Raw genomic sequence first — 288,358 nt, 5'->3', positions numbered from 1 at the left:
TCTAGTAAGGAGGAGGAACTGAGGGAAATCCTTATTAGTCGGGAAATTGTGTTGGGGAAATTGATGGGATTGAAGGCCGATAAATCCCCAGGGCCTGATGGACTGCATCCCAGAGTACTTAAGGAGGTGGCCTTGGAAATAGTGGATGCATTGACAGTCATTTTCCAACATTCCATTGACTCTGGATCAGTTCCTATCGAGTGGAGGGTAGCCAATGTAACCCCACTTTTTAAAAAAGGAGGGAGAGAGATTACAGGGAATTATAGACCGGTCAGCCTGACATCGGTAGTGGGTAAAATGATGGAATCAATTATTAAGGATGTCATAGCAGTGCATTTGGAAAGAGGTGATATGATAGGTCCAAGTCAGCATGGATTTGTGAAAGGGAAATCATGCTTGACAAATCTTCTGGAATTTTTTGAGGATGTTTCCAGTAGAGTGGACAAGGGAGAACCAGTTGATGTGGTATATTTGGACTTTCAGAAGGCTTTCGACAAGGTCCCACACAAGAGATTAATGTGCAAAGTTAAAGCACATGGGATTGGGAGTAATGTGCTGACATGGATTGAGAATTGGTTGTCAGACAGGAAGCAAAGAGTAGGAATAAATGGGGACTTTTCAGAATGGCAGGCAGTGACTAGTGGGGTACTGCAAGGTTCTGTGCTGGGGCCCCAGCTGTTTACACTGTACATTAATGATTTAGACGAGGGGATTAAATGTAGTATCTCCAAATTTGCGGATGACACTAAGTTGGGTGACAGTGTGAGCTGCGAGGAGGATGCTACGAGGCTGCAGAGCGACTTGAATAGGTTAGGTGAGTGGGCAAATGCATGGCAGATGAAGTATAATGTGGATAAATGTGAGGTTATCCACTTTGGTGGTAAAAACAGAGAGACAAACTATTATCTGAATGGTGACAGATTAGGAAAAGGGGAGGTGCAAAGAGACCTGGGTGTCATGGTACATCAGTCATTGAAGGTTGGCATGCAGGTACAGCAGGCGGTTAAGAAAGCAAATGGCATGTTGGCCTTCATAGCGAGGGGATTTGAGTACAGGGGCAGGGAGATGTTGCTACAGTTGTACAGGGCCTTGGTGAGGCCACACCTGGAGTATTGTATACAGTTTTGGTCTCCTAACCTGAGGAAGGACATTCTTGCTATTGAGGGAGTGCAGCGAAGGTTCACCAGACTGATTCCCGGGATGGCGGGACTGACCTATCAAGAAAGACTGGATCAACTGGGCTTGTATTCACTGGAGTTCAGAAGAATGAGAGGGGACCTCATAGAAACGTTTAAAATTCTGACGGGGTTGGACAGGTTAGATGCAGGAAGAATGTTCCCAATGTTGGGGAAGTCCAGAACCAGGGGACACAGTCCAAGGATAATGGATAAGCCATTTAGGACCGAGATGAGGAGGAATTTCTTCACCCAGAGAGTCGTGAACCTGTGGAATTCTCTAACACAGAAAGTTGTTGAGGCCAATTCACTAAATATATTCAAAAAGGAGTTAGATGAAGTCTTTACTACTAGAAGGATCAAGGGGTATGGTGAGAAAGCAGGAATGGGGTACTGAAGTTGCATGTTCAGCCATGAACTCATTGAATGGCGGTGCAGGCTAGAAGGGCCGAATGGCCTACTCCTGCACCTATTTTCTATGTTTCTATATATTCAAGAGGGTGCTAGATATGGCCCTTATGGCTAAAGGCATCAAGGGGTATGGAGAGAAAGCAGGAAAGGGTATTGAGATGAATGATCAGCCATGATCTTATTGAATAGTGGTGCAGGCTCGAAGGGCCGAATGGCCTACTCCTGCACCTATTTTCTATGTTTCTATGTTTCAAAAACTATCTCCTACCAGCTGCACCACCAGCCTCATACGTTGCTCAATGCATAAACCCCCATCACTCACCTACCAATAATCTCGACCAAACACGAGGCACACCTCACATTCTCAGCTGCCACTCACGCTCAGACATTTATCACTGCTGCAAGCCTCACACACACTTATGACAGCTGGAACACACTGTCAGCTAGTCAACAATGACAGCCACATCACCCAAACACATTACACCACGCTCAGTGACACACTTCCCTTTCTCTTGCAGGAAATGGTGACGCATAATCGGCTCCAGCTGAAGCTAACCAGTGGGGGACAGGCTCGCCTGCATCACCTGACCCCCATGGAGGAGATGGTGCTGGCCATTCTGAGCCTGTAGCCAGCGGCGGGACTGAAAGAATACAAGATATCGCTGTCCTCATATGTTATCCTCCTTCTCACGCCCCACTTCCCCCTCATCCCACAATCTCTTCTGATTTACAACCTGCATTTGGTGTAAGCATGCCCCTCCCCCCCTTCCCTCACCACAACCCTACCTTGTGCCTTTCTCATTTCAGATACCCAAGAAAACCAGCCTACCCAGCCAATGGGTCAACACGAGGGAGAGGAGAATGAAGAAGAAGGAGAAACACTGACACTTGATTTCACACTCCCAGTCACCAGCTCAGATACTGATACTCCGTGTGCTTCAGGGGATAAATTTATTCGCAGGATCTGTGTGTGGTGGGACACTGGGCATGAGTGAATCCAGGGCAGGGGGAAAGGGTAGCTCAGGTGCCAGCTCCCTGGAGGGCGAGGTCACATATGAGTTCTGCTGCACAGGATTTAGATGAAGATGTCGATGGGAATGCCTACAGAAGAAGGCTGATGGGTATGCACAACAAAATCCTTGGCCAATGTCAAGGAGCATGGAGGAGTCCGGCACCAACCTTCCACAGGGCTTTTGGGCAGAGCGTGGAGTCCATTCTACCCAGCATGTAACAGGTGAGCCGATCCATTAGCGCACTTGTGGACTGAAACATCATGCAGTGTCTGATGGGCGATGTCTCAGCTCCCATTGCTGCACAGGTGGAAGCCCCCAATGTCTGAGTGCTGCAGTGGAAGCTCAGACTGAAGTCAGGCAAGCTCAGCTTGCTGCCTCGTTCTCAGACAGATGGCATCAGGGCTTGGCTCACTCATGTTGGAAGAGGCTTTCAGGGTTCTCACAGCAGTCCAGCAGTTTGTACTCCATCAGATTGCAAGGATTGTTGAGGCATTACCCCGGGGGATGTGGCAATGGATCCATGGAGGCCAAACCTGCTGACCTCGCTCAGGATGACAGCCTTCGTACTCCCACACTGCCACTCCGCCACTTGGTCTGCTGTTGCCTGTCAGCCAGCCAGCCCAGACTGCTGCTGAGGTGGTGCAGTCCCGCGGACGGGCCTTCTAGGTCCAGAGCTGCTTGAGGTCATCCTACAAGGCAATCTTCAGTCACCCCCACTGAAAGTCAGCAGCCTTCCACCAGCCATGCTGCAGCCACTGGGTTAGTAGGAGCAGGTCCTTCGTGCAACTGAGTACAAGATCAGCTGTGGAGAGGAAGTGCAATCGAGCGGCAACAAGCAAAATAGCAGGTCGTGTGTCAAATCAGCGTTTCACGCCACAATCTGCTTCATTAGCATTCTTCTAGCGAATGCAGACAATGGCTGCGCTACCGACCAGCCCAAAATGGCCACCACCACCGTCCACACTGGCGAGGCAGCCGCCATATTTTTTGCCACAATCGGCCTTAACAGCCGATTGTGGCAAATTCAGCTATGGTGCTGAATTTCATGGCCTATGTTTTCTAGAATTTGCTGACAAAAGATTGTAAGAAGAGATATTCTTAAAAGAACTGATTCCAGGTTCTATTGTGAAAGTAATGTGCTGTTCGGCATCTTGCTTTGTCTTTTAGCTTCAGTGTATTGTGTACTCTGTAAATAAAACTCATCAGGTAGTTTAGCCTATAGGCAGTGGTCCAGTATCCAACTGTGTCCCAACTTCTGAGGTGATGGGAGTGGGTAGCCTACATATTCTCTTGTACACAACTGGTTTGGGGTTAATTCTTCAACCTGGGATGGAGCAATGCTTGACCCTGTCTGCACCCTCCTTCAGCACTAAGTCCCAGGTCACAACCTCTGCCCTTCCAACTCTGGCCTCCTTGTCCCTCCTCTCACCATTGATGAAAGAGCCTTCACCCATCATGCCCTTGCACGCTGTACTTTTGTACCTAGACCCTTTTGGCTTGCGGCACCTCTGCTCGGTTTCCTCAACTCTCTGACTAGGCTTTCAGCCACCTTCCCTCATCCTCACTCTTGTAATCCCCCTTCAGAAGCACCTTGGGATATTTTGCTGCATTAAAGGTGCTGTATAAGGGCACGTTGATATGCAAAATAATGAACCTGAAATTCCAGGGTGGATGGTCTCCTGGTCTCCAGTCGTAACTTCAATGGGAGACCAGCAGGACCCTAAGAGAAATGGCCACTCATGTCTTCTCTGAGAGATCCACCAGGCTCCTGCCAGATGTAGAGAGAGCAGCGAAGTACACCGCGGGAACAGGACAAGGTATAACTTGCTATAATAGAAACCTACAGCACACATCATTCACCGCCACTGTAAATGTTTTGTACCTAGTTATGCGGGATACATTCAATGACTGTTAGGAATGTGTTTTTGTTTCTTCTTCTTCTTAGACGATCCCTCGAATCAAGGATGACTCGCTTCCACGCCAAAAAGGGATGAGTTCGATGAGTTCACAGGTGTTTCAATGAAGGACCTAATATTCCAAATCCCGAACTACATGTTGAAGAGTGGAAGATGCCTGTGCGTAGATTTTTATTAACGATTGGTGGCCGTTGCACACCCGGGCTTGACAGAGCTTGGTCTTGGTCCAGTGGCAAGGATTAACCAAGATGACTGGAGACAAGCTCTGCTGCACGGGCCTTGTACACACACATATCACAGTATATAGACAAAGGCTGCAGAACTTGAATTATATAGAACCTTTCACAACTTCAGGACATCCCAAAGCGCTTTACAGCCAATGAAGTACTTTTGAAGTGTAGTCACTGTTGTAATATAGCAAATGAGGCAGCCAATATGCACACAGCAAGATCCCACAAACAGCAATGTGATAATGACCAGTTAGTTTGTTTTGGAGATGTTGGCCAGGACACTGGGGAGAAAGCCCCTGTTCTTCAAAATGGTACCATGAGATCTTTTATGACCACCTGAGAGGGCAGCTGTGGCCTCAGTTCATCGCAGCACTGCACTGGCGTGTCAGCCTAGATTTTGTGCTCAAGTCCCTATACACATTCTCACAACTAACAGCAAGATTATGCTTTTATCCCAATTATACTGTTTCTAGCTGCATTCTATAACCCTTCACCCATTCTCGGTACCAGCCTCCATTAAGATGTCCATGATCCTGAGTGTTTGGGTTTGCAAGGTATAAAAAGAGAATGAAGTCTCCAGTTGGGGTGATAAAGTGAATCTGTATGTAAACAATGTGTGACCAGGCCCAGAAGCGGGCTTCACACAGCCGTTGTGTTCACACATTTTCAGCCTTTCTGCAGTCTTTTAATTTTATGTTTTTTGAACAACAAGAACTTGTATTTATATAGCACCTTTAACGTAGTGAAATGTCCCAAGGTGCTTCACAGGAGTATTATGCGATAAAAATTTGATGCTGAGCCGCATAAGTAGAAATTAGCGCAGGTGACCAAAAGCTTGGTAAAGAGGTAGGTTTTAAAGAGCATCTTGAAGGAGTAAAGAGAGGTAAAGAGGCGGAGAGGTTTAGGGAGGGAGTTCCAGAGCTTGGGGCCTAGGCAACAGAAGGCACGGCCACCAATGGTTGAGCAATTCTAATCAGGGATGCTCAGGAGGGCAGAATGAGAGGAGCTCAGACATCTCGGGGGGTTGAGGGACTGGAGATTACAGAAATAGGGAGGGGCGAGGCCATGGAGGGATTTGAAAATAAGGATGAGAATTTTGAAATCGAGGCATTACTTAAGCCAATGTAAGTCAGCGAGCACAGGGGTGATGGGTGAGTGGGACTTGGTGCGAGTTAGGACATGGGCAGCCGAGTTTTGGATCATCTCTAGTTTACGTAGGGTAGAATATGAGAGGCCAGCCAGGAGTGCTTTGGAATAGTCAAGTCTAGAGGTAACAAAAGCAGCGGATGAGATAAGGTAAGGGTAGAGATGGGTGATGTTACAGAGGATGATAAGGAAATAGGCGGTCTTAGTTAAGCTGTGGATGTGTGGTCGAAAGCTCATTTCAGGGTCAAATATGACACCAAGGGTGTGCACAGTGTGGTTCAGTCTCAGACAGGAGTTACTGCAGAAATAATGGAATATAATATATCAATGATTATTTCAAGTTAAATGTTTTCCTTTACTATTTCTCAATCATAATCTCTAAAATGACCTAAACATGAAGTAGTACACGTTTAAAAAAAAATTACATATACATAAAAAAAAGTCTGCTCCAAATTGCAGGAAAATGCAGCAGGAAAAAATATCAACATTTTAAGGGAGTAAATTTCCTCGGAGAGTCTCGCACTCACCGCCAAAATGTCAGTGAGAGTTCGTCACGTGTAAGCAGGTCGAAGCTGGGCAGAATCATAGAATCTTATAGCACAGAAGGAGGCCATTCGGCCCATTGTGCCTATGTCAGCTCTCTAAGAGAGTTATCCCATTCGGCCCACTGCCCTGTTTTTTCTCTGTAATTTTTCCTCTTCAAGTATATATCTGAATAAATTGAAAAACTCCGAGGAAATTTGGCCTCTAAATTTTTTCTGGGGGGGAGAGCAGGGGTTGGCCCCAAAACCCGCTGCAGAATCAATGTTGTGAGGAGTTTGATTGGTAATGTGGTTAAGTCGGCCTTGTCTGGTCCTTGAACTGGTGCAAAAACAGCAAACTGTTTTCCAGCTCTGCACCAGTTGTATTCCACGTGGAGATGGAATATTTATTTATGATGGGAGCTGCAGGTCTGCCATCAGATATTGAGTAGATTACAGATGCCTCAGGCATTTCATTAACACATCTTCCTCTTCTCTTTATCATGACAGCATAAATTAAACATGCCGCGGCTGATATGGGTGAGGGAGAGTTCACTGTGAAATGAGCAGCAAGCCCATTCACGCTGTGGCACAAACTGAATGAAATTCAGCCTAACAAGAGGAAACTGTTGGAGCTCTCACATTTAAAAACTAGCGTCAATTGTGCACTGAGATAGTGGTGGTGGTGTGACAGAGGCGGGGCAGGAAAGTTACCGGCCGGGAATAGTTTGCGCTTTGGTAAGGAAGTTTCGGTATCTGGGCCCTGCGTCAGGGGGTGCAGCGCGAAGGGAGGCATTGCACATTTTTCGTGGCGCAAAAATGGGAAACTCGTAAACTAATGTGCCGGGCCTTGTGCGCTCCGAGAGAGGCCTGGAGGGGGAGGGTGTGGGGACACACACCATAAAAAAGCCACAAAAACATTCCCAAAACATTGCCCATGCCACCACAACACAAATCACCAAAACAATTAAAAGAACAAACACTTGCACTTACCTTCGGAGTACTTTACCTTCCTCTGCACTGCCGGCTATGCTGGACCACTCTAATTTCCCAGGCGGTCATTACGGGCGCACTTCTGGGCGGACGGATCGGGCAAAAGTCCAAACTCCTGCCGGCGTCACAACCAGAGGTGTTGCTCACCCGGCGCAGCTCTTCCTGGCGGTGCTGCCGCAAAAACAGACTGGAGGACCTCACCGCCGCCTTTCACGCCACTCCGGAGCGAAACCCGGAGCGCAAAGGACTGGAAAATTCAGCCCAATACCTTGACCAACTGGAAATGCCAAGCTGAGTAACATTGGGCTTGATTTTCCCCAATGCTATTTTTTGGCGTTTTGCCAGAATTACGCTCGTTTTTTTGGCCCGACTACTGCAAAAAAATAAGTAGCAAGTTTCCCCATTCTATTTTTTGAAATTGGCACCGCGCAGCCGGTCCTGTAGCTTCGGGGGGTGGAGCCTGTACTTTTAAAGTTACATTTCCTGTTACATGTACCCTTTGGCAATGAAACAAAATGGAGTTCCGGTCCTCCCAGAAGCTCCTGCAGCGAACAGTCTGCTTCTGCATAAACATGCTAACCTTGACTGAAACTGCTGATAGCTGATTAATTGAGAAAAGCAGGAGCCATCTGTTTGTGCGAGGGAACCTTGAATATACCCACCCAGCCGGAGGCTTAACCACCAGGTAACAGAAAGAATGTCCTGTTGGAATAAGTACTACCCATTGTACTCCCCTGTACTACTAATAACCTGTTGCTATGCTAAACCTGAGAAGGACTAGATAAAGGTTGTACAGATATGTAAAGACTCAAACAGATGTGATACTAATTAAATGATTGGAGAACTCTTTATCTGTATTTGCTGACCGCAAGGGCAGAACTGATACACGTGATGGAACCATAACTTGTTTATTCTACTGTATAAAGATATTGTAAATTTGTACCACTGTGGGAGTCTTCGCTTAGCCTTTGACTGAGCAAGACTCTTCCTTGCTGCAAGTAATACTAATTAAAGGAACATCTACCAGAGCTGATTGTGTCAGAGTCTTATATTGAGTCGAGATTTCGACAATCCTAATGTCTGTGCCGAAAAAACTATGCCACCCCCTTGTGCGCATGCGTGAAAAAAAAATGGACATTTTTGACGTGATTGCTATGGACGCACATGCCCAGTGCAGCTCCCGGTCTGCGTTAGGCCAGTTTTAAAGAGCCAGTTGTGTGTGAGAACTTTAATTTTCATTGGAAAAATCAATACAAGATGTAACGTGGCTCAAAGACCAACAATTTCTTACAGAATGAAGTGGAGGCACTAGTTACTGTGATTGAGGGCAGATGGCACAAGCTGGACACCAGCAGAGGTCACATAAAAGTTTCACCAAAAGAAATGAAGAAAAACTGGAACCAACTTGCAGAAGATTACTGTACAATGGTGACCAACCCGAGGTCTGGAGGCCAGTGCAAAAAGAAGTGGCAAGACCTTGGTCAAGTAGTTAGTGTAAGTAATATTTTCATTTATTCAATGGAATTGCAATTGTAAATGTGACCAGCTGTATATGTCCCACCCAGCAGAAAGACACCCTCTCTAAAAAGTTATATTTTCATCTTTGCAGAGGAAGGTGGCAAATAACAAAACAGAAAGAACTCGTACAGGAGGAGGTCCGGCAAATCTGCAGCCACTGACACCCTTGGAAGACAGGGTCACTGCTTTGATGGGTCCTGCCTGGAGAAAAGCAACCACCACTGCGCAAGCTGAGCCCACACTCGAGGGAGAGGGTAAGTCCTGCAAATTCCACAGTCTGGCTTTGCTAAATGTTAAATACTGCGTGGGCTAGCTATGTTTCGGTTCATGGGGATGTCTTTGTCAGCTACACTTCGGTTGATGCAATGTGCTCTCATTCATCATGGTCCATCAAATCAGCCTGCTGCCTGCAATGTGTGAGCCCACTCATGCTACCCACCCTGCCCCCTCTTCTGCTGCTAACCATTTGTCTGTTCTGAAATATTTTGTAGAACTTGAGGCCAACCCTGATGATGCAGAAGATTCAGACGCGGACGAGTCCGAAGAGAACATCTTCCAATCCCACCTTCAAGACCAAGTGCATGGGGCTGAGGGGGAGGGGAAGCCCCCACTGCTGTACTCACTCTGGAGGAGGTGCAGGTGCCGCCCACTGAGATGCCAGCCCCTTTCCTGAGTGGTGCAAGTGTTGCTGGGACATTTCATGGTTTCTCACAGTCCGAGGCTGGGGATTCCACTGGGGTGAAGCAAGGTGGGGGGAAGAGAAATAGATCGTTGGGGGGGAGGACTAGATCGCTGCGGGGTGGTGGGGGGAGAGAAATAGATTGCTGGGGTAGTTTACATACCGCCGACATACCATCGGCATAAAACCACCTTTTTTCAGACGGTGTGCAACTCTGGTGGTATGTTGGCAGTATGCTACCAATGTCGGACTTTTGTCTGTAGAATGCTCCATGTGGGCCGATGGTATGCACATCACCCAGCGTTATGTTGCTGATGAATTTCCCGCCGGGCGGTATGTGGGCGATATGTTGGTATTTTTCGATCAATTTGCTGATTTTGGGGCGTTATGTCGGCAGTCCGCGGGCGGTATGTCCACCAATTTCGGGCCCTTAATCTATTGGCAGCTTTCTCAAAGTTATTTTAAGGTCACGTGCACTTTGGTAGCATTGCTGGAGATATTTTATGATTTGCATCATTCATATTTTAATCAGATTTGTAGATATAGATAAATGGCTGAAGTTTAGCACTAATAGAGGGACTATAGCCGAGATATCATCGTTGATGGCAATATTAGTGGAGGAATGCTTACTGCATTAGTACTTCATTTTAAATAGATCAACTTCTCCACGTAAATCCTAGCCAGAGGTCTATCAAATGAATGCATTGAATATTCATCAGCTCATGTCACCAACCATAATTTCTCAGCTTTTTATTTCAAGTGGAGGAAATATGATTGGTCATTTTGTAAAGGCTGCCATAAATTGAGTGGGGCATTAAACTAAGCGAGCAAATGAGGAGGGATATTCTCTATCACTACCCTCTTCTTTTGTGGTATCAATAATTTACAATTTACTCCTGATTGAGAATCTCCACAATGAAAGGTATTAGTCTTTGTACACACTATAACCCTTCTATCACAAAACACCTGTTTTTGTGTCTCATTAAGCAGTAATGCTACCTCATCCCAATCAGACCTCACAAGCACAATGCACAACAGAGCCAACCCAAATTACATCTGTTTTATTGTGCATACACAGAGTTCATCTTCAACATAATCTTGTCACTGTGCTTTCTTTTCACTGATCCTGGTGCCTCTTCGTGGCACATCCTGAGGGTCGACACAGCAAGAGAACATAAGAAATAGGAGCAGGAATAGGTCAATTGGCCCCTCAAGCCTGCTCCACCATTCAGTAAGATCATGGCTAATCTGATCTTGGCCTCAACTCCATTTCCCTGCCCGCTCCCCATAACCCTCAACTCCCTTGAGGTGGTTGGCCACACCCTTGAGAAATCACTCGTCTCACAATTGTGTAGTCTGGGGAAGGACCCACTGTGTAACTGCCAGGACAGCCTGGCCCTACCTCTTACGTGATTTCTGAGTGGACCTTGGAGGAGAAAAATCCTGGTAGACTGCTGCATCATGTTGGTTGACTCCAGCTGTGCTGGACCCAGGTTCAGCAGTGGCCAACTGATCAGCTGCAGGACAGGTCTAACAGCTCCGACCAGATCCGGAAAGCCCCCAACAGAGCCTCTCCTGTAACCCAGCCTCAAGTATCTGAAGGTTGGAAGGCAGGGCTGTCTCCAATCTATCCCTAGGCGTTCTGAGAAGATTGTGCCTTGTCCTGGGATACTTCTGTGTTGGAGGAAAAAGGTTGGTTGAAAACGGCAGTGAAGCTACCACATGCTCCAATGATGTTTGCAGTGAAGAAAATGCCTCCTCGACATTGCTACATATGAAGGCAGTGGATTCCACCGTGACTCCTGCCGCCGTGGGTTAATGGACCTCAGCCCTTGCATAGAGGTGCAATGCTCATTAAAAATGCTTTGCTGCAGAACAGGATCTGAATATACTGGCTCCTCAGTCAAGGGTAGCCTTCTCCACAACCTCTGCTGGGGAATGGCTGAGTCCTTTTCCATTCCTCACTCTTCTGGCTCCCTACTGCCCTATAATTCTCCTTGTGCTAATTCCATATCCCTATTGATCCAGGGAGAAGATGAGGAGAAATGTTTTTATGCAGTGAGATGTTATGATCTGGAATGCACTGCCTGAAAGGGCGGTGGAAGCAGATTTAATAGTAACTTTCAAAAGGGAATTGGATAAATACTTGAAAAGGAGAAATTAGCTGGGCTTTAGGTAAAGAGCAGGGGAGTGGGACCAATTGGATATCGCTTTCAAAGAGCCGACAGGTTGCGCCTGTATGATCTGTGCTGTGTGATTCTAGTATCTTGATCCCCAATATGAAAATGAGAAGGTGGCAGTTCTCTTATCTTGCATGCTCTAGTCAACTCCTTGAACTTTCTTGCAGCACTGGTCTGCGGTCATGGGGACTAAGAGAGTTGGCATTCAGTGCCAAGGCCACCTCCCTCCATGTGGATCTGGGTCTTCCCTTCACTGGCCTTCTCCAATGGGACCCCAGCAACCCTTTCCCACTGCATCTTTGCTTGCTCTGTGAGGACTCCCCAGGGCTGCAACAGAAAACCTCCCATTTTGTACGGCAATTGTGTCTCTAGCCAACCCCCCCACCACCCGCCGCCACCCCGCAGTTATGAAAATGAGCTGACCCCGTGCATTTCAGTGGGTTCAACAGCTCACACCACCAGTGGGAGGAAGTCCATCCCTGAAGGTGTTCCTAACTCCCATGAGGCCGTGAGGAAACCCCGGGCCCACATAGCTTTACACTCTAGTTTGTTACTGACTGAACCGAATTAGAAACTCTACAGGAGTATTTAATCATCCATATACGTCCTTATAACCTTCAATCCTCCTCCTAAACTAATATTTATCCAGCTATTTCTAAAATGAGGTCATTAACACACCATTAACTGATCTCGCTGCAGGCTAGTCCATTACTCGCCAGAGAAGAACAATATTTTTGTTAAATCTCGAGGCGCCTTATACCTGTATCTCCACGTTTGGTATTCACAGCCTAACTGAATGACCTTTTACACAATACCTACCTGTAAAATGGAAAGTAAAAATAACACCGGTAAATGACAATAGTATCTATAGGTAAATAAACCCTTATACTTCTCATGTTCTCCAGCACTATTTAGCCTCTGCATGCTTGAAGGAAGACGAAGATTTGATGCTACGATTCTCTCACCCTATTTCCCTTCAAGCATGGCTCCCTGCTTGGATCATGGTACTGCGGAATTTACATTCGTATGTAAATTTTCATGATGCTGCCATTATCCTAACAGCATTCTGTACTCGCTGACCCACACTGACTCCCGGTCCAGCAACACCTCGCTTTTAAAATTCTCATCCTCATGTTCAAATCCCTTCGTGCCGTCACCCCTTCTTATCTCTGTCACCTCCTCCAGCCCTTTTAGCCTCTGAGAACTCTGCATTCCTCCAACTCTGATCTCTTGTGCATCTCCCATTCTGTTCGCCACAGCAGTGGCGGCCGTGCCTTCAGCCGTCTGGGCCCTAAGCTTTGGAATTCTCTCCCTGAACCCCTCCACCTCTTCACCTTTAAGACTTCCTAAAAACCTCTCTCTTTCGATCAAGCTTTTAGTCACACATCTGAATTATCTCCTTCTTTGTCTCGGCGTCAATTTTCATCTGATTGTGCTCTTCTGAAGTGGCTTGGGACATGTTGCTCTGTTAAAGGTAATATACAAATGCTGGGTGCTCGACATTTATCGTGCTGTTTCACACATCTACATACAATAACTCATCGTACTCAACAGCCGCAGTCCATAGGCGACAGGCTCTGCATGCTGCAGGTTGTACCTGGTATAAAGATTTATTTTTCTTCTCCTTTGGGATGACACACAAGTTTCCATTTTCCACTGGAGTCAATGTCCACCCTGCTTGCCCTCAGTGAGTGGGAACTTAAGAGTGGTTCACGCAAGTTTCCCTAGTGTGAATTCGAACAGAATAAGTAATAACTGGAAGGGTATTGCTGCCTTCAGTGAAGAAGAAAATAAGCTACGTTTTAAAAGCTAAAATTTAGTTGGGATCAGTATCTCCCCAGTGTAACGGCAGTTTCTCAATAACACACCCAGGAATGACCCACTAACGAATGGAATCAGCACAAGCTCATGTCATTTTTGGGGGTGCATTTTTGAAGACATCGATCGAATCGTTTCTGAAATTTAAGCATGTCAGCACTGGCCATGAAGTCGGTGTCAAAACAACTGAATTTTAAAGTGAAAACTAAAGGGGTAAGTTTAACCAAAAGAGGAAGGATGCCCCCATAGGTGAGTAAGCATCCTCAACAATACAATCATAAGGAATTTAGAGAGGGTACATTTAACCAACCCACCCAGTGGGAACGGGGTGAGTTTGGGTCAGATATCTGTTATACAACATGCCCAATTTTGCTTTCCATTGACTTTAATAGACCGTTAAAATCAGGCGGTGTGTAAAATTGGAATCCGACTCAAACCCATCGCGTTCCCATGGGGTGGGTTAGGTTAAATTTACCTCCTCTATGTTCCTTCTGATTGTATTCTTGAGGATTCCTACCCACCTATGGGGACAGTATCTCTCTTTTTCCCATGTTCCCTCCTCTTTCTGGTGGTCTTGGGTCACACAAATTAACCAAGGGCTTAGAATAGAAAATCACTCACACCAAGACAACAAACGTTCATTTGTGTTGCTGGTCAGCATTTTTGACAATACAATTCAATGTTCCATCATGCACTGGGGGGAATTGCAGTGTCAATACCAACATGACAACGTCAGACTAGTTTTGTTTTTGGGCACAAGGTTGCTACATAAATATTTTAGAAACCCCAATGACTGTCAAAGAGCTGCTGCAACTCGGACAACAGCACAAGACCGTTATTGTCTAACAGTGGTTCACATGGATATATTTGACTTGAGAAAACTGATTGAGGGATGACTCAATGGATATGACTACAGCCAACAAGCTTAACTATGAATTAAGTATTGTCAGCTATGTTTAAAATGAAAACGTTCTATTTTATTGTTCTGTCTGACTGGTACTTGCTGGTGAAAGGGAAATTCAGCACAATACGTTTGGCAGTAGTTAGATACGCGCAGATCTTCCAGCTTGTTGCTTGTTGTGTGTCAGGGCTTTTGCTGTTCTGTAACAACAGCAGTATTATCAACCAAGTGTGACAGAGAAAGTGTTACAGGTAGTAACTGTGACACTTACAGGAAATGCATGCTGTAAGAAAGACATTTAATATATTGCGAGTTAGTCTTTTGTGGCCTTGTACAGGGGGATCAAGATCAGGTACAGTCGGTAGGTGAAGTGAGGTTAGAGGGCGGGGGGACTAATTGAATCAGGGCACACAGACATAATTCAGTCCCCATTTTAAAATAATATTTTCTGCCCTTATTTTTATTTTTCCACCATAAAATGCGATGCTCACATTTATAATGGAAACTGCCTATGTAAACACTCTGAAGGTGTCACAGCGCCTCTACTGGGTGGAAGATGTAATTACAGCGTGACAAGTTTACAGAGACAGTTTCCATGGAGAAAATTGACAGGAAGGGCACGCAGATGTTAGATTATTAACATATTTTCAATAAATATGTGTATAGAAATTGGCACTGGCCAACAATTGGTGCAATACCAGATAATTGCAAACATTTCTTGGCACCCTCAGTAATGGGGGTGGGAGAGAGCAAAGTCAATGACTGTGCTTCTGTATTTGCACAACTGGTATACTAGGCCGTGCTGATGTTATTCCTCTTTTTTGTACTGTCCCCTTAATGTGACAACTCACCCCATGCCCCATACCCACCTCCCCCACCACGTTTTCTCTCATTTTCTCCTTTCCCGCCATAGAGATGGAGAATTTGCAGTTCACTGGGCACCGACAACCCCATGGCCATTTTCTCCAGGTGATTCCAAAAAGATGCCTATCCAATAATAGGGTGGATCAGGCCTACAATTCTGCTACCAGGCCTGGGGAGATGGTTCTAGCAGTGCGAACACTGAGATTTGGCGCACAGACAGTGGGCTCCTGCAATCTGAATTGAGCAAGCACCTACATAGAAGTCCCTTTTCAGAAAACAGGATCAGATCACAACATTTTATTCAGTGGAACAAACATCCTGGGTATACATTACAAACATACTTCCCCCGCCCCCCACAGAATCCAATTTCATATCACTCAACACATTCCAAAAATCTGCTCGAATGGGTTATGCCTCTTTTTTTCTCTCAGTCTCACAAATGGAATGTAAAAAGATAAAACCATCATTCTTCAATTTATTTAACAACAAAGACGACTGTTAAAACTGAAACTGTAATTCTGTTCGCCTTTTTAATTATTCATTTTAAGGGATATGGGCGTCGCTGACAAGGCCAGTATTTATTGCCCATCTCTAATTGCCCTTGGGAAGGTGGTGGTGAGCCGTCTTCTTGAACTGCTGCAGTCCGTGTGGTGAAGGTGCTCCCATCGTGTTGTTAAGGGAAGGAATTCCAGGATTTTGACCCAGCGACGATGAAGGAACGGTGATATATTTCCAAGTCAGGATGGTGTGGGACTTGGAGGGGAACGTGGAGGTGGTGGTGTTCCCATGCGCCTGCTGCCCTTGTCCTTCTAGGCGGTAGTGGTCATGTGTTTGGGAGGTACTGCCAAAGAAGCCTTGGCGAGTTGCTGCAGTGCATCTTGTAGGGATGGGTTACTCCCCATTTTATACTCCCCCAAAAAGGAGGGTAACTTGTACACAATTTCCGCAGAGGTCCTCCTGATCGTCTGCCATAACTCTGGGGGAAGATCAGCTTAAACTATAGCAGAAACAGCATAAATACCATTTATACTGTTTCTCTAGGCTTTTGGCTGAAATTACAGTGGGAGATCAAGTTAGTCAAGGCAGAAATTTGACCTGATACTCTTTTTTTAAAGCCTCATTAATAAGCTTTGAAAGATGACACAGTTTTCCATGTGGCAAATTAAAACAACCAAGTAGAAATGAGCTCAGCTCTTGAGCTGGAGCCGTTAAACTCTTTGGCAGACTCTCTGTTCAACATGGGAAGTTGCTGCGATTGATACATTACTGGTTTATGACCGGTGTTGGTGTGAGAAGACTGGCAGGTGTGCGGATTGCACCAGGGAATAAGCACCAACTACTGTCAGAACTTCTAAATAGCCATGGTGCCTGCATTGCCTGTTTAGCCAAGACTCCTGCTATGGGTTATGAATGGAAGTCATTCGAACATTACAGGACCGAATATCTTTAGGTGGTGTTGGATGGTCCTCAGTATTTCAAGCTAAACCTGGTAATATGAGAAACAATTTCATCTGGCACCCCAGATCAAGGTCCAAACCAACATTCTAAATAACTTGCGTGTTCCTGGGAGTTAATGAACCAAACTTAACTTCACAGCAACGTCATAATATAAATGAACCCCAAAATTCCTTCCTGGTCAAGTGGGCAAAAGTCTTGAAATGTGACAATCAGTTTTCTGTATGTGCGCTGTGGGTAGTATAAAGGGCACAAGTTTTTTGGTACTGTGCTGGTCACTTCACTCAACAGGAACCTCATGGGCACAGTGGAGAAGATCAGTGCCCTTCCCCCATAGTTAGCAGTTTATCATTTTAGTTTTGACATCCTTTGTGACTGTGACAAAGGTAAACTAATCCTCCTCGAACTTCTGGACCTGTCTGCAGCCTTTGACACGGTTGACCACTCCAACCTCCACCAATGCCTCTCCACCATCGTCCAGCTGGATGGGACTGCACTCGCCTGGTTCCATTCTTATCTATCTAATCGTAGCCAGAAAATCTCATGCAATGGCTTCTCTTCCCACTCCAGCATCGTTACCTCTGGTGTCCTCCAAGGATCTATCCTTGGCCCCCTCCTATTTCTCATCTACATGTTGCCCCTCGGCGACATCATCTGAAAACACAGCTTCAGATTCCATATGTACGCTGATGACACCCAGCTCTACCTCACCATCACTTCTCGCGACCCCTCTATGGTCTCTAAATTGTTAGACTGATGTCCGACATCCAGTAATGGATGAGCATAAATTTTCTCCAATTAAATATTGGGAAGACTGAAGCCATTGTCTTTGGTACCCGTCACAAACTGTGTTCCCTAGCCACTGACTTCATCCTTTTCCCGAGCATCTGTCTGAGGCTGAACTAGATTGTTCGCAAACTTGGTGTCATATTTGACCCTGAAGTTAGCTTCCGGCCGCATATCCGGTGCATAATTAAAACTGCCTATTTCCACTTCCGTAACATCGCCCATCTCCGACCCTGCCTCAGCTCATCTGCTGCTGAAACCCTCAGCCATGCCTTTGTTACCTCTAGACTTGACTATTCCAATGCACTCCTGGCTGGCCTCCCACATTCTATCCTATATAAACTTGAGGTCATCCAAAACTCGGCAGCCCGTGTCCTAACTCGCACCAAGTCCCGCTTACCCATTACCTCTGTGCTCGCTGACCTACATTGGCTCCCGATTAAGCAAAGGCTCGATTTGAAAATTCTCATCCTTGTTTAGAAATCCCTCCATGGCCTCGCCCCTCCCGATCCCTGTAATCCCCGTCAGCCTCACAACCCCCCACCCCCCAACTCCCCATCCCCTCCGTCCCGAGATGTCTGTGCTCCTCAAATTCTGCCCTCCTGAGCATCCCTGATTATAATCGCTCAACCATTAGTGGCTGTGCCTTCTGTTGCCTAGGCCTCAAACTTTGGAACTCTCTCCCTAAACCTCTCTACCTCCCTTTCCTCCTTCAAGACACTCCTTAAAACCTACCTCTTTGACCAAGCTTTTGGTCATTTGCAGTAATTCCTTCTTATGTGCTTCGGTGTCAAATTTATTTGTTTTGTCTTAAAACATTCCTGTGAAGTGTCTTGGGATGTTTTGCTGTGTTAAAGACGCTATATAAATACAAATTGTTGTTGTTGAAATGCCCTTCAGATGGCACTTCTCTCTCTAGGTGGGCTTTAGTATCTTTTTCTGCAACATGCCTGCATTATGTGTACTAATTACCAGAGTGCCATTATTCTCTCTTTGAAACATAATTTTCAGGGAAATGATCAATCACTATGGTTTCCGTGACAAGTTGCTCGTAGCAAATTCCCTTCCCTAGACCCTGTTCAGCAGCATTAATGTTATTAAATCCTGGTACCTAACAGACTGCATAAATTCAAACTGTGTTGTTAAATCTCTTTGTGCAAAAACCAACCATCTGACCATATATCTTTGAAGGTCAGTTTCAGTAGTTCATTGATTTTCTCCGGCTCTCTGCGCCCATTATATACAACTGGGAGAAACATTATGCTTGAAATAAATACTGACAGTATCATGTTGCAATTTTACAAGCGAATCAATACCTCAGAGAACCAGTTAAAGAGACATTGCAGTACTGTGTAGTAGGTAGTGTGCAATCATCTAGCAGAGTTATTTGGAAGTAAGGTAGACTCCAAACTCACGTTTGTTGGGCACGCGCCACGGATGCACCTGTATTCTCAATCAACATCACGAAAACAGATTAACTGGTTATTTTATCATTGCTGTTTGTGGGACCTTGCTGTGCATAAATTGGTTGGATGTCGCCAAGGAAAAAACCTTGGGGGACTTCAGAGGTAATGGTGCAAGGGCTTAAGATGCTCTGTTACAATTGGAACCAGGCACGGCCAGTCCCATCCAGCAGCGACATGAGGGAAAAAATGATGCCGCGACTTGTTAGGATCTGGATGCACTACCTGAAAGGGTAGTGGAAGTAGATTCAATAAAAACTTTCAAAAGGGAATTGGATAAATACTTGAAGTGAAAGCATTTGCAGGGCTATGGGGAAAGAGTAGGGCAGTGGGACTAATTGGATAGTTCTACCAAAGAGCTGGCACAGGCACTATGGCTGTATCATTCTATAATTCTATGACTTTGGCAGAGATCCCATCATATAGAAGGCATGTGCCTATATAGATAATACTTGGTCCATGTGATCTCCTGGACTGGTTTCAATCATCTGAGGGGGATCATAAGAACAGAAGAAATAGGAGCAGGAGTAGGCTATTTGGCCCTTCGAGCCTGCTCCGCCATTTAATAAGATCATTGCTGAACTGATCTTGGCCTCAACTACACTTCCCTGCCCGCTCCCCATAACCCTTCACTCCTTTATCATTCAAAAATCTGTCTATCTCCGCCTTAAATATATTCAATGACCCAACCTCCACAGCTCCCTGGACAGAGAATTCCACAGATTCACAACTCTCCGAGAGAAGAAATTCCTCCCCATTTCCGTTTTAAATGGGTGACTCTTTATTCTGAAATTATTCCCTCTAGTTCTAGATTTCCCCATGAGGGTCGTTGTGGAATTTTCCAGAATATATTTTCCCAATTGGCTGTTTTTTCTCTCTGTTTTTCCCCCTCTCAGGAGATTAAATGAAGACAGGGGTGGGGTGGGGAGGGGAGAAGGTGGAGTGTTTAGTCCTGATGCTCAGGTCATCATGAGGTGTGGGGCAGGCTTGAGCTGGTCTTTTCCTGCCCGTCAATTTTGTATGTTTGTAATACTCGAGGAGAGAGCATTTACACTGTCAGCAAGGGAGAGCATTTACACTGTCCAGGAAGAGATTTTGGGTGGTCAATTGTTTAGTGAGAATAGGGTAAAAGGAGCAGGAGGTTTGTCTCATAGTCAAGCTGAGCTTAGAGAGAACATGAGTGGAGAGAGAGAATCTAGAGAAAGAAACGGGTCTAATATGCACTCATTGTTGTTGCCCTGTAACATTTTCCACTGCCCTTCAATCTCTTGGGCAAATCTTCATTTCCCATATCTAGCATGGCTATCACTCAGGTAATAATTGCTATCCTGGCTACAATAAGATTTGTCAAACTTTCATAGTGAATGATAATTTAAGCGTCAGCTTGACTCATGGTACCACATTCACTTTTAAGCCTCAAGTTTGTGGGTCCAAGACCTATTTTAAGACTTGAGCATATAAAATCCACACCGACATTCCAGTAAATTCTATTCCTTAAAGCACAAGTTATGCACAATTTGTCACACACTGTTCTAATGGCATTTTACTCACATTTCATTTTCCAACAGCCATTAAACCAGCATCTGGATTTGTTGCTTTGAGCAGTGGGGGGTGGTGGGGCAGCATTCTCATTGTCAACTCCTTCCCTAAATACAGCACATGCTAAAACTACTTGTGAAGGATTTCTCAATTTAGCTTCTTTACTGACTTGACAGAGCATTCCGTTCATTTCCAATTTCTGCAAGTATAGCTTCATTACATTTTTGATGTTCTTACTGAGCCTTTTGTGTTAAGGTAATCAGTTGCATCCAATCCCCGATGTTTTCAGCTCTGCCTAGATTTTCACAACCTTCAACTTCAACCAAGTCGTGGTCAAGTTCATTTTAAGAACTATATTTTTGCTTTGTGTACTTAATTTCTTTTCTTTTTCTCAATATAAGATTGACCATCAAAAATCACTTGGAGCTCACTGAAAGAGGGCGGAATTGCTGGATTGTGCAGTGACATGTGTTCAACAAGCCATGAAAACGACACTGCCTGTGGGCCAAAAATAATAGCCATTCCTAATGGGAGGAGAGCACAATATCAATGTCCTGAACAGCTAATAGTGACCCTGTTTCCAAACAAGTTAAATTGCATTATTTAATGAGGTCATTTAAAAGATAATGATGGTTTCCAATGTCCCAGTCCTTTAATATGTTTTTTTTCTTTATGAAATTCGTAACACTTTTCAAGTTCCAGAATTAATTTCCAACTTGGCTGTGGCTCAAAAATCACAACAACCAACCAGGGGGAATGACACTGTAAGGATGAGTGGATAGATCCGGAAGTGTGTGGAAAACTATTGTTCACACCCATCCTCATTTTTTAGTGTTATTTTGGGTCATTCGTTTGGGTTTCTTCAAGCCTCCCTGGGTACCTTGAGTGGAAAGGAAGAAAGCTGGCATTACTTTCTCCCTCCTCACCGAATGCCATCTCATTTCTCGTGGATGACTCCACAAGAATATTAACCAATTAACAATTGATTTTTTTAATGAACAAGGAGCATCTTAGGAGTCCCTCGAAACGAGGATGACTTGCTTCCATGCCAAAAAGGGATGAGTTGACACGTGTTTCAATGAAGGACCTAATATTCCAGGTCCTGAACTCCAATTGAAGGGTGGAAGATGCCTGCTCGTGGCCGTTGCACACCAGCCATCATACAGGCTTGACAGAGCTAGGTCTTGGTCCAGTGGCAAGGATTAACCAAGACGACTAAAGACCAGCTCTGCTGACCTTAGGAGTAAAATGTATGTAAATACATTATGAGGTGATCTGCATAGAGGGGTCTTAAACGGAGTGGAGTTAAACAGAGTGGTTTATTTGGGAATTTGGAAAGCGTGGGAATTTGGAGAAGAGGGGAAGATTAAGTTAAAAATTAAAAATAGGTGAGTGATATTTCACATAAGCAGCGGACCTGCATGGGAGCAGTAGCGGGAGCTGAAGCAGTGGAGGCTGAAAAGACAAGGCTGTCAGAGTTTAAAAGTAACGTTGGCAAAAGAGAAGTAGCTGATTGGTGAGTGTTTTTTTTCTCGGTTAAATTAGTACTTGGGGCTACAACCTCCACTTTTGTGCTTATCGCCCCAAAATGGGCATTATTTCTGGCGTGGGTGGTAAAAAAAGGTTTTCAGATCGCCGACTTCTCGCCCATTCTCAAAACACCGAGTTTACATTTTTGAAAATGGGCGTTACCGTGAGCGATATGAAATGGGTGATAGCGTCACATTTTTTTGACCTTCTGCAGTAAAGTGTGTCTGTCCTTAGCATCAGCATGGCAACGCTCGATTCCCGCGATTCAGGAGGTCAAGGATCACCATGACGTGCAGAAGAGGAGACAGAGAGAGGGTGCTCAGAAGGACGGAAAGCGTGTCTGGGTGTGGTGTGACTGCTTTGGGAGGAAGGAGGGAGACTTTCGAGTTTCACAGCAAGTAGGCAAACAAAAAGTAGATGTTACCAGCCACATATTTGACCAAATTTGGCCTATAAGAGGAGCACATTGGAGGCCGCAAAAGAGCAAAGAGGTTCTCGGAGAGGCAAATGCCTCCCACCTGCAGGAGGTCGAGTCACGCTGGGGTGATTTGACACAGGGATGGCGTGGGAAGCCCACCTCAAAGGCCTACCAGAGAATATGGACCGAGATAGCAGAGGTGGTCTCATTGGCGACCAACGAGGTGCGTGAGGGCAACTAATGCCGCAAACGATGCAACGACCTTGTGGGATCTACAAGAGTAAGTATTACATTGATTTACATGTACTTATGTATTTAGATAATTTGATTTGTCACAGTCATGAGTGACTATCAGCAGATGTGAGGTCTTGCACTTTTACCGGGAATGTTTTACTCAAAGTCTGCGGTCATGGTGTACGTCTTTAGGTAAAGAATGATAATAATCATATTAATCATGATTACATCTGTTGGTTATGTGTTGTATCAGTCTCTGTGACAGTACCTAGCAATGATATCATGCAATATTTTACAGAAGAAGCTATCGACGATGAGGTCCGTGCAGAGGCGAATGGGTGGGGGGGCCAGTCCCCAGCGACATCACTGACATGGAGCAGCAAGTGCTAGCACCTGTGGGGAAGCACCCCCGGACAGCCACGGATAATCTGCAGACCCTGAAGTGATGCCAAGTGAGTAAAGCTTACACCATTGCATGATGTAAAGTCAATAGATGCCACATCAACTCATATCCGAACAATCATATATGATAGATGATTTCTAAAAATGTCATAAAAATGCTGAACTTATGAAAATCATTGCAATGAACAATGTGTTGCTGGTCATGAAATGTGATGTCTACGATGATTTTGAGAGCGGTGGTGCTTTTGTCATACATATGCTTTGTGTAGCGCTGGACTTACCTTGTCATACTAGCATCCCCTTCTCCTCTCATTTGTGTCTTGCAGCTCAGCCAGCAGCGCGGCCCCAGGCAAGGCCACAGAGGCCAGAAGATGGGGGCGTGGGGCAGGAGTCGGCGGACGATCCTACTACATCTGGTGCTGAGGAGCTCCGATTGTCGCCCGTCAATCCGCTGGGTCTGTTCTCGACGGGTGAGAGCACGGACTTCGAAGAACCTGCAGCGCCACGCTCCAGAACCCATTCCACCCCAAGACCATCTAGTGGTCCTCCGGTCATTCCCGTCTCCACTCTGGAGGTGCCAGCCCCAAGCACCTCGGCATAGGGCACCCCATTTGTCCCCAGGACGGCTTCGACCCCGCGGAGGCCTCGTGGACGCGGCAGGTCTGAGCGCGACATGACAGCGGAGAGATGGTACAGTTGTCCAAGAGGACTTTAGACATTGGTGATGGGTGACTGGGTGGCGTCATCAAAACCCTGGTCACCATTTTGGAGCATGGGCAGGAACAACGGCAGAGCCCAGGTACAGAGGAGTGGGAAGATCTGGGGCGGATGAGTGGCGAGTGTTAGTGGCGGAGGTGCGACAGATGAGGGTATGGGGCCCAGAAGAGCCGAGGGCCCAGGGGCAGCACGGGCCAGCCCACACTATGGTATGTGCGCGCGCTAGGTCCGTGCAACAGAGCAGGTCTCCAATAGTCTTGGTTAATCCTTGCCACTGGACCAAGACCTAGCTCTGTCAAGCCCGTGTGGTGGCTGGCGTGCAACGGTCACCACATGTTAAAAAAATTCACGCACAGGCATCTTCCACCCTCTCAATTGAAGTTCAGGACTGGAACATCGGGTCCTTCATCAAAACACCTGTGAACTCGTGGAAGCAAGTCATCCTCGCTTGAGGGACTGCCTATGATGATGATGATGAGACATTGGTGACCAGCTCATCGAAGCATTGGGGGCATATCCCGACAGCTGGCCACCATGACCGAGTACATTCCGCAGATGGCGGAGGCCCTGAATGTGATAGCCAGGAACACTGCTGCCACAGGCCTCCCAGTGATCCCCGAGCGCGGTACTGCACCCATAGGTTCCGCATCACCATTGCGAACGATAGATGCGAGCAAGGACCAAGATCCTGCTTCTGCATCAGAGAATGTTTCCCCCTCGGCACCCCATGCTCTTGTACCCGTGCAACCAACGCATCTGCCTTCATCCCCCCCCAATGAGGCACCGCCTGAGGAGCTCCTTGGCCAGGCGCCATGGAGTGAGGAGGGGAAGAGGTAGAGGTGGAGAGGAGAGAGGTAAAGGAAAGTGAGGTCAATGTGTGCAGGTGATGGCTGTGTTATATCTCCATCTGGGTGTATGAAATTTGTTGCAATGTATGGGGGCTGGGGACTACGCCCCTGCTTTGCCTTTGTATTCTGTGTTGCTGGACATGTTGAACATGTGATTTATGTCAAAGGTGGAAAAAGTGGGGTGTGGGCGGGGGTTGGGTGTTATTGGCTGTGATACTTATGATTTCAGACCAATGTTGGTATTAAACTTTTGTCATTGAACATAACCTTGTTGCGCATTGTCTCAGATAGCTGGACCGTTAAACACTGGTGATTCCTTACCATGAAAGGGTGAAATACAACTTAACATCAATCAACGTAAACTTTAACTGGCAGCTAAACTTTAACTGGCACCAAGGTGATGGGTACCATTGATGTCTGAGCTGCACACACACAGCAGTGTGCCAGCATTGTCACTCACATCAGCGCTCTTTCAGTCAAATCTTTCTGATATCAGCTCCTCACGTAAGAGTGGGAATTAACAAATGTCAGTCATACCGCTGGCGTTCGTTCCAGTTAGTTCCACTTTGTGTGGGCGGTTTTTTGAGCAAGTGATATTGTGGGCGATATGTGTGCGAGGTGGTGAAATTGAAGATGGGCGATCTCCATGGCCGCTAGTTTGGGTACATATGCTCTTTACGACAAAATACAGGGAGCGGGCGATAATATTGTTAAGCCCATTGGGAAAATAACACTCGGCGATAAGTTTCCTAAAAAAGCCCGCCAGTTTCCATTTTGTACCTGAATGGGCGATATACGTCATTTCAGCGGTAAAATGGGCGTTAAGTGGGCATTAAGCATGCAAAAATAGTTGAGGTTCTAGCCCATGGTCTTTAAATAAAGGTTGCTTGCTGAGTAGTTGCTGTGTGTTTTGCTAAGGTTAGAGTTTACTTTTGCTTGATAGTTCCGAGTCTAACTCGAGGCATGGCAGGGCAGCTCTGTCCCATGGATTGCACATCCTGTGGCATGTGGGAAGTCCTGGACACTTCGCACAGCTGGGATGACCACATGTGCAGGAGGTGTGTCCAGCTGCACCAACTTGAGCTCCGTGTTTTGGAGCTTGAGCGGCGGCTGAAGTCACTGCGATGCATCCGCGAGACTGAGAGCTACATGGATAGCACGTTTCTAGAGGTGGTCATCCCACAGCTTAAGAGAGTGCAGGCAGAGAGGGAGTGGGTGACCGCCAGACAGAAGAGGAGGACTAGGCAGGTAGTGCAGGAGTCCCCTGAGTCCATCTCGCTCTCCAACCGGTATTCTCTTCTGAGTACCGGTGGGATCGATGGTGTCTTTGGGGAGTGCAAACAGAGCCAAGAACACAGTACCACAGGTGGCTCAGCTGCACAGGGGGAGAGGAAGAAGAATGGAAGAGCTATCGAGGTAGGGGATTCAATAGTCGGGGAGCAGACAGGCGTTTCTGCAGCCGCAGACTTGACTCCAAGATGGTATGTTGCCTCCCTGGTGCCAGGGTCAAGGATGTCACTGAGCGGCTCCAAGGCATTCTGGGGAGAGAGAGTGAACAGCCAGAGGTCATGGTCCACATCGAGACCAATGACATCGGTAGAAAGAGGGATGAGGTCCTGCAGGCAAAGTTTAGGAGCTAGGAGGGAGATTAAAAAGCAGGACCTCTGTCATGTATCCTATATGGCTGCTATCACAAGGTATGCCACCAGAGGGCACAGCAGTGGGAGACTTGTAGGTTACCTGTACTGGTGTGCCTGGCCTAGTATAAAAGGCAGGTCACCAGGTGTGATCCTCATTCTGGAGTTAACAAATAAAGCACTAAGGTCACTACAGTTCAAGTACATTGCCTCGTGGAGTCATTACTAGAGCATCTAAGTACACAACAACCTCAAAGATAGTAATCTCCGGATTACTCCCGGTGCCACGAGCTAGTGAGTACAGAAATAGGAGGATAGAGCAGATGAATGCATGGCTGGAGAGATGGTGCAGGAGGGAGGGCTTTAGATTTCTGTGGCATTGGGACCATTTCTTTGGGAGGTGGGAACTGTACAAGCCAGACGGGTTGCACCTCAACAGACCTGGGACTAATATCCTCGCGGGGGGCGGGTGGGGTGGGGGGTGTGGGGGGGGGATTGCTAGTGCTGTTGGGGAGGGTTGAAACTAGCTTGGCAGGGGGATGGGAACCTGAGAATAGATTCAGTAGGGAGGGGAGTAAAGCTGGAATTAGAAAGCAAAAATGTAGAAAGTGAGTTTGAAGGATAGAGGAAACAAGCAGGAAAAAAGGGTAAAAAAAACAAATTTTAAAGTTCTTTGTCTAAATACACGTAGCATTCGTAACAAAATAGATGAGTTGATGGCACAAATAGATACCAATGGGTATGATCTGATAGCCATTGCAGAGACGTGGTTGTAAAGTGACAGGACTGGGAACTAAATATTCAGGGGTATTTGACAATTCGGAGTACAGACAGAAAAGGAAAAGGAAGTGGGGTAGCTCTGCTAATAAAGGATGGGATCAGTGCATTAGTGAGAAACAATATTGGCTCAGAGGATCAAGATGTTGAATCAGTTTGGGTGGAGATAAGGAATAATAGAGGGAAAAAGTCGCTGGTGGGCGTAGTCTATAGGCCCCCTAACAGTAGCTACACTGTTGGACGGAGTATAAATCAAGAAATAATGGAGGCTTGTAATAAAGGAATGGCAATAATCATGGGTATTTTTAACCTTCATATTGATTGGTCAAAGCAAATTGGCCAGGGTAGCCTTCAGGAGGAGTTTATAGAGTGTATCCAGGATAGCGTCCTTGAACAGTACATTGCGGAACCAACCAAGGAGCAGGATTCTTAGATCTGATACTGTGTAATGAGGCAGGATTAATAAATTATCTTGTATTAAAAGATCCTCTAGGAATGAATGACCATAATATGGCTGAATTTCAAATTCAGTTGGAGGGTGAGAAAGTTGGTTATCAAACAAGGGTCCTATGTTTAAATAAAGGAGACTAAAGGAATGAGGGCAGAGTTGGGTAAAGTGGACTGGGAAAATAGACTAAAGAATGGGATGGTTGATGAGCAGTGGCAGATGTTTCAGGAGATATTTCATAACTCGCAACAAAAATATATCCCAATGAGAAGGAAAGAGTGTATGAGAAGGATAACCATCCATGGCTAACTAAGGAAATAAGGGATAGTATCAAATTGAAAACAAGGGCATACAATGTGGCCAAGAGGAAGCCAGCAGAGAACGACTAAAAAAATGATTGAGAGGGAAGATAGATTATAAAACTAAACTAGCATGAAATATAAAACCAGATAGTAAGAGTTTCTACATGTACATAAAAAGACTAAAGTAAATGTTGATCCGCTGGAGGATTAGACTGGGGAATTAATAATGGAGAACAGGGAAATGACAGAGACATCGAACAAATATTTTGTATCGGTCTTTACGGTAGAAGACACTAAAAACATCTCGATAGTGGATAATCAAGGGGCTATATGTAGGGAGGAACTTAATACAATCACTATCACTAATGAAGTAGTACTAGGTAAAATAATGGGACTAAAGGCGGACGACCCTTGGACTTGATACCTTACATCCTAGAGTCTTAAGAGAAGTGGCTGCAGAGATAGTGGATGCATTGGCTGTAATCTACCAAATTTCCCTGGATTCTGGGGCGGTCCCAGCAGATTGGAAAACCGCAAATGTAATGCCACTATTTAAAAAAGGAGGCAGACAAAAAGCAGGAAATTTTCGACCAGTTAGCCTAACATCTGTCATGCTGGAGTCCACTATTAAGGAAACAGTAGTGGGAGATTTGGAAAAGCATGATTCAATCAGCATAGATTTATGAAAGGGAAATCATGTTTGATAAATTTGCTGGAGTTCATTGAGGATGTAACGAGCAGGGTGGCTAAGGGAGAACCAGTGGATGTGGTGTATTTGGATTTCCAGAAGGCATTCGATAAGGTGCCACATAAAAGGTTACTGCACAAGATAAAAGCTCACGGGGTTGGGGGTAATATATTAGCATGGATAGTGGATTGGCTAACTAACAGAAAACAGAGAGTCAGGATCAATGGGTCATTTTCCGGTTGGCAAACAGTGACTAGTGGGGTGCCGCAGGGATCGGTGCTGGGTCCTCAACTATTTACAATCTATATTAATGACTTGGATGAAGGCACCGAGTGTAATGTAGCCAAGTTTGCTGATGATATAAAGATGGGTGGGAAAGCAAATTGTGAGGAGGCCACAAAAAATTTGCAAAGGGATATAGATAGGCTAAGTGAGTGAGCAAAAATTTGCCAGATGGTGTATAATGTGGGAAAATATGAGGTTATCCACTTTGGCAGAAATAATAGCAAAGCAAATTATAATTTAATGGAGAAAAATTACAAAGTGCTGCAGTACAGAGAGACCTGGGGGTCCTTGTGCATGAAACACAAAAATTTAGTATGCAGGTACAGTAAGTAATCAGGAAGGCCAATGGAATCTTGACCTTTATTGCAAGGGGGATGGAGTATAAAAGCAGAGACGTCCTACTATAACTGTACAGGGTATTGGTGAGGCCACACCTGGGGTACTGCGTACAGTTTTGGTCTCCGTATTTAAGGAAGGATATACATGCATTGGAGGCTGTTCAGAGAAGGTTCACTAGGTTGATTCTGGAGATGAGGGGGTTGACTTATGAGGATAGGTTAAGTAGGTTGGGCCTATACACATTGGAGTTCAGAAGAATGAGAGGTGATCTTATTGACACATAAGATAATGAAGGGGCTCGACAAGGTGGATGCAGAGAGGATATTTACACTCATAGGGGAAACTAAGACTAGGGCACATAGTCTTAGAATAAGGGGCAGCCCATTTAAAACTGAGATGAGGAGAAATTTCTTCTCTCAGACGGTTGTAAATCTGTGGAATTCTCTGGCCCAGAGAGCTGTGGAGGCTGGGTCATTGAATATATTTAAGGCGGAGATAGACAGATTTTTGAGCGATAAGGGAATAAAGGGTTATGTGGAGCGGGCAGGGAAGCGGAGCTGAGTCCATGATCAGATCAGCCATGATCTTATTGAATGGTGGAGCAGGCTCGAGGGGCCAAATGGCCTACTCCTGCTCCTATTTCTTATGTTCTTATGAGATAAACGAAAGCAGTATGGATCCAACACTAACAATCTCTTGACCTCTCCACTGACTCTGATTTGTCATGCTGCTTGTCCGACATCCATTTCCTCCAACTGAATATTGGGAAGACCAAAGCCATTGTCTTTGGTCCACACCACAAATTGCATTTCCTAGCTACCGACTCCATCCCTCTCCCTGGCCACTGTCTAAGGCTGAACTAGACCATCTTCCACCCTCCATAAACTTCAGCTCATCCAAACCACAGCTGCCCGTGACCTAACTGCCACCAAGTCCAACTCACCCATCACCCCTGTGCTCACTGACCTACATTGGCTCCAGGTCCAGCAATGCCTCGAGTTTAAAACTCTCCCCTTCTCCTACCCATGAAGTTTTATTTGAAGTCGTGTTCTAGACTTACCGGGAGTAATTTTGACTTTGTGTAATTGTATAAAACGGGCCATTTTCATTTCCATTGTCGTTAATGTAGGACATGGATTTAAACTAGTGAAAGCCAAATTTGGGATGGATATGAGTACGTTCACTCAGAGTGATCAGCACGGGGGATGGATTTCTGGGTAGGATAATTGAGGGAAAAGACCTGGAATCATTTAAAAAGAGTTGGATCCTATGATGGGAAGACTGTAGTTATTTTAAGCTGGATTGCCGAGCTCGAATGGAGCTGGTGACATAATGAAGAACATTTAAATTTTGTGCAGATAAATCAAATAGCTGCTTCCCATTTTAAGTGTCAGATCCGTACAGCTTTGGTTTATCATGATATTCAAATTCTCCCCACCTTTTCCATACCATTTACTGCCTTCAATTTCTCAGTGAGCGTCCCTCTCATCTGCATCCTTTCAAGGCTGAATAGCCCAAATTTCACCAGTTTTTCCTCATTTTATAATCCTCTTTCACCAGGGACCAGCCTCGTCTCTCTCCTCTCCAAAACCATTCAGGGTTAATGTTTCAATGACAGTACTGGACGGAGTACTCAAGGTGGGGTTGGTCAGAACCTTATTTTGACCTGTACTCTACTGTTTTGGCTTTCGAGATTCTATTTAATTTTACAAAAACAAAATTCTGTGGAGGCTGAAAATCAGAAATAAAAACACAAAATGTTGGAAATACTCTGCCGAAAATTGCGGCCTCTCTGGGTACGTACGAAGTGCGCATGAACCCGGCGAGGTCTCGCAATAGCCGGTTCTCGGGGCACGATGCTCATGCACCAAAAACCGGCTTTTCTGATCTGTCAAAATTTCTTCAGACAGATCCTCCGCATCCCCACAGGAAGGACGTCCGCGTGGCAGAGATTGGGCTATTTGCCCAACTCATGCCCAGTGAATGTCCTTCAAACTTTTACACCTGGTAAAAGCAGGCATATCGCTTACTTTTGCCAGCGTAACACTTTTAAAACATAGAAAAATTAAATTGAATCATTCATTTTTATGTTAGAAACCCTGTCCATTAAGGTAAGTTTATTTTTAACACTATTAAAACACATTGGCCCTGAAATTCCATTTTGGCCTTCCATCGGGCATTTTAGAGAAAAAATAAGCACCTGCCTTAAGCTGCTGCCCATTTTCGACTTTCTGATGCTGAGGCCTCTCCTGACTGTCAGTCGCAGCACGTGCACGTCGATGTATGCGCAGACCTACAGCTGGAGTCACATGGCTCTGGGCAGCCAATCAGGTAAAGTATCATAGTACTCGGAGTTCCGCAGGGTCCTACACTCCTATTATTACGATTGTGATAGAGCCCGAAACATCCAAAACACAGCCCCAAACACCCAAAACACGAATAAAAAATAGAAAATAATTACACAACCTTCATTTAAATTAAAGTTATTAATGTCTTTAAAAAAAATAATTTCCCGATCTTTTAAAACGTATTTTTAAATAAACTTACAGTTGTGGGGAGGGTTTTTAATGATAAAATATGTTTTAATAACTTTATTTTTAAATGTTTTTATGTTTTTTAAAACACTTGCACCTGTAAAAGTAGGCTATGCACCTACTTTTTCAGGCGCAAGATTTTTGAGGACATTTGTAAGCATAAATATCGGAAATTTCCACTTACAAATGTCCTCGCTCCCAAGATGCGGCCACTGTCAAGCCAGAAACTTGACAGATCGGAAATGCCGGTTTCCAGCGCATGCGCATTGCGTGCCAAAAACAGACATTTCCGATGCCTTCCCAGGTCCGTAGGAATTCCGTACAGTTGGCCCATTAAAAAAAAATTCCCCAAAATATTTTAATTTCAATTTAATTTCAATTAATTTTAAATATCTGGGGTGTTTTTTTTATTTATTATGCTGTGTTTCGGTGTTTTTTCTCATTGATAGGAATGGGAGCTCGTACACACAAAGTTCCCATTATTATCAATGAGAATACTGCATAGTGATTGGTGGTCCAGGTCCATGTGACTCCAGCGTGTACGTACGTACCTGAAAGACATCATCCCAATCGCTGCGCAGCAAATCTAGGCCTCCGACATTCCTCCGGAGCCAATAGATAGTTTAGTAGATTTTTTTGAGGTCGGATGCGTTCGGACGAAGGAAGCCTCCGACGCAATTTTCCCCCCACTATGTTTCTCTATCCACAGATGCTGCCTGACCTGCTGAGTACTTCCAGCATTTTCTGTTATTTCTATTTAATTTTATTGATTTCTATGTCCACACAGATTGCATATAACACAAGATTGGGGATTCCTGTCCACTCTGAGGGAAACAATGGTGGCAGGTAGGTGACCAGCAAGATCCCATGGGCAACAAGTCATCGGAATTGCCACACCAAGGGAGAAATAAAGCGTACACGTTTGTGTACAGTACAGTACAGTACAGATTCCTTTGCCAAGGCCACACCTCAATCTAGTACTAGAGTTCCCACATTACAACAGTGACTACACTCCAAAAAAGTACTTCATTGGCTGTAAAACGCTTTGAGACGTCCTGTGGTCATGACAGGCGCTATATAAATGCAAGTCAGTCTTTCTTTCTTACGGGTTAATGCTTCTAATCGAGACAGCTTACAACCAGGGATGGATTAAGTGGGTGGGGGCAGATGGGGCAGTCGCCTGGGGTCCAAGCCTAGAGTGGGGCCCATACAGGGTGGGAATAAGGGTAAACAGTATTGACATAAGTGACGTAGCAAGAGCAGAGCGAAGCTGAAGGGCTTAGGCGCATGTTATTCTCCACTTGATGTAAACAGACTCTAGACTCCTTTTTTCTAGAGATACATTCTACACAAAAATAGGGGCCGAAAAAAAGGAAAGAGCACCAGCTACACGAGGAGCAAAAGAGATGAGAAATAGCTAAACTGCTTAAACCAGATGATTTTTTCAAACTAAAAACTCAAGATCATGAAGATGAAGGCCAAGACGACACTGTGCAGTCAACTTCAACAATGAAACCAGTAGTGGCATCAGACCCAGAGTTGGCTCAGTTGGAGCTCCAAGTCCAAAAATTTGAAGAAGATGAAAACCAACTGGCACATACTGAGCTGAAAGAGGCGCAACTTACGAGTGACACTGGGCTGTGGGGAGACAATATCTCAGAAGACATGCAAAGGCATTGGATTGCAAAAGGTAGTGAGGACTGCCGAAACTGTGATAAAGACTTCCAAAACTCCAGCGTGATTCATGCCAATGAAGGATGTTGCCAATACTGCTCGAAGTACTTCTTCACATGTGTGCACCCGCTGACAGGGGAACGAATGGAGAGAACGTGTCTCTGTTATTCACCTTCAAACGGTAGAGTATACTGCTTTACTTGCAAGGTCACAGCATGAACAAGTAGCCACTTTACTCATGGGTTTAATGACTTGAAGCATGGAGATGAGAGGATTTCATCTCACGGAAAATCCATGGGAGTAATGTGCACTAGACAAGCAGGCACTGGTTGTATGGATGGTCATATTTCTTCTAGTTTGAAAATGAATGGTAGTACTTGCGCAAGGTGCTAGTGCAGGCTGTCTGTGTGATAACGTTTCTCTGTGAACGAGATCTTTCATTGCAAGGCAGAGATGAAATTGTTGGAGGTTCTTGCAAACTATGATGCATTTCTTGCTGAACACATCAAGCGGTTCACCAACAAAGGCAAGGGGCATACTTCATACTTGTCTTCCACCACTTGTGAAGAACTGATTAGTCTGATGGGTGGCAAAGTACTTGAGACGATTATCCAGGAATTGAAATCAGCAAAGTTCTATTCAATATCTACTGATTCAATGCCAGATGTCACACACTCAGATCAGCTGACATTTGTCATCCGCTATGTTCCACCGACTGGTCCTGAGGAAAGGTTCCTAATGTTCTTGCCGATAATCGGTCATATTGGACAATAAATAGCAGAAATAACACTGGCCTTTCTGGACGAGAACGGGATCGACATACAAACTTGTCATGGACAATCTTATGATAATGCTTCAAATATGAGTGGGAAATACATTGGTGTCCAAACTATCATTAAAGAGCAATGCTCATATGTGACATTTATACCATGCGCAGCGCACTCACTCAACCTTGTGGGGAAAAACAGTGCCGAATGCAGCCCAGTGATAGTCAGATTTTTTTACATTGTACAAAAGTTGTATACTTTTCTTTCTGCATCGATATACCGCTGGCGACTGCTTTATGAAAAACTGTGTGGCCCTAAGGCTGTCTGTCATCAAACAGCTTTCTGCTACTCAATGGTCAGCAAGGTATAAAGCAGTGTCAGCCCTGTTCAAAGGTTATACTCCCATATGTGAAGTGTTGGAATCCCTGGCAACTGACGTGGAACAGAAAGTTGACAAACTGGGCAAACTGGATTCAGTTATTCTCATTGTTATTTGGAACACAGTCTTGAAGCGCTTTCACCTGACCAATCTCTCATTTAAAGAGACCGGCTTGAATCTGAATGGCATGGTGTCCTTACTCATGTATCTTGTCGATTTTGTCAAGATCCAGCGATCAGAGTTTGAGGACTTCGAAGACCTAGAGATTAAACTGTGTGGCCACACGACTAATTCAGCTCAGAGGCACATCCAGGTACGCAACCGTCGTTATGACATGGAGATGCTGAAAACACTGTGCGGTCACCCAAGGAGAAATTCAAAATTGAAGTGTTCTTTGTCATCATTGATCAACTAATCAGTATTTTGAAACACCGTCTTGAAGCACAGAAGGAAATCAACTGTAAGTTTGGATTCCTGTCCAAGCTAGCCACTCTCTCAACTCCTGAGATCAAGCAAGCCACAGCAAATCTTGCTCGTTCCTATCCCAAAAATCTGGAACCTCTGATTGAAAATGAATTCATCCAGTTTCCTTGCTTGGTGGCATCCTCAACAGAGCTTCAAACCTCAATTTGTGTCATACAAACTAAGTCAGCAGAGCTGAGAATGTACCAATTCCTCCATGCACATGCCCTCACCCAAACCTTTTCTAACATTGAAATAGCTCTTCGGATATATCTGTCGATGGTGGTATCAAATTGCAGTGGTGAGCTAACTAAATTAAAACGCATCAAGGATGAGGTCAGGAACTGAATGGGATAAGACCGACTTAATAATCTTTCAATCATGAGCATCAAGAGCAAAGTACTGAAAGGACTTGACTTCTTGAAAATCATTGACGAGTTTAGGCAACAAATATCTAGGAAAGAGCAATGTAATGTTATACTTGTAGTTACCTCTGTGGAGAAAATGCAATGCAAATGACAAATGATGGTCTTCCAAAAAAACTGCGCTGTCTTGTTCTAAATTGTTATCATTGTCAATTTAGTTTCAAAATGTAAGGATTTAAAAAAATTAAAGCATTGTTGTTCACTCTTTATACAGGCTTTCATCAAGGTATCGATTTGATTGTTTGGAAACATGATAAAATATTAAATGAGTGTTATCACAGTATCAATGAGAAAATAACCTGAGATGCAGACCTGACCTGACCATGACCTGATGCATACTCAGTATAGTGCCCTGTGACTTAGCTCACTAATGTCATTTACTGCAGGATGTGAACGGGAGTAGAGAGCCCATAGCCGGGGTACTGCCCGGGGCCCGAGGCATCCTTAATCAGTCCCTGCTTACAACCTGTGATTTTCATTTCAAAGCAAGAGAGCGAATGCTGAATGCTAGATTTGTGTTAAGTGTTATATGGCTGGCAGATTTTTGGAACCCTATCAGAGAACTGAAGTAAATGACAGAAAGAGTCTCAAAGACTCACCCCCTGAGAATTTCAAATTTCAAGCGCTCACTGTTATTTTAATTTTTATCTCTTCTTTCAGAAAAAAGACAGGTTTTTGAATTCGATATTGATCGCAACACTCTGCCTGTTTCAACAGAAATCTGGACATTTTATAGAAGTTTATACACCCATCAAAATTTGATGCAACACCATTAAATGTTTTTTGACAAGAGGAGAATTTGTCATCTTGCCAAATATATGTAGATTTTAAAAATTATGAACAGTTTTGATCGGGAAAGGCTTGGAGGAGGAGTCAGTAAGGATACAGTGGCTAAGAGAGTGAGGAGAGAGGTCGGGAGGAATTTTTTTATCAAGAGGATTGTTGGAGCATGGAATGTTTTGGGAATAGTTGAGGCATTGACCCTTGCATTTCTTAAGGAGAAAGTGGCTGAATATTTGAAGTGTAGGAAGATACAGAGATATGGGATATTTAATACCGATATTACCATGGAAAAACCCAAGTTTTCAACAGTTTCACTGATTACACTGATTGCCGGTTGTGGGGGGATGGGATGGGAGGGGAAGGGGGCTGGTGAACGGGGGCACAGCACAGCCAGTGTCGGAGCAGCGAATGACTGACCGCAACTTCAGGATTTACGTGGTCGGATGCACATGCTCCATATCCTGAAGTTGCGATCCTGTTTCAAAGGGACAGTAACAGCAAAAGCTGTTCAGTCGCTGTTATTACCCACCGCAGATTCCGGGCCCATAGTTTTGACCTCACTGTTGGACATCATTCATATGATGTACACAATCCTTAGGGGATATACATTCACCTAATGCATTACACAATGACAATTTTGTGTAGATCAATGACACTTGGGGTGCCTGGGCCACAGCACTTGTCATTACCACAGTGCAAAGCAATTTGAAGGAAAGAACTTGCATTTAAATAGTTTATATAGTTCCAAAGCACTTCAGAGACAATGAAGTACTTTTGAAGTGCAGTCACTGTTGGAATGTAGGAAACGTAGCAGCCAATATGCACATAGCAAGGTTCCACATGCAACAATGAGATAATGACCCAATAATTTGTTTCAGTGGTGTAGCTTGAGAAATAAATATTGGCCAAGACACCGAGAAAACTTCCCTGCTCGTCTTCAAATTGTGCCATGAGATCTTTCATGTCCATCTGAAAGGACAGATGGGCCTTGGTTGAACATCTCATTCAAAAAACAGCACCTCTGATAATGCAGCACTCCTTCAATACTGTCCTGAAGTATCAGCCTAGATTATGTGCCCAAGACTCTGTAGTAGGGCTTGAATCTACAACCTTCTGACTCAGAGGCGAGGGTGCTACCACTGAGTCACGGCTGAAATGCTTTTCTTAGGTCATCATATTTACCAAGCAAATAGTTACAGTAACTTAAATGGAATTTACTTCATGGACACCTTCATTTACTTAACCTTCAATACAATAATATTTTTACTCACACAATAGGCTATAGATTACTGCCAAAGATGTTACTGTACGAATGCTTCATGTGTCACCTCATCTTCACTCCCTTAAGTCCAAGGGACACAGATATAAGATCATAAGAATAAGGAGAAGGAATAGGCCATTTGGCCCCTCGAACCTGCTCCGCCGTTCAATATGATCATGGCTGATCCACTTTCCTGCACTATCCCTATCCCTTCATTCCCCTAATATCCAAAAATCTATCATTCTCTGTCTTGAATATACTCAGTGACTGAGCCTCTGGGGTAGAGAATTCCAAAGATTCACCACCCTCTGAGTGAAGATATTTCTCCTCATCTCAGTCCTAAATGGCCGCCCCCTTAGTCTGAGATTGGTTCTAGACTCCCCAGCCAGAGGAAATATCCTCCCTGCATCTACTCTGTCAAGACCTGTAAGAATTTTGTATGTTTCAGTGAGATCATCTTTCATTCTTCTTAGAAAATATCGGCCTAGTCTGCTCAATCTCTCCTCATAGAACAATCCTCCTATCCCAGGATTAGTCTGGTGAACCTTCGTAGCACTCCCTCAATGGCAAGTATATCCTTCCTTGGGTAAGGAGACCAAAACTGTACACAATACTCCAGGTGTGGTCTCACCAGGTCCCTATATAATTGCAGTAAGACATCTTTACTCTTATACACAAATCTTCTTATAATAAAGGTCAACATAACATGTGCTTTCCTAATTGCTTGCTGTACCTGCATGTTAACTACTGAAAGTTAGCATGCAGATACAAGCAAGCAATTAAGAAAGGATACCCAGATCTATATGAACACCAACATTTCCCAATCTCTCACCATTTAAAAAATACTCTGCTTTTCTATTTTTCCGACCAAAGTGGATAACGTCACATTATATTCCATTTGCCATGTTCTTGCCCACTCACTTGTCCTGTCTATATCCCCTTAAAGCCTCTTTGCACCCTCTTCAAAATTTACATTCCCCACCTAGCTTTCGATCATCAGCAAACTTGTATATATTACATTTGGTCCCCACTTCCAAATCATTGATAGATTGTGAATAGCTGAGGCCCAAGCATTGATCTTTGCAGCACCCCACTAGTTACAGTCTGCCAACCCGAAAATGACTGGTTTATTCCTACTCTCTGTTTTCTGTCCGTTAACCAATCCTCAATCCATGGTGGTATATTGGGCCAAAAATTGGGTCCGTACAATGTATGCACACACCTGGCGAGGCCTGGCAAATGCTGGTTCTCAGTGCGCAATGTGCATGAAATTTTGACAGATCCAACGCATCCCCGCAGGAAGGACATCTGTGGGGCAGAGATTGAGCTATTTGCCCAACTCTTGTCCAGCGAATGTCCTTCAAACTCTTACGCCTGGTAAAAGCAGGAGTATAACCCACTTTTACCAGCCTAAGAGTTTTAAAACAAAGCAAAATTACATTTAATCACTCATTTTTATATTTAAAAGCCTGTCCATTAAAGTATATTTATATTTAACCCTATTAAAACATTTTTTTTTTAATTCAAAAAAATGTTTTTTCTAAAACATTTAATTACATTCAATTTCAATTAATTTTAAATATGTGAGGTACTTTTTTTATTTATTGTGTTGTGTTTATTGTTTTAGGGGGGTATTCTCATTGATAGTAATGGGAGCTCATAAAAACGAGCTCCCATTATTATCAATGTGAATACTAGTTAGTGATTGGTGGCCCAGGCCCTCGTGATTCAAGGATATGCATCCGTATCTGGAGGACATGTTCTCGTATGCTGCACAGCGAATGGAGGTCTCCATCGTTTCTCCGGGACCACCAGGTATTTTCGTAGATTTTTTTCGGGTCGGAGGTGTTCATCCAAAGGAAGCCTCCGACCGCAATTTTCCCTCCATTACCCCCAATCCTATGAACCCTAATTTTGTTTTGTAACCTCTTGTGTGGCACCTTATCGAATGCCTTCTGAAAATCCAAATACACATCTACTGGTTCCCCCTTATCTATTCTGCTAGCTACAACCTCAAAAATCTCTAACAAATTTGTCAAACATGATTTCCCTTTCATAAATCTGTGTTGACTCTGCCCAATCCTATTATTATTTTCTAAGTGCCCTGTTACCACGTCCTTAATAATAGATTCTAGCATTTTCCCGACTACTGATGTCAGGCTAACTGGTCTGTCGTTCCCCGTTTTCTCTTTACCTCCTTTCTTAAATAGTGGAGTTACATTTGCTACCTTCCAATTCACGGGAACTATTCTAGAATCTATGGAATTTTGGTAGATGACAACCAATGCATCCACTATCTCTATAGCCACCTCTTTCAAAACCCTAGGATGTAGGCCATCAGGTACAGGGGATTTATCAGCTTTCAGTCCCATTAATTTCTCCAGTACTATTTTTTACTAATACTAATTTCTTTCAGTTCCTCATTCTCGCTGGACTCTTGGTTCTCCACTATTTCTGGAAAGTTTTTTGTGTCTTCTTCCATGAAGGCAGACATAAAGTATTTGTTTAATTTCTCTGCTATTTCCTTATTCCCCATTATAATTTCTCCTGTCTCAGCCTGTAAGGGACCCACATTTACTTTTGCTAATCTTTTCTTTTTTACATAGCTATAGAAGCTTTGATAGTCTGTTTTTATGTCTCTTGCTAGTTTACTCTCATATTCTATTTTCCCTTTATGAATTTCTTGGTCCTCCTTTGCTGAATTCTAAAATCCTCAGGCTTACTGCTCTTTTTGGCAACATTATAAGCCTCCTCTTTTGATCTAATACTATCTTTAACTTCTCTTGTTAGCCACAGCTGGACCACTTTTCTTGTGGGGTTTTAGTGCCTTAAAAGATTGTAGTAAGTTGTAAACGATGTATTCATTCTTTAAATACAAGCCATTGCTCATCTACCATCATACTTTTCAATGTAGTTTCCAAATCTACCTTAGCCAACTCGCCCCTCATACCTACGTAGTTTGCTTTGTTTAGATTTAAGATCCTACTTTCGGATTTAACTAAATCACTTTCAAACTTAATATAAAATTGTATCATATTATGGTCACTCTTCCCTAAGGGCCTCTTTACTACACGGTTATTAATTAATCCTTTTCATTGCACAATACTTGATGTAAAATAACCTGTTCCCTTGTTAGTTCCTCGACATACTGAGCTAGAAAACTATCTTGTATACATTCCATGAATTCGGCCTCCACACTATTACTGCAAATTTGATTTGCCCAATCTGTATGCAGAATAAAGTCCCCCATGATTACTGTATTACCCTTGTTACATGCACCTCTAATTTCCTGATTTATGCTCTGCCTTACATTGCAACTACTGTTTGGGGCCCAATAAACAACTCCCACCAATGTTTTCTTCCCCTTGCTGTTTCTTTGCTCCACCCAAACTGATTCCACTTCTTGATTTTCCTAGCTAAGATCCTTTCTCTCCATTGTCTTCATCCCATCCTTTATTATCAGGGCTACCCCTCGTCCTTTTCCATTTTGCCTAGCTCTTCTAAAAGTTAAGAATCCTGGAATATTTAGTTCCAAACCTTGGTCACTTTGCAACCATGTCTCCGTAATGGCTATTAGACCAAACCTATTGGCCTAGAAATTCCAGCCTCCCGGGTCCGTATGGGAAGGCATCGCAAAAGCATACAATGCGCATCCTCTGAAAACCGGCTTTTCCAATCTGTCAAGCTAGAGCTTGACAGATCCTCCACATCTCCACATCCAGGAAATTGCATGGGCAAGATTGCGCTAGTTACCCATGTTTTGCCCATCGGATGTCCTGAAAACACTTGCGCCTGATAAAAGCAGGCACACAGCCTACTTTTACAGGCATAGGAGTTTTAAAATACACAAAAACATAATAAAATAAAATTTAAAAAACACATGTTATTGTTTAAAAACCCTCCTCACTATGGTAAGTTTATTTAAACCATAATTAAAAAAACTTTTTTAAAAATCGGAATTTTATTTTTATAATACATAAATAACTAATTTAAATTAATAAAAATATGTGCTGTGTTTTTTCTATTTTTTTATTAGTGTTTTGGGTGTTTGGGGGGGGGTTTCTCATTCATAATAATGGGAAGTCCAACTTAGGGAGTTCCCATTATTATGAATGAGAACATACTTTATCCGGATTGGCTGCCCAGAAGCATGTGACTACAGCTCCAACTCCCGATGTGCACGTACAGTGAGTGAAGGCCTCAGGACCGGGATCTCTCGTGGGCGCAGCAGGTTCAGGTAAGTGCACATCTTTTAAAACTTTTTTACCCGATCGCCCGCGGGAAGCAGCCGACCGGGATTTCTAGGCCAATAATTTCTATCTGCGCTATTAATTCATCTATTTTGTTGCGAATGCTTCGCTCAATCAGATATAGTGCCTTTAGTTTTGACTTTTTTCTATTTTTCACCTTAGTCACCGATGCCCAATTACCTTTGTTACTCTCTCTGTCCCTTCCTCACCCACTCTGCTTATTTTTATCCCAAACTCTGCCCTGCTCTAGAGCCTTGACATTTCTCTTGCTGCTTTAAAATGTATTCTTTCCTGAATCCTCCCATCCCCACTTCATTATTTTAAAGCCCTGTCTACTGCCCTAGTTATTTTATTCGCCAGGTCACTGGTTCCAGCCCGGCCCAGCCCATCCCATCGGAACAGCTCCCCTTTCCCCAGTACTAGTGCCAGTGTCATGTAAATCAAAACCCCTGCCTTCCACACCACTCTTTCAGCCACGCCTTTAAGCTTCTAATCTGCTTAGCCATATGCCAATTGGCGCATGGCTCAGGTAGAAATTCAGAGATTATTACCTTTGAGGTTCTTCTTTTTAATTTGGACCCCAATTCCTCAAAGTCTCTCAGCAGAATCTCATTCCAGTTCTACCGATGTCGTTGGTTCCTACATGGACCAGGACAACTGGATCCTCCCCTTCCCACTCCAAGTTCTTCCCCAGCCGCAAGGAGATGTCTTTAACCCTGGCAGGCAACACAACCTTCGGAACTCCTGATCACGGCTGCTGAGAAGAGTAACTATCCCTCTAACTATACGGTCTCCTACCACAACTACATTCCCTTTCACTCCCCCACTTGAATAGCCTCCTGCACCACAGTCAGCCTGCTCATCCATCCTGCAGGCTTTTCCCTCATCCACACAGGCAGCAAGAACCTCATACCTGTTGGACAAGGGCAAATGCCGAGGCGCTTGCAACACTGCACCTGGGGACCCTTTACCTGCCTGAGCTGCAGTCACACCCTCTTGTCCCAGACCACTAACCAGACCTGTACCACTAACCAGACCTGTACCACTATCTAAACTAAGGGGTGTGACTGCCTCCTGGATCAAAGTGTCTAGGTAACTCTCCCCAACCTTGATGCCCTGCGATGTCTGCACCTCAGACTCCAGCTCAACAACTCGGAACTGAAGTTCCTCAAGATGCAGGCACTTACTGCAAACATGATTGTCCTGGTCTCCACAATGTCTCCTGATTGACAATGGTCTCCACAAACTCTCACATGCTGCAGTTGCGTCACACCACCTGCACTGCCATCCCTATATGACCTTGTTCTATTTAATTATTCTGTTAACCGCCGATCGCCGCCTTTGCGTCGCGGAGTGTGCGGATTGAGGTTGGTTTATGAGCAGCTGGTTGTGTGGCCCGGGCCCGGCGACATGTCTCGGCAAAGGCCAGTTCTAATTTATGGAGCTACTTGGGTCGTGACGTGCAGGTCACAGCAAATCTGCCCAGCGTATTTTTTTTTGTTGATGTCGAACCAGTTGCAGGTAAAAATGATTGTAGAACAGGTAGCTGCGTGAGAACACCAGTAACAGGTTAGGCCATAAAAGGAGCAGCGAGCAGAGGCCCTGGGAGCAGTGTGGAGGCGTACTACTTCAGGGAGCAGCACAGGCTGCGACGGCAGCGAAGAGTGACGTCATCAAGGTCCAGGTCGGTGATTGGAGCGTGGGCCGATACAGCAGGAGCAGCGAGGTCGGGGCAAAGGAGAGGCAAGAGACTGTGGAGGGACGTGATCGGGGCCCTGAGAGGTGTGAGTTTGGGACCAGGGGCCCAGGGGCAGCACGGGCCAGCCCACACTGCGATATGTGTGTGCACTAAGTCTGTGCAGCAGAGCAGGTCTCCAATCATCTTGGGTAATCCTTGCCACTGGACCAAGACCTAGCTCTGTCAAGTCCGTGTGGTGGCTGGTGTGCAACAGCCACCACACATTAAAAAAATCCACACACAGGCATCTTCCACCCTTCAGGATGTAGTTCAGGACCTGGAATTTTAGGTCCTTCATTGGAACATCTGTGAACTCGTCCTTTTTTGGCGTGGAAGCAAGTCATCCTCGTTTCAAGGGACTGCCTATGATGATGATGTTCTAGTTACTTAAATTTGTATTTAAGTAACGTAGTTTACAGTTTGTTTCTTGACTACTTGATTTAGGTTAAGTTATTGGTAATGAAATGCAATATCTATCTGTAACATAAAGCACTACAAGTAGTGTAGGCAAAAAGTAGCAACTCCTTCCCCCTCTTCTCCGAATTCCCACTCTTTTCAAATTCCCAAATAAAACTCTGTTTAATTGCAATCCGTTTAATCCTGCTGCCTGCAGATCGCCTATGATTTGAACGTCTATGGCGGACAACTGGTTTAACCATCCATCACCAGATATAACTGGACCACATAAACTACTATTGGATCATGCTCTTCAGTGCTAAACAGCTCACTACTCTAAGGTCATCCTGGAATGCAAAGATAGCCTCCGGCTTCGCTTCACCGCAAACTGTCTTCTTAAACCACACTCCCATGCTTCCTCCATCCTTAATCGCCAACAAGTGCGAGGAGCTCATTGACTTTTTTGTTTCAAAGACCATCCGTTCAGCTGCCATCACCATTTCCGTCCCTTCCCCGAGCCCACTGGCCTAAACTTCCCCTAATGTTCCACACTGCCCTAGCTCTGAACTCACATTTTAAAAGACTTGCATTTATATAGCGCCTTTCACGACCTCAGGACGTCTCAAAGCACTTTACAGCCAATGAAGTACTTTTGAAGTGTAGTCACTCTTGTAATCTAAATTCTATCCCAGCTCCTGCCATGCTTTCTCCGAGTTCACCTTGTCCATGAGACCCACATCCTGCTCCCTTGATCCTATTTCGATTAAACTGTTGACCACCCAAATTCCCATCCTGGGCTGATATTGTAATGGTTCCATCTCCTCAGGTACTGTCCCCTGCCCCGCAAATCTCCCAACATCACCGCTCGCTCTTTGACCCCAAGAGCTTCCGACCACATATCTGCTCCAAGACTGCCGACTTCCAGCTTCGTAACATCGCCCGACACAGACTCAGCTCATCTGCTGCTGAAACCCTCATCCATGCCTTTGTTACCTCCAGACCTGACTATTCAAACGCACTCCTGGCCGGCCTCCCATCTTCCACCCTCCACACACTTGAGCACATCCAAAACTCACACCAAGTCCCGTTCACCCATCATCGCTGTGCTTGCTGATCTACACTGCATCCCGGTCAGACAATGCCTCAATTTTAAAATTCTCATCTTTGTTTTCATTTAATAATTCACATTTCTATCCATGATTTAAAAGAGTGCTTTTCTTCTCTTCTGTCTTCACATTATAGCACACTTCACTTCCCAGCAGAAGTGGGCTCTGGATCCTCCCAGTTGCCTACCAAATGCCATCCAGTTCTAAGGATGTAAAGAAAGAAGACTTTCAGTGCCTTTCATGACCTCAGGACATCCCAAAGTGCTTCACTCAATGGAGTACTTTTTCTGATGTATAGTCACTGTTGTGATGTAGGAAACATGGCAGCCAATTTACGCACAGCAAGCTCCCACAAATAGCTATGTGATAATGACCAGATATTGTGTTTTTAGTGATTTTGGTTGAGAGATAAATATTGACAAAGACACTGGGGAGATCTCTCTTCCTCTGCTTCAAAATAGTGCCAAGGGATCTTTTACATCCACCTGAGAGGGCAGATGATGCCTAGGTTTAATGTCTCATCCGAAAGATGGCACTGCAGCAATGCACTGGAATGTCAGTCTGGATTATGTGCTCAAGTCTCTGGAGTGGGACTTGAACCCACCACCTTGTGACTCAGAGGTGAGTGTCCGACCACTGAGTCATGTATTAGGAGAGGTTTAGGGTGATTCATCTGTCCTATCATTTGTATATCTCCTGATATAGGGATGCAATAACTTTACACAATACCTCGATAATAGCTCACTTGAGATCTCAAGCTCATTCTATTTGGGTGCAACCCGTGTGCTGCAATCTGTTATGAAGTACAGTATTCATCATCATCATCATAGGCAGTCCCTCAAAGTCGAGGAAGACTTGCTTCCACTCTAAAAGTGAGTTCTCAGGTGACTGTACAGTCCAATACAGGAATTACAGTCTCTGTCACAGGTGGGACAGACAGTGGTTGAAGGAAAGGGTGGGTGGGGGAGTCTGGGTTGCCTCACGCTCCTTCCGCTGCCTGCGCTTGATTTCTGCATGCTCTCGGCGACAATACTCGAGGTGCTCAGCACCCTCCCGGATGCTCTTCCTCCACTTAGGGCGGTCTTTGGCCAGGGATTCCCAGGTGTCAGTGGGGATGTTACACTTTATCAGGGAGGCTTTGAGGGCTTCCTTGTAATGTTTCCTCTGCCCTCCTTTGGCTTGTTTGCCATGTCAGAGTTCCAAGTGCTCTACTCGTAGCTGCTCGCTATGCTAATATACAGGGGCTCTTCTATGTTTCACAAACCTATACAAATGCTTTCGTGTACAGAGGAAAGCAGCAATGCCCAGCAAGTCATACTCAACAGTCGACCTTGTGTTTAGTCTCCTCATTGAGGAAATGAAAGAAACTCTGTGTCATGTTATAGTTGCTGGTGTTACACCACAAAAGAGCTCTGTCCGCTTATTCACAAATATGTTAACCCCGTGTGAAAAGCATTCCCCATATGATGAAATGAGCCTTGATGGAGGCATTATTTGCTAGTCACAATAAAAGTATATTGTTTGTAGCAGCAATAGCAAAGTACTGGAAACTCCAGAGCACATCATTCGATGTTGAACAAGTAAATATCGATTTAAATCACTGCCCATTTAATCTTACTTCATAGTGCTTATGCATGAAATTTCAATCCCGAAATATCACAGCTATTGATAAGTGACAGAGCAGCTTTCAGGAACTAGAACCAGTATAAAGAATGATAGAACTTATTAATTTCAAATAAGTTACACAAAATCAGTAACATGTTACTTTCCTCAGCTACAGTGTTAAAGATATCTGGAATGCATTGCCTGAAGGGGCGGTGTTCAATCGTAACTTTCAAAAGTTAAATAGTTGAAAAGTAAACATTTGTAGTGCTATGGCAAAAGAGCAGAGAAGAGGGATTACTTGGTTAGCTTTTTCAAAGAGCCAGCACAGGCATGATGGGCCAAATGGACTCCTTCTGTGGTGTCAGATACTATGAATTTCCACAGGGAATGTATCATCATCATACGCAGTCCCTCGAAATCGAGGAAGACTTGCTTGCACTCTAAACGTGAGTTCTTAGGTGACTGTACAGTCCAATACAGGAATTACAGTCTCTGTCACAGGTGGGACAGACAGTCGTTGGGGGAAAGGGTGGGTGGGACTGGTTTGCCACGCTCCTTCCACTGCCTGCACTTGTTTTCTGTATGCTCTTGGCGACGAGACTCGAGGTGTTCAGTGCCCTCCCGGATGCTCTTCTTCCACTTAGGGCAGTCTTGGGCCAGGGGCTCCAGGTGTCGGTGGGGATGTTGCATTTTATCAAGGAGGCTTTGAGGGTGTCCTTGCAACGTTTCCTCTGCCCACCTTGGACCCGCTTGCGTGTAGGAGTTCCAAGTAGAGAGCTTGCTTTGGGAATCTTGTGTCAGGCATGCAAACAATGTGGCCCGCCCAACAGAATTGTCGAGTGTGGTCAGTGCTTCGATGCTGGGGATGTTGGCCTGATCGAGGACGCTAATGTTGGTGGGTCTGTCCTCCCAGGGGATTTGTAAGATCTTACGGAGAGATCATTGGTGGTATTCCTCCAGTGATTTGAGGTGTCTACTGTATATGGTCCACGTCTCTGAGCCATACAGGAGGGCGGGTATCATCACAGCCTGTAGCTATGGATTAGCAAACATCTTATAACTCTCTGACTCACCCTATCCTGGAACCAGTGCGCCACAGGGAATATATAGATTGAAACCGTAGCACAAGTTTCTGTAAAAAAACTACAAATGCTGGATATCAGGAGTAAAAACAGAGAACATTCAGCTAGTCAGTCAGCATTTGTGACGAAAACAGAGAAATTAACATTTCAGGTGTTCATGAGAATGTTGAAGAATAAATACATATAAACAGTCTTTTAATAGGATCAGAACAAAGGGAATAGATAAAATCTTAAGAATTTGCTGTTGGCACCAAGGTAGGAGCAGGGTGGTGGTGGGGGGGCAGGGGGGCAGGGGGGGGTTGGAGGAATGCAAACAATCAAGGGAAGAATGGTTAGAGGAAGAGACTTCCAGACAAATTGAAAAGTTTGGCTGAGAAATGACAAACGAAGCTTACTGTTGACAAGCACAAAGTAATGAGAGGAATGACCTCAAAGCCTCCCTGATAAAATGCAACATCCCCACTGACACCAGGGAGTCCCTGGCCCAAGACCACCCTAAGTGGACGAAGTGCATCCGGGAGGGTGCTGAGCACCTCGAGTCTCATCGCCGAGAGCATGCAGAAATCAAGCGCAGGCAGCGGAAAGAGTGTGCGGCAAACCAGTCCCACCCACCCCTTCCCTCAATGACTGTCTGTCCCACCTGTGACAGGGACTGTGGTTCTCGTATTGGACTGTACAGCCACCTAAGAACTCATTTTTAGAGTGGAAGCAAGTCTTCCTCAATTCCGAGGTATTGCCTATGATGATGAATGAGATGAGGAAATAAGAAACACAAACGATAGACTAAAAAGGATGCACCATAGGAAAAACCGCTTTGCTGTATTGGTAGGCAGTCACACAATGTCTCCCCCCACCCCCCACCACCCAGCCCTGCACTGCGTACAGCAATGGTAAATAAGGCTGTTATGTATGTAACCCTCGGCAACTTGTATCATACCACCACCAGAGGACCTACCTGTTGGAGTCCCAAGGGATCCCAGCATCCCTTGGGAGCACAGTATATAAATAGGCCTCCCATGCTGTACCAACACTCTGGAGTTGAATTAAAGGAGCTAAGGTCACACTTACTCATTGCATACAGTACTCAGTTGAATTACTTTAATATGAGCATAACAATTGGTGACGAGATAACGAACAACCACGCGAAAATGCAAAGAACTGTTGGTATCATGGAGAAATTCTCAGAAGGGGATGTTTGGGAGGCCTTCGTCGAGTGACTCGACCAATACTTCGTGGCCAACGAGCTGGAAGGGGACGAGAACGCTGCTAAACGAAGGGCAATCATCCTCACCGTCTGTGGGACAACAACCTATGGCCTCATGAAGAATCTTCTAGCTCCGGTGAAACCAACAACGAAATCCTATGAAGAACTGTGTACGCTGGTCCGGGAGCACCTAAAAAGGAAAGTGTTTTGATGGCAAGGTATCGGTTCTACACGTGTCAACGGTCTGAAGGCCAGGAAGTGGCAAGCTATGTCGTGTAGAAATGTATTTTTATCTAAGCCGTACCACACTATATTTTTATGCCCTTTTAATATAAAACAAAATGGAGTCCTGGTCCTTCCAGAAATTTCTGCAACAAGCAGTCGGTTTGCATAAACAGCTAAACCTGGCTTGAAATGGCTGATAGCCACCAGACAGCTGGGAGGCAAGTCCTGCTGAGACAAGTACCACCCATGGTGCTCTCCTATTGTCTATACGACACCAGTTCCACTTCACCCCACCCTTTTCGAAGTACTACCAGCCATTATTTCTTGTAGAGACCTCATCCATTTGATGCAAAAAGATAACTGACCAGGAAACTGGACAATCCTGACACAATGCAATGCTGGTAATAGCTCATTACCACACTCCCATCAAGTGATGGCCGGCTGGCCAACTAATAACCCTGACAAAAGGAAATATCTGGAAACCATGTCAGGACAAGAATGTAGTAATTAACTCTTTATCTGTATTCACTGACTGCGAGACAGAGCCAATACACAGGGAGAGGCCATAACTTGGGTTTTACTGTATAAATATCTCGTGAAATTGTACCATTTCGGGGGGTCGCCACGTAGCCTTTGACTGGGTGAGACCTTTCCCCTTGCTGCAAGTAAATTAAAGAAACTTCTGCCGGAGCTGAAGGTGTCTGAGTCGTTTATCGGGAGTCGAGATTTCGACAGTTACTTCTTGGAGGTTCCACCGAGATGCATACTCTCTGCCCTGTGAGTAAAACAGATACAGGCATAGTGCCTCTCCAGTGAAAGGCTTCAGTGGCCAAAACAAGGTGAACCTTTTGCTCACAAGAGGTTTCTTCATTGTTGAATCGCATATGTAATCTGTTGTCCACAGGGGAGGTACTGCAATCTACGAGACTCGACATTTAAAAGCTAAAGTTATTTTTCGTGATCATTTCTTTCTCAGCTTACAGGCAGAAGAGATGTGGTTCTGGAAATATCTTGAAACAGCCCGTGGAAGGTTTCAGTAGGAAAAGGTAAAAAGAGCACTATCGAAGGTTCTTATGTGATAAGAGTTAATTAGGAAAAAGGTTCTTATGTGATAAGATTAGGGGGAAAAAAGCGCTGATCGATCGAAGATTCTTATGTGATAAGAGTTAAGGTAATGGGACCATAAGTTTTATAAGTTTTATTAGGATAAGTTAAGGACTCGGTCTGTATTGGCATACAATGCAGGTTGAGAATTGATTATTTGTTTAGATAGAGTTTAAGGCTGTGATTTGTATACTCGCGTGAATATTGTTTGTCCTAGTTGTCCTTGTTATACTGTTGTGTGCAATACCTTTGTGCGACATTGCAATTAGAGAAACGGGAAGAGTCACTAGGGAAAATTGTGATTTGGAAAAACAAGGATTGATTAAGAAAAGAAATAGTAACTGATTGATCAACTACGGTTGGTTCGTGCCAACATCTCTCACACACCCAGACTGAGCCCGAATTAAGAGCCTTTTCAGGCCACGTAACGGCCAGGAGAAGTGGGCATAGAGAACTCGGTTGGCCGAAAGGATTGTGAGATCAGAAACTGTGGAAAATCTTAATCATCCAGAATGGGTGCCGGAGCAAGTAAACCACCACCAAAAGGCACACCAGCCCATTTCATGCTCCAGAATTGTGGTCAGTCTTCAATTGACCACCTAAGAGAATGGGTAAAGTGGACTAAGGGTGAAAACAGGCCATTTCCACCCGATGGTTCATTTAGTTTAGAGCGAATAACATGTCTAGAAGAATGCCTCATAGACAGAGACCCAGGTAGAAGAGGTAAAACGAAAGTGAATTGGTCGGCGTTTGGAGATTGGAAAAGGGAAGCTGAGGAATGATACGAGAAGAGCCTAAGGGTTAGCAAGCAGTGTACTAGAGGGAGAAAGCAGTTGGATGAACGAATAGAGTAGGTAAATCGCCCTGGACAGGTAAATCGTCCTAGACATCCATCTGTTATGGCTGCTAAAGAGACAAAGGCACACTCACTAAGTACCCCTAAGGGTTGGGAAAAAGATGAGGATGAGGACTGGGACGAGGATTGGACTCCCTACAGCCATCGACCACCGCCGTATGTTCCACCCCCCCGGCGGGCGCTCCAGGCCAATTAGGAGGAGACGATCCTCGGGCCGGAGCACAGGGAAACGGGGTAATACCCGCTCCCAACAATGTAGGTGCGGCTGCAAGAGAAGTTGATCTGTCACAAGGAAATCAATACCGTGACGACCCTGCAGGCGGCACGCGAAGTCTTACCCGTGGACAAGGGCCCAGTGCCCTGGAGCCATCATCATCCACATTCCCAGTAAGACTTTTCCCCAGTCCACTCCCTGACGGGGCTCCGATTCCTATTTATCGACCATGGTCACCAAGTGAGTTAAGAATAATTGTGGAAGGATTGGCAGACCCAAAAACCAGTATCGAAAAGGCCATAGACCAGTTAAAAGTGATCATCTTGTGCCACGAACTCAGTATATTAGATGGTCAAATTTTACTGAAAGCATGGTTAAAGGACACTAAATTTGCCGAACTTGAGATAAAATTCACAAATTTTAAAACCCATCGAGAAACTCCCAATGCAGATCCCAGCACGAAGCCAGGAGAGGGGTTCTGGGAAAGATGTTGGGAAGCCTTACACCAGGTGTTCCCAAGGAAAAACGAATTGGTCCAAAATTATGGAAACTACACAAAGAAAGGAGGAGGATGTTGAGGATTATGTAGAAAGAGTGCGAGAGATCATGAAACAATGTTCAGGCATGAAAATAGAGGAAGTAGAATCTCCCATGATCAGCGCCGTGGTAAACGGGCTACGACCCGAACTCAGAGATCCCTTTAAACTAGTTTGTCTCGGATGGCGACAGGAATTGCTATCCAAGGTTGTATCTATGTTAAAGGACATACAAGAGCGAAATAGAGAATCTAAAAGCAAGGTCGCCGTGTTTGTGGAACAAGCAGCTCCAACAACACCCACCCCAGTGACACCATCCGACTGCCCCCCCCAGGGTAGAGGAAAAGGGCGAGGCAGAGGAGGAAATTTCAGGGGAAGAGGGAGAGGAGGTGCAGGACGGGAACAATATGATACCTGTTACAATTGTGGTCAGACTGGACACTGGGCTAGAAATTGCCCGTCAAACCAGCCAAAACCAAATTATGATTGGACTCAACAGGCAGGTAATAGACCACCTCCTCCCACTCCAGGACCTAACCCGTATGAGACCCAAGTCCAGGTACATGCTAGATCTCAGACTAATTTCTCTGTTCAAAATCCATTTGGACCACAGAATCAAAAGCAATTCGGCCAACGACCAAATTGCCCATATAATGATCAATGACGCCCAATCCCAGACCCAAGTGCTACGAACAAACAGCTACCCGTCGTTTTGTTAAATGTCATAGGAGAACCTTGAAGTAAAAATATGAATACAAGGAAAGGATATCCCATTCTGGTGGATACTGGTGCCATCTATTCGGTCCTTTCAAGGGAGGATACGAAGGGAATTCCCACTTCCACTAACCAAACCTCAGTGATTGGACTATCTGAACACACACAGCAAATGTTTTTCTCAGACCATATCAATGTACAATTAGGAGATTACAAAGATAGTCATTCCTTCCTACTGTCTAATGAAGTTCCAGTAAATCTGTGTGGACGTGACCTATTATGTAAAATGAGTGCCACGATCCTCCGTTCTCCAACCAGTATGGAAGTTTGAGTCCCCATAGATAAATGTGGTGCATATCCACAACACCCATATTGTATGCCTGGAAAAATTTGGACACCACACTAAGCAAAACCCTATCCTATTTGGTTGGTTCATATTGGTGTGTGACAAGGTTAATCACAGCCTACCTCAAATCTCAAACCTTGGGAAATTGGCACGAAACATTACACTGCACTGCATATTGTGACAACACGGGATCAGACTCTACAGCACAAATCTTTTATCAACCATTCCTGCACCAGAAACATCAATTGATGATTGAACAAATTTTTATCGGACCTGAAGGGACAGCAGCAGGGGATGAATTATCCTCCCACAGTCAGAGCTTGTTTAGGGTTAAAGGGAGCGTTCCACACTGCACCCTTGCGGTTGCAGGCACACATAAACCCCAGGATTTAGGACAAATGGTTAAAAGAATGCAAGAATCCCCAGTACAAGAGGAATGGCACACACTTAATGGAATTTTGGGCCAACATGAAAGGGAGGGAGGCTATTCTGTCAAGTTGAATGGGAAAATATATTTCGATGCTGTCTTAGAAGAAAGGATGCTTTCAGTCACTAGTTTCCCATTACAACAAAGCACAGCAGAATTTCTTGCTAAGGTTCCAGAGCAACTATGGTCTACACACACTAATGAGGTACAACCCTATAAGGTAGCGATCAATCCAACACCCCCACTCCCTAAGAAGTCCCAATACCTCTTGTCTCCAGCCGCAGAACAAGGTATCGAGCCAGTCATTAAGTCTCTGCTGGCCCAGGGAATAATCGTTCCAGCTAGAAGTCCATGTAACACACCGATCTTTCCGGTGCAGAAGCCCAATAGTGACAAATGGAGATTTGTCCAAGACCTACGAGCCGTGAATCATTCTGTATTCCCAACTTATCCGGTGGTACCCAACCCGGCAATTATACTTGCCAGTATTCCGGCAACCTCAACGTATTACACAGTGATTGATCTGTGTTCAGCATTTTTCTCAATACCCATTCACCCAGAGTCTCAATTCCTGTTTGCCTTCACGTATAAAGGACGCCAATGTACGTGGACAAGATTCCCGCAGAGATTTACCGAAAGCCCTACTATATTCTCACAATGCCTAAAGAGGGATCTGGAAGATGTAATTTTACCAGCAGGTTCTACACTTGTGCAGTATGTTGATGACTTATTGCTCGCCTCACCCTCCTAATTGGCCTGCGAAATGGACTCTCTTGTGTTATCAAAAGCCCTGGCCTCGAAAGGACACAAAGTGTCAAAGGCAACATTACAATTTGTCTCAGAAAAGATTCGGTATCTAGGACACGAATTGGTCAGAGATACGAGACAATTGACACAAGACCTAGTAAAAGCAATCTGCTCTGCCCCACTACCAGTAACCAAGAGAGAAATGAAACACCTCCTCGGCATGTCCTAGGAGTACTGAAGGAATGATCAGCCATGATCTTATTGAATGGCGGTGCAGGCTCGAAGGGCCGAATGGCCTACACCTGCACCTATTTTCTATGTTTCTATTTTTCTATGTCAGGATACTGCCGGCAATGGGTTATGAGTTATTCTGAGATCGTTAGACCACTGTTAGACATGTCCATGCCCTCACTGCCAGAAAAGTTGATTTGGAATGAGGTGTCCCGGAATGCTTTCCAGAATCTTAAACAGTCCCTCACTTCAGCACCAGCCTTGGGATTACCAGATTACACTAAGCCATTCAACTTATTTGTTCATCACAAGTCGGGTTTTGCACAATCGGTTTTGACTCAGTTACATGGGGACAGGCAGCGACCGATAGCATATTTCAGCACCCAACGAGACCCAGTGGCATGCGAACTACCAGGATGTCTCCCTTCGTTGGCAGCAGCTTATTACGCTACACAACAGGCTCAGACAATAACTCTAAATCATCAGGCCATTCTATACATCCCACACTCTGTCGAGATTTTACTTACTAACCTCCGCAAGAACCACTAAATATGAAGTTGAACTGTTATCAAATCCGAACCTTATTTTCAAAAGATGTACTACCTTAAATCCAGCCACTCTACTCCCCACGGAAGAAGATGGCAAACCCCATTCATGTGAAATGGTAACCGAATTAGTAACTAAACCACGTATCAATTTAACAGATGTACCAATGTGTAACCCTGATCTAGTGTACTATGTTGACAGATCAGCCTTATGAAATGATAGGGGCCAACCTAGAGCAGCTTATGCAATTATAACCCAGTTTAATGTTGTCGAAACAGCCTCTCTTCCAGACTCCTTTTCAGCCCAACAAGCCGAATTGTTTGCATTAAGTCGAGCCTGTATTCTGGCTGAAGGACAAACAGTTAATATCTACACCGACTCCAGGTATGCTTTTGGGGTATCACATGACTATGGACAAATTTGGAAGATTCGCGGGTACCTGACTTCTTCAGGAACCATTATCAAAAATGCAGAACAAGTAGAAAATCTCCTGCGAGCCATTCAATGCCTCTTGAAACTTGCCATTATCAAATGCCAAGCACATACAGGCCAGTCGAATGAGGTAGCACTTGGAAATGCCAGAGCTGATAATGCAACTAAGTCAGCAGCTCTGTCAAAGGGGGGGATGCAGGTGTCATTGTTCCCACTAAGGAAAAATAATTGCTCAGACCCGCCACCCACTATTAATGACGTGCTGGCCTTTCAGACACAGGCCAGTACGGAGGAGGTGGTGACCTGGACGAAGGATCAATGTTATAAAAATCCAGAAGGAATATGGGTTCACCACGACGGCCGCGTGGTGGCGCCCAGATCCTTACTTCCATGGATTGCCCGATGTGTTCATACATTCACACATGCGGGCAAAGGGGGGTGGCAGATTATATTTTGGCAACTTGGTATGCACCAGGTATTTTGGCAATTGCAAAACAAATCTGTGAAAATTGTGTTAACTGTCAGACAATGAATCTGGGTAAGACGGAAAAAGTAGAATCTGCCTCCCACCCAAATCCAGTGGGGCCTTTTGTACATTTACAAATGGATTTTATTGAATTACCTATGTGTATGGGATTCAAGTATGTATTAGTTATTGTAGATGCATTCTCTCGATGGATTGAAGCCTTTCCATGTAAAAAGTCCAATGCCACTACTGTTGCTAAATGTTTGTTAAAGGAAATCGTACCGCGCTTCGGAATCCCTGCTAAGATTTCTAGCGATAACGGGTCACATTTCACAGGAACTGTGATAAGAGAAATGTGTAAAGCTTTGCAGATTAATCAATGTTTTCATTGCAGTTATCATCCACAATCAGCTGGGCTTGTTGAAAGATATAATGGAATGCTTAAAAATAAGCTGGCAAAATTATGCAATGGCACTGGACTGAAACGGACAGAACTGCTGCCCTTAGCTTTGATGGTAATGCGATCTGCAACCAACAGAACAACAGGCCTGTCACCGCATGAGATAGTTATGGGACGTCCCCAACGACTACCTTTTACAGCACCATTTACTGCAAAACAAATGGACATCCACAAAATGGAGGAAAATATGTTGAACTATCGTATTGCACTAACCAAATGTATTTCCAGCTTTCATTCACAGGTAAAGGAAGCTCAAGTCAAGCCAGCGGAAGGGAAGTGTCATAACCTGGAGTCCGGGGAATTCGTTTACATCAAAATCTTTAAAAGAAAAAGCAGTCTACAGCCAAGATTTGAAGGACCATACCAGGTCTTGCTGGCGACTAAGACTGCAATCAAGGTAAAGGAAAGACCAACATGGATCCATGCGTCCCATTGCAAAAGGGCACCCGACCAGGAGGAAGGGAAGAAGGAACCAGAGGAACAGAAAAAGGAAGACCGAATAAGGAACTGTATGGACTATGGGGACTGATGGTGCTGGGCTTGACAGGGTTTTACTTTGCATTATTGATTATACCAGGGGTACAGACACGCCACCGAAGGGAACTGCAAGTAAAAGTATTTACGGCACTGAGTCACAAGTATGCTCAAAAAAGAAACTTGTCGAGTTGTTGGCTATATTCCCATGTACCTGTCCACTCCAAAGTGGGTATTCCCCTAAGATCCGTCCCCTTTAACGAATCAGAAATAGTAGAATGGTTAAGAGTGCAAAATAGGACAAACCTAACCAAGGTGTCAGAAACGAAGGAGCAAACAGAATGGAGGTCAGCGGGGTATAAACTTACAACCTTCCAGGGATGGCACCAGCCAAATTATAATAATAACCGTCAGCCTGAGCATTACTCCCAGAATAGGAAATCCTGAGGGTATAATATGCTTCATGAGTTATGAGATTAAAGGACCAGAAATGGGACGCAGCAAGTATTCCCAAATGACTAAATGGCAAGCCACAACTAATCCCACTGATGGGAGAAAGATAGCAACCGTTGGCTGGACAATGGTCCATAACAAAGCCCCAGGTGAAGGGTGGGAAGGTGAGACCACTCGAGTATGGATGGCGCGAAAGGACCAGGAGCTGATGTCCTATAATTGCACCTACTTTATTTGTGGCCATAAAGCCTACCCATGGTTACCAGCCAACTGGACAGGGTCATGTTGCTTAGGATATGTGGTACCCTTTATCAGATCAATAAAGCCTCTAAGGGATGCCTATGGAAGTCATAGATTTAAACTGGATTTGACATGGCTAAATGCAATATTCAAGGTAATGGTGCCACCCTATGGAATAGCATCAACCGAATGGCAGTTATGGGAACTGGTTAACTTAGTCGAATCAATAGCCAATGCAACTTCCCAAGCCTTCGAAGGGGTGAATGATGAAATGGTAGCTATTCGAACAGTGGCTCTCCAAAATCGTATGGCCTTAGATTATCTCCTAGCCAAGGAAGGAGGGACATGCGCATTAATAGGTGGAGAATGCTGTACGTATATCCCAGATAAATCAGAAGAAATCGGCAGTCTAGCTGAATACATTAGGAAAAAGGTAATAGAGTATAAACAGACAGTTGGCCAGGACGGTATTACCTTGTGGGGTTGGGTATCGGGATGGTTAGGATCCCTAAGGAGATCTGTGGTACAGGGTTTGACCATAGTCCTGCTGATAGTCTTCGCCCTATATCTATTACTTGTCTTGGTTAAGTGTTGCTATGCCAGGGTGGGAAAAACCATGTTACCTAACGAGACCACGGCTAGAGTTATGGTAGCAACAACTACTGAAATGGAAATAGAGAGACTGTACAAGATCAGAATGGATTAAGTTGTCCTTGTGAAGGACAAAATGGGGAAATGTGGAAATGTATTTTTATCTAAGCTGTACCACACTGTATTTTTGTGCCCTTTTAATATAAAACAAAATGGAGTCCTGGTCCTTCCAGAAATTTCTGCAACCAGCAGTCGGTTTGCATAAACAGCTAAACCTGGCTTGAAATGGCTGATAGCCACCAGACAGCTAGGAGGCAAGTCCTGCTGAGACAAGTACCCCCCATGGTGCTCTCCTATTGTCTATATGACACCAGTTCCACTCCACCCCACCCTTTTTGAAGTACTCAAACCACCAGCCATTATCTCTTGTAGAGACCTCAACCATTTGATGCAAAAAGATAACTGACCGGGAAACTGGACAATCCTGACACAATACGATGCAGGTAATAGCTCATTACCACACTCCCATCGAGTGATGGCCGGCTGGCCAACTAATAATCCTGACAAAAGGAAATATCTGGAAAACATGTCAGGACAAGGATGTAGTAATTAACTCTATCTGTATTCACTGACTGCGAGACAGAGCCAATACACAGGGAGAGGCCATAACTTGGGTTTTACTGTATAAATATCTCGTGAAATTATATCATTTCGGGGGGTTACCACGTAGCCTTTGACTGGGTGAGACCTTTCCCCTTGCTGCAAGTAAATTAAAGAAACTTCTGCCGGAGCTGAAGGTGTCGAGATTTCGACAGTCGCTGAACTAGGGCGCCTTGCAGGACATTGCGAATTCGATGGATTCCTGGAGCAAATGCGAAGAGATTTTTTTGTGCTTGGCATTGGCCATGAGGTTAACCTTTGCAAACTATTGACTGCTGAAACACCGAATCTGAGCAAAGCCATAATGTTAGCCCAGGCATTTATGTCCACCAGCGATAACACCAAACAAATTTCGCAGCATAAAGAGGTTTTGGCTAGTACTGTACACAAAGTGTACAGGAATGCATATGGCAGAACGTACACGCCAGCAGCTGCATAACCTCAGATTACCCAGAGTCCGCCATCAATCGTTAATGCGAGGCAGTTCACACCTTGTTGGCGCTGTGGAGGTGATCATTGAGCCATCAATGCCACTTCAAACACTATGCGTGCAAGGGCTGTGGAACAATGGGACACCTCCAGCGAATATGCAGATGACCTGCAACCCCTGCAAACCACCACGTTGCAGAGGAAGATCGATCCATGGTGTCTCAGGCTGAACTAGAGACTCGAACCGAGGAGGCAGAAGTATACGGGGTACACACCTTCACCACGAAATGTTCACCGATCATGTTAAAAGTTGAACTGAATGGAATTCCAGTATCCATGGAACTGGACACGGATGCGAGTCAGTCTATCATGAGCAAAAAGGCCTTTGACAGGCTGTGGTACAACAAGGCACACGGGCCCAAGCTTAGCCCCATTCACATCAAGCTAAGAACTTACACTAAAGAGTTGATCCCCGTTATTGGCAACGCAGAAGTAAAAGTCTCCTATGATGGAGCAGTGCACAAACTCCCACTATGGACTGTGCCAGGTGATGGCCCCACACTGTTCGTCAGAAGCTGGCTGGGAAAAATCCGCTGGAACTGAGACGACATCTGAGCGCTTTCGTCCGTCCGTCTCATGTGCCCAAGTTCTGAGCAGGTTCCCGTTGTTGTTTGAGCCAGGCATTGGAAGTTTATCGGGGGTGAAGGTGCAGATCCACTTGGTTCCCGGTACACAGCCCATCCACCACAAGGCATGGGCGGTGCCATATATGATGTGAGAGAAAATGGAAATTGAGCTGGACAGGCTGCAGTGAGAAGGCATCATCGAGCCGGTGGAGTTCAACGAGTGGGCCAGTCCGATTGTCCGGTTCTCAAAGGCGATGGCATGGTCAGAATTTGTGGGGACTATAAAGTAACGATTAACCGTTTTTCACTACAGGACCAGTATCCGCTACTTAAGGTAGATGACCTATTTGCGAACCTGGCTGGAGGAAAGATGTTCACCAAGTTGAACCTGACGGCGGCCTACATGACGCAGGAGTTGAAGGAATCTTCGAAAGGCATCATCTGCATCAACACGCACAAACATCGAAAACATAGAAAATAGATGCAGGAGTAGGCCATTCGGCTCTTCGAGGCTGCACCACCATTCAATATGATCATGGCTGATCATTCACCTCAGTATCCCTTTCCTGCTTTCTCTCCATACCCCTTGATCCCATTAGCCGTAAGGGCCATATCTAACTCCCCCTTGAATATAGCTAACGAACTGGCATGAACAACTCTCTGCAGTCGAGAATTCCACAGGTTAACAACTCTCCTCATCTTGATCCTAAATGGCTTACCCCTTATCATTAGAGTGTGACCCCTGGTTCTGGACTTCCCCAACATCAGGAACATTCTTCCTGCATCTAACCTGTCCAGTCTAGTCGGAATTTTATATGTTTCTGTGAGATCCCCTCTCATCCTTCTAAACTCCAGCGAATACAGGCCCAGTCGATCCAGTCTCTCCTCATATGTCAGTCCTGCCATCCCGGGAATCAGTCTGGTGAACCTTCGCTGCACTCCCTCAAGAGCAAGAACGTCCTTCCTCAGATTAGGAGACCAAAACTGAACACAATATTCCAGGTGAGGCCTTACCAAGGCCCTGTACAACTGCAGCAAGACTTCCCTGCTCCTATACTCAAATCCCCTAGCTTTGCCTTCTTCACCGCCAGCTGCACCTGCATGCCAACCTTCAATGACTGATGAACCATGACACCCAGGTCTCGTTGCACTTCACCTTTTCTAATCTGCTGCCATTCAGATAATATTCTGCCTTCATGTTTTTGCCACCAAAGTGGATAACCTCACATTTATCCACATTATACTGCATTTGCCATGCATTTGCCCACTCACCAAACTTGTCCAAGTCACCCTGCAGCCTCTTAGCATCCTCCTCACAGCTCACAACGCCACCCAGTTTAGTGTCATCTGCAAACTTGGAGATATTACACTCAATTCCTTCATCTAAATCATTGACGTATATTGTAAATAGCTGGGGTCCCAGCACTAAGCCCTGCGGCACCCCACTAGTCACTGCCTGTCATTCCGAAAAGGACCCGTTTATCCCGACTCTCTGCTTCCTGTCTGCCAACCAGTTCTCTATCCACGTCAATACATTAACCCCAATACCATGTGCTTTAATTTTGCACACCAATCTCTTGTGTGGGACCTTGTCAAAAGCCTTTTGAAAGTCCAAATACATCACATCCACTGGTTCTCCCTTGTCCACTCTACTAGTTACATCCTCAAAAAATTCTCGAAGGTTTGTCAAGCATGATTTCTCTTTCATAAATCCATGCTGACTTGGACCGATCCTGTCACTGCTTTACAAATGCGCTACTATTTCATCTTTAATAATTGATTCCCTACTACTGATGTCAGGCGAACCGGTCTATAATTCCCCGTTTTCCCACTCCCTCCTTTTTTAAAAAGTGGTGTTACATTAGCTACCCTCCAGTCCATAGGAATTGATCCAGAGTCGATAGACTGTTGGAAAATGATCACCAATGCATCCACTATTTCTAGGGTCACTTCCTTAAGTACTCTGGGATGCAGACTATCAGGCCCTGGGGATTTATCGGCCTTCAATCCCATCAATTTCCCGAACACAATTTCCTGACTAATAAGGATTTCCTTCAGTTTCTCCTTCTCACAAGACCCTCGGTCCCCTAGTATTTCCGGAAGGTTATTTGTGTCTTCCTTCGTGAAGACAGAAACAAAGTAGTTGTTCAATTGGTCTGCCATTTCTTTGTTCTCCATTATAAATTCACCTGATTCTGACTGCAAGGGACCTACGTTTGTCTCCACTAATCTTTTTCTCTTCACATATTTATAGAAGCTTTTGCAGTCAGTTTTTATGTTCCCAGCAAGTTTCCTCTCATACTGTATTTTCCCCCTCCTAATTAAACCCTTTGTCCTCCTCTGCTGAATTCTAAATTTCTCCCGGTCCTCAGGTTTGCTGCTTTTTTCTGTCCAATTTATATGCCTCTTCCTTGGATTTAACACTTTCCCTAATTTCCTTTGTTAGCCACGGTTGAGCCACCAACCGGTTTGAAAAAGAAGCTCTGGCCTGCGTTTACGGGGTGAAAAAAATGCACCAGTATCGGTTTGGTCTCAAGTTTGAGCTAGAAACTGACCATAAGCCGCTCATATCGCTATTCTCAGAGAGCAAAGGGATTAACACCAATGCCACTGCCCGCATCCAAAGATGGGCACTCATGCTGTCTGCATACAACTATGTAATCCGCCACAGACCAGGCACAGAGAACTGCGCTGATGCTCTCAGTCAGCTACCATTGCCCACCACCGGGGTGAAAATGGCACAGCCTGCAGACTTACTCTTGGTGATGGATGCATTCGAAAATGAAAAGTCACCCATTGCAGCCCGCCAGATCAGGACCTGGACCAGCCAGGATCCTTTACTGTCCCTGGTAAAAAACTGTGTTCTCCATGGGAGCTGGTCCAGTGTCCCAGCGGAGATGCATGAAGAGATCAAGCCGTTCCAGCGGCGCAAAGACGAAATGTCCATACAGGCGGACTGTCATTTTCTGGGTAATTGCGTGGTTTTGCCTAAGAAAGGCAGAGAAACGTTCATACACGACCGACACAGTACCCACCCAGGCATAGTAATGATGAAAGCTATAGCCAGATCCCATGTGTGGTGACCCGGCATCGACTCAGACTTAAGAGGCTTATGTGCGGCAATGCAATATTTTCTCTCAACTGAGCAATGCACCCGGAGAGGCACCGCTAAGTTTGTGGTCATGGCCCTCCAAACCGTGGTCTAGGAACTACATTGACTTTGCGGGCTCATTCCTCGGCAAAATGTTCTTGGTTGTTGTGGATGCTTATTCAAAATGGATTGAATGTGTAATAATGTCTGTAAGCACGTCCACTGCCACCATCAAAAGCCTACAAGCCATGTTTACCACACACGGCCTGCCTGATGTGGCCGTGTTTCACCAGTGCTGAATTCAAGGAATTCATGACCCGCAACGGGATCAAGCATGTCACATCTGCCCCGTTCAAGCCCGCATCCAACGGCCAGGCATAACGGGCAGTCCAAAACATCAAGCAAAGCTTGAAATGTGTGTCGGAAGGCTCCCTGCAGACCCACCTGTCCCGAGTCCTGCTCAGCTACCGCACCAGACCCCACTCGCTCACCGGGGTTCCCCCAGCCGAGCTGCTCATGAAAAGGGTGCTCAAAACAAGCCTCTCTCTTGACCACCCTGATCTCCATAATCACGTCGAGGGCAGGCGGCATCAACAAAACATGTACCATGATCGCGCAAACTTGTCACGTGATATTGAAGTATTTGTACTCAACTATAGACATGGTCCCAAATGGCTTGCTGGCACGGTCGTAGCCAAAAAAGGGAGTAGGGTGGTTCAGGTCAAACTGGCCAAGGACTAACGTGCAGAAAGCATTTGGACCAAACCTAATTGCGATTCACAAACAGCCACGAGCAACCCGAGAGGACACCACCAACTTCGACCCTCCAACACACACACACAAGTGGCAACCGACATCACGGTTCACCACGAAGCTGAACTCACCATCCTCAGTAGCCCGGCAAGGCCAGCTGCCCAGCAGCCCAGCGAAGAAGGAACCAACTCACCCACACCTGCATTTGTACCGAGACAATCGACAAGGGAGCGAAAAGCCCCAGATCGTCTCACCCTGTAAATAAGTGTACTGTTAACTTTGGGAGGGAGTGATGTTATGTATGTAACCCTTGGCAATCTGTATCATACCTCCACCAGAGGGCCTACCTGTTGGAGTCCCAAGGGATCCCAGCATCCCATGGGAGCACTGTATATAAGCAGGCCTCCCATGCTGTAATGGCACTCTGGAGTTTAATTAAAGGAGCTAAGGTCACACTTACTCATTGCATGCAGTACTCAGTTGTATCACTTTAATATGAGCATAACAAAGGCAAAGTAGGATCTTGGGTGGTATAGGGGATGGAATCAATGACTGTGACATTGAGTGTTATCGAGAAAGAGAAAGATTTTCCCATAGAAGCAACGGTACCTGTAGCATAATGTTAGAACTAAATATGTAATTGTAGTATTAAATGCGTGTGTAAAATGTATAAAGATGGCTGCTTGAGGTTTAACAAAGCCCCAATGGATTTCAGCCAGCAGAAAGAGACTGCATTCTTAGTTACTGATAACTGCTGTTTCTCACACAGGGATACACATGAGCTCTGCAGATGTTCCTAATCAACGGGCTGACAGGCCTCAGACAAGACGTCCTGGTTCATGTTGGAACAATACGACTCTGTAACAGGACTAAGATAAGGAGACTGCCCAAAGACAGCACCCAAGGACAGTAAGATAAGGGAAGCCCAGACCATGTCACAAGACCATGAATAACACTTAGTAACAAATGAGACAACCATGCAGTCACATAATGGTTAGAGACGACTTCCATTGGTCTATTTGAATCTATATGTAATCTATACTCAATATGATTGGATAGTGTCCGGCCAAAATGGGCTGATGCAACTGAAGTAAACTGTTGTAAAACATATAAAAATCCATGAAACCCTATGTTCGGCGGAGAGAGGTACCTGGACCCACCAGTTGCTTCATCTCCCCACCGGCGTAATAAACCGTTTTGATGTGTGGATCGACCCTGAGTGACGAGTGATTCTTGGAAGGTTACATTCGCACTATCAATGGCATAGTCGGCAGGATATTGCGGAAGCCGTTGGGACACCCCTGGAGAATCCGGGTGAGTATAAGTCCGAGCATGAAAATAGCGGGGTGCTGGAGGTGAACGCACAGGTTGATCGACCGGATGGATGGTCCAGTATCTCACACACCTAGCCTGAGCCTGAATTAAGAGGACTTAGTCCCACGGGACGGCCAGGATCATGTAGGCGTAGAGAACCCCCTGAGACCATAGGATCGTGAGACCAAGCAACACCTCCCGGACCCAGTAAGGAAGGGGGCAATAGTTCCCGGGGGGGGAAGGGACCAGGTGGTGTTCAGAGGCCGACGCAATATCCAACCTGTAAGGAGGGTCGGACCAACAGGCAAAACGGTGGTAGGCAGTCATTAAGGAGGCGTAGAGCACTGCGGGAATTGCTTAAGCGTGTTTTAAGAATTGCGCGAGTTTGTGTAATAGCAGATTCGTAACCTGACAGTAGCTAGAAAATGGCCTACTACAAGTCACGCTGGTGAAGGCGAACCTCTGAGAGTTAGGTGTTATACTACAAGTCACGCTGGTGAAGGTGGACCTCTGAGAGTTAGATCTTTAACGAGCTGCCCAAACTAAATTTATGAGTTAGAAACAGCCGACTACAAGTCACGTTGGTGCAGGCGGACCGCTGAGAGTGAGGTGGTCTATTACAAGTCACGCTGGTGAAGGCGGACCTCTGAGAGTTAGATCTCTAACTATCCCCAATACTAAGTACTAAACATGGCCAATATAACAACAGAACTCGAGTGGGGACCTGACGGGTCCCTTACCTGCCTTTTGACGGAGAAACAGAAAAGGATGATAAGTCGAATGATTACATCAGGTTCGAAACCCCATGACTTGCCGGAGGATCAGCGAGAGTGGCGGAAACAGGAAAGGAAAGATCAAGATGAAAAAGCCTTGGTCCTGATCCTCCAGGCCCATGTAATATTGACAGAAAAGGTAAACCAATATATAAGAAATAAAAGGGAGAAGGGGAAGGTCATGTCCGGACAGACCATCCTGCCCACCCTGGCCAAAGGCGCGGGCGCACCACTAGTGAGGAGGACATTGACTGGGGATTCCCAGACGAAGGTACGAATGAGTATGATAGGGGCGAAAGAGATGCCCTACCCGCTCCATATGCCCCGACATACACGGCTAAAGCAGCCCCGATAAAACTAGAATACATACCAGGGATCCCAGCATGGCGCCCCGGGCAAGGAGGACCGGGACGAGCAGCTTGACCCCCGCAAGTAAAAATGACATACATCTCCCTATCTCCCGGAGATACAATGCAGCTGCTAGATAAATTACCTGTCCTGGTACCCCGAAGTAGTAATGCGGCTTTCTGGCAAAAAATTAAGGAAATGTGCATTTGCCACCAACTCCACAGTCGGGATGTAGCAGGATTAGTTAGAACTAAAATGCCCAAAAGTTACTGGGCACGGCTACCCGCAGCTTATAGAGATGGGCCTTGGTGTGAGGACCTGTCCATTGACCAGCAACAGCAGGAAGCAGACATAGCAGTATTTAAAATAGAGGTTACAAGAGCTTTAGGACAGGTCCCCGTGAATTGGAATTCGATAGTAGGAGTAACCCAAAAGGAAGGCGAAGGAGCACAGGAATATGGAACTAGGAAATGTGAAGTCTTCTTAGCACATAGTGGAGTACCAAATGTAGATAGGCAGAATCCGGCTTTCATACAGCTGTATAAAGATGGGTTAAGCCCCGCACACTAAACCATACTGAAAACAGGGTTAGTGATATTTAATAATTATGACGATCTGGAAAACTGGGCCACTGTGGTAGATAATCAGCAGAGATCCAAAGCTGCAGCCGACACTACAGAAATCCATGCAGCAGCTGCCACAACGGCACCTGAAGTTTGTTTTAAGTGCAAAGAACCGGGACACCGCCGAGCGGAGTGCCATGTAGAAGATACAACCCCACTGCAGGAGTCTCCCAAAAAGTGTAAGAACTGTGGTAGATTGGGACATGAACTGAAGGATTGTTGGTCAAGGGGAGGTGGACGTGAGGGTTAGGGACCTTCCTCGGTACGAAGAAAGAAACAGGGATCTAATGAGAAAACAGTAGATGCCAGTAAACTGGGGAACCAGCAGCTTTTGGACATCATCCAGCAGCTAACCCGGCAACAGAAACAACCCCTATGAATCGCATCGGCCCCCGGTCAAGGACTTGATCCTCGTATGTGAGTCAACGCATCGTTAGGGGGCCGGCGGTGCAACATGTTAATAGATACGGGTGCATCAGTGTCCCTGACCAACCTTGACTTGCCCACAACCCAACGATCAATTATTGTACAGGGAGTAGGAGGAAACCAAACCGTTGCATGTCAGAGTGAATACCAATTACTAGAAGTAGGCAGCATTATGCTACCGGTACAATTCTGGTTATGTCCTAACACGGAGGGTACCATATTAGGAATAGATTTGTTAAATGAGCTCGGCACAATAGTAGACGCCCGAAATAAATAAGTAGTTTGGATGACGAGAAAGAGACATAAAGACAAAATCACCGGAAAATGGGTCCCGGTGAAGAATGTAGCCACCGTGGGTAATGTGGCCAAGTTAACTAGGGACTGGACTAAAGATGGGGTGTTGGGACTAATATGTCAAGCCCTGCCTGATATATGGGCAAAAGACAAGCAGGACTGTGGACTTATTAATATATTACCAGAAATGATCATAGGGCCCATTCACCCTCCCCACAAGCAGTACCCGATTAAACCTGAAGCCATACGAGCCACAGAGTCAATCATAAGAGACTTGGTAGAACAAGGTATATTAAGACAAACAGTATCAGTCACAAACTCTCCAATGCGGCCGGTGAAAAAACCCGATGATAGCTACCGATTAACAATAGATTATACTGCCCTGAATAAAGTAACACCCAAAAAATACCCAATCGTAGCCAGTCCTGCCACGATCTTTAACGGCCTAAGTCCGGAACACAAGGTCTTCACCGTCCTGGACATTGCTAACGGATTCTGGTCGATCCCATTGGATCCTGAGTCCCAGGAAAAGTTCGCTTTCACTTCCCAGGGCAAGCAATATACATGGACCCGGCTCCCCCAAGGGTTCCACAACAGCCCAAACATTTTCCATCGAGTTATGAGTAGGACCCTGGAAGAATGCAACCTAACACCGTACACCAGTACGATATTACAATACGTGAATGACATTCTCATAGCCTGTCAAATGACCGAGAGCATCTAGGCGCCCTAACAACGGTATTGAGAACGTTAGGGAAGGCAGGATTTAAGATAAATCCGAGGAAATCACAAATAGGACAGGCTAGAGTACAATACTTGGGGCACGACATTAGTCAGGGAACCAAGATTCTCCCGACAGATCGGAAAACAGCGATTGCCGACATGCCTTGACCCACCACAGTGCGGGGCGTACGGCGGGTAATGGGACTGTTCAACTACTGTAGGAATTTTATTTCCCAGTTTGCAACGATCGCAGAGCCCATTCAGTGTTTAGTCACGGGCGGAAAACCCGGAACAGAGCAAGTCGAATGGGGGGGTGGATCTGGAGAAAGCCTATGAACGGTTGAAAGCTGGGCTGCTGTCAGCCCCTGCACTAAAATTACCAGACATGTCCAAACCATTCCACATGTATTACAACCTGGAGGGGGGCTTTTACAGCGCAGTAGTGACCCAAGAAAAGGGGGGGTGCAATGAGACCTGTAGCGTATTACTCCACACAGGAATCCCCGATAGTAAAAGGGCTCCATCGATGTGTAGCGGCCCTGGATTGTGCAGTCTGGGCTGTGAGAGTATGTGAGCCTGTGACAATGACCGACCGGACAGTTGGTTATACACACTAAGCACACTATAATGGAATTGTTGAACACCGGAAGGTTAAAAACGGTGTCAGATGCCCGACGGGTGACGTGGGAAACGGTATTGATACACAAAGATCAGTCAGTACAGGTAATGAGACATAGGGTTAAACCCAGCAGAAGGAATGGTGACCGAAGGCAAGCCCCACCAGTGTCAGATAGAGATAGATCAGGGAGAGGAGGGGGAAATAGCCGATGACCCCCTGACCAACCCCGACCTGACTCTTTACGTCGACGGATCCCGTCGGTACATCAACGGTCAATTTCGGACTGGATGGGCCGTGTAGACCATGACGGGACCACACTCCTACGAGGAGGGTTGGAAGGGACAGTATCGGCTCAGGTAGCCGAACTGGTGGCGTTAACAGAGGCCTTGAGACTAGCAGAGGGAAAACGCATAAACATCTTTACGGATAGTCGATACGCGTTTGGGGTGGTTCACGACTATATGACAGCTTGGAATAGATGGGGATATATAACATCGGGAGGGGGACATATTAAACACAAGAATGTAGTCCGAGAACGAATAAAAGCCGTCAAATACCCTCTCGCAGCAGCCGTAATAAAGGTTAAGACCCTCCAGAAGATCGAAAGCAAAGAGCAACAGGGAAACATGTTAGCAGACCTAGCAGCCCGAAGCACTGCGGAAGAGGCTGAACCTCAGACTATCCCAGTAGCCACGATAGGGACGGACGGAGGAATTAAATATACAAAAAATACAGGAGGAAAGTAGCCCGGAAGAACAGTCCGCGTGGGAACAAAAGGGGGGCGGTAAAGGGGGGAGACGGTGTGTGGAAAAAGGGAAGACAGGTAGTGGCCCTATCATCTATCCAAACTGAGCTACTAAAATTACATCACGAACTGGACCACGCCGCGAGGGATGGGTCATTAAATCGACTAATAAAGGACTAGTGGTGGGCGGGAATAGGATGAGATGTAGCGAAACATTGCCAGCGATGCCTGATATGCGCACAACATTGTCATGTATTCAACCAGCATTGTAACCCATGTATAAACTGACCTAAGTTGTACACCGTGAGAACACTGACCACTAGGTGGGAGACACTCGTAACCTGGACCTTCAGGTATAAAAGGGGAAGCTCCACCCACCTTCATCACTTGAGTGCTAAGGAATAAAGGACAGGTCACAGACTGACCTTCTTTCAAGCATGGGCCTCGTGTGCATTTATACTGTGTAGTAAGGACGTATCAATGGCGACAAGAAACTGGGATTTAAACCACGCGAGCATGGCCACTAGTAGAACAGACGAGAGGTACTGTGTTAAGGAATGGTTGGGACAGAGATTCAACATTGTTAAAGCAGCACACAGTTCTCCAGGTAGACAAGGGCAGTCAGGCATGCCCCAACATGTAGTCGAACCCAGAGGGGGAGTTCGACAGAGACAATGGCAAGCTGAACAGCGATTCATGCCATTGCAATGGACAATGCGGCCAGTAATGGGGCCATCAACACCTGTTAATGGTGCACTCAAGGACAATAACAGGGGCAGTCAGGGACGATCGACTGGCAAGGGACCTTTTGTTTCAAACCGCAACTCATGCTGGAGGCGTGGAGGCATACATTCAGCCGGAGTTTGCAGAGATGAGCAAAATACCTGCAGAAATTGCAGAAATGGACACTGGGGGAAATCGCTGGAAGCTGAAGTTCATCGAGTTCATGTGGAGCACGTATACAGTTCATACACCAGGACGCCACCGATAATGATGAAAGTGCTCCTCAATGGCATCCCAGTATCAATGGAGTTAGACACGGGTGCCAGCCAGTCCCTGATGGGTATCAAACAGTTCGAAAAGTTGTGGGCATCCAAGGCCAGGAGGCCAAAATTATCGCCGATTGACGCACAGCTACGGACATACACAAAGCAGATCATTCCGGTGCTAGGCAGCGCCACTGTAGTCGTGACCCACAAAGATTCGGAGAACAGGTTGCCACTCTGGATTGTCCCAGGGGACGGTCCTGCACTACTGGGGAGGAGTTGGCTTACTGTCATGAACTGGAAATGGGGCGATGTCAATGCAATTTCCTCTGTGGAGCGAGTATCATGCTCACAGGTCCTGGACAAATTTGACTCATTATTTCAACCCGGCATTGGCACTTTCATGGGGGCCAAGGTAGTGATTCACATAAACCTGGACGCCAGACCAGTACACCACAAGGCCAGAGCGGTGCCGTATGTGATGCGGGAAAAGATAGAAGGCGAATTGGACCGCCTGTTGAGGAAAGGCATCATCTCGCCAGCCGAATTCAGTGACTGGGCGAGCCCGATTGTGCTGGTGCTCAAGGCGGATGGGTCGGTCAGGATATGTGATGATTACAAGGCCACCATAAATCGGGTGTCACTCCAAGACCAGTACCCGCTACCGAGAGCGGAAGACCTCTTTGCGACGCTATCCGGTGGCAAACTTTTTTCAAAATTGGACCTGACCTCAGCTTACATGACCCAGGAGCTGGCGAGTGAGTCGAAGAAGCTGACCACCATCACGACACACAAGGGGTTGTTTGAGTACAACAGATGTCCGTTCGGGATTCGCTCGGCCGCCGCGATCTTCCAACGAAATATGGAAAGCCTCCTCAAGTCGATTCCAGGGCCAATGGTTTTTCAGGACGACATCCTCATTACAGGTTATGATACTGAAGAACACCTCCACAACCTGGAGGAGGTGCTAAGCAGACTGGACTGGGTAGGTCTGCGACTGAAAAAGGCGAAGTGCGTCTTCCTAGCTCCAGAGGTAGAATTCCTGGGGATGAGGGTAGCAGCAGACGGGATCAGCCCTACTGCATCCAAGACGGAAGCGATCCAGAGAGCACCCAGACCCCGTAACACGACGGAGCTGCGTTCGTTCCTGGGGCTCCTGAACTATTTTGGTAACTTTCTTCCCAAATTGAGCACGCTGCTAGAGCCGCTACACGTGCTTCTACGCAAAGGTCGCGAATGAGTCTGGGGGGACAGCCAGGAAAGGGCTTTTAATAGAGCACGCAATTTGTTATGTTCCAACAATCTGTTAACGCGATATGACCCATGTAAGAAACTTGTGTTAACGTGCGATGCGTCGTCCTATGGTGTCGGGTGTGTGTTGCAGCATGTCAATGCCAAGGGTCAGTTACAGCCGATAGCTTATGCCTCCAGGAGTCTGTCCCAGGCAGAAAGGGGCTACAGGATGGTAGAAAAGGAGGCGCTCGCATGTGTATATGCAGTAAAGAAAATGCACCAGTACCTGTTTGTCAGGAAATTTGAGCTGGAGACAGATCACAAACCCCTAACGTCCCTTTTGGCCGACAACAAGGCCATAAATGCAAACGCATCGGCCCGCATACAGAGGTGGGCACTCACGTTAGCTGCCTATGACTACACAATTCGGCACAGACCGGGCACCGAAAACTGCGCCGATGCACTCAGCAGGCTCCCACTAGCCACCACTGAGGGGGCTACCGAGCATGGTGCTGAGATGGTCATGGCTGTTGAAGCTTTCGGAAGCGAAGGCTCACCTGTGACAGCCCGTCAGATTAAAGTCTGGACAAATAGAGACCCGCTATTGTCTCGAGTCAAGAAATGTGTCCTGAATGGGGACTGGGCAGCCACGTACAGGGCATGCCCTGAGAAATTTAAACCATTTCACAGGCGCAAGGATGAACTCTCGATTCAGGCCGATTGCCTACTGTGGGGAAACCGCATAGTCATGTCCCAGATGGGCAGAGAGGTGTTCATCAGAGAACTCCACAATGGGCACCCGGGCATTGTCACGATGAAGGCAATTGCCAGGTCACACGTTTGGTGGCCAGGGATAGACGCAGATCTGGAACTTTGTGTTCGCAGGTGCAACACGTGTGCCCAGCTAGGCCATGCGCCCAGGGAAGCCCCCCTTAGCCCCTGGCCATGGCCCGCCAAGCCTTGGTCACGCATCCATGTGGACTACGCAGGTCCTTTCATGGGGAAAATGTTTTTGGTTGTAGTAGACGCCTACTCCAAATGGATCGAGTGTGACATTTTAAATTCAAGCACATCCTCTGCCACGGTAGAAAGTCTACGGGCAATGTTCGCCGCCCACGGTCTACCGGACATCTTGGTCAGCGACAATGGCCCGTGCTTCACAAGCACTGAATTCCAGGACTTCATAGCAGGCAATGGAATTAACCATGTTAGAACGGCACCGTTCAAGCCGGCCTCAAACGGCCAGGCAGAACGAGCAGTGCAGATAATCAAACAGGGGATGCTCAGATTCCAAGGGGGTTCCCTACAAACCCGCTTATCACGCCTCCTGTTGGCCTATAGATCCCGACCGCACTCGCTCACAGGGGTTCCACCCACAGAGCTACTAATGAAAAGGACGCTCAAAACCCGATTATCCCTTATACACCCCACCATGAAAGAAATTGTCGAGAGCAGGCGCCAGTCACAATATCACTACCATGACAGGAATGCGAGGGCGCGATGTATTGATGTAAATGATCCTGTTTTTGTCCTCAACTACGCTACAGGGCCCAAATGGCTCTCAGGCACTGTGATTGCCAAAGAGGGAAATAGGATTCTGGTAGTTAAACTTACCAATGGACAAATCTGCTGCAAATATGTGGATCAAACAAAAAGAAGGTTCAGCAACCCCATAGAAGAAGCAGAGGAAAAACACGATATAGAGTTCACTCCACCACAGGTGACCGAACACCGGAACCAAAGGGAGGAGAGCCCAGTCACTGTGGGCAGTCCGGACAGGCCTGAGGCACTGCAAACAGCAGACACTCAGGCCAGCACCCAACAACCGGAGCCCCAACTCAGGCGCTCTACAAGGGAGCGTAAACCACCAGAGAGATTCAACTTGTGATCCGAATAAGACTTTGGGGGGGGAGGTGATGTCATGTATTCAACCAGCATTGTAACCCATGTATAAACTGACCTAAGTTGTACACCGTGAGTACACTGACCACTAGATGGGAGACACTCCTAACCTGGACCTTCAGGTATAAAAGGGGAAGCTCCACCCACCTTCATCACTTGAGTGCTAAGGAATAAAGGACAGGTCACAGACTGACCTTCTCTCAAGCATGGGCCTCGTGTGCATTTATACTGTGTAGTAAGGACGTATCAAACATAACCCTGGAAAACCTATAAAGGTTAAATTGGGACATCAGCCACGCCCTAAGGGACCATGGGAAAATTTACAGATCGATTTCACCGGACCGTTACCCAACAGTAAGGGGAAGAAATATTGTTTGGTGATCATAGATCAGTTCACGAGATGGGTGGAGGCATTTCCCACTCGGGACTGTGGGGCCACCACTGTGGCCCGTATCCTCGCCTTCGACATCATCCCACGCTGGGGGATACTCCTTCAGATTGATTACGACCAAGGCACGCATTCCACAGGACAGGTCATGAAGCGGGCCTGCAGATTATTAGGGATTTGGCAACAGTTCCACATCCCCCATTACCCCCAAAGTTCGGGAATGGTAGAACGCATGAATCGTACCCTTAAGACGGCAATTGCAAAGGTAATAGCTGAGACAGGAAAGGGATGGGTGGACGTTTTACCCTGTGTATTAATGAGGCTTAGGGCCACCCCGAATCGAAAACAGGTCTGACCCCTTTTGAGTTAATGACCGGTAGAGCCATGAAACTCCCTGAGAATGTAATAGTGGGAGGGGAAGATATGGGGCCCTTATGAGATCGTATTAAACAATATGTTAAACAATTAGTTTCACAGTTAAAAGAATTGCGACAGGAGGTGAGGGACCAGCAGACCATACGAGACCTAGAGAGCCAAGACCAGGGCACGACCGAACCTCACCTGCCACAGGTAGGGGATAAAGTCCTGGTACAAGTCATCCCTGAACGCACGGGATTTGCCCCAAGGTGGATAGGACCTTATGATATAATTTTAACCAGTGACACATGTGCATGTATTGATATGAAAGGGAAGGGCTGGAGGAAGCACTGGTCCCAGTTAAAGTGATATAACTAAGACCATGTCGGACCCCGAGATAGTACCCTTCAGGGAGACCACTTGGTATGCTGCTAAATACCAGGAATGGCAAAACACCTTAAAGGACGGAATGTTTGCAGGCATAATGGTGGCCCTAATATTGGTAGGAGTATGGATAATATTTAAATGGGTTACCGAACAAGCCCGAGCTCGACCCGTATTAGTCCAGAACCGTCGACTATAGAGACCAGGACAGATAGCGATAGAGATGGTACGGCTATAAAAACGTGGATAACCTAATCTTTACCTCTAATCTTACAGAACTTCGGCGCAAGCAAATCAGTAGCTAATACCTGGTGACGACCAGGCAGTCTGTTTAAAGTTTTCAGATAAAACACCCACCGAGATGGAATTACAGTGGCCACTTCAGCTCTGCAGCATGATGCTAGGGATCTCCATACTCATACAAACATCAGATAACTCGGATGGACTACGAGAGATACAGCAAACACAGGACATTTACCCGAACTATGGGATCTTGTTTAATTTAACTGATGGGATATGCATCCCAGCAGCCAAAGACTGGAGCAAAGACTGAACTTATTTGAATGCCTGGCTGCAGGTAGACTCGAGCAAGAATACAGTATGCGTACACTGCTCCACTGATACCAGGGTCAACTGCATCAGAAGGGAAGAGGCCCGGGGACCTGATAAGTGTACTTTCCGGATCATTTGCGCGCCCCCTATTAAGCCCCAACCGGCGGGCACGTACCGAAAAAGGGTGGGGGCATGTGGGTTTTATGAAGAGGTGGGAGCAGCCGCGGTATCTTTGTGCGTATGTTTTTCACCACCTTCAACATCGTGCCCCATAGCGAACTCCACCTCACCCGAACTCTTACCATGTTCTTTAACCACAACGGGACAGCAGAACGGGATTATACTACTTAACGAAGGTGAACTATTATATGATAATGTTAAGCTTGAAATTGTGCCTGTTCTGATCAATATTTCAGACATACAAATGCCGGAGTATTGTACAGAACAGGCAAGGAAGATGTATAGTGTATTAATTAAGGTTGTAATGCAGCAGGCTGCCGATGTCATGGGCGCCAGTAGGTTCCGAAAACAAGAGCAGGTGCATAGGCATAAGAGAGGAATAGTTAATGATGCTGCTACCGGCTTTAAATACCGGGACTTCCATCGTAAACTTACTGAATGAAAAGGTGGAACAACTTAAAGATGTAATGAGGGAACTGTTAGAGCAGGCAGAGCAGAATCAGAAAGACCAAGCCGACTTAGGAAGGGAAGGCATGGAAATACAATTAGATGGAATATCAATAATCGAGACACATGTTAAAACAATTAATCATCTAATTGATAGAGAAAGGGAGGATGCCGGAAAGCTCCGATAAGGGCAACTCTGTCATGCTTACGGTTTGTGGATGGTAGGACAGATACAACACAACCTCGATCAGATCCAAAGGGGGGAGATACCGGACTGGATAGACAGCTCACATCTGGCTCAGCTAGCCAAGCTGAAGGGGACACTGGCTAACTGCACTCTGAAGGGACTAACCAGAGTATACCCAACGATCCCAAACTGCCAAATGGGCACAGCTGCAGGAGTGGCGATTGCCTTGATGATCCCTACAGTCAGACAAGACTCAGGTCCATTTCCCCTTTATCAACTGGAGAATATCGGGGTCGTACGGGACAATGCCTCCCTCCGTTACTACTTAACCGCAGACTCCATTATCCGTAGAGATAACACGCTATTCGGCGTCTCCCTAACAGGATGCAAACAAAGGAGCGAGATCACGGTGTGCCCCCACCCGGTGGGACAGGGAGAATTAGATGCGTGTGGTTTTAATCGAACTGATGGATGCGTTTTGGAAATAGTACCTGCCCCTACACATTTTGCTCGGGCCGGGTATGGAGTCAAAGAGAGATACTGTGTCTCCACCACGGAACACTCATATCAGTATAACAGCTTGCAATGCCAGATCCCGCAACCAAACTTCTGCTTTATACCCCTACGACCCGTTACTATAGGGCAAGCCCGCATTATCCAAGTTAGACGGCGAGGTACCGAAATGATTGACGCCACCAATCAGCTCCATGACCACCTGCAGGACTATGACGAGCAAGAACAGGCCCCTATTCCCCATTTAGCGGAAGCACTAAGGGAACTGAGACTCAGAGTCGGACAGTTTGTTAAACTCTACCACCAACTACGGACAAAGATTGGGATACTGAAGAAAGACACCGACACAGAGCTGCAGGATGAGAGTTGGTGGAGGAGGGTTTGGAACTGGGGGATGAATGTCAACATCCACCCCTGGATTCGAATTATATCACACATACTGGTGTACAGCTAGTCCTAGCATTAGCATGGGGAGTCATGGCTTGCCGGTCCTGCAGATATTATGCACAACAATGGAGGTTTAACACCAGAGCTCAGATAAGCAAGGAAATTCGCGTGACAGACGAAAGGGGCGATTTGAACTATATTAATTTGATCTAAACCAACTGGGACTCCTGAAATCGAGTGACTGGCCAGCATGTGGAAACAGGGAGTACCGGATGATACAAAAACATTAAATAATCAATAATATAAATTAGTGTCGGTTTCAGGGGGCTAAGATTAGCCCCTTTTACCAAAAGGGGGGATTGTTATAGAGAAAGATTTTCCCATAGAAGCAACGGCACCTGTAGCATAAACTTAGAACTAAATATGTAATTGTAGTATTAAATGCGTGTGTAAAATATATAAAGATGGCTGCTTGTAGTTTAGAAAAGCCCTAAGGGATTTCAGCCAGCAGAAAGAGGCTGCATTCTTAGTTACTGATAACCGCTGTTTTCTCACGCAGGGATACACATGAGCTCTGCAGATGTTCCTAATCAACGGGCTAACAGGCCTCAGACAAGACGTCCTGGTTCATGTTAGAACAATACGACTCTGTAACAGGACTAAGATAAGGAGACTGCCCAAAGACAGCACCCAAGGACAGTAAGATAAGGGCTGCCCAGACCATGTCACAAGACCATGAATAACCCTTAGTAACACATGAGACAATCATGCAGTCACCTAATGGTTAGAGACAACTTCTATTGGTCTATTTGAATCTATATGTAATCTATAATCAATATGATTGGATAGTGTCCGGCCGAAATAGGCTGATGTAACTGTAGTAAACTGTTGTAAAACATATAAAAATCCATGAAACCCTTTGTTCGGCGGAGAGAGGTACCTGGACCCACCAGTTGCTTCATCTCCCCGCCGGTGTAATAAACCGTTTTGATGTGTGGATCGACCCTGAGTGACGAGTAATTCTTGGAAGGTTACATTCGCGCAATCACTGAGCCTATACAAGTTCATCCCCATATTACAGGAAGCACATCGTGGCCCTTGGAAATGTTTAGCAAAGAGCTAACTATCTGATATCTGGTGTCGGGAACCTCAGCTATACAGAGACAATAGAAACTGAATTTGTTAACACAAAAGAGAAAACTGAGAACGCATCTTTTGAGGTTCTTAAAGAGTATTGAAAAAATAAAACTATTTACCATGATCTGAAGAGAGACAATAAAGAAAAGGAACAACTTGCATTTCCATAGCATCTTTCATGTCCGCAGACGGTCCCAAAGCGCTTCATAACCACAGCTCCAACACGATGGGCCGAATGGCCTCCTTCTGTGCCGTAATTTTCTATGATTCTATAATAATGAACTGTAGTCACTGTTGTAATGTAGGAGGAAGGTGAATGGACAGATCAAACATAATGCCTTCAGACAGAGGGTTGTTATTGTAATGTATTTGCTTCATGCGTTCTTTGCTGAAGAATTCATAGCAATAAAAGGTTTAACAATTGCGCTACACATTACCAGTTCATCCACCAGGCTCACAACCGCGTTCCTTATCGTGGATCCCCCGAACCCAACTGGCTGGGGTTTTATTGAGTCTTGTGAACATCACATGACTGGCTAAGCCACTCCCAACTCAACAGTTCTACACTATTTTAAGCAGAACATAAAATCAAATACCCACTTTTGGCAAGGGCACTAGAACCCACAAATTTCAAAATAAAACTTTAACTGCAAGTTAAATCAAATTAAAATTTGGTTGCCGGGGGTGATAATGCACTCCAGTCCCTTCGGTGTCCACCTCTCGAGGAAGGCCACGAGCGTACTGGTGGACACTGCGTGCTCCATCTCCAGGGACACCCTGGCATGAATGTAACCACGGAAGAGAGGCAGGCAGTCGGGTGAATGACTCCCTCGACCTCCCACTGCCTGGACTGGTAAATGGCCACCTTGGACAGGCCCAGGGGCAGTCCTACGAGGTTGCCCTCCGACCTACCCGCTCCCCTCCGCACCGGGTGCCCAAAGATCAGGAGCATAGGACTGAAGTACATCCAAAAATCGAGGAGCAGCCCCTTCAAATAATGGAATACATACACATCGAACATGGACTCTTCCAGACCGCTGAAATAGCAGATGGCCTGGGAGTCCGTGAACTGACTTGGAAACTTATTGCACGAGACACCCTCCAGGCCAAGTCCCCAATAAATAAAGGGAGGACTCCCGCATAGAGAACACTCCATTGGGGACCCCGCCTCATCCGGATGGCAAGATGGTGCGTCATGACGTGTCTGGACGGCAGACGAGGATGGCAAAATGGAAGGTGTGCAAGAACAGCCCGTAGAGGAATCGCCTCCGCGCAGAACTGAAAGGCACGGATGGGATTTCCCGGAGGCAGCTCAAGTTGTGAGGAATTCAGGCCAGGCGGGGGTCAGTTCAGACGGGATTGCCCCACGTGCTTGAGCCTCCTCGACGTACCTAGTGATGTCAGGGCCCAGTGCCATTTTTAGCGACTCAATAGCATTGGTCGCAAGCCAGACGTCAGCCCAGGATAGGCGCCGTTCCAGCTCGTCTGGCACTATTCAACACATTCCTCTGCCATCCAGTTGGTCCCTGACCCTGGTCACCTTGCCAAACACAGTCCTCTCATCCACCTGCCACCTAAAACTGCGGTCGTGGAGGTATGGATTCCTGAACAGCAACTCCCAAATGACAGTCGCCACTCCAGATGGGGGAGAACTGTGCTTGGAGGCGACCTTGTTCCACACCCTGATGAGTTCCTGGTAAAAGACAGGCAGCTCCCGCATGGAGGCCTGGATGCCATGTTTATAAACAGGTGCTGCGTGTCGTAATTAAGGCTGTACTGCTGGTGGAAGAAATACGTCTCCAGTGCATACCATCTGGGAGGATGTTCGACGTACAGGTATCTCTGCAGGGTCTGATGTCGGAAGGTCGTAGTTTGGGTGTTCACGCACACCAGCGCCTGACCGCCCTCCCTCAGCAGGAGACTCAGAACTGCAGCAGAGACCCAATGTTTCCTGTTGTCCCAGAAGAAGTTGCCGAGCTTTTTCTATACCTTGGTGACAAACGCAGAGTGAGGGGTCAAAGTGACCAACTGGTACCACAGCATAGAGGCCAGCACCTGGTTCAATAGATCTACAAACCTGTGAGCATACTCGCATGTGCGTACATTACAGTAAGTATTTGGAATGGACTTACCCAAGGAAGTATGCGAGGGCAATCAGTACTTTTATGGGGTCTTATGTTCTTATGGACAGGAATTACAGGAAGGACGTGATTGCACTGGAGAGGGTACAGAGGAGGTTTACGAGGATGTTGCCAGGAGTGGAGAATCTTAGCTATGAGGACAGATTGGATAGGCTGGGTTTGTTTTTCTTGGAACAGAGGAGGCTGAGGGGAGACCTCAATGAGGTGTATCAAATTATGAGGGGCCTGGATAGGGTGGATAGAAAAGACCTATTTCCCTTAGCAGTGGGGTCAATAACCAGGAGGCATAGATTTAAAGTAATTAGTAGAAAGATTAGAGGGAATTTGAGGGGAAATTACTTCACCAGGGGGTAGTGGGGGTCTGGAACTCACTGCCTGAAAGGGTGGTAGAGGCAGAAACCCTCACCACATTTAAAAAATACTTGGATGTGCATTTGAAGTGCCGTAACCTACAGGGCTACAGACCGAGAGCTGTAAAGTGAGATGAGGCTGGATAGCTACTGGTCGGCCGGCGCGAACACAATGGGCCGAAATGGCCTCCTTCCGTGCTGTAAATGTCGATGATTCTATGATTTGTGAGAAAACCCAATTGTTTTCAGAACTGTGGAGCCAGCCCCCAACCCAAGGACCAATTTTGGCCGTTGGCCCACATGCCTTCACAACACAGGCAACTCCCCGACATTCACACCTGGATCCAGGTGCGCGCTGGGGGAGGGCGGGAACACGGCTAGAGCGGGCTTCGGCCAATGAGCGGGAGGGAGAAGCTGAGCCCGGGCCCATTCCCCGTAGGACGTCAGTGCGGCCTTCGCGTGCGGCTGCGCACGCGCGCCCCCCTGAGTCAACAGTTGGCAGTTGGAGCGGTTGCGTGCGCGCCCCCAGTAAGCGTCCGGCAGTTGGAGCGGCTGCGTGCGCGCCCCCCGAGTCAGCGCCCAGCAGCTGGGGTGGCTGTGTGCGCGCCCCCGCTGAGTCAGCGGCTGGCAGTTGGAGCGGCTGCGCTGGCGGGGGAGAGCAGGGAGCGCGCTCCCAGCTCTCGAGCCCTGGACAGCTGGGTCCAGCCTTCCAAAGCGAGCGGCGAAGGCTGGCGCTTCCGCCCACCTGCCTTCCTCCTCAGGTAAATGGCGTCCGACACCAGTGACGCCGAAGAGTTCTACGATGCGGCGGAGGATGTCAACCTGGTATTATCGCCGGCCGCGTAAGTACCGAGCGTTCCCGAGGCTGTGGCTGTGGCTGTGCGGCCGGGCCGCGCCGTGCCGTCACCGCGCACAGACGGCCGGCGGGTCTTCCCCCGTCTCCTTCTCCCGTCTCTCTCTCTATTTACCCCCGCCCCCGTCTCTTTCTTCCCCCCCCCCCCCGTCTCTTTCTTCCCCCCCCCCCCCGTCTCTTTCTTCCCCCCCCCCGTCTCTTTCTTTCCCCCCCCCCTGTCTCTTTCTTCCCCCCCCCCCCGTCTCTTTCTTCCCCCCCCCCCCCCGGTCTCTTTCTTCCCCCCCCCCCCCCCGGTCTCTTTCTTCCCCCCCCCCCCCCCGGTCTCTTTCTTCCCCCCCCCCCCCCCCGGTCTCTTTCTTCCCCCCCCCCCCCCCCGGTCTCTTTCTTCCCCCCCCCCCTCCGGTCTCTTTCTTCCCCCCCCCCCCCCGTCTCTTTCTTCCCCCCCCCCCCGGTCTCTTTCTTCCCCCCCCCCCCCCCGGTCTCTTTCTCCCCCCCCCCCCCCCCGGTCTCTTTCTTCCCCCCCCCCCCCTCCGGTCTCTTTCTCCCCCCCCCCCCCGGTCTCTTTCTCCCCCCCCCCCCCCCCCCCCGGTCTCTTTCTTCCCCCCCCCCCCCCCGGTCTCTTTCTTCCCCCCCCCCCCCCCCCGGTCTCTTTCTTCCCCCCCCCCCCCCGGTCTCTTTCTTCCCCCCCCCCCCCCCGGTCTCTTTCTTCCCCCCCCCCCCCCCCCCGGTCTCTTTCTTCCCCCCCCCCCCCCCCCCGGTCTCTTTCTTCCCCCCCCCCCCCCCCCCCCGGTCTCTTTCTTCCCCCCCCCCCCCGGTCTCTTTCTTCCCCCCCCCCCCCCCCCGGTCTCTTTCTTCCCCCCCCCCCCCCCGGTTTCTTTCTTCCCCCCCCCCCCCCCCCCCCGGTCTCTTTCTTCCCCCCCCCCCCGGTCTCTTTCTTCCCCCCCCCCCCGGTCTCTTTCTTCCCCCCCCCCCCCGGTCTCTTTCTTCCCCCCCCCCCCCGGTCTCTTTCTTCCCCCCCCCCCCCGGTCTCTTTCTTCCCCCCCCCCCCCCGGTCTCTTTCTTCCCCCCCCCCCCCCCGGTCTCTTTCTTCCCCCCCCCGTCTCTTTCTTCCCCCCCCCCGTCTCTTTCTTCCCCCCCCCGTCTCTTTCTTCCCCCCCCCGTCTCTTTCTTCCCCCCCCCGTCTCTTTCTTCCCCCCCCCGTCTCTTTCTTCCCCCCCCCGTCTCTTTCTTCCCCCCCCCGTCTCTTTCTTCCCCCCCCCGTCTCTTTCTTCCCCCCCCCGTCTCTTTCTTCCCCCCCCCGTCTCTTTCTTCCCCCCCCCGTCTCTTTCTTCCCCCCCCCGTCTCTTTCTTCCCCCCCCCGTCTCTTTCTTCCCCCCCCCGTCTCTTTCTTCCCCCCCCCGTCTCTTTCTTCCCCCCCCCGTCTCTTTCTTCCCCCCCCCGTCTCTTTCTTCCCCCCCCCGTCTCTTTCTTCCCCCCCCCGTCTCTTTCTTCCCCCCCCCGTCTCTTTCTTCCCCCCCCCGTCTCTTTCTTCCCCCCCCCGTCTCTTTCTTCCCCCCCCCGTCTCTTTCTTCCCCCCCCCGTCTCTTTCTTCCCCCCCCCGTCTCTTTCTTCCCCCCCCCGTCTCTTTCTTCCCCCCCCCGTCTCTTTCTTCCCCCCCCCGTCTCTTTCTTCCCCCCCCCCGTCTCTTTCTTCCCCCCCCCGTCTCTTTCTTCCCCCCCCCGTCTCTTTCTTCCCCCCCCCGTCTCTTTCTTCCCCCCCCCGTCTCTTTCTTCCCCCCCCCGTCTCTTTCTTCCCCCCCCCGTCTCTTTCTTCCCCCCCCCGTCTCTTTCTTCCCCCCCCCGTCTCTTTCTTCCCCCCCCCGTCTCTTTCTTCCCCCCCCCGTCTCTTTCTTCCCCCCCCCGTCTCTTTCTTCCCCCACCCCCCCCCCTTCTTTCCCCCACCCCCCCCCCCCTTCTTTCCCCCACCCCCCCCCCCCTTCTTTCCCCCACCCCCCCCCCCTTCTTTCCCCCACCCCCCCCGCCTCGCTCTTTCCCCCACCCCCCCCGTCTCGCTCTTTTCCCCACCCCCCCCGTCTCGCTCTTTTCCCCCCACCCGTCCGCCTCGCTCTTTTCCCCCCACCCCCCCGCCTCGCTCTTTTCCCCCACCCCCCCCGCCTCGCTCTTTTCCCCCACCCCCCCCGCCTCGCTCTTTTCCCCCACCCCCCCCGCCTCGCTCTTTTCCCCCACCCCCCCGCCTCGCTCTTTTCCCCCACCCCCCCCGCCTCGCTCTTTTCCCCCACCCCCCCCGCCTCGCTCTTTTCCCCCACCCCCCCCGCCTCGCTCTTTTCCCCCACCCCCCCCGCCTCGCTCTTTTCCCCCACCCCCCCCGCCTCGCTCTTTTCCCCCACCCCCCCCGCCTCGCTCTTTTCCCCCACCCCCCCCCGCCTCGCTCTTTTCCCCCACCCCCCCCCGCCTCGCTCTTTTCCCCCACCCCCCCCGCCCGCCTCGCTCTTTTCCCCCACCCCCCCCGCCCGCCTCGCTCTTTTCCCCCACCCCCCCCGCCCGCCTCGCTCTTTTCCCCCACCCCCCCCGCCCGCCTCGCTCTTTTCCCCCACCCCCCCCGCCCGCCTCGCTCTTTTCCCCCACCCCCCCCGCCCGCCTCGCTCTTTTCCCCCACCCCCCCCGCCCGCCTCGCTCTTTTCCCCCACCCCCCCCGCCCGCCTCGCTCTTTTCCCCCACCCCCCCCGCCCGCCTCGCTCTTTTCCCCCACCCCCCCCCCGCCCGCCTGCCTCGCTCTTTTCCCCCACCCCCCCCGCCCGCCTCGCTCTTTTCCCCCACCCCCCCCGCCCGCCTCGCTCTTTTCCCCCACCCCCCCCGCCCGCCTCGCTCTTTTCCCCCACCCCCCCCCGCCCGCCTCGCTCTTTTCCCCCACCCCCCCCGCCTCGCTCTTTTCCCCCACCCCCCCCGCCTCGCTCTTTTCCCCCACCCCCCCCGCCTCGCTCTTTTCCCCCATCCCCCCCGGCCTCGCTCTTTTCCCCCGCCGCCCCCGCCCTGTTAATAGGGATTCTTTTCCCTCAATCTGGTTCAGCGAATTCACTGAGTTGATCACAGTAGCCGCTTATAACAAAGCAGACTTTATTAATTGTTTCACCGGCCGGGACTTATCAGAACGAAGGAATGCTCTCCCTTTTGAGTGCACTCACTCCCCACGGACAAGTCCAGTTACAATGTTGGGGCGCAACGGTTATACATTTTCAGTACATGATACAATTTGAGTGACATTCAGTTCACCCTATCCTCTTATGATCCCTCCTTCCCTTTGTCCACTCCTTAGCCGACATCTGGCCTTCCTGGCCCAATTAGGTATGGGCACGTATTTATGTGGAGCAGCAATTGTTCAACTGTTTTTACACAAAGAGCCTTTCTCACCCGTTTTTACACAAAGAGCCTTTCTCACCCTTGTTATTGTTTCAAATTTACTGGTGTGAGTAGCAAGACCTTGAGCCAGTCTGTTATTTGTGCCAATGTTGTAACATTTGCAGTCTGACATTCTTAAGGCTGTTCTTCCATGAATCCTTTGTTCAATTCACTGTCTCTATACATTTTCCCACATTCTCAACTTCACTGTCTCTGTACATTTTCCCACATTCTCTTTTCCCCCCTTTTATCATTCCATGATAACCTTTAGGATTATTTAGAAGTATCGCATTCAGCCATTCGCACTCTTTCCTCATCCCCCCTTGTCGAGTAGGTCTTTAGTTTGCTGGACCATAACCCGGGAGCCCATGACCACAAGAGGGTTTGCTAACCTTGCCATCATGACTTTACAACAAAGGTTAAAGCAGCCAACAATCAAGCAACAGGTAATTATTACTACGATGAGAATTATTGCCCCATGCATTAGATAGGATCCCCAGGATGCACCTAATAGCCAATCAAACCAGCTAGATCCTCCTGCTGGCGTGGATAACTTCTTTACCTCCCTTAAGTGATCAGCGAGATTGGTTATGTTTTCTGAAATATCGGGAATGTAAGGATCTGAATGTTGCACTATCAGGGCACACATTCCCCCTTTCTCAGCTAACAGATAATCGAGGGCCATTCGGTTTTGTAATGCTACAGTCCGTATTGCTACCATTTCGGCCGTGATGTCCTCCAGAGCTTCAGCAGTATAGTTAGCTATCTGTTCCAATACCCTCTCTAGGTTCTGTACTTCATCCATAGTGCGTCCTATCCCGAATGGGAACATCATGACCCCAAAGAACCTTTCGGCGGGGGTGAGGGCTCGCCTGTGTCGGCTGGAGGCATGTGCTTCCGCCAGGGTAAGTGTTTGCCGCACAAATGGCACCACATATCCCAAATAGGACCCTGTCCATCGCCTAGGCAACCAGGGATATGCCCTATGCCCGCACACAAGATACGTGCCGTTATACGCTGCCGCCTTATATATTGTGTTGGGGTCCCAAGACTGGGCCCACAGACCTCCACCTGTTTTATTCAGAAGGTGAGAGAGGATAGTGACTCGTGCACCTGTTGTGATGTTGAGGCTGTGTGGGCAATCGCTGTACCCTATGATATGTCCCTTGCTACTGGTGTCATTTCGGGTTAAACATATGTTCCAGGTTGGTCTCCCGATCCCCGAGGTATTGGTCAGGACTTAGAATGGGGGTTCCTTTTTACGGTCATAGGGTGGTTGGTACCATCCCTGGAACGTTTGACTAATGGGGTACCCAGCACTCTCCCACTTGGTGACGTCCCCGTGGTTATCCACACGGTAACGGTATGATGCTCCTCCTGCCCTCCGTGATCCCTTTCTTGACCCGCCTTTCATCTTTCGTATTTGCATTGGCCCCCCTCCTCTCATGCTAGTCTGGCTCAGAAGCCACTTGACAGTCTCAGTTAGGGTCAGTGGAACAGGGCGCAAAGGAACTCCCCCTTTGGACTGTATAGGGATATGTGGGCACACCCAGCATCTAGAAAAGTTCCCATTTCGCGCATAAACATAAGACATATACAAAAAGGTGTTTACATGGAGCTCTCGCTTCAGTCTCCCCTCCCATGTGCCGCACCTGTCGTACACCAACGCTACTATACAGACTGTGGCACACAGACACAGTTTCATCTTATTACTCGGAACAAAATGTTTCTTGTAGCGTCTCTATGGACAAGGATAAATAGTCCGAATATTTTGCTGATTCAAAGAGTTCGGTTTTCTCGCCTCTCTTCCCAGGTCACCGTCGGAGTAGCTGGTTGTCTATCACTACGAGTAGGAGTTCAAACTGTTCTCCTCGGGACCCACTCGGTTAGTCAGAACGCTCCTAGGAAGGACCTTATTCAGCTATGGAGAAAAGGAAGTCTGGAACAGAAACAGGAGTTAGAATAACCAGTAAAATAGGTTCGTTAGAGGGTGGTGAGCTTGCAGTGGTGCAGGTGAACCCAGGCACTTCTCCCCTCAACCTTAGCTGCAGTAGGGGTAGTAAGTAACACCTGAAAAGGCCCCTCCCATCGTGGCTCTAATCCCTTCCGAATCCATTTCTTAATCAGGACATACTTCCCTGGTGCCACGAGGGACGATTCGGGTAAAACTGGGAGGTCGAGGTGAGCATCTCGAACCTGGTTGTGGGCTATTCGCAGAGCCTGAGTCAGAGAAAGAACATAGGTGGTCATTTCCTCAGTCATGTGGTGGAATTGAACAGTGGAGGGGACATTCTGATTCCAGGGGGTCCTAAGGGGCCTACCATAAATGACCTCAGCGGGGGTCAGTCTAGCCTAACCGGTGGGAGTAGTTCGGATCTGGAATAGGGCTATGGGAAGGAGTTTGAGCCAATTGAGTCCGGTTGATGCTACCAGTTTTGCAAGCTTGGTTTTAAGAGTTTGATTAGCACGTTCAACTAGTCCCGCAGCTTGGGGTCGGTAGGCACAATGCAGCTGCTGGTTAATGCGCATGTGGGAACAGAATTCTTTGTTAACTTGGCCAATAAAGTGAGGGCCATTATCGGAACTCAGTCGAGCTGGGATACCATATCTAGGAACAATTTCCCTCATTAACACCTTAACAACAGTTTGAGCCTTATTGTCCAGGGTAGGGTAGGCTTCGATCCATTTGCTAAACACATCTACTATTACTAACACATATTTGTAACACTGAACTCTTTGCAACTCAATGTAGTCCAACTGCAAGGTCTCAAAGGGACCTTCTGGTAGGGACATCTTACCCCAATCGCAGCGGACTCCCTTCCCTGGATTATGCTGTTGGCAAACAAGGCAGCGACTACTGATGTTCTGGGCCAGCGCCTGGAGTCGAGGGTGCCACCAAGTGGCCAATAGCGTGTCACTTGTTGTCCTTGCTCCACAATGAGTAGCAAAGTACATACATTCAATAACCCATAGGGCCAACTCGTCAGACATGCAAGGCTGTTCCGCGGGAGTGGTCCAGAGTTTAGAAACATTGTCATAAGTACATCCATAATCTTTCCACAACAGTTTATCTTTTTCAGGAGCATCCTCCTGTGCTTTAATGACATCTTGGATGGTTGGCATTGGTTTTTCCGAGGCTAACTTATCCTTTGCAGGATTTTTAGTCTGACTCATCTTTTATCCATGCATGTCGAGGTCACTCCGTGAAATCGGAGGTCAGGGTTAAGTTGGGTTTGTGGATTCCCCACCGTGGGGTACATTGGTTCTTTTGCCACAGGTGATGGTGCTATGGCTGTGTACTGTACTATCTATCTGTCTGGTTCCGTTTTTTAAATCTCTTTCAGCTTATTTATCTTAGCCTTTTAACTCTTCAATTTGTTTTTGTTTGAGTATCTATTTCTTATATCAGGCAAGTATTATTACATAAGCTAGTTCTGTTTTTAATTCTGACTATTCCACCATTTCCTTTATCTGTCAGGTGAGTCTTTATTCTATTAAGAAATCCAAATTAATAATGTTCAGTATAAAACGGCTGTCAATGGAAAGGTTAACTCCTTGACCGGTTTGTAAGAAGACCTGATGTCATTACGTGACTTCATGTAATCATCTGGAAAAAAAAGTCTTTGTGCCTTCAAAACTTGCTTAGAAATTAGGAATCCGTTAAACAGCAGAAATCATTGGTAAAGCCATCATAATAAAAGTCTTCTCATCAGGAAAGGCAGCATTTTAGATTAAACTCCAATTTTTTTAAACTTCTAATTCAAGTACTTGCCAAAGATTTAAAAAAAAAAAATTGATTTAAAACGAGACCACACATTTTTAATAGCTATTTGTTTACTGAAATTCAATTTTGTCATCAGCCTCGGTCAATGCAAAGCCAACCATTTGACTACGTAGTCAGTCAATGCCTTTCTCAGAGGTCCCATTGGAACTCTTAGTACATTTTACGTGCACGCACTCTTTCTTTAAGACTTCTACGGTTTTAACATGTCCTCCTTCTGTTAGTGAGAGTCCTGATTTAGTAGTGTTTTCCTCCCAACTCGACAGAAGTGATGCATCTTTTCAAACTGCAGTGGAACTTTCTCATAATTTAAAATCTCAGAACATTTTTTTTTCTTTCAGCACCTATTTAGTACGTTACGTCTTTTTTTTTTAAGATCTCCTTTCTTCAAATTAGGTTTTGTATTTTACACAGAGGGCTCGGGTCTCGGTAAATTTGTTAATTTAAAATTTAAATTCAAGGTTGCATTTTTTTTCCGTCTTCCATAACTAGAGGGGAGTCTAGCACGTAGGCTGAGAAGAGGGCTGCTTTTCGTTATCTCAATTGTTCCAGCCTCAAGGTCGTGTTACACTGTCTCTTCTAAACTGCCAAAGCCCGCTGTTTCTAACATCTCAAAAAGTCCCTTTTACACCTTCGCAGATTTAATATTATTTTTTTTTTGAATCCACCTCAGTATATTGCTGTGCCTTCTCTGAATATCTCAAAATCCCAATTCAAACTTTGTAATTTCAATCTTTATTTAAAACTTTTTTTTTGAGCTTAGAAGCTTTTTAAAAGGCATTCTTTATCTCATTCCGAGACTAAATTTATGTCTTTCAACCCAATGTAATCAATCATTGCATGTTTTCTTTCGACAAGTAAGTGAGCGTGTCAAATAAATTCTTTTTTTTTCACCCACCGGGACCATGTATTTTTTATCTTTTACTCAACAAACCTATCCTTTGTGCATTTCCTAGCTCCGTAACTTATCATCCGAATATATCCACACCTGTGTTTCTAACTTAAAATGTAATTTAATAAGGTTCACACTCTTAAACTTCCCACATACAGGGCAACACTACGAAGGGTTTAAAAAAAAAACTTTCACTCTGTTTGAAAAAGTGGGTGGAGCTAAAACAAACCACAACTCCCGGGTTTCCCAAACAGGCTTTCATATCCACAGTCAAAATCACACAAGCACTTCTCATTTAAAACAGATGTTCACAAAAGTCTCTCTTCTTTCCTATTAATTTTTTTTTGGCCGGCTCTATTTTTGGATCCATGATCTTTCAGGGAATTCCACACACAACTTTTGTAGTGGACTACCGGTATTCGTAGTTTTATCTAAATGATTACCCATCCTCGCGTCGCCCCGCGTAGGATGTCCTAATTAATCCCGATTTCTCGCATTGTCCCGCGTTGGATCAGGGTCCTAATTAGTCCCGATTGTCCCCGTGTCGCCCCGCGGTGGTTTAAGTTATCTTACCCGGAGCCTTGGCAGACCAAGTGATATACAAGATCGACGCCGTACCTGGAATAAGTACAATTTTAAATTTGTACAGTCCCGTGTTGCCCCGCGGCTTAATTTACCTAACTCCCTAACCTCCGCGTCGCCGCGCGATTGTCTATCCCTCCGCGTTGCCACGCGGTTTTCCTGTTTGCGTCGCCGCGTGATAAGCCTTACTTAATTTGTTCTAGGTTCCAGATTTACCTATTCTAAGCCTTACCTATCCTTCCGCGTCGCCGCGCGTTTTCCCTATCCTTCCCGATTCTAAGTTTAGAAGGTATTCGCCAGATTGTCCTGGATCTCGTTCAGACGCTACCTGAGAACCAGCGAGTGGCCAAACTTTCCTCAGACTTTTGAAACCGAAGGAAACTGGAGTGGTATTTAAAGTATACTCACTCCAGTGGCCACTTTCCTCCCGTCTCGTCCAAGGCTAGTCTGGCTCTTAATTCGCAAGCTTTCGGCAGTCGTCTGTTGAGATCCCACTTCTGACACCAAATGTTAATACGGATTCTTTTCCCTCAATCTAGTTCAGCGAATTCACTGAGTCGAACACCGTAGCCGCTTATAACAAAGCACACTTTATTAATTGTTTCACCGGCCGGGACTTATCAGAACGAAGGAATGCTCTCCCTTTTGAGTGCACTCACTCCCCACGGACAAGTCCCGTTACAATGTAGGGGCGCAATGGTTATACATTTTTAGTGCATGATACAATTTGAGTGATATTCAGTTCACCCTATCCTCTTATGATCCCTCCTTCCCTTTGTCCACTCATGTGCCAACATCTGGCCTTCCTGGCCCAATTAAGTATGGGCACGTAGTTATGTGCAGCAGCAATTGTTCAACTGTTTTTACACAAAGAGCCTTTCTCACCCTTGTTATTGTTTCAAATTTACTGGTGTGACTAGCAAGACCTTGAGCCAGTCTGTTATTTGTGCCAATGTTGTAACATTTGCAGCCTGACATTCTTGAGGCTATTCTTCCATGAATCCTTTGTTCAATTCACTGTCTCTATACATTTTTCCACATTCTCAACTTCACTGTCTCTGTACATTTTCCCACATTCTCAGCGCCACCCATCTCTCTCTTCCCCCCCCCCCCCCGTCTCTCTCTCTCTCTCTCCCCCCTCCCCCCCGCCTCCAGTCTCTCTCTCTCTGTCTCCCCCCCCGAGTCTCTCTCTCTCTCTCTCTCTCTCTTCCCCCCCCCCCCCCAGAACACACACTCTCTCTCTCTCTCTCTCTCTCTCTCTCTCTCTCTCTCTCTCTCTCTCTCTCTCTCTCTCTTCCCCCCCCCCCCCCACCCCCTGTCTCTCCTTTCTCCCCCCCCCCCCCCCCGTCTCTCCTCCTCCCCCCTTACCCCCCCCCGTTCTCTCCTCCTCCCCCCTACCCCCCTGGTCTCTCCTCCTCACCCCCCCACCACCCCCCGGTCTCTCATCCCCTCCTCCCCCCCCCCCCCCCCCCGTTCTCTGTCTCTCTCTCTCCCACCCCCCGTCTCTCTCTCTCCCACCCCCCCCCAGTGTCTCTCTCTCTCTATCTCTCCTGCCCCCCCCCGTCTCTCCTCTTCTCTCTCTCTCTCTCTTTCTCTCTTTCTCTCTTTCTCTCTTTCTCTCTTTCTTTCTCTCTTTCTCTCTTTCTCTCTCTCTCTCTCTCTCTCTCTCTCTCTCTCTCTCTCTCTCTCTCTCTCTCTCTTTCCCCCCCCCCCTGTCTGTCTGTCTCTCTCTCTCTCTCTCTCTCTCTCTCTCTCTCTCTCTCTCTCTCTCTTCCCCCCTTCCGCCCCCCCCCCCCCATCAGTTTTAAATGGGCAGCTCCATATTCTCAGATGATACCCTCTAGTTCTAGTCTCCCCCATCAGTGGAAACATCCTCTCGGCATCCACCTTGTCAAGCCCCCTCATCATCATCATACGTTTCGATAAGATCACCTCTCATTCTACTTAATTCCAATAAGTAGAGGCCCAACCTACTCAACTTTTCCTCATAAGTCAACCCCCTCATCTCCGTAGTGAACCTTCTCTGAACTGCCTCCAAAGCAAGTATATCCTTTTGAAAATATGGAAACCAAAACTGCATGCAATATTCCAGGTCTGACCTCACCAATACCCTGCACAGCTGTAGCAAGACTTCACTGCTTTTATACTCCATCCCCTTTGTATTGGCCTTCCTGATCACTTGCTGTACCTGCATACTAACCTTTTGTGTTTCATGCACAAGTACCCCCAGGTCCCGCTGTACTGCAGCACTTTGCAATCTTTCTCCATTTAAATATTAATTTGTTCTTTGATTTTTTTTTCAGCCAAAGTGCATGACCTCACACTTTCCAACATTATACTCCATCTGCCAAATTTTTGCCCACTCACTTAGCCTGTCTGTCCTTTGCAGATTTGTTGTGTCCTCTTCACACATTGCTTTTCCTCCCATCTTTGTATAGTCAGCAAACTTGGCTACGTTACACACAGTCCCTTCCTGCAAGTCGTTAATATCTCATTGCTGTTTGTGGAACCTTGCTCTATGCAAATTGGCTGCCCTATTTCCTTGGTTTGAACGTCCTGAGGTCATGAAAGGCACTGTTTTAAGGCAAATTTGTTATTTCTATGATCAATTGATGTTCAGGTTGGGTCTCTACAATTTCTTTTTAAACTGCAACAATAATTGCTTGCATTTTCATCGAACCTTCTAACAGAAAACAGCAAAAAGCACTTCACAGAAGTGGGTAGGGGAGGGGAGAGAGAAAGTTTGCTGAGATAAAGATGGAGTGATTAGAGGGGTGCCCAAAAGCTTCGTCAAAGCTTGCCTTTGTTACCTTTTAGACTTGACGACTACAACTCACTCCTGACCAGCCTCCCACCTTCTACACTCCGTAAACTTGAGGTCATCCAAAACTAGCAGCGCGTGTACTAATTCGCACCAAGCCACGATCACCCATTACCCCTGTGCTTTCTGACCTACATTGGCTCCCGGTTAAACAATGCCTCGATTTCAAAATTCTCATCCTTTACAAATCACTCCATAGCTTTGCTCGTCCCCATTGCTGTAATCTTTTTCAACCTTACAACCCCACAAGATGTCTGCGCTCCTCAAATTCTGGCCTCTTGAACATCCCTCATTATAACTGCTCAATCATTGGTGGCAGTGCCTTCAGCTGTTTGGGCCCTAAGCTCTGGAACTCCCTCCCTAAATGTCTCTGCCTCTCTACGGCCCCAAGTTTCCACATGATTTGCTCCTGATTTTTAGGAGCAACTGGTGGAGTACGGAGTATCTTAGAAATTGGAATTCTCCACATTTAAGTTTTCTGCAGTTCTAGTCAGGTAGAACAGTTTCACTTTTGAACAGAATTTTCTTTTCAAAAGGGGGCGTGTCCAGCCACTGATTTGAAAGTTTCCACAGTGAAAACGTACTCCAAACTAACTTAGAATGGAGCAAGTGAAGATTTTTGTAAGCTTGAAAAAACCTTGTCTACACATTAAAAAATCAGGCGCAGGTTACAAATTAGGCATCCAGAACGAGGTATGGGGGGGGAAGGGAAGTCATTACATTCTACAATAAATCCTTAGTTATACTTATACAAATATTATACAAATAAATCCAACCTGAATAAAAATTTATAACCAAAGAAAAGATTAAATAAACCATGTTCCTACCTGTGTGAAAGTGCTTCAGGCAGGCCTTTCAGGCAGCGGTTTGCCGTCAGGACCGACTGACGGCGGGGAGAAGGCTGCAGGAAGCCTCATTACTTGAGGCAGCCGTTCCCGACGGCAGGTGGGGGGGAGGCAGGGAGAAGGCTGAAGGAAGCCCCATTACTTGAGGCAGCCATTTGCCGTCGGGCCCGACGGACGGCAGGGGGAGAAAGCTGCAAGAAGCCTCAGTGCTGATCATGCAAGGGCAATGTGGTTTTATTAAAAAATGTTAAAAATTGAACAGCTACAAAGAATTTGAATAGTCTCAAACAAGTGCATGTGTCCCGTTTATCACAGTCTATCTTTAATTACAGAATGCACTCCCTCACCCTCACACACAGAAGTATCAAGAAAATTAAAATACAAGCCTTTGCAAGGGTTCAATAAACAAATTTTCACTTTTTCTGCAGCACTTTTTAAAATGGCCGAGTGCCAGTGTTTCCTTCAGACTGCGCATGCGCGCACGCGCAGGGTTGCCGGCACGAAAAAAAACTCATTTAAATTGTACCCGCCCCCTCCTACTTACAAAATAGGTGCGAGTGGTAGGCTCCGCCCCCTGGGCGTCGCGCCAAGCAGCCATCGAGCTGCAAAGCGCTCGAGAATAGCACGTTTTTTTTTTAGAGGCGGCGTTTTCGGCACGAGAAAACGGGCGCCCAGCTCGGAGGGTCGCCTGTTTTGCCGCGTGTGGAAACTTGGGGCCTACCTCTCTGCCTCTCTGCCTCTCTTTCCTCCTTTTAAGTGCTCCTTAAAACCTACCTCTTTAAACAAGCTTCAATGCTGGGGATGTTGGCCTGGTCAAGAGCACTAATAGTGTGCCTGTCTTCCCTGGGGATTTGCAGGATCTTGTGGAGCCTTCGTTGATATTTCTCCAGCGATTTGAGGTGTCTACTGTATATGGTCCACGTCTCTGAGCCATACAGAAGGGCGGATATCACTACAGCCCTGTAGACCAAAAGCTTAGTGCCAGATTTAAGGGCCTGATCTTTGAACACTCTCTTCTGAAGGCTGCGCTGGCCCACTGGAAGCGGTATTGAACCTTGTCGTCTATGCCCTTGCTGATAATAGGCTTCCCCAGCATTGAAGCACTGACCACAACCGACCAGCTCCGTTGGGCAGGCCACATCGTCCGCATGCCTGACATGAGACTCGCAAAGCAAGCGCTCTACTCGGAACTCCTACACGGCAGGTAGAGGAAACATTTCAAGGACACCCTCAAAGCCTCCCTGATAAAGTGCAACATCCCCACTAGCACCTGGGCATCCCTGGCCAAAGATCGCCCTAAATGGAGGTAGAGCATCCAGGAGGGCGCTGAGCACCGCGAGTCTCGTCGCCGAGAGCATGCGGAAAACAAGCGCAGGCAGTGGAAGAAGCATGCGGCAAACCAGACTCCCCACCCACCCTTTACTTCAACCACTGTCTGTCCCACCTGTGACAGACTAATTCCTGAATTGGACTGTTCAGTCAGCTGAGCACTCACCTTTAGAATAGAAACAAGTCTTCCTCGATTTCAAGGGACTGCCTATGATGATGCCATTGTTCAACTGCTTTCACTGGTAACCGTGTTTGTGCTTGTTACTTCAAGTATCTGTGGATCATGTTTATTGAATAAAATTCAAATAGGTGCCTTGTGTTCAATTCTGAGGAGACCTAGAGTTTTATGTGCTCAAATTGATGCAAAAATATATGTTGGGAGTTTTGAACTCTAAAAGGCCTCAAGCCATTAGAGAACTGATTTTAACAAATGTTAGTTCTGATGTACTCTTTGGTAATTATCATAACCTGTATGGTAAAAACCTATTCAACACACTATTTGAAGCTAAGCTCAATGAACTGAATGCCCCCTTTTGTAGATGAATGTCTTAAACCTGAACAAGCAGGATTCTGGTCAGGAAAATCCTGCACAAGTCAGCTTCTAAATTTCACCCAATTTATTGAGGATAGCTGAGATTGGGCTAATAGGTGCATCCATTGTGAATTTATGCATATGACATGGTCAGTCATCGGATTCTTGTGCAGAAGGTATTCCACATAACAAGATGCTAGATTGACTGAGCTAATATACAAAATGCTTGCCAACAGACGTTTCTTTGTTGACCTTAGCAGCAAGCAAAGCAGATGCCACAGACTGAAGAATGGGTTACCTCAAGATTGTGTTCTTGCACCCTTGCTGTTTAAAATCTATACCAATGGCCAGCCTATCCATCCACACACGAGAAGTTTCCTCTTTGCCAATGATCTGTGCATAGCATCTCAGAACCAATCTTTTGATAAAGTGGAGAAGTCCCTTGGCGATGCACTATCTAAGCTAATCAATCTTCTGCGGGCCAACCCTGAAAAAACACCAGTGCTTTTCATATCAAGCATAGAGATGCAAACAGAGAACTTGGATGTCTGGTGGTATGGGAGAAGACTGGCACACAACTCTAAGCCAATAAATGCATAGCATTAGATTTGCCCTCAGCTACAAAAATCATGTCATCAAAGCTGAGGAATAGATGGGAGCCAGAAACAACATCTTAACAATGGAGTATCTCCCAGAGTGCCCTCTACTACCAGAGCCAAGCACATCTAAAGATCTGAGGGACTTCAATGCTCGAGCTCGAGCCAGAGCCTGTGTGGAACTGTGGTGAGGGAAGGTGCAGTGACCTGACACAGTGACGACTGAATGCAAAACACACATCCAACCCTTTGTATCAAAAGACTACCTGTAACTTAGCTGCCAAAAAAAGAAAAACTGCAAATACTGGAAATCTAAAATAAAAACACAATATAGGAAATTAAAACCAATTTCATCAGCATCTGAAAAGCTAATGTTCTACCTAAATCTCATGGGTAACTACCTAGAATGGTCATCTGTGTTTTCTCAGATGCTGATGTATCTATAGTGTATTTTCAGTATATTCTGTTTTTTCGTCACCAAATGCTGTTAGACATGAAATTGGGATTTTCTTCCTCAAAAGTGCTAAAGTAAAGCATCAATGTAAGCTTAAGACATTGAGTATCCTTTTTAACCTATAGGTAAACCATGAAGATAAATAAGAAATTGGCTGATGGAGCAGAAACCAGGAAATGTCTGGTTGGGAACATGTGCCCAGTGATGGGTCTTCACTGTCCTTCCCTTTATAATCTCCATAAGTGACCTGGATTCAGAAATGCACTGTTAATTGATCAGGTTCACTGTTTATACTAAACTTGGGGAAGTTGAGGGGGTGAGGGTGGGCAGTAGCTAAGTCTCGTCAAGCAGCAAGGCAGTGACAGAAGGACAGAGATCAAATTTGAAAGAGAACAAATCTAGGGCAGATGAAATTCAGAACAAATAAGTGTTAAGTATTGCACATTAGAAGGAAAATTGGAAACATATTAGTGATACGGAACTAATTGGGTGAAAGGCTAAAATATCTGGAAACAGTAGATTCAAAACTGATAGGTCCAGCTATTGCAGTGCAAGTGATCAACAAAGCTTTATTGTCGAATCAGTAGAATACAGGTCTGAGGCCACTGCAAAGCTGCATAGTGCTCAGTCTGGTCTGGCTGCGTATTGATCAAAGCACAAGGGAAACCTCCACACCCAGAATTGGCATAGAGGAGAGCCACAAGGCTAATTTCTAGAATCAGGACTGAGTTAAGAATGAAGATCAGAAAAACTCAGATTCTTCAGCCTTGGTGAGTGAGAAATGATGGCGACCTTGAGGCATAAAGATAATATGTGGAACAGAAGAGGTTAATCTAAAGCAATTTCAAATGAAACTGCAATTACAAGAAAAGTGGACTTCAGTACAAGCTCGTAAACCACAAGTTCAGTACAAAGTGGTAAACCGCAACTTAAAGCCCACTGTGAGGTGTCAATACCAAGAATGATCTTCTGGGAAGGGTAGTGGTGGCAATCATTTAAAAAGCAGTTGAATGTTGTGTTGGGAATGACTGTAGCTTTTTAAGGAAGCATGAGCTAAATGGACTGAATGGCGCCTCTCAATGTTACCTTTCTGAATTCGATCATTTTCTTTGTGACCAAGGCTAGCAAAGGATCATTTGGTCTGCTATAAGTCATTAAAGATCCTGTCAATTTTACAATGTGACTTGTGTACCTTTTGCTAATTGCAACTGAATCAGTACATAACTTGAATCGATGCATTGATGTGCATCCATACTCAGCTAATGCTGCAATTATTTTCTAACTTCTCATTTGATAGCTTTCAATAATTCAGCTGCCTTGCAATTTGTGAAATTAATATGCTATTTGCAAACCATTCTTGTCAATTTCACAGATGGCAGCTCCAATTTTTTTAGCAGGCATGATTCCTGCTGCAACAGTTGTGAAAACGCAAATTTCTTTACCAAAAGTATTCTGTCTGTTTTGTAGGTTCAAAGCGATATGATATTATTAGATAATATTACCATTAGCTGAAGTATAAAAAATGTTTTATTTCAAAAGTAGTAAAATGCCTCATGATCATTACACTACCAGAATAACGTGTTTCTCTTTTCCCCCTTAGGTCACCAACCAAGATCATTATCTCCACTAAGGTATGTACTGTAGATCTGCGAAGTTATCAAGATACAATAGTCCTTCTGGTAGGGTGGGAAGATTACATTTCTAGTACCCTCCCATATGCCAACCTTGGTGCGGAATAGCAAACCTCTGGTTATATGGTATAGTTGATATGCAGTTTTACATTGCTGTCTAATTGAGTTTGTGTTCTAAATACAATGTCTGTTACTGTAATGCTACGTAGAACCTGACCTGGGATTAATGGTACTATTCCACTGAACATAAGAACATAAGAATTAGGAACAGGAGTCGGCCATCTAGCCCTTCGAGCCTGCTCCACCATTCAAAAAGATCATGGCTGATCTGACCGTGAACTCAGCTCCACTTACCTGCCCGCTCCCCATAACCCTTAAATCCCTTATTGGTGACAAATCTATCTATCTGTGATCTGAATACATTCAATGAGCTAGCCTCAACTGCTTCCTTGGGCAGAGAATTCCACAGATTCACAATCCTCTGGGAGAAGAAATTCCTTCTCAACTCGGTTTTAATATGGCTCCCCCGTATTTTGAGGCTGTGCCCCCGAGTTCTAGTCTCCCCGACCAGTGGAAACTCTGCCTCTATCTTGTCTATCCCTTTCATTATTTTAAATGTTTCTATAAGATCACCCCTCATCCTTCTGAACTCCAACGAGTAAAGACCCAGTCTACTCAATCGATCATCATAAGGTAACCCCCTCATCTCCAGAATCAGCCTAGTGAATCGTCTCTGTACCCCCTCCAAAGCTAGTATATCCTTCCTTAAGTAAGGTGACCAAAACTGCACCCAGTACTACAGGTGCGGCCTCACCAATACCCTATACAGTTGCAGCAGGACCTCCCTGCTTTTGTACTCCATCCCTCTCGCAACGAAGGCCAACATTCCATTCGCCTTCCTGATTACCTGCTGCACCTGCAAACTAACTTTTTGGGATTCATGCACAAGGAACTCAAAATAGTTTTTTTTTTTTCATGCACAAGGACCCCCAGGTCCCTCTGCACTGCAGCATGTTGTAATTTCTCCCCATTCAAATAATATTCCCTTTTACTGTTTTTTTTTTTTTCCTGAGGTGGATGACCTCACATTTTCCGACATTGTATTCCATCTGCCAAACCTTAGCCCATTCGCTTAACCTATCTAAATCTATTTGCAGCCTCTCTGGGTCCTTTACACAACCCGCTTTCCCACTAATCTTTGTGTCATCTGCAAATTTTGTTACACTACACTCTGTCCCTGGGGGCTCTGTGCCTCGGTGCAGGGAGTGTTCAGAGTGGGGTGGACGGGTTGACTGCGCAGATGGCGGTTGGTGGAAGTGGTGTGGTTGGCATTGCGGGAGCGTGGCTCTGGGGTGGCCGGGGCTGGGGGCACGACATCCGGGGGTGTTCGGCATTTGAGAAGGATTCTGACGGGGCGGGTTGGGTGCAGGGGGGGAGTGTTCCCGGTGTTGGGTGGGTCCGGAGCCAGGGGGTGGCATGCTCTTGGAATGGGAGGTGGGCTGTTTGGGGCTGGGATTGGGAGAGACTTCTTCACTTGGGGAGTTGTTGGTCTGTGGGTTCCCTGCCGCGGAGAGTGTTGATGCCAGTTCATTGGATGTGTTCGGGAGGGAGTTGGCTGTGGTCCTTGCGGCTGGGGGGTCAGGGGGGTGTGGAGAGGACGTGGGGGGGGAGGTGCTGGGGTGGGTGACCAGCCATGATCTTGTTGAATGGCGGTGCAGGCGCGAAGGGCCGAATGACCTACTCCTGCACCTATTTTCTATGTTTCTATGTCCCCTCTTCCAGGTCATCTATGTATATTGTAAATAGTTGTGGTCCCCGCACCGATCCCTGTGGCACACCACTAAACCACCGATTTCCAACCCGAAAAGGACCCATTTATCCCGACTGCTTTCTGTTAGCCAGCCAATTCTCTATCCATGCTAATACATTTCCTCTGACTCCGCGTACCTTTATCTTCTGCAGTAACCTTTTGCATGGCACCTTATCAAATGCCTTTTGGAAATCTAAATATACCACATCCATCTCTACACCTATCCACCATGCTCATTATATCCTCAAAGGATTCCAGTAAATTAGTTCCCCTTCATGAATCCATGTTGCGTCTGCTTGATTGCACTATTCCTATCTAGATGTCCTGCTATTTCTTCCTTATTGATAGCGTCAAGCATTTTCCCCACTATAGATGTTAAACTAACCGGCAGGAGTCGGCCATATGGCCCCTCGAGTCTGCTCCGCCATTTAATAAGACCATGGCTGATCTGATCATGGACACAGCTCCACTTCCCTGCCCGCTCCCCATAACCCCTTATCCCCTTATCGCTCAAAAATCTGTCCATCTCCACTTTAAATATATGCAATGACCCAGCCTCTTCAGCTCTGGGGCAGAGAATTCCACAGATTTACACCCTCTAAGAAATTCCTACTCATCTCAGTTTTAAATGGGCAGCCCCTTATTCTGAGACTGTGCCCCCTAGTTTTAGTTTCCCCTAGGTGGAAGTATCCTCTCTACATCCACCTTGTTGAGACCCTCATTATCTTGTATGTTTCGATAAGATCACCTCATTATTAACTCCAATGAGTATAGGCCCAATCTACTCAACCTATCTTCATAAGTCAACCTTCTCATCTCCGGAATCAAGCGAGTGAACCTTCTCTGAACAGCCTCCAATGCAAGCATATCCTGAAGTGGTGTCAGATTGGCTTATTTAGTAGGACTCTTTCCGTGGGATAGGAAATTGTGTGTACATGTTCCAGATCAGGAACTGAACGCATAATCAAGGCTAGCAGTTCAGTGCAGTACTGAGGTAGTTCTGCATTGTTGGAAGTGCTATCCTTGGGGTGGTATACTAAACTGTTGTTCTGTCTTCTGTTCAGTTAAAGATCCCATTACGCTATTCAAACAGGAGGCAATTTACTAAGTATCCTGACCAACATTCCCCCGTCATACAACACTACCAAATAAGTTATTTATTTTTGTGGTATATTGTTGCTGCAGAATAGCTGCCATATTTGCCAGCATAACTTCTGCATTCAAAAATAACTCATTGTCTGAAGCACTTTGAGACACCTTTAATTTTGTCAGTGGTCAGTTTGAAATTACTGTTTTGTTTTTGATGCATGCACACTCTTGCTGTGCAAAGACCCTGACGATAAACATAGTATGTTAGCTGTTTTGTCAAGGTGTGCAAATTTAGCTGTGCTGCGTGAGATCTAAATCTTCTCACTCTGATGCAAAGGCCAGTGTTGAAGGTGACGGGCCTAGATTACAAGATGAAAGAAAAAGTATGTGGAAATTAATTATTTTAGTGTTGATTACATTTTTTACCAATTAAAAATCCTAGAGTATTAAGGGATTGATTTCATGAAAATATTTATACTGAATTGTTCCTTTTTAATAAAAAAAACTCAAATATAAAAAAATACCTAGATCAGGGAGGTTAAAGCTGACCGATTGCACTTTGTACATTGGGAGAAAACTTGGTACTTGTTCATTAATCTACCCTGCATGGTGTAACAATCCAACTGCTAAGTGTTAGAATCATGGAATGATGCAGAACAGAAGGCCGCTAATTCAGCCCATCATGCCTGCAAGGCTCTTTGAAAGAGCTATCCAAATAGGCCCACTCCCCAGTCCTTTCCTCGCAGCCCCGCACATTTTAAGTATTTATCCAATTCTCAAGTTATTGAATCTTTTTCCAGCACCCTTTCTGGCGGTGCGTCCCAGAACATCATAACTCGCTGTATCAAAATCGGCTCTAATGTTTAAACATTTCAGAAATGCATGGATAGATGCAGCTGCTAGTGCTACACATTTTCAGTATGTTATTTGACTTTTGAGCTGGATGGATTGTGAAAACTGGGGTATTTAGGTATTTTGTGTACTTTGTTCCAATACAAAGAATAGTCAATACTGAGGAGGACTGCAACAAATTACTGAGGACATTAATAACACAAAAACATAGAAATTTACAGCACAGAGGGAAGCCATTTCGGCCCATCGTGTCTGCGCCGGCCAACAAAGCCGCACGGCCCTTTGTCAGCAGCCCTAAAGGTTACATACAAACCCATGAACAATAACGGAAAGGCAAAGAGCACCAGTCCGCCCCACACCACAACACCCCTTATACTAAAAAACATCGACACTTCACCCCAACCGGAGCCATGTGATCTCCTGGGAGAGGCAAAAACCAGATAAAAGCCCAGACCAATTTAGGGAGAAAAAATCTGGGAAAATTCCTCTCCGACCTGTCCAGGCGATCGAAACTAGTCCAGTTCACCCTGGCCGTATTCTATACCTTGCAGTACTTACCATTATATCTGCACCGACCAACAAAAAGTCATCCAGTGTAATCCCAATTACCAGCTCTAGGTCCGTAACCCTGCAGGTTACGGCACTTCAAGTGCCCATCCAACCATCTCTTAAAAGTAGTGAGGGTTTCTGCATCCACCATCTTCCAGGCAGTAAGTTCCAGATCCCCACAACCCTCTGTAAAAATAAAAGCCTTCTCTTTTTCCTCCCCCCCCCCCCCCCTTAAATCCCCTCTAAACCTTCCACCAACCACCTTAAAACTATGCCTCCTCGTAATAGACCCTTACTACCCACTATGTCCAGGCCCCTCAATATTTTGTACACCTCGATGAGGTCTCCTCTCAACTTCCTCTGTTCCAATGAGAACAAACCCAGCCTATCCAATCTGTCCTCATAAGATTCTCCATTCCAGGCAGCATCCTAGTAAATCTCCTCGACACCCTTTCTAGTGTAACCACGTCCTTCCAAAATACGGCGACTAAAACTGCACGCAGTTTTCCAGCTGTGCCTAACCAAAATATTATACAATTTAAGCATAACCTCCCTGCTTTTGCCTTTATTGGCCAAGGCATAGAATACAAGCATTCCGTATGATTTCTTAACCACCTTATCCACCTGGCCTACTACTTTCGGGATCTGTGGACAAGCACTCCAAGGTCCCTTTGTTCATCGACACTATTAAGTGGCCTACCGTTTAATGTGTGTACCCTTTCCTTATTAGCCCTCCCAAAGTACTGCATCTCACACTTCTCTGAATTAAATTTCATTTACCACTGCTCTGCCCACCTGACCAGTAGATTGATATCCTCCTACAGCCCATGATTTTCCTCTTCATTATCAACTACACAGCCAATTTTAGTGTCGTCTGAAAACTTCTTAATCATACTTCCTATATTTAAATCTAAATCGTTGAGCTATACCACAAAAAGCAAGTACTGAGCCCTGCAGAACCCCACATAAACATCCTTCCAGTCACAAACATCTATCAGTCATCATCCTTTGCTTCCTACCTCCAAGCCAATTTTGGATCCAACTTGCCATTTTGCCCTGGATCCCATGAGCTTTAACCTTCATGACCAATCTACCATGTGGGACCTTATCAAAAGCCTTGCTAAAGTCCATATGTACTGCATCGTACGCACTACCCTCATCGATCCTCTTGGTTACCTCCTCAAAAAATTCAATTGGGTTCGTCAAACACGATCTTCCCTTAACACATCCGTGCTGACTGTCCCTAATTAATCCTTGCCTATCCAAATGCAGATTTATTCTGTCTTTCAAGATTTTTTCCAATAATTTTCCCACCATTGACAGGCTGACAGGCCTGTAATTACTCAGCCTATCCCTTTTTCCCTTGAGCAAGGGTTCTACATTAGCAGCCTTCCAATCCTCTGGCACCATGCCCATATCCAAAGAGTACTGGAAAATGATGGTCAAGACCTCCGCTATTTCCTCTTACTTTGCTCAATAACCTGGGATGCATTTCATCCAGGCCTGAGGACTTATCTACTTTCAAAGCTGCTAAACCCCTTAATACTTCCCCTCTCTCTGTTTATTTCATCCAGAATATCACATTTGTCCTCTAAAGCAGTATCTGCATTACCTCTTTCCTTTGCAGGATGGACATATAATTGGCAAATGAAGTTCAACACAGATAAATGTGAGCTATTACGTTTTGGTAGGAAGAATAGGGAGGTCACTCATTACTTGGAGGGTAAGAGTAGTTGGGATAGAGGAACAAAGGGATCTCGGAATACAAATACACAACTCACTAAAAGTTGCGGCACAGGTTAGCAAGGCCATAAAAAAGCAAACCAAGCACTTGGGTTTATTTCTCGAGATATAGAATTGAAAAGTAGTGAAGTTATGCTAAACCAGTATTGAACCTAGGTTAGACGACATTTGGAGTCCTGTGTACAGTTCTGGTTGCCATATTAAAGAAAGGATATAGAGGCACTGGAGAGGGTGCAGAGAAGGTTTACAAGGATGATGCCAGAAATGTGAGGTTGTACATATCGGGAAAGGATGAACAGGCTGTGTCTCTTTTCTATTGAAAAAAGAAGGCTGACAGGTCTTTAAAGTTATAAAAAGTTGGAGTGGATACAGAGAATGTTACCACTTGTGGGGAAGGAAGGTGTTACTACAGTTGTACAGGGCCTTGGTGAGGCCACACCTGGAGTATTGTGTACAGTTTTGGTCTCCTAACTTGAGGGACATTCTTGCTATTGAGGGAGTGCAGCGAAGGTTCACCAGACTGATTCCCGGGATAGCGGGACCGACATATCAAGAAAGACTGGATCAACTGGGCTTGTATTCACTGGAGTTCAGAAGAATGAGAGGGGATCTCATAGAAACGTTTAAAATTCTGACGGGTTTAGACAAGTTAGATGCAGGAAGAATGTTCCCAATGTTGGGGAAGTCCAGAACCAGGGGTCACAGTCTAAGGATAAGGGGTAAGCCATTTAGGACCGAGATGAGGAGAAACTTCTTCACCCAGAGAGTGGTGAACCTGTGGAATTCTCGACCACAAAGTTGTTGAGGCCAGTTCACTAAATATATTCAAAAGGGAGTTAGATGTAGTCCTTACTACTCGGGGGATCAAGGGGTATGGTGAGAAAGCAGGAATGGGGTACTGAAGTTGCATGTTCAGCCATGAACTTGTTGAATGGCGGTGCAGGCTCAAAGAGCCGAATGGCATACTCCTGCACCTATTTTCTATGTCTCTGTTTCTAGACGCCATGAATATAAGATAGCCACTAAGAAATCCAATAGGGAATTCAGAAGAAACTTCTTTACCCCAAGAGTGGTGAGGATGTGGAACTCGCTACCACAGGGAGGAGTTGAAGTGAATAGTATTGCGTTTTTTACACAATGTGTTGCTATGAATTCTTAAGAACTCGTTGGTTTATTAACAAAGGTTTAACATCATAGTCAGTCCCTCGAAATCGAGGAAGACTTGCTTCCACTCTAAAAGTGAGTTCTTAAGTGACTGAACAGTCCAATACAGGCATTACAGTCTCTGTCACATCTGGGACAGACAGTCGTTAAAGGAAAGGGTGGGTGGGGAGTCTGGTTTGCTGCACGCTGCTTCCGCTGCCTGCGCTTGCTTTCTGCATGCTCTCGGTGAAGATACTCGCTGCTCAACGCCCTCCCGGATGCTCTTCCTCCACTTAAGGCGGTCTTTGACCAGGGACTCCCAGGTGTCAGTGGGGAAATTGCATTTTATCAAGGAGGCTTTGAGGGTGTCCTTGAAACGTTTCCTCCGTCCACCTGGGGCTTGCTAGCCGTGTAGGAGTTCCGAGTGGAGCGCTTGCTTTGGGAGTGTTCGCATGCCTGACAAGAATGTGGCCCACCCAATGGAGCTGGTCAAGTGTGGTCAGTGCTTCGATGCTGGGGATGTTGGCCTGATCGAGGACACCAACGTTGGTGCGACTGTCCTCCCTGGGGATTTGCAGGACCTTGCGGAGACATCGTTGGTGGTATTTCTCCAGCGATTTGAGGTGTCGACTGCATCCACGTCTCTTAAGCCATACAGAAGGGCGGGTATCACTACAGCCCTGTAGACCATAAGCTTAGTGCCAGATTTGAGGGCCTGATCTTCGAGAACACACTTCCTCAGGTGGCTGGAGGCTGCGCTGGTGCAATGAAGGCGGTATTGAATCTCATCGTCTATGTCTGACCTTGCTGATAGGCTCCCGAGGTATGGAAAGTGGTCCACGTTGTCCATGGCCACGCCGTGGATCTTGATGACTAGGGGGCAGTGCTGTGTGGCTGGATCAGGTCGGTGGAGGACCTTTGTCTTACAGATGTTTAGTGTAAGGCCCATGCTTTCGTACGCCTCTGTGAAGATGTTGACTATGACTTGGAGTTCAGCCTCTGAATGTGCGCAGACAGAGGATGCGGACGGTCTTGGATCTGTCCTGGAGGCAACAAAGGTTGAACATGTTCCCACTGGTTCTATAGTTTTGTTCCACGCCAGTGGGGAACATGAGAGTGCGGTGGAGCATTGCAGCGAGGAAGATAGAGAAGAGGGTTGGCACAATGACACAGCCCTGCTTGACCCCGGTCCTGATGTGGATTGGGTGGATCTGTTGGTGAGGATCACGGCTTGCATGTCGCCGTGGAGCAGGCGGAGAATGGTGACAAACTTTTGGCGGCAGCCGAAAGGGAAGAGGATGCTCCATCGTCCCTCACTGTTAACAGATGATGAGAATGAAAGGTTTACCAATCACACTACATGTTACCAGTTCATCCACTGGGCTCCCAATTGCATACCTCATCGTGGATGACATAGACTCATTTGACTGGGGTTTTATTGGGTCTTGAAAACATCATGTGACTGGCTAAGCCACTCGCAATGCAATAGCTCTACAACTAGGAAAGCTGGGAGGAGGCTTGCGTGGAGCATAAACGCTGGCATGGACTGGTTGGGTAGAATGGCTTGTTTCTGTGCCATATATTCTATGTGGAAAAAAAAATGAACATTTTTTTTTGCTAGTGTTGATCTTAAATTGCTAAGATGCCAAGTAGTTTCATAAGAGCATAAGAATTCGGAACAGGAGTAGGCTATCTAGCCCCTCGAGCCTGCTCCGCCATTCAAAAAGATCATGACTGATCTGGCCGTGGACTCGGCTCCACTTACCCACCCACTCCCCGTAACCCTTAATTCCCTTATTGGTTAAAAATCTATATCTGTGATTTGAATACATTCAATGAGCTAGCCTCAACTGCTTCCTTGGGCAGAGAATTCCACAGATTCACAACCCTCTGGGAGAAGAAATTCCTTCTCAACTCTGTTTTAAATTGTCTTCCCGTATTTTGAGGCTGTGCCCCCAAGTTCTAGTCTCCCCGACCAGTGGAAACAACCTCTCTGCCTCTATCTTGTCTATCCCTTTCATTTTAAATGTTTCTATAAAATCACGCCTCATCCTTCTGAACTCCAACGAGTAAAGACCCAGTCTACTCAATCTATCATCATAAGGTAATCCCCATTTGCACCAGTGCTGAATTGTGGTGCACGTCCAGATTTAGGACCTTACCTGACTTGGAAGCAAAGTGGAGTGTAAATTCTGACGTTGTGAAGCAAAGCTGTTTCACACCATGTTCTGTTGTAAATGCCATGATCTGAAGCAACCTTGAAAAACTGTTTTTGATGCTATAGGCAGTAGTAGTTGAGATTTCTTTTGAAATGTATTGGTGTAGAGCAACTTGGATTTGCTTGAATCTGGGTTTAAATCAACAATGTTACCATTCATCTATTTTAGAATTTGTCTTTGGGCCATGAAAAGTCACCTTATGACTGAATAATATTATCTGAAAATGTTGCAAGATTTTAGTATTTGGCGTAACAAATTTGCCCGATATTGCTTCTTGCCTTTACCACTCAAGTGAGCTTTGTGTCTCGACTGGTCTGTAAATACGGATTCTTTTCCCTCAATCTGGTTCAGCGAATTCACTGAGTCGAACACCGTAACCGCTTATAACAAAGCAGACTTTATTAATTGTTTCACCGGCCGGGACTTATCAGAACGAAGGAACGCTCTCCCTTTAGAGTGCACTCACTTCCCACGGACAAGTCCCGGTACAATGTAGGGGCGCAACAGTTATACACTTTCGATACATGATCCAATTGATTGACATTCAGTTCACCCTATCCTCTTATGATCCCTCCTTCCCTTTGTCTACTCATGAGCCGACATCTGGCCTTCCTTGCCCAATTAGGTATGGGCAAGTGGTTATGTGTAACAGCAACTGTTTTTACACAGAGCCTTTCTCACCCTTGTTATTGTTTCAAGTTTACTGGTGTGATTAGCAAGACCTTGAGCAAGTCTGTTATTTGTGCCAATGTTGTAACATTTTCAGTCTGACATTCTTAATGTTATTCTTCCATGAATCCTTTGTTCACTTCACTGTCTCTATACATTTTCCCACATTCTCATTCCCCCCTTTTATCATTCCATGATAACCTTTAGGATTATTCCAGGAGTATCGCATTCAGCCGTTCGCACTCTTTCCTGATCCCCTTGTCGAGTAGGTCTTTAGTTTGCTGGATCATAACCCGGGAGCCCATGGCCACAAGAGGGTTTGCTAACCTTGCCATCATGACTTTACAACAAAGGTTAAAGCAACCAACAATCAAGCAACGTGTAATTATCACTACGATGAGAATAATTGCCCCATGCATTAGATAGGATCCCCAAGATCCACCTAATAGCCAATCAAACCAGCTAGATCCTCCTGCTGGCGTGGATAACTTCTTTACCTCCCTTCTTATGTGATCAGCGAGATTGGTTATTGTTTTCTGAACTATTGGGAATGTAAGTGCAACATTCAGATCCTATCAGAGCACACGTTCCCCCTTTCTCAGCTAACAGATAATCGAGGGCCATTCGGTTTTGTAATGCTACAGTCCGTATTGCTACCACTTCAGCCGTGATGTCCTCCAGAGCTTCAGCAGTATAGTTAGCTATCTGTTCCAATACCCTCTCTAGGTTCTGTACTTCATCCATGGTGCGTCCTATCCCGAATGGGAACATCATGACCCCAAAGAACCTTTCGGCAGGGGTGAGGGCTCGCCTGTGTCGGCTGGTGGCATGTGCTTCCGCCAGGGTACGTGTTTGCCGCACAAATGGCACCACATATCCCAAATAGGACCCTGTCCATCGCCTAGGCAACCAGGGATATGCCCTATGCCCGCACACAAGATACGTGCCGTTATACGCTGCCGCCTTATATATTGTGTTGGGGTCCCAAGACTGGGCCCACAGACCTCCACCTGTTTTATTCAGAAGGTGAGAGAGGATAGTGACTCGTGCACCTGTTGTGATGTTGAGGTTGTGTAGGCAATCGCTGTACCCTATGATATGTCCCTTGCTACTGGTGTCATTTCAGGTTAAACATATGTTCCAGGTTGGCTTCCCGATCCCCGAGGTATTGGTCAGGACTAAGAATGGGGGTTCCTTTTTACGGTCATAGGGTGGTTGGTACCATCCCTGGAACGTTTGACTAATGGGGTACCCAGCACTCTCCCACTTGGTGACGTCCCCGTGGTTATCCACACGGTAACGGTATGATGCTCCTCCTGCCCTCCGTGATCCCTTTCTTGACCCGCCTTTCATCTTTCGTATTTGCATTGGCCCCCCTCCTCTCATGCTAGTCTGGCTCAGAAGCCACTTGACAGTCTCAGTTAGGGTCAGTGGAACAGGGCGCAAAGGAACTCCCCCTTTGGAATGTATAGGGATATGTGAGCACACCCAGCATCTAGAAAAGTTCCCATTTCGCGCATAAACATAAGACATACAAAAAGGTGTTTACATGGAGCTCTCGCTTCAGTCTCTCTTCCCACGTGCCGCACCTGACGTACACCAACGCTACTATACAGACTGTGGCACACAGGCACAGTTTCATCTTATCGCTCTAGGTTAACAATTACTCAAGAACAAAATGTTTCTTGTAGCGTCTCTATGGACAAGGATAAATAGTCCGAATATTTTGCTGATTCAAAGAGTTCGGTTTTCTCGCCTCTCTTAGGTCACCGTCGGTGTAGCTCTCGGTTAGTCGGGACGCTCCTAGGAAGGACCTTATTCAGCTATGGAGAAGAGGAAGTCTGGAACAGAAACAGGAGTTAGAATAACCAGTAAAATAGGTTCGATAGAGGGTGGTGAGCTTGCAGTGGTGCAGGTGAACCCAGGCACTTCTCCCTTCAACCTTAGCTGCAGTGGGGGTAGTAAGTAACACCTGAAAAGGCCCCTCCCATCGTGGCTCTAATCCCTTCCGAATCCATTTCTTAATCAGGACATACTTCCCTGGTGCCACGAGGGACGATTCGGGTAAAACTGGGAGGTCGAGGTGAGCATCTCGAACCTGGTTGTGGGCTATTCGCAGAGCCTGAGTCAGAGAAAGAACATAGGTGGTCATTTCCTCAGTCATGTGGTGGAATTGGACAGTGGAGGGGACATTCTGATTCCAGGGGGTCCTAAGGGGCCTACCATAAATGACCTCAGCGAGGGTCAGTCTAGCCTAACCGGTGGGAGTAGTTCGGATCTGGAATAGGGCTATGGGAAGGAGTTTGAGCCAATTGAGTCCGGTTGATGCTACCAGTTTTGCAAGCTTGGTTTTAAGAGTTTAATTAGCACGTTCAACTAGTCCCGCAGCTTGGGGTCGGTAGGCACAATGCAGCTGCTGGTTGATGCGCATGTGGGAACAGAATTCTTTGTTAACTTGGCCAATAAAGTGAGGGCCATTATCGGAACTCAGTCGAGCTGGGATACCATATCTAGGAACAATTTCCCTCATTAACACCTTAACAACAGTTTGAGCCTTATTGTCCAGGGTAGGGTAGGCTTCGATCCATTTGCTAAACACATCTACTATTACTAACACATATTTGTAACACTGAACACTTTGCAACTCAATGTAGTCCAACTGCAAGGTCTCAAAGGGACCTTCTGGCAAGGGCATCTTACCCCAATCACAGGGGACTCCCTTCCCTGGATTATGCTGTTGGCAAACAAGGCAGCGACTACTGATGTTCTGGGCCAGCGCCTGGAATCTAGGGTGCCACCAAGTGGCCAAAAGCATGTCACTTGTTGTCCTTGCTCCACAATGAGTAGCAAAGTGCATACATTCAATAACCCATAGGGCCAAATCGTCAGACATGCAAGTCTGTTCCGCGGGAGTGGTCCAGAGTTTAGAAACATTGTAATAAGTGCATCCATAATCTTTCCACAACAGTTTATCTTTTTCAGGAGCGTCCTCCTGTGCTTTAATGACATCTTGGATGGTTGGCATTGGTTTTTCCGAGGCTAACTTATCCTTTGCAGGATTTTTAGTCTGACTCATCTTTTATCCATGCATGTCGAGGTCACTCCGTGAAATCGGAGGTCAGGGTTAGGTTGGGTTTGTGGATTCCCCACCGTGGGGTACATTGGCTCTTTTGCCACAGGTGATGGTGCTATGGCTGTACACTGTACTATCTGTATCTGTCTGGTCCCGTTTTAAAAAAAATCTCTTTCAGCTTATTTATCTTAGCCTTTTAACTCTTCAATTTGTTTTTGTTTGAGTATCTATTTCTTTATTGTATCAGGCAAGTATTATTACATAAGCTAGTTCTATTTTATTCTGACTATCCCACCATTTCCTTTATCTGTTAGGTGAGTCTTTATTCTATTAAGAAATCCAAATTAATAATGTTCAGTATAAAACGGCTGTAAATGGAAAGGGTTAACTCCTTTACAGGTTTGTAAGAAGACCTGATGTCATTACGTGACTTCACGTAATCATCTGAAAAAAAAGTCTTTGTGCCTTCAAAACTTGCTTAGAAATTAGGAATCCGTTAAACAGCAGAAATCATTGGTAAAGCCGTCATAATAAAAGTCTTCTCATCAGGAAAGGCAGCATTTTAGATTAAACTCCAATTTTTTTTTTACTTCTAATTCAAGTACTTGCCAAAGATTTAAAAAAAAAAATTGATTTAAAACGAGACCACACATTTTTAATAGCTATTTGTTTACTGAAATTCAATTTCGTCATCAGCCTTGGTCAATGCAAAGCCAACCATTTGACTACGTAGTCTATCAATACCCTTTTCAGAGGTCCGAGTGGAGCTCTTAGTATGTTTTTCGTGCGCACACTCTTTCTTTAAGACGTCTACGGTTTTAACATGTCCTCCTTCTGTTAGTGAGAGTCCTGATTTAGTGGCGTTCTCCTGCCAACTCGACAGAAGTGATGCATCTTTTCAAACTGCAGTGGAACTTTCTCATAATTTAAAATCTCAGAACACTTTTTTTCCTTTCAGCACCTATTTAGTACGTTACGTCTTTTTTTTTTAAGATCTCCTTTCTTCAAATTAGGTTTTGTATTTTACACAGAGGGCTCGGGTCTCGGTAAATTTGTTAATTTAAAATCTCAGACAATCGAAGACACTTTTTCTTTCAAATTCGTTCAATTTGTTTTCTTTCAAGGTTGTGTTTTTTTTTCCCGTCTTTTCCATAACTAGAGGGGAGTCTAGCACGTAGGCTGAGAGGGCTGCTTTTCGTTATCTCAATTGTTCCAGCCTCAAGGTCGTGTTACACTGTCTCTTCGAAACTGCTAAAGCTTGCTGTTTTTAACATCTCAAAAAGTCCCTTTTACACCTTCGCAGATAGCTCGCCATTTGCCCAGGAGTTTGACCTGATCCCTGAAGGTATTTCTAGATTGTTTTCAAACTTTTTAGTTTTATATCTCCTATTTTCTTTAAGAGATCAGATTTAATATAATTTTTTTTTGAATCCACCTCAGTATTTTGCTGTGCCTTCTCTGAATATCTCAAAATCCCAATTCAAACTTTGTAATTTCAATCTTTATTTAAAACTTTTTTTTTGAGCTTAGAAGCTTTTTAAAAGGCATTCTTTATCTCATTCCGAGACTAAATTTATGTCTTTCAACCCAATGTAATCAATCATTGCATGTTTTCTTTCGACAAGTAAGTGAGCGTGTCAAATAAATTCTTTTTTTTCAACCACCGGGACCATGTATTTTTTATCTTTTACTCAACAAACCTATCCTTTGTGCATTTCCTAGCTCCGTAACTTATCATCCGAATATATCCACACCTGCGTTCCTAACTTAAATTGTAATTCAATAAGGTTCACACTCTTAAACTTCCCACATACAGGACAACACTACGAAGTGTTAAAAAAACTTTCACTATGTTTGAAAAAGTGGGTGGAGCTAAAACAAACCACAACTCCCCGGTTTCCCAAACATGCTTTCATATCCACAGTCAAAATCACACAAGTACTTCTCATTCAAAACAGACGTTCACAAAAGTCTCTCTCCTTTCCTATTAATTGTTTTGGCCGGCTCTATTTTTGGATCCATGATCTTTCAGGGAATTCGTAGTTTTATCTAAATTACCCATCCTCGCGTCGCCCCGCATAGGATCAGGGTCCTAATTAGTCCTGATTGTCCCTGCGTCGCCCCACGGTGGAATAAGTTATCTTATCCAGAGCCTAGGCGGACCAAGTGATATACAAGATCGACGCCGTACCTGGAATAAGTACAATTTTAAATTTACACAGTCCCGCGCCCCGCGGCTTAATTTTACGTAATTCCCTGAACTCCGTGTCGCCGCGCGATTGTCTATCCCTCTGCGTGGTTTTCCTGTTCGCGTCGCCGCGCGATAAGCCTTACTTAATTTGTTCTAGGTTCCAGATTTACCTATCCTAAGCCTTACTTAATTTGTTCTAGGTTCCAGATTTCCCTAACCTAAGCCTTACTTAATTTGTTCTCGGTTCCAGATTTCCCTATCCTTCCACATCGCTGCACGATTTCCCTATCCTTCCCTATCCTCAGTTTAGAAGGTATTCGCCAGATTGTCCTGGATCTCGTTCAGACGTTACCTGAGAACCAGCGAGTGACCAAACTTTCCTCAGACTTTTGAAACCGAAGGAAACTGAAGTGGTATTTAAAGTTTACTCACTCCAGTGGCCACTTTCCTCCCGTCTCGTCCAAGGCTAGTCTGGCTCTTAATTCACAAGTTTTCGGCAGTCGTCTGTTGAGATCCCACTTCTGACAGCAAATGTAAATACGGATTCTTTTCCCTCAATCTAGTTCAGCGAATTCACTGAGTCGAACACCGTAGCCGCTTATAACAAAGCAGACTTTATTAATTGTTTCACTGGCTGGTACTTATCAGAACGAAGGAACGCTCTCCCTTTAGAGTGCACTCACTTCCCACGGACAAGTCCCGTTGCAATGTAGGGGCGCAACGGTTATACACTTTCGATACATGATACAATTGATTGACATTCAGTTCACCCTATCCTCTTATGATCCCTCCTTCCCTTTGTCCACTCATGAGCCGACATCTGGCCTTCCTTGCCCAATTAGGTATGGGCAAGTGGTTATGTGTGACAGCAACTGTTCAACTTTTTTTACACAAAGAGCCTTTCTCACCCTTGTTATTATTTCAAGTTTACTGGTGTGACTAGCAAGACCTTGAGCAAGTCTGTTATTTGTGCCAATGTTGTAACATTTGCAGTCTGACATTCTTAATGTTATTCTTCCATGAATCCTTTGTTCACTTCACTGTCTCTATACATTTTCCCACATTCTCAGGTCCATTGTAACCATACTCATCAGGTGATAATGTAATTCACCCCAATGATGACCAAGAAAAGGAGGTTAAAAACATAAGGGAGTAAAATCTCTGCTTTAAGCACAATCGGCGATTCAGGCACAAATTGCAGACTAATTTGCTTCCTTTTTGAAAAGTGGTTCGCCCCCTGATTTACATAGCTCCAAATTCAAATTTTGCCATGAATCAGCCTAATCTGGAAGCATTTTAAAACAATTATTAAAAAAAAATTGCTTTAAAGCTGTTGTATCCTTGGATGCTCTAATAATGACTCCACGAGGCAATGTGTTGTATTGAACTGCAGTGGCCTTAGTCCTTTATTTGTTAACTCCAGAGTGAGGATCATACCTGGTGGCTTGCCTTTTATACTAGGCCAGGCACATCTGTACAGGTAACCTACAAGTCTCCCACTGCTGTGCCTTCTGGTGGCACACCTTGTGAAAGTACCAACAGTAGCCATGTAGGATACATGACATTACTCTCCCCTAAGTCTTTAGTGCAAATTGCCTCTGCGTTAACTGTGCTCTGGGCTTAGCTCTATCTGGTTGACCCTTGGCAGGTCGTTTCAATCTTGGGTGAGTGGTTGGTGCAGTCGAGGGTTGGTGGTTTCTATTTGTGTGTGCCCCTGACCACTCCATTCTCCGCGCCCCCCCCCCCCCACATATAGATTATGCTGGAGGTTCATTGTATTCATATACATTCAAGTTCAGAAAAACAAGTTTGCATTACATTTGTGGTTCCGTTGTCAGACAAGTACGTTAGACTGGTGAGATACATTATCGATGCGGTGACCGGTGCGTAAGGATGAAGTAGTTCCAGAACTGCTGGATGGTGTCACTGCAGTCTGGTCGCGGTGCCCAGTGCTGGCAGTGGGAACCCAGTTGGCTCAAGCTGCCTGCTCTTGGGACAGTTGCTGTGGTTACTAGCATTGGGCAGGTTCACAAATGCCTGTAACCTCCCTGTCCTTTCTTTGCGCCCTGGGTCGCTGCTGCTCCCTGAGAAGCTGTCGTCTAGCAGTGCACCGGGAACTGCTGACTCGCGAGCTTGGACATTGTTTGGTTTGGGATCCTGGCTGGTCCCGGTCCCCTTTGGGGGAACTGTAGCGGGTGACCCTTGGTTTCTGGGTATGGCCTTGGTGGCGATGGGGTCTGGGGGCTGCACCTTAGCAGTTTGCTCTTTCAGGCTCGTGGCGGTTGGTGCCATCGGGTGCCTGAGAAGTGGGAGCCGATCAGGGGCAGGGTATCGATACCGGTGCCGTTGCCCACCTGAGGTCGCTTGCTCTGCAGCTCGTGTGTATTGGCTGCTTGTGGCCACACGCCATGGTGCATAACTCTAGTCCCAGGGACGTAGACTACAGCATTGGATAGCTCGCTTGACCTGTGTGCTCCCAATAGGTGTCTGTCCGCTGCATTGGCTGCGTGTGGTTGAAATCCTATATCTCACAACTTTTCATTACTTGATGTGGATACTCTATAGCTCTGATTGCGATCGCGCGACTTCCTTGCTTATTGCATGTACACAGCTCTGATCGTCAGTTGCACGTTTTACCTCTAACTTGCAGTTATTGTTACATTGCTCGAGTGTGTGGAACTGTCCCTTTTTATTTGTAGTGGGTTGCAGGCCTCCTTTAAGAGAGCCTTGCTTTCTTTACCCCAATCCTCTTCTCCGTTTGGTGCCATGTGTTGCTTCATCAGCGCTGCATCTCGTGGTCTGGCTGCGGCCATCTTTTTCTTCAGCGCCTCACCTTGTGGTTTGGATGCCATCTTTTCTCCATCCACAATGTCGACTGCGGTGATCCTCTTCTCCCCGTGTTCTGCCACCGGAGCTGGGAAGTTGCCTTTGGATCCGATTTTCTTCCTCCGGAGTCCTGCCACTGGAGCCTGGAAGGTGAGTTCGGGTCGTCTCAGCTGGATCAGCTCCATGCAGTCGTGCTGAGCAGTCTGTGCCTCGGGTGCTGTGCTGGCCTACTTTCTGGTGCAGGGTCCACCCTCAAGTGAGGCCTTGCTGTGCCTCTGAATGCGGAGGACGTTGATCGTTGGAGGGGTGAAGTCTTCCCACTTCCAATGGATCTTTTCCATCCACCTTCTGCCGAGCAGCGTTGGTCCATCACCTGCAACAATCCCGAGGTAATTTGTGCACCGCACCATCATAAAGTACTTTTACATTCACACTAACAACGACTAGGATAAGTTCATCGGTGTAGGTGTGCAGCTTTACCTGAACTGGGACCAACTTGGGTCATTCAGCTTGATTGTCCCATAGCCTCGCAAAGGCTTCTTGAATCATTACTGACTGACTCGTCCCCGTGTCCACTTCCATGAAGACTGGAACGCCATCTATCTCGACTTCCATCCTCAACGGGAAACACTCAGTGCTGCAGATAAACATGCTATATTCCTCATCGTGGGGCTGAGTTGCCTCTCTGACTATCGTTTCATAATCTGCGCTGGATTCATGGCTATCTGCAGACTCTTCATCGACACAGTGAGCCATATTTCTCTTACACATTTGCTGGAGGTGGCCCTTTGTGCTGCAGCCCTTGCATAAATAGTTTTTAAAGTGGCACTGGTAAGCCCTGTGATTCCCTCCACAACACCAGCATGGAGCTACTTGACGAGCCCCCCTTGGCGGTCTCTGAGTTAAGGGACGGAGGGGGAGGGAGGAGTCCAGCTTCTAAAAGGCGCCACTCTGCACAATACCAACCGGGTTTGAGTCCTGAGGGTGAGTCACCTGCCTAGAATCGCAGGTTGAGGTCGTGAATGCCTGGCTCACAGAAATGGCCTTCTGCAGTGTGACTGGTATCCACCGACAGTAGCTTATGAATAAGGCACTCGTGGCTGATTCCAATGACACAAATGTCCTGCAGTGCTTCGTTGAGGTGGTTGCCGAAATCACATGGTGTCGCCAGCCTCCTGAGGCCTGCGGCGTACTTCGCGATTTCCTGGCCTTCGGGCCGTCGGTGGGTGTAGAACCGGTGTCTGGCTGTCCTTGGGCTTGAGTTGCTCATGGATCAGGGTTACGAGCTCCTCGTATGTCTTGGTCGTTGTCTTCGCTGGTGCCAGCAAGTCCCTGACGAGGCCTTAGACGGGCTCACAACTGGTTAGCAGGATAGCTCTGCGCTTATCAGCCAGTTTGGCTGGGTTGTCTTCTGCCAAGTTGTTTGCTGAGATGAAATGGTCAAGCCTCTCCACAAAGGCGTCCCAATCATCACCATCGGTGAACTGCTGCAACGTACCAAGGGTAGCCATTTCCGCGTGAAAGTTCTTAATCTCGTCACCAATTATTGTGTCCTTGGATGCTCTAATAATGACTCCACGAGGCAATGTGTTGTACTTGAACTATAGTGACCTTAGTCCTTTAACTCCAGAGTGAGGATCACACCTGGTGGCCTGCCTTTTACACTCGGCCAGGCACACCTGTATAGGTAACCTACAAGTCTCCCACTGCTGTGCCCTCTGGTGGCACATCTTGTGATAGTACCAACAGTAGGATACATGACAAAAGCAAAAACTCAGTTTTGTGGGTGAGGCCTGCTTCTAGCATGATATGTTTAAAATGAGCGCAAAAGATCACAACTTGAGTTATGCTGAAAGCAATTTGCACAAAAATCCGTGATCTTTTGTGCTGGTTATGCCAATATCGGGCAAATTGCACGGAAAAAACTGATGCAATTGAGCGGGAACTCCAGGCCAGACTTTTTAGTGAGGCAGCCAGCCTGCAGGTGTTGTGTTGTAAAGGTACCATGAAAAAAAAACAGGTTGTTGGTTGCAACTGTAGAGACATTAGCTAGACTAAGAATCAAATTTTGAGTCTCAACCTATTGGTTATCTCTTAGATGTGATTTTGTTGGCGCTGGTTTAATTTCATCGATCATAAGACTGCGACTAATTTTAGATGGTTGTGCTACAATTTCCTTTTAACTCCCTGTAGTCCAAGAACATTTCCTCACTGTGATCAGTCTCATAAACCTGTAACAGTGGTTCGATCACATGATTGCCCTCTAGTATGCACAGTTGGCTCCAACTTAAAACCTTGTTGCAAATAAAAGGTGAACTTCATAATTGCAACATTTTCAGAACTCTAGCTGACCGAATGTCTCCATGTGCTTAAGGCCTGATAGTTGGATAAATCTTAAACCCAGTGGATCCTTAATGCGAATCTGTTAAATCTTTGAATTGTTAAACATCTCAAGTCTGAATGCACTTTATTTAAGCTTAATGCATTCGTGCTTAAACATCAGTGCTACATCATTTTGAAATGAATGACAGGTTTTCAAGAATACCGAAAGTGCATTGATGTATTATTTAACTTGCTGTTGAAATAGTGGGCAAGTTGCCCACTGTCACTGCTTAATGCAAACATTTATGAACACAGATGTCAACTGGCAGTCAACAGTGTAAACTGTTGGCAAGGGAGGGGATGACCTCTACACAGTCACTTTCGTGATCAGTCAGTGGTATATTTCTTGTCAACATGTTGAGGTTGCTGTGAAGGTGAGCTCTACGGACTTGGGAATCCCCAGGATCAATCTCTCATTTTGTTTTGTCCTCGTGCATCAGTTGACCTGGGCACCCTTGATGTAGGGATCCTTGATGGAAGGAGTGTTTGTGCAAATGTCTGCTGAGCACAGGATCAAGTGTGAATGTCATGATACCCCCACCTCCTCACGATTTAAATGGCCTGTCAATAATAATCAACTCTGCTCTTTCATGGAGAATGGCCAGTTGGGCAGGAACCTCCCTTTGAGAGGAGGGGAAACCAGCTGAAGATTTAGTCGATCCTGAGCTATGTTTAGCATTAGTATTAAATGGATATTGTAATGTGCATATGTTTTATTTATTGATGCTGGAAATTTAAACTCTTAATTATATAATGACCTGGATTTGGATATACTTGGCATAATTTCAACGTTTGAAAATGTCGTAAACATTGACTTCAAGAGGGCATAAGATAGAGTGGTGAAATGGGCAGACATGTGGCAGATAAAATTTAATGCAGTAAAATGTGAAGTGATCCATTTTGGAAGGAAGAATGAGAGGCAATATAAAGTAAATAGTACAATTTTAAAGGGAGTGTGGAAACAGAGACTTAGGGGTGTATATGCAGACATGTTTGAAGGTGGCAGGGCAAGTTGAGAAGGCTAGGGAGTGGAAATAATTGGATCCCTCTTTCAAAGAGCCAGCAAAGGCATGGCAGGGCGAATTGGCACCTTCTGTTGCTCTGTGATTCTATTAGATCTGCACTTCGTCATGGCCGTAGTTTTCATTTATTGCTCAAATGTTTCAACTTAAGTTTATTTTTCCCATACTAGATATTTTCTACATTTTGTTTTTGCCAGATTTAAGTTTAACATGGAATAACATCATGGCGATAATTCTTTGCCAGGTTGACAAATTAAAATTCACACAAAAATCAGTTTCGGCATTTCAGTGGGCAAAGTAACTTAAAGGAGTGGCTTTAAAGTGTGAAGTAAGTTATTGGGCGAGAAGTTATTTGGCTGTCAAAATAACGGTGATGCTAATGATGCTCACGTTATAGAATCATAGAATGATATAGCACAGAAGGAGGCCATTCAGCCCATCATGCCTGTGCCAATATCCAATTAATCCCACTCTGGCTCTTTCCCCATAGCTCTGTAAATATTTTCCCTTCAAGTATTTATCCAAATCTCTTGAATGTTACTCTTGAATCTGCTTCCATCACAGTTCCAGGTCACAACTCGCTGTGTAAAAAAAAATGTGTCCTCCTATCGCCTCTTTCTTTGCCAATTGCCTTGAATCTATGTACCCTGGTTGCAAACCCTTCTGCCACTGGCAACTGTTTCTCTTCATTTATTCTGTCAAAATCATTCATGATTTCCAACACCTCTTAACCTTCTCTGCTCTGTGTAGAACAACCTCAGCTTCTCCAGTTTCTCCACATAACTGAAATCACTCATCCCTGGTACCATTCTGATGAATCTCTTCAGCATCCTCTCCAAAGCCTTGACATTCTTCCCAAAGTAGGGTGTCCAAAATTGAACACAATACTGCAGCTGAGGTCTAACCAGTTTTTTATAAAGGTTGAGCATAACTTCCTTGCTCTTCTACTCTATGCCTCTACTAATAAAGCTAAGGATTTCGTATGCATTTTTAACACCCTTCTCAACTTGTCCTTCAGGTTTCATCATCATCATCATAGGCAGTCCCTCGGAATCGAGGAAGACTTGCTTCCACTCTTAGCATGAGTTCTTAGGTGGCTGTACAGTCCAATACGAGAACCACAGTCTCTGTCACAGGTGGGACAGATAATCGTTGAGGGAAGGGGTGGGTGGGACTGGTTTGCCTACGCTCTTTCCTGCACTTGATTTCTGCATGCTCTTGGCGACGAGACTCGAGGTGCTCAGCGCCCTCCCGGATGCACTTCCTCCACTTAAAGCGGTCTTTGGCCAGGGACTACCAGGTGTCAGTGGGGATGTTGCATTTTATCAGGAAGGCTTTGATGATGTCCTTGTAATGTTTCCACTGCCTACCTTTGGCTCATTTGCTGTGAAGGAGTTCCAAGTAGAGCGCTTGCTTTGGGAGTCTCGTGTCTGGCATGCGAACTATGTGGCCTGCCCAGCGGAGCTGATCACGTGTGGTCAGTGCTTCAACGCTGGGGATGTTAGCCTGGATGAGGACACGAACGTTGGTGCGTCTGTCCCCCCCAGGGGATTTGTAGGATCTTACGGAGACATTGTTGGTGTTATTTCTCTAGCGACTTGAGGTGTCTACTATACATGGTCCATGCTTCTGAGCCATACAGGAGGGCGGGTATTACTACAGGCCTGTAGACCATGAGCTTGGTGACAGTTTTGAGGGCCTGGTCTTCAAACACTGAGTCACCATCCTCCGCCTGATCCATGACGACATGCAGGCCGTGATCCTTACCAACGGATCCATCACAGACCCAATCCACATCCGGACCGGGGTCAAACAGGGCTGCGTCATCGCCCCAACCCTCTTAATCTTCCTCGCTGCCATGCTCCACCTCATAGTCAACAAGCTCCCCGCTGGAGTGGAATTAAACTACAGAACCAGTGGGAACCTGTTCAACCTTCACCATCTCCAGGCCAGGTCCAAGACCACCCCAACCTCTGTTGTCGAGCTACAGTACGCGGACGATGCCTGCGTCTGCGAGCACACACAGGCTGAACTCCAGGACATAGTCGACGTGTTAACTGAGGCATACGAAAGCACGGGCCTTACACTGAACATCAGTAAGACAAAGGTCCTCCACCAGCCTGTCCTCGCCGCACAGTTCATCATTGTTTACTATATTTTAGAGTCTCGAATCATCTGCAAAATTGGAAATTATGCCATGTATACCCAAGTCCAGGTCATTAATGTATATGAAAATGAGCAATACCGACCCTGGGGAACACCACTGTATATTTCCCTCCGATCTGAAAAACAATACTTTATCATTACACTTAGCTTTCTGTCCCTTAGCCAGTTTTGCATCCATGCTACCACTGTCCATTTAATCCAATGGGCTTTAATTTTGCTAACAAGTCTATTATGTGGTACATTGTCAAATGTCTTTTGAAAGTCCATATACACATCAACCGCACTACCCTCAACACAACCCTCTCCAGTACTTCATTGAGGAACGCGATCAAGTCCATGTTGACTTTCATTTATGAACCACTATTTTTCTAAATGCCAATTCGTTTTGTCCCAGATTATTGTCTCAAAATTTCTTCTTACTGACAGGCTGACGAGCCTGTAGTTGCCGGATTTATCCTCTCTCCTTGTTCAAACAAGGGGAGAACATTTACAATCCTCTGGCACAACCCCCATATCCAAGGGCAATTGGAAGATTGTATCCAGAGTCTCCACCCTTGCTTCCTTCAGTAACCTAGGATGCATCCCATCCGGACCGGGTGACTTTTCTAATTTGAGGACTGCCAACCTTTTAACGACCTCCTTTTGTTCTATTTTTATCCTATTCAATATCGCTACTGCCTCCTCCTTTACTGCTAAATTGGCAGCATCCTCTTCTCCAGAGAAGACAGATGCAAAGTACTCATTTAGTACCTCAGCCGTGCCCTCTGACCCCACAAGATCTCCTTTTTTGATCCCTAATCGGCCCTGCCCTTTATTATGTTTATAAAATACAGGTTGATGACCTTTCATCAGAACATACTTGTGTATTCTCATACTCTCTTTGCCCTTATTCTCTTTTCGATGTCTTCTGTAATTTCTATGTTCAGCTTTGTTCTCCACTGTATTATGAACCTTACAACTGACATAAGCCTCCTTTTTCTGTCTCATTTTAACCAATACATGTTTAGTCATCCAGGGAGCTCTAGCTTTGGATACTCTTCCTTTGCCTCTCATATGAATGTCTACGCTACCTGAACCACCTTCTCTTTGAAAGCTTCCATTGTTCAATTACTATTTTGCCTACCAATTTTTTTTATTCCAATCCACCTGGGTGAGATCCCTTTTCAATTCACTGAAGTTAGCCCTCCTCCAGTTAAGTATTTTTGCGCTTGATGAAAATCTTGTTCCTTTGCCATAACTATTCTATACCTAATATTATGATTACTGTTTCCCAAATGCCCCCCGCACCGAAACGTGCTCCACTTGCCCCACTTAATTCTCCACAAACTAGATCCAGCACTGCTTCCTTCCTCGTATGGCTGGAAGAACAAAAAGGGCCACTGTACAGCAAAATTCTAAAAGGACAAAGGGTGTTAATAAAACAAGCCTGAAGGCTTTGTGTCTTAATGCAAGGAGTATCCGCAATAAGGTGGATGAATTAATTGTGCAAATAGATGTTAACAAATATGATGTGATTGGGATTACGGAGACGTGGCTCCAGGATGATCAGGGCTGGGAACTCAACATTCAGGGGTATTCAACATTCAGGAAGGATAGAATAAAAGGAAAAGGAGGTGGGGTAGCATTGCTGGTTAAAGAGGAGATTAATGCAATAGTTAGGAAAGACATTAGCTTGGATGATGTGGAATCTATATGGGTAGAGCTGCAGAACACCAAAGGGCAAAAAACGTTAGTAGGAGTTGTGGACAGACCTCCAAACAGTAATAGGGATGTTGGGGAGGGCATCAAACAGGAAATTAGGGGTGCATGCAATAAAGGTGTAGCAGTTATAATGGGTGACTTTAATATGCACATAGATTGGGCTAGCCAAACTGGAAGCAATACGGTGGAGGAGGATTTCCTGGAGTGCATAAGGGATGGTTTTCTAGACCAATATGTTGAGGAACCAACTAGGGGGGAGGCCATCTTAGACTGGGTGTTGTGTAATGAGAGAGGATTAATTAGCAATCTCATTGTGCGAGGCCCCTTGGGGAAGAGTGACCATAATATGGTGGAATTCTGCATTAGGATGGAGAATGAAACAGTAATTTCAGAGACCATGGTCCAGAACTTAAAGAAGGGTAACTTTGAAGGTATGAGGCGTGAATTGGCTAGGATAGATTGGCGAATGATACTTAGGGGGTTGACTGTGGATGGGCAATGGCAGACATTTAGAGACCGCATGGATGAATTACAACAATTGTACATTCCTGTCTGGCGTAAAAATAAAAAAGGGAAGGTGGCTCAAGCGTGGCTATCTAGGGAAATCAGGGATAGTATTAAAGCCAAGGAAGTGGCATACAAATTGGCCAGAAATAGCAGCGAACCTGGGGACTGGGAGAAATTTAGAACTCAGCAGAGGAGGACAAAGGGTTTGATTAGGGCAGGGAAAATGGAGTACGAGAAGAAGCTTGCAGGGAACATTAAGGCGGATTGCAAAAGTTTCTATAGGTATGTAAAGAGAAAAAGGTTGGTGAAGACAAACGTAGGTCCCCTGCAGTCAGAATCAGGGGAAGTCATAACGGGGAACAAAGAAATGGCAGACCAATTGAACAAGTACTTTGGTTCGGTATTCACTAAGGAGGATACAAACAACCTTCCGGATATAAAAGGGGTCAGAGGGTCTAGTAAGGAGGGGGAACTGAGGGAAATCTTTATTAGTCGGGAAATTGTGTTGGGGAAATTGATGGGATTGAAGGCCGATAAATCCCCAGGGCCTGATGGACTGCATCCTAGAGTACTTAAGGAGGTGGCCTTGGAAATAGCGGATGCATTGACAGTCATTTTCCAACATTCCATTGACTCTGGATCAGTTCCTATGGAGTGGAGGGTAGCCAATGTAACCCCACTTTTTAAAAAAGGAGGGAGAGAAAACAGGGAATTATAGACCGGTCAGCCTGACCTCAGTCGTGGGTAAAATGATGGAATCAATTATTAAGGATGTCATAGCAGTGCATCTGGAAAATGGTGACATGATAGGTCCAAGTCAGCATGGATTTGTGAAAGGGAAATCATGCTTGACAAATCTTCTGGAATTTTTTGAGGATGTTTCCAGTAAAGTGGACAAAGGAGAACCAGTTGATGTGGTATATTTGGACTTTCAGAAGGCTTTCGACAAGGTCCCACACAAGAGATTAATGTGCAAAGTTAAAGCACATGGGATTGGGGATAGTGTGCTGACGTGGATTGAGAACTGGTTGTCAGACAGGAAGCAAAGAGTAGGAGTAAACGGGTACTTTTCAGAATGGCAGGCAGTGACTAGTGGAGTGCCGCAAGGTTCTGTGCTGGGGCCCCAGCTGTTTACATTGTACATTAATGATTTAGACGAGGGGATTAAATGCAGTATCTCCAAATTTGCGGATGATACTAAGTTGGGTGGCAGTGAGAGCTGCGAGAAGGATGCTATTAGGCTGCAGAGTGACTTGGATAGGTTAGGTGAGTGGGCAAATGCATGGCAGATGAAGTATAATGTGGATAAATGTGAGGTTATCCACTTTGGTGGTAAAAACAGAGAGACAGACTATTATCTGAATGGTGACAGATTAGGAAAAGGGAAGGTGCAACGAGACCTGGGTGTCATGGTACATCAGTCATTGAAGGTTAGCATGCAGGTACAGCAGGCGGTTAAGAAAGCAAATGGCATGTTGGCCTTCATAGCGAGGGGATTTGAATACAGGGGCAGGGAGGTGTTGCTACAGTTGTACAGGGCCTTGGTGAGGCCACACCTGGAGTATTGTGTACAGTTTTGGTCTCCTAACTTGAGGAAGGACATTCTTGCTATTGAGGGAGTGCAGCGAAGGTTCACCAGACTGATTCCCGGGATGGCGGGACTGACCTATCAAGAAAGATTGGATCAACTGGGCTTGTATTCACTGGAGTTCAGAAGAATGAGAGGGGACCTCATAGAAACGTTTAAAATTCTGACGGGTTTAGACAGGTTAGATGCAGAAAGAATGTTCCCAATGTTGGGGAAGTCCAGAACCAGGGGTCACAGTCTGAGGATAAGGGGTAAGCCATTTAGGACCGAGATGAGGAGAAACTTCTTCACCCAGAGAGTGGTGAACCTGTGGAATTCTCTACCACAGAAAGTAGTTGAGGCCAATTCACTAAATATATTCAAAAGGGAGTTAGATGAAGTCCTTACTACTCGGGGGATCAAGGGTTATGGCGAGAAAGCAGGAAGAGGGTACTGAAGTTTCATGTTCAGCCATGAACTCATTGAATGGCGGTGCAGGCTAGAAGGGCTGAATGGCCTGCTCCTGCACCTATTTTCTATGTCTATGTCTAAACACACTGATCAAGAAAGTTCCCTTGTACACATTCAAGGAATTCCTCCCCCTTTGTCCTTTACACTGTTACCATCCCAGCCTATATTAGGATAATTGAATCCGCCCATTATCACTGCTGGTTAGTTCTTGCATCTTTCTGTAATTTGCCTGCAAATTTGTTCCTCTATTTCCTTCCCACCTTTAGGTGGCCTATAGTATACACCCAGTCGTGTAATAGCTCCTCTCTTGCTTATTTCTAACCAAATAGACTCTGTCTTTTCCCCTCAACCGCATGACATAGAAACATAGAAAATAGGTGCAGGAGTAGGCCATTCGGCCCTTTGAGCCTGCACCGCCATTCAATGAGTTCATGGCTGAACATGTACCCGCAGTACCCCATTCCTGCTTTCTCGCCATGCCCCCCGATCCCCCCAGTAGCAAGGACCCCCCCCCCCCGAACACATCCAGTGAATTGGCCTCAACAACTTTCTGCGGCAGAGAATTCCACAGGTTCACCACTCTCTGAGTGAAGAAGCTTCTCCTCATCTCGGTCCCAAATGGCCCACCCCCCATCTCCAGACGGTGACCCCTGGTTCTAGATCTCCCCAACATTAATAAGAACAGAAGAACAGAAGAACATAAGAATTAGGAACAGGAGTAGCCCCTCGAGCCTGCTCCGCCACCCAACAAGATCACGGCTGATCTGGCCGTGGACTCAGCTCCACTTACCTGCCCGCTCCCCATAACCCTTAATTCCCTTATTGGTTAAATATCTATCTATCTGTGATTTGAATATATTCAATGAGCTAGCCTCAACTGCTTCCTTGGGCAGAGAAAATTCCACAGATTCACAACCCTCTAGGAGAAGAAATTCCTTCTCAACTCGGTTTTAAATTGGCTCCCTGTCTATCCCCTTCATTATTTTAAATGTTTCTATACGATCACCCCTCATCCTTCTGAACTCCAACGAGTAAAGACCCAGTCTACTCAATCTATCATCATCAATCTAACCCCCTCATCTCCGGAATCAGCCTAGTAAATCGTTTCTGTACCCCTTCCAAAGCTAGTATATCCTTCCTTAAATAAGGTGACCAAAACTGCACGCCGTACTCCAGGTGCGGCCTCACCAATACCCTGTACAGTTGCAGCAGGACCTCCCTGCTTTTGTACTCCATCCCTCTCGCAATGAAGGCCAACATTCCATTCGCCTTCCTGATTACCTGCTGCACCTGCAAACTAACTTTTTGGGATTCATGCACAAGGACCCCCAGGTCCCTCTGCACTGCAGCATGTTATAATTTCTCCCCATTCAAATAATATTCCCTTTTACTGTTTTTTTTTCTGAGGTGGATGACCTCACATTTTCCAACATTGTATTCCATCTGCCAAACCTTAGCCCATTCGTTTAACCTATCTAAATCTATTTGCAGCCTCTCTGGGTCCTCTACACAACCTGCTTTCCCACTAATCTTTGTCATCTGCAAATTTTGTTACACTACACTCTGTCCCCTCTTCCAGGTCATCTATGTAGATTGTAAACAGTTGTGGTCCCAGCACCGATCCCTGTGGCACACCACTAACCACCGATTTCCAACCCGAAAAGGACCCATTTATCCCGACTCTCTACTTTCTGTTAGCCAATTCTCGATCCATGCTAATACATTTCCTCTGATTCCGCGAACCTTTATCTTCTGCAGTAACCTTTTGTGTGGCACCTTATCGAATGCCTTTTGGAAATCTAAATACACCACATCCATCGGTACACCTCTTTCCACCATGCTCATTATATCCTCAAATAATTCCAGTAAATTACTTAAACATGATTTCCCCTTCGTGAATCCATGCTGCGTCTGCTTGATTGCACTATTCCTATCTAGATGTCCCGCTATTTCTTCCTTAATGATAGCTTCAAGCATTTTCTCCACTACAGATGTTAAACTAACTGGCCTATAGTTACCTGACTTTTGTCTGCCCCCTTTTTTAAACAGATGCGTTACATTAGCTGCTTTCCAATCCGATGGTACCTCCCCAGAGTCCAGAGAATTTTGGTAGATTATAACGAATGCATCTGCTATAACTTCTGCCATCTCTTTTAATACCCTGGGATGCATTTCATCAGGACCAGGGGACTTGTCTACCTTGAGTGACCTTCTCCAGTGCTATAATTTATTGGATCAATACTGTCACCACCACCTCCTTTTTTTTTTCCCCTTCCCTATCTTTTCTGAATACCTTATAGCCAGGAATATCAAGTTCCCAGTCCTTCCCTTCTTTGACCCAGGTCTCTGTTAATGCCACTATATCATATTCCCATGCAGCGACTGGAGCCTGCAGCTCACCAACCTTGTTTACCATGCTCCGTTCATTTAAGTACATGCACCCCAACGCATCTTAAACTTTGCATTTGTCCCCCCTGTCTGATCTCTATTTCTGAACTATTCTTTACTGTAGTGCTATTTACCTCTCCCAGTCCTCTGTCTACCTTGTTTCTTCTCTATAATGTTTTCATCCTGGTGTCCATCCCCCACAGTGCTAGTTAACCTTCCCGCGAGGACAGTGGTCCCAGCTCTGAGGTGCAACCCATCCATCTTGAACAGGTCACGTCGGCGGTTGCCGAATCGCCTGTCTATCCCCCTGACTATAAAGTCCCCTATGACCACTGCAATTCTATATTTTGCTGTGCTCCCCTGTGCAGTCATTTACCCTATAGTACCATAGATGTGCACTCGGCTGCACATCCCCAAGGTGTCGGCACCCTCACTGGTATTCAGCAGGGTTGAGAGTGCCACGCTCCTGAATGTTTCCTGCACAGCCTGCCTCTTCCTACCCTGCTTAATAGCCATCCACTTACTATTCTCCTATACCCTCCTGAAACGAGCGCTACCGGAAATTCTCAACCCCCTGTGTGCCCTGCAGTGACTTCAGCCCTCAAACCCTGAGCTCCAGTTTGAGTAACTGGAGGCACTTCCTATACATGTGATTATCCAGAACACATAAAAGGTCCTGGAGTTCCCATGTGGCACAGGAATTGTCGGCACCAGGTCTCGGTTGTCCCATAATTTTACTTAACTCTAATTAATTAATCTGATTACTTTATATATTTACTTAGCTTAAATTACTTCGCACCTCCTTCCCCCTCATCAGATTCCCACTCCTCTCCAAGTTCCTATTGCACTCTGTTTACAAGCCACTCCGTTTAGTAGATATTTCCAGCTCTGCACACAGCTCTGTTTTATGTGCAAATGGTACAGCAACTTCCAGCAAGGGGCAGATGCGTAGTTCAGTGCAAATATCCAAAAGTTGCTGTCTGTTGCGCCGCTCCGCTGTTACCTTCATACTTCACCATTGAATGGCATGAACTTGCTGAATTTACATGGTCGATATGAACTAAATACTCTACAAAGTTAAGTCTCGTCATTTCAAGTGTAACAGTTTAACAGTGCAAGTGTTAATTACTGCCAATCAACCCCTCTCACTGAAAATGAACTATAAGTGTGGAGTCCAATTCCTTCAGGTATTGGTGATTTTAAAAGAAAAGGCAAAATTAAAAAAAATAAATGCTTATTTTCCCTCTTTCTTTCTTTACCTCGCTTGACACTGAATTCACCCACTTTAATTTACACTTCCTTCTCGGTCCTTGCTCTTTGATTCTCAATCCTACAATCTTGATTGGTTACAGCGATACACAGTTGGTTGCATTATTTCCCTCGCTGCGCCGTTATCAGCTCGTACTTTCAGCAACTTGCCACGCAGAAATTTTTTTTTTTTAAATGTGGAAGAGCAGACATTGTTGATGCTGTGCTACAATAAAATCTGGCCCATTGTTCCTGATCAGTCCTGCTTTGTAAATTTATTTTGCCTTCTATTTTCTGAAACCTATTTAATTGGAAATGCTTCTCTTCTTGCACCATTACCTCTGGAGTCCCCAAGGATCTATCCTTGGTCCCCTCCTATTTTTCATCTTCACGCTGCCTATCGGCGGCATCATCCGAAAACACGTTGGGCTCCACTGTATGCTGAAGACACCGAGCTCGACATCACTCCCACCTCTCTCGCCCTCTCTCGCCCTCTCCACTGTCTGTAAATTGTCAGACTGCTTATCTGACATCCAGTACTGGTTGAGTAGAAGTTTCTTCCAACTAAGTATTGTGAAGACCGAAGCGATTGTCTTTGGTCCCTGCCACAATCTCCATTCCTGAGCAACCATTCCAGCCCCCCTCTTGCAACTGTCTGAGGCTAAACTAGATTGTTAGCAACCTTGGTTAGGGGACCAAGGATAGATCCTTGGGGACTCCAGAGGTAACGGTGCAAGAAGAGAAGCATTTCCAATTAAATGGGTTTCGGAAAATAGAAGGCAGAATAAATTTACAAAGCAGAACTGATCAGGAACAATGGGCCAGATTTTATTGTATTTGACCTTGGTGTTGTATTTACATAGAAACATAGGAAATAGGTGCAGGAGTAGGCCATTCGGCCCTTCTAGCCCGCACCGCCATTCAATGAGTTCATGGCTGAACGTTTGACCCGAAGAGCTTTTGACCACAAAGCTACACCATCACTAAGACTACCTCCTTCCACTTCTAACATCACCTGACTCCATCCTGCCTCAGATCTGCTGCTGAAACCCTCATCCATGCCACTGTTACCTCTAGACTTGATTCTTCCAACACACTCCTGGCCATCTTCCACCCTCCATAAACTTCCAAAACTTTGCTGCCTCTATCCTAATTCGCACAGTCCTGTTCACCCATCACCCCTGTGTTTACTTACCAACATTAGCGCCCGGTTAAACAACACCACTATTTTAAAATTCTCATCCTTGTTTGCAGATCCCTCAAAGGCCTCGCCTCTCCCTATCTCTGTAACCTCCTCCAGCCCTACAACCCTCAGATATCTGTGCTTCTCCAATTCTGACCTCCTGCACATCCCCGAATTTAATGGCACCACGGTTGGTGGCCGAGCCTTCAGCTGCTGAGGCCTTAAGCTCTGGAACTTCCCTCTGCGCCCCCACCCCCACCCCCCCAAAAAAAAAAACTCGCCATCTTTCTACCTCTTTCCTTCTTTAAGAAGCTCTTTAAAACTACCTCTGACCAAGCTTTTGGTTATCCCTAATATCTACTTATGTGGCTCAGTGTCAAATTTTGTTCATGTTTCTGTGAAGCGCCTTGGGACGTTTTCCTCATTAAAGCCACTATATAAATGCAAGTGTTTTTGGTGAGTAGTTGAACTACAGTGCTTAGTACTTGGCAAGAGTATAAAGGGATATGGATCAAAGGCAGCTAAATAGAGTTGAGGTACAGATCAACCATGATCTAATTGAATGATGGAACAGGGGCTAACTGGCCTCATGTTCCTATGTACCAGGTATTCTATTCCACAAGTGATGATGCTCACTTTGCAGAGTACATAATTCACCTGAAAGCTATGTATAAATGTTTTTTATACCTCCCCTGTGGTTGTACAGTAATTAATCTCTGGATTCTGGTGAATATTTATAAATTCCTCAAGTTTTGTTCCCGTACTTTTATGATAACTAAGTCTTTTTGATAGTACTGGTAATCCATTATGTAACACGAAGTACTCTTCAAAATGTTTTTCCTCCTGCCGCACAATTTGATAAGAAATTAAAATCATTCATTACAATTTGACATTTCGGTGATTTCGACCTCCATCTTAATTCATCATGCTCTCTTTCCTCTGTTCATTAACCTCCTATCCTCCCTTAATCTCTCCCTCCATGTAAACTCCCCAACCCATATTCACGCTACTCCCATCGTGTCAATCACAGATATGACCATTTCTGACCACTTCCTTGTATTGCTCATCACTCTCCACCCACTCACCCCAAACCTTACATCCTTTGTGTTCGTTCCGGGAAAAAAAATTCTCTTCCAACTCTCTTTCAACTGCACATATGAACTCCCAACTGTCCAGCATTTGGCTCTCCATTCACCATGACATTTCTGCAACCAGCCACACACACCACCACCATTGATGCCCTAGTCCCTATTAAAACAATTACTCTTTCTTCCTGGCCGTTCCCCCCTGGTACGGCCTTCATCTTCACTCCCTTAAGTCCACGAGACGCAGACTTGAACAGGTATGTTGGACAACTGGTTTAGCCATTCACCGCCAGATCTGGCTAGACCTTATAAAGCATTATCGGGTCCTGCTTTCATCTGCCATAATTGCTCACTATTCTAGAATCATTCTGGAATGATTCCAGAATAGAGCTCATGGACTTCTTTGTCTTTAAGATTGAGACCATCCGTTCAGCTGCCTCTGGCACCGGGCTAAGAATCCCCGCTGCCCTGGCCCAGACCTCACATGTTTCCACTTTCTCTCCGATCTCCACTCCTGACCTCTCCGAGCTCATCTTGTCCATGAGACCCACTTCCGACTCCCTCGACCCTATTCCCACCAAACTGCTGACCCCCCAACTTCCTTTTCTGGCTCCCATGTGAGCTGACATTGTTACCAGTTCTCCTTCCCCAGGTACTGTCCCTGCTATCTCAAATCTGCTGTTATCACCCCTCCAAAAAAAAAACCTTGACCTATCCTTGCAAACTACTGCGCCATCGCCAACCTCCCTTTCCTCGCCAAAGTTCTTGAACTTGTTGTCGCCTCTAAAATCCGTGCCCATCTTTCCCGCCCATGTTTCAATCCCTCCAATCAGGTTTCTGCCTCTGCCACAGTAGCGAAATGACTCTCATCAAAGTCACAAATGACATCCTCTGTGACTGTGACAAAGACAAACTATCCTTCCTTGTCCTCCTTGACTTGTCTGCAGCCTTTCACAAGGTTGACCACTCCATTATCCAGCTGGGTGGGACTGCACTCGGCTGGTTCCATTCTTATCTATCTAATCGTAGCCAGAGAATTACCTGCAACAGTTTATCTTTCCTCTCCCTCATCGTTAACTCTGGTGTCTTCCAAGGATCTATTGGGGGCTGTATTTCCCTCCTATTTCTCATCTACATGTCCCTTGTCGACATAATCTGAAAACATAACATACGTTTCCACATGTACGCTGATGACACCCAGCTCCACCTCACTACCACTTCTCTTGACCCCTCAATGTTCTCTAAATTGTCAGACTACTTGTCCAACATCCAGTTCTGGAGGAGCAGAAATGTTCTCCAATTAAATATTAGGAAGAACGAAGCCATTGTCTTCAGTCCCCGCCACAAACTCCAGTCCCTCTCCCCAACATCTGTCTGAGGGTGAACCAGACTGTTTGCAACCATTGGTCATATTTGACCTTGAAATGAGCTTTCAACTACCTATCCGCAGCACAACTAAGACTGCCTATTTCCACCTCCGTAACGTTGCCCTTCTCTGCCCTTGCCTCAGCTCATCCGCTGCTGAAACTCTCATCCATGCCTTTGTTACCTCTAGCCTTGACTATTCCAATGCACTCCTGGTTGGCATCCCACATTCTACCCCATGTAAACTTGAGGTGATCCAAAACTCGGCTGCCCTGCGCCGTCCCACTCGCCCATCACCTCTGTGTTTGCTGACCTACATTGGCTCCCAGTTAAGCGACACCTCGATTTCAAAATTCTCATCCTTGTTTTCAAATTCCTCCATGGCCCTCGTCCCTCCCTATCTCTGTAATCTCCTTCAGCCCCACAACCCCCCCGAGATAGCTGATCTTCTAATTCTGCCCTCTTGAGCAAGTCTGCCAACCTGATTATAATCGCTCAACCATTGGTGGCTGTGCCTTCTGTTGCTTAGGCCCTATCTCCGGCATTCCCTCTCTGCCTCTCTACGTCTCTTTCCTCCCTTAAGAAGCTCCTTAAAACCTACCGCTATGACCAAGCTTTTGGTTACCTGCCCTAATTTATTCTTGTGTAGTTCAATGTCAAATTATTTTTTTGACTCATAACACTCCTGTGAAGCGCCTTGGGAGATTTTACTACGTTAAAGGCGGGCTGCGTCATTGCCCCAACCCTCTTCTCAATCTTTCTCACCGCCATGCTCCACCTCAGTCAACAAGCTTCCCACTGGAGTGGAACTAAACTACAGAACCAGTGGGAACCTGTTCAACCTTCGCCGTCTCCAGGCCTGATCCAAGACCTCTCCAACCTCTGTCGTCGAGCTACAGCACGCGGACGACGCCTGCGCACATAGAGGCTGAACTCCAGTACATAGTCGACGTATTTACTGAGGCGTATGCTAAACATCAGTAAGACAAAAGTCCTCCATCAGCCTGTCCTCACCGCACAGCACTGGCCCCCAGTCATCAAGATCCACGGTGCGACCCCGCCCTCCTGTATGGCTGAGACATGGACCATGTGCAGTAGACACCAAGTTGCTGGAGAAATATCACCAAAGATGTCTCCACAAGATGCTACAAATCCCCTGGGAGGACAGGCGCACCAACATCAGCATCCTCACTCAGACTAACATCCCCAGCATTGAAGCACTGACCACACTCGGATCAGCTCCGCTGGGCAGGCCACATAGTCCGCATGCCAGACATGAGGCTCCCAAAGCAAGTGCTCTACTCGGAGCTCCTTCACGGCAAACAGGCCAAAGGTGGGCAGTGGAAACGTTACAAGGACACCCTCAAAGCCTCCCTGATAAAGTGCAACATCCCCACTGACACCTGGGAGTCCCTGGCCCAAGACCGTCCTAAGTGGAGGAAGTGCATCAGGGAGGGCGCTGAGCACCTCGAGTCTCAACGTCGAGAGCATGCAGAAATCAAGCCCAGGCAGTGGAAAGAGCGTGTGGCAAACCTGACCCAGCCATCCCTTCCCTCAACGACTATCTGTCCCACCTGCGACAGAGTGTGGCTCTCGTATTGGACTATTCAGCCACCAAAGCACTCATTTCAGGTGTGGAAGCAAGTCTTCCTTGATTCCGAGGGACTGCCTATGATATAAATAGAAGTTGTTGAAAGTTACATTCCTAAGATTATTGCATCTTGGACTTTAATTTTGTAATGTATACTATTAAAGATGATATTACGGTGATGACTTGTGTTGGGATGTTTCTGGGTTGTCCAGATATAATTTTTTAAATCATTTTTGGGATGTGGGCGTCGCTGGCAAGGCCTGCATTTATTGCCCATCTCTAATTGCCCTTAAGGTCGGGGTGAGCAATCCATCGTAGCAGATATATGACTGGTTTGCTAGTGGTCATTTCCGAGGGCAGTTAAGAGTCAACCACATTGTGTGGGTCTGGAAGCCGGCAGGTTTTCTTCTCTATAGGACATTAATGAACCAGTTGGGTTTTTACAACAATCCTGGTCACCATTACTGATACTAACTCTTTATTCACAAAGTTATTTAATTCATTGAATTTAAATTCCCCAACTACCATGATGGGATTTGAACTCATGTCTCCAGATCATTAGTCCAGTCCTCTGGATTACTAGTCCAGTAACATAACCACTTTACTAACCTGCCCCGCAAAATTGAGTGCAATAACAGGCTTGCTCATTCAAGAATGATTTTTATTTCAATTTAAATTAATACACGCTGAAACCTCCCTTATCCAGAACTCCCTTATCCAGAACCACCTCTCGTCCGGAACCATTCCCGGGTGGCGCATGCGCAGAACTCTGACATGAACAAATTGAAGTCCTTCCTTGCTGCCGACTCCTGCAATCGCTGGCCTAACTTCGCGATCCACCACACAGTCAGCCCCGATATCCCCTTGCTCAGTACCTGTACTGTCCAATTTAACGTGACTGCCCCTCGTCTGGAAAAATCCCTTATCCGGAACAGGCTAGGTCCCGAGGGTTCCAGATAAGGGAGGTTCAACCTATATGAACTTAATGAAACATTAAACTCCTCAAAATTCTATTTTGCAACTGAGGACTTGAAATTTCAAAACACAATGTCATTATTTTGAAGGATGAATAGGAAAAATTGGTATCTAATGTTCATTTTGTAGATAGATCTGTAGATGGAAACAATGCTTGGTAAAATTCATAATTATTTTATGTTTTTTATTCCTTAACAGGATAAAATAGATAATGGAGCACAGGAACTTGATCAAGAATTTCCGTTTGAACCTAGTCATGAAAATAAAGCTGAGGTTTGTTATTTCATCTGAAACCATTATAAAATTTTTCTTGATCTTTCAAACACAGCCCAAATGGTCTTTAAGCTTTTATGAAGAGATGTGTGGGGTACTGGTCTATATATATTTTTTCTTTAAGTTTTCCAATTTCAAAATCATAACACTACTGCACCATTTTGTATCTTGCTGATTGAGTCCAGAATCAGGAGACCACTTACCTACATTACAACATAACAAGAATAGGAGCGGTCCATTTGGCCCCTTGAGCCTGCTCCGCCATTTAATAAGATCATGCCTGGCCTGATCTGATCATGGACTCGGCTCCATTTCCCTGCCTGCTCCCCATAACCCTTTACTCCTTTATCGTTCAAAAATCTATCTCCAGATTTGTAGTCACAACAGTGACTACATTCCAAAAGTACTTCATTGGCTGTAAAGCGCTTTGAGACGTCCGGTGGTCGTGAAAGGGCCTATATAAATTCAGGTCTTTATTTTTATAAAAGCAGGATTTAATGGGGACTTTGGGTGGATTCAAAATGTTTTAAGGATTAAAAATGGCCTTTATATTCTGCTTGCACCATATTTCATTTACTGAGGCATGTGTCTTCAGAAAAACTTCAAAACAAAAATAGCTAAGCCATCCAATCATTGCTGCAAACTGTCATAAAATGCATTCACTTATCAGTAGCAAGGAAGTATATAGACTTGGGATTACCAGCAAAAGAAATTAATGGGGAAATAAATATTTTCACAATTTTTTTCAAAAAAAGGCTATTGAGGACGAGAGGATAAAATCATTAAAAATAGAATTGGATAAGTAGTTAAAAAGCAAGAATATAAAAATATGCAGGGAAATAAAATTTGTGTGGATACCTCCAGTTGAAGAGCTGGCACAGTTGAGCAGAATTGTTGTGGTTCTGATTTCCGAGTTTCAGTCCTGGTTTGTGCCCAGTTAGCTTTTTGGCCTGAGTGGCACTGCAGGTGCCACAGTTGGCCATCAACATCATAGGCAGTCCTTCGGAATCGAGGAAGTCTTGCTTCCACTCAAAGTGAGTTCTCAGGTGACTGTGCAGTCCAATACGAGAACCGCAATCTCTGTCACAGGTGGGACAGATAATCGTTGAGGGAAGGTGTGGGTGGGACTGGTTTGCCACGCACTCTTTCCGCTGCCTGCGCTTGATTTCTGCATGCACTTGGCGACTAGACACGAGGTGCTCAGCGCCCTCCTGGATGCACTTCCTTCACTTAGGGCGGTCTTTGGCCAGGGATTCCCAGGTGTCAGTGGGGATGTTCTTTCAGGGAGGCTTTGAGGGTGTCCTTGTAACGTTTCTGCTGCCCACCTTTGGCTCGTTTGCCATGAAGGAGTTCCGAGTAGAGCGCTTGCTTTGGGAGTCTCGTGTCCGGCATGCAGACAATATGGCCTACCCAGTGGAGCTGATCAAGTGTGGTCAGTGCTTCAATGCTGGGGATGTTGGTATGTCTGTCCTCCCAGGGGATTTGTAAGATCTGGCGGGGACATCATTGGTGGTATTTCTCCAGCAACTTGGGTATCTACTGTACATGGTCCACGTTTCTACCCATACAGGAGGGCGGGTATTACTACAGCCCTGTAGACCATGAGCTTGGTGGCAGTTTTGAGGGCCTGGTCTTCAAACACACTTTTCCTCAGGATATAGAAGGAAAAGATCAATCAGAGTTCCTGCTATTGATACCCAATGATCCCTGCTGGAAAGTACAGACACATAATTATTGAGTTAAGATCGAATTTGGCTCGGATAGGATGCCCCGCATGTCAAATAGATTCTAGGCACTGGAACGTGGATTTTTGATTTGGAATTTTCTTATTTGTGTATGTTTATCAATTTGATGACGGAGATGTCTTGTATGCAATTCTAATTCACGGCCACTTGAAATGGGTGTCTCGGGTAGCTACCTAGTATACAGAGGCCATGGCAAGGATACAGTAATGTTTAAGTATATTGCTTAGCTTTTTTTCCTTGCTGGAACTTGGACTCTAAGCTTTTTCACCAATTCTGTTTTTTGGCCCCAGCACCATTACTAGCACTAACCGATTTCCCAGTGGGAATTGCCTTATTTGAAGTATTTGGAAAAGGAGGAGGACAAGTAAAAGGAATGCCAGACAGGTCAGGTGCACGAGAGGTCATTTGTGCACACCTGCGCCTGTACACAGAGGGGAACATATATCTCATTGGCCAATGATTAGCGTGCCAATGTTTCTATTCCTACAAGAAGCTGAGACCACAGACCCAATTTGACCAAAATATAAGTGCGTGCTTGACTTAATGGTAATTTTGGAGGCACCCTTGGAAGCACCCCAATCACACTGTCATGCTTTCAGTGGCACTGCACGAAAACAGGCTTGCCAGGATGATCAAAGCCAGCACGCCATGATTGGCCACACCTTTGAAGATGCCACCCACCATATCAGCTGGCCTTGCCACACCAATCTAGCAACAATCTTGAGGAATTGTCTTCACAGGATCCAGTGTTTATCAGAGAGCCAGATATAGAGCTGTGCCATCCACAGAAACATCTACAGCTCCTGTGCTCAATAGCGTTGACACTTTCTCTCCATCGCACCGTCCCCATAGGTTAGCCATGAGTGGAGATGAGAAATAATAAGGGAAATAAGTCACTGCTGGGAGTGGTCTTCAGGCTCCCAAACAATTACCACTCTGTAGCACAAATCAAGAAATAATGGAGGCTTGTAAAAAAGGTACAGTAATAATCATGGGTGATTTTAATCTTCGTATTGATTAGACAAATCAAATTGGCAAAGGTAGCCTTGAGGGAAGAGTTCATAGTGTATGCGGGATAATTTCTTGAAGCAATACTTGTGGAACCAATCAGGGAGCAGACTATTTTAGATCTGGAAATGTGCAATGAGTCTGGATTAATTAATCTTGTAGTGAAGGATCCTCTGGGGAAGAGTGATCATAGCATGATAGAATTGCAAATTCAGTTTGAGGTGAGAAAGCTAGGTCGCAAACTAGTGTCCTGAACTTAAAGGTAATTAGCCTTGGAGTTAGGAAGCAAAGGGTAATGATTGATGGATGTTTTTGTGACTGGAAGGATGTTTCCAGCGGGGCTCCTCAGGGCTCAGTACAGAGTTGAGGGTTATGGAGAGCGGGCGGGGATGTGGAGTTGAGGCCAGGATCAGATCAGCCATGATCTTATTGAATGGCGGAGCAGGCTCGAAGGGCCAAATGGCTTACTCCTGCTCCTATTATGTTCAATCTGCTGAGCTTGGCTGCATTGCCAACCTATGGGATGGTGCCACAGAGAATGATCTTCCTTGCAATCTTGCTCTCTCTTCCTCCCCCCCCAAAATCAGCCCTGGGTGAAGACTGATGATGGCTGAGGTTCCTTTTGAGATTTTCCAAAAGATTTCAGAAAAACCTGCTTTTAATTATGGGTCTAAACTGTTTCGTATCAGATAATCTAGGCTTTGCCGTCTTGGCTCAGACTTATGTGGGCTAGATCGTGGTTGGCTGCAGTAGCCAGCAACGTACCCCAGCATGAATCACTGCCTACAGGCGAGGAGAGGAAAGTATGGAAAGAAAGCACTTGGATACATAGCATTTTTCAGGACTTCCCAAAGCACTTAGCAACCAATGAAGTACTTCTGAAGTGTCGTCACTGTTGTAAAGTAGGGAAAAGTGGCAGTCAATTTGGGCTTCACAGCAAGTTCCTTCAAACAGCAATGAGACAAAGGACCGGATTAACTTCTTTAATGATGGTTGACAGTACCTCTGACAGTGCTGCATTCACTCAGCACTGCACTGTACTGCAGAATGAGCCTAGAGTGGTGCTGACTAGAGTGTGTGTGCTAAGACTAAGTCAAGGCTGTATACGAGTTATAAATTGAACAGAAAATGTCTGTCTTGTATTACATTTAAAGTTGGGACAGGTATCAGTTTAATTGCTATTTTATGAAATTAGTATTTGGGCATTGGTATTTTTGTATGTACTTTGAGGTATCTTTCATCCCAAAATATATTTTTTTAGCTAAATGTTTGCAATCTTCAACCCTTAGACCTATTGCTATTTGTCTTGTGACAAAACTGACTAATATGCTAACTTAACTGCAGTTTTTGCTCCCTTCTAGTTGTATGCAAAATTGTAAAAGATCTGTTTTTCTTTTAATGTCTTTGCTGTGTCGATAGACTTCTACCAGTAGCGAGTATTTGTGATGCAATATTGAAATGTAGGCATTTAACTTATAGGTTTGTAAATTATTGCCCCTTTAAAAAATATTCAAATCTCTTGAACTTTGATAGCTCACTTTACGAGCCCACCTCCACACACAGCTGTCAACCATTTTCTCCTCACTGCCCCCACCCCATAACCAACATAAATCACATGGCCTCAAGGGCTCAGCTGCCTTTACTTTCAATGAAGCCTAATTAACTTGGAGGAATGCATTTTGGGATCTCCTGTGTTCCCCCTCTTCCAGGTGGCCTTTTCACCCACATTCTCCTGTCCTTAAAGGTAACTATTTACAGGACTCTCCAATTGGTTATGTTTTATAACTGGTAAAAGAATGAATAAAACTTAAATCTTCCACTGAATTTGTTTAAATGCTACAGCCTTGATCTGCATTTTATAAAATTGGGCAAGTTTAACAAAATGTCAAGATCGAAGAGATGTGAACCCAATCTTGTTAGTTAAATGGTACCATTTTTGGCACTGTACCTACATTATTTATTAAAATCATTCATCTACAAAACACAAATGGTCAACCTTTTTAAAAACTAATGTTCAAGAAACCAATTTGTTTGTGAACTTACAATTGATTATATCTTAGTTTTTATTCTTCTCAGATTCATGACACAGCAGAGGAAGAGTACCAACAGAAGAGCCTCATGAAAGCTGAATCTTCAGATACTGGTGAAGAGAAGAGTGTAAAAACAGATCAGGTTACAGTTACTGCATTAGCTGAAGCTGATCTACTCTGCAACATTGCTGGGCTTTTAACCATTGATCAGCCATTGTGTGCAAAGCCAAAAGATTTCACAGAGCAAAGCAGCTCAGATATAAAGACTGAAGAGGCTGATCCCCTGTCAGATACTCTGACAACTCTGCCATCTTTAGAAACTTTCTCAGTAGTGCCACTGAATGATGGGAATGGAACATCAACAGAAGTTGTTAGTAGATTGTATTTGGAGAAATCCAATGAAGACTCTTTTATACCTTCACATCAGCCATCAGACAAAGCTGAGGAGGTCAAAGAGTTCAAGAAAGCAGACATTTTGGAACATATGTCTGGAGATTGTTTCCCCCTCCAAGACATATTCTCAGCTGAAGAGTTGCAACCTCTAAAACCGCCAAGGCAGGTTAACGCCGAACCCGACATAGTAGCTAGCACCAAGAAACCTATACCAATACGACCTCCACCACCAGGATCAAGTGTCCCTCCTCCGCGGCCGCCACCACCTGCACGTCCTGCTCCCCCCCCTCGAAAGAAGAAAAGTGAAACTGTCTTAGACGTGCACAGTTCGTTAGGTCTGGAAGGTAAGTGAGCTGCTGTGCCATTTTTTGAAAATGCAAAATGAACTATAAATACCAAAAAGATCTCTTCAGTAAAAGATTATAGTAGCCAAAGGTGCTAAAATAATTATGCAGAAAATAAATTAACCATGCATTAAATAAGTCCAAATCTTCAATGAAATGCTTAAGTATTTTATAAGTAGTTTATTTTATTTAGTAGCTTTTATAGTGAAGGCAACGAGTTTGTTTGTTTTACAGCCAATCTTGATTGATCCTTTATTCTGTCTAGAGAGGGTTTTGAAATGTTTTGCAGAGAATATCTAAATAACTACAACTTTCATGTATATATTGGAGGAAAGGGCTTTATTTAAAGTTCAAATACTTTTTCTGTAACTGCAGTTTCTGATAATGCAGGTAGTGCTGACGTTGCCACATTTCCATATGTGGTGAGAATTGACCTTATGTGCCATCAGAGTCTTCCATTTTCTATTGTCACTGCATTTTTAATACCTCTACATTCGTGTTACAATAAATGTCTCGTGAAGTGTACATCTTTTAATAAGTTAGTATTAACACAGAATTTCATGGAATATACAGCACAGAAACACTACATTATATCTAGTGGAGTTTAACTAAATTAATGCACACGTAACCAACCAGTTTGTGCTGTAGCTACACCAGATTTAACTGCATGCTTCATGAATTTTATCGATCTATCAAGTTCTAAAGGTTATCCATTTAGCAGAGATACATCGTCATCATTGCAGTGTCGATTCCACCAGTTTTGACTTAATTTCCTTCTCCCCAATTTGGGACTTATTGATTGCCAGTGCAGAATGAATGTATAATATCCGAAATAATTGTTCCTTTCATAGCTCAATCAGTATAATGAAATCAATCTCTATTTCAATCACTATCCTAAACATGCTATGCAAGAATGACATTGTTTTCAATGCTGTATATTAATGTTTTAAAAGCTTGGCTGAATATTGTGAACTCTCCTTCCCAAACTAATTTTGCAGCTGGTTTGCATTTCATAGAATCATAGAAAATTATGAAGCAGGAGGAGGCCATTCAGCCCATCGTGTCTGTACCGGTTGAAAAAGAGTTACCTCGCCAAATCCCACCTTCCAGCACTAAGTCCATAGCCCTGTAGGTTACCGCTCTAAGTGCACATCCCAGTACCTTTGAAATGTGATTAGGATTTCTGCCTCTACCACCCTTTCAGGCAGAGTGTTCCAGACCCCCACCACCCTCTGGGTGAAGAAATGTTTCCTCATCTCCCCTCGAATCCTTCCACCAACTACTTCAAATTTAAGCCCTCTGGTTATTGACCCCTCTGCTAAGGGAAATAGGTCCTTCCTATCCAGTCTATCTAGGCCCATCATAATTTTATACATCTCCATTAAATCTCTCCTCAGCCTCCTGTTCCAAGGAGAACAACCCCAGCCTATCCAATCTTTCCTCACAGCTAAAGTTTTCCAGTTCTGGTAACTTCCTCGTAAATCCCCTCTGCACTCTTTCTAGTACAGTCACACCCTTCCTGTAATGTGGTGACCAGATCTGCATGCAGTACACTGGCTGTGGCCTAACTAGTGTGTACACTTCGAGCATAACTTCCCTGCTCTTGTATTTTATGTCTCGGCTAAGAAAGAAAAGCATTCAGTATGCATTTTTAACTACCTTATTGACCTGCCCTGCTACCTTTAAGGATCTGTGGACATGTATTCTGAGGTCCTTCTGTTCCTCCACACCTCTCTGTATCCTCCCATTTATTAGCTGGAATTGTATATTCAAATTCTATGATGACCAGTGAAACTTCGGTGTCATATTCTGCATTGCTCTTGAGTTCAAAGTAGTCCTGAATGTATGCCTTGCAATGAGTAAGTATTTCGATTTGTCTCTTGTTTTTGTGCCAGAGCTTGTAACTGGCTAGTGTACATCATTTGTTCACAGCTTGCAGTAGTTCCATCAGTATACGTTTGTGATAAATCTTGCGCTTCTTAGGGTGAGGATCCCATCATGAAGAGTTAGAATAGTCTTTTTTTGCACTTGTAGAGCAATTTTATGACCAATTACCACTTGAGTAAGATTAGCTTTTAAGTTCACCAGTAGTGTGGTTTAACCCTCCAAACTATCTTCCCAAACACATCTGTTTCCCACAGTAGCCATCCATATTCTGAGTTTCTCAGAGTACTGGGTATGGGCAGTTTTATGCTGTTGGCTTGCATTCATGAGGACCTTTTTGAGACTGACCAAATCCAAACTCCTCATCTAAGAACTAGACCAGCAAACAAGTTAAATTAGTCAGTGACCTAATGGGTGTCAGGGACACACATCAACCAAACCAGATGTCTCTCAAACTTGGTCTATGCAGGGACCAAAATTAACATAGAAACATAGAAAATAAGTGCAGGAGTAGGCCATTCAGTCCTTTGAGCCTGCACTACCATTTAATAAGATCATGACTGATCATTCATCTCAGTACCCCTTTCCTGCCTTCTCTCCATATCCTTTGATCCCTTTAGCCTTAAGGGTCATATCTAACACCCTCTTGAATATATCCAATGAACTGGCATCGACAAGTCTCTGCAGTAGAGAATTCTACAGGTTAACAACTCTGAGTGGAGAAGTTTATCCTCATCTCAGTCCTAAATGGCTTACCCCTTATTCTTAGACTGTGTCCCCTGGTTCTGGACTTCCACAACATCAGGAACATTCTTCCTGCACCTAACCTGTCCAGTCCCGTCAGAATTTTATATGTTTCTATGAGATCCTCTCTCATCCTTCTAAACTCCAGTGAATACAGGCCCAGACGATCCAGTCTCTCATATATCAGTCCTGCCATCACGAGAATCAGTCTGGTAAGCCTTCGCTGTACTCCCTCAATAGCAAGAACGTCCTTTGTCAGATTAGGAGTCCAAAACTGAACACAATATTCTAGGTGAGGCCTCACCAAGGCCCTATACAACTGCAGTAAGACCTCCCTGCTCCTATCCTCAAATCCCTTAGCTATGAAGGCTAATATACCATTTGACTTCTTCACCGCCTGCTGTACCTGCATGCCAACTTTCAATGACTGATGTACCATGATACCCAGAGGTCTCGTTTCACCTCCCCTTTTCCTAATCTGCCGGCATTCAGCTAATCTGTATTCGTGTTTTTGCCACCAAAGTGGATAACCTCACATTTATCCACATTATACTGCTTCTGCCATGCATTTGACCACTCACCTAACCTGTGCAAGTCACCCTGCAGCCTCTTAGCATCCTCCTCACAGCTCACACCGTCACCCAGCTTAGTGTCATCTGCAAATTTGGAGATAGTACACTCAATTCCTTCATCTAAATCATTGATGTATATTGTAAATAGCTGGGGTCCCAGCACTGAGCCCTGAAGCATCCCACTAGTCACTGCCTGCCATTCTGAAAAGGACCCATTTATCGCGACTCTCTGCTTCCTGTCTGCCAACCAGTTCTCGATCCATGTCAGTACATTACTCCCAATACCATGTGCTTTAATTTTACACACCAATCTCTTGTGTGGGACCTTATCAAAAGCCTTTTGAAAGTCCAAATACACCACATCCATTGGTTCTCCCATGTCCCACTCTACTAGTTACATCCTCAAAAAATTCTAGAAGATTTGTCAAGCATGATTTCCCCTTCATAAATCCATGCTGACTTGGACCAATCATGTCACTACTTTCCAAATGTGCTGCTATTTCATCTTTAATAATTGATTCCAACTTTTTCCCCACTACTGACGTCAGGCTAACCGGTCTATAATTACCTGTTTTTTCTCCCTTTTTAAAAAAAGTGGTGTTACATTAGCTACCCTCTAGTCCATGGGAACTGATCCAGAGTCGACAGACTGTTAGAAAATGATCACCAATGCATCCACTATTTCTAGGGCCATTTCCTTAAGTACTCTGGGATGCAGAATATCAGGCCCTGGGAATTTATCGGCCTTCAATCCCATCAATTTCCCTAACACAATTTCTCGCCTAATAAGGATTTCCTTCAGTTTCTCCTTCGCACTAGACCCTCGGTCCCCTAGTATTTCCGGAAGGTTATTTGTGTCTTCCTTCGTGAAGACAGAACCAATGTATTTGTTAAACTGGTCCGCCATTTCTTTGTTCCCCATTATAAATTCACCTGAATCACCAAACGAGGGACTTATGTTTGTTTTCACTAATCTTTTTCTTTTCACATATCTATAGAAGCTTTTGCAGTCAGTTTTTATGTTCCCATCAAGCTTCCCCTCCTACTCTATTTTCCCCCTCCTTCTCTGCTGAAGTCCTCAGGTTTGCTGCTTTTTCTGGCCAATTTATATGCCTCTTCCTTGGATTTAACACTATCCTTAATTTCCCTGGTTAGCCACGGTGGAGCCACCGCCCCTGTTTTGTTTTTACTCCAGACAGGGATGCACAATTGTTGAAGTTGTGATCTTTAAGTGTTTGCCATTGCCTGTCCACCGTCAACCCTTAAAGTATCATTCGCCAGTCTATTCTAGCCAATTCATGTCTCATACCATCAAAGTTACCTTTCCTGAAGTTCAAGACCCTAGTCTCTGAATTAACTGTGTCACTCTCCATCTTAATAAAGAATTCTACCATATTATGGTCACTCTTCCCCAAGGGGCTTCGCACTACAAGATTGCTAATTAGTCCTTTCTCATTACACATCACCCAGTTTAGGATGGCCAGCCCTCTAGTTGGTTCCTCAACATATTGGCCTAGAAAACCATCCCTAATGCACTCCAGGAAATCCTCCTCCACCGTTTTGCTACCAGTTTGGTTAGCCCAATCTATATGTAGATTAAAGTCGCCCATGATAACTACTGTACCTTTATTGCACGCATCCCTAATTTCTTGTTTGATGCTGTCTCCAACCTCAGCACTACTGTTTAGTGGTCTGTAAACAACTCCCACTAGTGTTTTCTGCCCTTTGGTATTCCGCAGCTCCACCCATACATATTCTACATCATCCAAGCTAGTGTCCTTCCTTACTATTGCGTTAATTTCCTCTCTAACCAACAACGCTACCTCACCTCCTTTTCCTTCTGTCTATCCTTCCTGAATGTTGAATACCCCTGGATGTTGAGTTCCCAGCCTTGGTCACCCTGGAGCCATGTCTCTGTAATCTCAATTATATCATATTCGTTAATTGCTGCCTGTGCAGTTAATTCGTCCACTTTATTACGAATACTCCTCACATTGAGGCACAGAGCCTTCAGGCTTGTTTTTTAACACACTTTGCCTTTAGAATTTTGCTGTAATGTGGCCCTTTTTGATTTTTGCCCTTGGGTTTCTCTGCCGTCCACTCTGATTCTTTCTATCTTTTGCTTCATCTCCCATTTTACTTCCCTAGGTTCCCATCCCCCCCTGCCATATTAGTTTAACCCCTCCCCAACAGCACTAGCAAACACTGTCCCTAGGACATTGGTTCTGGTCCTGCCCAGGTATAGACCGTCCAGTTTGTACTGGTCCCACCTCTCCCAGAACCGGTTCCAATGTCTCAGGAATTAACTTCTACTTGGTTATTATTGGGAAGTAGAATTTCCACTTGGAGTACTCAAGTGAATGATATTTAACTGCTTTAAAAACAAGTCAGCAATCCAGGAAGTGCCATAGTCTGAGGTAATTCGGAAGCCTACGGTCAACAAGGGCAGACATCAATGACAACTAAGTCCAATACTGCTTTCAGTGTGCCAGTGCAGCCTTTAGTTGCCTGAGGAAGACAGTGTTTGAAGACCAGAACCTCAAACCCAGCACCAAAGCCTCTCTGGAAAAAGTGCAACATAGTCACTGACACCTGGGAAGCCCTGGCCCAAGACCGTTCAAAGTAGAGGCAATGCACCCGGGAAGGTGCCGAACACCTCGAGTCTCTTCACCGGGATCAAGTGCAAACAGCGGAAAGAATGCACGACAACTCGCGCCCCCACCCCCCCCTACCCGTCCCTTGAACCATTGTCTGCCCCAACTGTGACGGAGACTAGTCACCTGAGAACTCATTAGTGTGGAAGCAAGTTATCCTCGACTCTGAGGGACTGCCTAAGAAGAAGGGTTAACTGCTTTGAACTGCTTTAAAAACAATAGACAGCGATCCCGGAAGTGACGTGGTCTGAGGGGAGAGAGTTCCACGGGCAGACAGGAGATGCAAATGTGCTTTTAGGCTAGTCATGCAGCCGTTTTTGGCAGAGGAGTGGCGAGAGATCGTGGCGTAGGTGCGGTAAATGAGGGTACGGAGTCCAGAAGAGCCGAGGGCCCAGGGACAGCACGGGCCAGCCCACACAGCGATGTGTGTGCACTAGGTCCGTGCAGCAGAGCAGGTCTCCATTTGTCCTGGTTAACCCTTGCCACTGGATAAAGACCTACCTTATGCAAAGAGATTTAGATAGGTTAAGCGAATGGGCTAAGGTTTGGCAGATGGAATACAATGTCGGAAAATGTGAGGTCATCCACCTTGGGGGGGGGGGGGGGGGGGGGAGAAACAGTAAAAGGGAATATTATTTGAATGGGGAGAAATTACAACATGCTGAGATGCAGAGGGACCTGGGGGTCCTTGTGCATGAATCCCAAAAAGTTAGTTTGCAGGTGCAGCAGGTAATCAGGAAGGCGAATGGAATGTTGGCCTTCATTGTGAGAGGGATGGAGTACAAAAGCAGGGAGGTCCTGCTGCAACTGTATAGGGTATTGGTGAGGCCGCACCTGGAGTACTGTGTGCAGTTTTGGTCACCTTACTTAAGGAAGGATATACTAGCTTTGGAGGGGTACAGAGACGATTCACTAGGCTGATTCCGGAGATGAGGGGGTTACCTTATGATGATCGATTGAGTAGACTGGGTCTTTACTCGTTGGAGTTCAGAAGGATGAGGGGTGATCTTATAGAAACATTTAAAATAATGAAAGGGATAGACAAGATAGAGACAGAGAGCTTGTTTCCACTGGTCAGGGATGTGGTGTATGTAGCACACAAATCACTAACTCCACACGGTCTGGTGTAAATCTAACTGCTGTGACCTTCGTCCTTTATTGTTCAACTCCAGAGTGCCTCTCAGGTGTGCCTGTTGCAGGTACTTCCAGGTTTCGCACCACAGCGCCCTCTGTGGTGTAGCATTGTGCTTACATTACATTTAAGGTACCAGGACAATGCACACATCAATACATAACATCACACTTGTCCAACCGAAGGCAGGTAGGCATAGACAGTGCGTTAGTATGGTACATGTTATCTGGTACATTAACTAGTTATTTACTGGTAATGGATCCCTGATTTCCTTGTTAGCCCTTATCATTAATTGTACTTCATATCCATTATTTTACACACATACAGTGGCCATTCAGCATTAAAAAATGAACTCTTATTATAAATTCGCCATCTCACATTAACATAGCACATTTTAGACTCGCTCTGCCTTACAGAAGTCCTTTGTGGGGACCACCACATGGTAAGACCCTTTTAAGACTCCCTGGTGCATTTCCTTTTTAAGGCGCCATCTTTGATGCAGGAGGATTCCACGAGGCTTCTCCTTGGGCGCTGCCTTCTTTGATGCTCTGGACCGAGGCTGCCGCCATCTTGCTCTCAGCCGCTCCGGATGCCCTCCGCCGCTGCAGCCTCCGGTCCCCTCCGCTGCCACCTGACTTGCCACCTCTCCTGCGGCCGTCGTCGTCGCTTCTCCAGCAGCCACCGTAGCCGCCTCCCCTGCGGCCTCCCCTGCTGCGGCCGTGGCCGCCGACCTCCAACTGCTGCCGCCGCCCGACTCTCCCTCTGCGTGGGCCCCTCCGATCCGCCGGCCATCCTGGATCCCATGCACCCCACCGGCTAACTCCACCCCCACTAGTCCCCTCTCTCTGCAGGGCTGCTTGCCTGTGGGGGCTGAGGCTGCAGGATCTCTGAGTGAGGTCCAGGGCTGGGGCTTGCCTGTGGGTGGATTGAGGCTGCAGCTCCAGCTCGGTCGCTGCTGCTCTCTGGGGACCCGGGGCACGGCAGCAGCCCGGGGAGCAGCAGCCTGTGGATTGGTGAAGTCTTCCCAGCTCCCACGGACCGTCCCCATCCACCTCCGGCCGAGGAGTGTCGGCCCATCGCCTGCAATGACCCACAAAGGTAAACCGTGCGACTCGTCCCTGTGGGATACCTGCACCATCGCTCTGCCAAGAACAGGTATCAGTTCCCTGGTGCAGGTACGCAGCTTCGCCGTGACCGGGACCAGCTTGGGTCGTGCAGCTGGGTTAATCCACAGTTTATCAAAAGTTCTCCGACTCATCAACGACGGACCCGAGCCCGTGTCCACTTCCATACTCACTGGGACTCCGTTGATTTTTACTTCCCTTATCACTGGGGACGAATCGTCGGTAGATGTGTACAGTCCAAACACCTCATCATCTTCTGCTTGCTCCTCGCTGGATGGTGGATCATCCCCCATCTCATCAGCTACATGGTGAGTGCGATTTCTTTTACACATACACTGAAGGTGGCCTTTCGTGTGGCAGGTATTGCACGTGTACTCCCCAAACCTGCACTGGTGAGCCCCATGGCTTCCTCCACAACGCCAGCATGGTGCTGCTTGATTGGCCCCCCTCAGCGGACTCTTGAGTTCCAGGACCCCCGAGGTCCATGCTCTCTGCCCCGGGCAGAGCCACGTTCTGCAGTTTTGTCCGTGGTGGGCGCTATCCTGTGGACAGTGCCTGCCGGGTTCGAGACTGTGGATTATTTGCTTGGTGCTGCAAGTCGAGGTCATATGTGCCCGGCTGATGGTGATGGCCTTTGTCAGAGTAACTGTGGGTTCCGTAGCTAACAGCTTGTGAAGGAGACCCTCGTGGCCAATCCCCATAACGAAAACGTCCCGTAACGCCTCGTCAAGGTGTGCGCCAAAATCACACGACGCCGCGAGTCTCCTGAGGTCCGCAGCATATTTGGTAACATCCTGGCACTCAGGTCTGCAGTGATGGGAAAATTTGTATCTGGCCGTGAGGATGCTCTCCTTTGGTTTCAACTGGTCACGAATGAGTTCAGTCAGCTCCTCATATGACTTGTCCCTGGCGCTCCCGGGTGCCAGCAAATCCCTGACAAGACAGTAAACCTCATCTCCACAACTGGAGAGCAATATCGCCTTACGCTTATCTCATTGCGTCCGTGTCCTCCGTCAGGTCGTTTGCTGTGAAGTAGTACTCGAGCCTTTCCGTGAATGCCTCCCAATCATTGCCCACGGTAAAATCCTTTAGCGAGCCCAGAGTAGCCATGGTTGCATGGAGTTCGTCCACTTCCTTGTCGCCAATGTGGTGTATGTAGCACACAAATCACTGGCTCCATACTGTCTGGTGTAAATCTAACTGCTGTGACCTTTGTCCTTTATTGTTCAGCTCCAGAGTGCCTCTCAGGTGTGGTGGTCAGCCTTTTATAGTGCCTGTTGCAGATACTTCCAGGTTTCCCACCACAGCGCCCTCTGTGGTGTAGCATTGTGCTTACTTTACATTTAAGGTACCAGGACGATACACACATCATTACATAACAGGGGAGACTAGAACTAGGGGGCACAGCCTCAAAATATGGGGGAGCCAATTTAAAACCGAGTTGAGAAGGAATTTCTTCTCCCAAGGGTTGTGAATCTGTGGAATTCTCTGCCCAAGGAAGCAGTTGAGGCTAGCTCATTGAATGTATTCAAATCATAGATAGATTTTTAACCAATAAGGGAATTAAGGGTTATGGAGAGCGGGCGGGTAAGTGGAGCTGAGTCCACGGCCAGATCAGCCATGATCTTGTTGAATGGTGGAGCAAGCTCGAGGGGCTAGATGGCCTACTCCTGTTCCTAATTCTTATGTTGTTCTTATGTTCTTATTATGTTATGTTTGTCAAGCCCGTGTGGTGGCTGGTGTGCAACGGTCACCACACTTTTTTTTAAAAATCCACGCACAGGCATCTTCTACCCCTCAGTTGGAGTTCATGACTGGAACATCGGGTCCTTCATTGAAACATCTGTGAACTCTTGTGGAAGCAAGTCATCCTCGTTTGAGGGACCACCTATGATGATGATGACAGCCCAACTTGATTGGTATAATGAAAATAAATATCAAGGGCCAATTAAATGTTGATCAAGTGATGGTCAGGATGCATTGATTAAATTTTGACTAATTCTCAATCAAAGCAGACACTGGCTCTCCAAATACAGATTGGTCTGCACATTAGCAACATAAGCTAAACACAGGATAGCCATGGTAATTTTACTTCCTGACCAATTCTCTCATTAATTGAAGTCATCTGGAGTTGGATGATCGAATAGTCTGCTATTTGACAACAGGGCAAATGTAGAATCAACTAATAGGGAAGGATATGGCAGCCAACAGAGTCTCCTTACAGTATGTCTGTCCCAAGGACTTTGTAGGTGCATGTTAGTAAATGTTGTGTGTGGAATTGCCAATACATATCTACCCTGGAACCCTGAAAAGAATGGAGCCTTATTTATTTTATCCTTTATAGATTGATTCAGACAGTGAGTATGTCCGTGTTATTGGAAGTTGCAATATCAATAATCTTGAATACCATAAATGTTGTGCTCAAAGTGTCAATTTTCTGAATGCTTGGAATGTATAACATATTGACAATCCACATATTTTTGGGCAATTAATTTGTCAACTATAGTTGCTGCCCAAGGCCCGATTCCATGTCTGAGATTGCACAAAGCTTTGGACTCCTCCTTTCAAACACTCTGCTTGTCAGGTTACAATCTGCAATACTGCTTTCTTTCAATGCAGCTTCTTTTGGAGTTCCCATTTGTCTACTATATTGAACCTGCAAATCTCCCTAGATTTGTATTCATGTTCCAGAGGTTCAGTGACTTCACACATGGTGCCAAATAGTCCCTGATATTGTGTTTAAAAACAGCTACTCTTGACTGCAATACTTTTGAGTTACTTCAATTAAGAGATATTGAGTTTGCTTGCTTGGCCCACAATGACTAAACTCTCTTGTAAAAGCCATTTGGTGCAATGAGGTTGAATGAAAAATTCTAGTTTGTAAGTGATGTAATTTTTTTTAATGCAGTTCCCACAGATCCTGTTGCATCCAGTGGGCTTGTGAGTCCCAATACTGCTGCAGAGAATCTAACTAAAGAACTGCAGCATTCGTTGGATCTTGCAAGTGCAACCAGTGGAGACAAAGTGGTTACTGCACAGGTATGTAGAAAGCAATGATATTAGCTTGTTGAAACAATTTGGTAAATGAGTCAGGTGTTTAAAGTGCCCATATTTAGTTTAGGCTTACTACTTTCAGTATACAGATGCAAATTTGTGAATACAGTCTTCAATACTTATGCTCTTCTACCCAGTGATTAAATTTAGAAGTATAAAATCATGATTACTGTTGTATTTTTATTGTCAATTTCTTTAGTAACTGAGGGGCATTGTAAGTATAGAGATTTTTGTGACTGTGCTTCAGAATCTTCCTCGATAAATACAGCGCCTCTCTCCACAATCAATGGAAATGTGCGTTTTCCTGGGTCTCAACACAGACTCCATCAATCTATATTGTGTTTTAATCAGTACAGGGAGGAGATGATCTTGATATTTGTGACTGCTTAGCTGCCTTAACTAGGAAATTGAGTTTACTTGCAATGATATTTTTTTGCAAATGCTGCAGAAATGGGATTGTAGTTGACGATTTCCAGAACCTTAAATTTGTAAACATTCTGTAGTGTGTGCCGTGTAAATTCATCCAAAAGAATCTATTCTAGCTCCAGGTCTAATTTTTCAAATATTGGCTCGTGCTTCTAAAATTTTATTTGGCTGACGCAAGTTTTAGTGACTCTCATATGATTGGTAGCCAACCATCAGAACCAGGTTAGACAGTAGGCTTGGACATTGTTTTTAAATGCATTACTTTTTTAACTAACTTCAATTTGACAGTTAATGGTTTGATTAGTGTGGATGGAGAAGTAAGCAAATTTAAGCTTTTGACAGAAATTATCAGTTCTGTCATTTCAAAATGCTGAATTGGAAATGTGAAAACAATTTTAATATAATGGGGAGGACTAATGAATTTTTAATTGATTGGTTTCCACATATTTGACCACTTTCGAGTGTAATACGGAAAGCTCAATTTCAGAATGAAGATAGTTTGTTGCATTGGATGCCCTCTCTCCTTGAGGCAAATATCAATCTGGTTTAAGATTGGAAATTGAGATTCACCTTTTGAATAGATTGAGAAAAAATTTGATTTACCAATACTGTAACACTCCAGATTCCTGTTGGTATAATTTGATCTGTGGGAATGGGTAGTGCTGTATGGATGAAATGGAGCAGCTAATTAATTGCAGTAGGAAAACAGTTTGTAATCTGTTTTTAAAAATTCAACTGATCATATCACCGTATGAGAAATAAAATTGCGCATTATAATGAACTGATGGAGATTGCACTAAGACCTCAGCGCTTTGGAGCTCCCACGCAGCCGGCTAACCGGCTTTTAAATGGGAAACAATATACATCAATGATTTGGATGAAGGAATTGAGTGCAATATCTCTAAGTTTGCAGATGACACTAAACTGGGTGGCGGAGTGAGCTGTGAGGGGGATCTAAGAGGCTGCAAGGTGACTTGGACAGGGGTGAGTGGGCAAATGCATGGCAGATGCAGCATAATGTGGATAAATGTTACGTTATCCACTTTGGGGGCAAAAACACAGACAAAATATTATCTGAATGGTGGCAGATTAGGAAAAGGGGAGTGCAACGATACCTGGGTGTCATGGTTCATCAGTCATTGAAAGTCGGTATACAGGTACAGCAGGCAGTGAAGAAGGCAAATGGTATGTTGGCCTTCATAGCTAGGGGATTTGAGTATGGGAGCAGGGAGATCTTACTGTAGTTGTACAGGGCCTTGGTGAGGCCTCACCTGGAATATTGTGTTCAGTTTTGGTCTCCTAATCTGAGGAAGGACGTTCTTGCTATTGAGGGAGTGCAGCGAAGGTTCACCAGACTGATTCCTGGGATGGCTGGACTGACATATGAGGAGAGACTGGATCAACTGGGCCTTTATTCACTGGAGTTTAGAAAGATGAGAGGGGATCTCGTAGAAACATACAAGTTTCTGACGGGACAGGACAGGTTAGATGCTGGTAGATTTGCCCGATGTTGGGGAAGTCCAGAATCAGGGGAGACAGTCTTATGATCAGGGGTAGGCCATTTAGGACTGAGATGAGGAGAAACTTCTTCACTCAGAGTTGTTAACCTGTGGAATTCCCTGCCGCAGAGTGTTGTTGATGCCAGTTCATTGGATATATTCAAGAGGGAGTTAGATATGGCCCTTATGGCTTAGGGGATCAAGGGGTATGGAGAGAAAGCAGGAAAGGGTTACTGAGGGAATGATCAGCCATGATCTTATTGAATGGCGGTGCAGGCTCGAAGGGCCGAATGACCTCCTCCTGCACCTATTTTCTATGTTCTATGTTTCTAAACAACGTACAGCTGGTATTTTGAATGGGCCGCGCAGCCCCTTTTTGCACTCAATTTTTTTTTAAGGGAGTATTGACCATGACTATACGTTTCAGGTTTTGGCTTTTGAAGGATTTTCATAACATCCTTCTCATGTCCATTGACCCATGTCACCACCTTATCTGAAAAAATGGTGCAAAAGGTCTGTTAGTCTAACATCTGTTGTGGAGAAGCTGTTGGAATCTATAAGGACAGAGTGATTGAGCACTTTGAGAAACCTGATTTAGAGAGAGCCAGCATGGATTTGTGAAGGGTAAGTCATGTCTAACAAAATTAATTACATTTTTTGAGGAAGTAACTGAAGGATTTGACAAGGGAATGTATTTGATATAAACTTCCAGAAGGCATTCGACAAGGTTCCACATGATGGACTCTTGGCTAAAATTAAAGCTCATGGAATTGAAGGCAAATTATTGACCTGTTTAGCAGATTGGTTAGGTGGTAAAAAGACAGAATGTAGAGATAATGGGAATGTATTCTAATTGGCTGGGGCCTCAAGTAATCACTATTATCATCATAGGCAGTCCCTCGAAATCGAGTTCTCAGGTGGCTGTACAGTCCAATATGGGAATTACAGTCTCTGTCACAGGTGGGACAAACAGTGGTCGAAGGAAAGGGTGGGTTGGGAGTCTGGTTTGCTGCACGCTTCTTCCGCTGTCTACACTTGATTTCTGCGTGCTCTTGGTAACGAGTCTCTAGGTGCTCAACGCCCTCCCAGATGCTCTTCCTCCGCTTAGGGCGGTCTCGTGTTGGGCATGCGGACAGTGTGGCCCGCCCAACGGAGCGTGGTCAGTGCTTTGATGCTGGGGATGTTGGCCTGAGCAAGAACACAGACGTTGCATCTATCCTCTCAGTGGAATTGCAGGATCTTGCGGAGGTAGCGCTGGTGGTACTTCTCCAGTGCTTTGAGGTGCCTACTGTATATGGTCCACATCTCGGCTATGTAGGAGGGCGGGTATCACTACTGTCCTGTAGACCATAAGCTTGGTGCCAGAGTTGAGGTCCTGGTCTTCAAACACACACTTCCTCAGGCGATTGAATGCTGCGCTGGCACACTGGAGACGATGTTGGACCTCATCTTTGATGCCTGCACTTGCTTGATAGGTTCCAGTGGTCCTAGTTGTCCAAGGCCGCGTCGTGGATTTTGATGACCGGGAGGGGCAGTGCTGTGTGGCGTGGTCAGGTTGGTGGAGGACCTTTGTCTTATGGATGTTTAGTGTAAGGCCCATGCTTTCGTACGCCTCGGTGAAGATGTTGACGATGGCTTGGAATTCGACCTCTGTGCGCAGACGTAAGCGTCGTCCGCGTACTGTAGTTCGATGACAGAGGATGGGACGGTCTTGGATCTAGCCTGGAGGCGACGAAGGTTGAGCAGGTTCCCATTGGTTCTATAGTTTAGTTCCACTCCAGCGGGGAGCTTGTTGAGAATGAGATGGAGCATTATAGCGAGGAAGATCGAGCAGAGCATTGGTGCGATGACGCAGCCCTGTTTGACCCCGGTTCGGATGTGGATCCGTTGGTCAGGATCACGACGGCTTGCATGTTGTCATGGAGGACGTTCCCCACTGGACTAGGCTGACTCAACTGCTTCACCCAATCCCCGACGACGTCTGGTGAGCCTCCGACTAGCTCCGACCACAGGTTTGAGCCCTACCTACTCCCTCCGCTCTCACATTTGGGCCTCCCTCCCTCTGCTGACGTTTGGGCCACCCTCCCTCCCTCCCTCTGCCGACGTCCGGGCCACCCTCCCTCCCTCTGCCGACGTCCGGGCCACCCTCCCTCCATCGCTCTGCCGACGTCCGGGCCACCCACCCACCCTCCCTCCCTCCCTCTGCCGACGTCGGGGCCACCCTCCCTCCCTCTGCCGACGTCCGGGCCACCCACCCTCCCTCCCTCTGCCGACGTCCGGCCCTCCCTCCCTCCCTCCCTCCCTCCCCCGACGTCGCTACAGTTGTACAGGGCCTTGGTGAGGCCACACCTGGAGTATTGTGTACAGTTTTGGTCTCCTAACTTGAGGAAGGACATTCTTGCTATTGAGGGAGTGCAGCGAAGATTCATCAGAACTGATTCCCGGGATGGTGGGACTGACCTATCAAGAAAGACTGGATCAACTGGGCTTGTATTCACTGGAGTTCAGAAGAATGAGAAGGGACCTCATAGAAACGTTTAAAATTCTGACGGGTTTTGACAGGTTAGATGCAGGAAGAATGTTCCCAATGTTGGGGAAGTCCAGAACCAGGGGTCACAGTCTAAGGATAAGGGGTAAGCCATTTAGGACTGAGATGAGGAGAAACTTCTTCACCCAGAGAGTGGTGAACCTGTGGAATTCTCTACCACAGAAAGTAGTTGAGGCCAATTCACTAAATATATTCAAAAGGGAGTTAGATGAAGTCCTTACTACTCAGGGGATCAAGGGGTATGGCGAGAAAGCAGGAAGGGGGTACTGAAGTTTCATGTTCAGCCATGAACTCATTGAATGGCGGTGCAGGCTCGAAGGGCTGAATGGCCTACTCCTGCACCTATTTTCTATGTTTCTATATCCGGGCCACCCTCCCTCCCTCCCTCCCTCCGCCGGCGTCCGGGCCGCCCTCCCTCCGCCGGCGTCCGGGCCTGCCTCCCCCGACCTCCGGTCCTGCCTGCGCCTCTCCCTCCGCCGACGTCCGGGCCTGCCTTCCTCCCGCTGGCCCCACTCAACCATGGAGTCCATGGTGAGCACATGTTACGCACAATGGCTGTGACCACTCTGACCTCAGTATTAATGACTTGGATAACACGAGAGCCATATATCCAAGTTTGCAGATGACACACAGATTGGTGGTACAGTAAGCAGTGTAGACGGAAGCATAAAATTAAAGATACATTGATAGATTTAAGTAGGCGAAACTGTGGCAGATGGATTTAAATGCAGGTAAGTGTGAGGTCATCCATTTTGGACAAAAAAGGATAGATCAGAGCATTTTATAAATGGTGAAAAGCTAGGAACAGTGGTTGTCCAAAGATATTTAGGGGTCCATGTACACAGATCACTAAAATGTAGTAGTTAGGTACAGAATAATAATCAAAATGTCTAATAGAATATTTTAACTAGAGGGCTAGAATATAAAGGGGAGCAGGTTTTGCTACAGCTGTGCAAAACCCTGGCTAGACCACATCTGGAGTACTGTGTACCGCACCTTTTAGAAAGGATATATTGTCCTTGGAAGGAGTGTAGTGCAGATTTACCAGAATGTTACCCGAGCAGAGATTACATAAACTAGGCTTGTGTTTTCTGGAGTCGAGAATGTTAAGGGCTGATTTGATTTAGGATTTTAGGATTTTGAAAGGAATTGATGTTGGATGGAGAGAACTTTTTCCACTGATGGGGAGTCTAGGACAAGGGGACATAACCTTAAAATCAGAGCCAGGCCATTCAGGAGAAAAATTGGGAAACATTTTTCACTCAAGGGTAGCAGAAGTGTGGAACTCTCTCCCACAAAGTAGCAGATGCTGGCTCAAATAATTTTAAATCTGAGATTTTTTTTTTTTTGCTCGACAATGTTTTGAGGCTGGATGTAGTTAGATTACAGATCAGCCATGATCTCATTGAATGGCAGGACAGGCTTGAAGAGTTGAATGGCCGACTCCTGTTCCTATATAATCCTGAACGTGTTCACCACCAATTTCCTTGTTTTTAATCGTTTATTTTCTATTAATTTTAGCAGAGGTGGAACATCGAATATAATCACTGTATTTGTGCTGTGTAGTCCTGAAATCTGTTTTGGGAAATGTGCAGAACCCTCATTCCAAACATTAAATTATTTGCCACAGTTCCATTTCACTTCCAAGTAAATGAGAAATTGGATCCTGTACACTGCAGCGCATCGGCACAATGACCTTTCCAGAACTTCTGAATTATTTAATGTTTTTTTGGTAAAAACTAAACACATTGGTCCAGATACAAAGCTTTTATTTATGATTCACAATTTACCTGGTTGTTAACTTTTCTTATTTGAGAGCTTTTTAAATCCAATTTATAGGAAAGTGAAAAAGGGTCTGGAGAATCGACATCTGGTATTCCTGAAACTGAGGTGATAGGACCACAAAGACCAAGGTCAAACTCTGGACGTGAACTTACAGATGAGGTAAGGAATTCTCATCGTTTGTCTAGCAAAAATAAGTAATGTATCTTCTCTGTTTAAAATGTGACATGCCTTATGGATATTTAGATTGATAGGAATTAAAAAGATTAACCCTATAATTACTCTAATTTTCAATGCATTTTTATTGATTTCAAATATGTTGCATCCCCATCTCCAGATCAGATATTATATAACCTAGTGATCATTTAATGTTTTCCCATTTGATTTTTAAGGACCGACTTCAATGCAAATGTGTTGACCTCCAAAACTGTGTACAGAATGCATAGAACAAAAGTTCTGTATTTAATAGACTACTTAACAAACTGGAAACTATGGCTATTGCAGTAGTTACAAATTGTGGTATTGGGTGCTTATTAGTCACATTGATTGCCCAAGAGGGAAACAGTATATTGAAGGACAATGTCAAAAAATAATTCCCTTGACAGCATACTATCTGTGCTCATTGGTTTTTAAAAATACTTGGGTTTTTTTGCTAGTTTTCTCTCCAGTTTTCCTGAAGCACTAATGTTTCCACGGGTGTCCAGTTCCTGACTTCAGTCAGCCAATATCCAGTACCTAAACCATGTAGCCATTCATCTTAATTGAGACTAAATGATGAGTGTCTTCATATTGTTTGATGCTGCAGAACATCACAGCAAAGCCTTGTGCTGTAACTTTATATCCTCACATACACTATCCAACAGGACTTGTTAGATAGCAGTCAGGAGTGTGGCCCCTGGTCCAGAGATACTGAGGCCACTTGTAGCACCCTGGTTATGCAGAAATTGCGTTTTCTTGTTTCATTTTCTTCCCATCTCGCACAAAGCACACTTTTTTCTCTCCGCACTGAACTATGTACTTTTGAACATAGTTTAAAGGCAGTTGATCTACTTAAAAGTATCTTATGTCGTCCTGATGTTTTTCCTTCAGCACTCATTCACTTGGTAATACTGTGAAATAGGTCAGTGAATTGAATTATGTTAACAATTTGTTGGTATACTTAAAAAGATCTCCCTAATGTTACACAATTAATGTGAAGATATAATTTCACTATTGTTGGAAAAATTTAATCTCGTACATTGATTCATTTTTTGTTTTATAAAGTATGTGACACTTGAATAAATCTAAGGCAATCAATCATGTGGAAGTACAGTATATGGTTTCCATACGTCTAAGAGCACAATGCCACCATTTCACACCACATCACTTTCCTATATGATACTCCTCAGATTTTCTCCATTTTTTTTTCTTTTGGGTGGCCCTGTGTTTGGAAGGAAAAAAATCTAGCAGTAGCACTTTGGCTTGTTGGCACAGGTTTTGAGAGGCTTCAGAACATAAGAACATAATAGGAACAGGAGTAGGCCATACGGACCCTCGGGCCTGCTCCGCCATTCAATAAGATCATGGCTGATCTGATCATGGACTTTAGTTGCAATGCATATCAATTGCTAGTTTGGTTACACTAATTAATTGGAGAAAGCCCTTGCCATTTGCAGACCATCGGTAGCCACTACTTGTGCTTAGTAGCCGATCAGCATTTGATAGATTGAATCTGGTGTAAACTTCCAGAGGTCCAAGAAGTACAACTAGAGAAATTTATAGTACAGGAGGCGTTCAATCAGCCCATAGGTACTGTGCCAGCTTTTTGTCTTGGTGAATCTGATATTGCCTTAGTCCTATATTGCAATAACACTCAGTGGTATTGCCTTATGCAGCAAATCTTTTTATCTATCTTACTATGCACACTTTGTGTAAGGATAGATCTCGCCACCAAGCATATGTCTTATCTGAGTTAATGTTTTGAGCTTCATGTACCCTGCCTGGAAAATCCCTTGGTCTAAATTCTCCTTTGCTGGGTGAAGTTTATTGACTCGCTCTGCAGGTATTGGTACTCAAGAATGTAGCTCCTTCCTTTTCAACTTGATGCACATTTTGGATGATGCATTATGCAGCATAGTTGCCTTTTATTCAGAAAGACTGATTCTCATTTAAGGAAGTTAGAAATAGTTTGAGGAGTGATGCAATTACTCGAGTACAGAATGAAATTATTACACTTCTACTCCATCCTTTTCCCCATAATATCATCAGCCACTTTATTTGAAGGGCATTAATAAAATATTTTTTGTGTATCTCTCAAACTTACTGCATGTTCTTGTCAATTGATGTGCATTGTGCTCTAATTTGGTCCTTTCATGTCAAGAGGTCTGGTTATGTGCACTAGTCTTTAAAAGACTATTAAACTAACTACTTTCTTTACAAAAGGAAATTTTAGCAAGTGTGATGGTGAAGAATCTAGACACTGGGGAAGAGATCCCTCTGAATATGGCTGAAGAAAAACTTCCCAAAGGCCTTAACCCACTGACATTACACATCATGCGCCGAACCAAGGAGTATGTGAGGTATGCGACCAGTGCTAGTTACCCCCACCCCCCCCACACATTCCTAATATTGCATTTATTGTCCATTTAATCATGACATTTATTGTATACCAAGTGCAGGCTGACATGTTCTAATAGGGTTTATTTCTAGTTAAAATTTTATTCCATATTAAACTTGTGATGACTTTAGATACTGTTTAGCACATTAGCTACCTTTCTTTTGGCTGCAACTGTAAAAGTTTCTATATATTCAACAAAATAACAAAGAAATATAAAGCATCACATAACACGGCTGGCGAGGTTTCATTCTTACTACAAGTTAAACCTTATTAAAATTAAAATGGCAGTATACATTCTTTACCAAATTGACCAACTAAAAAGTACATTTTTCCCCATTTAGTCAGCATGGGCATAAAATGGGTTTTACTGCATTATACTTTAGTTCACATACAAAACAAGCAAAAGGTATTCCTAATTGTCTCTCGAGCAGTTTAATGTCTGTCCAGATGTAATTGACTCTATAACTTGTTCTTGCACTTGAACAGAATAACTGGCTCATTTCTTCAGTTGATGCTTAATATCAGTTGTCAGTAGAAATGCTTATGAACCTAGTATAAGAATCAACTTGTGATCTGATTATAAACTAGGTGAGTGTATTAATTGAACAGGAATTTAGACTAATGACTGCCTGTAAAACATCCATATGTTAACAAGTAGATGGCTTGCCATTGTAGTAATGATGCTGCACAGTCAGATGATGAAGAAAAGCTTCAACCAACTCAAACTGAGCAAGATGGCCACAAAATCAAACAGAAAACGTAAGTTACGTTTTTACTTCAATAATTCTACAATTTTTGCAGTGTTTCAAATAGTTTTGCTTAATAGGAAATATTTGCCAATACTTTTAAAGGAAGTGTTAGTGCTTATACTTTAATTTGTATTCTGTCATATAAATTGGAGTTTTATAGTTGTAATGGACATTTTTCTTTAATTCTAAGTTGTAAAGTAGCATAGCTTCATGAAAATAAAATCATATCTTGGCAAGTGAAGTGTTGAAATATAATGTTTATTCCCCTGCAACATAAAGTAAAATTAATCTAAATATACATTACCTCTGGCCAAGTTAGGTAGCATAATGCAAGAGCCTGTTCTACATCATCACTGAATACGAACAGCCTGTTCTCCACTGTGTGTGTACTAAAAAGAGCAAGGAATCCTTGAATTGCAGCACATTAATATGGCAGTAACGTGATCAGGACTAATTAAGAATTGGGCATATACATTTTATTCAAAATGCTCCTATTTTTTTTTAGAAGAAATTAAGTCCATATTTTGTCCATTTCTTGCCAACATTTGAGTATGGTCCCTTTGTCTTGCTTCTGGTCTGCTCCTGTTCATTGCAAGGAGTGTTCGGGAGTGGCTCTATTGCAAACCGCTCAGGGCATGTACTTCTAAATGGCCAGAGGGGCACTCCAGAACAACCCAACCCTTTGAAACTACGCTTTTGTTCATTGTATCTCCATGGGTGGCTCCAGAGCAAACCTCAGCCTGGTTTGAACTCTCACCCTCTGTGGTTTGCAGTGGCGCCATTGCAAGACTTCACGGAACGTTTACCATAATTCACTGCGGTGGGCTCGCAAGGAGGTAGACCTAACTAGTGAGTTTTCCTCATTACAGTAAAATGCCATGAAAATAAAAATGTATTCTCAAACTTAGTACATGAATAAAAGAAACTCCTCCATAGACTTTCCCTCCTCTTCAATAATACATAAATCATACCACCGCCAGGCTGCAGTTTTACAGCCACTTCAGTGTTGATGTCACCGGATTTACCATTGACGCAAAAGTGGCAAAATAACTCGGCAGTGAAGCTACGTAATGGGACATTTTCCAGGATGCTGTCTTGTAGCAGTTTGAATAACCTACCTTTTTGATCAAACTTTCAGTCACCCCTTTTGGCTCAGTCAATTTTTGTCTGATTGCTCTCCTGTAGTGCTTCTTGGGATGTTTACCACTGCTAAATATACTATGTAAATACAAGTTGTTGCATTCAAACGCATTTAAGAGGAGGCTTTATGCAAACATGAGACAAGGAATAAAGGGATATGGTAGCAGGGTGGTAAGATGTAATTACAGTTCAAGGAGGTTTGTGTTGAGTATAAGCACCAGCATAGAATTATGGAATCATAGAATGGTTACAGCATGGAGGAATGCCATTCGGTCCGTTGAGCCCGTGCCGGCTCTGCAAGAGCACCTCAGCTCGTCCCATAAACCTGCAAAATGCTTTCTTTCACGTACTTATCCAACTCCGTTTTGAAAGCCGTAATTGAGTCTGCCTCCACCACCTTTTCAGATAGTGTATTCCAGATCATAACCACTTGCTGTGTAATTTTTTTTTTCTTGTCACCTTTAGTTCTTTTGCCAATCACCTTAAATGTGTGTCCTCTGGTTCTCAACCATTTTGCCAATGGGGACAGTTTCTCTCTACTTTGTCCAGATCTCAAATGATTTTGAACACCTCTATCAAATCTTCTTTGCTCCAAGGAGAACAACCCCAGCTTCTGCAATCTATCCACGTAACTGAAGTCCCTCATCCCTGGAACCATTCTCGTAAATCTTTTCTGCACCCTCTCTAAGGCCTTCACATCCTTCCTGAAGTGCGATGCCCAGAATTGGACACACTACTCCAGCTGAGCCCGAACCAGTGTTCATCATTTCCACGCTTTTGTACTCTACACCTCTATTGATGAAGCCCAGGATTCCATAAGCTTTTGTAACCACTTTCTCGCCCTGCCCTGCCACCTTCAAACATTTGTGCACATATACCCCTTGGGGTCTCTGTTCATGCACCCCTTTAGGATTGTACCCTTTAATTTATATTTCCTGTCCTCATTCTTTCTACTAAAATGCTTCACTTCACACTTTTTTGCGTTAAATTTCATCTGTCACGTCTACGCCCATTCCACCAGTCTGTCTTATATTGTTTGAAGCCTATCACTATCCTCCCCACTGTTTACTACACTTCCAAGTTTTGTGCCATCTGCAAATTTTGAGATTGTGCCCTGTACACCCACATCCAAGTCATTAATATACATCAAGAAAAGCAGTGGTCCTAGTACCGATCCCTGGGGAACACCACTGTATACCTTCCCCCAGTCCGAAAAACAACCATTCACCACTACTCTGTTTCCTGTCACTGAGCCAATTCCGTATCCATGCTGCCACTGTCCCTTTTATTCTGTGGGCTTCAACTTTGTTGGCAAGCCTATTGTGTGGCACTTTGTCAAACGCCTTTTGGAAATCCATCAACCGTATTGCCATCATCAACCTCCTCTCTTACCTCGTCAAAAAACTCAAATCAAGTTGGTTAAACAAGATTTGCCTTTAATAAATCCGTGCTGGCTTTCCTTAATTAATCCACACTTGCCTAAGTGACAATTTTGTCCCTGATTATTGTTTCTAAAAGCTTCCCCACTACCGAGGTTAAACTGCCCTGTAGTTGCTGGGTTTATCTTGACACCCTTTTTTTGAACAAGGGTGTAACATTTGCAATTCTAGTCCTCTGGCACCACCCCTGTTTCTAAGGAGGATTGGAAGATGATGGCCAGTATCTCCGAGATTTCCTCCTTAACCTCCCTCAGCATCCTAGGATGCATCCCATCTGGTCCTGGTGACTTCTCAACTTTAAGTACAGACAGCCTTTCTAGTACCTCATCTTTAGCCATTCTTATCCCATCAGTATCTCCTCTACTTCCTCCTTTACTATGTCTATGGCAGCATCATCTTCCTTGGTAAAGACAGATACAAAGTACTCTCAGCCATGCCCTCTGCTTCCATGTGTAGTTGGGTCAAACAGCCAGTTTCTGTGCTCTAGATTGTATGCGATTTTATGTAATACATGTGGAGAGCTCTTTTTGGTAGGCTCCATGTTATCTGCTGCTATGCGCGGTTGATAGTATAACTTTGCTCTGCGCATACTCCACAGATGTGGCCTGAGTCCTGTAGCTGTTGTACTACTGCAACCTTAAATTTGACACTATGCAGTTCAGCTTTGTAACCATCTTGGTGTTCTCATTCTGTGTAAAACAGTATGCTTTGCTTTTGATATCAAACAGATCAAATCAAATTTATTTAGTTTATAGCTGCTACATTCTCTTAATCCTCCACTAGAAAGCAGTGGTCTGCCTGTGTGCAGTGGTGTTGGGCTACTTTTACTAAAAGTGCTTTATTTAGGTTACAGATCTCGCAGCTTCTGGGTAAATTTAGGTGTAACGTCATCCACACTCAGGATTCTGGAAAAATCTTACTCTGCTGTCCAAGCAGCAGTGAGAAGTTTCCTGGAGAGAAAGTGATTATTAAATTGCCAATCCACCAGATGCAAGCAAACAGCGGTTCTTTTCTATTCTCTCCTGTTTTTTTTCCTCTTGAGCACCTCCTACCCAAAACCATTAAAATTTAGGAGGTTTATCCTATGACATTCTTTGCAAACTTGCCATCTCTTAAATTGTAAGTGCATAACCAGATTTTAAAGGAATTGAAGGCCGTTTCAGTGCCCCAATTGAGGTATTGAGCCTGCTTCAAAGCACTACATCCATGGACTATCTTAACCTTTATTCATTTTTGCAGTTCAATATCAAAATTAAAACCTCACTTGTTTAACTGCTAGTTACATTTTGGACTGTTAGTCTCTGGACAGATAGTTCCTGAACATTATGGGGAGATCTGGAAGGCATATTTTTGTCTGATAAATGTCACTATTTTCCAGTAATCAACTGAAGAAATTTTTGGGTAAATCGGTGAAGAGAGCCAAGCACCTTGCTGAAGAGTATGGTGAAAAAGCTGTAAATAAAGTTAAGAGTGTCCGAGATGAAGGTAAGTTTAAAGTATTACTGCTTTGACCTTTTATTTAAGAGCTGATCAGGATTGTTGTCTTGTAATGTGCCTATTCAGCAGGGTAGGTTCCTGTCGCAATTATACTAATTAATTTGGGCTGTCCATCCTCTTGGTTGTCAGACAATGTATAGAAGTGGCCTGTAAGGGGTCATGGGAAGGACGAGTGAATTTAAAGAATGCTTATTGAACATGTCCATACACGCTTAGCCTTCGTAATTCAAAGTAGTACCATCACAGTCTTGAACAATACATCATCTCTGTTGAATGTGTTATTGCTGTAAAATTGTCAGTTGTTGCTATCTTTAGTGTTCCATATGGATCAAGATGATGCTTCCTCCAGTGATGACGAGGGGATGCCTTACACAAGACCTGTTAAGTTTAAAGCAGCGCATGGCTTCAAAGGGCCTTATGACTTTGATCAAATTAAAGTGGTTCAGGATCTAAGTGGAGAACACATGGTGAGTTTTTTTAAAACTGTTTTTATATGTGACATGATGCACAGGCAGCATTACTTTGCTAGTTGCTCTTTACTAATGACGGTAGCTCCTGCATACTAATGTGTTTTTGTTATGTGCACCATTCCACAACCAAATGGGCAGATATCAGAAAGCTCCCAGGCTTGTTTGAATACTGTTTTGTATCCAAGACCAGGAATTATATGAACGCAGCCAGACTTAATTTTTGTTTATACACCTTTGCTCTCCATACACGCAACTGGCAGTGTAGGCCAAATTAGGAGTTAAGTGAGCATGATAAAATTCTGCCACTCAGTACGGCAGCTTCGTACATTAAAGCACGCCAGCATCTGGTTACCTGCATACTTAAACTGCATGCAAATAGGATAACTTGCACTGAATAGCAATGTAAATTTCTCAATGCCAATTATTATGTAACTCGTGCTGAGACATCCTTTTCATTGGAGATATGAGAGGGAAGCTTATGTCCTATACCGACAGCTAAATACTATAGAATCTTTGGAAGGATATAGAAAGCTGAGATAAAATTAAAAAGGATATTAGGAATGCTAAGAGAGAGCATGACAAATTCTTGGCTAGTAAAATTAAAGAAAATCGAAGATGTTCTATAAATATATTAAGAACAAGAGGGTAATTAAAGAAAGGGTAGGGCCTATTGGAGACCATGAGGGTAATCTTTGTGTGGAGGCAGAAGATGTTGGTATGGTTCTTAATGAATACTTTGCATCTGTTTTCACAAAGGAAAGGAACAATGTAGATACTGCTATCAAGGAGGAATGTGAAATTTTGGATGAAAAACAGTGAGCGAGGAGGTATTAAGGGGTTTAGCAGGTTTGAAATTAGATAAGTCCCCGGTCCCGGAGCGAAGTAAAAGGAGATAGCCGAGGCCTTCACCATCATTTTCCAGTCCTCTTTGGATTTGTGCATGGTGCCGGAGAACTGCTAATGTGGTACCCTTGTTTAAGAAGGGAGAAAGAGATAGGCCGAGTAATTACAGGCCTGTCTGCCTAACCTCAGTGGTGGAAAATTATTGGAAAAAATCCTGAAGGACAGGATAAATCTACATTTGGAAAGGCAAAGGATTAATTAGGGACAGTCAGCACGGATTTGTTAAGGGAAGATCGTGTTTGACTAACCTGATTGAATTTTTTGAGGCGGTAACCAAGAGGGTCGATGAGGATAATGTGTACGATGTGGTATATCTGGACTTTAGCAGGGCTTTTGATAAAGTCCCACATGGTAGACTGGTCATGAAGGTTCAAGCCCATGGGATCCAGGGCAAAGTGGCAAGTTGGATCCAAAAATGGCTTTGAGGTAGGAAGCAAAGGGTAATGGTTGATTTTTTTTGTGACTGGAAGGATGTTTCTGATGGGGTTCTGCAGGGCTCAGTACTGGGTCCCTTGATTTTTGTGGTATCAATGATTTAGATTTGAATATAGGGAGTATGATTAAGAAATTTGCAGATGACAGTAAAATTGGCTGTGTGGTTGATAATGAAGAGGAAATAAATGGACTGCAGGAGGATACCAATCTACTGGTCAGGTGGGCAGAGCAGTGGCAAATGGAATTTAATTCATAGAAGTATGAGGTAATGCACTTTGGGAGGGCTAATAAGGAAAGGGTATACACATTAAGCGGTAAGCCACTTAAGTATAGATGAACAAAGGGACCTTGGAGTGCTTGTCCCACAGATCCCTGAAAATAGCAGGCCAGGTGGTTAAGAAGGCATACGGAATGCTTGCCTTTATTGTCCGAGGCATAGAATACAAGAGCAGGAAAGTTATGCTTAAATTGTATAATACTCTGGTTCGGCCACATCTCGAGTACTGTGTGCAGTTCTGGTCTCCGTATTATAGGAAGGACGTGATTGCCCTAAAGAGGGTGCAGAGGAGATTTACTAGGATGCTGCCTGGAATGGAGAATCTTGGCTATGAAGACAGATTGGATAGGCTGCGTTTGTTCTCATTGGAACAGAGGGGGCTGAGAGGAAACCTCATTGAGGTGTACAAAATGTTGAGGGGCCTGGATATAGTGGCTAGCAAGGGCCTATTTCCATTGGTGGAAGGGTCAATTACGAGGGGGCATAGTTTTAGGGTGGTTGATGGAAGGTTTAGAGGGGGGCTTCACGCAGAGGGTCGTGGGGGGTCTGAATCTCACTGCCTGGAAGGGTGGTAGATGCAGAAACCCTCACCACATTTAAAAGGTGCTTGGATTGTCATTTGAAGTGCTGTAACCTGCAGGGTTACGGATCTAGAGCTGGTAATTGGGATTAGACTGGATAACCTCTTGGCTGGCGCAGATACGATGGTAAGTACTGCAGCGAATTTAACACGGCCAGGGTGATCGCCTGGATGGGCCAGAGAGGAATTTTCCGAGATTCTTTTCTCCCTAAATTGGCCTGGGTTTTTATCTGGTTTTTGCCTCTCCCAGGAGATCACATGGCTCCGGTTGGGGTGCAATGTAGAATGTTTGTGTAAGGGGTGTCGCATTTGTGTGGGGCGGACTGGTTGTGCTGGGTGCTCTTTGTTCATTGTTCATAGGTTGATAGGTAGGTAACGTTCAGGGCTGCTGAACAAGGGCTCTTTGCCGACCGGCGCGGCCACAATGGGCCGAAATTACCAAAAAAAAGTACAACTTACTACTGTTGAACTGTCCAAATCCCTTGTGTTATGCTGTAAATTTCTATGTTTCTATATGTTAATGACCTTTTACGAATTGGCTTTATAGGGAGTACTGCACATGGGAGGTACTTGTTGCTCCACATCCTCTACAATAGTCCCATGGCTTTTTTTGAAACCTCAGTTGTGTAGTCAATACATAGCCATGGTAATAGTTCAGTTATTTGTTTAGAACATATGCTAGTGGCCTGATTGATGAAATCTACAGTCTCTTCTCCCCCATATACTACAGTATAAACATGTCAAATCTGGAGATTCCAAAACATATAAAAAAATTCCAGAAGAGGAGATCGGAAGGGGGAGAAAAGGCTAATAATATAATCAACTTCTCTATGTAATTCTAATTGTTCCATTTTTGTTATTTTTTTTTAAAGATGCAATGTTCTATAAAATTGTGTATGCAAGGCACAACTTTATTGAGACTTTGGGAAGTATTCCTAGGGCTGTGAATTGTACACTAATCTGAATGATATTTTGCTGGTAAACTTTTGTAATGATCAAACTAATTGTGTGTAATTTTTGTAACTACAAAAAAAAGTACAACTTGCTACTGTTCAGAGCTGTCCCCATCCCTTGTGCTGTGAGAAATGTAATTTTCTAAGCTCTGATAGCATTATTTATAAGTGTGGCTAACTTACCAAAACACAATTAGTAAAATGTTGCTATCAAAACATTGTCGTCCCAGTAGTTTTCTGCTAGTTATTGAATTGCTAGCCACATTACTGGTGATGGAGTATTGCAAAAAAAGTTGGTTCATAAACAGAAACTCACTACCTTATCATGCTCTAAAAGGCAAGGAAACATTTTTGAATGCTATGTATTAAAGGAGATATGGTGAAATAATGAATTTTTGTTTTTAGGGGGCTGTGTGGACAATGAAATTTTCACACTGTGGCCGTTTACTTGCAACAGCTGGTCAAGATAATGTTGTACGAATATGGGTTTTAAAAAATGCCTGGGACTACTTCAACAATATGAGAATGAAATACAACACTGAAGGTAATCTTTTTCCCAAAATGAGGCATTCGTGGGCTGGCGGCGAAACTGGTTAGTGCACTAGGGGAGTTCCAATTTGAACTAGCCTGCGTACACATTTGTACTCTGTTCCCTAGATAATTTGGTAATCAACAGGGAGAAAACATTGTCAGGGTTCTCTATCCCTAATTCCAACTCCCTAATCTTGATTGTCAATGGCCCTTCAAATGCCTTGATGTTGACAGTAATGAAATGAAGGTTAAATGAATAATCAGGGACTGAATGGTGAAACTTGCCAGTCACTTTGAATTTTAGAAAGAACAAACTTGCATTTATCGACTCTGGACCAATGAAGTACCTCTTAGAAACATAGAAACAAGGTGCAGGAGTAGGCCATTCAGCCCCTCGAGCCTGCACCACCATTCAATAAGATCATGGCTGATCATTCCCTCAGTACCCCTTTCTTGCTTTCTCTCCATACCCCTTGATGCCTTTAGCTGTAAGGGCCATATCTAGCTCCCTCTTGAATATATCCAATGAACTGGCATCAACAACTCTGCGGTAGGGAATTCCACAGGTTAACAACTCTGAGTGAAGAAGTTTCTCCTCATCTCAGTCCTAAATGGCCTACCCCTTACCCCAAGACTCTGTCCCCTGGTTCTGGACTTCCCCATCATCGGGAACATTCTTCCCGCATCTAATCTGTCCAGTTCCGTCAGAATCTTGTAAGTTTCTATGAGATCCCCTCTCATCCTTCTAAACTCCAGTGTATAAAGGCCCAGTTGATCCAGTCTCCTCATGTCAGTCCTGCCATCCCAGGAATCAGTCTGGTGAACCTTCGCTGCACCCCCTCAACAGCAAGAATGTCCTTCCGCAGATTAGGAGACCAAAACTGAAAACAATATTCCAAGTGAGACCTCACCAAGGCCCTGTACAATTGCAGTAAGACCTCCCTGCTCCTATACTCAAATCCCCTAGCTATGAAGGCCTGCTATACCTGCATGCCAACCTTCAATGACTGATGAACCATGACACCCAGGTCTCGTTGCACCTCCCTCTTTCCTAATCTGCCGCCATTCAGATAATATTCTGCCTTTGTGTTTTTGCAGCCAAAGTGGATAACCTCACATTTATCCCCATTATACTGCATCTTGAAGTGTAATCACTGTTGTCCAGGTAATTTGTAATTGGAAAAGCCTGTTTGTGTCCTGATCTTGTTGGCTATGAAAGAAGGTCCTTACAGAGAAGTTGTTACTTTATTAATGTTTCGAACACACCAATTATTTTTGAAAAAGGACATTGAATTTGCTGTTCAATCAAATGTCTTTGCGCCAGCTAATTTCGAGGAAGAAATCTTTTAGTTTGTGCTGGGTTTTTTGAAGCCAGCAGAATCCGAAAACTGAACCTGTATGGTCTGCATTATACAGAAAACTCAGTTCATTGACTCCGATCCCACGCAGCAGGCAAAGGAAACCGGGGGCAGTCTTTGTGCTGGAGTGCAAGCGGTCTGGGAGTGTAGGCAAGGTGGAGCCAGGTTTTTAGCTACGGATTTGGGAAAAGCAGCGTCTACAACTTTTTCAGTGACCACTCAGGCCAAGGTGATTTTCATTTGGTTTCCTGGTCATTGTGGAGTTCATATGGATTCATTGTTATAGCTGGAGTATTCTGAAAGAATTGTGGATTGAGGGGGAAAAAAACCATGTCTTTGTGTGGTTTGATAGTTTATTGCTTCAAAAGAGATTGACATTTTGTTCTTCAGTTACTCCCTGGTTAACAATATTTTAACTTCATTAAGGTCGTGTGTCACCATCCCCTTCACAAGAAAGCTTGAGCTCTTCAAAATCTGACACCGACACGGTATGTATAACATAGAAATACTACACATTGTTGGCAAAATTAACATGGGGGATGCTGGTGAAATTGGTCTTCAATGGTAGCACCCGATTGATAAAATCGGGCAGGGTGTAAAACAGGCTGCCAATTTACTGTCACCCATTTTGCACAAGTGCCAAAGACCAATTTAACCCCCGTTTTGTGTTAAAGCAGTCAGCATCATGGAAGTAAACTAACTTGGAGCTATGTTTTATCAAGCTCTCGGAGAACATTTCTGGTTAAAGAGAATCCGTGCAGTGATGCTCCTACCTATTGTACCATGGCTAATTTAAATAGTAGAGAGGCTGCAGCTTTATGATCCTACCAAGCTGCAGTCTGGCGCTTAGTTTCAATCAGTGCAGTGACCATTGGACGCTAGGCTCAATGTTGCATCTGTTACTCCATCTGACTTGATATTACAGCATTGATTTGTTAATTTTAATTTAAGTATTTTTTAAAAACTGGTATAAAATTATCCACTAAAGTGATTTGTTTTACTTTTCGAGCAGTGATTCACTAATGTAGGTAATAATGCGAGAGGAATGTAAATTTGTAAGTGAAATTACAATATTGCACACGAATATTAATGTCCTTTTAAAACATTAGTCAACAAAATCTGAATGTGTGGTATTTAGAAGAGCTTGCTTTCTAAAAATCAAACTAAACTTTCATTTTCTTTGCTCTGGTTTCTCAGGCATACAGCGGAACAGAAGAGTCTGATCCTGAAGACAAAAATGCACCATTTAGGCAGCACCCATTTTGTAAATACAAGGGGCATACTGCTGATCTTCTGGACCTTTCATGGTCAAAGGTAGAGGAATAGTCCACATCTACACTATTCATATATATAAGGAGGACGAGACCGGGGAATTAGTAATGGGGAACATGGAGATGGCAGAAGCTCTGAACAAATATTTTCTATGTCTTTACGGTAGAGGACACTAATAATATTTCAACAGGAGTGTCAAGGGGCTATAGGGGGGGAGAAACTTAACACAATCACAATCGCTAAGGAGGTGGTACTCGGTAGGATGATGGGACTAAAGGCAGATAAATCTGGACCTGATGGCTTGCATCCTAGGGTCTTAAAAGAAGTAGCGGCAGGGATTGTGGATGCATTGGTTGTAATTTACCACAATTCCCTGGATTCTAGGGAGGTCCCAACAGATTGGAAAACTGCAAATGTAACACCCCTATTTAAAAAAGGAGGCAGACAAAAAGCAGGAAACTATAGACCAGTTAGCCTAACATCTGTGGTTGGGAAAATATTGGAGTCCATTATTAAAGAAGCAGTAGGAAAAGCAAAATTCGGTCAGGCAGAGTCGTCATGGATTTATGAAGGGAAGTCATGTTTGACAGATTTGCTGGAATTCTTTAAGGATGTAACGAACAGGGTGGATAAAGGGAACCAGTGAATGTGGTGTATTTGGACTTCCAGAAGGCATTTGACAAGGTGCCACAAAAGGTTACTGTACAAGATAAAAGTTCATGGGGTTGGAGGTAATATATTAGCATGGATAGAGGATTGGCTAATAAACAGAGAGTCGGGATAAATGGTTCATTCTCTGGTTGGCAATCAGTAACTAGTGGGGTGCTGCAGGGATCAGTGCTGGGACCCCAACTATTTACAATCTATATTAACGACTTGGCTACGTTACACTTGGTCCCTTCTTCCAAGTTTGCTCACAATACAAAGATGGGAGGAAAAGCAATGTGTGAAGAGGACACACACAATCTGCAAAAGGACATAGACAGGCTAAGTGAGTGGGCAAAAATTTGGCAGATGGAGTATAATGTTGAAAAGTGTGAGGTCATGCACTTTGGCAGAAAAAAAATTAAAGAACAAGTTGATATTTAAATGGAGAAAGATTGCAAAATGCTGCAGTACAGCAGGACCTGGGGGTACTTGTGCATGAAACACAAAAGGTTAGTATGCAGGGACAGCAAGTGATCAGGAAGGCCAATGGAATATTGGCCTTTATTGCAAAGGGGACGGAGTATAAAAGCAGTGAAGTCTTCCTACAGCTGTACAGGGTATTAGTGAGGCCACACCTAGAATATTGCGTGCAGTTTTGGTTTCCATATTTTTGAAAGGATATACTTGCTTTGGAGGCAGTTCAGAGAAGGTTCACTAGGTTGATTCTGGAGATGAGGGGGTTGACTTATGAGGAAAGGTTGAGTAGGTTGGGCCTCTACTCATTGGAATTCAGAAAAATGAGAGGTGATCTTATCGAAACATATAAGATTATGAGGGGGCTTGACAAGGTGGATGTAGAGAGGATGTTTCCACTGAAGGAGGAGACTAGAACTAGAGAGCATAATCTTAGAATAAGGGGCCGCCCATTTAAAACTGAGATGAGGAGAAATTTCTTCTGAGGGTTGTGGGTCTGTGGAATTCGCTGTCTCAGAGCTGTGGAAGCTGGGGCATTGAATAAATTTAAGACATAAATAAGAGGTAATGGGGAGCGGAGCTGAGTCCATGATCGGATCAGCCATGATCGTATTAAATAGCGGAGCAGGCTCGAGGTGCCGTATGGCCTACTCCTCCTATTATGTTCTTATAAAGTTTTGCATAAACACTTATCTGAGGGAAGTGAATCTGTGTGTAGGATATCATCTGGGGCACATCTAAAACGTAGAAAAAAAATACCCCAAGGCACTTGAGGCGCGAAGAAAAAAGTGGACACGAGACAAAAAAGCTTGGTTGAAGTAGTGGGTTTTAAGGAGGTCTTTCAAGGAGGAGAGAGAGAGGTGGTGGGGTTTAGGGAAAGAATTCGAGAATGTGGCTGAAGGTATTGCTGCCAAAAGTAGGTAGAGGGGAGTGGGATTACACAAAAGCCTGGAGTCAGAGAAGCGAGAGTTCGGGAGAGCCTGTTGGGCTCGGGGAGGTTCCAAGAGATGAGGAGTGAGGTCATGAAGGGATTAAATGAGAACGAGAATTTTAAACTGTATGCATTGGGGAAGATGGGGAACTAATGTAGGTCAGCAAGCACAAGGTGCAGGATAGCAAAGATTTGGATGAGCTGAATTTTATAGAGAATGGAGGACCGACTGGGGGAATTGGAAAAGTCTAATCTGAAGGCAGTAAAGGCATGGGTGAGGGCATCAGCAACAGCTCGCTTGAAGAAGGGGTGGAGGAAAACAATGTTCTGGAGGTTGAAGTAGTTGGTCTTTGTGATGGAGAGGATATGGGATTGGAAACTCAGCTCTGTCAAATAGGATGCCATGTTTGCAAACAATCTGGTTCAGCCCGAGACAATGGTCTGGGAAGGGATGGGATTGGTGGCAAAGCTGCAGAGTTTCTGGGAGAGACTGAATAATGGTGGCTTCAGTCTTCCCAAGTTTGTGGCTCACCCGAGACTAGATGTCTGACTTGCTGTCTGACAACATGGGAAGTGGTGGAGAGAGGCGATGGAGATGTACAGCTGGGTGTCATCAGCTTACACAGCTCTCCCCATGTCATGTCTATGGGTGAAATAGATATGCGGCAGCATGCAGATGAGGAAAAGGAGGAAGTCAATAATGGATCCTTGAGGGACTCGAGGTAGTGCAAGTCATAGCTGGACATACTCTGGCTACGATTGTTTAGGTAAGATTGGAATGGTGGAAAGCAGTTGGAGAAAGATGGTGTGGTTGAGCATGTCAAGAGGCTGAGGAGATGTAATCGATCACAGTCACAGAATATGTCATTTCTAACTCTGCTTAGGACTATTTCAGTGCTGTGGCAGGGATGAAAACTTAATTGGAAATTTTCTAATGAGAAGTTGCGAGATAGATGGGCATGGATTTGGGAGCTGACAACACGTTCAAGGAAAGGGAGGTTGACGATGGGGTGGTAGTTCACAAGGACAAAGGAGTTGAGGGTGAGATTTTTGAGGAAGTGGGTGATGACTGCATTTCTGAAATGTCAGTGTCAACAAGCGCGTGGGGCTGGGAGGAAGGTTCGGTGATGAATTCAGTGAGAATGGGGTCAAGCGAGCAGGAGATAGGTCTTGGATGAGAAACTCACAGCATGAGAGGATGCGAGAGAATCTAGGGAGATGAGAGTTTAGGATAAGGACAGGGCTTGACGGGCAAGTGGAAGCTGGGAACATATGGGTGTTAACTTTGGTGACAAACTCCATTTGCATCTCATTTGTTAAAAGTGAGAATGGAGGAAGCTGGGAGATGGGTTTAAGATGGTTGGTAGCCTTTTTGATTTAAAAAAAAACCCTTATCTGTTAAATTAGTTAAATGTAGATTGGTAATTATTTCTACCCATCAGCAACTCACTTTTAATTTCCTTGCAACCCTTTGTCATTCTACTCCCAGTTGGATGATGGACAATTCTAATTTCTGTGGATGATGGGAATATTTTGAAGGATGAGTAAGACCTAACTTTTGTACAGTATTTTTTATTTGGAAAAGAAAATGCCAGCTGACTCCTTTTTAAGCACGTAAATTACTTTCTTCCCCTTCTACCTTGGTACTCAACTATATTTTCTGTTCCCTTTTGAAATACAGAATCCTGTTTCGATAAAGTAAGTCAGCAATTATTGCTGTAGGTGATCTATCCCAGAATCTCTAATGTACGTCAAGTCTCTGCTTACAATATATAACCAACTGTTCAATCCTCTCATTTTACTGTAAACCTGGGAATGGTCTTAACGTCTTCATGCTTTAAACCCCACAGAACTACTTTCTGCTGTCATCTTCGATGGATAAAACAGTCAGATTGTGGCATATATCAAGGAGGGAATGCCTGTGCTGCTTTCAACATATAGATTTTGTCACTGCTATAGCTTTTCACCCAAGGGTAAGTAACAAATCCAAACTGTTTGCTTTTATTATGAAGGGCTTTTTAAAACATGTAGAATAGAGTACCAAGTAACAGCAAGTTGAAGATGTTGGCAGTTTAACCTCACTTGTACCTGTTGACAAAGGTTTACTTGTATTACTGCTAACAGCTGCGCCAAAGACTGTTATTTGACAGTGAGTAGCTGCTTGTACTGAGACAGGAGGGGAGTAACCTCATCGCTGCTTTATTTTTGAACTATTTTTACTAGATATTTGGGTCATGTTTCACAAAAGCACATCTACACTACAAGTTTCACTTTTTTTTCTTCAAAAGCCGAGGCCAACCAGGCCAGATGTTTCTCTGCTGTAACTCTGTTAATTCATCCAACGCCGCAAGCATTGACCCTTCCTGTATGTACCACACCATTTAGTAGACATGCTCACTGCCCAATCAGGACTTCGCCATTTGTACACTTGCGTTTAAACACATGCTTTTAAGGAAAGAACTTGCATCTGTATAGCATCTTACGACATTGCAAGCATTTGGAAGCGCCCACAGACAATCATTTACTTCAAAATACAGTGGTTGTTGCTATTTAGCCCAATTTGGCAGTCAGCTTGCACAAAGCAAGATCCACAAACGCTGGTTGCTAAAATGACGGTTTATTTTTGGCAATTCTGGCTGAGGCAGAATGTTGGGAGAGATATGGAGACTCCCTGCCCCTCTTCTGATAGTACCATAGGAACAAACAGATGAGTTTTCGGATTAACATTCATCTGAAGGTCAGCACTCCCTTAGTACTGCACTGCAGTGTTAGTTTAGATTATGTAATTAAGCCCTGAAGTGCAGCTTGATCCCACAAATGGCACACATACACTCAAAGTACAAATATGTTTAATCTAGAAATAAATTCTCCTTCGTGCAGAGGAGTTCCCTACAGATTCGCTAAGTTATGCAAATCAGAACAATAATTACTCTGGAATTTGCTCTTTAGTTTTGCTGCATTTATGTGGTGGGCAGGCCAGTATGGAGCAGTGACTTGTTTGCTCTGACTTTCTGAACTCGCTTCACATTTAAGACTCTGTTGCTGTGTGAACTTGAACCTAGAGTAAAATCGAGCCTTGCAGGTACTGATGAGATTATTGCATCCCACTCCTCTCATTTGTTTTTCTCCAGGACGACAGGTACTTTTTAAGTGGGTCGCTTGATGGGAAACTCCGTTTGTGGAACATTCCTGACAAGAAGGTAGCATTGTGGAATGAAATTGATGGACAAACAAAACTAATAACAGCAGCAAACTTCTGCCAAAATGGCAAATATGCGGTGATCGGCACCTATGATGGCAGGTGCATCTTCTATGACACAGAGGTAATTCTCATTCGATGGTCAAGTTGATTTAAATTTCAGTACTTGTCTTAAATTTTGATGCCGTTAATGCTTATTGAAGTGTGTGGTTTCGATCTACATTTTGCTATATTGCTGGAATGTGATTCGTGAGGGAATCTTGACTTTACAAAACTTTACTGCATACAAAATAAAGCAAAAGCTGTTCTTGCCTTATAAATTTGCAACCAATTTCTATTTCAATAAAATTGTTGAAAAGATGTAAGCAATGTAATCCTGGCTGTATTTTTGAACCATTTCATCCCCAGCATCTGAAGTACCACACGCAGATACACGTCCGTTCCACCAGGGGGAGAAACAGAGTTGGGAGAAAAATTACAGGCATTGAGCCATTACCTGGCGAAAATAAGGTGGGTACTTTTATTACGGAGCAGAGTGCAATGATAACTTTGTGTTTCAATGACTGTGTACATCTTAATATTTTGAACTCTTGAATTTAGATCCTTGTGACCTCCAATGATTCAAGAATTCGCCTGTACGACCTTCGAGATTTGTCCATTTCTATGAAATATAAAGGCTATGTTAACAGCAGCAGCCAAATCAAAGCAAGTTTTAGGTAAGGATATGGATTTCTTCATGGTTTCTTCTGCTGTCGTCAAAACAGTCCAATTGTGGCATATATAACCATCACAGCTTTTGCAAAATTAGTGTAAATTTAATGTTTTTTTTACACGGTCTGCTTCAGAATCCAAATGAATGCCGGATTCTGTCGGACTTGTGGAGATTTGGGGTCCATGTTCTTGCTGTCTTTGGAAAGCTTAATTTAATCCAATCTGCAGAAATAGCAGATGGGGAATGTGACAGCTACCTCCATTGAACATGTATACTCCCCTCCTGTAGTGCATATTTTCTCCACTTCCATCTCACCCTCACATGGGTTGGAAGTGAGCAAAACAAAATACTGCACCATAAGGAGTGATGGGATGATGGCAGCCAAGTTTTTAAACATGTGGCATTCAGGAGTGGAGCCTGCACATGTACAGTGCTCAGGACTCTCAACTGGTTGGGTGCCAGACCAAAGTCAGAGGAGGATCTTGGCCAATTCAGAGAGCTAGTGGAGTTCAGGAATTGTGTACATTTTAGTGTTAACAGATAACTATTAGATTCAGAAAAGTCCAATTGGAATTATGAAAAAAAAGAGGTGGTCCAATCTGTGTCACTCGTGTCCAGTTAATATTTAGCTCAGCACTCACTGATCTGGTCCAACTATCAGAAAAACAAAGAATTGCATTTATATAGTGACTTCAGAAAAGTCTCATGGCTTCACGTATGCAGAATGACTTGAGTGCAGAGAATGTTACATGATCATTTTGCACAAAGCAAGTCCCACAAACAAGATCAGTAATACTGTTTTTGGTGGTGTTGGCCTTTATTGCAAGGGAGATGGAGTATAAAAGTAGAGCAGTCCTGCTACAACTGTACAGGGTGTTGGTGAGACCACATCTGGAATACTGCGTACAGTTTTGGTCTCATTTAAGGAGGGATATACGTGCGTTGGAGACAGTTCAAAGAAGATTCACGAGGTTGATTCCTGAGATGAAGGGATTGTCTTCTGAAGAAAGGTTGAGCAGGTTGGGCCTATAATCATTGGAATTCAGAAGAATAAGAGGTGATCGTATTGAAACGTATAAGATTCTGAGGGAGCTTGACAGGGTAGATGCAGAGAGGATGTTTCCCCTCATTGGGGAATCTAGAACTTGGGAGCATAGTTTCAGAATAAGGTGTCTCCCATTTAAAACTGATATGAGGAGGAATTTCTTCTGAGGGTCGTGAATCTGTGGAATTCTCTACCCCAGAGAGCTGTGGAGGCTGGGTCATTGAATATATTTAAAGTGGAGATGGACAGATTTGTGAATGATAATGGAGTTGAGGATTATGGGGAGCGGGCAGGGAAAAGGAGCTGAGGCCAAGATCAGATCAGCCATGATCTTGCTGAATGGCGGAGCAGGCTCAAGGGGCCAAATGGCCTCCTGCGCTCCTATTTCTTATGTTATGTTGTTCACTGGGGGGAGTATTGGACAGGAGACCGGGAGAACTCTTTGTTCCTCCAATTGGATCTTAGAAGTTCGCCTGAACTACTGGAACAGGGACGTTGTTTAACATCTCATCCAAAGGACAGCACCTTCAGCAGTGCAGCACTTGCTCAGCAATGTTCCCTCTAATTTTTTGTCGTACTGAGCGGGCCACAAACTCCTTTGAGCGCAACCTTTTGGTCTGTGAGCAAATTTTACAACTACTGTTACAACAACTTTTACTACAACTTTTAAGCATACATACAGTAATGCCATATTGCCACCCCATCGTCTCAATTCATGAGACAATCAAACAAGGTTCTATACAAGTTTAACATAACTTCTCTGCTTTTAAAATGAACTCGTGCTTTATTTACACTTTTATGGCTTTTTTTAATCTGCGTTGCTACTTTTAATGATTTGTGAATCGATACCCAGAGATCCCTTTGCACCTCTACCCCATTTAGACACTTATTTTACAAAAAGTAGGTAACCTTATTCCGCCTACCAAATTGCACCACCTCACACGTAGCTATTATTGAAATTAATTTGTCATTTCCATGCCCATTCTGCAAGTTTGTTTATGGTAGAACTAATTAAAAGCTTCGTTAGTACAAACTTTAAAAAAAAACACACTTATCATAAATGACTGGGACATAAAAGAACTGCATAATAATGCATCAAGACTTCAGAAACATCACTCAGTTACACGGTTATGTGTCGACAAACAATCCAAAAGCCCAAGGTAAGCTGAAGAGGCATCTATTCATGCAATTTGTATTAATTTTAAAGTTTTCAATGTATTAGTCCATTCCTCATATCACTAAAGCAATGGCTGCATGAGCAGCAGCTTTCCAAGAGTGCTGACGTGCTGTGCACCAAATGACTGCTCATCCTCGGTGATTTTAACCTCCATCTCAATTCATCATACTCTCTTTCCTCTGAGTTCACTCGCCTCCTATCCTCCCTTAATCTCTCCCTCCATGTAAACTCCTCAACCCATATTCACAGCCAGCCCCTTGACCTTGCCATCTCTCGTGGCCTCGCTGCTCCCATCGTGTCAATCGCAGATAATGCCGTCTCTGACCACTTCCTCGTATCGTGCCCAGCCCGCATCCCCCTTCCACCGTACCCCCCCCCCCCCCCCCCCCAACCCTATCTCCTCTGTGTCCGCCCCTGGAAAAAAAACATTCCCGACTCTTGCAACTGCACTTAGGAACTACCAAATGTCCAGCCTTTGGCCCTTCATTCACCATGACATTTCTGCAGCTGCCGAATTGCCCAATCACAGCTCACCATCGCCTTTGCCCTAGTCCGTGTTAAAACAATTACACTCTCTCGCGCTGGCTATTCTCCCTGGTACAGCTCTGACCTTCGCTTCCTTAAGTCCAAGGGACGCAGACTTGAACGGATATGGCGGACAACTGGTTTACCATTCACCGCCAGATCTGGCTGGACCGCCTAAAGAAGCACTATTGGGTCCTGCTCTCGTCTGTCAAAGTTGCTCACTGTTCCATAATCATTCGGGATATAAAGATAAACCCCGGCTTCTATTCTGCACTGCTAACCGTCTTTTTAAACCCCATGTCCCAGTCTCCACACTCGCCTCCGACAATAAGTGTGAGCAGCTCATGGACTTGTTTGTCTCTAAGATTGAGACATCTGTTCGGCCACCACTGCCTCTTCCCTTCCTTCCTCGCCCACCAGGCCAAACTTCCTGTCCGAGACCCATTTCTTGCTCCTTTGACCCTATTCCCACCAAACTGCTGACCACCCAACTTCCTTTTCTGGCTCCCATGTTAGCTGACATTAACAGTTCTCTCGCCTCAGGTACTGTTCCCCCTCTCCCTCAAATCTGCCGTCATCACCCCTCTCCAAAAAAAAAACAACCCTCGACCCCTCCGTCCTTGCAAACTACTGCCCCATCTCCAACCTCCCATTCCTCTCCAAAGTCCTTGAACGTGTTGTCTCCTCCCAAATCCATGCCCATTATTCCCGCAATTCCATGTTTGAATCCCTCCAATGTCGTTTCTGCGCCTGCCACGGTACCGAAACGATCTCCTCCAAAGCCAGGAATCTTTTGTGACTGTAAAAAAGGCAAACTATTCCTCTTCGTCCTTCTTGACTTGTCAACCGTAGCAAGGCTGCTGACCACGCCATCCTTTTCCACGATCGTCCAGCTGGGTGGGACTGCACTCGCTGGTTCTATTCTTATCTAGCTAATCGCAGCCAGAAGATCACCTGTAATGGCTTCTCTTCTCACCCCCACATCATAACCTTTGGTGTCCCCCAAGGATCTATCCTTGGCCCCCTCCTATTTCTCATCTACAAGTTTCCCCCATGGCTACATCATCCGAAACACAGTCAGTTTCCACATTTACGCTCTACCTCAGCACCACTTCTCTCAACCCCTCCACCGTCTCTGAATTTTTAGACTGCTTGTCTGACATCCCGTTCTGGATGAGCATAAATTTTCTAAAATTGACTATTGGGAAGATTGAAGCCATTGTTTTCAGTCATCGCTTAACCATTGGTGACAGTGGCTTCTGTTGCCTGGGCCCCAAGCTCTGGAACTCTGTCTAAACCTCTCTACCTCTCTTTCTTCCTTCAAGGCGCTCCCTTAAAACCTACCTCTTTGACCCTCACCTGCGCTAATTCCTACTTGTGCAGCTCGGCATCAAATTTTTATCACATGATACTCCTGTGAAATGCTTGGGACATTTCACTACATTAAAGGTGCTATAAACACTTAATTGTTATACGCTCTACGCTCACATAAGTAATTAGAATATTCATCACAATGCAACCAGGCAACCAACAAATAGTGCTGTAGTTCTTTAGTTGCCAGTATTAAAAAAAATTGAACAAAAACAGGTATCTGTATTTTCAACTTCAATCATTTCTATTCATAAACATGGTTGTCTTGAACATGCACACCCCATGTAACATGTCAGAAATGCAGCACTTATTCACAAGTGCAGAAAACACACACAAAATGTGCGGCAGCAGCCACTGCTCATTCCTTAGGCACCGACTACAAGCTCCTGGAGTGGACGCTCACCTATCTCTCCCTCTTTCGCGATCTCTCTCTCTTTCCCCCTCTCTCTCTCCCTCCCTCCCCCTCATTCCTTCTCTCTGTCCGTATCCCTCTCTGTGTCCGTACCCGCCCCCTCTCTCTCTGTGTCTGTCCCCCTCTCTCTCTGTGTCTGTCCCCCTCTCTCTCTGTGTCTGTCCCCCTCTCTCTCTGTGTCTGTCCCCCTCTCTCTCTGTGTCTGTCCCCCTCTCTCTCTGTGTCTGTCCCCCTCTCTCTCTGTGTCTGTCCCCCTCTCTCTCTGTGTCTGTCCCCCTCTCTCTCTGTGTCTGTCCCCCTCTCTCTCTGTGTCTGTCCCCCTCTCTCTCTGTGTCTGTCCCCCTCTCTCTCTGTGTCTGTCCCCCTCTCTCTCTGTGTCTGTCCCCCTCTCTCTCTGTGTCTGTCCCCCTCTCTCTCTGTGTCTGTCCCCCTCTCTCTCTGTGTCTGTCCCCCTCTCTCTCTGTGTCTGTCCCCCTCTCTCTCTGTGTCTGTCCCCCTCTCTCTCTGTGTCTGTCCCCCTCTCTCTCTGTGTCTGTCCCCCTCTCTCTCTGTGTCTGTCCCCCTCTCTCTCTGTGTCTGTCCCCCTCTCTCTCTCTGTCTGTCCCCCTCTCTCTCTCTGTCTGTCCCCCTCTCTCTCTGTGTCTGTCCCCCTCTCTCTCTGTGTCTGTCCCCCTCTCTCTCTGTGTCCGTCCCCCTCTCTCTCTGTGTCCGTCCCCCTCTCTCTCTGTGTCCGTCCCCCTCTCTCTCTGTGTCCGTCCCCCTCTCTCTCTGTGTCCGTCCCCCTCTCTCTCTGTGTCCGTCCCCCTCTCTCTCTGTGTCCGTCCCCCTCTCTCTCTGTGTCCGTCCCCCTCTCTCTCTGTGTCCGTCCCCCTCTCTCTCTGTGTCCGTCCCCCTCTCTCTCTGTGTCCGTCCCCCTCTCTCTCTGTGTCCGTCCCCCTCTCTCTCTGTGTCCGTCCCCCTCTCTCTCTGTGTCCGTCCCCCTCTCTCTCTGTGTCCGTCCCCCTCTCTCTCTGTGTCCGTCCCCCTCTCTCTCTGTGTCCGTCCCCCTCTCTCTCTGTGTCCGTCCCCCTCTCTCTCTGTGTCCGTCCCCCTCTCTCTCTGTGTCCGTCCCCCTCTCTCTCTGTGTCCGTCCCCCTCTCTCTCTGTGTCCGTCCCCCTCTCTCTGTGTCCGTCCCCCTCTCTCTCTGTGTCCGTCCCCCCCTCTCTCTGTGTCCGTCCCCCCCTCTCTCTGTGTCCGTCCCCCTCTCTCTCTGTGTCCGTCCCCCTCTCTCTCTGTGTCCGTCCCCCTCTCTCTCTGTGTCCGTCCCCCTCTCTCTCTGTGTCCGTCCCCCTCTCTCTCTGTGTGTCCGTCCCCCTCTCTCTCTGTGTGTCCGTCCCCCTCTCTCTCTCTGTGTCCGTCCCCCTCTCTCTCTCTGTGTCCGTCCCCCTCTCTCTCTCTCTGTCCGTCCCCCTCTCTCTCTCTCTGTCCGTCCCCCTCTCTCTCTCTCTGTCCGTCCCCCTCTCTCTCTCTCTGTCCGTCCCCCTCTCTCTCTCTCTGTCCGTCCCCCTCTCTCTCTCTCTGTCCGTCCCCCTCTCTCTCTCTCTGTCCGTCCCCCTCTCTCTCTCTCTGTCCGTCCCCCTCTCTCTCTCTCTGTCCGTCCCCCTCTCTCTCTCTCTGTCCGTCCCCCTCTCTCTCTCTCTGTCCGTCCCCCTCTCTCTCTCTCCCGCTCCCGCTCTCTGTCCGTCGCCCCCCCCCCCTGCTCTCGGTCCGTCGCCCGCCCCAGCAGATCCCATTTTGTTGCAAAGCATGGCCTGTACTGCAAAACGTGTCCATGCATGAGGGATCGGGTGCCAATCCACGGCTTCACGATACCACTCGTGTCGAGGGCAACAAAGTCGTTAGTGTTTAATCAGGCTGTTCCCCCCTGCTCCAGCTGCATGGCAATTCAATTCAACTGTGGGCAACTCGAGGATTAGGGTGCAGCGTGCACATTCGAGCGAACAGTGTTGCTCAGTACTACATGAGTGCCTTGTTCCACCAACTACTTCTTTGACATATTCTGCCTCCACCACCATCTCCACCCATCTGCTACTGAAACTTTGCTGCATGTATTTGTTGCCTCTGATCTGAATTGCTATAGCGATCTCAACAGTCTCGCATTTTCACCCTCCAAAAATTCCAGCTCATTCAAAACCCATAACTGAACATGGACCAAGTCCTCGCCTTTTACACCTGTCCCCACTGATCTCCATTGGCTCCCAGTCTCCTAGCATCTCAGATTTTAAATTATTGTCCTTGTTTTTAAATTGCTCCATTGCCTTTCCACACCTACTTAACTTGCAACCCTACAGCCCATGCTTCCTACCTTAACTCTTCATTCCTCTAACTTTGACCTCTTGTGCATACCTCCCTCCCTATCATTGAATGCTATGTTTTCAGTTGCCTATGTCCCACTTTCTGTAATTTTCTTGCGAAACCTCCTCACCACCCTCCCCTCCTTGAAGACCCTCCTTTATAATCCACTTCATTGACCAAGAATTTAGTCTCTCCTCCTAATCTCCCATTCAGCTTGACATCCATTTTTCTCGTGCCTCTCTGAAGTGAGTTGGGGTGTTTTTCTATATTAAAGGCAAGTTAAGTGCAAGTTGTTGGCTCAAGTCCTGAATTGAGCTTCTGACCTTAATGTTTCAAAAGAACTTACTGTCAACTCAGCCAAGCTTTCACACTATTATTTGGAGAATGGTGAGGAGGTGATGAAGGTCAAAATAGTCTTTTGGAAACTAAAGATAAGTTTTCATAAATTTGCTACTGATACTGCCTAGGATAGCTGCACTTGTACCTAGATAATTATCTTGTTGAGATGCAAGCTTTTGACTTGATTTACTAATTGGTGCTTTGGCCAGTGCTCCCACAGTGTCTGGTGAATGGGGCAATGTCACAATTCAAGCTCTCCTGGAATATTGCATTCATAGAGATGTGGTTTTCAAACAAAGTCAAAGAATTTTTCAGGGATCTGTTCTGGGATCTCTGCCCACTTTGCAGTCTTCATATCAGATTCTAGTCTCGCAAAATGACCTTTGTTGTAGGCCTGAAAAGAGCAGCCAATCTGTCCTTTTATACAAGAATCTTTATGGCATTTCTTTAGCTGCTAGTGGGCCTCATACACTCAATGATTGCATCGTGATGCTGACTTTCCTTTGGCAGTGACCTGGCAGCATTGATTGTATCGAAGATGTTATGGGGGAAGGATTCCCTTGCGGGTATTCTCCTCGCTTTGGGGCTTTCACCTGCTGATGCTTCTGTTTCCAGTTCAGTTGCTCACCTGTGTGACAGATGGGCCTATGGTGCCAGGAAATCAGCATTAACCCACCTGGCAGATGGGAGATGTGGAGTTATGAGCAACACAGCTGCCGGTGAAGCTCTGCGCCAGATCTAGTGGTCTTCCTTGATCTGCCAGCTTTAGTTTACCCTTGTGTGTACTGTGCTGGTTAAACTGAGGCTCAGCTGAAAGGTAGGTGCTCCAAAATCATCCAACCCTATCCTCATAAGAACAAAAGAAATAGGAGCAGGAGTAGACCATGCGGCCCCTCGAGCCTGCTCCGCCATTTAATACGATCATGGCTGATCCGATCATGGACTCAGCTCCACATGCACACTTGCATTTAATGCTGCCTTGTTAACATGATTTTGAATTGTTCCTCCAGCCTCTCTAACCATGTGAATGCGTCTTTTTACATGCTTTGTGATTTTTATTTTTTAGCCACGATTACACTTACATAATAAGTGGATCTGAAGATAGATACTTTTATGTTTGGAGCACTTACCATGATGTCAGCAAGTTTACTTCAGTGCGAAGAGATCGCAATGACTTCTGGGAAGGGATTAAAGGTAACTCGTAATCGTTTAACACTTCAATCTCAAAAATGCATCACACTAAACTGGTTTGAATTTCTCCAAGCCTTTTAAGTACCGGTCTCTTATTTTCTAAGAAGTTAATGCTTTTTAAAATCACTTCTTGATAAAGCAGGGGTTTTAAGGACAACCACTAAAAATTTTGCTTGGAATCGATAATTAATGCTTCAATGAGTCAGCTCAAAGTTTCAAAGCCAAGTGATTACGAAGAATTATGGTTATTTTTTGTGTATCTTTGGTTTTCAAGTATCTTTCATTTTAAATAACAATTAGCAATGATATTGAAGGTCCTGGCTTGAATGAACTCCTAAGCCTGACGACGAGTGGAGCTGGATTAACATTACTGAAGAAAGTCATTGGGTGTTACATCAGCTGGAAATGTTAATCAGCTCCCTCATATAGCAGAGGCTCAGCAACCCTTCCAAATCGATGTTTTGCTATTAACACTCCAAACAAAAAATAAGGTGCTGAAATAAGCCAACCATTCACTAAGTTAGTGTGGATGAAAGATGAAAATTAGTTAGAATCAATGGACTTGGTTTTGCTCGGTTAAAGTGGGTGAGATTTGTCAGGAACGTCAGCAATGTGCATTTCTGAAGGGGTTGTGTAGGTTTGAGTTCTCTGGATTTATACCCCATTTAACCCACGGCACTGTTTCCTTTGGAACTAATTTTTGTAATATAACCGGCTCCCTTGCTGTTTTAATTTGCCTGATTTATCTAGCTGGGGAGGATCCTTCCAGGGCAGCCATGTGGGAACCACATTCTCTACCTTAACTAGGCAACCGCAGACGATGGACCTGAACTTAGACTGCGGAGCTGTCTAGTTCAGTTTAAAACATCCTGGAAAATCCTGTCCCATGGATATGTCCTTCGTTCCCTTGCGGGTGCCCTTCGTAATTCCTAACTAAGGGAAATCAAATGAATGGAATTGAAAGTCCGGCTTGTTAACCGGGTGTCCTGATTGTACACGTTCATGTGTAAGGATAGATCTCGCCACCGAGCATATGTCTTATCTGAGTTAATGCTTTGAGCTTCACGTGCCCTGCCTGGACAGGTCAAGCACATGGAAAAACCCTTGGTTTAATTCTCCTTTGCTGAGTGAGGTTTATTGACTCGCTCTCCATGTATTGGTGCTCAAGGATTTAACTCCTTTCTCTTCAGCTTGATGCATATTTTGAATAATGATGCATTATGCAGCATAATTTTCTTTTATTCAAAAAGACTGATTCTCATTTAAGGAAGTTAGAAATGGTTTGAGGATTGATGCAATTGCTGTAGTGCAGAATGAAATTATCTGTCACCATTACCACCCTCTGCTGGTGTCTTGCTGTCACTCATTGTACTCAGTCACATTTTTACATTTTTTTTTTATCTATCTTCCACTATGGTGTCTCTTAGCACTGTATTCATTCATGCCTTCATCTCCCTCTGCTGGTGTGTCTCTTATCACTCACTGTACTCAAAGTCACCCCATTATCTATCTCCCTCCCGTTTTCTCTCTCTCTGTATCCAGTCACACCTTTTCTAATCCCTCGGTTGTCTCTATCACTCACTATACTCAATCACACCTTTATCTATCTCAACAACACCTTGTATTTATACAGTGCCTTTAACATAATAAAACATCTCCAGGCGCTTCAGAGGAATATGATAAGACAAAAAATTTGACACCGAGAAATTGGGGCAGGTGACCAAAAGCTTGGACAGAGATAAGTTTTAAGGAGCACCTTAAAGGTGGAAAGAAAGGTAAGAGGTTTAGGCAGGGAATTGCAGAGCTTGGGGCCTAGGCAACAGAAGGCATGGCCACCAATGGTTGAGCAATTATAATCAGGGATGCTCGAGGGCAGAATTAGAGGAGTGCAGACATCGCATTGGGGGGGGGGGGGGGGGGGGAAGAGAAGGGAAGGGAGGAGGCGGAGAACGGAGAGAGGGTTGTGGGGTTGGAGAAGATTAGAGATCGGGAGGGGTGAGGCCATGGAGGAATTTGAAAATAAGGATGAGAATTTTGAAATCGAGACATTACTTAACCGGGAGCCAATGTAGGTCAGCGAACACGGGTGATGGGTGAACGGGACTTGGTGCGAGTTAGGACACGGGTAGCTGAGTTTTGAATGACGTAGTTTATATAGGGTAGAACATGGGAGGCCAGCCAGGTGTGCGTTGGAATAGTCCAGTATGGAGGTAACAAAGGCATGAATGAAGGTTTCAGCAGCGAATGAGCTGAGGCAAGGGCGGAGACGGGCGATATTAGAGGTGGAATTAGGAGGTCTTAGTTATGTTCCGAATGTGTGGTCGGAAGCTCATTTCGGGGTCAAATATGACGCCAAGGTTGCGAACAGTGTGGTTCAGCCTCAGACAGATCTCCCTCTGAGACCACAAGTGCTTCTCAGGAACAGTGCCTGTTGAAAACATCCCAGTACAACAACAATCCTTTCTTTAACCTCAACTGGGACTAAATTATTTTGCATAATATTTACCAAAAACTGAAACCTTGCTCGTACAGCTAATGTGTCCTTAAAAATCTGTTTTGAATACATGCAGGTACTGTCATAAATTCTATAGTTAAATCATAATATCAACTATGTTTTTCTTTTGTGTAGCACATAATGCGGTTGTAACCTCAGCAATTTTTGCACCAAATCCGAGTCTGATGCTGTCTGATGTCCCACAGGCAGAGAAAGCAGAGGCTGAAGGTGTGGGTATTGATGCAGATCATATACCTTCTGGTATGTAATCTATATTCAGATATTATGTACTATAAATCTTTATAGACTGGTAAACTTTGATAGCGCACCCTCTTTGCATTCTTGTTTATAAATATAATTACCCATTTGTAGATGTTTCGTAGTGATGCTGTCACATGACGCACACCGGAGAAACTGGAAACAGTTAAGTAATGGTTAAACCTGCATGATGAATTCAAAAAGGATGTAGATTTCTATCTGCGCTGGCTGTCCTGAATAGATGAGTTTTGTTGGTATTTGTGTAGAGAGAGAGTGTTTTGCCCGTTTCTGTGGAAGGGGTGGGGGGCTGTGTGTGTGTGCGTGTGTGCCTACGTTTGCAGGGCAGAAGGAGGACGCTCCATAAAAACCAGTCGATTACGGATTTAATAACAGTCCTGAAGGAATCAACAGTCTAAAGAACTGATTTTAAGCTGAAAAGGGTGGTATGTATAGTGTCCTGGAGAAAAGTATGGGAAGAAAGCTGGAAGCAGATCTGGCTTATGTTTTAAAGAACAACTTTTTCAGTTTTAGAGTGGATGAGTAGCAGCTATAATAAAAACAGAAAATGTGGGCAATACTCAGCAGGTCAGGCAGCATCTGTGGAGGGAGAAAGAGTTAACATTTCAGGTCGATGACCAATGTTCCTTCTAATTGTTTTTTGTACTGAGCTGGCCACGATCTCCTTTGAGCATGGCACATTTTACAACAACAACTTTTACTAAAACCACAAGCGTATATATATGCCATATTGCCACCCCATGAGACAATAAAACTCTTAAAAAATCATCAGTTCTTTTTTGCTTTTTAAACCTCATTAGTGGCTTTATTTAATTTTTAATCACAGCTCTTACAAAACTACATTACACGTCCCTTGTGTTAGAACTTGCTCTATCAGGTGTCCCATCAAAGTTAATCATTACATCTTGGGGTCATTGTCAGATTAGGATATGCTAATATTGGAGAGTCGTTGGGATAATGGAGTAGGACAAAACAGACGGGTCGGCAACATCCCATGTAAGGTGTTTGTGCACATTCAGAAACTGAACTCCAAGTCATAGTCAACATCTTCATTGAGGCGTACGAAAGCATGGGCCTTACACTAAACATCCGTAAGGCAAAGGTCCTCCACCAACCTAACCCCGCCACACAGCACTGCCCCCCCCACCCCAGTCATCAAGATCCACAGCGCGGCCCTGGACAATGTGGACCACTTTCCATACCTTGGGAGCCTATTATCAGCAAGGGCAGACATCGACGACGAGTTCAACACCGCCTTCAGTGCGCCAGTGCAGCCTTTGGCTGCCTGAGAAAGAGAGTGTTTGAAGATCAGGCCCTCAAATCTGCCACGAAGCTCATGGTCTACAAGGCTGTAGTGATGCCCGCCCTCCTGTATGGCTGAGACGTGGACCATATACAGTAGACACCTCAAATCGCTGGAGAAATACCCCCAACAATGTCTCCGCAAGATCCTGCAAATCCCCTGGAAGGATAGACGCACCAACGTCAGTGTTCTCAATCAGGCCAACATCCCCAGCATCGAAGCACTGACCACTGTCGACCAGTTCCATTGGGCAGGCCACATTGTTCACATGCCTGACACAAGACTCCCAAATCAAGCACTCTGCTTGGAACTCTTTCCTCTGCCCACCTGGGGCTCACTTGCTGTGAAACGTTTCAAGGACACCCTCAAAGTCGTCTCGATAAAATGCAACATTCCCACCGACACCTGGGAGTCCCTGACCAAAGACCGTCCTAAGTGGAGGAAGTGCATCCGGGAGGACGCTGAGCACCTCCAGTCTTGTCGCCGAGAGCATGCAGAAATCAAGCGCATGTAGTAGAAGGAGTGTGCGGCAAACCAGTCTCACCTGCCCTTTCCTTCAACCACTGTCTGTCCCACCAGTGGCAGAGACTGTAATTCCCGTACTGGACTGTACAGTCACCCAAGAACACACTTTTGGAGTGGAAGCAAGTCTTCCTCGATTCCGAGGGACTGCCTATGTTGATGATGAAGGTGTTAATAGCACATTGGCCAAAACAATGGAGGCACTGAAACTAATACCTTAGCAACTATTAGCCCGGTCACATTAACAATGAGATTATCCAGGTCATCTATCCCTTTGTAAATTCCAGACAGGAAACGTCAGGTTAAGTTGATGAGCAGTAAACCATCAAAATGGCCATTATGTCAAGGTCTGGAGATTTTCTGAGAAGGAATTTTGCTTCAATACATGTTCTGGATAAAGTCTTTTATCACATTCTACCTTTACTCTGCGACTATCCTGCTCACTATTTACTACATTGTCAAGTTTTGTATCATCTGCAAACTTCAAAATTGTACTTCCTGTACTCAAGTCCAGGTCACTTCTATACAGGTCCAACATCCGGAATCCTCGGGACCAAGTCCGTTCCGGTTTTTGGATTTTTCCGGATTTCAGACAAGAAAATAAATAGTCTGAAATACGGAATCCTCGACCGGATCCATGCCGGATTTCGGGTTTTGTCTCAATATCCGGTTTTCGGACAATAATTCTGGACGACTCCATCAGCAATGCACAAAATGTCCGGTTTTTGGGCCATTCTGGTTTTCGGAGTTCCGGATTTGAGACGTTGCACCTGTATAACAAGTGAAGCAATGGTCTGAATATCGACCCCTGGGGGACCTCGCTGCATAATTCTCAAGTCAGAAAATAATCTGTTCATCACTGCACTCTGCCTCCTATCCTGCAGCCAATTATGTACCCACTGCCCCTTTAATACCATGTGCTTCTGTTTTTGGATAAGTCTGTTATGTGGTATTTAATCGTGCCTTTTGAAAGTCCATATATACATCTACTGCACTACCTTCATCAACCCTCTCGAGTTCTTTGAAGTAACAATCAGGTTAGTCAGATACGATTTACCTTTCACAATTGCTTATTAATCCATCTGAACCACAGGAACAGATTTAACATCCCATCCCAAAACCAATAGACTGGATATTGGTGGAAGGAATGCACTTGATGAACCAAATGACTTGTTTTAAGTTTTCTTGTTATTACACCAGACATTAGTAATAACTTGGTTTCCAACATTTGTTGGGAGGTTGAGAGAAACCAAAGCTGGAGTTAATGTGCACTCGGTGCAAGCATAAATCTGTACCAGCCTCCTGCCTCATGGCTCTCAATTATCTCTTGGGTTTTACCACCAGGTTTTCATTGAAGTGCACCCAAAACCTCTTTCCATGGGAGCAAAAGCACTTGTGAAACTGCGGCCTAATTTAAGATTAAAAAGTGCTTCCCTCGCTCTTCCACCTTGGTATTGTTCAACTTTAATCAGACAATCATTCACATCAACATTTCCAGTTTCGGACCGTCTTCTTGGTTTACACATCCACAGCTCACCTCCGTCTGCATTACACCGCATAAATGGAAATGTGAAGCATTAAAAAAAAAAAAAAAAATTTTGCCTGAAGAGGTTCACTAAGACCCTGTCTAGAAATTGGGATAATTTTTTTTAAGTTAACCTAAAAATAAATATATTCCAACTCATCCCTGGTACCCAGCAATATCCCCTCATCCCCAGGGTCTGGAGCGGCCTGATAGGTGCAGCATAACTCTGTTAATTATGATGATGCGGGTGTTAAAGTTTAGGTTTTAAAACCTTATCATGTAAATGGCTTGCCGAAAGTAGACGGCATCTCCTATAAACTGAGAAACAGCGTCTTTTACTCTCTGCCACACCGAGTTATAGCAGCTCAGGTCTAACCATTAAAATGGTAAATCACTGAAGAACCTGCAGGATCGGCGCCGCCACTCCTGTGGGATCGACGCCGCCCCTCTGAAGACAGGCCCAGAAATTCCTCCTGGGGGTCTTCCCGCGGGCAATTGCCTCCTCTCTGGATTTTTTACGAATTTACCTGGTCTAGGAGGCTCCCTGATTTCCGATGGGGAGGCCTTCTCCCGCGCTGCGAAACGCACTCCTGCCCAGCGGATCCCGACGCAGAAGATGCAATTGTGTGTGACTGCTCAGCCAATCAGATAAGTATTTCACAGGTTCCCATTAATAGCACTGAAATTCGCGTATCTACGAGTTCTTAATGCTAATAATGGGAACAAATGCAGTCACATAAAATAATAAAGAAAACAGACCACACATTTAAAATTAATTCAAATTAAAGTTATGTCTTATAAAAATAAAATTTTCCCGATTTTTTAAGTTTTTTAATTATGATTAAAAATAAACTTACTGTAGTGGGGAGGGTTTTTAAGAATAAAATGTGCTTTTGTAACTATTTTAAAATGTTTTTGTGTATTTTTAAACACTTGTGCCTGTAAAAGTAGGCTATATGCCTGCGTTTTCAGGCGTAAGATCTTTGAGGACATTTGCTGGGCAAGATATCCGTAAATATCGGAAATTTGCACTTACAAATGTCCTCGCTCCCGATCTGCGGATGATCTGTCAAGCCAGAAACCTGACAGATTGGAAAAGCTGGTTTTCAGCGCATGGGCATTGCGTGCCGAAAACCGGCTTTTCCGATGCCTTCCCGGGTCTGTAGACACTTCATACGGACCCGGGACATCGGAATTCTAGCACCAGTATTCACAATTCTAGAATACGTTCGACCGATTGAACTACTATCCAGATGGTTTTATACTTTACATGGCCAGAAGCAAAGGCAGAATACTACAGCACAGCTAAACATTTCCAGGACACACATTGGGATAGTCCATTGCCCACCCAGTGCTAACCGGGGGAGCACACTCGACAGGTAGTGAGCAGGCCTGTGGCCTGATGCAGGGTCTATTTACCGTGCTCGGCTGCTTGGGCTCTTGCAGGCCTCGGGCTGGGCTGCTCCCGTCACCGCTCGCTCCCGTGGTAACCAGATCTCTAGCTGCTGGACGCTCGACTCCGACTCACTAGGCATCACTTCTGGGAAGGGAACCTCAGTGGCATCAACCACCTGACAAAAAAGGCTCCGCAGCCATCTTTGTGTGGGTCGCTAGAGCCACTCGAGTGCGAGTGCTGCCATATTAATGCAGGGTGGGAGCCTTGTTGCTTTGTTTATTGAGCAATGACGCGATCTTTTGCACGAGTGACATCTCCTTAGTGCAGGCGGGCGTTCTGCCTAATGGGTCAGCCATCTTTGTCCAGGGCACTGTTTTATTTCCCCACTCATTGGGTTCGGCTCGTCCTGTTGCTGGAGCTCACTGCGCAGCCTGTGAATTTAAGTGCACAGGAGCTTACAGATCACTGAGCGACCGTGCATCCCGATACCTTACAGGGAACAGAGTCGATGACCTTTCTTCCCACACTTTGCTCCAGGACACCTTCCTACTACATACTACCTTCCTTTCAACTTAAAATTACTTCTTTGGACTTTGGATTCCTTCAGGGTTTCCACTAAGAGTAGCAACTATTGTATTCTGTTCTGAGATGTGTATATACTAAATACTGTGACATTTATCATTAATCTCTCTCCCATATCAGGTGCATTGAAAGCAGATATCACCGAAGTACTCTTGTCTGCAGATTTCACTGGCGCAATCAAAGTTTTCATCAGTAAGAAGAAGAACTAATTGCTTTCTGGCTCTGTATTGAAACCGAATTCTGATGTGGCACATTTTAATTAATCTCTTGCAAACACTTGGCTTTTAATTACCACTGGATATGAGCAGAACTCGAAGCACTGAAATGGCCAATACTGTTACACACTTTGTTTTAAACCTCAGTAGTTAACATGGAGTTGGTTTGGATGTGGAGATCAGCTGTGTTGGCAAGCTGTGTGGTTATTAAGTAGGAACCTGCAGAACTGATTGTAAATATCCTTATGTATGGGACTTAAAGGTCTGAAGACTATAGTCCATTAAGTTCCTCTTTGTCCAAGTACTGTATAGTTGTGTTTGTGTATTGAAGTTGTATGTCTGTGCAAGTTCTGGTCTGGGGATCAGTTATTAGCTTTTCTGCTTCAAAGAAAACAAATTTATTCCATAGATCATAGTGTGCCTTGTAAGAAAGCTGGTTAAAACAGCTCTGGCGGAATTGTGCAAGTGTATCGATGGCAAACTACATATACTAATAGTGAATGCTGTATAATGAAGTTCTGTTTAGTTTGTGGCTGAACTGGTTTAACAGAAAGTAGCGTGTGCATTCTGCTCACTAGAATTAGCTGTTCCTTTTAAAAGCTGATGCCAAGTCAAACTAATCACTGTGGGAAGTGCAACTTCAATTCCATTTGCTGCAAGGGTGGAAACAAGTTGTTGTAAAACTCAGTGCATTCTTTTAAGAGTGCAAGGACACTGATAATCCAGCCACATGCTTTTCTTTCTTTTGTATGTTCAATTCTTGTGCTTTCCTTTTTTTTTATTCCATTACAGATGTCAAATTTCCTTTCCTTTTAGCCAAATTTTGTTTCACTGGAACTGGGCGAATGAATCTTAGAACGATCTTTTACTATGTTGCGTTATATTAAGACAATTTGATGTTCAAAACAGTGTGTATAAAAAAAAAAGTTGTCTTGAAATTTAATTTTTGTGTTAAATAGAGAAAATGTGTACTATTGCAACACAAGGCTCTCAAATAGGAAAGCCTGTGTAAATATGACTATTCAATACCAATGAAATAACATTTCTGGATCTATGGCACTAGAAAATGTTGTTGATGGTTGTCAAGGTCTGAAGTAAGCAAAATGTATAAATAAAGGTTGTTCCAACAAATATTCTGGTTTCTTGAACTCTGGTCACGTCTGAAGGAATCGAGTCGGGATGTAGTTGGCTTCCTGCTGAAACTCTGGCTTCAGGTGTACATATATGCATATTAAACTTTTGTGCATTAGATGCTGTAGAAGAAACTGAAGGTGAAAGACCTGCATGGTGATTTTCGGGTTCTTGAGATCTTGCTGGGAAATCATTGCCATAGGTCCCATGACAGGATGGTAAAGGAGAGCTGCTCTCAGCCAAATCAAATTCAACACCTCTACTGATATGTCTGTCCAAATAGTGATTGCTGTGTTTCTCTTTTTTCCCCCCCCGAAGGCATTGTTCTTCAATTGCCCACGTTGTCCGACCGAGCCGCAAACAGCCTAGCCTCCGACTGGGTGGGGCGAGGGACGTGGCGGGCGGCCAGGACATGTTCGTTTCTCAGTGGCAGTTTGGGTGAAGAGTATGGGTCAGCGGGGAGAGAGAGAAAGTGGGGCGTTGGGGAGAGAGAGAAGTGGGGCGGCTGGGAAAGAGAGAATTGGGGCGGTGGGGAGAGAGAGAAGGTGAGGCGGCTGAGAGAGAGAGAGAGAGAGAGAGGTGAGGTGAGGTGGCTGGGAGAGAGAGAAGTGGCGCGGTGGGGAGAGAGAGAAGGTGAGGTGACTGGGAGAGAGAGAAGTGGGGCGGTGGGGAGAGAGAGAAGGTGAGGCAGTGGGGAGACGGAAAAGTGGGGCGTTGGGGAGAGAGAGAAGTGGGGCGTTGGGGAGAGAGAGAAGTGGGGCGTTGGGGAGAGAGAGAAGGTGAGGCGGTGGGGAGAGAGAGAAGTGGGGCGTTGGGGAGAGAGAGAAGGTGAGGCGGCTGGGAGAGAGAGCAGTGGGGTGTTGGGAGAGAGAGAAGGTGCGCATTGGGGAGAGAGAGAAGTGGGGCGGTGGGGAGAGAGAGAAGGGAGGCAGCGGGGAGAGAGAGAAGTGGGGCGTTGGGAGAGAGGGAAGGTGAAGCGGCCAGGAGCAGTTCGTTTCTCAATTTGAGTGAAGCAGCATCGTAAAGTGCTCACTGAGGAGAGAGACACGGGGTGGAGAGAGGAAGAGCCTGGCGGGGGGATCGCGAGAGAGAGCCTGGAACGGGGAGGGGGGGGTGAAGGGAAGGAAGAGAGAAAGAGAGAGCTTCGGGGGGGGGGGGGAGGGGAGAGAGCGAGTGAGAGCCTGGGGGAGGGGAGAGAGAGAGCCGGGGGGGTTGGAGAGAGAGAAAGAGGGAGCCGGGGTGGGGGGAGGGGAGAGAGAGAGCCGGGGGTGGGGGAGGGGAGTGAGAGAGAGAGAGAGAGTCTGGAGGAGGGGGGAAGGGAGAGAGAGAGTGAGAGCCTGTAGGGGGAGAGGGGAGAGAGTGAGTGAGAGCCTGGGGGGGGGAGGAGGGGAGAGAGAGAAGAGAGAGCCTTGGGACGGGAGGGAGAGAGCGAGAAAGAGAGAGCCTGGGGGGGGGCGGGGGGGGAGAGAGAGAGCCGGTGGTGGGGGTGGGGAAGTGAGAGAAAGAGAGCCTTGGGGGGGGGGGGGAGAGAGAGAGAGAGCTGGGGGGGGGGGGGGGAGAGAGAGAGCTGGGGGGGGGGGGGGAAGAGAGAGAGAGCTGGGGTGGTGGGGGGAGGAAGTGAGAGAGAGCGAGCAGGGGGGAGGGGAGAGAGAGAGCCTGGGGGGGGAGGGGCGGCGGGAGAGAGCGAGCCTGGTTGGGCTGGGGGGGGGGGGGGGGAAGAGAGCCTGGGGGGAGGGGAAGGGGAGAGAGAGAGAGCTGGGGGAGGGAGAAAGAGAGCCTGCTGGGTGGGAGGGGGAGAGAGAGAGCCTGGAAGGGGGGGTGGGGGCAGGAGAGAGAGAGAGCCTGGGAGGGGAAGAGAGAGAGAGCCTGGAAAGGGGGGGGGGTGGCGGCAGGGGAGAGAGAGAGCCGGAGAGTGGGGGAGGGGAGAGAGAGAGAGCCTGGGGGGGGGGGCGGAGAGAGAGAGAGCTGATGGCGGGAGGGAGAGAGAGGGAGAGACAGGGGGTGGGGGGGAAAGAGAGCCTGGGGGGAGTTGAGAAAGAGATCCTGCAAGTGGGGGAGGGGGGGGAAGGAGAGAGAGAGAGACTGCTGGGCGGGAGGGGAGAGAAAGAGAGAGAGAGCCTGGGGGGGTTCGAGAGGAGAGAGCCTGGAAGGGGGAGGGGCGAGGAAGAGAGAGAGCCTGGGGGGGGGAGGGAGAGAGAGAGATCCTGGGGTGGGCGGGGGGTGAGGGGAGAAAGAGAGTCTGGGAGGGGGAGGGGAGAGAGAGCGAGAAAGCCTGGGGGATAGGGGGGAGAGAGTCTGGGGGGGGGGTGGAGGGGAGAGAGAGAGAGACGGCGGAGGGGAGGGGGGAGAGAGAGCCTGGGGAGGAGGGGGAGAAAGAGAGCCTCGGGGTAGGCGGAGAGAGAGCCTGGGAGGGGGTGGGGGGGAGAGAGATAGCCTGGGGTTAGGAGGACGAGAGAGCCCGGGGGTGGGGGGAAGAGACAGAGCCTGTGGGGGCGGGGGGGGGGGGGGGGTGATGAAGAGAGAGAGCCTGGGGGAGGAGGGGGAGAGAGCCTTGGATGGAGCGGGGGGGAAGAGAGAACCTTGGGGGTGGAGGGGTTGTGGAGAGAAAGAGAGCATGGGGGTGGGGGTGTGAGAGAGACACAGGTGGGGGGGATCGGAGGGGAGAGAGGGAACTCAGGGAAGACAGATCACGTTCTTCCAACCCCCTGGTGCGTGCAAGCCCCCCCCCCCCCAGGTGTGTGTTACAAGAGACATTGTTGGAGTGGCTAAAATCCTGAAGTCACCACACTGTCACTATTCATTTCATACCCAATAAACCTGCTAACAATCCGCACACAATGCCCCATCTATGGCAGGGCACTTGCACTTGGGTAATGCACTTCAGCTTGGAGAGGCAGAAAGTGCGTTGGTGTAGGAGTCTTCTGCTGGGGGAGAGATGCACACTCTGGGGTAAGGGACTTTGGCTGGAACTTGGTAGCTTTTGGTGAGATCTATCCTCTGTGGTTTCTGAAGTCAAAGTTGATTGAATTACAAATTGGAAAGTCAGTCAGAACTTGGGCTGGGCGGTTCCAGTTACACATTCCAGAGGAACTTCAGGGTGTGGCTTATCCTCCAAGGGGACCAATCAGGAATAGGTCATGTGATAATGGGGAGCGAATCAGAGAAATGGCTGCCACTCAGTACAAATAAACACAAATTCTTAAAATTACCCCCCACCCCGCTTTATGTCTAGACATGCACGTCTCTTGTAGGAGTCTCTGGATAGTGATCAGAAGTGGGAACTCTGACCAGTTTTACCTTCGTTAAACCTGCAGTGCCCCATCACTGAAATCAGCCAACTCACCTCAGACCAAGAGTTAAAACTGGGATTTCCCCAGTCTCTGTCTTAGCTGTTCACTCAATCTACTCACTTGGCCATTAGTGAGCTTGGGGGATAGATTCTGATTAAATTGTTGAGTAACTGATTTAATTTGGGAATGTCAGCTCAGGAAATCCTCCTTTTGATATGTGAAGCTGGTGCTTTCCTGAATAATTTTTAAAAGGTGAGAGATTGGGAAATGTTGGTGTTCAGAGGGACCTGGGTGTCCTTGTACACAAATCACAAAGTTAACATCCAGGTACAGCAAAAAATTAAGAAAATGGTATGTTGGCCTTTATTACAAGAGGATTTGAGTATAAGAGTAAAGACATCTTATTACAGTTATATCATCAGTCCCTCGAGGTAGTCCCTCGAAATCGAGGAAGACTTGTTTCCACTCTAAAAGTGAATTCTCAGGTGACTCTACAGTCCAATACGGGAATTACAGTCTCTGTCACAGGTGGGACAGACAGTAGTTGAAGGAAAGGGAGGGTGGGACAGGTTTGCCGCACACTCCTTCCGCTGCCTGCATTTGATTTCTGCATGCTCTAAGCGACGAGACTCGAGGTGCTCAGCGCCTTCCCAGATGCCCTTCCTCCACTTAGGGCGATCTTGGGCCAGGGATTCCCAGGTGTCGGTGGGGATGTTGCACTTTATCAGGGAGGCTTTGAGGGTGTCCTTGAAATGTTTTCTCTGCCCTCCTGGGGCTCGCTTACCGTGTAGGAGTTCCGAGTAGAGCGCTTGCTTTGGGAATCTCGTGTCGGGCATGCAGACAATGTGGCCTGCCTAACGGAGCTGGTCAAGTGTGGTCAGTTCTTCGATGCTGGGGATGTTGGCCTTGGTGAGACTGCATCTGGATTATTATGTACAGTTTTGGTCTCCTTACCTAAGGAAGGATATACTTGCCATTGAGGGAGGACAACAAAGGTTCACCAGACTGATTCCTGGGATGGGGGGATTGTCCTATGAGGAGAGATTGAGTAGACTAGGCTGATATTCTCTAGAGTTTAGAAGACTGAAAGATGATCTCATTGAAACATACAAAATTCTTACAGGGCTTGACAGGGTAGATACAGGGAGGATGTTTCCTCTGGCTGAGGAGTCTAGAACCAGGGGTCACAGTCTCAGAATAAGAGGTCGGCCATTTAGGACTGAGATGAGGAGAAATTTCTTCACTCAGAGGGTGGTGAATCTTTGAAAATCTCCACCCCAGAGGGCTGTGGAGGCTCAGTCTTTGAGTATATTCAAGACCGAGATCAATAGATTTTTGGATATTAAGGGAATCAAGGGATATGGGGATAGTGCAGGAAAGTGGAGCTGAGGTAGAAGATCAGCCATGATCTCATTGAATGACGGAGCAGGCTCGAGGGGCCGAAAGGCCTACTCCTGCTCCTAATTCTTATGTTCTTATGCTCCTCTCATGGATCACCCTCTCTTTTTGTAGGTGTCACTATGTCAGCTGCTTATTTAAGTCGTCTGTTGTGGATTGTGCCACAGCCTATCAGTTACCAGGTCCTTTGTTTCCACACCTCCCAGAGATGCTGCAGAAACGTGATCTTTGATCAAAGCCTTGGTCCAACCACTGCAGCAAAATAAGAAAATGTGAGGAAAAGTTCTGAAAAAAGGCAGAAATCTGGCAATACGGCAAAGTTTCCCAACACTAGCATAACTTGGGAAGAAAGTTGAGACTCTTTATGTACTTTTCATTTAAAAACATAATATTTTCTTCTCTTAGATCTTTCCCCCTTTCTTCACCCCTCCTTGTTGTTGAATCATGGCCCTTTACCCTCTCCAGTGTCACTTTGTGACCTAACTCCTTGCTTGAATGCTCACAGAATTGACTTGCCCTCCTTCCTTATGGGAACGCAGAAAGCACCTCTGTTCTTCTTTGCACCTCCTTAAGGTGACTCAACTGGGATTGGAAATTCATTTTTGGAACATCACCAACATCTGTTGGGGTACTTGTCTGAGTTTGCGCTGCTGACTGAGGGCCCCACTGACCGGCCATGTTTATCAGGAAATTGGGGTGGTGCTGTCCTCATGTGCTTAACGGGGTGAATAAAGACCACTGTGGGAACAATGAAACACTTCCCCAATTTAAACCCAAGAGAAGGCACTGGGTGTTCTATCTGCACAAAAGAAATAAAGCCATAGTCTGACCTTCAGATAGATTGAGTAGACTGAGTCTTTACTCGTTGGAGTTCAGAAGGATGAGGGGTGATCTCATAGAAACATTTAAAATAATGAAAGGGATAGACAATATAGAGGCAGAGAGGTTGTTTCCACTGGTAGGGGAGACTAGAACTAGGGGGCACAGCCTCAAAATACGGGGGAGCCAATTTAAAACCGAGTTGAGAAGGAATTTCTTCTCCCAGAGGGTTGTGAATCTGTGGAATTCTCTGCCCAAGGAAGCAGTTGAGGCTAGCTCATTGAATATATTCAAATCACAGATAGATAGATTTTTAACCAATAAGGGAATTAAGGGTTATGGGGAGCGGGCGGGTAAGTGGAGCTGAGTCCACGGCCAGATCAGCCATGATCTTTTTGAATGGCGGAGCAGGCTCGAGGGGCTACTCCTGTTCCTAATTCTTATGTTCTTATGTTCATAATCTGCAGTGGAATCCATATTATATTCAACCTTAAATCCCATTCACTCCAATTGTGGAGAACTCCAATGGGCCAAACCCCTTCCCATTCATTGCAATTACACAAAATCTCAGTGCATCAAGCCTCTTTCCATTTATTCTCAACTACCCTGAATTCCAGTGGGCTGGATTTCACATCTATCCATTCTCCCTATCGTATAGAAATCCTTACCCAAGTTTAACATCGCCTATAAACTCTGTTATTAATCATTCATTTGTAATCCTCAGCCATAAAATAGTCAAATAACACCGAGGTCCTAGATAGATTTCTTTCAGAATATAATATTTTTGGATACAGTTTGAGTAATTTGAATCATGACATGTGGTAAGTGTAACGGGCTTGGGAGGAACATGGGGACTTTCGACCCATGGTTCCCAAATCTCTCTACCACTGGGGTTTTGAACGATAAGGGAATCGAGGGTTATGGGGAGCGGGTAGGGAAGTGGAGTTGAGGCCAAGATCAGATCAGCCATGATCCCATTGAATGGTGGAGCAGGCTCGAGGGGCCGTATGGCCTGCTCCTATTTCTTATGTTCTTTATGTTTTCCTCACCTCACATCTGTGTCTATTGTAGACTAATTGATAGAGATTGATTGCCGTGATTCATCAACAACTCCATTATGGTAGAAGGTGAACTAAATGGACCTAGGTCTATTTATGTTTAGAAATTCCTAGGTTGCTATGTAGTAGAATCAATGAGAAATGAAATGGTATCAGTGAAAGCTGTTTTATTGAGCAATAAATTACCTTAACACCATAAGGCAGCAGTGAGTGGTTCATAATGCTGGCGCAGGATTGTGTTAATGAGGCAATTACTGAAGTATCTAATCGCAGTTGTGCCTTCATTTGGGTGCTGCTGAAGGCCATTCTAAAGGTAGCTAATTTCGTAGTGTGACAGGTTCTTGCGCTGTATTTCATGCAGATCCTTCAGTATTTTTGGCCCAGAAGAAATTGGGGGTAATTATAACTAAACTGGCCAGCTGGGAAGGCCACTGGATCGGGTAGTGTGAAATATTCTTAGTGCATCACTAACAAACACACTCAACAAGGTGGTTCCAACTGTTATCATGTGCCTTTGTCACATGACCCTTTATTGTTGTACATCCGTAGTTGCATTACCACAGTAGTCCACTTTCTATTACAGGTGGAACGCCAGTTTTACGCACCACCCAATATTACTCTCCAGTCACTTCAACAAAGAGTAAAATCGGGCAGGGTGTAAAGGCAACATTTAACCGATCCTGTCAATTTCCTGGGCGTGTTCGGTTAAAATTGACCCCATTCTGTAAAATGTTCTTTCTGCACTTCCTGTATTCTTTGTGTCCCAGGCTGGCTGCTGCTGTGACCCCACTCTGGAGAATGAGCTATGAGGAGCAGTTGCAGATTGGTGAAGGGGCTGATAGGTCCACATTATCACATTCGTTAGAATGGTAAGGAGACCAAGGTTCCAACAGTAGGCTGGAAATTGCCCAAATCTCACTCCAGAGAGACTGTGGGTAGGAGAGTTTGAGCTACAGTAAACCCTGTCTCTGACCCACGCTCCTTGTGAATTCACCCCTTCGCTGGGACTGCGGGATTGGTGAATTTACTCGCAAGCCATTTCAATGAGAGGTGATCTTATCGAAACGTGCAAGATTATGAGGGAGCTTGACAAGGTGGATACAGAGAGGATGTTTCCACTGGTAGGGGAGACTAGAACTAGAGGGCATGATGTTAGAATAAAGGGTCGCCCATTTAGAATTGAGATGAGGAGAAATTTCTTCTCTGAGGGTTGTGAATCTGTGGAATTCGCTGCCTCAGAGCTGTGGAAGCTGGGACATTAAATAAATTTAAGATCGAAATAGACAGTTTCTTGAGAGATGGGGAGATGAGGGGTTATGGGGAGCAGGCGGGGAAGTGGAGCTGAGTCCATGATCAGATCAGCCATGATATTGTATGGCGGAGCAGGCTCGAGGGGCCTTATGGCCTTCTCCTGCTCCTATTATGTTCTTATTGTACGTTGCAGGAATGTGTTGAAAATCACAGCCCATTTTCTCTGGGCTGTAACATTTAATACTGTTTTATTTGATATAATTGAACTGCATACCGATATCCAGCATGTACGTGATCACGGCAGAATCTCATCACCATTTGGCTGAGACCTTGCCTGATATTGGCAATAGTGAAATTAGTGTCTGCGATAGTGAGGGCTTTAGCTCACTGTGGGCCAGCCCACATCTGTATGAAAGCCTGAACAGGCTGGGGTCTTTTCTTTGGAAACGAGAAGGCTGAAGGATGAACTGATAGATGATCATCTTTAAAATTATGAAGGATTTTGATAGGGTGGACGTAGAGAAGACATTTCCACTTTTGGGGAGACCATTGAGAAGTAAAGAGTCTATGAGAAGGATGAAGCATCCATGACTGACTAAGGAAGTTAAGCATGGTATCAAATTGAAAGAAAAGGCACACAATGTTGTGAAGATTAGTGGTAGGCTAGAAGATTGGGAATATTTTAGAAACCAACAAAGGATTACTAAAAAAATAATAGAGAGAGAAAATAGATTGAGAGTAAACTAGCAAGAAAATTAAAAACAGACAGTAAGAGATTCCACAAGTATATAAAAGAGAGAGTAGCTAAAGTAAATGTTGGTCCCTTAGAGGGCGGGACTGGGAAATTAATAATGGGAAACAAGGAAAGGGCAGAGACTTTGAACAAATATTTTGTACCGGTCTTCACAGTAGAAGACACTAAAAGCATAGATGCATTTAAGCTAGATAAATTCCTGAGGGAGGAATGAACTGAAGGATATAGTAATATGGTTCGATGAAATAGGGTGGGAGGAGTCGCGTGTGGAGCATAAACACCGGCACAGGCCAAATGGCCTGTTTCTATGCTGTAAATACTCTAGGGCCCGAAATTGGTCATTACTTGGCGGTATGCCGGCGTTTCAAACAGCCAAGACCAAGAGCGCAATTCTGGACCATTTTTTCAGCAGTATGCGAGCGGTGTGCAGCGGGCGGATGGTAACATTGTAGTCGATCCAGATCGACCTTCTTGTCGATGAACGGTGTGGCATTGAACTGTGCATGCACGATTTTTTTTTCTCTCGTTTTTTTCAGAGAAGCTTTTTACCCATGACTTGGGGGGTCAGGGGTTACCGGTGCATGTGCAGTGAGTTGAAGTCAAGTTAGAGAGATTGAGAAGGAGCAGCAAGCTAGTCGAAGGTCAGTTGGCTTAATAACAGATTGCAGAGTTTAAAAATATTCATCACAAATAATAATTATACAGTATCAACAATAATAAGACATTTTTCAAATCAAAAATCTTAACAATATAAATATAATGGAAATGCTCAAGACAAAGTCGAAGCGCAGGAACATCGAGAAGGAAGGGAGAGTGAGGGCGCCCGCCTTCGAAGAGACAGAGTTACCTGCCCTTCTGGAGAATATTACAGAGAGGTACTCCAAGCTAACAAAGGGTGGTCGTGGAAAGCCCCCCTAAAGGAGTACAACAGAATATGGGACGAGATCAGGGCGGCTGTGTGCTTCGCAAGTACCATGGTACGCACTGGGGAAAGGTGGAATGACCTGATGAGGGTCGCAAGAGTAAGTAATGATTTTATTTATGCACCCACCATGTGCCATGTACCATGTAAATGTAGGTTCAGTGTCACACGGATGATGTTATTTATCTTAAGGTTATGGCGACATATTTGTGCTTTCAGGCAATGACAAGAAGATGAACGCAGTGTTTTGATGTGTGTGTATGTGTGAGAACCTGTGTGTCTGCGATGTTAAATGGATTGAAGATTTTTACTTTCATTTACTTCATGTTCTGCAGAAGAAGACATCTGCAATAGAAACATAGAAGCATAGAAAATAGGTGCAGGAGTAGGCCATTTGGCCCTTCGAGCCTGCACCACCATTCAATAAGATCATGACTGATCATTCACCTCAGTACCCCTTTCCTGCTTTCTCTCCATACCCCTTGAGCTCTTTAGCCGTGAGGGCCATATCTAACTCCCTCTTGAATATATCCAATGAACTGACATCAACAACTCTCTGTGGTAGGGAATTCCATAGGTTAACAACTCTCTGAGTGAAGAAGTTTCTCCTCATCTCAGTCCTAAATGGCTTACCCCTTATCCTTAGACTATGTCCCCTGGTTCTGGACTTCCCCAACATCGGGAACATTCTTCCTGCATCTAGCTTGCCCAGTCCTGTCAGAATTTTATATGTTTCTATGAGATCCCTTCTCATCCTTCTAAACTCCAGTGAATACAGGCCCAGTCGATCCAGTCTCTCCTCATATGTCAGTCCTGCCATCCCGAGAATCAGTCTGGTGAACCTTTGCTGCACTCCCTCAATAGCAAGAACGTCCTTCCTCAGATTAGGAGACCAAAACTGAACACAATATTCCACGTGAGGCCTCACTAAGGCCCTGTACAACTGAAGTAAGACCTCCCTGCTCCTATACTCAAATCCCCTAGCTATGAAGACCAACATACCATTTGCCTTCTTCACCACCTGCTGTACCTGCATGCCAACTTTCAATGACTGATGTACCATGACACCCAGGTCTCGTTGCATCTCCCCTTTTCCTAATCTGCCGCCATTCAGATAATATTCTGTCTTCGTGTTTTTGCCACCAAAGTGGATAACCTCACATTTAACCACATTATACTGCATCTGACATGCGTTTGCCCACTCACCTAACCTATCCAAGTCACCCTGCAGCCTCTTAGCGTCCTCCTCACAGCTCACACCGCCACCCAGCTTAATGTCATCTGCAAACTTGGAGATATTACACTCAATTTCTTCATCTAAATCATTGATGTATATTGTAAATAGCTGGGGTCTCAGCACTGAGCCCTGCGGCACCCCACTAGTCACTGCCTGCCACTCTGAAACGGACCCGTTTATCCTGACTCTCTGCTTCCTGTCTGCCAACCAGTTCTCTATCCACGTCAGTACACTACCCCCACTACCATGTGCTTTAACTTTGCACACAAATCTCTTGTGTGGGACCTTGTCAAAAGATTTTTGAAAGTCCAAATATACCACATCCACAGGTTTTCCCTTGTCCACTCTACCAGTTACATCCTCAAAAAATTCTGGAAGATTTGTCAAGAATGATTTCCCTTTCATAAATCCATGCTGACTTGGACCGATCCTGTCATTGCTTTCCAAATGCGCTGCTATTTCATCTTTAATAATTGATTCCAACATTTTCCCCGCTACTGATGTCAGGCTAACCGGTCTATAATTACTCGTTTTCTCACTCCCTCCTTTCTTAAAAAATGGTGTTACATTAGCTACTCTCCAGTCCATAGGAGCTGATCCAGAATCAATAGACTGTTGGAAAATGATCACCAATGCATCCACTATTTCTAGGGCTACTTCCTTAAGTACTCTGGGATGCAGACTATCAGGCCCCGGGGATTTATCGGCCTTCAATCCCATCAATTTTCCTAACACAATTTCCCGCCTAATAAGGATTTACTTTAGTTCCTCCTTCTCAGTAGACACTCGGTCCCCTAGTATTTCCGGAAGGTTATTTGTGTCTTCCTTCACGAAGACAGAACCAAAATATTTATTTAACTGGTCTGCCATTTCTTTGTTCCCCATTATAAATTCAGCTGAATCTAACTGCAAGGGACCTACGTTTGTCTTCACTAATCTTTTTCTCTTCACCTAGCTAGAGAAGCTTTTGCAGTCAGTTTTTATGTTCCCAGCAAGTTTCCTCACATACTCTATTTTCCCCCTCCTAATTAAACCCTTTGTCCTCCTCTGCTCTATTATAAAATTCTCCCAGTCCTCAGGTTTGCTGCTTTTTCTGGCCAATTTATATGTCTCTTCCTTGGATTTAATACTATCCTTAATTTCCCTTGTTAACACGGTTGAGCCACCTTCCCCATTTTATTTTTACTCCAGACAGGGATGTACAATTGTTGAAGTTCATCCATGTGATCGTTAAATGTTTGCCATTGACTATCCACCGTCAACCCTTTAAGTATCACTCGCCAGTCTATTCTAGCCAATTCATGTCTCATACTGTCGAAGTTACCTTTCCTTAAGTTCAGGACCCTAGTCTCTGAATTAACTGTGTCACTCTCCATCTTAATAAAGAATTCTACCACATTATGGTCACTCTTCCCCAAGGGGCCTCGCACAACAAGATTGCTAATTAGTCCTTTCTCATTACACATCACCCAGTCTAGGATGGCCAGCCCTCTAGTTGGTCCCTCGACATATTGGTCTAGAAAACCATCCCTACTACACTCCAGCAAATCCTCCTCCACCGCATTGCTACCAGTTTGGTTAGCCCAATCAATATGTCGATTAAAGTCACCCATGATAACTGCTATAACTTTATTGCACGCATTCCTAATTTCTTATTCAATGCTGCCCCCAACCTCACTATGATGAATACGTGGCTTGAGCAGTGGTGCAGCAGGGAGGGATTCAAATTCCTGGGGCATTGGGACCAGTTCTGGGGGAGGTGGGACCAGTACAAACCGGACGGTCTGCACCTGGGCAGGACCGGAACCAATGTCCGATGGGAAGTGTTTGCTAGTGTTGTTGGGGAGGATTCAAACTAATGTGGCAGGGGGATGGGAACCAATGCAGGGAGACAGAGGGAAACAAAAAGGAGGCAAAAGCAAAAGACAGAAAGGAGATGAGGAAAAGTGGAGGGCGGAGAAACCCAAGGCAAAGAACAAAAAGGGCCACTGTACAGCAAAATTCTAAAAGGACAAAGGGTGTTAAAAAAACCAAGCCTGAAGGCTTTGTGTCTTAATGCAAGGAGTATCCGCAATAAGGTGGATGAATTAATTGTGCAAATAGATGTTAATAAATATAATGTGATTGGGATTACGGAGACGTGGCTCCAGGATGATCAGGGCTGGGAACTCAACATTCAGGGGTATTCAACATTCAGGAAGGATAGAATAAAAGGAAAAGGAGGTGGGGTAGCATTGTTGGTTAAAGAGGAGATTAATGCAATAGTTAGGAAAAACATTAGCTTGGATGATGTGGAATCTATATGGGTAGAGCTGCAGAACACCAAAGGGCAAAAAACGTTAGTAGGAGTTGTGTACAGACCTCCAAACAGTAATAGGGATGTTGGGGAGGGCATCAAACAGGAAATTAGGGGTGCATGCAATAAAGGTGTAGCAGTTATAATGGGTGACTTTAATATGCACATAGATTGGGCTAGCCAAACTGGAAGCAATACGGTGGAGGAGGATTTCCTGGAGTGCATAAGGGATGGTTTTCTAGACCAATATGTTGAGGAACCAACTAGGGGGGAGGCCATCTTAGACTGGGTGTTGTGTAATGAGAGAGGATTAATTAGCAATCTCATTGTGCGAGGCCCCTTGGGGAAGAGTGACCATAATATGGTGGAATTCTGCATTAGGGTGGAGAATGAAACAGTAAATTCAGAGACCATGGTCCAGAACTTAAAGAAGGGTAACTTTGAAGGTATGAGGCGTGAATTGGCTAGGATAGATTGGCGAATGATACTTAGGGGGTTGACTGTGGATGGGCAATGGCAGACATTTAGAGACCGCATGGATGAATTACAACAATTGTACATTCCTGTCTGGCGTAAAAATAAAAAAGGGAAGGTGGCTCAACCGTGGCTATCTAGGGAAATCAGGGATAGTATTAAAGCCAAGGAAGTGGCATACAAATTGGCCAGAAATAGCAGCGAACCTGGGGACTGGGAGAAATTTAGAACTCAGCAAAGGAGGACAAAGGGTTTGATTAGGGCAGGGAAAATGGAGTACGAGAAGAAGCTTGCAGGGAACATTAAGGTGGATTGCAAAAGTTTCTATAGGTATGTAAAGAGAAAAAGGTTAGTAAAGACAAACGTAGGTCCCCTGCAGTCAGAATCAGGGGAAGTCATAACGGGGAACAAAGAAATGGCAGACCAATTGAACAAGTACTTTGGTTCGGTATTCACTAAGGAGGATACAAACAACCTTCCGGATATAAAAGGGGTCAGAGGGTCTAGTAAGGAGGAGGAACTGAAGGAAATCTTTATTAGTCGGGAAATTGTGTTGGGGAAATTGATGGGATTGAAGGCCGATAAATCCCCAGGGCCTGATGGACTGCATCCCAGAGTACTTAAGGAGGTGGCCTTGGAAATAGCGGATGCATTGACAGTCATTTTCCAACATTCCATTGACTCTGGATCAGTTCCTATGGAGTGGAGGGTAGCCAATGTAACCCCACTTTTTAAAAAAGGAGGGAGAGAGAAAACAGGGAATTATAGACCGGTCAGCCTGACCTCAGTAGTGGGTAAAATGATGGAATCAATTATTAAGGATGTCATAGCAGTGCATCTGGAAAATGGTGACATGATAGGTCCAAGTCAGCATGGATTTGTGAAAGGGAAATCATGCTTGACAAATCTTCTGGAATTTTTTGAGGATGTTTCCAGTAAAGTGGACAAAGGAGAACCAGTTGATGTGGTATATTTGGACTTTCAGAAGGCTTTCGACAAGGTCCCACACAAGAGATTAATGTGCAAAGTTAAAGCACATGGGATTGGGGGTAGTGTGCTGACGTGGATTGAGAACTGGTTGTCAGACAGGAAGCAAAGAGTAGGAGTAAACGGGTACTTTTCAGAATGGCAGGCAGTGACTCGTGGGGTGCCGCAAGGTTCTGTGCTGGGGCCCCAGCTGTTTACATTGTACATTAATGATTTAGACGAGGGGATTAAATGCAGTATCTCCAAATTTGCGGATGACACTAATTTGGGTGGCAGTGTGAGCTGCGAGGAGGATGCTATTAGGCTGCAGAGTGACTTGGATAGGTTAGGTGAGTGGGCAAATGCATGGCAGATGAAGTATAATGTGGATAAATGTGAGGTTATCCACTTTGGTGGTAAAAACAGAGAGACAGACTATTATCTGAATGGTGACAGATTAGGAAAAGGGAAGGTGCAACGAGACCTGGGTGTCATGGTACATCAGTCATTGAAGGTTAGCATGCAGGTACAGCAGGCGGTTAAGAAAGCAAATGGCATGTTGGCCTTCATAGCGAGGGGATTTGAATACAGGGGCAGGGAGGTGTTGCTACAGTTGTACAGGGCCTTGGTGAGGCCACACCTGGAGTATTGTGTACAGTTTTGGTCTCCTAACTTGAGGAAGGACATTCTTGCTATTGAGGGAGTGCAGCGAAGATTCACCAGACTGATTCCCGGGATGGCGGGACTGACCTATCAAGAAAGACTGGATCAACTGGGCTTGTATTCACTGGAGTTCAGAAGAATGAGAGGGGACCTCATAGAAACGTTTAAAATTCTGACGGGTTTGGACAGGTTAGATGCAGGAAGAATGTTCCCAATGTTGGGGAAGTCCAGAACCAGGGGTCACAGTCTGAGGATAAGGGGTAAGCCATTTAGGACCGAGATGAGGAGAAACTTCTTCACCCAGAGAGTGGTGAACCTGTGGAATTCTCCACCACAGAAAGTAGTTGAGGCCAATTCACTAAATATATTCAAAAGGGAGTTAGATGAAGTCCTTACTACTCGGGGGATCAAGGGTTATGGCGAGAAAGCAGGAAGGGGGTACTGAAGTTTCATGTTCAGCCATGAACTCATTGAATGGCGGTGCAGGCTAGAAGGGCTGAATGGCCTGCTCCTGCACCTATTTTCTATGTTTCTATGTTTACTACTGTATGGTGGTCTGTACACAACTCCCACTAGCGTTTTCTGCCGTTTGGTATTCCGTAACTCCACCCATACCAATTCCACATCATCCAAGCTAATGTCTTTCCTTACTATTATGTTAATTTCCTCTTTAACCAGCAGCGCCACCCCACCTCCTGTTCCTTTCTGTCTATCCTTCCTGAATATTGAATACCCCTGGATGTTGAGTTCCCAGCCTTGGTCACCGTGGAGCCATGTCTCTGTGATGCCAACTACATCATATCCGTTAACTGCTATCTGCGCAGTTAATTCGTCCACCTTATTACGAATACTCCTTGCATTGAGGCACAGAGCCTTCAGTCTTGTCTTTTTAACACACTTTGCCCCTTTAGAATTTTGCTGTAATGTGGCCTTTTTTGCTTTTTGCCTTGGGTTTCTCTGCCCTCCACTTTTACTTTTCTTCTTTCTATCTTTTGCTTCTGCCCCATTCTACTTCCCTCTGTCTCCCTGCATAGGTTCCCATCCCCCTGTCATATTAGTTTAACCCCTCCCCAACAGCACTAGCAACCACTCTCGCTGGGACATTGGTTCCAGTCCTGCCCAGGTGCTGACCCTCCGGTTTGTGCTGGTCCCACCTCCCCCAGAACCGGTTCCAATGTCCCAGGAATTTGAATCCCTCCCTTCTGCACCACTCCTCAAGCCACGTATTCATCTGAGCTATCCTGCGATTCCTACTCTGACTAGCACGTGACACTGGTTGCAATCCTGAGATTACTACTTTTGAGGTCTTACTTTTTAATTTAGCTCCTAGCTCCCTAATTTCGTCTTGTAGAACCTCATCTCATTTTGTACCTATATCGTTGGTACCTATATGCACCACGACAACTGGCTGTTCACCCTCCCCCTTCAAAATGTCCTGCAGCCGCTCCGAGACATCCTTGACCCTTGCACCAGGGAGGCAACATACCTTCCTGGAGTCTCGATTGCGGCCGCAGAAATGTCTGTCTATTCCCCTTACAATAGTATCCCCGACCACTATAGCTCCCCCACTCTTTTTCCTACCCTCCTGTGCAGCAGAGCTACCCATGGTGCCATGAATTTGGCTGCTGCTGCTCTCCCCTGATGAGTCATCCCCCTCAACAGTACCCAAAGCAGTGTATCTGTTTTGCAGGGGGATGACCACAGGGGACCCTTGCACTACCTTTCTTCCACTGCTCTACCTGTTGATCACCCATCCCCTATCTGGCTGTGTACCCTTTACCTGCAGTGTGGCCAACTCACTAAACGCGCTATTCACGACATCCTCAGCATCGCGGGTGTTCCATAATAAATCCACCCGCAGCTCCAGTGCCGCAATGCGGTCTGTCAGGTGCTGCAGCCGGATAGACTTCCCGCACATGTAGTCGTCACGGACACTGGAAGCGTCCCTGACTTCCCACATAGCACAGGAGGAGCATAGCACATGTCCGAGCTCTCCTGCCATGACTTAACCCTTAGATTAACTTAATTTGGCAACAACAATGCTAAAGGTTACTTACTGATAAAGAAAAAAAAAAGAAAAACTACTCACCAATTACCAGCCAATCACTTACCTCCTTGGCTGTGACATCACCCTTCGATTTCTTTCTACTTTTTTGCCTTCTCTCCCTGCAGCTGCACCGGCTGGCCTTTTATAGACCTCCCCACGCTGCCACTCCACTTCCTCGATGTCCCGCTGGCCTCCCGATGACGTCGGACCTTTTATAGGCCGCTGCCGCTCCACCTCCTCGATGTCCCACTGGCCTCCCGATGACGGGCCTTTTATAGGCGTCCCCACGCTGCCGCTCCACCTCCTCGATGTCCCGCTGGCCTCTCGACGACGTTGGGTCTTATATAGCTACCCCACTTCGCCGCTCCGCCTCCTCGATGTCCCGCTGATAGTTGCGGATCAGCGGCATACGGGGGGAGGACCTATAACCCAAGAGCCATTGACAGAGATAGAGATGCGTGCCCTGCCACCGGCGTTGGAGCTGACCCACCCATGCAGGATGGTCAGTTGAATACAATCCGCGGCCTGTGTTGTGGTCCTGTCATGTCATGTTATGTAACTGTAACTGTAACTGTAATGTTGGCCTGATGTAATGTAATGTAAATTTATTGCACTGTAATGTTGGCCTCGTGATGTACTGCAATGTTGGGGGCATGTAACGCAATGCTTATTGTCTGTCTACGATATGTAATGCAGTAATGCAGTAGTGGTGGACATTTAAGTAAGACTGCGATAAGTCACTATACTCTGTACTCATGCAACCCTGACCCCTCCCCTGGTGCCAAGCATTTTTAAATGTTGTTTTGTACTTCCAGTCTCGGAGGATTCAGATCAGATTTCCGCAGATTGACCAGAAGACAGACCCACTGCCTCCATCTCTGGCATCACCCAGCCCTCTCCCGACTTCACCACTGGCAGAGATGAGGAAGACGAAGAGGAACAGGAAGAGGAAGAGCCACTGATCCTGGAACCAGTGGAGGTGGAGTGGAGATGGAGACGGAGACGGAGGAGGACACATCAGTTCCATGTGGGCCAGCTGGAACATCCACCTCCACCAAGTCTATATTCATGGGATTCCCCCATGACTCCACTGATTCTGCGGGACCAAGCGGTGTGCAGCAACGCACCCCCAGCATTGCAGCTTCTTTGCCTCAGCGATGGAGGTTGGTGCAGAAAAGGTTGGTTGCTGCATGACAGATAGGCGCGTACCAGGACATGGTGTATCTGTCACAGGCCAGCGTCGACATAGGTCGAGAGCTGCTCAAGGCCATGGCTACGATAGCCGCAAACATCGCGGCTCTATTAGAATGACAGTCGGATGATATGTCGTGTCTGATCATCACGATGGAGCGAACCGCTGACTCCATGCGGCAATCGACGCGATTGGGACATGGCGCGGAATTCCCCCGTGCCATAGTAGTCAGGTCGACAGCACCTGAGGGTGGGGTGCTGCCTGCATCTTCCAGCCCTGAAGCCGTGCCTTCCACATCACGAGCTTCTCCTGAGATCCCATTCATTGCATTTGCAATGTCTGACCCCTAACGACAGCAACAGAACTCTGGGTGCAGTGCTGCATGCCGGCTTGATACTACCATGGAGGTCCAGGCTCAGGGGCAGTGGGAAAGGGAAGAGCGGGATTGAGAAAGGAGGGAATAGTCCCAAGGGTGGTGGAGCACACAGACGAGGTCGAGGACAATAAAGGGTCTTTTGTTGTAGTTGTTCATTTAATAATTGAAGTTTGATTTTTAAAAGTTTATTCAAGTTGTTAAAGTTTTGTTAAAGTTGTTACTAAAGTTGTTAAAGTTGTTACAGTTGTTTTATAGTTATAAGTTTTACAAAGTTTTATATTTGTATATTTTTTATATTTTTACATAAATGTTTGAATTGAATTTAAGTACTCTTGTACAGTGTCAAACTTTTGGGTAACAGTCATCAGAGTCCCAAAACGCAGCTCTCCATATTCAAGCAAAGCGTTCATTTATGAGCTGCTGACGTAACAATTTTGCAGTGGCATACGCTCCGTGTGCCCTCCGCTGTGGTGTTGGGGGTGGGGGGGGGAGGGGGGTGTGGTGGTGGTGCTATGGGTTCATCTGGAAGCTCATCCTCTTCCTCCCCCCCCCCCGTCATTTTCCTCTTCTCCTCTGTCTCCTGCACTCTCACCTCAGGTAGTCCCTCAGTCCCCTGTGGCAGTTCCTGTCCTCGCATGATTGCTAAATTATGCAACATGCAGCACACCACTGTGAACTGAGCAACCTGCTCAGGGTGGTATTGCAGCCTGCTTCCTGAGTGATCCAAGCATCGAAAGCGCTGCTTCAGCACTTCAATTGTCTTTTCGATAGTAATACGTGTGGCTATATGGCTCTTATTATATCGTTGTTCGGCTTCTGTTTGAGGGTTCTGCAGGGGGGTCAAGAGCCAGGTAGCGAGGCCATACCCTTTGTCTCCAAGTATCCAACATTTACCTTGTAGCTCAGATTTCATCAGGTCAGACACAATGCTCTGATGCAAGATGTGCGCATCATGGATGCTCCCTGGAAAGTTGACATTCACTGCCACTATGTGCTGTGTATCGTCGCAGCCGAGCTGCACATTGAGGGAATTTAACTAAAATGCCTTTGATCTTAATAATTTAGTAGTACCAATAAAAATACCTTTCCCACTATAAATCGCACTGTAAAGCCTCTGTTCACCTCAGAAATACAGAGGTGCTGCTTTTGCTGACTGTTCCCGATTTCCAAATGGCAGCTCCGAGCACTACCGCCCATTCCTGCCCATGTACCATCGCTTAAAACCACCTTTTCCAGGACGGTATGCAGCTCCGGTGGTATGTCGGCGGTATGCCATGAAAATTGGACTTTTTGGGCGGTCTGCGGGCGGTCCTGCATGGCGGACAGTGTGCATACCGCTCAGTGGTATGTCAATGATGAATATTCCACCGAGTGGTATGTTGGCGGTATGTTGACTTTCACCAAAATTTCTTTTTTGGGCGGTAAGTGGGCGGTACACGGGCAGTATGTCAATGAATTTTGGGCCACCATGCAGTTCTATGTAAGAATGGTAAGTCCACTGGCTGGATCTTGTCTGGCCCCCTGCTGCCAGTGCCTTTGGTCGATGGCCACTTCTCCAGGAGGCTTTTACCATCCCCGGCACATCCATGTTTACTGGCTGACTGGTAAAGGTCCTCACTGCGACAGATATGGTTGGTTTGATAACGTACTGAAATCGGTCCTGCGTTTTCCTTGTTCATGGGGCTGGCTACTGGCTTTGATTGTACAGCAGTCGTGGGAAGTAAAAACTCCCAATTCATCATCTGGTCATATGATTTGGCAGTAAAAGAACAAAGAAAGACTTGCATTAATACAGTGTTTGTCATGATTTCAAGACGTCCCAAAGCGCTTTACAGTCAATGAAGTATTTTTGGCGTGTAGTCACTGTTGTAAAGTAGGAGACCCCGCAGCCAATTTGCGCACAGCAAGCTCCCACAAACAGCAATGTGATAAGAACAAGTGATGTTGGTTGAGGGATAAATATTGGCCAGGACAACGGAGATAACGCCCCTGTTCCTCTTCGAAATAGTGCCATGGGATCTTTTATGTCCACCTGAGAGGGCAGACAGGGCCTCGGCTTAATGTCTCATTCGAAAGACGGCACCTCCGGCAATGCAGCGCTCCCTCAGCATTGCACTGGAGTCAGCCTTGGCTGCCTGTTTCATTGAAGTTCTTTGGGGCGTCTTGACGACATGAAAGGTGCTATATCAACACAGGCATTTGCTTTCTCCTTCCTTCTAGGTTAAATATGAAGCTCAGAAGAGGACCTTTCACTGTTCACTACCAGCCTTGCCAATTGCTCTGGGGCCAATGTCCTCTGCTGCCTACTGCATCCAACTCTCCCTTCGGTCAGGATCCAACAGATAGACTCAACTGCTCGTTCAGTAGGGCTGTGGAGCAGGGACAAGCTTTTCTTTTTTAAAAAATAAAGATCTACGTGATATATTTGAAATTATTTTATTTTCTCTCCTTTTGTCCGAGCTCCTGGGGCCCACAAACTATTCCCCAGAAGAGTCGGTGCTTTTCTGCAGAGGGAACAGGATTAGTTCTGGGTGACTTGTTAATTCTCGCTACCCCTTGTGGAGGAGCAGTTAGCCTCTTCTTAGTCACTCTCGGTGTGCTACAGCTGGATGAGATTGTGGGATTGAACAGTGCTCCTTAAAGTGCTTTACAAATAATGAAGACTTTTTGAAGTGAAGTCACTGTAATGAAGGGAAACATGCAGCCAGCAAGCTGCAAACAAACAGTAGTTGGTTGAGCGATAAATATTGACCAGGAGAATTATCCTGCTCTTCAAATAGTGGATGGGATCTTTTATGTCCACCTGAACATCTTATCCAAAAGATAGATGGCGTCCTCTACAGCCAAGAATGAGAATCACAAAGGGTCTGTTGCCAGGGTAAGGGATATCTCATGGTGGCTTGAGAGGAATTTGGAAAGGGAGGGGTTAAATCCAGTTGTCATGGTCCATGTCGGATCAAATGTCATATGTAGGAACAGGGAGGAGGTCCTGCTGAGGGAGTGTCAGGAGTTAGGAGCTAAATTAAAAAGCATAACCTCGAGGGTAATAATATCTGGCACGTGCAAATTGGCATATAAACAGTCAGATCTGGAGAATTAACACGTGACTAAAGGGCTGGTGTGGGAAAGAGGGGATCCTTTTCGTGGGACACTGGCACCAATACTGGGGCAGGAAGGAGCTGTACCGATGGGACGGGCTCCACCTGTACCGGGATGGGACCCATGTTGTAGCGGAAAGGGTAAATAGGGAGGTGGCAAAGGCTTTAAACTAGTAAGACAGGGGAGGGTTCTACAAGAAATAAAACTAGCCTAAATATAAACAAAACAGGAAAAGAGAGCATAGGAAAGAATAAAGTAAGGGAGGACGTTGATGGCCAAGGAATAACTAGAGTTATGGAACAGGAATTTAAAAAGATGGATAAAAATAAAGTGAGAGGAACTGCTATTAAAAGTTAGTTCAACGGTCTGTAGTAAAACAGGGGAGCTGGAGGCAATCATGCGTTGCGAGGAATTAGACATAGGGATTACTGAGACAAGGCTATAGAAAAATCAGGACTGGGAATTAAACATTGCAGGGTATAACATATTTAGAAAAGACAGAAGGAAAAAGGGGAGATGGAGTAGGTCTAGAATTCCTTGGACATGTTCTATCTCCCTTATATATAGGTCTTAAGTTAGCTATCCACCAGTCTTCTGACACTACGCTGTTTCTAATTAATTATTAAATATGTATAGTAATGCCTCTGCTATCTCTTCCCTAGATTGGTTCCTATGGGCTGGAGGGTAGCTAATGTAACACCACTTTTTAAGAAAGGAGGGAGCGAGAAGGCAGGTAATTATAGACCAGTTAGCCTGACATCAGTAGTAGGGAAAATGTTGGAATCAATTATTAAAGCTGAAATAGCAGCACATTTGGAAAGCAGTGACGGGATCAGTCCAAGTCAGCATGGATTTATGAAAGGGAAACCCTGCTTGACAAATCTTCTAGAATTTTTTGTGGACATAGAATAGAGTAGAGTGGACAAGGGAGAACCAGTGGATGTGGTGTATTTGGACTTCCAAAAGGATTTTGACAAGGTCACAAGAGATTGGTGTGCAAAATTAAAGCACATGGTATTGGGGGTAATGTGCTGATGTGGATAGAGAACTGGTTGGCAGACGGGAAGCAGAGAGTTGGGATAAACAGGTCCTTTTCAGAATGGCAGGCAGTGACTAGTGGGATGGTGCAGGACTCAATGCTGGGACCCCGGCTATTTACAATATACATTAATGATTTGGATGAGGGAATGGAGTGTAATATCTCCAAGTTTTCAGATGACACTAAGCTGGGTGGCAGTGTGAGTTGTGAGGAGGACAGGTTAGGTGAGTGGGCAAATGAGTGGCAGAAGCAGTATAATGTGGATAAATGTGAGGTTATCCTCTTCGGTGGCAAAAACACGAAGGCAGAATATTATCTGAATGGCGGCAGATTAGGAAAAGGGGAGGTGCAACGAGACCTGGGTTCATCAGTCATTGAAAGTTGGCATGCAGGTACAGCAGGCGGTAAAGAAGGAAAATGGTATGTTGGCCTTCATAGCTAAGAGATTTGAGTATAGGAACAGGGAGGTGTTACTGCAGTTGTACAGGGCCTTGGTGATGCCTCACCTGGAATATTGTGTTCAGTTTTGGTCTCCTAATCTGAGGAAGGACGTTCTTGCTGTTGAGGTAGTGCAGCGAAGGTTCACCAGACTGATTCCCGGGATGGCGAGACTGACATATGAGGAGAGACTGGATCGACTGGGCCTGTATTCACTGGAGTTTAGAAGGATGAGAGGGGATCTTATAGAAAAATGTAAAATTCTGACAGGACTGGACAGGTTAGATGCAGGAAGAATGTTCCCGATGTTGGGGAAGTCCAGAACCAGGGGACATAGTCTAAGGATAAGGGGTAAGCCATTTAGGATTGAGATGAGGAGAAACTTCTTCACTCAGAGAGTTGTTAACCTGTGGAATTCCCTACCGCAGAGAGTTGTTGATGCCAGTTCATTGGATATATTCAAGAGGGAATTAGATATGGTCCTTACGGCTAAAGGGATCAAGGGGTATGGAGAGAAAGCAGGAAAGGGGTACAGTGGTGAATGATCAGCCATGATCTTATTGAATGGTGGTGCACTCGAAGGGCCGAATGGCCTACTCCTGCACCTATTTTCTATGTTTCTATGTTTCAGGGGACCCCATCAAGGTAAGTCGCTGTAAAAAAAATGTTTTAAAATTGTTTACTAACTTTTTTTCAGCTCTTCATACTCACCATCGGGGATAGACCAGCCTCCTCGCAGCGGAGTGTCAGCCTAGATAATGTGCTCACGCCTGGGATGGGGCTTGAGACCATAATCTTCTGATTCAATAAGGGTGCTGCAACATGAGCCGAGGTGTAATTGGGAGAGATGTTACCACTGGCAGTGCAGAGAATTTTCACTTCATACTTGCAGTGGAAACAGGCTGTTCCAGTGCTGGGATCTGGAGTGTAGGTTTCCAACCTCACATCTCTGCAAATCAAGAAAAATAAGCCCTCTTTCTTTCTGTTCAGATAGAGTTACTCTATAGCAGCAATCTCTTCCCACATTGCAACAGTGACTACATCCCAAAACTACTTCATTGGCTGTAAAGCGCTTTGAGATGTCCGGTGGCTGTGAAAGGCGCTATATAAATCCAAATCTTTCTTAAAACAGCCACAAAGTCTGCTAGATGTATATTTTACAGATTAAAAAAATAATGCTTTGTGCCAATAAGATGTGGTACTGGTGGACTATTGCAAAGGCCATAAATGCATGAGTGAACAGTACATTTAAAATGAATATCAGAAAGATGTCTTTAGTCAAAGGCTAATACTGGATTTGGAATAATTTAGTTAGCAAGGTAATTGAGTAGAAACACTGGGGTTAATCACAGTACAATTAAATGTCACGACAACAGAGATGGCGATTGAAGGGATAATCTTCAGTGAATAAGGTGGCCTTTTTGTGTGTTTCACTCTCTTGTTTTCCGGCAGTTCTGGCTGCTGGTGCGCTCCCCACAGTGCATTTGATGACTGCTGCAGGTGTACATCTGGACGCCTGAAGCCTGCACACAGATGGTTCTCTTTGCAGCCAGTTACTGTCGGATATCGCAACAAGCCTACTTTCTCTGTGAACAGAGCCCGACGGCAATCCCCCAAACGGCTGGGCATTACATGGGGACCGGCAAAGGTGAGCTGAGACCCTGCTGTGTCTGGTGATTTCACTGCGGTGTTCGTGACCGTGATGGCTCAGTGTCTGAAGCTGCTGCCTGGTGCGATACTGAGTGGCGTACACCAGGGAGGTGGCCTGTGCTTATCTGAGTTGGGACAGCAGTGCGAGTGCAACAAGGGAGCACAGTGTCCCCGGACCAGGCAAAAGACGGGAACATTCAGCCAGGTTTCTGTCCATCACTAACTGCCCAGTGACACCTGGTGGAGAGTGCGCTCATGTTAACCCTGAAAGCTAGGTTCGTGTGTCAAAGACGGTTTTTTGGTCGTTTCGTAACTGTTTTTGTTAGTTCCGTTTTGTTGTGGTTAGTTTTGTATAATTTCGAGTGGCTAGGGTTTAAAATGGAGACTGCTCTCTCTAGTAGATATAAAACGAAAGACAAGTGAGTCAAGCTGTGAAATTGGGGAAACCCACCTTGTTGATCAATCTGCTTTGAAGGCAAATCATAAAATAACAATTTGAACAAGATAGATTACAGGACTCTGGGTAATTTAGAAAACACTTCACTGGCTTGAAAGCCATTGGACTTCATGCTAAATTACATGATAGAGATTTGTATATCAACTGCTAAAAGTTGGTATCTTATTTTGAGTGGGAACTTGGCCTGTTAGGTTTGGCCACTGGATCTTTTCCATTATAATTGTCATATACAGCACCTTTCGAGACCACAGAACGTCCCAAAGCATTTTGCAGCCAATTCAGTGTTTTTTGAAGTGTGATCACTTTTGTAATGTGGGAAACGTAGCAGCCAATCTGTGCACGACAAGGTACCACACACAGCAATGAGATAATGACCAGATAATTTGTTTTGGTGATGGTGACTTATTTATTGGTAAACCCCTGCATCCTGTGGTGTGTTGAGTGAGATCGGTGGGGTTTAAACAAGTGCCTGCCGTATATTACCATTCAGCAAAAGTATGACCAAGTATGGAACAAAGTGCCATCGCAAATGGAAACATTTAGGGGTTGAAATTGGTCGAAACCTATGGTCCGCCCATTTCTAGTGTGCAAAATTAAAGCACATAGGATTGGGGGTAATGTATTGGCATGGATTGAAAATTGGTTAACTGACAGAAAACAGAGAGTAGGAATAAACGGGTCTTTTTCGTGGTGGCGGGCAGTGACTAGTGGGGTACCATAGGGATCAGTGCTTGGGCCCCAGCTATTCACAATATATATAAATGATTTGGATGAAGGAACCAAATGTAATATTTCCAAGTTTCCTGATGACACAAAACTAGGTGGGATTGTGAGTTGTGAGGAGGATGCAAAGATGCTGCAAGGTGATTCAGATAGGCTGAATGAGTGGGCAAATACATGGCAGATGCAGTATAGCGTGTATAAAAGTGAAGTTATCCACTTTGGTAGGAAAACCATAAGGACAAAGGATTATTTAAATGGTGATGGCTTGGGAAGTGTCGATGTACAGAGGGACCTGGGTGTCCTTGTACACCAGTCATTGAAAGCAAACATACAGGTGCAGCAAGAAGTTAGGAAGGCAAATGGTATGTTGGCCTTCATCGCAAGAGGATTTGAGTACAGGAGCAAGGATGTCTTACTACAGTTAACAGGGCCTTGGTGAGACCGCACCTGAAGTATTGTGTGCAGTTTTGGTCTCCTTACCTAAGAATGGATATACTTGTCATAGAGGGCGTGCAGTGAAGGTTCACCAGACTGATTCCTGGGATGGCAGGACTGTCATATGAGAAGAGATTGGGTCGACTAGGCCTGTATTCACTCGAGTTCAGAAGAATGAGAGGAGATCTAATTGAAACGTATAAAATTCTGACTGGGTTGGATAGACTGGATGTGGGGAGGATGTTTCCCCTGGCTGGGAAGTCTCGAACAAAGGGTCACAGTCTCAGGATATGGGGTAGGAAATTTAGGATCGAGATGAGGAGAATTTTTTTCTCTCAGAGGGTGGTGAACCTGTGGAATTCTCTACCACAGAAGGCTGTGGAGGCCAAGTCACTGAATATATTTAAGAGGGAGATAGATAGATTCCTGGAAACAAAAGGCATCAAGGGGTATGGGGAAAAAGCGGGAATATGGTGTTGAGATAGAGGATCAACCTTGATCATATTGAATGGTGGTGCAGGCTCAAAGGGGTGAATGGCCTACTACTGCTCCTATTTTCTATGGGCTAGTCTTTCCACTTCATATCGCCCAAAACGGATCTCTATTGCCCATTTTGAAAAAAATGAAAACTAGGCCAGAAACATCACCAGGAAAATAAGCCCTCAAGTTTCGTCTCACTTCGCCAAGCTGATCACCGAGTTGATCGACCACACATGGCCGATTTGAAGTTTCAGCACATCGCCATCACATGGCCGGGCTGATCACTCGCCGAGAACATTGCTGGGTAATAGTTGCTTTCCCCGGGCTTTACTGAAGGAAATGGGCACTACGGACAGCATTTTGAAGTTCGGAGGAAGGGTGGAGACGGTTTTTAAAAATTGAGCTTAGATAGTTATGAGTAATTTAAGGGTTCTGTATAGATAGATCTACTCAGTTTATTAATTACATTTAATTTTACGGATAGCAGCTTAGTGAATTAGGCATTTTTTTAGTGAAACGTGCATTTATAGTAAGTGAAAACAATTATTGATAGTCATGGGGCCTAGTGTTAGACTGGGGCTGGATAGAGAGAGTATTAGACTGAGACTGTTATACAGTGTTAGACTGTGGCTGGTATAGAGAGAGTAGTTTAATAGATTAGGCATTTTTTAATGAAAAGTGCATTTAAAGCATGTGAAAGTAATAATTGATAGTGATGGGGCCTATGCTTTCTGTGCCATTACTCGTAACTGCTCACACACTGGTTTCTAAAAGGATCAATTGAAGAGGCAGAGTAATGCGTAGACGGAGACTGAGGAGGCGAGCATACAGCCAACAAAGGTACTTGTCTGAAAACACGTGTCTTAGGTGGCTGCGCTTCCAGAAGGAGGTGAGCGATGAGATTTGCCAGCTCGTTAAGGGGGATTTGCAGCCTTCCAGCACTATCAGAACCGCACCGTCTGTTGAGGTAAAGGTTACTGCAGCACTAGCCTTCTACGCATTGGGATCCTTTCAGGCTTCAGCTGGCGACATCTGTCGTATCTCTCAGCACGCCACACACTGCTGCATTTGTCAGGTGACTGAAGCCCTTTACGCTCACAAAATGAACTTTATAAGCTTCCCGATGATCAGGGAGGCACAGACCAGGAGGGCTTTGGGTTTCTCCAGAATAGCAAACTTCCCCAAAGTGCAGGGACCATGCACATCGCTCTGAAAGAGCCTTTACAGAACACGGAGGTGTTTTGTAACAGAAAGGGATTCCACTCCCTAAATGTGCAGCTTGTTGTTGACCACAGCCAACTCATTCTGACAGTTAATGCTACATTTCCTGGCAGCCTCCATGATGCGCACATCCTACGTGAGAGTGCTATCCCTGACCTGTTTGTCAATCAACCAGATGGTCAAGGTTGGATGCTGGGGGATAAGGGATATGTCCTTGCTAGCTGGCTGATGACCCCACTGCGTAATTCCGTCACTGAAGCAGAGAAACGTTACAATGAAAGCCACATAGCGACACACAACATCGTCGAGAAGACAATTGGAGTCCTAAAGCAGCGCTTCAGATGCCTGGACCACTTTGGTGGCAGCCTACAGTACCACCCTGACCAGGTCACTGAGTTTATTGTGGTGTGTTGCATGCTAGATAACCTACAATAAGGAGAGGACAGCAAATGCCTGATGGGGCTGCAGGTCCACCTCCAGAAAGAGGGGAGACGGAAGAGCCAGCCGGTGAGGAGGAAGAGGAGGTGAAGGGGGAGGTGGAAAAAGAGGCTGATAAGGACCTTGGGGAGGACCAGCCTGGCGATGTAGCCATCACCCTCCCACCCCTAGGAGAACAGTACCCCATGGGAATTACGCGGCTGCAAAGATGTTATGTCAGCAGCTCACAAATGAACGCTTTGCAGGAACTTACATTGGGGATAGTCACAGTTACGGTTAAATAAAAGTTGCATTTGCGTTGAGTTTCGTTTGAGTTACGTTTTAGCCTTGCTGCACTGGCCTGGCATTTGTAGTTCAACATTTGCATTAATGCTTAACTTAAGTAATGTTATTACAAGAGAATGAAGAACACATGTTAAATTGTGCAAAGTGCCTAAGCTAACTAACCTTATTAATCAGACAATGCACAACAATTGTTAAAATCAATAAAAAAAATTATTGCCAACAAATTTTGTAATAAAATATTTTTCAACACCCTACTCCCCACCTGCCCACCCGTGGTGGGGGTGTTGGCTGAAAGACGATGCTGGCATGCAGTGGGCGACGGAAAGACTTCCTGCCGTGGTGGAGGTGTTGACGTGGGAGACGAAGCTGGCTGCTCGTCTTCCGAGTCAAGAGGAACTGTATCCTACGTACTTGCCTGAGTGCTCGGGATTCGACTTGTAACCAACACGACACCTTGGGGTATAGTGCCATGTTCCGCTAGCAGGTCATACCTTAGGGCATTTGTTGCGGCGGTCTGTTCACGCACCCCTTCAAGAGTCTGCTGTGCTACATCGAGAGTCTGCCGTGCTACCGCCAGTAGCTCAACTTGCACTGCAGACACCTTGGAGAAGTCTTGCACGAATCGAGTGAACCCCTGGATCAGCTCACGGCCGTCTCCGAACACAGGGACATCAGGCCCACCAACTGATCATCCTGGGGAGGCGTTTGCTGACCCGGTCTCTGTTGGGTCGACGTGTGCAATACATTGCTCCTTGGCGTTGCCGGCTGCACACCGCTTGGTCCCGGTGCATCCTTCATCTCAATAGAGATGACCGCAGGTTCATCCCCCCTCCCCCTGAGCAATTGATAGCTCCTGCTGGAGCTCGAGCTCGTCCTCCTCCTCTTCCTTCTCGAGGTGAGGAAAGTGCTTCTCTTCCTCCTACTCCTCTTCCTCCTCAGAGGGTGACGGTGCAGGTGCTGGTGTCGTTTGGACCTGCATGAGCATCTCAGGTTGACCTTAAAAACATGTATGACCTTTTTGCAGAGCTTATTAGAACATAATGGTGAACATTAACAAGAGATGTTACTTATCAAAGTTTTCACTACCCCAGAAAGCTGTAGCGGCTGCATCCCCTGCTTCTTATGCATAAGGGCTGCATACATACATGCATGCATGACATGACATGATTAGTATATCATAAGTACATTACAAGTATATTGCATATTGCATTATAATTACAGGACATTAGATTAGTTACTTAGTTAAGTTTTTAATACTGTTTTTATTACATCACACATTACTCACGAGACGCATGGCTGCGCTCCGCCAGACCGCGGGTGGTGGCTGAACGGCGCTCAGGGCCAACCAGCGGGGCCGCACGCTCCTTGATGTCCGTTAATGGCTGAAGGTGAGCAGAGCCGCCCCCCCCCCCCATCTGCCTTTGCACTGCCCGGTTGATAGATATCTTCTGCAAATGAGAAAAGAGCATAGCATGGCATAAGCTAATTGACTAGGTAGTATCATGAAGTCACAACAGTTTAACATGTTACATGCTGCTGGTTCAGAGCACTGTCCAGATCTTAACATGGTTTATGTAACACATTTATGAATGACAAACTTAAATTCAATACCGGAGATTCATTGTTATAATAAAAATTTGCATCAGTAAAATATAAAATACAACTTACTCTTGCTGCCGCTACCAAACTCTTCCAGCGTTTTCGGCACTGGTCCGACCCCCTTGCCTCATGGAATGCCGAGGACACCACCGCAGCGATCTCCGCCCAGATTTTACGGTAAACACTGGCTAGGGGTTTCCCATGCACACCCCGAGTCAATTCGCCCCACCAGGAATGCATCTCATTTACCAGGGCCTCATTGGCCTCGTCACTGAAAGGCTTCGCCCTTTTCATCTCCCCTTCTCCTTCCAGAAACATTTTCAATATTATATATTTATTTTTTGATTTATATGATCTTTATGCTCTTTAATATGATTCTTTACTTGCACTTTCCTCGCTGGCTTCCTCCTCCCTCTATCTTCTCTCTCTCTCTCTCTCTCGCTCTGCCACTCCTTGTGCATTTATGTGTGGATGACCCCTGACCTCACGAAACGTGGGAAAGCCAATCGGCAGGAAAAAAAATCCCACACATGCACAGAAGCCCGTTGCTAGGGGTTTGCCTTCCACATTGATGGACGTTTGGTGGGCGAACGTCACATTGTCGATCTTTCGGATCGCCCATTTCACATTGCTGAGCTATCACTGAGTGGAAAATCGCTAAAAAAAAAATGGGCCATGTTCCAGCGACCAGTAAGGCTGAGACGTCGTACATCGCTGGAACAAACCCATTTTTTGGGGCGATGGCCACCTAGTGGAAAATCTAGCCCTATGTTTCTCGGCAGTATGGCATTGTGTACCGCTGGGGCGGAATGTGCGCGATTTTCATGACTTTTTTCTCAGCGGTATTTCGATCAGAGTGCAGCTGGCGGTGTGCGGGCAGTGAGTCCTTTCATTCGGGAATTTTCGGCTCCCGAGTTGTGCGCACGCGAATGCTGCTGCGAAGCTCCGCCCCGAGAGACACCGACGAGCGTCCACAGAGATTGCCGGCCCGAGATCGCCGTGGGGCGGCCCGTGAACACTGTGGGGATGCCCAAGATCACCGTGGAGGTATGTACAGTATTCCTTTGTAGAAAATAGCACTTATTTATTTTGATTGGAGGTTTTATTTACTTGTACTTTTAAATGAGGTTTAGTTTTTTTCTTCAAATATTTTTTCAATATAAATATACCGCGGGTAACTTAATTGGGGGCGGGGGGGGGGAGGCGATTGTGGGGGATGAGAGACAACATTTTTACTTTACAGCTAAAGATGCATGCCACCTTTTCCAGGGCGGTCTGCAGGGTTGGTGGTATGTCGGTGGTAAGTGATGAATTTTGCAATGTTGGTAGGTATGTCAGCGGTGTGCATGGGCGGACGATATGCATACTACCCAGCGGTATGTCGCTGATGAATTTTCCGTCGGGCAGTATGTAGGTGTTTATTGATGAATTTTGCGATTTTGGGTGGTATGTCGGTGATCTGCGGGCGGTGTGCTGCAGTTATGTTGACCAATTTCGGGCCCTAAGGGTTTTTAGACAGGTTAGAATCTATATAGGTCCGAATTTGATCACCCTACCGCTGGCCGCCCACTTGGCGGTCTCCCTGTTTTTTCGGCGCTCTCCTCCGTGCGAGTTTTGTGAGGCCCTCACGCCGGTGGTTTGAAAAGACGCTCCGTCTACTGGTGTGTGCCGGCGTGCAACGCCAAAAAAAGTCCTCCCGCCCGAGATTGGTCCGAGCGGTCCTCCGCCCCTGCAGGAGAAAAGACCCGACACGTGGAGGCAGGTCTTTTCTGGACGGTAGGTATGAAGACCTGCAAGAAAAGGTTAGTGAGTTATTTTTCTTTAATTCTATTGCAGTGATTTTGTTTGAAAGGATCCTCTGAAGGATTTGTCATGTTTTTTTTTATTTGTTGAACATTTGTTTTTGGTGTGTTCCCCCCCTCCCTGGGCCCGACTCCAGCCTCGGTGTTACTTGGTCAAGGATCGCATTTGCCGCCCAGAATCCGACCTACTGCCCGCTGCTGCCCAGAATTGCCATTTTTTCCCCCGGGCATTTTTTTCCCTATTTTTTTTCCCCAAACTTCCGCCCAAAGTACCGTCAGGATCTTAGCAGTCCTTTCGATGGTAAATGGGTGGAACTTAGCTTTGATCAAATGCGGGCCCATAGAATGATACAACACAGAAGGAGGCCATTCTGCCCATCGTCCTTTGCTGGCTCTTTAGTAGAGCTGTCCAATTAATCCCACTCTCCTGCTCTTTCCCCATAGCCCTGTAAATATTTTCCCTGCAGGTATTTATCAAATTCTCTTTTGAATTTTACTATTGAATCTTCTTCCACCACCCTGTCAGGCAGCGTGTTCCTGATCACTAGAACCAGCTGTGTAACAAATGTTTGTTCAGGTCGCCTCTGGTTCTTTTGCCAGTCGCCTTAAATCTGTGCTCTCTGGTTACTGATCCTTCCGCCACTGCAAGCAGCTTCTCTTTATTTACTTTATCAAAACCATTTTTGATTTTGAACATCTCTATCAAATCTACTCTTAAGGAAAACAACACCAGCTTCTCCAGTCTCTCCACAAAACTGAAGTATTCCTTCACTGGTACCATGCTAGTAAATGTCTTCCGCACCCTCTCTAAAGTCTTGACACCCATTCCATAGAAAACATAGAAACATAGAAAATAGGTGCAGGAGTAAGCCATTTGGCCCTTCGAGCCTGCATCACCATTCAATGAGTTCATGGCTGAACATGTAACTTCAGTATCCCATTCCTGCTTTCTCGCCATACCCCTTGATCCCCTAGTAATAAGGACTACATCTCACTCCTTTTTGAATGTATTTAGTGAATTGGCCTCAACAACTTTCTGTGGTAGAGAATTCCACAGGTTCACCACTCTCTGGGTGAAGAAGTTTCTCCTCATCTCGGTCCTAAATGGCTTACCCCTTATCCTTAGGCTGTGACCCCTTGTTCTGGACTTCCCCAACATTGGGAACATTCTTCCTGCATCTAACCTGTCTAAACCTGTCAGAATTTTGAATGTTTCTATGAGATCCCCTCTCATTCTTCTGAACTCCAGTGAATACAAGCCCAGTTGATCCAGTCTTTCTTGATAGGTCAGTCCCGCCATCCCGGGAATCAGTCTGGTGAACCTTCGCTGCACTCCCTCAATAGCAAGAACGTCCTTCCTCAAGTTAGGAGACCAAAACTGTACACAATACTCCAGGTATGGCCTCACCAAGGCCTTGTACAACTGTAGTAACACCTTCCTGCCCCTGTACTCAAATCCCCTGGCTATGAAGGCCAACATGCCATTTGCCGCCTTAACCGCCTGCTGTACCTGCATGCCAGCCTTCAATGACTGATGTACCATCACACCCAGGTCTCATTGCACCTCCCCTTTTCCTAATCTGTCACCATTCAGATAATAGTCTGTCTCTCTGTTTTTGCCCCCAAAGTGGATAACCTCACATTTATCCACATTATACTTCATCTGCCATGCATTTGCCCACTCACCTAACCTATCCAAGTCACTCTGCAGCCTCATAGCATCCTCCTCGCAGCTCACACTGCCACCCAACTTAGTGTCATCCGAACATGTGGTGCTCAGAATTAAACTCAATACGCCATCGGAGGCCTAACATTGTTTTACAATGGTTTAGCATCATTTCCTTGCTTTTGTACTCTATTTCTCTATTAATATTTATTAATTCCACTATTGCTCCATTATAATCATCGTCCCTTTGAGCATTTCCCTTCAAAATGTACGTTCACTTGTCAATAAGGGCCTTGCCATCCATGACCTTATTGTGGATGATCAAAATGACATCATGGTATTGACGGAGACATGATTGAGAGGTGATGACACCTTTCCCCTTAATGAAGCATCCTCACCTGGCTATACTTTGCACCATATTCCCGCCCAAACCGATGTGGTCCTGTAGCCCTTGTATCTAAATCACATCACAGTCTGTTTCCCAACTCCTCTGGTAACTTCTCTTCCTTCGAGCATCTCATCTTGTTCCACCCCTCACATCTCTCTCTTAATTCCTTATTCTGTATCGTCCACCCAAATACCACACCAATTTTCTCAATCGGATATCTTCTCTGCTGTCCTCCCTCAGCCTCTGCACCGAGCCACTTCTCATCCTCGGTGATTTCAACCTCCACCTCAATTCATCCTGCTCCCTCTCCTCTGAGTTCACGGCCCTCCTTTCCTCCCTAATCTCCCCCACCCATATACATGGCCACCTCCTCGAACTTACATCTCACGTGACCATGCTCTACCCTCTGTAACCATCACCGATAAGACAAGCTCCGACCATTTCCTTACATCACTCTACCCATATTCCCCTCCCCCTCCTAAATCCACTTTTTTTCATTTCCACACCTGGAAAAACTCTCCCTCTAGTCCTTTACCGCTGCACTTTCTAATTCCCAACTACCTGGCCTTTGGCCTATGATTCTTTATGACATCTCTGCAGTTACTGACTTACTAAATCACACCCTCTCCAGCACCATTGCTGCCCTTATCCCCACTAAAATCATTACACTTTCTCACCCGAGTCATTCCCCCTGGTATGCCCCCCACCTCCGCTCCTTTAAGTCCAAGGGACGCAGACTTGAACATCTTTGATGGACAACTGGTCTAATCATCCATCACCAGATTTGGCTGGATCATATAAAGCACCACCGGGTCACACTCTTCATCACTAAAACTGCCCACTATTCTAAGATTATCCAGAATGGTAAAAATAACACCAGGCTTCTCTTCTTCACTAACCACCCTTCCTGCCTCCTCACCTCCAACGATAAATGTGAGGAGCTCATGGATGACTTTGTTAAAAATATCAACACCATCCATCTAACTGCTTTCAATTCCCCCCCTCCCCCGGCCCACCGAACCTCACTTCCTCTCCGCTTTCCCCTACCCTAATCTTAAATTTCCATATTTCTCGAGTTTCTCTCCTAACTCCGCTCTTGCCCTTTTAAAGCTCATCTTGTCAATGAGACCGACCTACTGTTCTCTCAACTCTATTCCTACTAATTTGGTGATCACCCAACTTCCCTTCCTGGCTCCCATATTGGCGGATATTGTTAACGGTTCTCTCTCCTCAGGTATTGTCGCCCTTTCCTTCAATCTGCCATCATTAACCCTCTCCTCATAAAACCAACCCCTGATGAACGTCCCCTTTAAGCTGTGTGGCCCAGCACTCCAGGGAACTCACGTAGCCGATTTGCTGGCTTTTCAATGTAAAAACCGCGCATGCACGGTATTTTGAATGGCTTGCGCAACCCCTTAAAGGGACCGTGTGGTGCCAAAAAAATTAGAGGGAGCATTGCCCTTGACCCTTCCATCCTTGCAAATTATCGCTCCCCATCTCCAACCTCCCTTTCCTCTCCAAAGTTCTTGAAAATGTTGTGGCCTCCCAAATCTGTGTCCATCTTTCCCCGAACTCTTGTTTGAATCTCTCCAATCAGGCTTCTGCCCCTGCCACAGTACCGAAACTACTCTTACCAAGGTCACAAATGACACCCTAATTGACTGTGACAAAGGTAATCTATCCCTTCTGGACCTGTCTGTAGCCTTTGACACGGTTGAGCACAGGATTCTGCTCCAATGCCTCTCCACTGTCATTAAGCTGGATGGGACTGCACTCATCTGGTTTCATTCCTATCTTTACAATCAAAACCATAAAATCACCTGCAATGGCTTCTCTTCCCGATCCTGCACTGTCACCTCTGGTGCCCCCCAAGGGTCAATCCTTGGCCCCTCCTATTTCTCATCTACATGCTGCCCCTCGGTGACATCATCCGGCAACACAACGTGAGTTTTCACATGTATTCTGATGATACCCAGCTCTACCCTCTCCTCCACTTCTCTGAAACCCTCCACCATCTGTATATTATCAGACTGCTTGTCCGACATCCAGGCCTGGATGAGCAGGAATTTCTTTCAATTAAATATCGGGTAGACTGAAGCCATTGTCTTCGGCTCACACCACAAATTCCATTCCCTTTGAACTGATTCGATCTCTCTCCCTGGCAGCTGTCTCAGGCTGACCAAGTCTGATCGCAACTTTGGTGTCATATTTGATCATGAATTGAGCTTCCTAAGTCATCTGTTCTATCAGTCAGACTACCCATTTCCACCTTCTGCCCGTCTGCGCCCTTACCTCAACTTCTTTGCTGCTGAAACCCTCATCCATGCCTTTATCGGTTCGAGATTTGACTATTCCGACGCACTCCTGGCCGGCCTCCGTAGTTCTACCCTCCATAAACTTGAGGTGAATTTATAATGGGAAACAAAGAAATGGCAGACCAATTGAACAAATACTTTGGTTCTATCTTCATGAAGGAAGACACAAATAACCTTCCGGATGTACTAGGGGACCGAGGGTCTAGTGGGAAAGAGGAACTGAAGGATATCCTTATTAGGCGGGAAATTGGGTTATGGAAATTGATGGGATTGAAGGCCGATAAATCCCCGGGGTCTGATGGTCTGCATCCCAGAGGACTTAAGGAAGTGGCCCTAGAAATAGTGGATGCATTGGTGATCATTTTCCAACAGTCTTATCGACTCTGGATCAGTTCCTATGGACTGGAAGGTAGCTAATGTAACACCACTTTTTAACAAAGGAGGGAGAGAGAAAACGGGTAATTATAGACCGGTTAGCCTGACATCAGTAGTGGGGAAAATGTTGAAATCAATCATTAAGAATGAAATAGCAGCGCATTTGGAAAACAGTGACAGGATCGGTCCAAGTCAGCATGGATTTGTGAAGGGGAATCATGCTTGACGAATCTTTTGGAGTTTTTTGAGGATGTAACTAGCAGAGTGGACAAGGGAGAACCAGTGGATGTGGTGTATTTGGACTTTCAAAAGGCTTTTGACAAGATCCCACACAAGAGATTGGTGTGCAGAATCAAAGTACATGCTAGTGGGGGTAATATATGGACGTGGATAGAGAACTGGTTGGCAGATAGGAAGCAGAGAGTCAGGATAAACGGGTCCTTTTCAGAATGGCAGGCAGTGACTAGTAGAGTGCCGCAGGGCTCAGTGCTGGAACCCCAGCTCTTTACAATATACATTAATAATTTAGATGAAGGAATTGAGTGTAATATCTCCAAGTTTACAGATGACACTAAACTGGGTGGCGGTGTGAGCTGTGAGGAGGATGCTAAGAGGCTGCAGGGTGACTTGGACAGGTTAGCTGAGTGGGCAAATGCATGACAGATGCAATATAATGTGGATAAATGTGAGGTTATCCACTTTTGGGGCAAAAACACGAAGGCAGAATATTATCTGAATGGTGGCAGATTAAGAAAAGTGGAGGTGCAACGAGACCTGGGTGTCATGGTTCATCAGTCACTGAAAGTTGGCATGCAGGTACAGCAGGCAGTGAAGAAGGCAAATGGTATGTTGGCCTTCATATCTATGGGATTTGAGTATAGGAGCAGGGAGGTCTTACTGCAGTTGTGCAGGGTCTTGGTGAGACCTCACCTTGAATATTGTGTTCGGTTTTGGTCTCCTAATCTGAGGAAGGACACTCTTGCTATTGAGGGAGTGCAGCGAAGGTTCACCAGACTGATTCCTGGGATGGCGGGACTGACATATGAGGAGAGACTGGATCAACTGGGCCTTTATACACTGGAGTTTAGAAGGATGAGAGGGGCTCTCATGGAAACGTATAAGATTCTGATGGGACTGGACAGGTTAGATGCGGGAAGAATGTTCCCGATGTTGGGGGAAGTCCAGAACCAGGGGACACAGTCTTTGGATAAGGGGTAGGCCATTTAGGACTGAGATGAGGAGAAACTTCTTCACTCAGAGAGTTGTTAACCTGTGGAAATCCCTGCCACAAAGAGTTGTTGATGCCAGTTAATTGGATATATTCAAGAGGGAGTTAGATATGGCCCTTACTGCTAAAGGGATCCAGGGGTATGGAGAGAAAGCGGGAAAGGGGTACTGAGGGAATGATCAGCCATGATCTTATTGAATGGTAGTGCAGGCTCGAAGGGCCGAATGGCCTAATGATGCACCTATTTTCTGTGTTTCTATGTTTCTGAGGTCATCCAAAACTCTGCTACCCGTGTACTAACTCGCAGCAAGTCCTGCTCACCAATCTTCCCTGTGCTCGCTGACTTACATTGGCTCCCAATTAAGCAATGCCTCAATTTCTAACCCTAACCCTAAATTCTCAGCTTGTTTTCAAATCCCTCCATGTCCTCGCCCCTTCTTATCTCTGCAAACTCCTCCAGAACTATAAACCCCCTAGAACTCTGTGCTTCGCCTATTCTGGCCTTCTGAGAATCCCGATTTAAACTTCTCCACCAAACAGCTGCCTAGGTTCTAAGCTCTGGAACTCCCTCCCTAAATCTCTCTGCCTCTCCACTTCTCTTTCCTCTGTTAAGATGCTCCTTAAAACCTATCACTTCAACCAAGCTTTTAGTCATCTGCCCTAGCATCTCCCTTATATGGCTCGATGTCAAAATGTTTTTTCAATAACACTCCTGTGAAGCGCCTTGGGATGTTTTATGACATTAAAGACGCTATATAAATATAAGTTGTAATAAAGCCAAGGATCCCGATTGCTTTTTTAACAGCCTTCTCAACTTGTCCAGCCATCTTCAAGGATTTGTGTACGTACACCCCCAGATCTCTCAGTTCCTGCACCCCCTTTATAGTTGTATCATTTAGTTCATATTGCCTTTCTTCATTCTTCCTACCAAAATGTATCACTTCACACTTCTCTGCTTTAAATTTCATCTGCCATGTGTTTGCCCATTTCACCAGTCTGTCTGTGTCCTCCTGAAGTTTGTTACTATCTTCATTGTTCACTGCAGTTCCGAGTATCAAGTCATCTGCAAACTCGTAAATGATGCCCTGTATACCCAAGTCCAGGTCATCAATATATATCAAAATGAGCAGAGGTCCCACACCACTGTATACTTCCCTCCAGTCTGAAAAACAACTGTTCACCACTACTCTCTGCTTTCTGTCCCTCAGTCAGTTTTGTATCCACGCTGCCACTGTCCCTTTAACCCATGAGTTTTAATTTTGCCAACAAGTCTATTATGTGGTACTTTGTCAAATGCCTCATGAAAGTCCCTATACACAACAACAACATTACTACCCTCATCAACCCTCTCTGTTACTTCCTCCAGGAACTCAATCAAGTTAGTCAAACACAATTTGCCTTTAACAAAGTTGTGTTGATTTTCATTTATTAGCCCATACCTTTCTAAATGCCAGTTAATTTTGTCCCGGATTATTGGCTCCAATAGTTGCCCCACCACCAATGTAAACTGACTGGCCTGTAGTTGCCGGGTTTATCCCTCTCCCCTTTTTACAACAGAGGTGTAACATTTGCAATCCTCCAGTCCTCTGGCACCGCTCCCATATCTAAGGAGGATTGGAAGGTTGTGGCCAATTCACAATTTCCACCCTTCTCTCAGTAACCCATCCGCACTGGGTGACTTTTCTGCTTTGAAGTCTGACAACCTTTTAAGTCAATCCTCTTTATTTATTTTTATCCTATCCAATATCGTGACTGCCTCCTTCTTTACTGAAACATTGGCAGCATCCTCTTCTCTAGTGAACACAGAGGCAAAGTACTTATATAGCCATGTCCTCTGCCACCACAAAAAGATCTCCATTAAAGGCGCTATAGAAATACAAGGGGGGAGAAATTCGGTTGAACAGCGCCTCAGTTAGTGCCCTGGAGGGGCGGTAATGCGTCTGGAATTGCTTACCGTCCAGCTGCCCAGCTTACAGCGCCCCGCCGGGAAACTTGTTTCCGGTTTACTGTCGGCGCAAAAAGCTACCACCTCACTGCGTACTTTCAGTCAATTCATGACGTCAGTCCTCGTGTAACGACCTGCTAGTGCTCCGCTCGCAAAATTAGGCGTGGCTACCACATTCAGCATCCGCCACGGTCATGGCGCTCCCACCCTACGTACACGATACCTACAGGCTATTTAAAGAGAGGAGAAAGAACATTCATCGGAGGGTCACATTGAATGCAAGCTTTCGACAGAGCAATGTGTGTGAACGTCTGACTTTGGGGCGGCAAATTTATCTGACATTACAGGGTCGTTTCAAGTTGAGTTTAACAATTTAATGGATGCATCACTAGCTCGCCAGCGTCGCCTGCTACATGCTCTTGTTAGGCGATGTCAAGATAGAAGGGCTGTTGGCCATGTCGGGCCATGAATGAGGAGAGCTTGTAGACATAGGGGCAGGAGGCCTTACCCCCCATGGGTTTACCGGGAGCAACACTCATACCTCGACCTGTCGGAGGAGCAGTGTGTCAGAAGGCTGCACTTCCAAAAGGAGGTGCTGACAGAGATATGCCATCTCCTATAGGCAGAACTGCACCCTCACATCGACACCAGGACTGTGCTGCCCATCGCACTGAAGGTCAATGTGGTGCTGGCCTTCTATGCCTCCAGCTCCTTCCAGGCTGCAGCAGGGGACATATGCAGCGTCTCACAATTCGCTGCACAGTATACCCGCAGAATGGACTTCATAATGTTCCCAATGAGCGGTGATAAACAGGATGAGCGGACATGTGGGTTTGTGAGGATAGCGGGCTTCCTGAGGGTTCAAGGAGCCAATGACTGCACACAATGGCCTTGCAAGCACCATTCGAAAATGCCGAGTTATTCAGAAAGCGAAAGGGATGCCATTCCCTGCAGCTGGTGTTTGACCACACACAGACATCCTCGCAGTGAATGCCCACTATCCTGGCAGCGCATTCTCGCAGTGAATGCCCACTATCCTGGCAGCACGCATGATGCGTTCATCCTGCATGAGAGCACTGTGCCACGAATGTTTCAGCCACCATGGGGAGGGCATGGCTGGCTGCTCGAGGACAAAGGATACGTCCTAGCCACCTGGCTAATGACTCCCCTCTGCAACCCCTCCATACAAGCGGAGTTTCGCTACAATGAAAGCCATGCGGCCACCCGCAACATCATCGAGCAGACAATAGGGATGCTGAAGCAGCGTTTCTGATGCCTGGACCGCTCTGGAGGCAGCCTTCATTACTCCCCACAACAGGTGTCACTATTCATTGTGGTGTGCTGCTTGCTGCACAACTTGGCCATAATGAGGGCCCAGGCATTGCCAGTGGGGATTGCAGGAGGAAGAGGAAGAGGAGCCTGCCAGGGCCCCGAATGGGCAGCCAGACGCGGAGGAGGAGCAGCCACGGTGGAGGCAGTGTGGCAATGCTGCCAGTACAAGGGCCAAACGTCAGCAGCTGATAATGCACTGGCTCTCTTGAATGGAGGAAGCTGAGGAATACAGCTAATAATGATTGTGCTTTGTGCTATGAGAATGGCACATCTCCATGAAATGACACATTAATACACAAGACGGAAATGCAACCGGTCAAATGAACATTTTATTAACGGCATCAAAAGTCTCGCCTCAACTTTCACACCAACAACCCCTCACCAGCAATGAATAAAACATTTAACATATGCCCCTTGAAACAGCATAACACACAGTCTACTTCATCAATATGTGTACAAATGCCACTGCCATTTGTAATTCCACACCAGCTTCCATGTGCCACATTAGGCCCAGACCCACACACCAATAGTAGGCATCAAACAACAGCAACGAGATATTTACAATGATACTTGATGAGGACATCTATCCATGGTGGGCAAAGTCTTTATTCAGACTTGCTCAGCGATTTTGTCACCCCGTTCCTTACCCGCCCTCCCACACCGACTGCTGCTCCTTAATGTGGGCTCAATGCTTGCAGCAAGGCTGCTTGAGGGCTGCTGTGTGTGTAAGGCAGACATTACAGACAGCCTAGCGGGATGCCCTGGACCAGCTCTGGGTCTGGAATGCCCAGCTGCAGACTGCACCACCTCAGCATCGGCGGCTGCAGTCTCGGGTGGCTGGGATGTTGACCGCCGCAGGTGCAAAGGTGGAGTGGCAGTGGTGGGAGCGGAATGCTGTCATCTTGAGCAAGGACAGCACCTTACATTTCCAGCGGCCCGCTGACACCTGGGGCAGAGCCTCAGCACCTGGAGCAATGTGTGGGAGCACAGATTGCTGGCCTGCTCCGGCATTGTCACTTCCCCGTTGGGCAGTGGGGAACACGGAGAGGATGGCAGCAGTCAGTGTTTGCATGGCATTACCCTGTGACTCACTCAGAGCAGCCTGAGCCTGAAACGCAGCAGTCTGAGAGTTGATGCCAGCAATCACTGACAGCATCACATCACAAAGTCCTTGTGTGGCTTGGGCCTGTGTTGTGATAGCTGCTGCCACGTCAACCATGGCACGCGCCATCACCTCTGCCACTCTAATGTCACTGATTGAGCCAACTCCCTCTGGAACCGGGCAAGGATGGGCTCGATGGGTTGCTGAGAGGCACGGGCAATGCTTGAGAAGGCCTCCCCCAGCCTCAGAGCAAGTGCACCCATGCTCTGCGGGACCTTCTCTGATACCCCATGAGCTCGCGGTGCATTTCCATGGACTCTCTGGACATAGCCTCCAAGTCCAGGTCCACACCTGACTGTCTCTGAGGGATTCATGGGCCGACTCACCCTCCGGGGAGATGACCCCCGAGCTACCCCTCACGCTGGGCATTGTTGCAGGCCACTGGGGCCAGGAGCCTCGGGCTCTTCCAAACCCAGGAATGTTGGCTCTTCCACCGAGGTGGTGTCCCTGCTCAGTGCTGCTGATGGAGGGTCCGCTCTGTCACCACACTTTCCTCACCTCCCTCATCATCTCTGCCGTCGGTCGAAGGTGACAGCTCATGGGCAGGCTGCTTCTGGCTCCTCGTCTGTAAGCACAAAGCAACAGAACTGTGGTTAGCAGCAGGGGAGGGGGCAGGAAGGGAAGAAGGAGGTGGCACTGGACATTTATATGTAAAAGGAGTACGGCACTTGCTATAAGGGTCAAGGATATCACAGAAACCCCAAAGTGCATTCACATACCGTCACTGTCCACAGGGGGTTCTGTTTCGCCAGCCGCCACCACACCAACTGGTGTGCCCATGAGGGCAGACACTTGCTGCTCCACCTCACTGAGGTCCTGAATGTCAGGCTCTCCTCCTCCAGCGCTCTCTCCTGTTGTGAGCCAGTTTCGACTGCAATAAGAAACAAGGTGTGAGTGAGTGTGTCACATGTGCCTTCTATAGTTGAATAGTTGCTACTATATGGAAGTGTGCAGATCTCCATTTTAACCTGCGAGGCTGTGCAGAGGGGCTGTGTGAATGGAGGGATTAGGTGATAACCACCTGAGACTAGTGATGAGGCTGAAGTATTATGGTAGTGAAACAGGAGTGGGAAGAGGGGTGAGGTTGAGTAGGGAACAAGACGGTGAACGATGTTTGGATGGCCAGGGCATGGCTGGTGAACTGAACCTGAGATTTTATGGTGTGTTCGTCATCCTGGCCTGCTACACACAGAAGGACCAGGTACTGCAAAGACTTTACATTGCGTGAGACAGTGAGGTTCACATTATGGCAATCATCATCATAGGCAGTCCCTCGAAATCGAGGAAGACTTGCTAAAGCGAGTTCTCAGGTGACTGTACAGTCCAATACGGGAGTTACAGTCTCTGTCACAGGTGGGACAGATAGTCGTTGAGGGAAAGGGGTGGGTGGGACAGGTTTGTCGCACGCTCCTTCCGCTGCCTGCGCTTGGTTTCTGCATGCTCTCGGCGATGAGACTGGAGGTGCTCAGCGCCCTCCCGGATGCTCTTCCTCCACTTAGGGCCAGGGATTCCCAGGTGTCAGTGGGGATGTTGCATTTTATCAAGGAGATTTTGAGGGTGTCCTTGAAACATTTCCTCTGCTCACCTGGGGCTCGCTTGCTGTGTAGGAGTTCCGAGTAGAGCGCATGCTTTGGGAGTCTTGTGTCAGGCATGTCAGGCAGGACAATGGCATTGTAACGTAAAGGGAAAGGGTACTCATCCTGACGACCCTAATGAGATTGTTGAAGTTCTTGCGACATTGTGCCGCCGTTCTGGGAACTGTGTTACTGGCGGAGACATGCTGGGCCACCCCCCTCCATAGCCTTCGGAACACTGGTGGAACGGGCCTCCATCCACCTGGAGGCTGCAGCACCCTCCACCTCCTCTCAGTAGCCTCTTTATAGGCATCAACGGCCGTGGATGAGCCAGTGGGCATGCTGACGACCTTCCTGCTCCTCCATTTTCCTGCTCTGCTCAGAGTGAATAGTTGGGACTGCGCCTGCATACTTACCTGACCACGCCGGGTGTATAGCGGACTTTGGAGCATGCACAGCTCTTCTTCAAATTTAGCGTTGCCATTTTCGGTTCCACCACCAAAGGAGAAGTGTGGAATGCCTGAATTAACGCTCCCGTTGCATCTTGCTGCGTTTCAACCTGATTTCCCGATAGACGGCGCAAACGTTTCGCAGGTGCTATAGTTACCACCTCGACAGGATTAACGCCGCAAAATCGGCATTGCTGAATTTCCAGCCCAAGTTGTTTTTTTTAATCCTTGCAGGGAGAAATATCGTCAACACCCACTCAGATCACCTGGTGAACATGCCCAAGAAACACAAGAGTAGCCAGAGTAAGTAAAGTTCACGTGACAACGCTTGTTCAACTTTCGTTGGCGAATGCACCGTTAGTGAGATGGGATTCTGAATTTGGAGTTGGCCATTAATCCAGAGGAATAGTTGAGCCAGAATGATCAGGAAGATCCCATATTCAATCCCTGCTTTGCATTGAGTAAGCAGACTGCAGGCAGAGTGGCAGTGCAGTTAGCCTTGGCACCCCTAGGCTAAGGAGGGGGTAAAGTGGACAGGGTTTCTGCTGTCAAGTGACTCATGTTCGAACTTGAATGTACGGGTGACAAGGGACGACTTGATGCACCCTACCGTTGAAAGTCTCGGCGAGCATTACTGTCGAGGCTCGCACACGAGTGATCATCATTCGGCCCCTGTGCCTGTGCAATGGTAACCCTACAAGGAGGCGACTCCTTCAGGAAGAGAGGTTGAAAGTTGGGCTAAAGAAAACCTGGTTAGAAAAAGTTTACTGTTTTAATTCATTTGCACTCTTCCTCCGACATTCTCCCTGCATCCTGTTTCATGGCGGGAAATCACAGTCTGCACCAATAGGAGCGGAGATACGATGGCCATTGTCTACTTCCATCCTCAGGACTTGCAGAAGGTATACTGCCATTGCTCACTCATGTTTGTTTTCTGTTAGAGATCAAGACCAGTTGAGTTGGTTGAATCTGAGCATTTATGCGTACAGGTGCAGCGTCCAAAATCCGGAATCCGGACTCCAGGACGATTCGTGGCAGGGTTGTCTGGAATCCGTAAAATGTTCCGGAATCCGGACCGGGCGACTCTGCCCGACCTTGGGGCCTCGCCTTGCCGCCGCTTTTCTCGCCGCCCTTACTTCGGGGCCTCCTCGCTGGCCCGTGCAAACTCCTTCTCAGCCGGGCCGTGCCTGAAGCAAACATCCCGACAGGCCCGGCGGCCTGCCCGACAGCCTCCTTGGCGGGACACCATCTCAGTGAGGCCCCGGCCGAACGCCATCTCAGCTGGGACCCGCCCGACAACGGTGGGCCCCAGATGGCCGGAACAGCTCCTCGGCAGGTACTCATCCCTCCCCATCCCCTTTCTGACATTCCAAAATCCGAAAATACCCAAACCTGGGTTCGGGTTCCAAAGTCCGGAAAAACACAAAATTTGGAACGGTCTCGGTCCCGGGGGTTCTGGATTTGGGACGCTGCACCTGGTATCACAAATTGCAGACTCCCTCATGTATCATCAGAATGTAATCCCCAGGTGCAGTTTTGCACCATCACGCTGCATCTGTGAGAGAATGCCTTCTAATAGCCAGTGCCTACTGGGGCTAACTTGCCATTGTTTACCTAAGGAGAAACTTAAGAAAATAAAGACAGAACTTGCATTTATATAGCATCTTTTATAACGTCACAGCCAATGAAGTACTTTTTGAAGTGTAGTCACTTGTTTTTGTAAGATAAATAGCAACCAATTTGTGCACAGCAAGGTCTCAAAAACAGCAAGGTGATAATGACCAGATAATCTGTTTTAGTGATGTTGGTTGAGGGTTAAATACTGGTCAGGACCACAGGAAAACTCCATTGCTTTTCTTTAAATAGTGCCATGGGATTTTTTTATGTCAACCTGAAATGGCAGATGGGGCCTCGGTTTAACGGCTCATCTGAAAGACGGCACCTGTGACAGTGCAGCGCTCCCTCAGCACTGCCCTGGGAGTGTCAGCCTGGATTTTGTGCTCAAGCCTTTAGAGTGGGACTTGAAACCCACAACCGTCTGTCTCCAGAGGTGAGAGTGCTGCCCACTGAACCATGGCTGACTAGTCTGCAACTCTGCCTCGGGTATTTCCCACAGGACAGTAAAAACATTTTACAGAACTCTTGTGTAATTCACACGAATTGAGTAATAACTTGGACTTAAGTTGTGTTGTTTGTGCTATTTAGCCCTGGGGGTAAGTTTAGCTTTGCTTCGAGTTGGCCTGAGCACGGCAGGTGAACTAAATGGTAAATCCTCCCAACCCATCCCTGATTTACATAAAACTGTCACAGGACCAGTAAGCCCATTGTGAGACATGGCCCTCCATTGTTTGCTCGCTCTGCTGTCTGGGGTATGTCTGCTCCAAAACTTCCCTTTACATTGCCCACCTGATGCCTTTATTCTTAAAAGCTGTGCCAAATACTCTTGATTTCCTTTTTTTTTTCGTACATTACAATCTGCCTGACTGATGACTGAGAACTACAAGGAGACAATCATTAGCTCATTCATTGAGCAGGTTTGACAGAATTGCAGTGATGTGATGAGATTATTACCTTAGCTGTGCCATTGGGGAGAGAGTGGTGGATCGAGGAGGAAAAGACATGTAGTTAAGTAGAGTGTTCCTGTAGAATTTTATTTATGTTTGATTTTGCAGGAGGAAATGAGCAAACATTAGAAATCACCGGTGGAGTATTTTACTGTTGGACCGGGAGCTGCGTGTGAACTAAGCTTCTCTCTACTTTCAAGAGAGGTATTTGTTCTTCTCTCGCCACGTTGCTGATGTTGATAAGCAGCTTGCTTTGATGTTTTGTCACACGACTGGAGTTCCAACCCAGCAGTAAACAGGTTTTCTGTGTTTACCAATCCATTCAGATGTCTGGCTGCCGGAGTGTCACAAGTGAAATCAACCCAGTTCTGGGTGCATCCAAGTCGCTAACACAGAGCCACCCAGTACAAATGTCGTCTTCTTCTTAGGCAGTCCCTCGGAGTCAAGCATGACTTGCTTCCACACTAAAAATTAGTTCTCAGGTGACTGAAGAGTCCAAACAGTCTCTGTCAGAGGTGGGACAGACGGTGGTTGAAGGAACGGGTGGTTGGGGTGCCTGGGTTGCCGTGCGTTCCTTCCGCTGTCGGCGCTTGACCTCAGCTTGCTCTCGGCGAAGAGACTCGAGGTGCTCAGTGCCTTCCTGGATGTTCTTCCTCGACTTTGGGCGGTCTTGGGCCAGGGATTCCCAGGTGTCGGTGAGGATATTGCATTTTATCAAGGAGGCTTTGAGGGTGTCCTTGAAGCGTTTACTCTGCCCACCTGGGGCTCGCTGACCATGTCGGAGCTCCGAGTAGAGCGCTTGTTTTGGGAGTCTCGTGTCAGGCATGCGGCACAAATGTAGCTCTGGGTTGGCAAGTCTTAATAGAATGGATCACCAGGGCAGCTGGTGTGGGAGGTGGAGGAGTCATACTGATACAATAGGGGGCACCCAACCAGCTCTTGATTTACAGAGTTGTCCTGCGGTAAAGATTAGTTTATTTTCTTTTTTAAAAAGTTGGCTAAATAAGAATGAAACATAGAAACATAGAAACATAGAAAATAGGTGCAGGAGTAGGCCATTCGGCCCTTCGAGCCTGCACCACCATTCAATAAGATCATGGCTGATCATTCACCTCAATACCCCTTTCCTGCTTTCTCTCTATACTCCTTGATCCCTTTAGCCGTAAGGACCATATCTAACTCCCTCTTGCATATATCCAATGAACTGGCATCAACATCTCTCTGCTGTAGGGTTAACAACTCACTGAGTGAAGAAGTTTCTCCTCATCTCAGTCCTAAATGGCTTACCCCTTATCCTTAGACTATGTCTCCTGGTTCTGGACTTCCCCAACATCGGAAACATTCTTCCTGCATCTAACCTGTACAGTCCCGTCAGAATTTTATGTTTCTATGAGATCCCCTCTTATCCTTCTAAACTCCAGCGAATACAGGCCCAGTTGATCCTGTCTCTCCTCATATGTCAGTCCTGCCATCCCGGGAATCAGTCTGGTGAACCTTCGCTGTACTCCCTCAATAGCAAGAACGTCCTTCCTCAGATTAGGAGACTAAAACTGAACACCACATTCCAGGTGAGGCCTCACTAAGGCCCTGTACAACTACAGTAATACCTCCCTGCTCCTATACTCAAATCCCCTAGCTATGAAGGCCAACATACCATTTGCCTTCTTTACCGCCTGCTGAACCTGCATGGCAACCTTCAATGACTGATGTACCATGATACCCAGGTCTCGCTGCACCTCCCCTTTTCCTAATCTGCCGCCATTCAGATAATAATCTGCATTCGTGTTTTTACCACCAAAGTGGATAACCTCACATTTATCCACATTATATTGCATCTGCCATGTATTTGCCCACTCACCTAACCTGTCCAATTCCCCCTGCAGCCTCTTAGCATTCTCCTCACAGCTCACACCGCTACCCAGCTTAGTGTCATCTGCAAACTTGGAGATATTACACTCAATTCCCTCATCCAAATCATTAATGTATATTAGAAACATAGAAAATAGGTGCAGGAGCAGGCCATTCAGCCCTTCTAGCCTGCACCGCCATTCAATGAGTTCATGGCTGAACATGAAACTTCAGTACCCACTTCCTGCTTTCACGCCATACCCCTTGATCCCCCGAGTAGTAAGGACTTCATCTAACTCCCTTTTGAATATATTTAGTGAATTGGCCTCAACTACTTTCTGTGGTAGAGAATTCCACAGGTTCACCACTCTCTGGGTGAAGAAGTTTCTCCTTATCTCGGTCCTAAATGGCTTACCCCTTATCCTTAGACTGTGACCCCTGGTTCTGGACTTCCCCAACATTGGGAACATTCTTCCTGCATCCAACCTGTCCAAACCCGTCAGAATTTTAAACGTTTCTATGAGGTCCCCTCTCACTTTTCTGAACTCCAGTGAATACAAGCCCAGTTGATCCAGTCTTTCTTGATATGTCAGTCCCGCCATCCCGGGAATCAGTCTGGTGAACCTTCGCTGCACTCCCTCAATAGCAAGAATGTCCTTCCTCAAGTTAGGAGACCAAAACTGTACACAATACTCCAGGTGTGGCCTCACCAAGGCCCTGTACAACTGTAGCAACACCTCCCTGCCCCTGTACTCAAATCCCCTCGCTATGAAGGCTAACATGCCATTTGCTTTCTTAACCGCCTGCTGTACCTGCATGCCAACCTTCAATGACTGATGTACCATGACACCCAGGTCTCGTTGCACCTTCCCTTTTCCTAATCTGTCACCATTCAGATAATAGTCTGTCTCTCTGTTTTTACCACCAAAGTGGATAACCTCACATTTATCCACATTATACTTCATCTGCCACGCATTTGCCCACTCACCTAACCTATCCAAGTCGCTCTGCAGCCTCATAGCATCCTCCTCGCAGCTCACACTGCCACTCAACTTAGTGTCATCCGCAAATTTGGAGATACTACATTTAATCCCCTCGTCTAAATCATTAATGTACAATGTAAACAGCTGGGGCCCCAGCACAGAACCCTGCGGTACCCCACTAGTCACTGCCTGCCATTCCGAAAAGTACCCATTTACTCCTACTCTTTGCTTCCTGTCTGACAACCAGTTCTCAATCCACGTCAGCACACTACCCCCAATCCCATGTGCTTTAACTTTGCACATTAATCTCCTGTGTGGGACCTTGTCGAAAGCCTTCTGAAAGTCCAAATATACCACATCAACTGGTACTCCTTTGTCCACTTTATTGGAAACATCCTCAAAAAATTCCAGAAGATTTGTCAACCATGATCTCCCTTTCACAAATCCATGCTGACTTGGACCTATCATGTCACCATTTTCCAAATGCGCTGCTATGACATCCTTAATAATTGATTCCATCATTTTACCCACTACTGAGGTCAGGCTGACCGGTCTATAATTCCCTGCTTTCTCTCTCCCTCCTTTTTTAAAAAGTGGGGTTACATTGGCTACCCTCCACTCGATAGGAACTGATCCAGAGTCAATGGAATGTTGGAAACTGAAGTTTACAAGAAAGAAGGCAGATAGAACTAATCATATACCACAAGGAACTTGATAATCATGTACTGCTGACATGATTAATGAGTTACATTAGGCCATTTGGCCCCTCGAGCTGCTCCGCCATCATGGCTGATCTTCGATCTCAACTCTGCGTTCTTGCATTATCCCCATATCCCTTGATTCCCTTAATATTAAAAAATCTATTTATTTCTGTCTTGAATATACTCAAAGACGGAGCATCCACAGCCCTCGGGGGTAGAGAATTCCAAAGATTCACCACCCTCTGAGTGAAGAAGTTTCTCCTCATCTCAATCCTAAATGGCCGACCCCTTATTCAGACTCCTCAGTCATAGGAAACATCCTCCCTGCATCTGCCCTGTCAAGCCCTGTAAGAATTTTGTATGTTTCAATATCATCTCTCATTTTTCTAAACTCTAGAGAATGTGCCTAGTCTACTCATAGGAAAATCCCCTATCCCAGGAATCAGTCTGGTGAACCTTCGTTGCACTCCCTCAATGGCAAGTGGATTACCTCTGGATTACACTGGGCCGAACTGTAAATACGGGTTGTAATGTTGGGTTAATGGGCCCAAGTTTCGGCATCTGTTGAATATGGCGCACCTCCGAGACTTACGTGAGCTGCCTGGGCTCGAAGGTGCGCCGGAATAAATTACTGCAATTCTCCGGTCCTCCTGGACCGTGGCATGGCGTGGCTTGGCGCGGCGCAGCGTTGTTTTCCTGGGGCGGAGCAAGCCTATAGTACTCTGCAGGTGGGCGGGGCTAAGCCCCTGTGTGTCTAAATGCAGCCGGCATCGTTGTGCGTGCGCGTTGCAACGTGCGCGCATGCGCAATGGAACCTCGACCTTGGCAATCGGCCATTTAAAGCGAGAACGTGACACGCATTTAAAGCTGGCTGGGCTTTTTGGTTGCAGGTAGGAAAAGGATTGAACATTATTTTATTGATTCTTGTGCAGAGGAGTGCTGAAAAGGTGCTGCATAGGTGCAAGCAAGGACATTTAAAGAGAAAACGTGGCTGACACTCATTTAAAGCTAGCTGGGATTTTTGGTTGCAGGTAGGAAAAGGATTGAACATTATTTTATTGCTTCTTGTGCAAAGGTACCACATAGGTGCAAGCAAGGACATTTAAAGGGAAAACGTGGCACTCTGTTACAGCGAGCTGTGTGATTTATGGGTGCAGGAAGGGAAGGAGTGAAAAGTCTTAAGTGATTCTTGGAGTGCAAAGGGGTGCTGCACACATGCATGCAAGAAAAGGACTGTGTTTTTAATAATCACTGAGTGGAAATCCAGTACCTGTACAGCAATGCAAGAACGTACAGCAATGCAAGAACGTGCAGCGAGAACGAAGAACTTCTTGCATGACGAAGTCGAGACACTAGTTAATGTCATTGAGGGTAGATGGCAGGAGCTGGACACCAGCAACAGAGGCTGCACAAAATTGGCACCCAAAGAAATCAAGAAACGCTGGGACCTGCTTGCAGACGAATACTGCGCAGTGGTGAATACCAGGAAATCTGGAGCCCAGTGTAAAAAGAAATGGCAGGATCTTGGTCAAGTCATTAGTGTAAGTAATATCTTCATTTTCTCAATGGAATTGCAATTCTAAATGTGACCAGCTGTATATGTCCCACCCGACAGAAAGGCACCCTCTCTTAAAAGTTATATTTTTATCATTGCAAAAGAAATTGGCTCACAACAAAAGGGAAAGAACACGAACAGGAGGAGGCCCGCCAAATCTGCACCCAGTGACACCCTTGGAACAGAGGGTCGCTGCTATGATGAGTCGTGCCTGGAGAAAGGCAATCAGTGATGCACAAGCTGGGCCCACACGCTTGGGAGAGGGTAAGTCCTGAAAATGCATCGTGACCCTTTAAATCAACCTGCTGCCTTGCCTGCTATGTGCGAGACTATCCATGTCACCCATCCTGCCCACTCCTGTGCTGCTAACCATTTGACTGTTCGGTTATATTTTGCAGAACATGATGTCAATCCAGAAGATTCAGAGGAAGAGTCGGATGCATGCGATCAAGACCAAGGTGGTGACGGGGAGGAAGGGCGAATGGATATGTGTTCAGGGAAGAATGTCGATCGTAATATGGATCAGTTCATAGTGCAGGGCCTCACTATCCCAGAGAATACCATGAATTCTCCTACAACATTCCACTCCTTCATCCACTCCCCATCCTTCCGTGGTGCTTTAAGTTCTGATGCGGCATGTCATCGTCTCCTCGCGTACCCATCCGCGCTTAGTGATGCAGGTTCTGGTAAGACGTTCCATGGTTTCACATCCTTTGAGGTTGAGAGTCACAGTGGTGGTGGCAGCTTGTAGCACCCAGGGCCCCATTCTCAGAGGTAGAGGGTCACGGTGGTAGTGGTAGAATGCCGCGTGGAATACCCAGGGCCCCATTATCAGAGGAAGTGGGTCCCAGTGGTGGTGGTAGAATGCCGCGTGGAACACCCAGGGCCCCAGTGTCAGAGGAAGCGGGTCCCAGTGGTGGTGGTGGTGGTGGTGGTGGAATGCAGTGTGGAACACCCAGGGCCCCACCATCCCACCCTGTGCCTCGCACTGGAGTGGTGCCACGAGGCAGAGCCGGGGGGAGAGGAAGCAGAAACCGAGTAGGCTCTCCTGAAATGCAGCGTTCAACAAATGGGCTTGACGTTATTGCATTGGGTGTGGAGGGCAATGACCTTACCCGTTCACTCGAGGGCACCATCAGAGGGGTTGGTGATGAGTTGACAGCGCTGTGTGGGCAAATAGCAGTTATGCCACGTGAACTGAGTGCGGGAATGGCAACGCCAGTGTAAATGCTGGCAGAGGCCATCGAAAAGTTAGCTGCTGCAATAAGCGCACACCTCCCTACCAATCAAATGCCCCTCCCACTGCAAACCCAGTATCAGCCTCTATAGTGATCCAAGCAGGGACCCCCCCTCTCTCCCCCCCACCCCCGCACCCCCCCACCCTCTCTCTTCCCCTATCCACCCTCTCTTCCTCCCACCACCCCTTCTATTCCCCTACACCCCACCACCCCTTCTCTTCCCCTACACCCCCCTCCCCATGAGGCAGTGCACATGCACCGAGATGTGGATGAGAGCTGGGTGCAGCCTTTCTTTGCTGCTGGTGTTGATGTAGTAGATTTGATGCCACTGTTGGAAATGTTTACAAATTGAAATTGTGTACTAAGTTTTGTAACTGTACAAGTATATAAGTGATCATAGAGTTTTTAAGTGATCTTAGTAAGTTGTTTAGGAGGAACTGAGGGAAATCTTTATTAGTCGGGAAATTGTGTTGGGGAAATTGATGGGATTGAAGGCCGATAAATCCCCAGGGCCTGATGGACTGCATCCCAGAGTACTTAAGGAGGTGGCCTTGGAAATAGCGGATGCATTGACAGTCATTTTCCAACATTCCATTGACTCTGGATCAGTTCCTATCGAGTGGAGGGTAGCCAATGTAACCCCACTTTTTAAAAAAGGAGGGAGAGAGAAAGCAGGGAATTATAGACCGGTCAGCCTGACCTCAGTAGTGGGTAAAATGATGGAATCAATTATTAAGGATGTCATAGCAGCGCATTTGGAAAATGGTGACATGATAGGTCCAAGTCAGCATGGATTTGTAAAAGGAAGATCATGCTTGACAAATCTTCTGGAATTTTTTGAGGATGTTTCCAATAAAGTGGACAAAGGAGTACCAGTTGATGTGGTATATTTGGACTTTCAGAAGGCTTTCGACAAGGTCCCACACAGGAGATTAATGTGCAAAGTTAAAGCACATGGGATTGGGGGTAGTGTGCTGACGTGGATTGAGAACTGGTTGTCAGACAGGAAGCAAAGAGTAGGAGTAAATGGGTACTTTTCGGAATGGCAGGCAGTGACTAGTGGGGTACCGCAGGGTTCTGTGCTGGGGCCCCAGCTGTTTACATTATACATTAATGATTTAGACGAAGGGATTAAATGTAGTATCTCCAAATTTGCGGATGACACTAAGTTGGGTGGCAGTGTGAGCTGCGAGGAGGATGCTATGAGGCTACAGAGTGACTTGGATAGGTTAGGTGAGTGGGCAAATGCGTGGCAGATGAAGTATAATGTGGATAAATGTGAGGTTATCCACTTTGGTGGTAAAAACAGAGAGACAGACTATTATCTGAATGGTGACAGATTAGGAAAAGGGAAGGTGCAACGAGACCTGGGTGTCATGGTACATCAGTCATTGAAGGTTGGCATGCAGGTACAGCAGGCGGTTAAGAAAGCAAATGGCATGTTGGCCTTCATAGCGAGGGGATTTGAGTACAGGGGCAGGGAGGTGTTGCTACAGTTGTACAGGGCCTTGGTGAGGCCACACCTGGAGTATTGTGTACAGTTTTGGTCTCCTAACTTGAGGAAGGACATACTTGCTGTTGAGGGAGTGCAGCGAAGATTCACCAGACTGATTCCCGGGATGGTGGGACTGACCTATCAAGAAAGACTGAATCAACTGGGCTTGTATTCACTGGAGTTCAGAAGAGTGAGAGGGGACCTCATAGAAACGTTTAAAATTCTGACGGGTTTGGACAGGTTGGATGCAGGAAGAATGTTCCCAATGTTGGGGAAGTCCAGAACCAGGGGTCACAGTCTAAGGATAAGGGGTAAGCCATTTAGGACCGAGATAAGGAGAAACTTCTTCACCCAGAGAGTGGTGAACCTGTGGAATTCTCTACCACAGGAAGTAGTTGAGGCCAATTCACTAAATATATTCAAAAGGGAGTTAGATGAAGTCCTTACTACTCGGGGGATCAAGGGGTATGGCGTGAAAGCAGGAAGTGGGTACTGAAGTTTCATGTTCAGCCATGAACTCGTTGAATGGCGGTGCAGGCTAGAAGGGCTGAATGGCCTGCTCCTGCACCTATTTTCTATGTTTCTATGTTTCTATGTTTACATTTACTGCGTTAAAGTTATCTTATGGTTGTTCAGTAATTCTGTTTACAGATTAAAATTGTTTACTATGTTTTCTAACTTTAGAACTATATAAATGTTTGGGGTTGTTAAGTGATCGGAAAGAGTCAAATCAAAATTGATACAACAGTGATTTTATTGCAGTAAAGTACATTGTAAAGATTTCAATGAAATGTATTGTACATTGAGACAGAATCATGACAAGAATGGTTTTATTATTATTGCACTAAAGTAAAGTACATTGTAAGCATATCAATAAAGTTCATTACTTAACATTACAACTGATTCCTGGTCCATTAACATACCAAACACAATCTTTAAGGAACACCTGCAAAAGATATACATCCCTCATCCCTTCAGTCATGCGTGCCTCCTGCACCTAGCCATGACAGAGGGGCATGCTGGTGTGTTGTGTCGTGGCTCGGAGATCTCTCCTGCTGCAGTGGGATGGGTGTCCGTGGACCGAGGAAGCCAGCGACTAATTGCACTATAGTATCTGAAACACACAGATTGGTCCTGCTGCTGACTGCGAGGGGTTGGGTTGGGGGCTGGGGGGTGGAGCGGGGAGGGTAAGAGTGCTGTTGGGAGTGCAGGAGTGAGGAGGGACACATGGAGCGAAGGGTTGGGACGTGGGGGGGGGGGGAAGAGTGCTGCTGGGGGTGTGGGAGACAATGGTGGGTTAGGGTGGCTTACAACACTTTACTCTAACAGTCTGTCCCTGACGGAGGCACAATGCCAAACAGTTAGTTTTACAAATGAGGTGAATCATTCAAGTAATAGGTTGGACTAATGGGGTATGATGATTTCCAAAGGATCAAATTAGCCATAATTAGGTGTTGATGTGCCTGCCTCAGCCAGGAGGCTACACTTGTTTATTTATAAAAAGAGAAGCAACTATCCTCATTCAGCAGATATAAGGCAAGATATCATCAAAAGAGGTTTTTGGACATTTTAAGTGATGTGTTTAGTGCTTCAGTCCTTTTTGTGTTTAATTCTCGCCCCCTCTCCGGCTGTGCCTGTACTGAGCTTACCTCTAGGTAAGGTTGTTCTGAACTTACAAAAGTGGGCACTTACTCCAGCCTAAGTTAGTTTGTAGTATGTTTTCACTGCCGAAACTTGCAAAACAGGCCTGAGTGGCTGGACACACCCCCTTTTGAAAATAAAATACCTTACCTAAAGCCAACCTCAACTAACTTAGTAGAACTGGAGCAAACTAATATCCGAGAATTGCAATTTCTAACATTCTCCAAACTAAACTAGTTGCTCCAAAAAACTAGGAGCAACTCCACCCGAAACTTGGGCCCAATATTTTGTAGTTTTGCTCAATTGCCACTGGAGAGTGGGGAGAAAACTTCTTTGAATGTTATCTTATGCGAGGTTCATTGATGGTAGCTGCATCCTCAGGAAACTGAGTGGGTAGAGTCCAGGATGAAAGTAACAGCTTGCATTTATATGCTGTATCATCTTTCACATGTTCAGGGAGTCCTAAATCACTTCTCAGTAAATGAAGGACTGTTGAAGTGTAGTTACTGTTGTAATGTAACAACAACATCATCATCATCATCATAGGCAGTCCCTTGAAATCGAGGAAGACTTGCTTCCACTTTAAAAATGAGTTCTCAAGTGGCTGTACAATCCAATACAGGAATTACAGTCTCTGTCACAGGTGGGACAGACAGTGGTTGAAGGAAAGGGTGGGTGGGACTGGTTTGCCGCATGCTCCTTCCGCTGTCTGTGCTTGTTTTCTGCATGCTCTCGGCGACGAGACTCGAGATGCTCAACGCCCTCCCGGATGCTCTTCCTCCATGTTGACCAGTCTAGGGCCATGGATTCCCAGGTGTTGGTGGGGATGTTGCATTTTATCAAGGAGGCTTTGAGGGTGTCCTTGAAACGTTTCCTCTGCCCACCTGGGGCTCACTTGCCGTGTAGGAGTTCCGAGTAGAGCACTTGCTTTGGGAGTCTTGTGTCAGGCATGTGGATGATGTGGCCCACCCAACGGAGCTGGTAGAGTGTGGTCAGTGCTTCAATGCTGGGGATGTTGGCCTGAGCGAGACCACTAACGTTGGTGCGTCTTTCCTCCCAGCGGATTTGCAGGATCTTGTGGAGGCAGCTTTGAAATATCTGCTGTATATGGTCCACGTCTCTGAGCCATATAGGAATGTAACAACACATTGCAGACAACATGCATGGCGATGTTACACTTGCTGAGCTCAGTGGCAGGGTGGCCAACCCTCGATGTTCCTAACTTGGTGTTACATTATTCTTGCTTTTATCCCTCAGCTAAAAGGTCGTTACATTATACATCTTCCATGACCTTTACCCTCGGTTTCTATTAGTTACCATTAGCTCAGCATTCCAAAGACTTGCTGACTTCTGTTACCGGGGCTGAAAGGCCCAAAGTGGGCATGAGGGCATAGCATGAGCTGCCTTGTCTCCTTGCATGTTACAGAAGAACCTATAGTTGTCAAACAGATGGACGTATCTATCAGTAGGTAAGAACTACACAAGGAATCAGAAAACTGTCTTGTATGATGAAATTCGGTACCAGCCTTACAAGGTAATGTAACAGTAATCAATCTGCAGACAACAAGGTCCTGCAAACAACAGTGAGATAATCTGCTTTTAGTGATGTTAGTTAAGGAATAAATGTTGGCCAGTATACCACGGAGAATTTCTCGTTCTTCTTCGAATAGTAACATGAGATGTTTAACATCCATGTGAGATGGTTGACAGGGCCTCAGTTTATTGTCTCATGCAACTCCCGACAGGCAAGTTGTCCATGATCTGTGGAAGGCTTGGTGGACTCCACAGCTTTCCTAATCCTTACCCCCTTGTTCTCTAGTGTCATGATACTGTTTGTAACGGTGTATGTTTTCACTGATCGTGCGATGAAATTCCAAATTTCTCCAGATGCCTTCTTTCAGGTGAATTCTGAAGGAGTCCTTTACCAGAGTGTTTGTGACTTGATCAGAGCAGGCGGTGACTCTATAGTTCTGGATGTCTGCTGTGGTACAGGTATGTAGGATTATGGTGTGAGTCAAGAATGTTGGACAATGATTGAAAAGTACTGGAGATATTTTCCTGCTTGTTTTCTTCTACAACATACGTCAGTGTCTGTAAATTGCTTTGAGACATCCGGTGGTTGTGAAAATGGCCCAATTGCCCAGGATGATATTTCTTTCCTGTAGCCCAGGGACACTGAGTCCAATTGTACCGCCTCTACCTCTGTAACTCCGCAGAGTTCAAGGATTCAAAAATGGGAGCTTCCAATCTATACGGTTTAGTGCGATATCTTACGGTGCATTTGGCCACTAAGCTTGAGATGCATGTTTGATATTATTCAGATTGTAACTGATTCCCAAAACCTGTTTGCACAGTATGATAAACTGCCATTCTTCATCATTTTTTATTAGTTGAGGTTGTCCATCAAAGATTATAACTTGTAAAAAAAAAAAGTGATCATTGTCATCTAATTGGACCCAAAACATATTTGGATCTGTAATGCCTGTTTTTGGGGCGCTACGAGTGCCCTTAGAGGTCCAAAATAGCATTTGCAACACACGCACACACTTGTGAAAAGAAGTGATACACCGAGATAGGAGGGTCTCCAGCCCAACGGAGCTCCAGGGATACCAGCCGCGCCCAGACCACCAACACCGGCACCTTCAGGCCGGCTCGCCTTCTACCTTCAGCGGGATATCGACCGGAGGTGCGGCCCAACCTCAGCAGCTGAGCCAGAGACTGACAAGTTTTAAAACTTATATTTTAGACTCGCAACCGAAACACTTTTAAACATTTATTATTAACCTACATCTTTGACTTTTAACAGCTTTTAGAAACTTTTTAAACTGGGGAAACTTTTATAATCTATTATTGATTTATATCTTAGATTTTTAACAACTCTTAGAAACTTCTTAAAACATTTGAACAACTCTTAGAAATTTTTGAAATAAATTGGGAACCTTTATCAACTTTTAATCTTTTAAAATAACTTTGGAAATCACCTTCCTAATGCCTGCCCCCCAACCTAGCCTCGGGCCATCTACCATCAATGGCGCCACCCGGCGCCGAGGTTGAAGCCAACACTTCGCCGTAGGCAATTAAACTTATCGAGCTGTGCCTGATCTCCAGTTGTCTTGGACCCCCTTGCCACTGGACCAAGACCTTGTTCAGCTAAGCCCGTGTGGTTGCCGGTATGCAGCGGCCACCCCACGTTAAAAGAACTCACGCACAGGCATCTTCCACTTCGTCAATATGAAGTTCGGGACCTGGAACGTCAGGATCCTCATGGACAATCCCAACAGCAACAGGCCGGAACGCCGCACCGCCATAGTTACCTGGGAACTCAGACGTTTTTCACATTGACATCGCTGCCCTAAGCGAGACCCGGCGGGCAGGGGAAGGCCAGTTGAAGGAACATGGTGGAGGTTACACCTTCTTCTGGAAAGGGAAACCAGAGGCAGAACGCCGCCTTCATGGAGTCAGCTTTGCCATCAAGAATGAGCTGGTTGACCGCCTCAAAGACTCCCTCTGTGGGGTCAACGAACGCCTCATGATTCTCCGTATCACCCTATCTCGGAACCAATGTGCCACAGTCATCAGTGCATACGCCCCCACACTCGATGCAATGGATGAGGGTTTTTATTCCAACCTTGAGACATCCTTGTCCCGTGTCCCCACAGGTGACAAATTGATCCTCCTGGGTGATTGTAATGCCAGGGTTGGCAAAGACACAGCCCTCTGGGGAGGCGTGATTGGAAGAGAAGGGGTAGGGAAAGCCAATTCCAGTGGTACCCTACTCCTGACAAAATGCCTAGAACATGAACTCCTCATTACCAACACCCTGTTCCACCAGAGGGACAAATACAAGGCATCATGGCAACACTCTCGCTCCAAACACTGGCACCTGCTTGACTATGTCATCGTCCGAGCCAGGGATCGCAAGGATGTGCGCATCACCCGCACCATGACAGGAGCTGTCGACTGCTGGACGGACCACTGCCTAATCTGATCCATCATCAACATTAACATTGCCCCAAAGCAGAGGGGACAGCAGAAGCAGTTCCACAAAAAAGTTAATGCCTGGGCACTTAGAGACCCAGCTAAGAGAGCTCTATACAGCCAGCACCTCAGCCAATCTGGTGTGCCTTGATGACCCTGAGATGCTGAATCCCCATAATGCTTGGTCTGCCCTCCAGGCCTCTATAACCAGTGCCTGTGAAGAGACACTTTGGTCACTCAACCAGAAAACACCAGGATTGGTTTGATGAAAATGATCAGGAGATCGAAGAACGAATAGATCGCAAGCGCAAAGCATTTCTGAGCCTCAAGCGACAGCCCAACTCGGGAGCTGCAAAACAACATTACAGACGGCTCAGGGCTCAGGTCCAACAAAAAACTTGGGACCTAAAGAACAGGTGGTGGATGGAGAAAGCACAGGAGATACAACAACTGGCCGACAGCCATGATATGCGAGGATTCTTCACTGCACGCAAGGCCACCTACGGTCCAAACTCCCAAGGCCCCACCCCACTCCTGGCCAAAACGGGGAAACACTCATCAAGGACACCGAGGCTGTCAGGGCCCGATGGAAGGAGCACTTTGAAGATCTCCTCAATCAAGACTCTGCCTTTGACTCGAGTGTTCTCGATTCCATCCTGCAGCATGCCACCGTCACCAACGTTGCACGAGGTTGGCAAAGCCATAAAACAGCTCAAGAATAACAAGATGACGGGTGCGGATGGAATCCCTGCTGAGGCACTAAAATATGGCGGAGAGGCGCTGTTGGCGCGGATACATGACCTCATCTCTCTCATCTGGAGGGAGGAGAGCATGCCGGGAGATCTCAGAGATGCAGTGATCGTGACCATCTTTAATAAAGTGGACAAGTCCGACTGCGGCAATTACAGGGGAATCTCCCTGCTTTCAGCCACTGGGAAAGTTGTCGCTCGAGTTCTCCTCAATCGTCTTCTCCCTTTGGCCGAGGAGCTCCTCCCGGAATCACAATGCAGATTTTGTCCCCTATGGGGCACAAGAGACAAGATCTTTGCAGCGCGCCAGTTGCAGGAAAAACTCAGGGAGCAGCGCCAGCCCTTATACATCGGCCTTTTGACACTGTCAACCGTGAGGGTTGATGGAGCGTCCTCCTCCGTTTCAGATGCCCTCAAAAGTTTGTCAACATCCTTCGCCTCCTTCACGATGACATGCAGGCCATGATCCTTACCAACGGATCCATTACAGACCCAATTCACGTCCAGACCGGGGTCAAACAGGGCTGCGTTATCGCTCCAACCCTCTTCTCAATCTTCCTCGCTGCCATGTTCCACCTCACAATCAACAAGCTCCCTGCTGGAGTGGAATTAAACTACAGAATCAGTGGGAAGCTGTTTAACTACGCCGCCTCCAGGCCACGTCCAAGATCACCCCAACCTCTCTCATTGAGCTGCAGTATGCAGACGATACCTGCGTCTGTGCACATTCAGAGGCTGAACTCCAGGATATAGTCAATGTATGCACTGAGGCATATGAAAGCATGGGCCTTACGCTTAACATCCGTAAGACAAAGGTCCTTCACCAGCCTGCCACCGCTGCACAGCACTACCCTCCAATCATCAAGAGACACGGCGTGGCCCTGGACAACCATTTCCAACATCTCGGGAGCCTCTTATCAACAAAGGCAGACATTGATGCGGAGATTCAACATCGCCTCCAGTGCGCCAGCACAGCCTTCGGCCGCCTATGGAAAAGGGTGTTTGAAGACCAGGCCCTCATATCTACACCAAGTTCATGGTCTACAGGGCTGTAGTAATACCCGCCCTCCTGTATAGAACTGAGGCATGGACGATGTACAGAAGGCACCTCAAGTCGCTGGAGATATATCACCAACGATGTCTCCGCAAGATCCTGCAAATCCCCTGGGAGGACAGGCCCACCAACATCAGTGTCCTCGACCAGGCTAACATCCCCAGTATTGCAGCACTGACCACACTCGATCAGCTTCATTGGGCAGGCCACATAGTACGCATGCCAGATACGAGACTCCCTAAGCAAATGCTTTATGCGGAGCTCCTTCATGATAAACGAGCCAAAGGAGGACAGCAGAAACGTTATAAGGACACCCTCAAAGCCGCCCTGGTAAAGTGCGACATCACCACTGACACCTGGGAGATCCTGGCCGCAGACTGCCCAAGGTGCAGAAAGCCCATCCGGGAGGGTGTGGAGCTCTTTGAGGCTTGACACAAGGAGCATCAAGAGGCCAGGTGCAGAAAACCAGCCCTACTGAACCCTTCCCCCGACGAATGTCTGTCCCACCTGTAACCAGGTTTGTGGCTCTCGTATCGGACTTTTCAGCCATCAAAGAACTCACTTTGGGAGTGGAAGCAAGTCCTCCTCGATTCGGAGAGACTGCCTATGATGACATTTGTGATACGAATCGCGCCGGACCCCATATTGGGGAGCGCGATGGCTTGAGCGCGCAGTGAATGCCCCTCAGAAAAGGGCAGAGCAGACAAATCATGGCATCAATCAGTGTGCAACACTGATTTGACGCCAGCGCTGCCATTTTGGAGCTCAACGCTCCGGCTAATAACACCCTTTGAAGCTCGCACAGCTGGACATGTGTTCAGGAGCAGGAAGGACCCACCCCCACCACCACCGCTATTTAAAGACAGAGTCTTTGACAGAGTCTATGGCTCTCATATTGGACTGTTCAGCCACCAAAGAACTCACTTCAGGAGTGGAAGCAAATCTTCCTCAATTCCGAGGGACTGCCTATGATGATGATGATGATGATTAATGGGATCAGCAACTACTTTCAGCTTGGTTGCTGGTTGATTTCTTCTGGCTGTTGGTATGCGTCAACAAGTGTTTGGCAACTTTATACAAATATAGAAAGCACCAAAGTCTACAGAGAGTGGTGTGACAGGTGCTGAAAGCCTTTTTCTTGACTTCAAGGCTTCTGCACAATCCATTTGCTGCCATATGTGGGACTTACAGTAGGAATTCCCGTTTGAATACAGCGTGACTTGGAGAATGAGCAGAGGCCACGCAGAGCAGGACAAGCTGCTGAAAGTGGGAGGAGGAGGGCGAGAAGTGCTCTCAGCAGGAGGCCGTATCTACCCAGGGTGTTCAGGGAGCAGTTCTCCTACCTGAACCTCAGCGAGAAACAAGGTGTGAATTGTCTGCGCTTTAGTAAGCATGTCCTCACTGAAATCTACCACCTGCTGCAGCCACAACTGCAACCCCCGAGCAGGGCAAGGGACACATTGCCAGCGGCTGTGAATGTGACCCTGGCCATGAACCTTTATTGTGTCGGGCTCCTTCCAGGCTGGAGCAGGAGATACCGCCATTACCGCCCTGCCGCCATTACTGCCCCGGAATCAGCAAAGCCCAAAATCCAGCCCTACAGTTGTCAAACAAGTAGATGTATCTATCAGTAGGGCAGAACTACACCTGGAATCAGAAAACTGTCTTATATGACGAAAGTCGATACAACTTTGTAAGGGGCCTTGGGGATTTGGGCTGTCTTGTTGACATTCTCCAGATAATGTCTGTTTCAGCAACATTGCATTGAGGAACTGTCTTTAACCACATAATGGAGCCTTCAATACAAAATAGAATCTGATCACCTAATTCACGTAACATAGCTTCTCAACACCCGCATTTACCATCAGTTACAACAGGAAACTGGGAGACCCTCTGCACAATTTCAGGGCCATGGCAAATTACTGCAGGTTTTTAAATAAAAAACAAGGTGGAGGGAGAAGGTTCCGAGACAATAGGTAATTATGATGCTAATGAGCCAGCCTTGATATCTCAAAAACTGTAAATAATGAGCAATTTGGTGGTTCAGCTCCCTGTGCTTGCTTCATGTACCCAGATATTGGGTAAGAGCTTCTGACGAAGGGTCATGGATCCATCACACTAACCCTACCTTCCTCTCCACAGATGCTGCCTGACCTGCTGAGTGTTTCCAGCATTTTCTGTTTTTAGCTCAGATTTTCAGCATCCGCAGTATTTTTCTTGCTTACTGTGATGCTGAACCCAAAGAAAATGCCTAGTATAAGCACCCTAAAATTTCATGCCTGATTTATTTATAGGCCTTGAGATTTGGAAGGAGCCGTATCTTGGCACTGTTGCTCATTGAAGGGATAGAAATAAAGACTTGCATTTATATAGTGCCTTTCAAGACCACCGGACGTCTCAAAGCCAATGAATTACTTTGAAATGTTGTAACATGGGAAACGTGGCAGCCAACTTGCACACAGCAAGCTCCCACAAACAGCAATGTGATAATAGCCAGATAATCTGTTTTTGTTATGTTGATTGAGGAATAAATATTGGCCAGGACACCGGGGATAACTCCCCTGCTTCTCTTCGAAATAGTGCCATGGGATCTTTTACGTCCACCTGAGAGAGCAGACGGGACCTCGATTTAACGTCTCATGTGAAAGACAGCATCTCCGACAGTGCAGCACTCCCTCAGCACTGCACTGGAGTGTCAGCCTAGATTTATGTGCTGAAGTTCCTGGGTAATGCTAAATCACAGCACCAAGATCTGTTGGTTTCTGATCTGTCCTTACTATGCAGTATAAATGCACACGAGGCCCATACTTGAGAGAAGGTCACTCTGTGACCAGTAACTTTTATTACCAAGACCTCAAGTGATGAAGGTGGGTGGAGCTTCCCCTTTTATACCTAAAAGTCCAGGTTAGGAGTGTCTCCCACAAGTTCACCCCCTTGTGGTCAATGTTCTCAAGGTGTACAACTTCGGTCAGCTTATACATGGATTACAATGATAGTTGAATACATGACATCACCTCCCCCCAAAGTCTTATTGGGATCACAGGTTACTCTGGTGGTTTATGCTCCCTTGTAGAGCGCCTGAGTTGGGGCTCAGGTTGTTGGGTGCTGGCCTGAGTGTCTGCTGTTTGCAGTGCCTCAGGCCTGTCTGGACTGCCCACAGTGACTGGGCTCTCCTCCACTTGGTTCCAGTGTTCGGTCACCTGTGGTGGAGTAAACTCTACGTCGTGTTCTTCCTCTGCTTCTTCTATGGGGTTGCTGAACCTCCTTTTAGTTTGATCCACGTGTTTGCGGCAGATTTGTCCATTGGTAAGTTTAACGACCAAAACGCTATTCCCCTCTTTAGCAATCACAGTGCCTGCAAGCCATTTGGGCCCTGCAGCATAATTAAGGATAAAAACAGGGTCATTGACATCAATACATCGCGCCCTCGCATTCCTGTCATGGTAGTCACATTGTGACTGACGCCTGCTCTCAACAATTTTTTTCATAGTGGGATGTATAAGGGATAACCTGATTTTGAGTGTCCTTTTCATGAGCAGCTCTGCGGATGGAACCCCTGTGAGTGAGTGTGGTCGGGATCTATTGGCCAACAGGAGGCGTGATAAGCGGCTTTGTAGGGAACCCCCTTGGATTCTGAGCATCCCCTGTTTGATTATCTGCACTGCTCGTTCCACCTGGCTGTTTGAGGCTGGCTTGAACAGTGCCGTTCTGACATGACTTTGGGGGGAGGTGATGTCATGTATTCAACTATCATTGTAACCCATGTATAAGCTGACCTAAGTTGTACACCCTGAGAACATTGACCACAAGGGGGTGAACTTGTGGGAGACACTCCTAACCTGGACTTTCAGGTATAAAAGGGGGAGCTCCATTCATCTTCATCAGGGAGTACGTTCTGGATCCACAAACCGTCAGGAGATGAGCCCTGCGATTGTCGGCCGAATCCTGTCCCAACCATTCCTTAGTGACCAAACTTTGCTGTAGTCTCTCAATAAAGTCATCCCAATCATCACCAACACAGCACCTCTCTTCTATGCTGCTAGTGGCCATGCTCGCGTGGTTTAAATCCCATCCTCGTCGCCAATGATATGTCCTTACTATAGGTATAAATGCACATGAGGCCCATATTTGAGAGAAGGTCACTCTGTGACCAGTTACCTTTATTACCAAGACCTCAAGTAATGAAGGTGGGTGGAGCTTTCCCTTTTATACCTGAAAGTCCAGGTTAGGAGTGTCTCCCACAAGTTCACCGCCTTGTGGTCAATGTTCTCAAGATGTACAACTTAGGTCAGCTTATACATGGGTTACAATGATAGTTGAATACATGACAGTATCAGCAGCTTGAGCTATGTGGAGATTGCTGGGAACAGACAGTAACATTTGTATGTGGCCCCAAGGCTGCATCATGTACACAAAGCCAAGGAAAGAATTGCAGCACTCCTACATCAGGGTATGGATTGCCATGTAGAGCAGCAAGAAATAGAATGTGGCCCCACTATTGACTGGCACACCCTCGACCCTGATTCCTTTCCACAAACATGCTTCTGACTACATTTGAAGTGGGTGCCAAAGGCAAAGATACCAAAATGTCTTGTTAACCTGGTGTCGAGTACGGTGCTGGAGGAGAAAATTAGCTGCAAAATATTGCAGACAGATGGGTCGGTAATTACCGAATGCTTGGTTTTATTTTGCAGGAGCCATTAGTTTGACAGTGTGCCAAGGAGCAGCCAGAGTGATAGGAATCGAGTTTATTGATCAGGCTGCAGAGGATGATCGGTGCAATGCCGTGCTGTTACTGGTGGGGCAGGGTCATGATTCATTTCATTCGATTCACAGGTATGAAAGTGCACTGGGCAATGTTCTCTCTAACCTTTTTTGTACGGAGCAGGCCATGAACTCCTTTGAGCATGACCATTTCATCCCTGGGCACATTTTACACCAACAACTTCCACAGCTACAACTTTCACATCAACAATGGCAGCAACAGCAACTACTTCAATGCACAGATATTGCCACTCCACCATCTCAAATCGTGAGACTATCAGACAAAGTTCGATGCAAGGTTAACATAACTTCCCTGAGTTTGAATTCTATTCCTTTAGAAATAAGCCCCAGTGCGTTATTTGCACTTTTATGGTTTATTTAACCTGCGTTGTTCCTTTTAATGATTTGTAAATCTATACCCCTACATCCCTTTGCAACTCTACCTCATTTATACTTTTATTTTCCAAGGAGTAAGGTCCCACATGGCAGACTGGTCACAAAAGAAAAAGCCCATGGGATCCAGGGCAAAGTGGCAAGTTGGATCCAAAATTGGCTCAGAGACAGGAAGCAAAGGGTAATGGTTGATGGGTGTTTTTGCGACTGGAAGGATGCTTTCAGTGGGGTTCCACAAGGCTTAGTACTGGGTCCCTTGCTTTTTGTGAGATACATCAATGATCTAGACTTGAATATAGGGAGTATGATTGAGAAGCTTGCAGATGAAACTAAAATCGGGGCTGTGTGGTGGATAATGAAGAAGAAAGCTGCGGACTGCAGGACGATATCAATTTGCCACTGTTCTGCCCAACTGGTCAGGTGGGCAGAACAGTGGCAAATGGAATTTAATCCAAAGAGGTGTGAGGCAATGCATTTGGGGAGGGCTAACAAGGAAAATGAATACCCATTAAATGGTAGGATACTGAGAAGTGTAGAGGAACAAAGGGACCTTGGAGTGCATGTCCACAGATCCCTGAAAGTAGCAGGTCAGGTAGATAAGGTGGCTAAGAAGACATACGGAATGCTTGCCTTTATTAGCTGAGGCATAGATTACAAGAGCAGGGGGGAAATGTTTGAACTGTATAAAACAGTGGTTAGGCCACAGCTGGAGCACTGCATGCAGTTTTGGTCACCGTATTACAGGAAGGATGTGATTGCACGAGAGAGAGTACGAAGGAGATTTACGAGGATGTTGTGGGAGTGGAGAATCTAAGCTATGAGGGCAGATTAGATAGGCTGGGTTTGTTTTCATTGATACAGAGGAGGCTGAGGGGAGACCTCATTGAAGTGTATAAAATTATGAGGGGCCTGGATAGAAAGGATCGATTTCCCTCACCAGAGTGGTCAACAACCAGGGAGCATAAATTTAAAGTAATTGATAGAAGGTTTAGAGGGGATTTAAGGGGAAATTTCATCACGCAGTCTGGAGCTCATTGCCTGAAAGGTGGTAGAGGCAAAAACCTTCACTACATTTAAAAAGTACTTGGATGTGCACCTGAAGTGCCGTAACCTGCAGGGTTACGGACCGAGAGCTGAAAAGTGGGATTAGGCTGGGTAGCCTCTTGTTGGCCGGTGCAGACACGATGGGCCGAAATGGCCTCCTTCCATGCTGTAATCTTATTCTATGATTCTATAAGTAGGTAGTCTCCTTATTCCTTACATTTACCTATATTGAAATTAATTTGTCAGTTACATACCCATTCTGCATGTTTGTTTACGGTAAAATGAACATCACTTTCCTGTATTTTTTCCCGGCTTTAAACAATTTTACAAATTAAAAAAAAATACATTTTTTTTCTAACAAAGGCAACCTTTGGGTTGAATTCTTCAGCAGACAGATGGGCTAATTGGGTTGGCCTGTAGAAAGTGAGGTGCCTCAACATTTCTAAAAAGATAAGGCTGCATCTATTTGTACTAACTGAAATGCAGCCGTTTCTTTGGCTCTCCATTTTCACATGATCTATTGCTGCTTTGAGGAGAAGCCACACCCGGAAGTTCCTCTGGAATGTGTAACTGGAACCGCCCAGCCCAAGTTCTGGCTGACTTTCCAATTTGTAATTTGATCAATTTTGACTTCAGAAGCCACAGAGAATAGATCTCCCCAAAAGCCACCAATTCCAGTCGAAGTCCCTTTCCCCAGAATGTGCATCCCTCCCCCAGCTGATGTCTCTTATACCAGCGCAAATGCTGCCTCCACCAGCTGAAAACCCTTATACCAGCACATGTGCTGCCTCCCAGAGCCGAAACCTGTACCCCAGCTAAAGTGCATCCCTACCCCAGTTGAAGTCCCTTACCCTGCTCTCTCTTTCTCTGCCACCCCCGCCCCGTCCCAGGCTCTCTCTCTCTCTTCCCCCAAGCTTTCTCTCTCTTCCCCCCCGTCCCCCCCCACAGGCTCGCTCTCTCTCCCCCGCCTCCCGCGGCTCTCTTTCCCCCCCCCCAGACTCTCTCTCGCTCTCTTCCCCCCACAGACTCACTCTCTCTCTCTCTCTCTCTCTCTCTCCCCCCCAGGCTCTCTCCCTCTCCCCCGCGCGCCCCCCAAACTCTCTCTCTCTCTCTCTCTCTCTCCCCGCTCCCCCAGCCTCTCTCTTGCTCCACCCCCTCACCCCCCCACCCCGAGCTCTCTCTCCCCCCCAGGCTCTCTCTCTCTCCCCCAGGCTCTCTCTCTCTCCCCCCAGGCTCTCTCTCTCTCTCCCCCCAGGCTCTCTCTCTTTCTCCCCCCAGGCTCTCTCTCTCTCTTTCCCCCCAGGCTCTCTCTCTTTCTCCCCCCAGGCTCTCTCTCTCTCTCTCCCCCCAGGCTCTCTCTCTCTCTCTCTCTCCCCCTGGGCTCTCTCTCTCTCTCTCCCCCCAGGCTCTCTCTCTCTCTCTCTCCCCCCCCAGGTGCTCTCTCTCTCTCTCGCTCTCTCTCTCCCCCCAGGCTTTCGCTCTCTCTCTCTCTCCCCCCAGGCTCTCTCTCTCTCCCCCCCCCCCCAGGCTCTCTCTCTCTCCCCGCAGGCTCTCTCTCTCTCTTTCTCTCTCTCTCCCCCCCCCCAGCGCTCTCTCTCTCTCTCTCCCCCCAGGCTCTCTCTCTCTCTCTCCCCCAGTCTCTCGCTCTCTCCCCCCAGGCTCTCTCTCTCTCTCTCTCTCTCTCTCTCCCCCCAGGCTCTCTATCTCTCTCTCCCCCCAGGCTCTCTCTCTCTCTCTCTCTCCCCCTGGGCTCTCTCTCTCTCTCTCCCCCCAGGCTCTCTCTCTCTCTCTCTCTCCCCCTGGGCTCTCTCTCTCTCTCTCCCCCCAGGCTCTCTCTCTCTCTCTCTCTCCCCCCCCAGGTGCTCTCTCTCTCTCTCTCACTCTCTCTCTCCCCCCAGGCTTTCGCTCTCTCTCTCTCTCCCCCCAGGCTCTCTCTCTCCCCCCCCCCCCCCCAGGCTCTCTCTCTCTCCCCGCAGGCTCTCTCTCTCTCTTTCTCTCTCTCTCCCCCCCCCCCCCCAGCGCTCTCTCTCTCTCTCTCCCCCCAGGCTCTCTCTCTCTCTCTCCCCCAGTCTCTCGCTCTCTCCCCCCAGGCTCTCTCTCTCTCTCTCTCTCTCTCTCTCCCCCCAGGCTCTCTATCTCTCTCTCCCCCCAGGCTCTCTCTCTCTCCCCCCAGGCTCTCTCTGTCTCTCTCTCTCTCTTTCCCCCCCCACAGCTCTCTCTCTCTCTCTCTCTCTCTCTCTCTCTCTCTCTCTCTCTCTCTCTCCCCCCCCCCCCAGGCTCTCTCTCTCTCTCTCTCTCTCTCTCCCCCAGTGTCATGTATTCAACCAGCATTGTAACCCATATATAAACTGACCCAAGTTGTACACCGTGAGAACACTGACCACTAGGTGGGAGACACTCCTAACCTGGACCTTCAGGTATAAAAGGGGAAGCTCCACCCACCTTCATCACTTGAGTGCTAAGGAATAAAGGACAGGTCACAGACTGACCTTCTTGCAAGCATGGGCCTCGTGTGCATTTATACTGTGTAGTAAGGACGTATCACCCAGTCTCTCTCTCTCTCCCCCCAGGCTCTCTCTCTCTTTCTCTCCCCCAGTCTCTCTCTACATCCAGGCTCTCTCTCTCTCTCTCTCTCCCTCTCTCTGTCCCTCCAGGCTCGCTCTTTCTCTCTCTCTCTCTCTCTCTCTCTCTCTCTCTCTCTCTCTCTCTCTCTCTCTCTCTCTCCCCCTCTCTCCCCCCAGGCTCTCTCTCACCCCCAGGCTCTCTCTCTCTCTCTCTCTCCCCAGGCTCTCTCTCCCCAGGCTCTCTCTCTCCCCCCAGACTCTCACTCTCTCTCTCCCCCCAGGCTCTCTCTCTCCCCCCAGGCGCTCTCTCTCTCTCTCTCTCTCTCTCACTCTCTCTCTTCCCCCCAGGCTCTCACTCTCTCTCTCTCCCCCCAGGCTCTCACTCTCTCTCCCCCCAGGCTCTCTCTCTCCCCCCAGGCTCTCACTCTCTCTCTCTCCCCCCAGGCTCTCTCTCTCTCTCTCTCTCTCTCTCTCTCTCTCTTCCCCCCAGGCTCTCTCTCTCTCTCTTCCCCCCAGGCTCTCTCGCTCCCCCCAGGTGCTCAAGCTCTCTCCCCATTTCTCTCTCTTTCCCCCCCCCCCCCCCCCCCCAAGCAGACGCTTGCGGCGTTACGGGTGGATCAGAGGCAACGTGGTGTTGGACGCATGTGCAGAAAAGGGTTAGTGGGAATTGCACTGGGATGGGGTGGGGGTGGGGGGGCGGCAGTGATATTTGTCCTAACTCTTGCTTCTTCGCATGCGTCAGGAGACTCATCTGCAGAAGTGAGACTTAGTACAAATAGTTACTCTGAAAAGATAAACCTGACACCAGAGTTCTGATTTTCAAAAGTAAACTCCAATTTTCTCTACTTTTTGTGTTTTTAAGGTTTTTAATTAGCTTTCATCAGAAACTAGACTAAAACCATAAATCCACCCCGGTGCAATATTGGATTTAGTAAAAAGTAGTATATACTTGTTAAACTTGTGTTAATCACTCTTTCTCCTTCTGCGAGAAAGCTTCCTTGCTTCATCTAATGATTGAAAGCTTGATCTTACAAACCCATCTGTAGTAGGATTGTTTTATGTTAAAAACCGGATGTATGAATAGCTCAACTTGTTTCTCATTTCCTGTCCTCACACAGCTCACTGCCATCCGATAGCAACAGAGTCCCTTCTTACTCACCTGTTGCAGGTAAAACGTGGCGATTCGCTCACCTGCAACAGGTGAGTAAGAAGGGACTCTGTTCCTTGGGAAAGGCCCCCTCCCCCACTTGGGGAAAGGCCCCCCCTCGGGGAAAGGCCCCTCTCCCGCTTGGGGAAAAGCCCCCACCTTGGGGAAAGGCCCCTCTCCCGCTTGGGGAAAGGCCCCCACCTCGGGGAAAGGCGCCCCCTTGGGGAAAGGCCCCCCACCTCGGGTAAAGGCCCCCATCGGGGAAAGGCCCCACCTCAGGGAAAGGTCTCGGCCCGATTTGCCCCGTTGGAGCCACGGAGTTTATGTAAGGCAGGCCCCTCGTAGCGGGGTGTGACAGGAGGTGGAGGGACACGCTGCCCTCATCACCATGGGAACTGACTGAGCACGGCTCCTCTACAGCCGCTGCCTGCAGCACGTGGACCTTCCCAGAGGTCAACACAGTGGGTAAAATGATGGAATCAATTATTAAGGATGTCATAGCAGTGCATTTGGAAAGAGGTGACATGATAGGTCCAAGTCAGCATGGATTTGTGAAAGGGAAATCATGCTTGACAAATCTTCTGGAATTTTTTGAGGATGTTTCCAGTAGAGTGGACAAGGGAGAACCAGTTGATGTGGTATATTTGGACTTTCAAAAGGCTTTCGACAAGGTCCCACACAAGAGATTAATGTGCAAAGTTAAAGCACATGGGATTGGGGGTAGTGTGCTGACATGGATTGAGACCTGGTTGTCAGACAGGAAGCAAAGAGTAGGAGTAAATGGGGACTTTTCAGAATGGCAGGCAGTGACTAGTGGGGTACCGCAAGGTTCTGTGCTGGGGCCCCAGCTGTTTACACTGTACATTAATGATTTAGACGAGGGGATTAAATGTAGTATCTCCAAATTTGCGGATGACACTAAGTTGGGTGACAGTGTGAGCTGCGAGGAGGATGCTATGAGGCTGCAGAGCGACTTGGATAGGTTAGGTGAGTGGGCAAATGCATGGCAGATGAAGTATAATGTGGATAAATGTGAGGTTATCCACTTTGGTGGTAAAAACAGAGAGACAGACTATTATCTGAATGGTGACAGATTAGGAAAAGGGGAGGTGCAACGAGACCTGGGTGTCATGGTACATCAGTCATTGAAGGTTGGCATGCAGGTACAGCAGGCGGTTAAGAAAGCAAATGGCATGTTGGCCTTCATAGCGAGGGGATTTGAGTACAGGGGCAGGGAGGTGTTGCTACAGTTGTACAGGGCCTTGGTGAGGCCACACCTGGAGTACTGTGTACAGTTTTGGTCTCCTAACCTGAGGAAGGACATTCTTGCTATTGAGGGAGTGCAGCGAAGGTTCACCAGACTGATTCCCGGGATGGCGGGACTGACCTATCAAGAAAGACTGGATCAACTGGGCTTGTATTCACTGGAGTTCAGAAGAATGAGAGGGGACCTCATAGAAACGTTTAAAATTCTGATGGGTTTAGACAGGTTAGATGCAGGAAGAATGTTCCCAATGTTGGGGAAGTCCAGAACCAGGGGACACAGTCTAAGGATAAGGGGTAAGCCATTTAGGACCGAGATGAGGAGGAATTTCTTCACCCAGAGAGTGGTGAACCTGTGGAATTCTCTACCACAGAAAGTTGTTGAGGCCAATTCACTAAATATATTCAAAAAGGAGTTAGATGGAGTCCTTACTACTCGGGGAATCAAGGGGTATGGCGAGAAAGCAGGAATGGGGTACTGAAGTTGCATGTTCAGCCATGAACTCATTGAATGGCGGTGCAGGCTAGAAGGGCCGAATGGCCTACTCCTGCACCTATTTTCTATGTTTCTATGTTTCTATGTTAACCCCTCACCCACTCCCTACTCTTTTGGCCGCTGCCCCAACTCCTTTGGTAATTTCGAATTGGGATCTGAGGTGGCAAGACGTTCCAGGCTGTTGTGCATTGGGCCCCTCCACTGCTTCAGCTGTTCGACAGTCTAGTTCCCTGCGCGGCATTTAATTCAACCTGCGCACGAGCTCTGGAACACGTGCTCAGCTGCGCACCTTGGAGGGAGCAGTGGCAGTGGGTATGTTACTGGACCAGTAATCTAGAGACATCTACTGGATGCTGAATTGTGGAGTATATTCAAGGCTGAGATATAGATTTTTGGACTCTGAGAATTAAGGGATATGAAGATCAGGCAGGAAAGTGGAGTTGAGATGGAAGGACTTATTAAATGGTAAGCAGGCTTGAGGGGCTGGATGGCTACTCCTGCTCCTAATTCTTATGTTTTTATGTTCTTATGTTCATGTAGTTCCTGTTTTCTTTTATTGCAAGAATTTGAATGAGAATGGGCTGAAGCGTGGGTTCCTCAGGTTGACAGGTCTCCAGCATCTCATCCAAGGAGCCATCCTTGATGTATGAGTACAGACATTGGGTGTTGGCCGTCTGTTCAACTGTGGTGGATGTGAAAGCCTCGGCCAAACGCTGCTGTCCCCTAGCACCCTCACACACCTGCATTGCGACCATTGAATAACCATCAGGAGCAGGGACTCCAGTGGGTTTCTGTCTTCCCACCCCCACTCACCCACCCCCAGCCTCGGTGCACTGAGTCTACATGCTGTCCGGTGAGCTGCCATCCAACTGGAAATTTTCATCAGTCCTGCCCTTTTAAGAACCCATCATGCTAGTGTATCATAAGCCAGCTCCCTTTATGCCATTTCTCCCTCTTTATAATGTCACTCCCTGATTTCCTTCTTTAAGATTTGCTTTGCCATTTGTTTTATTGAACTCAGCTTAGTTCCTGATCTCATTCGAGCTTCAGCAGAGGAGCAGGAACCAGGGACTTTGCCTCAGAAAGACAGAAAGTTGGAGGGAGAGCTGTTCCTGGCCTTGATTTGCAAACTTCATGGCAGTCAGCTGCTGGCAGGAGATTTGGAGCTCTGCCCATCCTCGGCTGCAGTCAGCAGATGACCGAAGAGGAAATAGATGGGATTAATAGTGCCTACAAATACAAACAGCGAGTGGTTGCTCTGGATCTATACAGTGAACATGAGATTGAAAGGCACAGCCTAGCCATCTTGATACCATTGGCCAACCTGAAGTAAGCATCGACACGAGTCAGACCGTAGCCCATGAGTGTTACCAGGGGCTGGCGTGAACGTGCCTCTAAGTGTCCTGTGCTTTCCTCTTTCCCTCTTGCAGGTGTTGGTAACTGAGTTCCACAGCAGCAAAACAGTGATCACTTTACCACAGTTGCTGCCGTCGCTGGAAGACACCAAGTTCCCTGTCGCTGATGTGAACTCAGCCCACCCCGGACTACGTAAGAGATGCAACGTTTTAGCGAAAATATCTGTTTCATTCGTCTTGTGTCTGTCTTATTCGTGAAGCAAGACGAGATTCAGGATTGTTATTTGTGCACCCATCCCTGCCCTGTGGCAACAGTATGCTGTTACATCAAGTACCATATTACAGTAACAGTGTGTCTGAGATCTTGTGCCCTATGATATGTAACAGCTGTGTGTGGCACAGTGTGTCTGAGATCTTGTGCTCTGTGCCATGTAACAGCTCTGTGTGGCACAGGACACAGTGAGTCTGAGATCTTGTACCATGCACCATTGTTGGTCTTAAAGTTAAATTGGATCTGTGCAGAGGTAAGCTTATTTTTATCTGGGTGGGGAGGGAGGGTCGTTAGCCTGCCAACAAAACAAGAGTCATTGCAGTTTGTCCCAGAGTCCACTGGCACTGCCCATTCCCTGAGCAGCAGGGTTGGCACTGGAAGGGGTAGGAGAGCAATTGCAACATCAGTGCAGTGTTTTGTCCATGGGTTTGTGCCACTGTGCTTCAGTAGTATGGGCAGGGGGCTGACACATTGAGTGGTGGTCTGCTGTCAGCACGGCCAGCATTTATTGCCCATCCCTAGTAGCCTTTCAGAAGGTGGTGGTGAGCCACCACCTTGAACTGCTGCATTCCATGGTGAAGGTACTCCCACTGTGCTGTTAGTGAGGGAGTTACAGGAAGAAACAGCGATATAGGTCCAAGTCAGGATGGTGTGTGACTTAGAGGGGAACTTGGAGCTGATGGTGTCCCCATGCACCCACGAATCTTCTTAGGCAGTTCCCTGGAGTCGAGGATGACTTGCTTCCACACTAATGAGTTCTCAGGTGACTGATGAGACCAATGCGGGACCTACAGTCTCTGTCACAGGTGGGGCAGACGGTGGTTGAAGGGATGGGTGGGTGGGGTGCTTGGGTTGTCGTGCGCTCCTTCTGCTGTCTGCGTTTGGCTTCCGTGTGCCCCCGGCGAAGAGACTCGACGTGTTTGCCGCCTTCCCGGGTGTTTCTCCTCCACTTTGTACAGTCTTGGGCCAGGGATTCCCAGGTGTCAGTGGGGATGTTGCACTTTTTCAAGGAAGCTTTTGAGGGTGTCCTCTGCCCTCTTGGGACTCCCACTCGGAGTTCCAAGTAGAGCACTTGTTTTGGGAGTCTACGGACATTCGGACAATGTATCCGTCCAACGGAGCTGATTGAGTGTGGTCAGTGCTTTGATGTTGGGGATGTTGGCCTGAGCAAGACCATTGACGTTGGTGCATCTATCCTCCCAGGGGATTTGCAGGATCTTGGTGGTACTTCTCCATTGCTTTGGGATACCTGCTGTACATATTCAATGTCTCTCAAGCGTATAGGAGGGCGGGTATCACTACTGCTCTGTAGACCATGAGCTTGGTGCCGGGTTTACATAACATAAGAATTAGGAACAGGAGTAGGCCATCTAGCCCCTCGAGCCTGCTCCGTCACTCAATAAGATCATGGCTGATCTGGCCGTGGACTCAGCTCTACTTATCCGTTTGATCTTGGTCTTCAAACATTCTTTTCCTCAGGTGACCAAAGGCTGCACTGGCGCACTGAAGGTGATGTTAGACTTTGTCATCGACATCTGCCCTTGCTGTCAGTATGGAAAATGGTCCACGTTGTCCAAGGCCTCGTCATGGATTTTGATAATCAGGGGTAGTACTGTGTGGCGGGGGCAGGTTGGTAGAGGACCTTTGTCTTACAGATGTTTAGCGTAAGGCCCATGCTCTCGTATGCGTCGGTGAAGGTGTTGACGATGGTTTGGAGTTCGACCTCCAAGTGTGCACAAACGCAAGTGTCGTCTGCATACTGCATACTCAGTACAAGTCCTGCCCGGCATGAGGTTGAAAAGGAGGTTGGAAGGAGGAGAGCATGCCAGAGGATCTCAGAGACGCCGTAATCGTGACCATCTTCAAGAAAGGTGACAAGTCCGATTGCGGTAATTACAGAGGAGTTTCCCTGCTGTCTGCCACAGGGAAAGTCATCACAAGAATCCTCCTCAATTGCTTTCTCCCTGTGGCTGAAGAGCTCCTCCCAGAGTTGCAATGCAGATTCCGCCCACTATGGGGCATAATGGACTTGATCTTCACCACGTGTCAAGTACAAGAGAAATGCAGGGAGCAGCACCAACCGCTGTACATGGCCTTCTTTGACCTCACAAAGGCCTTCGACACTGTCAACTGTGAGGGATTATGGAGTGTCCTCAAATTTGGCTGCCCTTAAAAGTTTGTCACCATCCTCAGCCTGCTCCACGATGACATGCAAGCCGTGATCCTGACCAACGGATCCACCACAGACCCAATCCACATCCGGACCGGGGTCAAGCAGAGCTGCATCATCACACCAACCCTCTTCTTGATCTTCCTTGCCGCAATGCTCCATCTCACCCTCGGCAAGCTCCCCGCTGGAGTGGAACTAATCTACAGAGCAAACGGGAAACTGTTCAAACTCCGTTGCCTCCAGTCCAGATCCAAGGTCATCCCATCCTCTGTCATCCTGTGAATAGTACACACTGCAGGCACAGTGTGTTGGTGGTGCAAGGAGCAGATGTTTAAGGTAGTGTGTGGGCTGCCGATCAAGCAGTCTGGATGGTGTTGAGCTTCTTGGGTGTTAATGTGCAGTGACTTTTCAAAAATAGCAAAAGCAAGCAGAACAAAATGTAAAGAGTTTCATTGTTCCTGTCCCATATCAAAGCAAAGACAGAGTCACATTTTAAAAAGGATTTTTATTTGAGGTGCGGGGTTTGACGAGTGACCAGCTTTATTATGAGCATGACTATATGGTCACAGCCAGGCGACAGTGAGCAGGGAGCACAGTAACTCGTTTCACTATTGACGCTGGGGTGTGTCTCCTTTTTGTTTTTTCAGATTACAGGGTGGTGCGAGCAATTTGTGACTGAGCGGATCCAGAGGCTGGTGCATGTCTCCTGCAAGCCACAGGGTGAAGCAATGAGAAACTTTGTTGAGTAGGTAGCGTCAGCGAATGCTGAGAAAGCCATTTCACTGCTGATCACATCCGCAGATTCCCGATTTAATTCAGTACACTTTGGAAGTTGACCAGGGACCTCACTGTCGGGACCGAATGAGCAGAAGGGATATTAGCTCCCCAGCTGGGACCACAACTGTTTACAATATACATAGATGACCTGGAAGAGGGGACAGAGTGTAGTGTAACAAAATTTTCAGATGACACAAAGATTAGTGGGAAAGCGGGTTGTGTAGAGCACACAGAGAGGCTGCAAAGAGATTTAGATAGGTTAAGCGAATGGGCTAAGGTTTGGCAGATGGAATACAATGTCGGAAAATGTGAGGTCATCCACCTTGGGATAAAAAAAACAGTAAAAGGGAATATTATTTGAATGGGAAGAAATTACAACATGCTGCAGTGCAGAGGGACCTGGGGGTCCTTGTGCATGAATCCCAAAAAGTTAGTTTGCAGGTGCAGCAGGTAATCAGGAAGGCGAATGGAATGTTGGCCTTCATTGCGAGAGGGATGGAGTACAAAAGCAGGGAGGTCCTGCTGCAACTGTACAGGGTATTGGTGAGGCCGCACCTGGAGTACTGCGTGCAGTTTTGGTCACCTTTCTTAAGGAAGGATATACTAGCCTTGGAAGGGGTACAGAGACGATTCACTAGGCTGATTCCGGAGATGAGGGGGTTACCTTATGATGATAGATTGAGTAGACTGGGTCTTTACTCGTTGGAGTTCAGAAGGATGAGGGGTGATCTTATAGAAACATTTAAAACAATGAAAGGGATAGACAAGATAGAGGCAGAGAGGTTGTTTCCACTGGTCGGGGAGACTAGAACTAGGGGGCACAACCTCAAAATATGGGGGAGCCAATTTAAAACTGAGTTGAGAAGGAATTTCTTCTCCCAGAGGGTTGTGAATCTGTGGAATTCCCTGCCCAAGGAAGCAGTTGAGGCTAGCTCATTGAATGTATTCAAATCACAGATCGATAGATTTTTAACCAATAAGGGAATTAAGGGTTATGGGGAGCGAGTAAGTGGAGCTGAGTCCACAGCCAGATCAGCCATGATCTTGTTGAATGGCGGAGCAGGCTCGAGGGGCTAGATGGCCTACTCCTGTTCCTAATTCTTATGTTCTTATGTTAGAGAGGGGGAAAATCAGCCAGGGTTACTCCCACTTCTAATTAGCAGAGGCCAAACTGGGTTTGGCAGAAAGAAGCCTGAACTGGCTAATGCCGGCTTGCTTAGTCCGAAGGCCAAGCCAGGGACCCCACAGAATGGCTGGCTAAACAGCCCAAGACAGGTAACAGAGGTTCTGGGAGAGTGATGGGGGAAGGTCCTTAAGCCGCATTGATCCACCTAAAGATAATTGGGGGAGAGGAGATGGTCGTCAACCCCCACTGGCTCATCCACTGCTGATTACTATCCGGCTCTTGGAATGCCTATTTGTTTGGACACTGGGTGAGAACAGGATGGGAATTACTATGATGACCTTTATCATCAGGTAGCCTGCCAACAATTGCTGCCTAGGTTAATTCAGGCGAGATATTGGACGCCTGCTCACCCCAGTCAAAGTGTATGAGTCCGCTGTTGGAGAACTGTACCCCAGTTAGAGCTCACTGTTACAGAACTGTAACCCAGTTAGAGTTCACTGTTGGAGAACTGTACCCCAGTTAGAGTTCACTGATACAGAACTATACCCCAGTTAGTGTTCACTGTTGGAGAACTGTACCCCAGTTATAGTTCACTGTTACAGAACTGTACCCCAGTTAGAGCTCACTGTTACAGAACTGTACCCAAGTTAGAGTTCACTGTTACAGAACTGTACCCCAGTTCGAGCTCACTGTTACAGAACTGTACCCCAGTTAGAGTTCACTGTTGCAGAACTGTACCCCAGTTAGAGCTCACTATTACAGAACTGCACCCCAGTTAGAGCTCACTGTTACAGAACTGTACCCCAGTTAGAGCTGATTGTTGGAGAACTGTACCCCAATTAGAGTTCACTGGTGCAGAATTGTATCCCAGTTGGAGATGACTGTTGGAGAACTGCGCCCCAATTAGAGTTCACTGTTGCAGAACTGTACCCCAGTTAGAGCTCACTGTTGGAGAACTGTACCCCAATTAGAGTTCACTGTTGCAGAACTGTACCCCAGTTAGAGCTCACTAATGTAGAGAACTATACTCCATTTAGAGCTCACTAATGTAGAGAACTGTACCCCAGTTAGAGTTCACTGTTGCAGAACTGTACCCCAGTTAGAGCTCTCTAATGTAGACAACTGTACCCCAGTTAGAGCTCACTGTTACAGAACTGTACCTCAGTTAGAGTTCACTGTTGCAGAACTGTACCCCAATTAGAGCTCACTAATGTAGAGAACTGTACCCCAGTTAGAGCTCACTGTTGCAGAACTGTACCCCAGTTAGAGCTCACTAATGTCGACAACTGTATCCCAGTTATGCTCACTGTTACAGAATTGTACCTCAGTTAGAGCTCACTGTTGGAGAACTGTACCCCAGTTAGAGCTCACTATTGGAGAACTGTACCCCAGTTAGAATCTATACCTTCAGAAGGGATGGGCAGTAAAATTAATTAAAAAATCAGCCAATTACAAAGAATGATCTGTGCCCTGAGTTAATGATATTCGAGTCGTTGAACTGAGTTATTCACATTCTCTGAACCCATAACCTAGCTGTGCCGATTCAGGTGATCGCAGCCACAGCAGCTACAGCAGCTATTAGAACTCAGCAGAGGAGGACAAAGGGTTTGATTAGGGCAGGGAAAATGGAGTATGAGAAGAAGCTTGCAGGGAACATTAAGACGGATTGCAAAAGTTTCTATAGATATGTAAAGAGAAAAAGGTTAGTAAAGACAAATGTAGGTCCCCTGCAGTCAGAATCAGGGGAAGTCATAACGGGGAACAAAGAAATGGCGGACCAATTGAACAAGTACTTTGGTTCGGTATTCACGAAGGAGGACACGAACAACCTTCCGGTTATAAAAGGGGTCGGGGGGTCTAGTAAGGAGGAGGAACTGAGGGAAATCCTTATTAGCCGGGAAATTGTGTTGGGGAAATTGATGGGATTGAAGGCCGATAAATCCCCAGGGCCTGATGGACTGCATCCCAGAGTACTTAAGGAGGTGGCCTTGGAAATAGTGGATGCGTTGACAGTCATTTTCCAACATTCCATTGACTCTGGATCAGTTCCTATGGAGTGGAGGGTAGCCAATGTAACCCCACTTTTTAAAAAAGGAGGGAGAGAGAAAACAGGGAATTATAGACCGGTCAGCCTGACATCGGTAGTGGGTAAAATGATGGAATCAATTATTAAGGATGTCATAGCAGTGCATTTGGAAAGAGGTGACATGATAGGTCCAAGTCAGCATGGATTTGTGAAAGGGAAATCATGCTTGACAAATCTTCTGGAATTTTTTGAGGATGTTTCCAGTAGAGTGGATAAGGGAGAACCAGTTGATGTGGTATATTTGGACTTTCAGAAGGCGTTCGACAAGGTCCCACACAAGAGATTGATGTGCAAAGTTAGAGCACATGGGATTGGGGGTAGTGTACTGACATGGATTGAGAACTGGTTGTCAGACAGGAAGCAAAGAGTAGGAGTAAATGGGTACTTTTCAGAATGGCAGGCAGTGACTAGTGGGGTAACGCAAGGTTCTGTGCTGGGGCCCCAGCTGTTTACACTGTACATTAATGATTTAGATGAGGGGATTAAATGTAGTATCTCCAAATTTGTGGATGACACTAAGTTGGGTGGCAGTGTGAGCTGCGAGGAGGATGCTGTGAGACTGCAGAGCGACTTGGATAGGTTAGGTGAGTGGGCAAATGCATGGCAGATGAAGTATAATGTGGATAAATGTGAGGTTATCCACTTTGGTGGTAAAAACAGAGAGACAGACTATTATCTGAATGGTGACAGATTAGGAAAAGGAGAGGTGCAAAGAGACCTGGGTGTCATGGTACATCAGTCATTGAAGGTTGGCATGCAGGTGCAGCAGGCGGTTAAGAAAGCAAATGGCATGTTGGCCTTCATAGCAAGGGGATTTGAGTACAGGGGCAGGGAGGTGTTGCTACAGTTGTACAGGGCATTGGTGAGGCCACACCTGGAGTATTGTGTACAGTTTTGGTCTCCTAACCTGAGGAAGGACATTCTTGCTATTGAGGGAGTGCAGCGAAGGTTCACCAGACTGATTCCCGGGATGGCGGGACTGACCTATCAAGAAAGACTGGATCAACTGGGCTTGTATTCACTGGAGTTCAGAAGAATGAGAGGGGACCTCATAGAAACATTTAAAATTCTGACGGGGTTAGACAGGTTAGATGCAGGAAGAATGTTCCCAATGTTGGGGAAGTCCAGAACCAGAGGTCACAGTCTAAGGATAAGGGGTAAGCCATTTAGGACCGAGATGCGGAGGAACTTCTTTACCCAGAGAGTGGTGAACCTGTGGAATTCTCTACCACAGAAAGTTGTTGAGGCCAATTCACTAAATATATTCAAAAAGGAGTTAGATGAGGTCCTTACTACTAAGGGGATCAAGGAGTATGGCGAGAAAGCAAGAATGGGGTACTGAAGTTGAATGTTCAGCCATGAACTCATTGAATGGCGGTGCAGGCTAGAAGGGCCGAATGGCCTACTCCTGCACCTATTTTCTATGTTTCTATGTTTCTATGTAAGAGCGTTATTGCCCTTACTTTACGGAGGCGGAAGATCAAAAAGATAGAAAGAAAGACTTGCATTTATATAGCACCTATCACAACCACCGGATGTCTCAAAGCACTTTACAGCTAATTAAGTACTTTTGGAGTGTAGTCACTGTTGTAATGGAAATGCAGCAGCCAATTTGTGCTCCCACAAACAGCAATGTGACAATGACCAGTTAATCTGTTTTTAGTGATGTTGGTTGAGAGATAAATATTGTCCAGGACACCAGGGAGAACTCCCCTGCTCTTCTTACAAAATAGTGCCACAGGATCTTTTACTTCCACCTGAGAGAGCAGACGGGGCCTCGGTTTAAAATCTCATTTGAAAGACGGCACCTCCGACAGTGCAGCACTCCCTCAGCACTGCACTGGAGTGTCAGCCTAGATTTTGCACTCAAGTCTCAGGAGTGGGACTTGAACCAACACCCGACTGACACAGAGGCAAGAATGCTACCACTGAGCCATGGCTGAAGTGGATATCAAGTACATGAACAATGCTACGTTTGCAAATGGCGACACCTTCTCCACTTTCCCTGTGGAAAGGAGGTAACAGGCAGCATGCTGAGCTTTCACAGGGGTTCGCTAAGGCTTTGCAGACTGCACCGTTATGGACATCAGGGCCCCACATCCTACATTCACAGAAACAGTTTGAACTCTTAACTTTCTTAAAGCAATAAAGAAAGGAAAGATAGATTACGAAAGTAAACTTGCGCAAAACATAAATATAGATAGTAAAAGCTTTTACAGATATATAAAACGGAAAAGAGTGACTAAAGTAAATGTTGGTCCCTTAGAAGATGAGAAGGAGGATTTAATAATGGGAAATGTGGAAATGGCTGAGACCGTAAACAATTATTTTGCTTCGGTCTTCACAGTGGAAGACATAAAAACCATGCCAAAAATTGCTGGTCACGGGAATGTGGGAAGGGAGGACCTTGAGATAATGACTATCACTAGGGGGGTAGTGCTGGACAGGCTAATGGGACTCAAGATAGACAAGTCCCCTGGTTCAGATGAAATGCATGCCAGGGTATTAAAAGAGATGGCGGAAGTTATAGCAGATGCATTCGTTATAATCTACCAAAATTTTCTGGACTCTGGGGAGGTACCATCGGATTGGAAAGTAGCTAATGTAACGCCTCTGTTTAAAAAAGGGGACAGACAAAAGGCAGGTAACTATAGGCCGGTTAGTTTAACATTTGTAGTGGGGAAAATGCTTGAAGCTATCATTAAGGAAAAAATAGCGGGACATCTAGATAGGAATAGTGCAATCAAGCAGACACAACATGGATTCATGAAGGGGAAATCATGTTTAACTAATTTACTGGAATTCTTTGAGGATATAACGAGCATGGTGGATAGAGGTGTACGGATGGATGTGGTGTATTTAGATTTCCAAAAGGCATTCGATAAGGTGCCACACAAAAGGTTACTGCAGAAGATAAAGGTACACGGAGTCAGAGGAAATGTATTAGCATGGATCGAGAATTGGCTGGCTCACAGAAAGCAGAGAGTCGGGATAAATGGGTCCTTTTCGGGTTGGAAATCGGTGGTTAGTTGTGTGGCACGGGGATCGGTGCTGGGACCACAACTGTTTACAATATACATAGATGACCTGGAAGAGGGGACAGAGTGTAGTGTAACAAAATTTGCAGATGACACAAAAATTAGTGGGAAAGCGGGTTGTGTAGAGGACACAGAGAGGCTGCAAAGAGATTTAGACAGGTTAAGCGAATGGGCTAACGTTTGGCAGATGGAATACAATGTCGGAAAGTGTGAGGTCATCCACCTTGGGGAAAAAAAACAGTAAAAGGGAATATTATTTGAATGGGAAGAAATTACAACATGCTGCAGTGCAGCGGGACCTGGGGGTCCTTGTGCATGAATCCCAAAAAGTTAGTTTGCAGGTGCAGCAGGTAATCAGGAAGGCGAATGGAATGTTGGCCTTCATTGCGAGAGGGATGGAGTACAAAAGCAGGGAGGTCCAGCTGCAACTGTACAGGGTATTGTTGAGGCCGCACTTGGAGTACTGCGTGCAGTTTTGGTCACCTTACTTAAGGAAGGATATTCTAGCTTTGGAAGGGGTACAGAGACGATTCACTCGGCTGATTCCGGAGATGAGGGGGTTACCTTATGATAGATTGAGTAGACTGGGTCTTTACTCGTTGGAGTTCAGAAGGATGAGGGGTGATCTTATAGAAACATTTAAAATAATGAAAGGGATAGACAGGATAGAGGCAGAGAGGTTATTTCCACTGGTTGGGGAGACTAGCACTAGGGGGCACAGCCTCAAAATACGGGGGAGCCAATTTAAAACCGAGTTGAGAAGGAATTTCTTCTCCCAGAGGGTTGTGAATCTCTGCCCAAGGAAGCAGTTGAGGCTAGCTCATTGAATGTATTCAAATCACAGATCGATAGATTTTTAACCAATAAGGGAATTAAGGGTTATGGGGAGCCGGCAGGTAAGTGGAGCTGAGTCCACGGCCAGATCAGCCGTGATCTTGTTGGGTGGCGGAGCAGGCTCGAGGGGCTAGATGGCCTACTCCTGTTCCTAATTCTTATGTACTTCTGTTCTTCTGTTCTTATTAATGTTGGTGAGGTCCAGAACCAGGGGTCACAGTCTGGGGATGGTGGGTGGGCCATTTGGGACCGAGATGAGGAGAAGCTTTTTCACCCAGAGAGTGGTGAACCTGTGGAATTCTCTGCCGCAGAAAGTTGTTGAGGCCAATTCACTGGATGTGTTCAGGGGGGGGGGGGGGCGGAGTTAGATGTGGTCCTTGCTCCTGGGGGGATCGGGGGTATGGCGAGAAAGCAGAAATGGGGTACTGAGGTTGCATGTTCAGCCATGAACTCATTGAATGGCGGTGCAGACTCGAAGGGCCGAATGGCCTACTCCTGCACCTATTTTCTATGTTTCTTTGTTTCTATGTCATGCAATTGAGAGGCAAAGACAGAGTCTATTTGGTTAGAAATAAGCAATAGAGGAGCTATTACACGACTGGGTGTATACTATAGGCCACCTAAAGGTGGGAAGGAAATAGAGGAAAATTTGCAGGCAAATTACAGAAAGAGGCAAGAACTAAACAGCAGTGATAATGGGCGGCTTCAATTATCCTAATATAGGCTGGGATAGTAACAGTGTAAAGGACAAAAGGGGAGGAATTCCTTAAATGTGTACAAGGGAACTTTCTTGATCAGTGTGTTTCCAGCCATACAAGGAAGGAAGCAGTGCTGGTTCTGATTCTTATGTTCTTATCATGTTCTTACGGCTAAGGGGATCAAGGGCCACGGAGAGAAAGCAGGAAATGGGTACTGAGGGAATGATCAGCCATGATCTTATTGAATGGCGGTGCAGGCTCGAAGGGCCGAATGGCCTACTCCTGCACCTATTTTCTATGTTTCTATGTTTCTATGTTCAGTGGTGTATAGGCCCGGTGATATCATTATGCATTTGAATGGCTGTTGTGCACAAAGTGGCCATGGTGCCATCAACAAGGAACTTAAATGGGAAAGATAGAAGAAAATAAATGGGAAATGGCTCCTGGAAGGGTAGGGCTGCTGACCTCACTGAAGAACCCCCTCTAACTAGAGAGCTGGAGGACTAAGCATCTCTTTGGCTTGCATGCCTTGAGTTGAAAAGGTTGAGGGGTGATCTGACCAAGGTGTTTAAAATGTTAAAAAGACTCGATAGGATAGGTATAGAGAAACTATTTCCTCTGCTGGGGGAATCCAGAACAAAGGACATCATCTTAAAATTAGAGCTGGGCCAATTAGGAGAGAAATCAGAAAGCATTTCTTCACACAAAATGTCGTAAAAAATCCGGAACTCTCTTCCCCAAAAGGTTGTGAATTCTGGGGGACAATTGGTGCTTTCAATACTGAGATGGTTACAATTTTGTCAGGGTATCAAGGAATATGGAGCAAAGATGGGTGGAGTTGAGGTGCCGATCGGCCATTGAATGGCGGAACAGGCCCGAGGGGCTGAATGGCCTCCTCCTTTTCCTACGTTCTTACACAGTTTGAGGTCTGTCCTTTCCATCTGCAAGAGAACTTATGTCATCCAGCTGTGGAGTACATGCAGGAAGGCAATGTTTGCGTACAATATTTGAATTGGTACCTCACAGTGGACGTGGAGTCCCTGTCTTCGGTTCGTGGCATGCTTGATGGTTGTCCAAGAGAAGAAATGTACCTTTGCATTGCTCGTGATATCAGCAAACCTCTTCCTCATCCGCAGCTGGGGGAAAGGGGTGTGAGCTGGCTGTAGCGACTCAGTCAACAGTTTCCTTACATGAGCTGACACCTGTGCTTTCACTGGATGCCGACTTGGGCCACCATTCTTTGGTGCATCTCCAACAGCAGGACCACCCTCCCTTCATTATGAAACAGGGCAGTATTGCCCACACCTCTCTGTTGTGGCCTAGTGACCTGCAGCTCTTTAAAATCACTGCCTCGTTTGTTGAGCCAGTGCTATCACTGGATTAGCTTCAGAGAAATGCCTGTTCTGATTCCTTGTCATGTAAGCGTTTTCTGTGACTGTAACCCACTCAACTCAGGAGGAGTGGCACCTACTATAGAATTGGGCCCGCCTGCCCTCCATAAAGAGCAAGGCCCACGAGTCTTTGGGCCAGGCTGCAGTCCCTGGAGCCAGGCACATTGGCCAGTCAGCCTTATTTTCCCCATTATCAGAAGATTGAAGCCGTCAGATTTTTTTTGGTGTTTGACTAGCTTCTTAAGGGAAGGCCTCAGCCTCTCAAAAACCTAGGCTTTTGATTGGTATTTTGACCCAGCACTATCATTGGGTTAGCTTCAGAGAGATGACACAGTCTGAGCATGTGCAGAGCAGAACTCCCCATCATGGATCAGTGAGATTTGTGCAGTGCGAATGGCAAACCATCCCACTGTATGTCTCCTCATGGTGTAAAAGGATCCGTGAGTTTTTCCCAAGTGATTTGGTCGGGAGCCGCAGGATGAATTTTTGAAATAAAAATGTCACATTATCAGCTCTTTCATTTTCAAGTTGAGAGAGAGCGTAAGTCAGAGACAGCTCAGGGTCAAGCAGTGGTAGAGCTGGAGGTACCGGCCCCAAGCACCTCGCCACAGAGCATCCCATTTGTCCCAGGACGGCGCCAACCCCATGGAGACTTCGTGGACGTGGCAGGTCTGGTCCACGAGCACCACGTGAGAGCGGAGAGATGGTACAGTTGTCCAGGAAGACAGTAGACATTGGTGACCAGCTCATCGAAGCATTGGGGGGGCCTATCCCGACAGCTGGCCAGCATGACTGAGTAAGTTCTGCGCATGGCGGAGTCCTTGGATGCGATAGCCAGGAACGCTGCTGGCACAGGCCTCCCAGTAGTCCCAGGGTGCGGCACTCCACCCCTAGGTTCCGCATCACCACTGCGAACGACAGATGAGAGCAAGGACCAAGATCCTGCTTCTGCATCAGAGAATGTTCCCCCCTCGGCATCCCCCACTCCCGTACCCATGCAACCACCGCCTCTGCCTTCATCCCCCTCAATGAGGCGCCACCTGAGGAGCTTCTCGGCCAGGCGCCGTGGAGTGAGGAGGGGAAGGGGTAAAGGTGGGGAGAAGAAGGAGAGGAGGGAAGGGAAGTGAGGTGCATGTCCGCAGGTGATGGCTTTATTATATCTCCATCTGGGTGTATGCAATTTGTTGTAATATATGGGGGGAGGGGATCACCCTCCTGCTTTGCCTTTGTATTCTGTGTTGCTGGACATGTTGAACATTTGATATTAATGGTGGAAAAAGTGAGGTGTGGGCGGGGGTTGGGTGTTTTTGCCCGTGATACTTATGTTGGTATAAAAAATGTTTTATTGAACATAACCTTGTTGCGCATTGTCTGATAGTTGGACCATTACATACTGGTGATTCCTTAACATCGAAGAGTTAAATAAAACTTAACTTTAGTCAATGTAAACTTTAACTGGCACCAAGGTGATGGGCACCATTGACGTCTGAGCTACACACACAGCAGTCTGTCAGCATTGTCACTCTCAGCAACATTCTTTCAGGCAAATCATTCTGATATCAGCTCCTCATGTAAGAGTCTTGCAGCTATGTAGCCACCACGGGCCCTTTTCTGTGGTCTGGAGGGGGTCGTGGACATGGTTGCATAGCCAGCCTGATTATCTGGCCCTAGGTCAGCATCCAGCCCCTCATCATCCTCCTCCTCTCTCTCCTGAGTTGAAGCATCAGTCCCTTCTGGCAATTCTTGGCTCCACCTGGTAGCCAGGTTATGCAGCATGGAGCACGTGACCACTAATTTACCTACTTGTTCAGGGTTGTATTGTAGCTCCCCTCCTGAGTAGTCAAGACATCTGAAGCGCTGCTTAAGCACAGTTATTGTTTTCTGGACCACATTACATGTGTCTCTGTGGCTCTGGTTGTATAGCTTCTCGGACTCGGTGTGAGTGTAACGCAGCGGGGTCATTAGCCAGGTGGCTAGGCCATATCGGTTATCACCAAGCATCCAGCATTTTCCTTGTGGCTGACTCTTAAAGATGTCAGAAACAGCGTTCTCACACAGGATATGAGCCTCATCAAAGGTGCCCGGACATTTGGTATTCACTGCCGGTATGATCTGGTTGTGGTCGATAACTAGTTGGACCTTCAGGGAGTGAAATCCTTTTGTGTTACGAAAATGCTCCGGGTCCTGAGAAGGTAGCCGTATGACGATGTGAGTGCACTGTATTGCTCCCTGCACCCTGGGGAACTTAGCAATGTGGTAGAATGCTCCAGCCCTGTCAGTCTGAGCCTCCGTGGTCATGGTGAAACTGATAAAGTCCATTCTTCACGTGTACAGGGCCTCCATGACCTATCTAATGCAGCGATGGGTGGTATTGTGAGACAGAAGGCAAATCTCGGCCGCGGAGGCCCAAAAGGAACCGGACGCATAGAAAGACAGTGCCGTGGTGACCTTGACCTTGACCGACACTGATGTCCTGATGGCAGGCTGCATATGTGGCTTGATGAGCTCACACATTTCATTGATCACCACCTTGTGGAAGCGCAGTCTCTGAAGGCAGGTGTGGTCGGTCACTTTGAGGTTAGACCTCTTTTCCCTGTACGTACAGGATGTGTATGGTCTGGCCCTCCTCCTCATTCTTGCGTGTCTTAAATTGGGACATAATGATGTGCATCATACATTGAGCCATCTGCACTCTGCAGCATCTGCGTATTAATTGATGCAGGCTGAGAAATGGCTGGCCCCATTGCAATCAAAGTATAATAGCGATTGATCAGGAGCAATGATTTCCTCACTAAATACACCTAGAGTAACCCCCCAATAATACAGAGTCTGAAAATATGTCTGTTGAGACGTTCACTTCACCTGAGAAGAACTCCAGAGTCAATCCAAACTCCACCGAAGTTGAAGCAGCCTTTTGAATGAAGCGACCTGCAATTTTTAAAATGGCGCCCACACCACTGGCTTTAGTTCAGAACAGTTCCACTTTTTCCAGGCGGTTTTTTGGGCGAGCAATATTGTGGGT

General features: G+C 46.1%; 1 protein-coding gene and 1 pseudogene across 1 annotated transcript; both read left to right on the top strand.

The window, feature by feature from the left end:
• Positions 1-81,152: 81,152 nt before the first annotated feature.
• wdr44 (WD repeat domain 44) lies at positions 81,153-197,270 on the top strand. The gene is made up of 20 exons (XM_070883157.1): positions 81,153-81,371; positions 98,210-98,240; positions 136,254-136,328; positions 141,158-141,848; positions 152,867-152,997; positions 159,325-159,429; positions 161,689-161,825; positions 162,539-162,622; positions 166,570-166,676; positions 167,004-167,155; positions 170,712-170,850; positions 172,622-172,683; positions 173,393-173,509; positions 177,371-177,493; positions 178,652-178,843; positions 179,128-179,229; positions 179,320-179,435; positions 187,702-187,829; positions 190,456-190,581; positions 196,045-197,270. The coding sequence occupies exons 1-20, from the start codon at positions 81,295-81,297 to the stop codon at positions 196,131-196,133; spliced, it is 2,784 nt and encodes a 927-aa protein (XP_070739258.1). The 5' UTR covers positions 81,153-81,294; the 3' UTR covers positions 196,134-197,270.
• Positions 197,271-202,080: 4,810 nt separating this feature from the next.
• On the top strand, positions 202,081-276,135 carry LOC139266161 (tRNA (uracil-5-)-methyltransferase homolog B-like; annotated as a pseudogene).
• The last annotated feature ends 12,223 nt before the right edge of the window (positions 276,136-288,358 follow it).

Source organism: Pristiophorus japonicus, chromosome 6, assembly GCF_044704955.1.
Source record: "Pristiophorus japonicus isolate sPriJap1 chromosome 6, sPriJap1.hap1, whole genome shotgun sequence".
In the NCBI taxonomy this organism is placed as follows: domain Eukaryota; kingdom Metazoa; phylum Chordata; class Chondrichthyes; family Pristiophoridae; genus Pristiophorus; species Pristiophorus japonicus.
Note: the sequence above shows the minus strand (reverse complement) of the source record. Positions and strands in the feature narration are given on the sequence as shown.

Coding starts and splice junctions, on each gene's coding strand:
- wdr44 (XM_070883157.1), top strand. CDS start 81,295: ATGGCGTCCGACACCAGTGACGCCGAAGAGTTCTACGATGCGGCGGAG. Junction 166,677..167,003: donor TAAGAGTGTCCGAGATGAAG/GTAAGTTTAAAG, acceptor TGCTATCTTTAG/TGTTCCATATGGATCAAGAT. Junction 167,156..170,711: donor ATCTAAGTGGAGAACACATG/GTGAGTTTTTTT, acceptor TTTTGTTTTTAG/GGGGCTGTGTGGACAATGAA.